This window comes from Lathamus discolor, chromosome 18, assembly GCF_037157495.1.
Source record: "Lathamus discolor isolate bLatDis1 chromosome 18, bLatDis1.hap1, whole genome shotgun sequence".
NCBI lineage: Eukaryota > Metazoa > Chordata > Aves > Psittaciformes > Psittacidae > Lathamus > Lathamus discolor.
In genome coordinates this window covers 1,595,330-1,818,108 of record NC_088901.1, presented here as the reverse complement: position 1 = coordinate 1,818,108, position 222,779 = coordinate 1,595,330, and the positions used below count along the sequence as shown (strand labels likewise).

Below are 222,779 nucleotides of genomic sequence, written 5' to 3'. Positions count from 1 at the left end.
CACCCCTTGTGCCCTTCTTGCTTTGGGCATCGATTTCCCCCTCACCCATGCAACACCAGGGCAGCTCCAGGACTGCCCTGAGGCCACGGTGATGGTTCCATGGTGCCAGCCACCCTCTGTCCGCAGTCCATCTTGCTGGGAGGGAGCAGCACAGCCAAGGACATGGGGCTGGAGGGACACGGGGCCTCTGCCGAGACCACCCCAAGCAGAGCCCGCAGTGTCCTGGGAGAGGAGCTATTGCTGCAGCGCAGCGGCCGCCCGCCTCCCCGCCGGTATCGCCGCCTCGCAGCCCTGCGCTGGGTTTGATCCCTGCGAGACGTGGGATTTATCTCCCTCGCTTTCATGTGCTTTTAAGGAAACACCACTTTTTTTTTTTTTAATCTCATTTCTGCTGCTTTTTATCATCACAAAGAGTTTTTAATGAAAGGAGGAAGCGCCCGTTTCTGCGGTTATTTCAATGTAAAACAAACAAGGCAGCTTTCAAAATGACAGTTCCGTGTGCGGCATTTTCTCCGTTAACAGAATGCACAGAGATGGGCAAAACCAATTAGCAGGAGGCTGAGACTCGGCACTCGGCAAAATTAAACAACAGGGCTCTGCAAAAGGAATGATTTGTTCAAAGGGAGCTGGGGAAAGGGATGGAGAGGAGGGGAGGGAGGCAAAGCTGCTCTCACCATTCACCACCTCCCCCCGAAACGAATGCAAACAAATGTGCATCTTACCTCGTGTTCCCCAGATGGGCTGCAGAGCCCCGCGGATCAGGGGGGAACACTGGGGAATGGCAAAGGGAGTGTCTGGGACCGCCAGCTTCGGGGAAAGCTGGGAAAATCCCGAGTCGAGGCTCGGATGCTGTGGGAGAGGTTGGCTCCTAAAATGCCCCTGCTCCAGACTGGCAGCGCAGGCAGGGAGCAGGCTCTCCTCCGGAGGCCCTTCGGGAGGGTGCTGCTTCCTTGCCCGTATTTCCCTCTGCTTCCAAATCTCCTCCCACCATGGAACAAAATCAGCTCCAGCAGAAGTTAAACCGGAGACAAAAAAGGAAACAAAAGTGGAGCGAAAGAGGAAGCACAAGGAGGGCAAGGATGCTGCTGCCTGCCCGAGCAACGGCGCTGCTCCTGCGTGGGGCTGTGATTGGGGTTGGTGACACCATGGGGGGCTCCAGATGAACTGTCTGCAACGAGAGGAGGGAGTGGAATTGAGGTTAGTCACTAGTTAGCAACCCCCGGGCTGTGCCTGCAGGGTTCGGGGTTTAGAGTCCCCGGGAGCAAGCCTGAGCTGGACTCTGATTGCCGCAATCACTGCAGCATGGGGATGGGGCTTATTTGCCTGTTCTGCACATCATCTGCAGGGTAAAGAGGTGAATTCTCTCAGGTAGCAAAGTGTCTTGGATGCATTTAACCCGTGATTGAGCCCTGCTGGGCCAGAGCAGGGGCTGAGTCCTGTCTTGCAGCGTCACACAAGTGAGCTGCAACAGAGATCACAGTGGGAGAGAGCTCGTCTGCCTGGTGAATAAAATATGGAGCAGCATTATTCACTGTGCTTCCAGCTCTAGAATCCATACAGCGAGGGATGGAGGGGGCAACAGTTACTTGTTCACCAGGGGCAGCAGCAGTCCAGCCCCAGGCAGGAGCTTGCCCCTTTCACATAGAACCTCTCAGCTTCCTGTCTTGAAAGAAGAGGCAGTTCCTAGGAGGAAGAACTCAGGAAGGGATGTGCTGAGCAGCTGCTTGGTGAACCCACAGCAGCCTGGGCAAAAAGAGGTCATGAGAGCATTTTACACCCATTTATGTGGGAAACAGAGCTAATGTCGCACTATTTCAGCCCGAAGCTGCCAGTCTGCAGTGCCAGATGCAAGTGGGGAGCCATCGGCCTGGCACTGGAGGGGACACCAGCTCCTTGCTTGTCAGCCAGGCTGCCAGGGCAATTCCATCACAGAGCTGCAGGGAGTCACCCAAGGGGAATGGCAGCCACTGGTGCTGCTTGGCCATAGGAGCACCCAGAGAGCAGCGTGGGGCTTGTAGGCATGCGAGGGCACAGAGCAGGAGCCCTCCTGCGCTTGGGAAGTGCAGCTTTGCACTGAAACAAGAGAAGCAAGGAAGCCTGTGGAAAGCGAGGAGCAAGCTGCCAAGCCAGGTCATCCATCTCCGCAGCGCCTGCGTCAGGATGATTCATGTCTTCCAATTTACTCCCAGCTCAAATCTAAAGTAAATCAGCCCGGCTTGTTCCACCCCGTGCAATGGGACACGGAGCTGGGTGTGAGGAGCGTCCCTCCCATCCACATCCAGTGCTTGGTCTGCCTATGTCAGAGCCATGCTGCTTGTCTCTTGATAGGCGCAAAGGGAGCAGAGGAGATGTCTTGGGAAGGGAGATGGGATGTGAAAGGGAATGATGAGAATGGATCCTTTTCAATATGCTCTTCAGTAGCTTTTCTGCAGCAGTTCATGGAATCAAGGGGAATGGCTTTAACCTGATAGAGGGGGATTCTTCCCTGTGAGGTCTGTGGAAGGTGTCCCTTCCAGGGTTGGAACTGGGTGAGCTTTAAGGTCCCTTCCAACCCAAACCAGTCTGGGATTCTATGATTCTATAGTTACTGACAAAGGGCAGTGTTTTGCAGGCAGACCCCAATCGCAGCTTCAGTGGAAGCAGCCTGGCGGGGTTCATTTTTGTCTCTCATCAGTTCAAGGGCAATTTCATTTTCAAGTTATTGATTTGAATTTCACGGGGTTTGGAAAACACTGGGCAAAAAAAGGAGATTTGATCTCTTTAAGGACAATTATTGAAGGAACGTGTGCCTCAGTCTCAGGGCCTTAAATACAACTTGGGTTATAAATAACCTGGCAATTCTGGGTTAAATATGAGCTGGCTGTGATTTCGGAGCATGGGGGAGCAGAGACCCCCATGAGGGCCACGCGCAGCCACAATATCCCAGGTCTGTGACAAGGGACAAGGAGCTTTCAGTTGATGCAGGATGCTGGGGAAAAGCAAGGAAGAGAAAAGGGTTTGGGGGTCGAGAGGGTTTCAGTTTATGCCCTGACCTTGTCTCTACTCTTGAGTTGTTTTAATGTAAGAAGCTGTAGGTCTGACCGCTCCTCGCTGGCCTGAAGCGCCCGTGGGGCTGCTCCCGTTCCCATTTCCTGGCTATCAGCAGGAATCCTGGCTGCGCAGTTTCGGGCATGATGGCAATCAGCAGCGATTGTCTGCACGGAGCAGGGGCTGGAAGGGTGAAACCAGCCCTGCAGCTGCCGATGAGCAGTGCCTGTGGCACCAGAGCTGCAAAACCCAGCGTGGGGCTGAGCGTGTCCCATGCTCCTGGGGGACCAGCCTGAGCAGAGGGGCAGGCAGAGCCCCTGGTACATCCCACTCCGGCCCCAAGAACTCAAAGTGATGGCCAAGTGTATGAATTCATTGTTACAGCTCCAAGAGCAGTGGAACCTTCAGAAATCATTTCTTCAATTGAGGACTGGAATTTCAGTGCCGCTAAGGGGTGCGGGAAGAAATGTGGGCAGTGGGGAAGCCAAAGCTGGGCCACAGTGTTCCCAATACCTGCAAGAAACCTGGAGAGGGGCTTGGGACAAGGGCCTGTAGGGACAGGCCAAGGGGAATGGCTTGAACCTGCCAGAGGGGAGACTGAGATGAGCTCTTAGGCAGAAGCTCTTCCCTGTGAGGGTGCTGAGGCACTGGCACAGGGTGCCCAGAGAAGCTGTGGCTGCCCCATCCCTGGCAGTGCTCAAGGCCAGGTTGGACACAGGGGCTTGGAGCAAGCTGCTCCAGTGGAAGGGGTCCCTGCCATGGCAGGGGTTGGAGCTGGAGGAGCTTTGAGGTCCCTCCAACCCAAACCAGGCTGTGAATCTATGGTTCCATGTCCTTGCAGTGCTCTGCTGCCCGCAGAGCAGGCTGCAGGGCTGTGTCCTCCCCAGCCTTTCGTGCTCCCCATGGAAACCCTCCCCTGGAGATGCTGGCAGAAGCCGCTTGCCTGTGGCTGTGCTGCGGCTCTGCCTGGTTCTGCAGCCTGGGGGAGCTCGGCTGATGGGCTTTATTGAGGATACGTGTAAAGAGCAGGTTTGGCTGGCAGTCCTGGAACAGCAGTGACCGAGTGCAATAAAGCCTGCTAATGAGCCAGACGCACTTTAAACACTAACTCACTTTCCGATGAGAGCGCGGCCGCCGCTCAGATTAAGTATTTATCTACTTGTTTAATACAGGTCAATAGACGAATATCAGCTCGATGGAGGTGACGTCTGTGGGAGTCCGCAGTCATTTGTAACTCCGGTCCTAATGGCTGCTCTAATGAGCACCACTGGGGAGATAGAGCCCAGGCCGTGCTCTGAAAGCAATGAACCCAGCAGATCGTCCTCTCTAGCTCTGTGCCAGCCCGGGGAGCGCGTCCACTTTGGCTTTCCAAGTTCCTTCCTTTGGCAGGAGCAAGCCAAGAGGGCTGGGCAGCAGGAGGTGAAGCCAGTGCTGGTGAGGTCTCCGCCGAGCGTTGATGCGGGTTGAGAACCATTCTGACGTGTTCCCTGCTCTTTGCAGAGCTGGGAGAGTTATCCCTTAAAGCCTTCTTTTTCTTTTGCTTCTGTTATTTGGAGCCAGCGGGGTTTGGAAGTCCTTGGAAAATGGGACTTGCCTGCCTGGAGTAAGGCAGGAATCTGCAGAGCCCAGCGGCGTGCCACAGGCCAGGCTGGGTGCGAAAACGCAACAGGGACTCAGGGAATTTCAATCCCAGGGAAGGGAAGGACCCCAGGGCTCCATCTCACCCCTTTCCCTGCTCCAGGCCCTGTCCGCCCCGGCTCTGATGGATGTTTTCAGGGCAGCTCCTAAAAGGATCCATGAAGGAGACTTTTCAGCTGCTTTGGGGCATCCCCTAGAGCTCAGCACCCTGCAGAGACGGCTTTCCAGGCAAAACATCCTAGAAAGGGTCCCCAGAAGAGACCGGTTCCAGAAGGGCCGGCCCTTCTGTGCTCACCAGGTTGAACCTGCCGAATACTTCATGTGGCTGCGGCCGGTAGCTCTGCTAACTCCTCCAAAGCGAGAAGGCAAACTTCTAGATCTATTATCTTGGGCCGTTCCGCATCTGTTACCCCGTGGCTGCAGTCCCAGCGCTGGAGGCACCATATGGCTCGCATTGCTATGAGGAAAGCAGCACACAGGCAAAGAGCAGCAGGGCTGGGAACAAAATGGGCTGCAATTGAAATTCACCTTGTTGCTAACTGCAGACTAAACGGCTAAGCCAGAGGGACTGGGTATCTCATTGCAGCGCTTAGGACAGTGTTTAATACCCTTCTGAAGGGGCCCTGAAGCATTTCTATATTGTGCCTGGTTTAAAAAGGCGCTGCTTCCTCTCCAAGTGCAGCGCAACGCTTCCTCCTCTCGCTGATGAGAGTTGCACAAATACGAGTGGTAAAACATGCCCTGAATAGTGCTTAAATTTTTCATGATACGGGAAATAAGAGTGTCCCCGAAGGGAGCTGCTTCTCTTAAGTACCAGTGTGGTGAAAGTACCGCGCTCATGGAGCAAACCTGCCATTAGCTGGACCTGGGTGAGCTGCGCATCATCCTCCAGCAGAACATGCCCCAGCCCAGTGTAACAAGGCTGCAATTGAGCCTCCCCAGCCCCAACTCTGATGCCATCAGCAACAAAAGTGCTTGGCAGAGTAAAACACATCCAAGCCTCTGGGTGCAGCCCTTTCCCTGTGAGCTGTGGGTCCCCATTCAGCCCCTGCCATCGGAAGCGCAACCCCATCCCAGTGTGGGCATCCCCTGATGCCAGAGCTGCAGCGTGGTGATGTCTGGTCCCCCGACACCACGCAGCAGCAACATGCAAGGGGCTGGGAGAGCTGTTTTCTGGCCCAGTGAACACAACCTGTGCACCCCCATGGGCCAGGATGGCTGCGCCCCACTTTGTTTCCCTTGGGTGCTGTTTGGGAGGGCAGCAGGAAAGAGGTAGAAATGCTTTTGTGACGACAGGCAGGAAGATCCCAGCCCTGCTCTGCGGTGGGTATGGACAGGTAGTTTTCCATCTCCGCAGTGAGGAGACAGGCAGCAAGCTGCTGACACAGCTCAGCCTCTGCTCAGGTAAAACTGCAGCCCGCACCTCTCTCATTGGAGGTAATTGCATCTCCCCTGCCCAGCCCATCCGTGGTGCTCCCCTTTGCGCGCACATACGTTTCTCTACGCTTTGCTTTGAATGCTTGAGCAGACCTGGGCTCGACAACCATAGGACATGAGCTTGAGGATGCTTCCTGCTAATGAGGTCTCTGAGGGTTTCTGCTTCCACCTTTCTCCGCTCTCCTCCGCAGTTACAACGGCCGCAGGGCTGGCATCGCCATCAGCACCGCCTGCTGCCGTGCAGCTCTCGGGGGGTACCTGCCGTGGAACTCGCTCTGCAGGCTGAAGTTTGGCATGAGCGGGTCCTCCTTCCTCTTCAGAGTGGAAGCTAAGGGCAGGGCAGAGCCATGGCGGTGTGGGGAGGGAGCAGAGGAATGAGCAAACTCCCGACGGATGCCACCGCTCTCCGCGCTGGACCGAGCGGATCCCAGGGTCGAGCAGATCTCTTCCTGCACTGCCCTGGCTCTCCTCCGTTCACCCACACCGGTACTTTGCCCACCCATAGGTGAGAGAGGAGCTTTAGCGATACAGCTGCCAACGCCAGCTGTGTACAGAAAGAGGAGCTGTTTTCTGTAGGAGGTGTGCTGATGTTACCTGCTCCTTCTGAAGAAGAAACATCCTGGTGCCTTCTGATGGTGCCCACATCCCTGTATTTCCTTTGGCACTGAGGGACCTCTTCGTGTCCTCCCGTAGCCAGGCTCTGTGCAGACAGGACAGGGCAGAGCTCAGATTTCAGCTCTGATTTCCTCCTCTCCAGTTTATCCCTCTGCATGGAGGGTTTTTTCCAAGCCTCGCAGCCCTCTTTGATCTCCGAGTATTGATGTAAATATTGTATGATCCTGCCTCAGCCTCCAGGAAACCCAGATGTTCAATTGATCAGACCTGAACACGGAGTTCAGGAACTCCGCAAAGCACATGAAATAATAAACGTGTTCCAGTGCAGAGGCTCTGTGTTCAGGATCAAACTCAGGGTTAATTCGTTCTTCTTGACAGCTACTGCAGGAGGCAGAGCCGTTTAGCAAACTAATTGAGGGGTGGATTCTGCATGAGCTGAGGTCAGCAGGTCCCGTGCAATTAATATCCAAATGAGCCTGACACAGAGAGGCACAAACGCACTTCTTGTACCTGTGAACTGTGGGGACTGAAACGTCTCACAGGAGGAGCCGGGAGCACTTGTGGACGGAAGCAGGGAAGCTGAGACGACATCTGAGTGCGGCTGCTGTTCGCACGCATCCTTCACAGCCAGCAAGAGGTTCTGTTGAAACTCGCTTCGGGACAGGTGCGGTAACTTTATAGCATCACAGCATCAAAGAATGATTGGAGTTGGAAGGGACCTTAAAGCTCATCCAGGTCGAGGTTGGAACCAGGTTGCTCCAAGCCCCTGTGTCCAACCTGGCCTTGAGCACTGCCAGGGATGGGGCAGCCACAGCTTCTCTGGGCACCCTGTGCCAGCGCCTCAGCACCCTCACAGGGAAGAGCTTGTGCCCAAGAGCTCACCTCAGCCTCCCCTCGGGCAGGTTCAAGCCATTCCCCTTGGCCTGTCCCTGAAGAGCAGGGGGTGATGGGGCTGTTGTGATGCTTGAGCTGCCTTCCACGCAGGCACCGCATCCAGACAGTGGAAACCAAGGTCTTGGGGCTGCACGTAGCCAGGGCAGGGCAGCAGCAGGGCTGGACTGCAGCACAGGGCTCAGCATCCCTGGCCAGCCGGGATCTCTGGGTAGGAAGCTGAGTAAGGCTGAGCCCAAGTTTTCCTCGAGTTCCTCGTGCTGGTGTTTAGCTAAGTTTAAATGAGCTGTGATTAAGCTAATTTCAAGCTAATTAACTCCGAAAGATATCCTCCACTTTTTAAAATTCTAAGTGGTTGTTCATTAGGGTACCGGCTGCGTCACTGCAGCACGAGGGGCTCAGTGCAGAGCCAGTAGCAGAGTCATTACTGGCATCCGAATATTTGTTATCTAATTAAATGGCATAATTAATGAACTGTTACTGTACCGCTGCTGGGAGGCTGTGTGCCCTTGTGCAGGTAAGGGGGAGACTGCCTGGAAATGCTCCCTGCTTTGAGGCTGGCTTGTGCACAGGGCAGGAGGCCACGTGCACCCTTCCCATGTGAGATGCTCGAAACCCAGGCTGGAATAACCCACCCCAGCCATGCTCCTGCGGTGCAGCTGCATCCCAGCACCGCCAGGGCCATGGAAAATGGATGAACAGAGGATGGGGAGAGGAAGCTGCAGGTCTGTCTGGGAGCACAGCACTGCCTGTGCACTGTGAGCAGCGAGCTGGTTGTGTCATTGCTGAGATCTAATGGCTTTTGCGTTCAGTTTCTGGCTCAGTGGAGCATCACTTGATGGAATGCACCAGAGGAAGGGCTGGGCAACCCCCAAATGCCTCGGCCTTCAGTTCAGCCTCAGTGAGCACACTGGAGCAGAGCAGCAGCCGCATCCCTGCCTGCTTTCCTGGGAAAGGCCTGAAGGAGCCAGGATCCCTCATCCAGCCCTCCTGCACCTCCTGATGCACTCTCTGCCACTGACAAACCCCCTTCAATACGCAGTGAAGGAGCTCTGGCTGTGCCTGGCATTGTGCTGAAGCAACAGCACTTCAGAGAGGGCATTTCATGAGCAGCAGGAGAGGCTCAGGTAGGTGACCTCTGCATTAAAAACCCTCCAAGCATCAACACGGCATCACTGGGTGCAGCAAAGATCTAAACAGTGCATCATCATAACTCAGGAGTTTTCCTTTCCTGCCCAGGTCGTTCTGCACTGAATGGAAACTAGAGAGCTCTTTCCATTATTCTTTACATCCTTCTCTTGTTCCTTCAAGTGAAAAACCTGAAAATCCCTGAGAAGGTCATGAAATACAGTTACAATGGAGTGAGAGGCATTAGATTGAAGGATTGATCCTGGCAGCAAAGCCATTTCCCTCTGTTGTGCACACATAAATACATCCAGATTGTGTGTTGAGTGATGAGCTGCCTCCACAGATGGGCTCTCAGCACAGGGAGGGGGACACAGCACGTTCTGCGCCGTGGCCCTGTGCTGCTGGGCTTGGCTGTGTCCTCTGCATGCTCTTCTTTTGCTCCTCAAGAAGCTCGGATGGACCCTGGTGCTCCTGATAGGACCATAGTGGTCCGGGTGGGCTCCGTGGTGCCGAGGGCCCCACCAGTGGCAACCAGCCGGGGTCTGTCTCCAGTTCATTCTGCATTGGACTGGGCATGAAGGATGATCAGTGCTGGCTGCTGGAGGCGGAGACCCCCATGCAGAGCCTCAGGGAGGTGCCTGTGGGGCTGCTGAAGCTTAAGGAAGGGCTTTGGAAAAGAGACCGGAGAGCTCATGTCTGGTTTGTGCATGAATAAGTGAAGGCAATTTGGGGCTCTGTCACCCGGGTGCTCTGAGCTCTCCTAAGAGCTCCTATTCCAGATGCTCGGAGGTGATGGGTGAAGGTGCTGCACTGGGGAGCATCACAGGAAGCTCTACAGGATTTAATCCTGTGAAGCCAAGTGAACAACATGGAAACAACCTGGCCTGGGATCCTGATGTAAATTCTGCCCCCAGTTTTCCCAATGCAGACAGAGAGGCCCTCTGGGTACCTGTGGGCACCTCCTTCCTCTGACGCCTTCAGGTTGCAACAGATCTTTTTGTCTCGATAGATGCAAATACTACTGACACGACTCAGAGCCTGCCTGGCCCTTATCTGCTCCTGTCATCAAGGAGACAAGAACAGGGACCACTGAAGCTTTAAGAGCAGGTTTCCTTCCTCCCTTGCCATCTGGCTGGAGTGCCACAGCTCCCATGCATGGGCTGTTAAGCTCAGTTGAGATGGAACAGCGCAGCAAAACCTCTTCCTAAAGGGGATGTACATCAGTGCTGAAATGTCTTCTGCCTAATAACGCAATGATAAGTTCTATAAGGAGAGGAGACACTGGCTGGAATGTGATCCAGTACGGACTGCTCCTCTCTAGCCTTGCTCTCCTCCAGACCTGCTCTGACTAATCCAACCCGAGCCGCTCGGTTTGCGCAGCAGACAGCTCAGGTCGGGGCTGTTCTGTGCCTGAGAGCTCTGCTTCCAAGGCAGTGCAGTTTGATGCTAATTTGAGGTAATGAATTGAACTTAAGAGTCATAATCTCCAGTTCCGCAATCTCTCATCTGTGGCTTCAGAGATGTAGAAAAGGCTTGGTGCAAACTGATCCTTTGTGAGAGCGTGCTCTCGTCATTAGCAGTGATGAAGGCAAACACTCCCTGATTATTCCAGAACTCTCAGAAATGCAAAGAGATTTCTTTCCCCCTTCTGTACCCTTTACAGGGAAGTAGAAGCAAAGTTGTGGGGGAAGAGCAGCAAAACCATCCCGGTTCTGGGGCCTGGTGTCGTGCTCCTGCTTCCCCTGCACAAAGCAGACGGTGTTGCACTTTGCTGATGCTCCTACGCTGCTGCATGGGAGGTTTAAATAGTCAAAGACCTCAGATTTAAATAGCTGAAGACTTCAGTTTGGAACAAGAACTACTGCGGTGGGAGAAAGCACAGTTCTCTGTATTTTGATGGTTGTGAAGAGTATAAATAGGGAACGATTCTTAATCATTTCTCCTACTACAAAAGCAGGGGTCCTTGAACAGAATTATCAATGAGAGCTGGGAGTGATCTCCCAGGTGGTGATCTGCTTGTAAAGTCTGCCTTAGGAAGTCGTTGATCCCTGTAAGTTACCACCATCAAGTGGCACTTCGTTGAACTCGCATTGGTGCCTCCTCAGTGCACCAAGGACCCCTGTGCCAGGCAGTGACTCAAGTGAGGGTCTTGCTGTCTATGGCTCTCCCCTCCCTTCTTCCAGAGAGCTTCCTTCCTCCTGATGCTCCCTCCTTTAGTGCAGCCTCTTCCCCTGGGACAGTTTTACTCCGATGGCTCAAAGCTTCTGGAGGAAAAAGGTGGATGAAAGGGACCCCAGCTCCAGTGGGTCCCAGCCCAGCCCCTTTCCATCCTGGCATCACCAGCAGTTGCCATGGGAGGGATGCAGCCTGCACCCTGGTTGCTGGCACCTGATTGCCCGGGACGAATTCTTTCTATTGCCAAGTAGAACACTTAGTTTTTAATTACACAAGCAGTAAAGACATTGAAACTGGTTTCTGCTCTTCCATTTGCACTGCTGAGGCTGTTAATATCTCTTCAGGAGGTGCATTGCGGCCCCAGGGCTGCTGCGACTGCCCATCTCTTGTTCAATGAGGCAGGCTGTCTGTCTGTCTGTCTGTCCACATAGCTCCTGGTGGTTATCCCTGCCTCTGCTCCTTGTCAGCTTTATATTTATTAAGGTGGTTCAGCAAATAAAAAGTGATTTGGTTGGGTTAGGGTTTTTTTCACTGTTATAAACCAGCCAAGAGATGAGTGGGTGAAAAATGACAGATGAGCGGAAACCAGTCCTCCAGCATCATAAAAAGGAACCGGGGTGGGGGGAGAAAAAAAGCCTTTTTACTGTGATTGTGCAGAAAATCAATAAAGCACCACTACAAGGCGGTGCTGCAGATAACAAGCAGATTATATCAGTTTTCATGGAACATATTGTTTGGCAGGCGGAATGCTCTCCGAGGCTGTACTGGTGCCACATAAAGTTTAAGTCAGTGGTGTTGGCTGGCAGATTTGAATAAACCCTAAATGCTGACATTTTTGATGGTTATTATTTATTCAATAGCTGGAGATGTCAAACCTTGTTGTCGTCAGTTTGCCAAGCGAGGGGAGCTCCAGGCAGAGGCAGGCAGTCCTTACACTGGTGATGGATAGACAGTTCATCCTGCACGATCCCAGCTGAATATTGTCCCTGAACCAGGCTCGAGGGCAGCCACAGGGACACTCTCCCTTTTGACACCGCAAATCCCCATGGCGAATGTCTATCTGTGCCCTCAGACGTGCAGCCTGTGGGGCCATGCACCCGCTGGAGGCTGTGCTGGATGGAGCCGCTCAGGAGCATCCCCTGGGATGAGCAGGGAACCAGCAGCGGGTGCTCCATCTCCTGCCACTTGCCCAGGGAACTGGGCAGCTCCATCTTCCAACCACTGCAGGAGGTCAGAAAGGCAGAGCATTAATGGTACGGGCTAATTACTGCCGTGCTCCATGGGGTACCCTGCAAATCAAGCTGATTGATGCTGTGCCAATGCCAGAGGAGAAGGAAGTTCACCCAGAGCATCCAACCTCCCCTTCCCACCCCTACATCATCTGGGACACCGGATCAATAGAAGAAATATTATTGGTGCTTAAAGGCAAACGGTTTCAATCGACCCATCTGAACCCCCCCATCTACCCATCCAAAACCCCTCTCCCTGCCATCCACCCATCCAAAACCCCTCTCCCTGCCATCCACCCATCCGAAACCCCTCTCCCTGCCATCCACCCATCCGAAACCCCTCTCCCTGCCATCCACCCATCTGAAACACGATTATTTTTCCTCCACAAAAACACGATTATTTTTTCTCCTATTAAAAACCTCTGGGTTTTTAATAGGCCCACTGCCAATTGCAGGCAGTTGCAGAGCTCTCACTCTTGTGCTAATTGCAAAGCTAATTGTTCTTATTGCAAAACCCATTATATAGTATAGTTATATTGCAGTTAACGAGATGTTTGGATTAAATGGCTCACTAAAAGTCAATAAAAAGAAATTTGCTTGACTATTCCTTTAATTTTTCAGATGCAGTGTTAATACACTGTTAATTCCCCCTAAAGGCCTGGATTCATTAAACTGCTTAAAGCAGGACTAATATATACATATATTGTGCAAAGGCATTAAAGCAGAACACCAGAGCAGTAACCACAAGATATCAGTGAGATGTTTGGCAATGCAGATGCCAAACGGGGGTGCAGCTGCTGACCCAAATGATGGAACCAGCCAGCCCAGGTTTCCTGGCTGGGAAGTGCAGGATGCCACACACTGCGCTGCAGTCAGAGAACAGCACAGCTGGGCAGAAAACACCCTGAAATAAAGGGGGGAGACTGTAGAAAGAGAGGGTGTGCTGGCTTTGAAGGGGTGTGCTGCTTGGGGACCAGTGGTGGGAGACCTTAGAGCATATTCTAGTGCCTACAGGGGCTACAGGAAACCTGGAGAGGGGCTTTGGACAAGGGCCTGTAGGGCCAGGCCAAGGGGAATGGCTTGAACCTGCCCGAGGGGAGACTGAGCTGAGCTCTGAGGCAGAAGCTCTTCCCTGTGAGGGTGCTGAGGCGCTGGCACAGGGTGCCCAGAGGAGTCTACCCTGGGTCTATGGTAGGTGCTGTCTGCCTCACAGTAACGACCAGTTTGTTTGGGTTTGCCAGCATTTTGCCTGCCACTCCTGAAAGCGGATTGTCAGCCTTCCGGGACCCAACAAAGCGCAGCAGGAGCAATATGAACATATCTCCTTTCCAAAATTAGATGGGAAAGCATGTGGCACTTTTAGAAAGAATCCCGAGCATCCGAGCTCTGAGCAGAAAAGCCTCGTTCCACCTGCAATGATCTATAAAGAATGAATGAATGCCTTTTATACTGACTTGTCTTGCAATAAGAACCCCTTCCTACTTCATTTGTCTCATTGTTGTGTGCACTCCATGGGATGCTGCCCTCAGGTTTTCACCTGCTACTTGAGCACAGAGCTGTTGCTGCTCAGAGACAGTCGGACCTTGTGTCTGGTCTTGGGGACATGTGGACAGGGGTGGGTGAGGGATTGCTGCTCAAGGAGCCTTTTCAAGGGCAAATGCAAACCAACCTGGTGAATGCCGAGGATATTTTACATAGAAGTGAAATGTGTAAAGGAAATCCTTTAGTCTCACTTCCCACTTTGCCTGGCACAGGCTCCTGACACGCAGCCAAGCAAGATATGACAGAGAATTACGCCTTTAAATATGAACAGAGGAGTGAGAAGCTGAAAAGCAGCATAAAGGGGCAGTCACACTCCTCCTGCCTGAACCGTGGCTCTTCCTAGCGACCCGATGGCTTAATTAGCTAACCTGAGCACAAAGAGAAACAGGAGAAATGAAGGATGCTGCTGCCTCTGGTTCTGTGTCCAAACAGGTTTTACTGCTGGGCTTTAAAAGCCCAGATGCCAAGCACCAGCTTTTCTATAACTGAGTCACCAGGGCTGCATCGGGCATCACTGGCTGCAAGTGTCCACCCGTGGGGCTCCTGCTGCTCCCTCCTTGCACTTCTCAGGGTGTTTGGAGGCTCCTTTGTTCTAGGACATGGTTACTGTAGTCCTGCATGTGTGCCCCTCAAAACTAATGATCCCCATGCCCAGCGCTGCAGCCCCCTGTGCAGCACGGCGCAACGTGCGGCACGCACGGCTCAGGGACTTCAAAGTGTGCAGCACAATAAAGAAGATGACAAGGAACCATGAAAGGCACAACAAGAAATGAGATATAACGAGGGTTCGGAGTCATTACCTAGATCAAAGTTAGGCACATTCAGAAACTGGCCCTAAGAGCAGAGACGGAAGAGCAGAGCTCAACCGTGCCCCTGCGCCTGAATGAAAGGAAGGGAAAAGGAAAGAGAAAGAGAAAACAGAAGGGAAAAGGAAAGAGAAAGGGAAAAGGGAAGGGAAAAGAAAGAGAAAGGGAAAAGGGAAGGGAAAAGAAAGAGAAAGGGAAAAGGGAAGGGAAAGGGAAAAGGGAAGGGAAAAGGAAAGGGGAAGGGAAAAGAAAAAGGAAAGGGAAAGGAAGAGTGCCTGAGAAGCCCCTTCTCTCCCTCTGCCCCATGCTCTGGCCCCAAGGACTTTCACAGGACACACAAGTGGCTCGGAGGGATGGGAAAAGCCGTGCTGCATGGCCCAGATGTGAAAAGGCAGGTCTATGATGTGGGGGCAAATGACACTGCAATTAAACATCAAGGAATAACAGCAGGGATGTCCAGCACAAATTTCTGCTAGCACAAAAGAGAAACAAGGGCAGTGAAGGAGGCAGACAGCTGCTTGGAATATGCTGCAGATCAATTTAAACCCCAGAAACCAGGATCTCGGTGCACCTCGCCCTTCAAATCCGTGATGGAAAATGCTGCATTCTGAAAGTCCCTGTTGTTTCTCCAAGTTATGGATATCATTGAAGAAAGCCAAGCTGCTTCTCACCATGTTTTACGTTTTACTCTGGAACTTACTGCAATAACGAGAGACAGGAAAATGAAAACCAAACTTTAAAATCCCCCAAGGTTACCCTCAGACTCCACTGAACATCCTTCCCAAAGCCTTTAGCTCCTGTTCCTACTGGGCAAAGACAGGGAGCAATAAATCACACCCGAAAGGCAAATGGCAGCAATTAAAGTCCTCTCTGGGAGCCCGTGTGTCTGCGGGCAGGGCTGGACCGCAGCCCCATCACCCGCTGCCCATCGGCACGGCCGCTCCGGCGGCTCCCGCTGCCGACAGACGCTGCTGCCGTAGGGAAGGGTGAGACCTCCGGCACTGCCGGGAGCGGTGCCAGGGGCCGGGATGCCCTTGAGGACCAGCCAGCAGCACAGCTCAGAGAGAGGCAGGACCCAGTGATGGATCACTGCCCTCTCCCGCATCACCCTGAAGTGCCCCATTGCGGGGCGGTGTGACCGCGGTGGCAATGGCTGTTTGGAGTAAGCCCAAGTCCTGGGTCACAGCTCCTCTTTTCTACCCTTGTGTCTTTGGTAGCTTGTGGCCTCCTGCCCTCCTCGCCCCTGGCAGAGGAGTTCTGGAGCTCAGAGTGAGTGGTGAATGCAGAGGGAGCGCTGGTGCAGGATGCTCTGCCTGGCCCCCAGCATCCCTTGGCTGACAGAGCTGAAATGACCCCAGCAAGCTCCAGCAAGCAGGGGCAGGAGCAGAAGGCAGATGCTGATGATATATTTCACCTTTCATAAGTAATGAAAGCAACCAAAGGGCAATAGGTTAAATCACTCTGGGAGGAAAGCTTTACTGCATGCCCAAGTTGAACACAAAAGCCTGGTCTCCTGTTTAGGCAGAGCCTGCTTGCTGGTACTCCTGGTGCTCACTCCTTAAGTTTTAATGAGCAGCCTTCGGTTTGAAAGAGAGCAGGCAGGAAGGAGGGAAGACTGCTACTTGCTGCTGGCTTTGGGGTGGGAATGGCCAGATTGATATGAGGCAACTCTGAACTCATAAAGGACACCAGGGGCATGGCAATGGTCCAGATGGTAAACCCAGAGGCATGTCTGGACAGGTCAGGGTACGGGTGTCCCTGCCCATGGCAGGGGTGTTGGAACCAGATGATCTTTAAGGTCCCTTCCAACCCAAACCATCTGACGAGTCTGTGATACCCAAAGCCAGGAGAAAAGCGGTCTCTCTATGAACCCATGTTCTAGCTCAGAATGCCTGCCTTAATTATGGAGCTTGCAGTTACACTTTGCATAACAGCTAATGAATGAGCTAACGATGACGAAGCTCTGACCAGATAAACTCTGTGCCATCACTGCAGAGCAGGCACCAGGGCAGGAACACCGGGTCTGGGCTGCTCCAGCCACCTCCCTGAATCCAAGTGGGAATTGTCTCACTGAGAGACCCCAACACCTTCCGATAGGCGAGCATCCTCCACACCAACACTTCCCCGCTGGCAGGACTTCGCTGTGCCATTGGCATTTGCCCACGTTCACATCACCAGTCGTTATTGCCTTGCCAACAAACAAGTTTCTGTTCCCTAGGACTCATCTTCAGCTTCATTAAAGCGGGGCTTGATTACTGAATTTTTAACCAGCGGAGGCTCCCTGGTCCATTACTGCCTCCCTCCCATGTTTATTAAAGCGATAACTTTGGGTTTAAAGGGACAAGTTTCCCTTGAGCTCCCTCACACTTTGGTGCCCTGATTAAAAAGTATAAATTTAGAGATTGAGCAGGTCTCTTGCTTCGAAGAAGCATAAATCGGGCGCCTCAAAGTCCTGGGGAGCCAGACCATGAAACGCTCCGAGATGGCTCTGCAGACGATTGCGCAGAGATGACAATGAAGGTGTAGGTGGAGCGCACGCCGGGGCCCTTGTTTACAGCTCTGCTCACTTTGTGGAAGCTCTGATTAAAATTTCATTGCCTCTTTCTTTCAGAGCAGAGGCTCTGCCGGATGCTCTGCGGATGGAGCAGCTCCCCGCTCCAGAGCCTTTGAGGAGCAGCTGCTCCCACATCCCCGGGCCCTGCGTCCCCTCCAAGCTCCACTCCACATCCTTGCCCTTGAGTTCTGCAGCCTAAATCTGAGGGATAAGGAGCAGCTCGGGGTGCAGGCAGGGCAGGAGGGTTGGGGCAGATGTCCCGCTGCAGCACATGCTGGAAGCAGGCTGAGGGGATAAAGCTGGAATAAAGGCTTATTCTAATGTGGTTTCAGCATCCTATAGGGGATGTGTGGCTTTAAATAGATTTGAGATGTTCTTGCTTTAATTTCTTCTGGTCAGCAAAATGGAATCCATTTCAACAGGCAACACGGGAGATAAGTTAGCCTGATCACCTCTGGAGACCCTGGCTTCTCTCACAGGTCCTAGCTTCCTTGGTGGGGGAAAAAAAGGCACATTTAAAATGGAACGGCTTAGAACGATGGAATCATTTAGCTTGGAAAAGACCCTTAAGACCATTGGCGTCCATAATGCAGCTGGTCTATAGCCAGGCACACGAACGTGCTTTCTGCACCTTCAGCCTGATCGCTTTTCCCCACCTTCCAAGAGTAACAGCTCATTCAGGGATCACCCCCAGCCTGCTCCTCACAGCTCCGAGGGAGCTGCAAGCATTCAGTGCCCCTGCGGAGCAGACAGGTCTCCGCTTTGCTTTCCTTTTCCGAAGTGTGGGGAGCTCTCTTCGGACCAGGGAGGCGATGCTGGGGGAGCTCCTTTCGTGAAGCAGAACCTAAATGTCAAGTCCCTCCCAACAGCTTTTTGCTTAATGAAACAGGGCACGCAGTGGTGGCCTCACGTGGGAGGTGAATGACGCCAGCATCCCCATCTACTGTCACTTTCCCTTTACTTTGGTGATCCTGGCTTTCCTCTTGGATGATGCTGAATATATTCTGATAGTCGCCTTTTCAACATGGAAAGTTTGTTTTCAGCAGGCCTGCAGTACCCAGCCCACATTGCTCCATGATATAAACCCTGTAAAGCTCTTTTCATTGATGCCCCATTGTAAGGAATGAACTTCAGAACCCGGCACTGCCTCTGGAGTAGGATAAAGGGGACTCACTTGGTTTGCTTCTGCCTGCAGTAACAGGAGGAGTTCTGATAGCTTCAGGTTGCTTGAAATCATTCATTATTTTGTGATTAATTCCGAAAATAATGTCAGACATTAAAGAAAAAGAATCTTTTTGTTAAATGTTAAAGCTACCGATATTTTCCACAGGGAGCGTTGCAATTTTTCACTTCGAAATGAAACGGTTTGGGGCTTCATTGTCCTGTATTTACCAAAGAAAGGAAACCTTCAGTGTAAAGAACACCAAAAAGTTTCATTTCACATTAACCCTACTTTAGTTACTCGTTATTCCTCCAGCTCACCTCAGCAGTGAGGTACAGGGATTCACTCACACATCTCTGTTCTCCCTCTTTCTTCTCTCCCAAGCTCCGCAGCACACACCTGAGAGCACCAGAAAGACCCAAGGTTAAGGCTGCTTCATGGCGATAATCACATAGATTTATATCGTAGACATGTTTGCATTAGTATTTAATGTATTTGTGTATTTGTTAATGAATTCAAACCAAAAGGACCCCATGCACGTGTAATGAGCACCTACAAGGATTTCTCATCTGTGCAATATTTAACCACTGGGTCTAAAGCTATGTGGAAATAATTCTGCACGATAAAATCTTGTGTATTCTGAGGGGGGCAAATCCATCTCTGGCAGATTTCTCTGCTTCTGCTTTCTTTCTTACTTTCAAAAAGCTGTGTCATTATTTATTGCTCCTATTTCCACACTGTGAAAGCTCAGTGCCTATATTAAGGCCGGCACTGCTCAGATGTACGAGCGCAAGCCTACGCACAGCTGCCCTTTTATAGCGCATGCAAATCTAGATTGACATCATGGGAAGCTCATAAATCAGAGTCCTTTCACACCGACAACTGCGGGAGCAGCGCTGCGATTCCATGATTCTGCTGCCCAAGCCTGGAGCAGGGACCCCCTGTACAGCCACGGATTAAATCCCAGATCAGTTGAGGAAGTCCCTGATTGAATGATCACATTCCCACTCAAGGGCAGGGCAAGCACATGGAGGCAGAGCCCATTGCTGCTGCGCTTTGGCGAGTTCCCTGCACTCAATGACAAGAGGGAGGAGGTGAGCTTAGGCGTTCATGCTGGCGGACCTGCGAGGTTTTTCAGCACCCAGAATTCCTGCAAAGGAAGCAGGAATGTCTGACAGAGCTCTCCCCACCCCTGTCAGGGACATGGACTTCCGTGTGGTTAAAGCATCCAACCACCCAACACTGCAAAGCGCTGCTCCAACTGCAAAAGAGTGTGTCAGGCGGTGCTGGAGCATCCTTTTGTGCCTGCAGACCCATGGAACCTTATCCCGGCTCAAGGTCACTGGGCCACGTTCTGCCCAGGATCCAGATCTGGACCACGACAGAAAACACACGCCTTCCATCTCCACCTGAGCAAGAGGCAGTTGCTCTCTCATGGCCATGGTCATAAATTGTGCTCTTTGGGAGAAAAAGGGAAGAGAAAAGGAGAGAAGAGCTGACACAATTGGATTCCCGAATCCCCAGCTCTGGAGCCAGAATGAAAATACCATTTTCTTTGTCCTTCATATCCTGAGCATGCTCAGCGCGCCAGGGGCAGTGGAAAACCAGGGCTCTAGAGCAGGGGTGGATGGATGAGACAGTCAGCAAGCAATGGGTCACACTGGTGTCTTTGCATCAAGACCTTTTGAAGGATGGGGACATCAGGGATTTCTACGAACTCTTTTCTGATCTTAAACTGCTAATTCATGCCCAAGTTCCCCTTTTCTACTTTGCTTCTACAAATTCAGTCAAGTGCTGACGAGATAAAGATTTAATGTCGAGCAAGAAGGAACAAGCGGCTGGAATAAAAGCATCTGTCAGAGCACAAGATTTATGGGGAGCACGCAGGAGAAAATGAGTCACATTTGATATTCAGCTGCCAATTGCTTCCCTCTGCCTGAAGCGGGTGAGTGACCGCTGGCCAGAGCCCCTCCAGGCACAGATCTCAGTGCTGCTGGGGCACCAAACCTCCATCACATTCTGCTCCTGCACCCTTGTGGCAGTGCCAGGACAGCCGGACCCACAGGTTTCCCCCATTCCTTTAGGAAAACATCCCTTTCTCCTCTTCCTCTGTGTTTGGCTGGGTTTTCTGCTGTGTTTATTTGTTTTCTTGATTCAGTCTTTTATTATCTACAAGTCTGGAAAAATGGGTTTGACCACCAATAGTTCAAGCAGTTCTGTACAAAACTGTATTTTCTCTGAGATTTCCATATAGGATCATGGACTGGTTTGGGTTGAAGGGACCTTAAAGCCCATCCAGCTCCAACCCCTGCCACGGGCAGGGACCCCTTCCACTGGAGCAGCTTGCTCCAAGCCCCTGTGTCCAACCTGGCCTTGAGCACTGCCAGGGATGGGGCAGCCACAGCTTCTCTGGGCACCCTGTGCCAGCGCCTCAGCACCCTCACAGGGAAGAACTTGTGCCTAATGTCTAATACATGTTTATATATATATATTTGCATACACCCATGTATGTGTACAAGAACCCCTCCACCTCCTCCTCTCTTGCAGTCTTACCCAGGTCCAGTGGTGATCGCTGCCACCTCATACCTAAGCACAGCAGAGATCTGCCTCTTTCAGCTGAGAGATGCGACCGGACTTTTCCCTGTTATCTTTCTGTTTCCATGGTAATAAAAGTAGCTTCTGATAAAGGCTATTTCCTAAGTACAGTGAGGTTTGGCAATTTTAGAAGCATTATAGCCCAGACTTCAAATGGTCGGCGCTGCTCAGGGTTGTTTCTGGCTCAGGCTAATTGCAGGTGGATGCAAGCAGGTCCGTGGAGTCCAGGGAAAGATGCCGGGCTGAGGTTCCCCTGGTTATCATTTGCTTATTCTTTATTAAGTCTGTTCCCAATGGTCAAAGCCCTTTGCTCAGTCCCAGGCACATCTTGGGACTGGCGCCTTTCACAGCAGTTGGTGTAACTTTGCAGGAAGCCATCAGCCTCCTTGTCACCTGAACAAGCCTTGCAACCAGCAGCTGATTTACTTATTAGCATGAAAAAGAAATCATGCCTCGCATTTCCCACAGCCTGTAATACCACTGTGTAAAAGTGATACCCCATTCATGTACTATAGGATGGAATCCAGCTCCGCCTGCATCATAAAGATGACTACTGATTTCTGTGCTCCACTCCCAGCTTCCACCTAAGCTGCTGTCCGGGTTCCTACACAGACACCGGACCCGGTGTTTTGACTATTGCTGCCACAGGGACCCTTTGGTTAGGAAGCATGGGACCAGGACCCCCTCCTTCCCTCGGGTGATGGGGGATGCAGCTCATCCATGATGCTGCAGAAGGCTTTGCCACACAGACCCCCCATTCCCTGGTGAAAGAACACTGGGATGAGGGAAAACTCCATAATTTTCCCATTTTCAGCTCTCAATTTGAAGATTTAGAGGCAATTCAGCTCCTGGAGCAGAGGGACAGAGAGGCTCTTCCCACGTTGTCTCCAGGGGCTTTACCCAGACAGCACCTCAGTGAATCCTGCGCCAGCGTGCAGTCAAATCAACAGAGCTGTTGAGAACAGTTCTGACCTGCAGAATCAGATCTCCCCTGCCCTCAATAAGCCAACCTTTAATAAGTGTGAACCTTCTAATTCAGTATCATATCAAATAATAACCTTCCCGTTTAAACTGTTGCTAATATTAGTCAAACAATCACAGATAAGAGCCAGAGGCTCCTTGTCTCTCTCGTTACCACACACTTGCAATTAATATCTATAAAGCAGGAGGGATGGCGGTTTTTAGATGGGAATTTTAAGCTGTCCTTTGTATTTTCAGATGCAGGATGCAAACCTTATAGGCTCCCCTTCACCTTCACTATAAGAACTGAGCTTTTCATCTGACATTGAATCATGCAATGGCTTGGATTGGAAGGGACATTAAAGCTCATCCAGTTCCCCATGAGCAGAGACACCTTCCACTGGAGCAGCTTGCTCCAAGCCCTGTCCAGCCTGGCCTTGAACACTGCCAGGGATGGGGCAGCCACAATGACATATTGAATAACGTTAGCCTGGAGGGATAGATGGGAAGCAAACCACTGCTGCTCCGCTGTGCACCAGCACCATCGCGGTTTCACACTGGAAACGCCCCTGGATTTGAGGATGGAAAGGTAACTTTTGGAGCACTTGTTTAAAAACAAAAAAAAAACCCCAAAACTTTCACCCTTTAGTGACAGTTTTAACAATGTCCCATTGCTTTATGTAGAATCTTTACAATTATTTATTCCCAATATCTTATTGTGAAACTGGAATTAAAATATCCCAACAGACTCTGGCAGAAACCTTTGCATAAACCTGAGAGGATTCTCCCCCGGTAATAAGTCCCCAAGGTAAAATAAATTACACACGAAAACGTTTCAGAGTAACCGTTCCCAATTAAAACTTCACCCAGGGTTTACACTCCACAACCATTCCTTTCTTCAACACGAGAAGCATAAAAATAACACATGCCCAGCGTATGAAACTGAGCCTGGGAATCAAGTGATTTATTCACTCTGCCTGCTTAAAACAGGGGCCCCAGGGACACGGGTCCTTCTTCCTTTTGCCTGCTTGATTCTCACTGCTGCACATAGATGCTCTTACCAGCAAACTTGCCTACACCCAAGAAGGCTTGTGCACATGTATGTGCATAGGGCACATGCAGGCAGAGACGTGCACACGGTAACACCCACGTCATCCAGACACACAGGGATGTGTGTGCACAGCAGGAATCTGTCCCTATATCCATTACAGGACAAGGCTTTATCTGCAAAACCCTCTTCCCTGAGGAAAGGGCCAGACTGAACAACAGAAAATCATGGAACCCTGGTTTGGGTTCGAAGGGACCTTAAAGCTCATCCAGTTCCAACCACTGCCATGGGCAAAGACACCTTCCACTAGAGCAGCTTGCTCCAAGTCCCATCCAACCTGGCCATTGGCCACCCAGAATATCCATGCTTCCCTCAGTTCTGTGCTGGAAAGCAAAAGGGAAAGAAGGAAATACGAAGAGTAATGTTTAATCATCTTTTCCCTGCCATATGGATTTAGGGATGGATAATGCGATGCTTCTCCTTCCCCAAGTGCTCACAAAGCACCAACCCCATCCCAGAGGAAGGCGAAGCAGGAACAGCCCAACGTTAATCGCTCCAAGCAATGGTAGAGCAGGAACCTATGAGCTGGAACGGCCAAACTCCCTCCTGTCATTTCTCACTTCATTATTCCCTTGCATTTTGTAATTAATATCAATAAAAGATACATTAGAATTGCAGAAATCATGGAAATGTCAAACATCTCTCACTCGCTTTGGTAAGAACTTTGTTAAGTACCAAATGCAAATGTGCAGCTGGTGCCTCTGACATTTTGGTTCCTTTGCTGGCACGGGCTAATCAATTCAGTTGCTAATTTTAGTTTTATCAGCAGCAAATCTGTTCGATTTTCAAGGCTCTGGTTTAGGCCAATTAATTTCTAATCAAATTACCTACGTTCTGATCGGTTCCGCCTGCTCTCTCAGTGAATCGCAGCCCCAGATCTGCAGGCCACGACCTTGCAGGCAGCAGATGGATGCCTTGTCCTGCTCTGTTTGATGAGGACATGTTAATTAACCCATTAGTGGTGATGAGGGGGTAAAGGGGGCCCCTTCTCTTACTTGCTGCAATGCACAGCCCCAGTGCAGCAGCCACAGCCCTTACGGTAAATTACGCTGGGATCTCAGTGCTACCCATGGGCTCCGACCTGCCCTTGTCCACCTTGGGAAGGTCCCTTCATAAGGGCAGGTTCCATCCCGCCCATTACCCACAGCAGTGAAAACAACATCCAGCTTTGGGCCAAAAAGGGGCCCCAAGCCATCCCCAGGGCAGTGTTGGACTCACCATCCCTGGTGTAGACAAGGCCATCAGTGACATGGCTTAGTGGTGGCCTTGACAGTGCTGGGGAACAGTTGGACCCGATAACCTTAAAGGTCCTTTCCAACCTGGTTGACTCTATGATTCCATGACTGAGGGACCAAAGACGCGAGCACAAGTGTGTGTGTGAGGAGCTTGCTGTTGGGAAAAGTCCTTACTGATAAAACATAATGGAGTTTTAGAACTGCCGGAATAGGGAATACGATGGGAAATCCGGTTCCTCTCCGTCTCAGCTAATTTTCCATTTAGATGCTGGTTTTAAAACATGTTAGGCCATGTATTTATTGCCATTTGAATTTTTTTAGGCATCCCTTTTCCTCTCGCCTGCAAGTCTCTTTGACAAAGGGTGTTATTAGTGTGGCAATTACCAACCCAGCTATTACACTTGTGCAATGCAGCATTAAATACATCTCAGAATCGATTGCTTTCCAATTCTGAACAGATATGTATGTGTCTGTGTGTGCATATATATATATATATATGCAGAAATACCCGTGCCTATGTGTGTTTGCTTGATTGTCAAGTGGAATGAATCACAGCAAAAGCTTAATTTTGCTTAAAGATACCTTTAAAAAGAAACACTTTTAAATATCAACATTATCACTTCGAAGAAGTATTTCCTAGAAAAAATACTGCATGTTTAAAGCAGGGGTGGGACACCGGGGCAGCCAGATGAGGACACACGCTCAGGTCATACAGTGACTACAGAGACCCGGCTTTGCCAGGACGCCGGATAATTTCCCTTTAGGATCTCTACTGCCTCTTTGTGGGGCTTGGAGCAACCTGGGCTAGTGGAAGGTGTCCCTGCCTGGGGCAGAGGCTTGGAATGGGATGAGCTTTGGGTTCCCTTCCAACCCAGACCACTCTGTGATTCTGTGGTTCAGATACCAGCACTACACATGAAACAACGTGGGCACAATTAAGCAATCTGCAACCAAATGGCATCTTCCAGGGATGTCCCAATGTCCCCACGCATCTCAAAGCACTGCCAGGGTCCCACAGCGCTGCAGCAGCTCAATCCCATGGGATGATCCAGCCCTGCAGCTGCCCTCTGGCTTTTCACCAGGGCTTAAGGGCAAGAGAGGAGGGGGAGTTAGAGAAAGCCCTACAAAGCTTGGTCTGAGGAGCAGGAATTGGAGCCAAATACGGCTTGTCCTAATCAGGAGGGACAGCGGCCATTCATAGGCAGCTCAGCCTTTTACCTGCTCTCTAAGAATCAGTCAAACCCAGTCCCATCCTTCCCCTGTCAGTTCTGCACCACCAGCCAGCTCTGCTCACCTGCTTGCTTCCAGCACAGATGGGAAGATTTGTCCTCCCTCTCCTTCCCCGGGCAAAGGAGCACGAGCCACTGTCACGACCCGTTACATTGCGGAGCCATCCAGCCTTTAATATCACTGATGAAAATACCAGCCGACTCCTCCATTTACCAGCCAGAAAAATAATGAGCTCACATCTGAAGACGATGATCAAGGCTGGGTGACATTTACCTCCCGTGACAGCTCTTGGAGGATTACTCAGGCTGGGAGCATTCCCTTTTTGCCTTGTTGGCATGGCTCTTCCTAAGAGTGCTTGTTTTCCTATGGATGCTGTATTGGGTCTGTGTGGCAAGGGTTTGGTACTAGGGGGGCTACAGGGGTGGCTTCTGTGAGAAGCTGCTAGAAGCTTCACCCATGTCCAAGGGAGCAGGAGAATCCAAGTTCGGAGCAACCTGATCTAGTTGAATACATCCCTGCTCATTGCAGGGGGTTGGACTAGATGAGCTTTGAAGGTTCCTTCCAACCCAAACTGTTCAATGAGTCTATGAAATCCCTGATTTTAGCCCTACACAAGGAGTTTCTGCCCCTTTTACGAGCTGTAGGGAGCACTCCTCCCCCTCTGCCTGTATCCATAAGGAAGAGGAAGGAGAGAGAAACTTGTCTCCATCTCCCCAATTTGCAGGATAAGTAAGTGGAAGCACGGGAGCCAAGATGTTTAAATCATGCATCCTAATGCGATGTTGCTGTGCAACCAGAGCCGAGCAGCAGGCGAGCCTGCGAGCGCCGGCCCCGCGGGAGGACAGCTCATGGAGCAGAAGTTTCTCTATTGATGCTGCTGATCCCATACAGGCTTCTTCCTCCTCCCTGCTCCTTTCCCTCCAGGACAGCAGCTGTTCCTCGAGCAAGCCCTGTGCTTTCTTTGCCTCATCAGTCTATCCTGGTGGGCCTTCCATACATTTCTTATTATTCTGCCTGACATCTGTTCACAATTTGTCTCTAATTCCTCACTCGGCTCCTCCTTGTCTGACTCTGGCCGTAGATAAACTTGTGCAGCTTGTGGGGAAAAACCTTCTTCTCCATCCTGCTTGTGCCCAGCATGGGAGAAGTTGTTTCTCTTGGAAGGTGAATCTCTGCAGCCCAGCCCTGCTTGAGACCAGGGTGATGGGATGCGGTGAGAGCAGGTCCCCATGGCAGCCTGGCACTCACCACGTACCTGGGACCCTTGGGCAGCTGCTGTGTGGGATGCCTGCAATCCAGTGGATAGCTAAATAACCCTTAACATCAGCTTTTTAATGGACAAAGTCAGCTCTGAGTTATTCTGGCCATATGCAGGTGCAAGTGAGAGCCAAACATTTGCAGGATGCTTTGGATCTTCTGGAACGAAAGGGAGATATAAACTAATGGGTGGATGCCAGCTGGTAATGGTAAGCAGATGGCAGGAAGACTGCTGAGAGAGGACTGGTTTATTTACTTGCTTACTCATTTCTACACCATATTTTGGGAAAAGAAAATTAACCTGACTCTGCATCACCCACCTGCAACCAGAGAACAGGCACGGGCACGGCCATGGCTACCTATGCCTGTCCCTGTTCATCCTGCTGTGAGTTCCTGCTCTCTTGTATTGATCTGCTGGTTATGGAGGCTGGTGGACAGGGATTGGGTCCCCCCAGTCTTCTGCACAGCTCTGCAAAGCCGGGCCTCATCCTAGAGTGGAGCTGGGATGTGAAAACTCGTAACAAGCACAGAGCCACAGGAAAACACACTGCGAGGGGCCACTTGCCTGCCTCAGGCACGAGCGGCTCTGCTCCACCATTCCTAGAGATGCTTATTTACTCTGTTCTTAGAAACCACGGATCCCAGGTGCTCTCCAGCCACCTCTGCTCTTGTCCTTCAAGTTTTTAACTCCAAGTTTTTTAACCTTTAATCCCTTTTATTGCAAGTGCTCACAGCAAGGACTTACCGGGACCATGCTCTCTCCCAGCTGAGCCCCACTCTGCTTGTGCCCACACTGAGACCCTCAACCTCATCCTTCAATAACTCCTCTGTGCCTCAAACACGTCTCTAATGGGGGAAACCCTGCCCCAGCCCCAACTGCTTTAAACCTCCCCTCCAGCACTGAAGTATTCCTAAAGCAGCAGGAGAGCGCAGTGAGCTCAGACACAATAAATCCCACACAAAGCCCAGTGTGCTCTGAGAGCAACTGGTCCCAACAGCACACATGGAATGCTGATGCTCAAAGGGATCTGCCCATAAGAAAGGCATCTTCTGGGTAAAACCTTCATAGCTGATGTTGGAGTAAAACCACCAGGAGCTGCTGGAGTAAAACCACCAGAGCTGCAGCCTCAGTGGCAGGAGCACTTTGGCCTTTCAACTTCCATTTCGTTCCATAACAACTAACAAGAATTGAGCAGTCACTTGGCACATGTGCCTGTCTCACGCGCCTGCACCGTCTCCCTTTGTCACACAGCTGGCTTTTGCTGGTGGTACGGAGGAGACATAGAGTCACGGAACACTTAGGGTCAGAAAGGAGCTTAAGATCATCCAAGTTCCACACCCCTTTTCCTTCCAATTGGATTATGTTCCTCAGATCCCTGGATAAAACCACTTCAAGTCTGATCCCGGGTTCAACCTCAGTGACCTGCTGCCTTTAGTCACTGGGTTTAATGGAGGGAGATGGAAGAAAGGATAAATCCAGCACTCCAGCCCCTCTGCCCTGTCCTTCCTGGAGCAGCACAGCAATGCCAATAGGATTTGCTTTGAACACCAGGGAGGAAGGCAGAGATGCTCCGCCCAGCCCTAGCCCCCGTACACCCCCAGCTCAGCTTGTGCAGCGAGGCAAGTCTAGGAGCATGCTCACCATTGCTCAGCATCATTTGTATCATTGCTAATTGAGCTCTTCCTCCTCTCTTGTTTTTGCTGTTAGCAATTAGCATTAATAATCCCCCTCCCCTCCACAGGGAATATGATATAAATCCTCCCAGGAGAGCACACCACCTCCTTGCCGCGCATCCCGCTCCAGTCCCACTAAGCCAAGGCAGCCTCCGCATCCTGACATCCCCACACATCTACTCCTCTGGCTGCTGTTTAAGGATACAGGGGGGGGAAAGAACCACTGGAGGGGTGATGGAAACCCACCTCCTCCTGGGTGGGTGGGAAAGCCAGGGTGGGAGAGCCTCCGGGAAGGAGCTCACCCAGGATTTTGGGGACAAGGAGAAGAAGGACTCTGGTGGGGAGGAAATGGGGAGCCTGGCTGGGATTCCAGCCCTTGGGACATTAACCCTGCATGAGCCGACCTCTCAGCCCTGAGAGATACCTGTCCCCCACCCTGCTGCTTCTGTAGTTTCTCCCCTTCTCGATGCAAAGAAGTTCTTTTCTGATTGAACTAATTATGCTGATTGAATTTCCTCCCTCTCTCTGTCTCCGAGTGTGAAAGGTTTCCTTAATTTGATGGAGGTAATTGTTATGCACACACTGTCAGATGTTAATGCAATTCCGTGATTGACAGGTAATCAGCGCATCAGTGGTACAAAAAGAGTGAATAAGTCTGTAATTTTATTTCCCCTGATTCCAGTGGGTGGGATGGCAGGAAAATCTAAATTAGCAACCAGGGAAGGCAACCCTGCTCCTGAGCGAGCCGGGGTGATGGGCTGGGGCTGGCATTGCAAGGCCTCAGGCCAGCTCTGAGGGGTTCACCTGCAACACGGCACTGGCTGCTGAGCCTCATACAGCTGCTTTTCATGGGAGCCCATTCAGGGTTCCGATCTGATCCCACCAGCGCCTGCATCCGTGCTTCTGGAGCAGCATCTACGCATGATGTGCACAGTAAAAGTGGGAACGCGCTTCCCACAGAGAGAGACAGAAACATCCTCGGGAGCAGCAATGTTTTGGTACCCCAAAGTGCCCCAAGAAGCCTGTGAGCAGTGTCCAGCTTCGCCAAGCTGGAGGATGAATCTGGGTGAGGATGCGCAGCTCCCGGAGCATCCCCTGGGTGAGGCACACACTAAACGCTGCCTCCGCAGGGTAACTGCTGGCCCGGTGCTCCCCTGGGCTTCCCACCGCAGGAGCAGGGAAGGAAGGAAGGGAGCAGCTTGGAGGTTTTTGCTTTGCACCTTCCATTTGGGCTGGTGGAGCTGAGTGACAGAGGAAGAACCAGACTGGTGCTCCCACCAGCAGCTGCCAGCGTCTGCCCATGTCATTTACTGCTTGTCAGCTGCTGACAAGCCCCAGACAGGCGGGAGGCAGGAATGCCAAAACACACATTTCTCCAGAACGTTTGCTGAGGCTTCTTAGACTCCCGCTTTTCTTTCTTTAGCAAGGCCCTGATGTAATTATTTGCTCATCTCCTCGCCTGGATCCCAGGGATAGCACTCTGTCTGCACAACAGCGCTGGCTTGAAATGCAGAGCAGAAACACGCACCCGGAGTGATTTGCTCTTGTTGTCAAGGCTGAGGCTGGTGTCGGCACACACGCTCCGCGTACAGCCCTGTGTGTGCCAACAGAGCTGTGGAGGAGCATGCGAGAAATCACAGGGTGCTGGGGACCCTGGAGCAGTGAGCCCAGAAACCCACCTGCAGCTGGAAGAGAGAACCCAGGGTAAGGAAACCAGTGACCACCCGCTGTGCCCCATAGAAATGGGCTCATTTCTCATAGAACCCCAGCCTGGTTTGGGTTGGAAGGGACCTTAAAGCTCCTCCAGCTCCAACCCCTGCCATGGGCAGGGACCCCTTCCACTGGAGCAGCTTGCTCCAAGCCCCATCCAACCCAGCCTTGAACACTACTAGCGATGGGGCAGCCACAGCAGGATGGGGACCTGCAACTCAGGGGCTGGGGATGGCAGACAACAGGGGAAATGGAGAGGGATTCTGAACAGCATCAGCTGAATGCTCCCATTAACATAATAAAGGGTCGAATCCTATCTATGAAGAGCTGGGAGTGAATAGCTAGATTTGCCATTAGTAAGATTTATCTGAAATACTTCAAATCCCTTTTGGAAGGATTTTAGTCTTTAGTAAGGCTGGTTCTCTTCCTCAGAGCATGCATAAAACAGGCTATTCAAGGCCAAAACTGTGTGCTGATTCGGATGCACAGCCCTGCCCTGCACTTCAATAGGATTGAGCAGGGTATAAGCCAGTGAAGAGCTCTGCCCATAATGGACATGATACAGGAGACTCAAGAGCTTAGTGGTTCTTAGGGAAAGAAAGAGGGTGTGAGAGGAGAAGATTAGTGGAGGACTTCACTGAAGTCAATAAATCCCAAGGAAAAGAAGACACCACTACGCTGGCAGAGCTCCCTTCATATCACAGAACACATAAAACACTGTCTCCAGCTAAAAGGCTGTTTGACATTGGAGAAAATTAGACAGATACTTTTTCTTCAGTCACATGCGAAAAAAAAAAAGCCCCTGCAAAGGGCAGCAGCTGGAGCAGCTGGTAAAGACATTAAAACTCAGATTGAGACAAGCATCGCCAGGCAAAAAGATCCTTAGGATTAGGCTGCTGATTTGTCCACACAGATGGGGACAGGGCCCTGTTGTCTAAGCAGTGTAAATAGGCTGGAGGAGGAGCACCAGGCACTGCATACATCTCATGCAGGAGTGAGGGATGCACCAGGAGGAAAACACCCAGCTCCATCCATAGGGACTGGGCAAAGCATCAGGGTCACCCCAGGGCTCAGACCTGAGCAGTCCCCACACCACACGTACTGGGATGGGGCAGAGGACCCCTCACAGCACAGCACTGGGGTGCTCACAACACTAAAACCCAGCACAGGGATCTCAGTTTCTTTTACAGCCTAAAATGAAAGATTAAACACTAAGCCAAACTCTACACCGCATGCTGAGGGCCTGACTGCAGGGCAATGTGGATTGGGAGCAGCAGAAGTCCACATACCTTCTCTCTCGTATGTGAGGGTAATTTCCACTTTGGCACAGCCTTCATTTGGGTTTGCATGGCTTGAATCAGAAATTTCATAGAATCATAGAACATTTTGGGTTGGAAAGGACCTCAAGATCATCCAGTTCCAACCCCCCTGCCACGGGCAGGGACACCTCACACTAAACCATCCCACCCAAGTCTCTGCCCAACCTGGCCTTGAACACTGCCAGGGATGGAGCACTCACAACCTCCCTGGGCAACCCATTCCAGTGCCTCAGCACCCTCACAGGAAAGAATTTCCTCCTTAGATCCAATCTAAACTTCCCCTGTTTAAGTTTTAACCCATTACCCCTTGTCCTGTCACTACAGTCCCTGATGAAGAGTCCCTCCCCAGCATCCCTATAGGCCCCTTCAGGTACTGGAAGGCTGCTCTGAGGTCCCCACGCAGCCTTCTCTTCTCCAGGCTGAACAGCCCCAACTTTCTTAGCCTGACTTCATACGGGAGGTGCTCCAGCCCCTGATCATCCTCGTGGCCTCCTCTGGACTTGTTCCAGCAGTTCTATGCCCTTTTTATGGTGAGGACATTTGCTGCTGCTCTGCGCCTCTGATACCCTGGAATATTTGTGAACTGCTCGCGGTCAGGGCAGATTAAACCAACTGCCTCCAGCTCTCCTGGTCGATGCCTTTCCAGGCACCAAGAGTCCCGGCTGCTGGAAGGTGAGAGCAGAGCAGCCACTCCTACAGGGCAGAGAGGCTCCGTGTTTGTGTATCTGCAGCATCCAGAGAAGCCCTCAGCTGACACAGAAGAAAAGACTGGTTTGGGTTGAAGGGACCTCAAAGCTCACCCAGCTCCAACCCCTGCCACGGGCGGGGACCCCTTCCACTGGAGCAGCTTGCTCCAAGCCCCTGTGTCCAACCTGGCCTTGAGCACTGCCAGGGATGGGGCAGCCACAGCTTCTCTGGGCACCCTGTGCCAGCGCCTCAGCACCCTCACAGGGAAGAGCTTCTGCCTAAGAGCTCAGCTCAGTCTCCCCTGGGGCAGGTTCAAGCCGTTCCCCTTGATTCTATGAACTGGTGCGGGAAGCACGCGGCCAAGAGCACAAGGGAGCGCACCCGGAGCCTCCCGGAGCCGCTGCGAGCAGAACTGCGGGAGCGGGGTCTGTAGGTGGCAATCGCATCTTGCGAGCGGAGGGAGGCGACTGCTGCGGCCGCCGGCTCGGCCCGAGGGCGGCGGGCTGGGGAAGGGGCTCTGGTACTGGGAGCCCCCCCGAGCCCACTGCTCGCTCCTGGCCTGTTAAACGCTTGCTGCCCGCTAACAAAGAGCCAGGGCTATTTCCTCAGCAGGGGGTAGCTCCAGACGGGAATAACCTCCCCTCTTGATGCTCAGCCCTCTCCACACTGTTTTCCAGCTGCAGACCAGCTCCTGGCCACGACCCCCTGCCCCAACCCGAGTGCTGCTGCACAAACTGGATCTGTTCGTGCCATGCAGCCCGTGCTGGTGCTCACAGCACCAACGCAGTCATGCTGCGTGGCACAGATAAACACCTTTTCTTCACCCACTGCGTGCTCGTACAACCTCACTCAGTGCTTCCAAGAAGCAGGAGGTGCGTTAGCCACAGGGCAGTAGCTTGGAGCATCGGCTGCTGCACAAGGCAAAATGCGCGTAAGGAGCTGAGCTTTGCTTCCTGACTCTGTGGCTGAGCAGCAACCACGTAAAACCGACACGAAATGGGACATTCCCTGGAGCTGGCCGGCGGCACCCAGTCAGGACGTGGCAATCCTCACATGGCCTGTGCTTGGAGCACTGGTGTTTCTGCTGAAGGCATTTTGCTAGGGTCTGCTGAGACGATTGCGTGCATTCAGCACACACAGATCATGGACACTGGGGAGCGGAGTGTACAAAATGAAAGAGGTGACAGATCGTTTTGCAGTTATCTGTTACTAACCGCTGCAGGAAGCCATCTCTCCCAGCTGCTGCAGCATCAATGGGGCTGGGGACAGCCACGACACCGCTGGATGGCTCATGCAGGGCAGGACCATGTGAGTCAGTGCCTGCTCTGGGGCAGCACGTGGCACAGGGTCCGGCTCAGCAGTGATGGCACCGGCTCTGCCCTCCAACCCCGTCCCATCTTGACACGATGCCCTCGCTGTGACAGCTCCGGGAGCAATGAGAGCAGCAATAAGAGCAGCCAGGCTGGCGACAGGCTTTTAGTGACACCTTCCTCTGACCCTGGGCTGTGAAGGCACCCACGGCAGCAGCACTCTTGGCTGGCTCTTGGGGGTACCTGAAGGCAATGGAGCACTGGTTGTGATTCCTTCCTGCTCTCACGCCTTTGCGCTTTCTCTCCCATGCACACGTGGCATTCGTGTTGCTTCTCTGCTCTGGCATGGACACGTACGTGCTGCTCCTGTCACAGGCACACACTGCAGGTCAGCCACTGGGGGCTGACACCTTTTCCTCCCCTTCAAGCTCTTTCAAAGCTACAGCTTTGATTTGAAAATGGAAGATCCAGATGTTTCCGAGTGTGGCTTCCACTGGGTTCTCCCACCACTGGAGTGGCACCACAGCCCTCGAAAGCAATGAAAATCAGACCCAGGAGCTATAAATCACTCTGGTTTGCCAAGCCCCCCAGGCCTCAGAGGGCCTCCATAGGCTGCCAGACACTGAGCTGAGCTGCACCTCCTGTCTGCAGCCAGACCTGGCTCTGCTGCGTATCCATCTGGGTGGGATGGGTCACCCCCTCCCATGGGGATCATAGGTTTTGCTGTTACACTGAGTTAGCCCATGGGTAAGCTGCCAAACGCTTTGGTTCTGATCCCGTTCCCATGCATCCAGAGAAATGAAGTGATTTCCCCTGCAATCATTTGGAGGGGTGGCCAAAGCCCCTGGATTCTTCATCCCCCTTCCTTCCCTTGAAGAACAATGAACATCGAACCAAAAGGCAAAAGCAAACACCCAAGTGTCTATCTCTGAGCAGGAGGAAGCTGCTAAGGAAAATATTAGCTTGAAAAAGTGCCAAAGGAAGAGCTTTTGTGAGTGACAGCAGCCCAGGGCTCATGTGCAAGAGGACACAGCGATGCTGTCAGAGCAGAGCAGAGAGCTGACAGCAGCGGCAGGAGCATCCCGGCCAGAGAGGCCTGAAAGCACAGAACCATTTGGGCAATAAAAACCTGTGTCCTGGGGCAGCTTTTCAATGTCCTGGTGAACAGTGAGGAGCTGAAAGCAGGTCCCAGGGATGCCCCACTGCTGTTTGGCCATGGGACACCCCTCCTTTGGGGCTGTGCAATCAATCGTACGCGGTTGGTGTATGATGGCTGTGGAGATCACACAACGCTCTGGTCCCACACCACTACAGCTCAACAAACCCAGCGTGAAGCAGCAAAGGCAGGGGAGAGTGATAAGTCCTTTTCTAGCATTTTAATAACATCACAACACTTCAACGCATGGATAAGAGCCGTGGGTGAGAGTCGAGTGTCATCCAGCTGATTTTCTCTGCCCTGCAGCCCTTTCTCTGCCTCACCCCATTCCTTTCTGAGCTGACCACCTCCAGCTTCACTGCAGTTTCACTGCAGGCGGCTGTTCTTTGCTTTCCACTTCTGCAGCAGAAACCCATTTATCTCCCCCCTGTGCCTCTCCTCCCCGGCCGGGAGTGAGGTGCCGGCCATGGCTGATGCTGGGTAGCAGCTCTGAGCATCCTTCCACAGCAGCCACAGTGCCCCATAGGCTGAGCTGAAACCATGAACTGCCCAGCTTGTTCCCTTCCACACTGACACCACTGGTAAGCTCGTTTGTGTCTCAGTTTATGCTAATGAATGCTAATGTATGCTCTGTACAGCACTAACTTTGGCAGTGCTAAGCTAAGAGTGACTCAGACCAAAACCGGAGACAGGTCTTGGTTCTTCTCTGATGCTTGAAAACCAGCACTGGGAAAGATCAGAGGGGAAAACATCACACCAATAGAAAATCAGGAAGAGAAGCAGGATTGAAGACCCCTGATCACTCAAGCTAACCTGCCCTTTCCCAGGAGGGCCCTGGGTGGTGGGGAGCAGCCAAGCTCCAGTGAAACCATGAAGGATCATCTCCTGTGTGGCTCTCATGGCCCAGGCAGTGGCAGGGAATTCTGGGTCAGAATTCCCGGAAAACAGAGCTGCGGTAAAGACAAATTCCTGGAAGCTGTCCCCTTCGCAATATTTGGAGTTTCTGTCAAAAACCAGAAAGGCTGACAGCACCCAAAAGTGACTCTTCTGGACTGGCTTCTTCCTCTGCAGTTTTCAGCCAACATTCTTCAGTGCGTTTTGACAGTTGTTCTTTTCTCAACGACAAGCTGACGTCTTCCACCACATTCTTCTTTAGGCTGCTGCTGAGTTTTGGTTGTTGGATCTCAACTCAAGAAGAACTGATTTTCACAAACCCTCAGATGACAGAAGTGAATGATCAGTGGGTCCAGGATGATGGGATGCCATGAGTCACAGGGAGTCATAGGGAGAGCTTAGGTAGGCATCAATGGGGAAGGGGAACAGGGGGTAGAGTGTGACCTTCACATCCTTACAGCTCAGCCAGGAGAATCAGATTTACTCATCGTATTCCAAACACTTGTGTCACAGTCACCTCCTGCCTCTGAGGATTCACTGGCTCCTGCCAAGGCCTGGAATGAACCGAGTGGCTGATGGGTTTCATAGCGTCATAGAATCATAGAATGGTTTGAGTTGGAAAGGACCTTAAGACCATCCAGTGCCAACCCCCTGCCATGGGCACGGACACCTCACCCTAGACCATGGCACCCAAGGCTCTGTCCAGCCTGGCCTTGAACACCGCCAGGGATGGAGCATTCACCACTTCCCTGGGCACCCTGTGCCAGCGCCTCAGCACCCTCACAATAAAGAACTTCCTTCTGTCTTCTTATATCTATCATATATCCCGACCTTCCCCTTTTTGAGTTTAAACCCATCTCCTCTTGTCTTATTGCTACAGCAGTTTCTCAGCTGTGGTCCTCCTGTCCTCCACCACCAACTTCCTCCTCACACTGATCTCACTCCATAAATCCAGAAGGCATTGGGCAACTCCGTTTGCTAAAACCATAGCCTTATCCCCCAGAACACGCATGGGAAAAGCCCTAAATGCACCTTCTCTGTTCAGCCAGACACAACCAAAGCGTCCAGGTTTGTTCCTGCAGCCTCCCAGGACTCCTGGAGCTCCAATTCCTGCCTGAGCATCTCCCTTCACCAGCACAAAGAGGCTGTGCCCCAGCTCAGAGGGACTCGAGTGTCACACGTGCGACTCATCAGGATTAATGTCGCCCTGACATGGCTTTCTACAATTTATTATGTGCAGATGGACTCTGGGAATGTCGTTGTTTTAATTACAGTGAAATGCCAGGCAAGATTGGTTATGCAAGTCAATAAATCACTCGACTGCACTGATTAAATAGGAGTAATATTTTGAATAAGTGACTGTCTCAGGAATGATCATTGCTATATTACATTATCATTCTCCTCTACTTGTATACTGCAAACAAAATTAAATGAAGATGTCAAGTTGCAATAGAGACTAGACAGCAATTAGGATGAAAGCAGCCAAGTCCTCTTTTCCCTGTCTTGAAAGTTGAGACCTAGGAGCAAGAACCACAGCGAACGCCATCCACCAAGTCACTTTTCCCATCAATTCTCTTGGGTGGAAGGGGCATTAGGGGAAACGTTCATGTTACATGTACGCTATACCCAAGGAAAGGGTGTGCTCTCCATGGCTGGAAGAGGAGCCCAACCCCAGCACCAACAGCTCCAGAGACACAGCTCTGCAGACACACAGCCGGGTGAAGTTTGATGGCCCGTGTTATAAATGAGGTGAAAGCAGATGATCTAGTGGTCCTCCCCGAAATGATGAATTACAGCGGATATTCCGGGAGAACATTATTTATTTGATTTGATTTTCACAGGTAATTAATTTCTCTGAAAGTAACTAGTGATACCTTTAGGAGGCATTGGCATGTTCATTAAATTTATAGCTTCTTCCTAGATAATTACTAATACATGAAGAATCTGATTATGGTCCCTGCAATGAAAGGCAGCAGTCTCTTGGGAGGGATATGTCAAACGAGAGAAAAGCCCGTATTAAACTAACATCCCAGAATAACTACAATGATGTATCTTAGCCAGTTGCCAGAAAACATACAAGAGAGTGTTATCAAGGTGAAATGCTTCCTGATGAATGCATTTTCCATTGCAAAGCCTCAGCAAGGTGCTAGAAAGCTTTCCAGCTCACCTGAAGCTACATCTTGCATCAAACAAAGGGCTTTTGTTCCAGAGCTTATCAGCACACTCCTGCTCTTCCAAACTACCTGGAAGTAGTAGTAGTAGTAGTACCCATGGGGCTAATACTACTAGTAAGTAGTAGTACTACTACCTGGAAGTAGTAGAAGTAGCCATGGGGTTGGCTTGACTGCACAGACTTAACTGCTCTAACTTGCCTCCTCCATGCCCTTTCCCAGTGCTCCCAGTGTCCTGCTTGCCCTGGACCATGGCTGGTTACTGCTGCCTGTTCCCTGGTTGCTGTTCTCTATAGCAAAGTCTTTCAGTAGGAATCAGAAACAGAGGAGTCACTCTGATCTGCCACTATTTACCTTCACTGTTGTCTTCACTGCCATCAACATCCCCATCCACACATCCCCCTGCATGTCCCCCAGCAACCAGGAATCCCTCCCATCCCCTCCTGCAGGTGCCAGGCCTGTGTCCTGGGGTTCTCTGCCCCAAGACCCTGCCACTGATTTGAAACACATTCAGCATCCTCATGGGGCAGGAACGGGGTTTGTTTTACACTGGGGGAGTCTCAGCCAGGACTCTGGCTGTCATCAACTTGCACTATCAATTAAAAGAGAATTTTGAGTAATAATTTGCCCCCAAAATGCTCTCTGGAATGAAGAATGGAAAGCAGCAGAGGTGAGCTTCTCCTGCAGACCTGGGAAGGTAGTGCAAAACTGCAGGCACAAAGAGCCTCTTCTGCATCACGTTCATTAAAATCAGGTGAATTTTTAAGGTAATTTTGATGTCGTTCATGACTTCAGACCATGTCTTACTTTCCCTGAAACAGGATTCAGGCACATCTCAAATGCGCTACACGCTGAGATTCTTAACATTCATTTCCATCCACTTCTTTCCCCGAGAAAGGGGAGAGAGAAACCAGCACAGCCAGAGCCCTTCTGTGCCACAGCCCCAGAGCCTGCGGCTTCAGCCTGCGAGAGGAGGTGATTGTTTCCAGCACTGAAGGCTAGAGGGGATGTGAGCAGTCTCAGTCCTCGGAGCAAAGCAGGAGCTGAGAGGCTGCCATGCAGCAGCTCCTGTGGGCGCAGAAGGGCAGGGGTGCAGCTGATGCTCAGGGATCAACCCTGCCTGACCATGGATTGTGGGATGAAACCTCCTTTGAGGGGCTGGAATTGAGGATGAGCTGGGTATCATAGGGATTCAAATCACTGGTACAAGACAAGGTGGCACAGCCCCAGTGAGCCCAGAAGGTGACGGCACATTCACCATGCACCACGCACCCAGCTGGGCTCCTCTCCCTCCTTCCTCCCTTCCTCTCCCTCCAGCTTCAGTTCTGCAATGGTTAAACTGTAGATATTGCCTTTCTGCTCAGTGAACCAAGTGATAGGATTGCAGTTAATGGTAATTTGAACATGTTTGGTCAACTAGAAATACATAACTAGATTGAAACATGAAAATGCCCTATGAATTTATACAACTGATGCATCTGAACGCAGTCAGCTGTTAACTTCATTGCAAGAACGATGGTAGAAATAATTTGCAACAACCCACGCGTTTTTTTTTATTGAACCTTTGCAAATAGGAATAATGTATCAAATGTACCTGTACGTCTGCCTCACACCTACATAGAGCATCACGCTCAGGTATTAGTAAGCTGCAACGTTCAGGATCAGATACAAGAGGTTTCCAGCTACAAAAGATCTCTCCCATCTGACCTCGCTGTTTCGATTGCCACTCTTCAGTCATGCTCTGCTTCTCCTCCCTCCCACCTAAGTTGGGGACCTCCCTCCTCGGTGTAACTGAGCTGCGCAGTGACCATGAGGCCAATCCTGCTCGCACGTTCTGCCCATTGAGAGAAAACTCTGCTGGTGTCACAGGTATCCCAAACCTCCTCCCCACCTGCAGCACCAACAAACCTGGCTAGGGTACTATTGGTTGTTCTGAGAAAGGCACCAGAGAAATATAAGCCATGCTCGCCTGTTCCCCCGCTTCCAGGAGAGGAGGAGGGAGCAGATCTGGCTGGGATCCTCCCATAGAAATTCATTCCTTGAGGCATCTCATCCTGGAGGTGCAGACCCGGATGTTTCCACCAGGTTCATGATGTGGTTATCCAAACCTCCCATCCCAGTGGCTCTCTCTTATTCACCTGCTGGGTCTTTTCCCTACCACTTGTTGCATTCCCTGAGAGGGAAGTGAAACTCTCGGATGGTCCATCCAAGGTCCATCCAATCCAGCGCTTGGATTGGTCCATCTATAAGCCCTTTGGAGGGTCCAAAGGGAGAGGATGGAGTCAGGGTGATGCTCATGCTGAGCCACAGGATGAGGCTGAGGCTCTGCATCCCTTGCTCATGAGCTTGAGAGGCTGGAGCCCAGTGAGCTGCCAACAAATGCTCCAGCTTTCCTTATTTAGCTTTCACCATTCTCCTCTCATCTTGTTAAAGGATGTAATTTATGTTGTGTGTGTCCATTTACGAGCCATTATATCCCAAATGAAAGAAGAGACGAAACATATTCTCTATTTAAAGCTTCCAAAATAGGCCTGATTAATATATCCAATTGATTGTTCAGCTGTTCTACTTGTTAATCTGTGAAAACTAATTAGGCAAGTGGGAAACCAAAATACTGGGTCATTTCCATCGCGTGCTAATGAATGTTCTTCAGTTTAGCAAATGTTTTGTTTCTACCAGAGAAATAGAATAACACTGGAGAGAGATCTGGCTGCCATATAGAGAAAGCCGTGCTACCAGTGAAGATCCATAACTGGTAATTCTAAATAGACTGGCCTATATTGACTCGCTAGGAAGCCTGTGCTTTGGGCCAGGCTGCAAGCTAGCTTTTTGGGTTGAATCCATTCAAGGAAGGTGATACTTTAGCCTCGTTCCCAAGCTAATGGTGTTTCTTTCCCTGTCACATCACCACCCCAGCTAATAAAGCCTTTTTGCCCAAAGGATGCCTTTCTCAAAGTGTCTTAGAGGGAAAGATCCTCTTTTTCTCTATCAGAATTATTTCAGGGATTGCTTCCTTCAACTCTCCCTTGGCAATTTACTGCTGAAGAAGTGGATTTGCTCTTGGCACTTCAATTTTGGAACATCTGCACACCACATCCTTAATGGTCCCAAATGCTGAGGAGGCTGGTGGGAGCTGTGTGATCTCAGGCCTTCGCTACCTTAAAATGGGCACCTAAGAGTGCAAACACTAGAAATGGATGACTCCAAGTCAGAATGAGAAGGCAGAGAAAGAGAAAGCTGTGCATCACCTAGGGAGGAATTTGCCTGCAACCCAGCAGCAATGAGGAGCCAAGTGCTCATCTCCAAGTTTCCTCCAGCCAAAGAGAGTTAGTTGAGATGCAAATGTATGCACTTTGTAAATAACCCTTTTTACTGCAGGTTAAAAGCCGGTTTCTGGAATCACATCCAGAGGAGACAATTAAAGCATTTCCCAGCCTGCGACTCGCATCAGATCAGCACATGTAGCATGGCTCTCTGAGAATAAAGAGCCCTTCCTTGATCAGCTTTATCCTCTCTTGTTTGATCTGGAACTTACACAATGAATATCTAATGCTAGCGCGCTCAGTACCCGGGACTCCTTAAAACTGAATCACTGATTCCATTAAAGGGGCATTAGCTCTGTGCGCTCATAATTAATCTCCTCAAGAGAACTAATAGTTCAAAAGACTTGTACGGAGCAAGGACATTTTACATCACGCAGCTCATTTTTCCTAATTGATTAATTTAAAGTGATCTCTAGAGCCAAGTTTTGTGGCACGGAATCTTTTCACCCCCCACACAGGGAAAATAAATAGCTTTGAGCCAGTGACTACAGCACATTCCTCGAGGCCTGGCAGAGCGGAACAGGAGCACAGTGTGCACGGAGTCAGGAAAAGGCTTTTAGGAGCCCTTGCCTGTGCTGGAGCCGGGGGCGCGTGGGGACGGCTCCAAGCAGCAGCCGCCTCCTCTCATTGTGCAGCGCTTGCTCCATCCCCTGGTGTTCTCCTGCAGCGTTTCAAAGCAGAGAGAGCATTTGAAACACGCTCATTGCCGACCTATGCCCTTTCACAAGCATGTTTTGGAGAGCAGTGGCTCCTTGCTTGCAGACGCGAAGCAGCGGATGCTGAACCAGGGCTGTGGCAAGGATGAAGGTGACAACTCCGAAACGTGTTAATGCTCCGTGGCGCTTCTCTGCAATATTTGCTCCTTTGTGTGTCCCTCCATGACTTTTGCAATGAGCATCCTGCTCTTTTCCCCATTGCCAAGTCCCAGAAGGTGCCAGCACAGCCTGCAGCACCCCTGGGAGACCCAATTCCCTGTGGCCTGGGTACCGCAGGGATGCCACAGGGATTGCTGCTGTATGGTCAGTGTTTGCTTTCATTCTGTACTTGGGTTTTATATCAATGGTCTCAGCACTGCCTTGATCTGAGCATTTGCCAAGGGTGTGATGACCGAAGCACATCAGGCAGCTGGTTTTCCAGGGTATCCTATGTCCTGCCACAAAGGGATGCCAGCAGAGAGGGATGAGGGACCCCAAGGCAACACCAGTGTCCCATGGGAGCACTGTCTGTCTGGCACAACACCTCTGCCTGTGGGTCCTGGTGATCCCCTGCCTTCACAGGCTGTACAGGGCTGACACAACAGCCACTGCTGTCCTGGTGCACAGCATCTTCGCGGTCAAGCTGCTGGGGCACTTGGAAAAGGGAAGAGGGGAAAGGGGCTGCATTTGGATGCCCTGGTTCTGCCGTGCCGGAGGCTGGAGCCCAGGCCCTGTGGGAGGATGTCAGAAACCCGAAGGGTTGTTTCCTTCGTGTGAATGGATGACTTCTTTAACAGAATCATAGAGAGGTTTGAGTTGGAAGGGACCTTAAAGCTCATCCAGTTCCAACCCCACTGCCATGGGCAGGACACCTCCCACTAAATCAGGTTGCTCAAAGACTCATCAAAGCTAGGGACATGTGGACACCAGAAACAATTCCTGAATCAAGGTCAGAAGCAGAGATTGAGCTGGAATGATGCTGCTGGAATCAATCCTGTGCGAGACAAGGCTGAAACCCTGCTGACTGAGGAGATCACCACTGACAGGCCGCAGGGCATGGATGGAACCCAGAGATGCTGGAGGAAACATCGCCTGCAGGAGAAGGCAGTGACGAGGGAATTCCTCCTGACACCCCTCTGCTAAGGGGCTAAACCCCCATTAATGGAATGCAGTCTCGCTGCACTCCTGCGGCGTGCCAGAGAAAACTTCCATTGTGCACACAGAGCTCCGTGGAGCTGATTCTATCATTTACTTTTCAGAACATGATTCGATCCCAATGCTGCTTCACTGGATCAGTAAATAGAAAGTGCTCCCAGAGAAGAAATGGCCTTTTTTTATTATTGGCAAAACACTATCACTGCTGATGAGGGAAACCACCCCGAGCGCACGGTGTAGCACATGTGGCACCGAGCTAACCAGAGGCAGCATCTGCTCAATCGAAAACCATAATGTTTGCTGCTCGAACCGCGCCGGAGCTGGTTCTGCCGCAGCCTCAGCCCCCGGGGGGCTCACTTGGCTGCGTGTGGCCGTCATCTTTAAGGCGTTTGATTAACTTCTTACAATCAGAATTAAGAAAGGAGTTGTTTTACCAGAAAGCAAAGCCACGGGGAAGATAAAAGCAACAAACCCAAACCTCAAGCTAAGCCTTTGCTCTTCAGGAGATGCTGGCAAGGTGTTCCAGCTGCATCAGCTGGACCTGGGGGCACTGCCAGGGCTAAAGGAACACGGAAGCTGGTGTAAAACACACCCCCTCACCCCAACAGATCATTTCCCCTCCACTCTTCTAACACCATGAACCAAGTGCATTAAAATCACAAAGGACTGGGCATTTGCTGCATGAGTAAGGACTCAGATACCGAGCATCAGTGCTGAGAGTGATGAGCTCAAAGCACTGCTCACGCTCTGCTGAGGCTGCTGCCTCTGCCACGTCCCTGCCAGCACAGGAATCACTTGTAGGGAAGTTTGAGCGCAGTTGAAAAGAGGTTTCTTTGCCTCGAGCGTGGCCCGAGTGCAGCGCTGGTGCTATTTCTGGCGTGGTGACTGTTGCATTTGCTGCAGAGCTACATGTGCTGGGCTTGGAAACCGTGTTTGAGTTTGGAGCTGGAGCTGTTTTCTCTGCGTACCCCGCTCTGCCCATGCAATCTGCTGCCACAGCAGAGAGCGACGGGCTCCGAGCGTGGCTATTTCTGCTGCAAAGCATGGCTGGGAGATTGGTGGTTATTATTATCATCAGACGGGTCTGTGTGCCAAGTCCTGGGTGTGAAATCCAACACTTCCCAGGTATCCCAGGGCTATGAATGGAATAGCAGCCTACCTCCCAGGGAAGTGCAGATCATCAACCCCGGTATCCAGCCACAGACCCCATCTCAACAGGGTTCGGTTTAAATGAGCCTCTAACAACTGATACACGAACTTCTTGTTTTTACCACTGCACTCGTTCTGGTTGTTATACCTAAAGGGTGGTGGGCTTTAGACAAGGGCCTGTAGGGACAGGCCAAGGGGAACGGCTTGAACCTGCCCGAGGGGAGACTGAGCTGAGCACTTAGGCAGAAGCTCTTCCCTGGGAGGGTGCTGAGGCGCTGGCACAGGGTGCCCAGAGAAGCTGTGGCTGCCCCATCCCTGGCAGTGCTCAAGGCCAGGTTGGACACAGGGGCTTGGAGCAAGCTGCTCCAGTGGAAGGGGTCCCTGCCCGTGGCAGGGGTTGGAGCTGGAGGAGCTTTAAGGTCCCTTCAACCCAAACCGGGCTGGGATTCTGTGATTATGCCCAGAGCCAGGTATCAGATGAACACGGGATATGGTGGGCTACAAAACCACACCATATTTACACTGGTGCCAAAAAGGACCAACAGGCTTTAATAGCTGCTGCAAATGCTACGTAACGATTTTCCGTTCTTTAATTCTCCGAGGGGTTCGGGAGCTTTCCATAAGTCAAGGTTTGTTTGCCTTCCCTTGAATGTCACCCATAATTCTTGTGGAAATGTTTATTTGCCTAATGCAACTTTTAGTGTCCAGGTTATTTATTCCTTCTATTTGTCAGCTAAAAAGAAAGCTACCTTTACCCTCAAGCCTGATTAAAGTAATACGGTGGCTCAGGCTCTTTCATCTTCTCAGTGCCACTGAAACGCATTTACAGCTGAATGGCTTATCACAAAAAGAAATCTAATTTTAAAAAGGATAGTACATTCTAATATACTTTGCATTGCACATAAGTAATCTGCCAGCTAAAACCTGATCAGAAACATCTGGTTTGTTAACTGTGAGGATTAACCGGTAACGGGAACATATACAGGGAAATGCAGAATGAAGGAATGACTGGGTTTTCATTGCCGTTATTTACGAGGCCTCACTCCTTGCACTTCGCTGCGGACACGGAAGGTACAGACATCTGTGTTATCAGTGTGGTCCCAAGTTCATGCCAGATCAGCAGCCCAACAGTTTCCCAGCACCCAATGTCAGGATCTGGCTCCAATAGCCCCTGGGTGCTGCTCCCGCTCTACTCCAACAGGTTTTCCTGGGCTTTTCCCAGGTCTGAACAACTCACCCTGCTCTGCTTCCCCCCTTCCCACAGCTCCCAGGCTGGCAGCTCCAAACCAGTCCATGTTTTGAGCCATGTTTTCCCATTAAAGCCTCTCCAGGTACAGACAAAGCCCAGGTCCCTGGAGGAGGGGGTTCTGCAGTCGCTCATCACTGGGCACACACAGCCCTACGCTCCCAGGATGAGCTTTAAGGTCCCTTCCATTCTCTACTTCTATGAACCCACTCAACCGCTCGGCCTCCAAAACACAGAGCTGGTAAAAAATACCATAAACCACAAATCCTGCTAGCTGAAATTACTGTATGTCAGAAATAGTGCTTTGCCCCCGGACTTTCTGCTCCCACTGGCAATGAATCATCTTTCAGCACTGAGAAGCCACAGCTTTGTTATTAACAGTCAATACCGTTAAAATACACCTAAAACTTGACTAAATGCAATTATGGCACATCAAGGAACATTACAGCTTAAGGGGTTCAAAGACCGCTCAGCGAGGATCTTGGATCCTAGGCCTTGGCTCCCTGCACCCAGATGGAGGGAGAAGCCAGCTCTGTCATCACGGCGAGGCTGGGCAGGAGGGAATAGCTTTGAATTGAAAGAGAGTAGATTGAGATGAGCTCTTAGGCGCAAGTTCTTCCCTGTGAGGGTGCTGAGGCGCTGGCACAGGGTGCCCAGAGAAGCTGTGGCTGCCCCATCCCTGGCAGTGCTCAAGGCCAGGTTGGACACAGGGGCTTGGAGCAAGCTGCTCCAGTGGAAGGGGTCCCCGCCCGTGGCAGGGGTTGGAGCTGGGTGAGCTTTGAGGTCCCTTCAACCCAAACCAGTCTTTTCTTCTGTGTCAGCTGAGGGCTTCTCTGGATGCTGCAGATACACAAACACGGAGCCTCTCTGCCCTGTAGGAGTGGCTGCTCTGCTCTCACCTTCCAGCAGCCGGGACTCTTGGTGCCTGGAAAGGCATCGACCAGGAGAGCTGGAGGCAGTTGGTTTAATCTGCCCTGACCGCGAGCAGTTCACAAATATTCCAGGGTATCAGAGGCGCAGAGCAGCAGCAAATGTCCTCACCATAAAAAGGACATAGAACTGCTGGAACAAGTCCAGAGGAGGCCACGAGGATGATCAGGGGCTGGAGCACCTCCCGTATGAAGTCAGGCTAAGAAAGTTGGGGCTGTTCAGCCTGGAGAAGAGAAGGCTGCGTGGGGACCTCAGAGCAGCCTTCCAGTACCTGAAGGGGCCTATAGGGATGCTGGGGAGGGACTCTTCGTCAGGGACTGTAGTGACAGGACAAGGGGTAATGGGTTAAAACTTAAACAGGGGAAGTTTAGATTGGATCTAAGGAGGAAATTCTTTCCTGTGAGGGTGCTGAGGCACTGGAATGGGTTGCCCAGGGAGGTTGTGAGTGCTCCATCCCTGGCAGTGTTCAAGGCCAGGTTGGGCAGAGACTTGGGTGGGATGGTTTAGTGTGAGGTGTCCCTGCCCGTGGCAGGGGGTTTGGAACTGGATGATCTTGAGGTCCTTTCCAACCCAAAATGTTCTATGATTCTATGAAATTTCTGATTCAAGCCATGCAAACCCAAATGAAGGCTGTGCCAAAGTGGAAATTACCCTCACATACGAGAGAGAAGGTATGTGGACTTCTGCTGCTCCCAATCCACATTGCCCTGCAGTCAGGCCCTCAGCATGCGGTGTAGAGTTTGGCTTAGTGTTTAATCTTTCATTTTAGGCTGTAAAAGAAACTGAGATCCCTGTGCTGGGTTTTAGTGTTGTGGCAGGGGCTGGAGCTGGATGAGCTTTGAGGTCCCTTCAACCCAAATCACCCTGATTCCATGACCACCGAACAGACACTCAGTGATGCTCAGTGACAGCATCCGAGGAGTTGACAGTGTCCCTATGAGGCAAAGAACCACCCCACAGCATCCAGCAGCGCCTCCCAGCACAGACACCCCCCCCTCAGCGTGGGGAGCTTAATTTAGACGTCCAACACTGCAGAATTAAATCGGTGCAAAACAGCAATTAGCATAACAATGCTTCCTGCAATTAAGTACAAAAGGAGCTGTGTCCAAGAGGAAATTACAGAGGGAGACCATCTCCCATTGTCGCCTGCGAATGTCTGAAGAGCTCCCTGCTGCACGACATTCCTTCTATTACTGGACACAGAAGATGGTTGTTTCGGGATGGGGACTGATCCTTCTTTCTCTAGGCTTATTTTGATGTGTTATTAAACCCACAGCTTTGTGCACAGTGTGAGAACGAATTAGACTTTGTGAGCAAGCTGTCACCTGCTCGGAGAGGTGTGAAAAAATTATGAGCTGCATTGTACTGGAAACTACAAACAGTGCTTACTCCCAGGAATAAACACGTACGTTTGAGCTATGAAGTTCAAATTCAGTTGTATACCGAACACAGATTTATGTGGTGGGTTTGTAAGGAAGCGGCATATCGTATAGTTTCATCCATGGAAATTAAAGCTCCTACCTATCATTCGTAAAAATAATCACATCTATTACCCTGCTTCTCCCACAGCTCCAGGTATTTGCGCATCTAACCCCATCCTCTCCTTCCAGAGCCAGCTTTGGAAGACCAGAGTGCAGTTGACGCAGGGCCTTCAGTGCAGTTGCCCAAAGGCTTGGCCCACTGCCCCCTTCATTCAGGAGCCCTCGGGGCCAATGTGTTGAAATGATGCCCCTGAAATGGTTGTAAGGGACCAGCTCGGGCTGGAGGAGCAGCTCTGGGAGCAGACACAGCTCCTGCCCCGTCACCCACAGCCACAGACAGAGCAGTTTATGCCTCAGTTGCTTTCCGTGCTCCTACTGCAAGCAGAGCAGATGGAGAAATGTTACCTATTTTTAGCCTCTTACACCGTATGCAGTGTTTTCCCTTGGATGAGGCTGTCACAACACCTACAGCTCCCCGTGCCAGGCTGGGCAGCCACGGCTGTGGTCCCACTGGGGACATGCAGAAGCACGCAGAGCCCCTGCTGGGACATCGCTGCTGGGGAGGTTCAACTGCGACAATCAATTCATCTGCCAGCAAAGTGGCCAGTTCACACCGGCTGCAGGCAGCTTTTGTGTGCTGCTATTCCCACTTACGGAGCTATTTCTGTAAGGAAAGAAAAGGCAGAAGGCGACGTGTGAAACCTCTGAAGACTGACTAGTCTTTCTGCAGAAACCCACAGTCCTTCCTTCCACTTGTTGGGTTTTTTCCCCCCCGGAAGGAATACTAACATTTTTCACTTGTACAAAATAAAGAGGACGCTGTTTTCATCAAGTCTGAGCTTGGCCTGTTGTGGGTCCCTTGCTAGAACTGCACCGACATCCAACTGCCATCCCACACCATCTCTGCTGCATCCCTCATCCTCGCCACTGGTGGACCAGGGCTCCTCCAGGCTTTGTGAAGGTGCTGAGGCGCTGACACAGGGTGCCCAGAGACGCTGTGGCTGCCCCAAGCCTGGCAGTGTTCAAGGCAGGGGTTGGAACTGGATGAGCTTTAAAGTCCCTTCCAACCCAAACCAGGCTGTGATTCTATGATAAGAGCCTCGAGGTGGATACAGTGAGAGGAGGACCCTGAATGCTGCCAGGGAAGAACAACAACGCCAGTGGAAACATCTCAATTGCTTCTCACTGAAGGCAAAGGAAAGAAAACCCCCTTGGAGAAACCTCATTATTTTGATTTAAAATATTTCTTTGCAGCTGGTTGGCCATGAAGAAACACTTAAAGTTATTTTTATTTGCCTTTTTCGTGCCCCAAACATATCAGCAACATGATGGGAACGTCCCGGCATTGCTATAAGGGTGAAATTGCTGAAGTCAATCAACCAGTGGCAAATGTGTGATCCAGGAGTGATCTGGAGGTTGCCAAACGCAAAGCATTATTATTTCATCACTGTTACAAAATGCGCCATCTTCAGCGTTAAAATTGCTTCTATTAACACACAGCCTGTTGACATGTTTGAACACGGATTATTTGCCTTGTGAGATCCACGTGAGCCCCGAGCTCAAAGTGCCGGGGTTGTGTCATGTGCGGAGCAGAGATGTGGGAGGGAAAATGCAGAGGATCTGAAGATCACAAGACAGAATAAAGCCCTGGGAGCCTGAGCGCAGAGACAAACCTGGCCAGGAACATCCTCCTCTGCCTTTCGCAGGTCCCACAGGATGCGCCATGCCTGTGAGGAAGGATCCAGAGGATGTTTCATGGGGAACAAGAGCCAGCCTCATCCCCTGCCTTAACTATTTCAAAGCCTCACATAGCAAAGGATGGGAAGGAAGCTGAGGATGTGCAGAAGGGCTACTGTGTAATTAATCTTTAAACATTAAACCCTAAAGTTACACCTTCCTCATTGAAAACAGGCATTTAAGAGCCCACAGAGCATCTCAAAGGTAATGGCAGCCACTCATTACAGCAGACAAAGGAAGCATGGGCTCTAATTTGTCTTTAGTCAACCGTCTTGGGCTTGAAGGCCTTGGAGCTGTGAGAAATGTTTGTAAAGTAATGCAGAAATTAAGGGGCTTCTAAAATTAACCCAAATGATGTAGGAGGTTGATCTAAATATAAACAGAAAGGGAACTCAATGCTGCTTATCTAAAGCATTAGGAAAATTCAGGATTGATCCTTGCACTTCATTTTCTGACTTTATTAAAGAATTCTACCATAATGATCAAATAGATGAAAATTTTCTCTCTCTTCCTCAGTTTTTATCAATTTGCTCTCGGCATTTTATTGAAATGAGACCTATATCCTTGTCCAGAACAATTTACCTTTACCCAAACAGGCCAGTGACATGGTTACCAGTTTCTTTCAACAGTTCACTCTTCCCAAGAGCACACATTATGGAGTTCTTGACACGCTCCAAAGGCAGGGAAGCAGCTCCCACTCCTCCCCAGCCTGCCAGCAGCAGCAGTTACCACCTCAGAGCATTCATCTTTTAGGATTTAATGTTGTGCCTCAAGAAAAGCCATTGAAATCAAAGGGTTGCTTCAAAGGATTCTGGATTCCTCAGTCCTTAAGGGCAATAGATCCCATTAGATTCTCCAGGACTGGCTCTGGGGTCCCCTGGTTGCTCCAAAGGAAGAGCAGATCCTCTGAACAATTTCCCTGCTTGCTTCTGCCACTGCAAGCACTGAACAGCTCCATCAATGAGCATCCTCCTCCCTGCTGTGGGTGCACAGGACCCCTCCTTGCACCCCTAAGTACAAGGGGAGCGGCGAGCTGCCTTTCAACAGGGGACTAGCATTTTACTCAGCACCCCTCAGGGGAGAAAGCTGTTGAAATCTATAGGGTTTAAAATGGCCTGTATGGATTTTCTATTTCCTTTGCATGTAAGGATGGAGATTACATGCTCATTTCTCAGAAGCTGAGGAGCTGCACACAAAAGCCTTAACAATGCCTATTGTCAGGGGAGAAAAACATTCCCCATCCATCTTCGATCAGCTTCATCCAAGCCCTTTGAAATTTTGATTATGCTCCAGCACAATGAGGAGTACATGATGACGGGGGACGCCATCAGGGGCAGAATCAAGAAGTGAGTGTTTCATTACGATCAAAGCACAGGATGATTTGCCTGCAAAGAGCTGAGAGCTGCTCCCGCTCCACAGGCAGTTTCCAGGGTGCAAATATCCAGGGTCCAGCCAATTCACAGCAGCAATTTCTCCTCCAAACAGTTCCCTTTCACCCCAGCTCCTGGATGAGCCAGGACAAAGAGGACCCAGATGGGAAAGGAGTTGGAAATCACAAATGTTGACTGTTAGGGTATGGGAAGCACCCAGTATCCTTCACAGTGAGCATCTCTCAGTTGCTTTCGAAGTAGTTGCGTTTTCCAGATGTGCTAACATCCAGCTGTTTCCTCTATGTACAGCCTCTACATTGATCCCCCCTTCTTTATTTAGGGGTTTACAATGTACTTCTCCACCTGCACTAATGCATATTGCTTTCGTGTTAATGTGGACTTAATTCTTCACTATTAGTACCCAGAGATTTACTGATTAGCTACTTACTTTGAAATAATTATTTTTATTGTCAGACGTGTAAATCCAGTGAAATAATGAAGCATCAAGAGATTAGGCACTTGGTGCTAATGAAACCCAGCACACAGGTAACAACCACCTAAGCAAGGTACGGGAAACAATAAAATATGCGATAATTTACCTCTATGCTTAACACAACGACCTTCATGACTCACTGCTGAGTTAGAGAATGACTTATTTCCTTCAACTGAGTAAATGGATGAGCAGATCCATCAGCACGCAGAGCCTTTAGAGCAGACAGAAAGTGCTGTTGGAGCACAAATCCTGTCTGGCTCATTGCATAGTCTTGAGTCTTTCCTGAACCTGAAAACCCACTGTGCTTTGGGTTTGTGCTGCTGAAATGCACGCTGGTGGCTCAGATCAAGGCCAGGCACTGCTTTGATCCTCAAACCCCAGCTCCCAGGTCAGCCTTGCATAGAAATGAGAAGACGAGGTTTGCTCAGCTGCGGCTGCTCCAGCTCCATATCTTCCCCCTGTAGCTCCCAACACAGCCTGGACCCCACATCAGCCTCATCCCCTCCCCTGGGAGCAGAGCCAGCCATTGCAAAGCACACAAGCCCCACAGAGCCACTTCAGGACCTATCCGGAGGAGCAGGAATCCCACCCTGCCTGCTCCAAAGGCCATTCCAGATCACACGTGTCTCCCTAAGGAGCGCAGAACTGGCACCCTCAGGTGACTGCAGCTGTTTGGTATTTAACTGTGCCAGGGAGGAGGAGGAGTGGGTGGGTGTCATTAGGAGACAGTTTGAGATTGATGAAGGGGATAATGAGAGATGCAGTGACAGTACTTTGGTACCGGGAAAGGCTGGGTGTGAAGCGATCGCTTCCCCAGCATCTTCTTTTCTGCTCTTGGAGAACCAAGAGCAGATCCCTGAGCCCGCTTCCTCCTCTCCATGCAAACTTTGTGGTGCCTTTTAAGGACATTCATTACGTTGGTAAATGACCAGAGAACATAAAGTACCGACAAGCCCAACTCGGCAGTTCCCTGTGCTCCCAAACACCCACGTGCAGCCCCCTTGGGCTCCTCGTGCTGTGCCATCAAGGCTTGGTGCTTCCTGCAGTCAGTGCATGACAAGAGTAGAGTAAAGCAATTGAAGCTGGGACTTAATGAAAACCCAGGCACTCCTCTCAGTCTCATTCATTTACTACTCAGCTCAACCTGTACATTAGGAAATTAGCCGCAGAATTCATTTTCTCAGGGAACGTCAGTTCAGATCTCGCACCCTTTTTCTGAGAAATGATTTTACCTCCGACTATGCCAGTTAGAAGAATCGGGAGAACATTACTCCTTGGAAAGGAGCTGACAGATCGCTCTGTGGCTCCTGTTAACAGCACTTGTAACACAGAACAAGCTGTAATCAACTGCTAGGGCGAATCCATCCCAGTCCCCAGCTGGGGAACTGCAGAGGAGCCTGCAGCAAACTGGTCACCACATGCCCTGTATCTCCTCCATCGCATCCCACAGGATAGCCACACACCTCCATGCCCTGGATCCATGGCCTGACACTGCCCAAACTGAGCAAGGGGAGCAGCAAACAGCAGCATGCAGGAACGTGATGCTGGCACCGGGAGAAAGGCAACAGAGGTCAGGAGAGCAATGGAGGCTGCAATGCCACTCAGGGAATGGGACGGATCCCCTGGACCCCCCCACCCCGGCTCTTTGCTGTTGAAGTGCTCTGACCCGTTATGACCCTGGCATCCTTTAAATACCCTGCTCTCATTTAATGGGAGAGCCTTCACAGCAAGGAGCCTGACAGCCCCTTTCGCTGAGCCCAAAGGGGTGAGAAAGTGCTGATCCCTAGAGTAGAACGCTTTAAAATCATTAGTGGCTGCTTTGGTGGCAGACTATTACACACCCATTGCTGCTCAGTGATTAATTTCATCACAGTAAATGATTCCTCTGGTTCACTTGGTGGGAGCTGATGAAATAAGAGAATTCAGCTCTTTTCTGAATTACGTTCTTGAAAAGCGATTTTTTTTGGCACAAAGTGAAAGTTGAATTTAATTACAAAATTAAACTCGTTTGTAGCGGAAGAAGCAGAACTTCCTTAAAAGTGACAGGAGACCCGGGATGGGAGAGAAACAGCCTCACGGTACCCGGGCTCTCAGTCCCAGAACCCAAGCCTACAATGGTGAGCATTAAATACAATGAAATGGATCAAATGAAAACCCGTAGACACTCAGTAAACCTGAAGTCTGTTCCTGCTACTTAGTCGTCAGCTTAATATGACTAAACAAAGGGGTAAATAATCCATTCCATCACTGAAATCTCTATAGAGGACGTCTTTAATTTGCTGCATAAACTACACCTTACAGATTGCTGCCCTGCACCATTTCTTTGAAATACAAGTATGGGTTTCATCCTCAACTCCTGGTTTTTATTAGTCTTAATTCTTAAGAGATGGGAACACCACGTTATTAGAATGAAATAAAAGCATGGACTGGGAAGGGATTGCAGGAGCCCTGGGGAGTGGATCAGGGAGCAGAGGGGATGGATGCACCGAGCCCTTCGCGCTGTCCTTGCTGGGGGGTCTGTAACCCAGGGTACAGGGGGCAAATGGAGCCCCATGGTACCCGGGTGCCAGACTTGTGGCACCTTGAGGGGTGCTGCAGCCCCTCTGGCATTCCCAAGGATGCAGAGCATGCTCTGATGAGAAGCCCTTGCAGGAACGGAGTGAAGGACACCAGAATTAGCAAATCTCTTTGCCATGGGGTCTATCTAACCTGTGACAAGCGGCTCCCATCACTCTGTCCTCTGCATCCCGTTAAAGAGATTTCCTTCAAAGTCATCCAGGCTCCTCCTTTTCGTGTTAACCAAGCTGATGATCTGAAAGCTTTTACCCCTCCACAGGCCAAGCAAGCTGCACTCCTTCCAAAAAAGCCTCAGAGGCATAAAACCATCATCAGAAAAGGTGAAAAAGCCACAAACAATTATTTATCAACTCATAGCTTAAGAAAAATGTTTCCTCTCCCTAACAGAATAAAAGGAGACCCGGGCTTTAATGCTATTTCTCCCACTCTTCAATCAATAACTGCAACAATAATTCACCCCAGCCCACATATGCAGCCTCATTTCTCAGAGACTTGTGACGAGTCTGGGAGAATAAAAGGGTGCTGAATTACACCAAGTGTGTTATATGCAAGTGATGTAAAAACTGCTGCCAACCCCATGCACCCGGCTGCTCCTCAGCCGATGTATTCAGCGGTGGTTTCGCTTGATGCGAGTGCTGCATCACACCTGGCAAAACCCTGCTTCCTTTTGTTAGAGCAGATGTCTAATAGGAGGCAGCTCTTCCTTTGGGATAAGCAGCACAGGGGTGCTGTGGGCAGCATCGCTCTGGGATGCTGCAGCACCCTCAGTAACAGCTGCATTAGGAGTCCCTGGGCTCAGCAACGTTCTGCTTGGCAGAAACCCTGAGCCTGGTGACTGTCACCAGCTTTAAAGCAGCTCTGCAGAAGAGCCCGGCCCCACTCGTGCTGAGAATCATCACTGCTAAAAGCCACTGGTGCTCCCGGTTCACTTCTCCATCTCATTTCCAGCCTTTATGCAGGCTCTTGGCTCGCAGTGGCATTTGCAGCTCTCCACAGCATCCTGTCTCCATTTCACATGTGACTGTTTTGGTGGTCTCAGATAATCAGCTCTAGGATTCACCAGCTTTCTCTTTGGTAACAAAGGGCCCATAGAGGATGGTGGGGAGAAACTCTCCCCTCTTTCCCCACTGCAAAGCTTTATCTTGGAGACCTGTCAGGGAGATTATTACCTAGGGAAGCCAGCAATTGATAGATGGCTCCATTAACTGAATGACTAAACCAGTGAGCCCTGATTCTGGAAGGTCTCAAAAATCTCCCAAGCCACCCAAAGGCACTGGTGATGCTGAGGATGAGGAGGATGGGTACCAGCTCCTGCCCTGCATACCCCAGTCGGCCACCTTCCCTCTCCATCTCATTAACCTCAGCATCACCATCTCCCCTGATCAGCATTCGCGCCACATCTGGTATCACATTATCCCTCCACCAATAACCACATCATCATCGTGGTCAGACATGGCAACACCCTCTAATGCAAAGCCCAGGAACACCCAAGCAGCGCTGCAGTGGTTTGTTTTAGAGCATACCACATTCCCCACCCCCACCCCCCCAGCCTTATTAGTATGATTAATAATTAGGGAAAAAATGTACCTCAGCTTGAGATAAAATAAATATGTGAATAAAAGACAGATCTAATAAACCTGGACACAATTTATGATGCTCTCAGACAGCGCTTTGCGAGATAATGTTGCACAGTAATGCTGATTTGCTGGATGAGAACCATATAATTTATCCTGTCAGTGAACATAAGAAATCTCGTCGATGCAGGGGATGAGTGATCGTCTTATGAAAACTGGCAGGGAAGCAAATAAAATCATTTTGGCCGTTCAAAAGTATCTAATTATCATGTCCCTGTTTATGACAACGCATGAAGGTGAGGGCTGTGTCAATACCTGCAATGCATGTTTGTGCTTTATGCTGAAACTCGCTTTTCAGCTCGAAGTTTTAGAGTTTTTAAAGCTGATAATTACAGTTGTTGGTTCTTTGCTCTGCTTCACAAGAACAGCTCCGATACCTGAACTGACACGGCTTTCCTCAGCCTGATGTGCTGCAAATGTGTGTGTTTACCCATGTAAAAAGCACCATAAACCAGCTCGGAATGGAACCCCCCATCAAACAGCTTGTGCTGAGAGGGTGGGCTGGGCTATGGGGCCTGTTCCCCCATGTGGCTGTCCCAGTGCTTGCATGCGTGGACATGGGGGTTTGGCTGTTCCCATCACACACCTCAACAGCTCCTGAAAGGCTTTTGCACATTCCTGTCCTGCTCCAGCATCACCCAGGCACCCGTAAGCCATGCACCCGCCTTCCCTGCCCTGCAGCAACAGTGATGCTGTCAGTAACTAAAGCTCCCTTTGGCAGATGAGGACACAGAGCAGAGATGACGCAGCTTGGCCCAGGGGGACCAGCATCTTCCAGCTCCCAGAGCATCCCCCCCAAGCTCCCGAGGGCTGCCTTCGGTGCCAAACACCACGTAGGGCAGAGTCGTGCTCTGAGGAGCAGGGAGGCAGAACAACCAAGTGGATCACACCAAGAGCGTTAAATGCAAGTGATGTGAAGACTGCACACAGCTGGAGGATGCTCTGGGAGGAAGCATGCAGCAGCAGCAGGTAAAGACGCAGCACCCGACTCAGGAGGCAGCACATGCTCTGCTTTCTGCCCTTCCCTGCAGCCATCGCGCACCCCAAAGTGCAGTTTCCCTTTGCAGAGCATTATGGCAGCAGGGCCCATGGCTTGTAGGGTGCTGCCTGCACCCGGCTCTTGTGGCTGGAGCTGGAGTGGGCAAAGGACACGGGCAGAGGTGATGCTGCAGAACCCACTGCTCTCGCACTCCCACCAGTGCAGAATGATTCCTTCCCCTCTCCCATGGTGGTTAAAACTGAGCTAATCCACAGTTTCCCATAAGGAAAACTGGTCCCAGCTGAAAGCAACCTCATCCTCAACAATAAATACATTGCTTTGGGTTCAAGTCTGAGACCTCTGACAGAAACCAGCATCTGCTTCTGCTTTTGCATGTTTTGGAAAGAAAATAAACCTGCAATCTGATCACTTTCCCCTCAGTTTTCCCCTCTATTCCTTATTGAAAGAATACACCACAGTGACTAAGGTTAGAGAGAGAAAAAGGAGGGTTCCCATCACATTTTCCTATTTCTCTACAAATTTAGAACTTACTGAGTAGGAGAAACAAAGGCAGGAGAAAGCATTTATTCATTTTACATTAGACTGTGGCAAGAGGGAGAAATCATCCACAAGAAAACCCTGACAAACCTGCAAAGGAAGATGCTGTTTCTTCTGTAACTGTCTAAAATCAGCCTGATCTTGAAATTACAGAAGTGATGTGATGGCTGGAGGTGCTGGGCTGCAGGAAGCAGGTCCTGGTACCACGAACCATGAACCATCCCTGGGCTTCTGGGTCTCCTTCCTCCCCTGTCCTCTCCCATCATCCTCATTTGAATTCAGATTTGATGCACAAGTATCATTGCCCTATTTCAAGACGTGGCGCTGGCTCAGCCAGAGCCAACAGGAGGGTTATGGGATGGGTATCTGGGCTGTGAGATGGTCCCCAAGTCAACCGCAGAACAGCTTCATTCAAGAGGTAGAGAACTAAATAGAAACAGAGAAGCCGAAAAGCGATGGGCTGACGAGAAGAGCTACAGAAAGCAGTGTTTGCTGAAACTGTGGGGAGAAAACCAGGAAATACCCTTGCATCTTATAAATCACTGCAGCTGAGAGCTCGAAAGGGCACAGGTTTTGCATCTTTCCTGCTGCTGGAAGAGCTGCTAATCGCTATTTCAGCAGGGTTCATTGGTGAGGCATGGTTTCAGTGGCAGGGCACCTTCCTGATCGCTGGGAAGAGCGGAGCTCTAGGTTAATAACACCTTATTCTGCGGGACATTCCACTTCGCTGAGGCATATGTGCAAAGGGCCTGGATCTGAATGAGGATTGATATCAATCCTGCAAAACACGGCCACTAAACCAGCCACAAAGCCAAGCATTTATAACCGAGCCACCGAGCTGTGTGCTGGATTGTAAACTTCGCACCCAGGCTGATTAGTTTGCAATAACCCGAGATATACTGTCAGCTTGTAAAGGAGCCCTGGAGCCCGAGCTGCACTGGGGGCTAATTGCCATCATTTCGGCCTATAAATCACACCAACAACAACCACTGCTGAGAGCGGAGCTGCCTCCATGGAGCAGGGAATGTCCTGGTCCTAGGACAAAGAGGCAGCTGAGAGTACAGGGGGATGAGCCCCTGGCCTCTGAGTCAGGACACAGCCATTGCTTAAGTGAAACCAGAAGAGAACATGAAGATGCTGCGAGGCTGGAGCTCTGCTCTGGAGCCAGGATGAGAGAGCTGGGCTGGGGCAGCCTGGAGAAGAGAAGGCTCCTGAAGGGGAGACCTGAGAGCAGCTCCAGTGCCTAAAGGGGCTGCAGGGAACCTGGAGAGGGGCTTTGGACAAGGGCCTGTAGGGACAGGACAAAGGGGAATGGCTTGAACCTGCCCGAGGGGAGGCTGAGATGAGCTCTTAGGCAGAAGCTCTTCCCTGTGAGGGTGCTGAGGCGCTGGCACAGGGTGCCCAGAGAAGCTGTGGCTGCCCCATCCCTGGCAGTGCTCAAGGCCAGGTTGGACACAGGGGCTTGGAGCAAGCTGCTCCAGTGGAAGGGGTCCCTGCCCGTGGCAGGGGTTGGAGCTGGATGAGCTTTAAGGACCCTTTCAACCCAAACCAGTCTGGGATCCTGTGACCATCTCCAGCCCCCTTTGCTGCCAGCACTGCAAGGAGCTATAGCACTATTTTTGGAACACATGTGCAGCTTTTTGGGCATCTATTTTCTCTGCATTCCCCCTCTTCCTTCCCTATCAAAGCAGAGGATGACAGAGGGGCTGTATTGTCCTCACCTAGAGGCGCTGTGCAGGCTCGGAAGTGGCAGGTGCAGCGAGGTAAAATGCCAGCAAGAGAAATTGAATATAATAAACAGGCACAACAGCGCAATAAATAAAGGGGCTCAAATCAGAACAAAATCAGGTGACATTTATAGAGAGCATCTTCTCTGCAGATTACTCATGTAAAAATCCTTCCCATATCATCACACAGCTCAGTTTAGCTCCACGATTAGATAATACTCAGGCAAACGACTCTCATAATTTTGCATTATGTGTTCCAGAGTGAATCCTGTTGGCTTCCAGAAATACTTTCAACATGCAGCTGCGAGGGAAGACAGAATTATTTGTGTTCCTACCCATGGCTGGGGGCTGGAGGGTGCCCGGGGTGGGCTGGAGCAGGCATGCGATGGAGTCTGGGCATGGTGCAGAGTCCCCCTTTAGAGCCCCATGCTCTCAGCCCAGGTTACCCTATTCCAGTGGAAGTTATTAGTGCTCAGCATGTGCTAATCACTGAAGCATCACATTTGGGTTTGATAACGTTGCCTCCCAGCCTGGCATTGCCCTCCAGCTCTGCACCAGGCACATCCCGGCAGCAGCTTCAGCATCATCCCTCCCATCACCATGAGGCTGGGTACCAGCCTCAGCGCCCCTTCCCAGGGTAATCCTGGAGGCTGCAGGCCACTGCTTTTTAGAGTGAGGAATAACTCCTTGCTGTGACTGTGGTTGTGCCCATGAAATACAGACTGTGCCCAGCGCATCTCAGTTCTACTTGGACAGAAACAATCCCCTAAAGCACCAATCTGTTTTACTGCTGTCTTCATCTCCACTCCTGAAGCCTTGTCATCGGCTCTATTTGAGGCTCAGAGCATGAGACTTTCCAGGAGGCCAGGTTTTCATTACATGTTTGTACAGTTTAATGAGGCCAGAGCCTAATCGATGTCTTCAAGCAGCACCATGATGCTGAAAATCATAACATGTGAGCAGTAACATCACCGCATCACTGCAGTCTGATTCACAGCAAGGCATTCAGGGCTATTCTTCTTAGGAATCTCTATGGAAAGTGTACTTTCTGAGTGATCAGGGCCATAACTTTGCTTTATTTTCCCCCCATGCTGTTTTTTGGCTCACACCTGATGTGGTTCTTTGTGTCATTTTATAGTGACTTGTAATAGCCTCAGCAGCGTTAGCAGTGATTTACTTTTGAGAGAGCTAGGCTCTCTTTTGTCTGCTTGGAGCTGAAGTGGAGATTTTCCCATTGTTGAGGCCTGTTTTTATTTAGTTAAGTGTCACACAAGGAAAACACAGATATGTGCTTCATATTAAATAATTATTTCTTCCTCAGAACACTTGCTACTCTGCATTTATACGTGCTTACAGCAGCTATTGTGCAAGGACTTCAAAATGCTGGTGCACATTCAATACCTCTCAGTTGGGGTACGCGTTACCCACGCTGAATGAAAGGTGCACTTCTGGCTGGACATAGAATCATAGAATAGTGTGGGTTAGAAAGGACCTAAAGGTCATCCAGTTCCAACCTCCCTGCCATGGGCAGGGACACCTCACACTAAACCATCTCACCCAAGGCTTCATCCAACCTGGCCTTGAACACTGCCAGGGATGGAGCACTCACAACCTCCCTGGGCAACCCATTCCAGTGCCTCAGCACCCTAACAGGAAAGAATTTCCTCCTTATCTCCAATCTAAACTTCCCCTGTTTCAGTTTGAACCCGTTACCCCTTGTCCTGTCACTACAGTCCCTGACGAAGAGTCCCTCCCCAGCATCCCTATAGGCCCCCTTCAGGTACTGGAAGCTGCTCTGAGGTCTCCACGCAGCTTCTCTTCCCCATGCTGAACAGCCCCAACTTTCTCAGCCTGTCTTCATACATCCCCTTCTGCTTCAACACAAATATTGGGAACCCCAGGAGATGCCCCAGACCTCACTGCTGGGGGCCCCCCCTGCCCAGGGGAGCTCAGTGCTGGGGTGGGGAGCATGGCCAGGCTCCAACCTGCCCTTTGCCTCTGCGGCTTTAGAGCACGAGAGGTGCTGTGCGATGCTCTCATCGCCCTTTTTGCATTTCCAAAGCCTGAGATGCTCCAGTTGGACCAGGCCCTAACCTGGGACCCACCAACCCCTACAGAAACCAAAGCATGGGCAGGGCACACCCACAACAGAGGGAAAGAAATTCAGTTGAGACCCAGTTGCAAAATGCCACTGACTCAGAGCTCCATAACTAAAAGCTTCCCTTCCTCCTGACCTGGCTGCAGGCCCTGGCTTAGCTGCAACCCCCTGATGTGAAGGCAAAGGCACCTCTTCCTTTACCTCTGTCCTGGGCTGTCAATCTCCCCCCTCGTTAAAGCCCGAGCAGTATGTCAAAGGTGACAGCTCCCTGCTACTAAATTCCATCCCTTACAGCACATATTCCCCCAGCCAGCGCTTCATGTTCGTTAGGGCTCATTTTCAAAGTCACTGAAGCCACGCTCTCAAAGTGCAGATGCCAGGAGCCTGCAAGAGACAGGAGGAAGGTGGGGGAGACCCCCCCACACCACCCTCTCTTTAAAAACTGATAAAAATAAGATTAACAGATGCCTCTGGCTGCGAGACTCCATCACTGGAGCATCATGTCTGCACTCAGCACGTCGCCATGGCAACTCGCTGATGTGGCCTCAATAGATGCGATGGGAAATACAGGGTTCTCCTGGACTTTGGGGGTGTCTCAGTCAGGTCCCTGCACCCGCATCTCTGGTAGCATAGAAGCAGGCTGTGGAGCTGGTTGCAGCCTCAGGGAGCAGTGATGGGACTGGCTGCCTTCAGATGCCTTTGTGCTGACATTACCCAAGTAAATCAGAACGGCTGCAGCCCTGCGAGGCTCATGGAGAGTAGGAGCACCAGGACCCTTCACCTTCCACACATCCGATGGGAGCCAGGCTCACCACTACTCTCCACTTGCAAACAGTGCAGCACAGGTCCACAGGGTGGAAATGTTCCTTTTGATGCTCCACATTCCCTTCTTAACCAGCTACTGGAGCAGGAATACTGGACATCAGATGAGCCAATTAATACCCATGACAAAAAAGCCCCAACCAACAACAGAGCAAAGCCTTGGGAAAACATTCAAAAGTGCCCTCCCAATTATTTCCTTTGTCCCAGCCTTGTCCAGCATAATTTTTCTGCTTAACATTCACCTTTTATATAAACTACCCGTCCCCCCCTTGGAGGTTTTAACCTCCTTTTGCTGATAAGTGACATTCAGGAAAGCGTGTGCTAATGAGCAGAGATCCTTCATTTCACCCATGAAAAGATCAGTTATTGACAATAATCAAAGAGCAAATCTGTAGCTGTGCAAGTGGAGTTAATTCTGTTACACTGAGGAACATTGATTTCTTGTCGCAAGCCATTTGTTAACCAAAAGGCATTTCCAGCAGAAAAGGGAAGGGTGGAAAAACGCTGCTGAAGTTTAAAGTTCTTGTAAATCAGACAAACTTTGTTTTACACCCAGGTTTGTGCTCTCCAGCAGAGAGGAGGCCAAAGAGGAAACTGAATCCCTGGCAGTGCTCAAGGCCAGGTTGGAGGGGGCTTGGAGCAAGCTGCTCCAGTGGAAGGGGTCCCTGCCCGTGATAGGGGTTGGAGCTGGATGAGCTTTAAGGTCCCTTCAACCCAAGTCATTTTATGCTTTTTCCCCCCTATAATGATGCATTTTTTGGTATCAAAGCTACCATTCTCACACCGGGTGTTGCTATTCTCCCCTCTCCTTGCAAAACTCATCACTAGTACCCTGCCTGTCCATCCAGATCCCATCCTGCAGCTATCTTAATGGCATGGGCCATCCCAGCAGCACTGACAGCCCATTGGGAAGGATTCCTCTATTGGAAAGGGGAGAGTGCATTCAGAGTCCACAGCTCAGTGACCAAGAGCTTCCTCCCACCCAGCCCCACCGTCCCCCCTGTGTGCTGCAGAGAAGTTAGCTTTGCTTTTCAGTTCCGTTTGTTTGAATGTGAAATCCTCAGCTTAAATTGCAGCAGGTTTTGTGATATTTAATATCCAAAGCTAGGAAAGGTCACGCCTGTCTGAAAATAAAACGAGGTTTAATCTGGAGATTGCGTGTGGCAGGGTTTTTATGAAAATTTGGTTTAGAAATAGACCTTAAATCCATAAGGTCACCAAGAGGAACGCTGGGATTTCTCGGAGACTTATCATTGCCTATCTCAGAGGAACAGAGGATATTTCAGAGGAGGGAAAACCAAATCCTGCGCCTGCCCTTGTGATCATTTTTGCACCTGCACCCAGAGCTGCTTTCCTCCTCTATCCACCATGGGGCTTCTCTCCTTCTGCTGGAGTATTCGTATTTAAGGTGTACCAAACAAGACAGCTTTGCTGAAGTCCTCCTAGATTTTAACACTCTTTTCCAGGACCTTTATATTAAGTTCATGACGACTGCTGTTTCAGTGACCCTGCCCTAGAGCCTTGCTGAAGCTGTTCTAGCTGAGCCGGGGAACTTCATCTTTCTTAATAAAGATGTCATTTTCTATCCCGCTCTGTGGGGAACGCAGCGCTGAGCTGGTCAAGAAAGAGACCTTCACCCCCCAGGACATCTCAGAGACATTTCAAAGTCTCCTCCTTCCTTCCTTTGCTGAACAAGAACAGAAGCCAAAGGGTTGGAAGGTGAGAAAGCCGTGGGTCACCCCGCCTGGGCTGGGGATGGCAGAAATGGCTTGAACCTGCCCGAGGGGAGACTGAGCTGAGCTCTTAGGCAGAAGCTCTTCCCTGTGAGGGTGCTGAGGCGCTGGCACAGGGTGCCCAGAGAAGCTGTGGCTGCCCCATCCCTGGCAGTGCTCAAGGCCAGGTTGGACACAGGGGCTTGGAGCAAGCTGCTCCAGTGGAAGGGGTCCCTGCCCATGGCAGGGGTTGGAGCTGTGTGAGCTTTAAGGTCCCTTCCAACCCAAACCAGTCTGGGATCTGTGTCCAGCAGTCTCATTCTGGACATGGCTATAGCATGAAATACACTTTGATAGCCTGCATCAGGGGACAGGCTCCTCTGTCTGCATATGAGATGAATTCTCCTGCAAACTCTTCCTTCCTTGCAGTCTAATGAATTGTTCCATGTATTTAATCATTCACGTACTTAGCATTAGAGCCAGGGAATCATACTTAACACCAGGCTAAATTATACAGCAGCGTGATAACTTCCTACTTGTACATGCAGCACTGGAGTAATTGTACAGTGTGAGATCAGATGCCAACCCCTGTTCTGCTGCCATTGAGTTGCACTGTGCTTAAACATCATTACTCTGTTATCATTGCATTTACTCTGAGCAGACTTAAGTCTGCTCATTTCCTTCACCTGGTTTATGTCACACAGGCCCACTGAGGTAAAACACAACCTAAGGGAAGGTGCCTCACCCTAGGCAAGGGGTCCCTAGGGTGCCCTGGGCTGGGAGAAGCTGTGTCTTGTCCCAAGGATGGGCTGCCCCAACCTTCTTGTGCTGTTTCCCATTGAAAAGCATGTGGGGGAAAAGGAAACCACGCTCTGACCAAACCCATCAGCACCAGTTTCTGGAGATGCAGCCTATTGTTCCTTCACAGAGCATCACCCTGCACCAGCGACCCTTTTAACTGTGAGAGGTAGATGTATGCATCTGATCAAATGAGTGAGTGTTTTACAAAGCCTTTTACTGGTATTTGTCATTCCGTTTGATCTTGTTAAGAATCAAAGAAAGCAATTACACCCTTAATCTTGTTCTCTAAAACTGTAGCTACAGATAAAACCAACACAGGTAACATATCCTATAGCACGTACACAAAACAGAAAGAGAACAAGTGATGCGTGGTCTTTGATGCTCAGACACCTAGGAAGGAGCTTCAGAACTGCCTAACATTTCCCATCCCTCTCAGACAGCTTGAGGGCAAGCTGCAAATTCCCAGCCTTTTTTCTTGGCACTTGTGTACCAAGAACAGAAAATATCAGCAAGGCCTAAAGATAAGGTTTCCTTCTAATTCTAGATACATTTACTGATACGACTGCAGATCCGTGAGATTTCAAGGGCCCAAAGGGGAAGCAAAACAGAAGAAACAGCTAAGAAAGGCATTTCAGCTTTATAAGGATGGGGAGCGGCGGAACTCAAGGAGCTATGCGCAGAGCATCCCTTTTGCTATTAAAAGTTTCTTTTTCCACTTTGGGGGAGTTCCAGCACAGTGGAAGCGCGAGCTCCAACTTAAACATCCTCATTTTAGCACCACAAGGCCTATTCCAGTCCCACAGCAGAACTTTTATGGCATCTATACCTTGTGTTGGCTTTTCGTGCATGCGTGAAGTCACTCATGATAGAGCCCCATGGGGGGAAACTGGGCGAGCAGCACAGATGTTATTCACTTTACACTGAGAACCTGAATCCTTGCAAAAAAATATCTGCTCTAAACCAGGAATTGCTGAAAAATGGAAATGCGTTGTTCCAGGTGATTCCAGAGACCTGGGAATAGGAACAGTCTGTACCACAGAGGAGACCACCTACAGCTGATGGGAAGCTCAGCCCTGGGGATGCTTGCCTGGGGGGGACGGCACTGGTACAGGTACAGCTCCAGGCAATGACACTGGGTTCGGGTGTGATGGGGAGGCAGTAAGTCAAACCCTAACCCTTTCCTCTAGCCTTGGCTGCCACATTCCAAAGGTGGCAGAGAGCAAGTTTGCCTCTTTACAGTGCAGAGGAGGCAGGAATTGGTGCCTCCATGGAAAACAAACCGAATGCAAACGGTTGTAAGCCCATTCCCGTAATGAAAGTGATCCTGCAGAATTCATTGGAGACAATAAACCCCAACGCACTCAGCCCTTCAATCTCAGAAATAACCAAGTGGCTGCTTCCCACCCAGGAGCTGTCAGCTGGAAAGACTTTGCCATGGGGAGCGCACACGGCGCGCACAGACCTGCTCCAGGGAAAACCTTGGAAACTGAGGAGCTTCAGCATATGTCCCACGTCAGCTCAGTGTCCCCAGGACTGCAGGGACCCAGGTGTGGCAGCATCACATCCAGCTCAGCTACTGTATTTCCACCCTATCTCTGGAGCACCCTCTTTCCCCCTCTGCACCCCATCACCACCGCATAGATCCCCTCTCCTCCTGGTCCTGCAGGCTGCACAGCGAGAGGAGTCCCTGCCACATGGCTAAACACAGCATTAAAAAGCATTAAACCCAGCATTTGGAGAGGAAATGTGACACCTGGATAATACACGGTGTAATGGAATCAGCCAAGTGGTAAATGTAGCTTTTAAATGGGTTTTGTGTTCCCCATTAGCTCCTCTGACACTGATTAGTTCCGACAGGGAAAGGGCTGCTCAGATGCTTTTCCCGGTGAGGCTGCTCCTCAGCCTGGAGCTGGGGATGCCCATGGGACCGGCTGCTCACTGGGATGGCCAAGGAGCCAAGCAGCATCCTGCACCCACCATGGGACCCCCCAAAGTACAAGGAGGGGCCCAAGGTGGGCTCTCAGGACACAGCAGGCACTAAAAGGGAGCTGAATCTCAGGGAATTCGAGGTTAAGCAAACACAGGTGCCAATGCATGCGAACAGCAAACACCCTGTGCACCAGCTCGGGAGGCTCAAGCCACACATCACTAATACTTAGCCTCAAATCAGGAGGCTGTTTAAGTAAAACACCCAAATATTATTTCTTAGTGGTTCCAAAGCACACACAGGTGGGAAGGAAGCTGGGCAGCCCCAGGTATACCTGATAGCTTGACCCTACCTTTTCCCATGCTCCCCATAGGAGGCTCTGCTCCATTCCCATCCCTTGCAGGGACACCCGGCTCATCCTGTCCCCAAGGCAGACAGCACCAAGGTGGCAGCTGCAGCATCAGGTCCCTGCTGGGCCACGCTGTTGAGTGTCTGGTGGGGATGAAGGGTTAGGGTTAGGGTTTGGTTTATAGCCCTGGGGTGTCTTTGCTTGAGCCACGAAGGGCTCAGAGGGCTGAGCTGTGGCTGGTGAGAGTTCACCCCAGAGCTGGCCCTGGCTGGGGCATCACCCATCACAGTGAGTGCCTGGTGAAGGTCACCAAGGGCGTCTGTCCCTCACTGTGGCTCCTGTCCTATAGCCCCGCAGCGCCCATGGACTCACAGACCAGATGTACAGGGGCTGGCAGGCTCAGTCCCCTAGAGCTGCCTCTGCTCTGCTCCCAGTGACTCACTGTCACCAGCCCGTGTGACATGGACCCGAGACAGAAACCTGCCTGCTGCTACCCCGGGCCCATCTGTTCTCCTTAAAGATACATTTGAAACCATACGTTCCGGGAAGATGCTCTGTATAGCTACTTTCTCCTTAACAATCTGGGTTTACGTGGGGTTTTTTGCCTCCTCTTTGCTTTCAGCTTTTCACACTCATCCAGTGCACGCTCTCCTCCTCCTCCGGGAGGGATCAGTCAGTCCCTAAACTCACAGCCCTGCAGTCTGGGAAGAGAAAAAGGACACTGGCGTCTTCTGCTGTTTATTCCGCTATCGGCGACGCGTATGAGCTCTGTCACAGGTTTGTCTTGTGCTGTTACTCCATGCTTTTTTTAGCCAGACAAGGTTTGTGAAAAGGTTTTTATCTTCATTCACAGTTTCTAATAAGAACAGAGCAGAGATTTCGGCGTTGCTTTGCTTTTTACTATGAGCTTTGCAGTACTTAACAGATTCAGAGCGACGCAGCAACCGCCTTTATTCTCTTCGCTCGCAGTTCGCTCTCTTATGTTTTCCCAGGATAAAGCTTATTAAAAATGCACAGAGAATAGAGGCTTGTGTAGGAAAAAAAGAGAAATGCTAAGAAAAAAATGTGGGTAATTGGAATTTGGAAGGAGTTGCTCCATCACAGGTTTCAAATCCAGCCCCACATGCCCAAACCCAAGCTGGTTAGATTTGCTTTGGCCCAGACCCTGTTTTTCAAAAGAAAAGTGTTTAATCAAAGTGTTAAAGGAAACATCAAGTCTGAGTGAGTGAAAATTCTGCAGTGAAGATGTTGGAAGTGGAAAAGCCACTTGGACTCAACACGTCCCAGCTTCCTGCCTAAATGAGCTCAGGGTAAATCCTTATGTTCCATTGCCCGTTTTCAGTGCAGGGACAGGTTTGCCACTCTGTCCTGCAGCCGAGGGGATAAACCCCATCCTGGCACTCGTTAGAAGCGGTTTTGCTTTGAGGAACTGGTTCTTTCCAGAAGACAACCTGGGGCCACTCTTCTCCAGTCATTTCTGGCATAAGGCTGAGGGCTTCCAGCCGGCATCCCAGCCCCTGCATCACCACACGTCCTTCCCTGGAACAGGAGAATACCCAAACAATGGGACTATCGAGGTTCATTGTTATTGCCTTTCCTCAATAAACACTCCATCTTCTCAGTGAGATTAAGTAAAAGCCAATTATTTCAATGGCACTATAAGGTCTTTCATAAGCAATCATAAAAATTCACAGACTGGCTGACTTTTAAAATGAGAACATGTATTCCAAGTAGGTAAAAGCACCCTCTTTGCCTAGAATGATGCTGAGAAGAGAATATTGCTCCTGAGCTAGAGCATCTTCTGCTATTTATGCAAACACTGATGAATTACTGATACACTGGGGTTTTCATTGTCTGTTTATGACCTTATAAGCCTGCAATATTTCCTGTTCAACCTAACTAGTATTGCCATCAAGTGTATACTGGATTCTTCATCGGTTACTAAAACAAAGCTCAATGGGCCTTGTTCAAGGCCAGGTTGAATGGAGCTTGGAGCAACCTGGTCTAGTGGAAGGTGTTCCTGCCCATGGTAGGGGGCTGGAACTGGATTAGCTTTAAGGTCCCTTCCAACCCAAACCACTCTGGGATTCTACGATTCATTATGCAGTAAGTGTTATCCACAGTTCAAACAGCAACAGCTTCCACCAAGACAGAGACCAGCTTTTGTCATCCAGATGTGGGCATCCCATGCTCACACGACCAACACCACCACGTTCACTTTGAAACATCTGGCTGGAGCAAAGCACATTTGCAAGCGTGTATGCCTCACAGGCCTGAATAGTGCAGAAGAATGTCAAGCAGTTCATCAGTTCTAGTTTTATTCTCCCTATAAAATACCTTAGAAGAGCTCAGCAGATGAATAAAACAATAATTTAATGAATAAGCTGCACTTTTTAACGCTTGCTTACACAAAGAACAAAAAATAGCACACAGTGCATTCCAAATTTAACCCCGAACATCAAGTCCCCTGTGCCGATACAGCTTGTTCCTCAGCACAGAGTCCGAGCGGTGTGTTCCCTCTAATTTATCCCATTTATGTACAATGTTCCCTATTCCCATTGAGAGTTAGGAAGCATAAACCGTTGTAAGCTCACCGTGGTAAGTTTTTACACAGGAATATTTGGGTGTTCTGAAGTGCCAGTTAGGGAGAGAGTTGCTAAAACACAACCCAAATGTGCCAACACAGCAAGTCCTAAGCATTGCTTATAGAAGTCATAAACTCAGCACTGATGCAAAGAATCCTGGTTTTAGCTAAATTGCTCTGCTCCTTCTAGCTTCTTCTAGAAAGCCAAACCCAGCTTTTAAAGCGATTATTCCAGCAGCTTTGAGCACTGCACAAGAGAAATCACAAGGACTTTCTTAAGCAGCATTTGCAGCCAGGAAACAACAGCATCCAGGGGAACAAAACCTAAATCCTTCGTTACTGGCTCTAGCAATTGCCTTAAGGGTCCTACACCATCAATAAAATATCACTGCAGATGTATCTAAGCTGGAGCTGTCTTTGCCTTTGCTTTGCATTTCAGGTGATATTTCCTGACAAGGGCTCTAGACAGCGCACTGCTGCTGCGGAATTCTGGCTGGTGCTCAGCATCACACTGTTGTGATCCACCTTCCACTTGCTCTGCTGTGGTGTTTTGCTTTTCACCCGAGCCTATACAGACTCTTGCAAGCTTTCCTTACAAGTAAAGCGCTACCAGAACAGTGATGCTGGAGATGTTGATGCCCTGGTTCTGAGCTGTGTCCCGAGGGGCTCAGAACTGACTGTGCCAATCTGGCATCATGCACCCCTCCAGATCACGCTGCCTGGCTCGGCACCAGGCACCTGCAGCCCAGGGAGCATCCCTGCACTCACTGCAAATGTGAGGCTGGCTGTGTGAGGAGGATGACAAGCCCCAAAGAGCACAAACAATCAATGTACATGTGAAAACACACCAGGTACCAAGGCTCAGTTATTAGCAAGGGAGCCCTTTGATCCCAATTCCCTTCTTCCAGATAAATAATAAGTAGAATTATAGAATAGTGTGGGTTGGAAAGGACCTAAAGGTCATCCAGTTCCAACCCCCTTGCCATGGGCAGGGACACCTCACACTAAACCATCTCACTCAAGGCTTCATCCAACCTGGCCTTGAACACTGCCAGTGACGGAGCACTCACAACCTCCCTGGGCAACCCACTCCAGTGCCTCTCCACCCTAACAGGAAAGAATTTCCTCCTTAGATCCAATCTAAACTTCCCCTGTTTAAGTTTTAACCCGTTACCCCTTGTCCTGTCACTACAGTCCCCGATGAAGAGTCCCTCCCCAGCATCCCTATAGGCCCCCTGGCCCGTGGTCCCATGTGCACTTGAGAAGCCTCGAAGCATCACTTCTGCCTTGGACCCGCAGGTCTGCATGAACACACCAGAGTGGGGCCGTGGGGCCTGGCTGCGTGGTGCCTCTGCTCTTCCAAACTGATCTGCATTGCCACGGGCTCCTCTCCCTCCCAAAGATCCTCCCTGTGCTCCCCCCCCCAAGGAGCCATTGCACCCGTCACTGCTGCTTTGTAAGGCTGGTAGCAGCCACATCCCTCATCTACTCCTCTGCTGCTTTTCCTGTGGTTAGTGGGGAGAAAAGCAAGTGTTTGCCCTAAAAGCAGGAGGAAGGGTCCTGGCCAGGACCACCGCTGCCCCAGGAGGGTGAGGGCCAGCACAGGAGAGGGGACCTCCAGCCAGAGCTGAGCCCCCCCTCTGCTCCCGGGGCATAAAAAGGCCATTTTGGTTCCCAACAGCTTTGCCTTTGAGCAATCCCCAGGGCTCCAGCCCGGCTGCCAAAGCCCTGCCTGCCTTCGAGGCAAAAGCCACCGACCGAGTGTCTGCTTTTACTAAATCCTCCCTTTCTTGCGTGTTTATATTAACCACAAATTGGCTGATTTCCTGTAATGTGACAGCAGTCACAGTAATGTGGCACATTTGGCTGAGACTTTATGCTCTTAAAATCCGGAATTGAAAAGTTCTGGTTCCCACAGCAACCACAGGTAGCAATTATCCTGGTTCTGCAAATTTCCAGAACAGAAGGAATAGCTGCTTTCTGCAGCCCTCTTCTAAACGCACAGCAAAAGAGATGGCTCTGTGCATCAAAATGAATTTATTTCTCCTTTTCTGTGGTTGTATCTCCATTTGTACCTTAGGAATCCCTTCTATATCAACATTTTTGGACAGCTTCTTGTATCTGCGACAGAATACAGAGCCTCCTAAAACACAACACGCTTAATTTATTTCCACTTAGCTCTAGTCTTTGCAACCAATACAATTCATTGGACTTGCTGCATCACGTTTTCTCTCTGTATTGCACATATAATGAATATCGCTACAATAAAATTCATAGTTTGTGACATTCCTTATTAATACCAGCTTCGCACAGAAAAGAAAGATTACTGCAGCCGTTATGGATTTACACAGATCTTGCTTTTCCCATTAGAAGACACACAGTGATGCACAGTGCCTTCAGAGAAGGACAAACCCTTCCATGCCGGCTGATGGAATGAGAGCTGAGGAGAGAAACACACGAGCCCAGAGCCTTGCAGGCGCCTTCCCACGCAGCACAACGAGTGGCCACGGCTATTTGCAGCAGATTAATGTGCTCCAAATGCCACGCTCTCAATAAGGCACGAGAGGAGGGGAAGCATAGTGATGCTGTCAGGCTTTTAAAGAACTTGCCTGGCTCCCTCAGCTCCCCTCCGTGTATTGCTGTGACTAACAGACCAGTGGCTTGCTAGGGGCTTAGTGCTATATTTCCACTTTAATTAGCCCAGCTCCCCTAATTCGTAGTCCTTTATCTCCAGGACCTGATCTCCTGAATGCAGATCAGTTGTAGGAAAGGCTGAGCAGAAACCATGCTGCTACCTGGCCTAGTTTGGAAGATGCTCTTTCATTTGGTGAAGTTCAGTAACGTGGCAATCACCTGGAAAACCCTCTCACTGTCTCTTTCAACTTAAGATGCTGTTACACGCTTGTTCTGCCGCTGCAAATTGCTTTTGGTTCCCTCCCTCCCCATCCTGCATTACTGTCTAAATTACAAAGATTGCGGCTTGTTTTCTAATCTACTTTAGCTTTATGGTTGTTACTGGGTGTGTGAGATTGCTGGGGCTTCGTTATCAGCCCCACTGAAGCCGTTTGCCTCCCTCCAGCTCATGGCATGGCAGCAATAACAGCCCCAGTTGCCTTCCAGACCCTAACCCAAGAGCTTGGTTCAGCTTTTCCTCCGTGAAGTTCAGCATGGTGGGAGAGAAGGAATAATTACTGTCTATGGCTCAGCAGCCTGCCTATGTTTAACATGTATGAGCATTGCAAACTGTCTGGTGGCTTTAGTACATTCATTACATCCTCAGTCCTCTGCAAGCCAAAATGCAGCACTTGATTTAGACTTTTGCTGTCAGATCCGATTAAGAATTAAGTGTGAACACAGTTGTAGGAAAACTGAATTAACATTCTTTTTGTGTAGTACCATATAATTTAATGCAACGATTAATACAACCGAGTCATGCAACTACAAACATATATCTAGTGGAGCCTGGGGTTGGAAGCAGGCAGGGGCATGGTACTGAGTTTGTGCTCCAAAGGAGCTCAGGCAAAGATACAGGCACAAAGAAGGGATCCCAATGTCTTTTCAGCGCCCTGATTAGAGAGAAACAAATAGGCTATTGGAGTTGTAAGGAGCGGTGTTTCCAGGAGGCACTTCCCATTGGGCACTCCCTGCTTGCAAGGTGGGTGGAAATTCCATAGAATCCCAGCTTGGTTTGTGTTGAAAGGGACCTTAAAGCTCCTCCAGCTCCAACCCCTGCCACGGGCAGGGACCCCTTTCACTGGAGCAGCTTGCTCCAAGCCCCTGTGTCCAACCTGGCCTTGAGCACTGCCAGGGATGGGGCAGCCACAGCTTCTCTGAAGGCAGCACATGCTCATTGTTAATGCAGCAGGGCCAGAGCACAGGGCTGCCTACAGCAGAGCTATATGAGGAAATCATCCTGACATTGTGACAGTGCTTCTGGAAGCTGCGGTACAAGCACAGAGCCGCTGTTTGGTGCCTGCACACAAGTGTTGATAGACACTATTGCTGCTAAATCCCAAGCAATTCTCAGTTACTAACACACAGCTTGAAACTACAGAGCTCTCTGCAGCCTTAAAGTACCTGCAAACCTCTCCCACAGCCCCTGGAAGGACAACCAGAGCATCCCATCACCCAAACAAGGGTTTGCTTTACTCACTCTGCGCTGGCAATTTTAATAACGTGGTTTATTTGTAACAGAGAAGGGCCTCAGATCGTGAGATTCACAGGAACATTTGCCATTTATTGTTAGCAAAAACAGCTTGAGGCAAACCCTGTATGAGACACCTGCAAGATGCCACCATTGCCAGCCCACGGTCTGCTCCCAGTGCCAGTGCTGGGATGGCAATGGGGCTGATGGCAGCAGCAGTTTGGAAGCTGTTCACATGCAGAGCTGGACCCTTCTGGGGTCTGGGTTTTTTTTTCTCTGAAGAAATGAATTATTCAAACACTAGTGACAAGTTTCCAGCTGGGACGATGCTCCCAGTTCCCAAATGGCAGCACTGCATCTCACTGCATCTGCTTTCATGTACTCTTTGATGTACTGAGGCTTCTCACTGGATTGTGGCAGGATTTGACCCAGAGCATTGCTCAGAGCAGCGGGCTGTCTCCATGGGGTTTTGGCCCTGCCTTTCTCCATCAGGGTACCAACTGCATCCGCATCCATCCTCAGCTCAGTCCTGTGGCAGCCCCTGCCAGATCTCCAACCCTGCGGCCCTCCCCTGAAGGAGAACACACTACATGCACACCTCAGGAGAGAAATAGCAGCTCATTCCCAAAGCAAAGCTTGAACCTCCTCATGCTCCCACATCTGAGAAAGGGCCAAGAGGATCTGTGGCCCAACAGAAGAGAGGGGAGAAACAACCCATTTTCTACCCATGCATGGATCCATGCTCCACAAGTCCCTGCAGCCACCCATGCTGCACACGCTCTTGCACCATCCAGGACCATGGAAGGGAGGGGATATGATCCGGCACCTTTTACAGGTTGCCCAAGGCCACACAGGATCTGGGATGGAGCCAGATAAGCAGCTCAATACCCTTAATCCCAATCTCCTAACCACAAAATCACAGCTTTCCAGCAAGACACAGTTAAAAAGCATCCATAGATGAAACCATCCCCTTTCCCAGAGGCTGAGCAATTGTGGGCAGTTCTTATTTCTTTGCAGCTTTCACACTGAATAGAGACAGCTCATCCAGTGGGCCATTTAGGAGTGAAAAATAGAGGTAGGTTTATATACAAAATGGGAGCATTTCACAAAAGCGCCGTCTCTCGCTTGCTCTCCAAGAATTATTGTCCCTTATTATACTGCAACAAAGGCAGGACCCGCTTCCTCGCTAAGGTGAGTGTGATCAGCTCTCCTGGCATTGTGCGGCGTGGAAGAGGAAAATAACGTTAACCCGAAATCCAAGCTGTGAGGCCAAGGATGTCATGAAATACCCTTCTGTCTGCTGATCCCCATCCCTCTCCAGGCCGAAAAGCACCGGGGAGAAAGCAGCAAGTGCACAGGGTGATGGAGGGGCCCCCATTAGCTGAACCCATGGGTGCTGGTGGGACAGGAGGATTTATCCTGTGACAGGGACTTTGTGAAACGTGGCAGCAATTCCTTGCCATCAGCAGCATTCTGCAGATGTCATTCAAACTGCCCGTCATTTCTGGAGGTATTTTTGGCTCTCGCAAGCACTGAGGTTCATTGTATAACCCACTCATCCCCTCCACTCTGCATCTATTTATATCCACATCCACACAGGCAGAGAACAGTCTGGTCCTACAGCGAGCCAAGAACTGAAGATGCTGGTCAGCGGGCTGCCCATTGCTGCCTTCTACTTACTTTCACAGGCTTCCTATAAAGCACCTTAATGTTGGAAAACCAGAGGCAAGGTCTGGGCCAGACACCCTTGCTTTGATCCAGGGGGATGAGACAGATTCACAAATGGATTTGGGAGCCCTTGATCTTGCTCTCCTGCTCCCCTCCTGCAGCGCAGCTCCATGGAAGGTTGGCCAGGCCAGAGGTGCTGGTCCTGAGAGCCCCTCTCCTCCCTCCCACCCACTGGAGAGGGGAAGGAAGCACTCCCAAAAGGTGGGAGGTGCTGGGAAGCAGATGCAGCATCACTGGGCTGTGTTAGTGGGTCAGAAACACGCTCCTGGGCACTGAGGCACATTAGTGAGGCCGAGATGAGAATTACACCTGATGCAGCTGGAGGCTTCTGCTACAAGCACCGGTGTGTGTCACTGGTTTCTCTACAGCCATGGAGCCAAATGAGGATTGCTCCGATGGGACAGCCCTTCTCATTCCCAATGCTTCCCCGAGGAGAGGAAACCACTCCACAGGCACTGACTGGAAGCAGCTGGTTGGTGTTCAAGCTCCCATTTTACCCATTAGTGAACACAGTTACTGCACAGGCAGCTTATTATGGGTGCCAGCAACTTCTTCCTGTGCTGGAGGGTGCTGAGACATCCTACAGCACTAACACATACCACAGGGACAAAGCAGAAAGGAACCAGGTGTGAAATCACAACCGAAAGCCTCAGCACAGCTTTCAGCACTGTTGCAGGATCGCTCAGCACGCAGAGATGTCAGAAACTGCAAGTTTCTTTCTATGCAGCAGCCAAACGAGGCCTTTTAGCTCTTATTTTACATGTAACTGGAGACATCTGTATTAACAAATATACCCGGAGCTTGCTGCAGGATGAGTGCTGCGGCCCTTCACAGCCTAATTCCACAAGTGCCATCCCAAGCCTAAGAGCCCAGACTCTGAGCTGTGCCCTGGCTGCTGGGAGGGGGAGTCCTTTAGGCAGCAGAGACTCGATATCCTGCTGTATTAGCCACTCGGGTGCGCAGCAGCGGGTGAAGCTGCACGACTCTAAGTGCCTTATTAGATTTTATTAATTCGTTTCTAGGCAGTGCTGCCAAAAGAGGTGTTGGGCAATTATGTGCAGACAGAGCTGCCATCAGGAATAAGCATCTGCAAAAAGAGCCATCGGAAGAGCTCTCCTCCCTCTGAAAGCGTTCAGTGATGAGAGCGCGCAGCAAATGAAAGGAATCTTGTGAAAGGACTGCAGCAAGAGCGGCACAGCCAGAGCTCTGCACCCAGAGGTATTTGGAGGAGGGAGGGCGTTACATGAGCCCTCTCCATCAAAAGACCCCCTCCCATCACCAGTGATTGCAGGAGAGAATGAGAATCCCATCCCTACGCTGAGTAAAGCAAATTCTCTCTCTCCATACTCTACAGTTGGGGTTTCAATGAGCTGAGGTGGGATATGGACCTGCCAGCCATCTGCTACAGAAAATACTTCACCCTGGATGCCTGCTACCTGTCAACTCGAATTCCAGCTTGGATTTCCCCCTCATCCAGAGGCTGCGAGGTTGTCAGATGGGAGGTGGCAGGTTCTGTGCAAAGAAGCACTGGAAGATAATTGGGCTGGAGTGGTCCCTCGAGACTCATCTATGGTTGTACTCGGGACAGCAGCACTGGAGCAAGACCCCAGCCCTTCCTTGCAGCAGGAGGCTCCCTATTAAGGGGGACCACATGGTAAAGACATGGGGTAATGAGTGCAAATTAATCCTGGGGAGATTCCAACTGGATACAAGAGGAAGTTTTTTTCCCAGTAAGAACAAGCAGACACTGGAATAATCTCCCCAGGGAGGTGGTGCCTTCCCAACACTGGGCACTGTTAAGACTCAGGTAGACAGGGTGCTTGGACATGTAGTCCAAGTCGTGCTTGGCCTAGAAAGGTTGGACCAGATGATCCTTGAGGTCCTTCCAGCCTGGGATTGCACCATCCTGCCTTTCTGATGCTGGAAATCATAGAATCATCATGCTGTAAGGGGCAGGGATGCTTGGGATATGCGAGCTGCAGAGCATCCTTCTAGGGGCTGCAGGTCTACCCCAGCCCCAAGCCCACCTTATCCAAGGGAGAATTCCTGTTGTGCGGACCCAAGCAGCAGACCAGCTCTGTCTCATTGTAACAGGCATTATTCATTCATTGCTTCAAGGTGCTCAAATTCTTTATCCCTAAAATAAATGCCCGGCTCTTTGAATCTTGCTCAGGGTGTCTTACCCCCTTCTCCCTTTGCTCCTTGCAGTGTCTCTGCTCCCGAATATACCAGCTGAACATTTTTGCCTGAGGTCTTTAATAAGAGGAGTTTTGCCATAGCTTATTATTGCTAAAATTAAATGTCACCTTGGGTTTTCCTCGCTCACTTTAGCGCACTCCGCTGCTGTCTTCCACATCTATAAAAGGAAACTTTATGGCTCTTTGCTCTCTGCCTCTTAAAAATTGCATGCAAAGAGAAAAATAACTCCTTTTCTTTCCTGGTTTTTAATATGCAGAAATAGTTTGTGTTGCATGCTCATGGCGCAGTGACCTTCTGGGGGAACTGCACAACTGCTTGATGGATGCAAACTTGGGTTTACAGTGGCAAGAAAGGTACTGGAGGAAATGAAAGCTTCTTCCTCGACTCCTCAGACCTCTAGGGCTTTGCTCCTCTATTTCTCAAATGAAGGCAGTGTTAACCCACAGAGCACTTCATCCTGACCTGCTTTTACTGGCTTAACCCTTTAATTTAAGGCAGATTTGGCTGGGCAGAGATCCCAGAGGTACCTGTGTGGTCTGTAAGGGTACAGGGATGTTGCTAGACAAGGAAATTTAAGCCCAAATTCCTTAACTGCTTTCCAATGACAAGCGTCTCTTCCCATAAGTGTTGAGTTAACCTGCCTGACATCCCTCTTGTCTTTTATTGCTGGGGCAAGAAAAGCCACTAAATAACAGCCCTGCTCTTGCTTAAACCCAAGGGACACTCCAGGAAGGAAAACAGACAAAACCCCCTAAATGCCTAAGGAATGGAGGAATGCAGAGAATCACAGTAACCTAATTCAGAAGTTAGTATTTCTGTTCTACTTATTCACTGCTTTTTCAAACCCAGAGAGACATGGCTTTGAACGATGTGACACGGGCCCTCCATAGAGAGCTCAGGATTTCCATCTCTAATCATCAGTGTTACTTCCACCCCCTCATGTTAAAAAGGTAAGCTAAAATAGAGCTGAAGCAGAGTCCCAGTGCTCCCTTTCGCAATGGTAGCTGAAGAGGACGTGTAAAGAGTGCAATAAATGTCCCATACAGAGCAGCATTCCCCACTCCCAACCCTTCCAGCTTCGGCAGAGATGCAGGAATTCCCTGTGGTTGGGCTGTCAGTGTCCATCATCACCCACAAACCTATTCCCCACTCGTTCCACCTCTTTTCCCACCTATTTACACTCCCAGCTCCAAAGCATCCATTAGCAAAGATCTCCATACTCTGAAAACCAGTATTTCCCTTCATTCTGCACCAGATGCCCAGTAATGCCAGCGGATGCCTCTGTGGGAGAGCCACCACATCCAAACTCTGTGCTAGAAGAGCATTGCCCAGAGAAGCTGTGGCTGCCCCAGCCCTGCCTTTAAACTGTTCTCAGAGGGATCTTTTTATCCCGAGAGAACGCAGCTCCTTCCCCCCGGAATAACTGGGATACTTTTGAAGCTGTTTTGCCAGCATTCACATCAAGGGTTCATTTTTAATGACATCCTCATGCTCCTGTTACACAGCTACAAAGATTGTTTTGATACTTGAAGAGTATTTGACTCGCTAGTCAAAACAGTACTAGAAATTGAATAAGAACCACCCTTGAATACAGAAATCACTTATTAACATGAGCTTCTTCTGTAGGATACAATCTGGACTGACTTCCCAATTAGCTCTGCTACTGGAGCCGGCTCTTGGAGCCAAGTGCACAGGACACAAGGCTATTAATTAACTGCTGCAGTTTGTTCAGCTCTTGTCAGCTCCTAAATTGACTTTGGTTTAAGTTACGGGGGGGGGTGCATAACATGAAAGGCAGTGGGGGCAAAACAAGCAGCACTTCCTCACCCCAGAGTTGAAACCATCCCTTGGGTCTCTTGCATCCCCTGCCCATGGATGCTCCTTCAGCTCTTTTGTGCCCTGCCCTTGTCTCTGCTCCGAGCAGAAAGCCTGATGGAATCATTTGAATACAATGCCCAAGGAGCTGGTTTCAGGTTGGTAACTTTTCCACAAGATTCCATCCCAAGTTAACCCTGAGAATGATGCCCAGAAGTGCAGGGCTCTGATGCTGCAGCTCTGCCACTGGTTCCAGCATCAGCAAACAGGCACCCGAGAGATGGGGGACACCCTGTTCTTGCTGCATCTCCACACTGCCAAGCCTGTCTCCTGCCCTTTATCATCATTATTCTTGCTGAAATGCATATGAATTCATCCTCTGGGGGCTTTGCACTATTTTTTATTTTGCTAAGCTGCATTTTTCTTTCCCAGAAACCTTATTTTGATGTAAATTCCTGTAAACAAGGGACTAGTTCGTTCTCATGCTGAACACAAAAGCTCTTCCAAACAAGTAGATCAACAGCCTGCAGTTGGCTTAATGAGAGACAGACTGACAATTAGGTTGGGAAAGTCTGCATGGATTGGGGGGGGGGAATAGACAGATTTAAGGGTTTGTTAATTGCTTGGGAGCACAAGGAAGGAGAGATGCAGAACAAGAAAAGGTGCGGGGCATGAACCCTTCTGCATTTTTATTCCTATAAATGCCCTCAATTTAAAAAGCCCATTGTTAAACTCCTATGAAATGGCAGCACAAATGCTAAGTGCTGAGGAGAATAGAAAATGTAGACCTTCAGAAGAATGGTTCAATATTTAAAGCATTCTCTTTGCAATCAGGTGTATCCATTTTGATTCCTTTTCAAGTTGTGCTCCGTTCCCGAAATGACTGCTAGGGGCCAATTACAGTACTTTGCACAAATGAAGTATAAACAATACAAGAAGAGCAGTCGAGCTGTCAATAGCATTGCAATAATACACAGACAGCGTCTTGCCGCAACACCGAAAGCATCAACCCTCCCTCCACTACCAGTACCAGCAGAAAGGATGATGAGTGGGAAGGATGAGGCTGCTGGTTTGCTCTGGGAGAGGCTGTGCATGGGCAAGGGGACAAGAGGATGCTCTTAGCTGGGGTGTGATCACCCCTGAAAGCTGGTTTTGCTTAGCTTTGAACTGTGAAGGTTCATTGCCCTCACAGGGAAGAGCTTCTGCCTAAGACCTCATCTCAGTCTCTCTCTGGCAGGTTAAAGCCATTCCCTTTGTCCTGTCCCTCCAGGCCCTTGTCCAAAGCCCCTCTCCAGGTTTCTTGTCAGTCCCTTTAAGTATTGGAAAGTTGCAGTTAAACTTTGGTAATGTCTGTGTGGAAGTCAATTTGCATTAAGCATGAATAAATAGAAAGTTTCAGATAAAGAACAAACAAGGACTGTGAAACTGGACTGCCTTTGGTCAGCAGCTCTGCTCCTGAGCTCGGGAATGCTGCAGAATAGGCAGGAGGACCACGACTGCATGCACTGTTTGCTATATACATGGTTCTGCTGAGACACCTGCTCCCCATGGACCACAGCAAGAGGTCAAGCCCACCGCACTCGCACAGATCCAACCATGAGCAGCACAACACAGGCTAAAGACACTCCAAAAGTCAAAGTGAAGCTTGGAGCCAGGAGGAGCTTTCCACACACTGAGCTCTGCAGCCTCATCTCTGCATAAGGAGAAGCAAAATGGTTAATGCTGGAAAGGAAAAATGATCCTGCTTTTGCTTTTATCTAATCTTAGCTGGACACAGCGGATTATGCAGAGTACCAAGGAAAGCAGCATAAGCAAGATCCTTTGGTACTTGAAATTATCCACATTATCTTAAAAATAAATCATGCCTCTTGCCCCTTTGAAGTTCTGTCACTATTTTTAATCATGGAGCTGAGGCTTGGCTTTTTAGGTGAATTCATCAGTAATTTATGCTAATAGATTTCTGTGCTAATGCTGTATGTGTATCTCTGGATCTGTTTAGATGCCAGTGCTGCGATAACCACAGGAGCAACAGAACAGATACAAGCCCCTAACACAGCAAGTGGTGCCGTGATGGGGCACAGGCAGCAGGTATGAGTCCTTCCATCCAATACGTTCTTCCCAGAGCCAAGAGCATCATTAAAGTGCTTGGAAATCCTAGAGATCTCTCTTTTCTTCCCGACAGGCCTACAGAAGAGCATGTGAAAGGGAACCAGCCCCATGCAGCCGAGGGACTCGGCTGTTCTTCACTGAGCCAACTCTGCTCTACCAAAGCCTCCAGCAGCCGCTGCCACACTGCCCATCACACTTACAGCCTCCTATAACACCAGCACTGCTTTGCTTTTCATTTTACTGCCATATAAACCAGCTCCCTCCGAAGTGTATTAAAGTTATAGCGCTGAAAGAGTGTTTCACTAAAGCAGCAGAGTCTCCCCATTAACTGGAGAAGGCTTTGCAAGGTCTTTGCAAATACCCCCCCCATCTCCACTCTCCCTTGCTAAGCCCTGCTGGAGCCATTTCCCAAGAGACTATGCAAGTGGCTGGTTCGATCAATTCAGGAAAATTACTATGCATTTTGTAGAGTTCCATTTGCTCAAAGAAGTAATTTCAGTAGAGATGAAAAAAGTAAGGAATCGCTTCCATGGTCAGGGACTCGGTGCCCTGGGGACAAGCACATCTTCAGGTACCCAGAGCAACCCCAAGGCAGAGCCTTGCCTTGCTCCACCTGCCTTCTCCTAAGAGCAGGCACTAAAAATTCACAGTGAACCAGTTTAATGTAGAATAATGTGAAATGAATCCCCATGGAATCTTTCACCTGTGAAGGGTGATTACATCTCTTTCATGTAAGAAGGACCTTAAATAACACTAGGTCTTGCAGGCTTCACTTGTGGGCTTGAGGAGGAAGAATAGATGCATAACTTTCATGGATGAGGGGTTATATAGTTTTTATCTAGCAATTGAAGAATGGAAAAAGCAAACAGATCTGTTGGGAAGAAAACATGGGAAATTAATCCCAAAGTGGAAGCAGCAACGTGGCTGTTTGGTACCAGGGAGGGGAAAGCCCAGTGCATATGGAAGCCCCCACCAAAAACACATCTCCTGCACAAGTCTTCATGGAGAACCCCCCCACCCCGGCCATGCCCCACACACAGAGGGTCAGACGTCATGTGAAGCCCCACCACATCCGCGTGTCAAGGCAGTGCTCAAGTGGCGCAGGGCCCTTCAACCAAACCAGGCTGCGATTTATGATTCATCTCTTGCAATGCAGAGACCAGCGCAGACAGGCACCGGTCCAGAGCTGCACACTGCAGGGAAGGTGCCCTGGACTGCAAACTGATGATGACTAACAAACCCCCTTGAAGCCAACACCTACAGAAACATGGTTCTGCTTGAAAGAAGGCCATTTTCTTCCAAAAGCCTAACTATCCTTTAGGAACGATACATCTGAGCTAGGGAGCACTCTGTTTGCAAATATGGGCCTAATATTTCACAACTGAAAGGTTTAATGATGGGATCTTCACTGCAGAGGAAGGGCAGTGAGGAGGAGCTGTTGATAATCCAAATACTTGGCAGAGGAGGTGAAATGGATTGAGAAGCTGGTGGTAGCACTGCCTGCATACCTGCCAAAAATCAGTCATCTCTGGCCTATAGGATCCATATTAGACTCTGGATTTAGTTCTGAAATATCCAATTTTAATGGCACTTGTGCCCTTTAGCATAAAATTCCCCCAAGTTTTAGCTCAGTTCCCCTGCCTCCCAACCTCTCCTATCGTAACAAAGAAGCGGGAGAGAAAGAAAAAACATTAATAAATCCCAAATTAAAATCAAATATCAAATTCTACTCAGATTTGCTGAAAAGGAAAGAAAAATCAATTCCAGCCCATTCGCAGTTCTTTAAGGCAGCTTATATTGTTTCTAACGAAACAAAAATCAATAAGAAATGCTTCTTATGGCTCATTTTTTAAAGCTCAATACCAGCCACGCAATTTGGTTGACGATTATGACTGATCCATTATGTCATCCAGCCCTTTTGCTGCTGCTGCCCAGCTCGCCAGCGCCTGCAATCATGTGTTATTGCTTGCAGGTACATCTTTAAATATTGGTTTGCTTTCCACTTTTCCACAATGATCATTCAGAAAGAAACGGAATTTGCTGATCAATCCCATTGACTTGAAAGCAACAGTTATTAATGCCTTCAGTTTGTTGCTGGCTTCTAAACTTCTCTGATCCATTAGTTATGAGCCCCCATTGATTGAAAACACACATCCTCCCGCATTGTCTTTTCAAGGGAAAAAACAAAGAGCTCTTTGCAGTCACTTTGCCCCAGGAGGCCCAGCGTGGTTTTAAAACCAGCACGAGATGATAATGTAATTTCACTACAATAACTTCCTTTGTGACAAAGCTATTTTTGAAGTTTTTTCATTAAAGAGGGCTTCGTTCGAATTCCAAATCACGCATCCTCCTCTTTCATCTCCTGCTCGCGGGTTCCTGGATCTATTCCCTCCCATCTTTAGATGCCGGGCTCCACAGCTCCACAAACACAGGGAGCTTCTCAGCTCTGTCAGGCTTCCAAAGCTGCAGGAGTTTTGGTTGCCCCGGGTGTCCTGCGAGTTCTCCTGGGTTTATTGGACTCTGCTTTGGGCCAGGTCTTGGTAGCCCCCAGGCCATGCATCCAAACTGCCCTCAACACTGGGAATTAGGGGTTGTCTCATCAGCAAGGTGGCACTGGGGGACTCTGAAGCCAGCCTCATGGCAGCAGGGGCCGTTCCATGCTTTCTATCAAGGGACTTTTTGCTTTCAAATGCAGACACGGCTCCTCAATGCCAGCATCCTCCACTGCCCACATCCACCTCGGACAACCCTTCCAGATCAACAGGAAAGCTAGAACAGGCTAGTTTGGGAACATCACTTAACACATCACCACTGAAAAACCCTCAGCGAGTGCAGTACTGGTTCTGTCCCTGGTCAGACAGATTTGTCTCTATCAGATGTGGAGGGAGAGAGAGAAACTCCCCCCTCATTCAGAGCATGAATTAGGTGCCTGCCACTGGTAAAGATGCTCCTCCTGCGAACTTGCCCCAGTTACACGACACTGGTTTTATTTCCATCCCCCCTTACAGGAAAATTACATTCAAGTGGAAGTGTACATATTCATAAAGGCATGTATTCATAAAGGCACTCTTAATCAGCACAGAGCCACTGGAGAGACGCAGCCGGTCTCTGCTCTGAAGGAGGTCATAGCAACTGCCACAGTATCTCTTCAAACCCATTTAACATCCAATAAACCTCAGGAAAAAAAAGTGGAAATATACCTAATTTGAAAATCACGTTGGCTGGGTTCAAGCCTGCAAATTGTTTAAGCATGTTCTTAACTTGAAGCTAATGAATCAACTTATTGAAGTCAAAAGATACTTGACGATCAAATCTGAAGTGCTCAGCATCTCGCAAGATCAAATCCCACAAGGGGTCACATTGCTCACAGCAGCTCTGACAGATGCTGATGGAAATCACACAAGCAGAGGGGATGTTCCCCCCCAGTCACTGCAACCAACGGGCTCCAAACTCACCCTGGGCTAATTAAAACAGGAAAATTAAGTCTCCAAATTACAAACCTCACCATTTTCAGTGCAATTTACAAATACTGAAAGTGATCATTTAGCGATGAAAAAAAATCAGTTTTTCATGCCCTGGCAGCCAGATGCTCTAAATATATCTAACCCTGCCAGGGAAATCTTGTGCTTGGGGCGAGTCTAACATCAGCTGCTTTTCCTTTCAGCTGAAGTTATTCATAAAGATGTCCTATTGATCCCAAGAGGATCATTCATTCTCCCCCGAAGCGACCTTGCTGATGTTAATGGAGGGCATATGGCATTTGGGCAGCATGTGTGGAAGGGAAACCTGCACCCATATCCCAGTACCTCAGCACCATGCCCGTCCCCATAGTACCAAGAGTGATGGTGATGGCTCCCTTTATTCCTGAGGATGTGCCACACACGAGGCTGGAACTAGATGAGCTTTAAGGTCCCTTCCAACCCAAACCAGTCTGGGATTCTATGAGGTTACTTCAAGTTACAGGAAACATAAAAGATCCCCCACTGCAGCAGGACACAGAAAATCAGGATTGAAGGGAGGGAGAACAAGGATGCTGCATTACAAGGCTTCCTGCCAGCAGGACCCTGAATCCAGCTAGCCCTCTGCTCTTTGGTGGGGAGCCAACCTCATACAGGAGCAGCCTGTCTGTCCATCGTGTTGGTCTGCAACCTGTCCTGCACCAACTCATCTTTAGGAAAGCAAGTTAACCTTTTGGGAAAGGTGGAATGAGAGCATCAGGGCATTTTCCTCATTAACCGCTTGCGATCTAGAGCATGTGATGTGTGCACTCGGTGGGCTGGGGAAGGAGGAATGAGAGAGAGGAACTCCCTGAAGCCATTTTTCCTTTGTCTCCTTTGTGGTTTTGGAGCATCCTTGGGGATTGCCCTTCTCACAGAGGAGGATGGTTTGGAGGAAAAAAGAAGGTGACACATTCGCCAGGAGGTTATTTACAAGTGCTCTTTTCTAGAGATCAATGTGTTGAGCCTGGTGAAGAATGATTTCAATTTTGCCTTTAAAACTGGATCAAACAATGCTGACAATGCAAACTTCCCTGCCATCCAGAGATTAAACGTGTTCTGCTGGTTTTAATAGGGGCCTGAGCGCAGTGCTTGCCAGCGGGCTCTCAGCACCGTGCTCTGTCTTTTAGCAGGTTCCAAGAGCACGCTGCAGAAATAACCCATTCGCATCTGCATATCGCTCAGGATGCTTTTGATGCATCAGTGCTGTGTCAGACCTGGGAGCAGCCCGCAGGATAGAACAGGAAGAGCATTCTTCAAGCTGGAAATACTGGGTGCAAAGATAGGACAAAGTTACAGCAGTCAAACTGGATTTAATTCTGGATCACTACAGGCTCTTCTGATGACCTTCAACAATTCAGTGGTTGAGGGCATGACGACAGTGCAAGGGCCCAAGCGTCCTGTGCAGTGTTTGAGTTTATAAAAGGTCTATATTCAAACATCCAGAGCGATTTATAGCAAGAGGTACTCCTGGCATACAGCATCTCCTGGGAAATGGCTGTCTAGCTGAGGCTGATCACCCTTGACTGCACCTAGAGCTGTTTACTCCTCAAGCCAGCAATTAAGCCCAGTGTCTCCCCACCCCTAAAACTCAGCTGTTAGAAGCCTACACCCAATAAGAGCAATAGGTTACTGCTGAAGTGAGTGACATCTCTTATCTAGTGCTGCACCTGGCTCCCAAGGTCCATTCTCCAAGCAGTGTAATGCCAGCTTTCCTCTTTACCCTTAGATGCCTACAGCATTTCCCTCCTTCACCCACAAGATCTCAGCTCCAGTTTGGCACCTACTTGATGGGGGCCTCCCTTCACTGGCTGGAAGGACCAAGGGCACCTCTCCCACCCCAACCAAGGCTCATGCTCATTCCCACATCCCTTTTCATCCCCTTCACAGGGTTAGTGGTTGTGCTGCTCTCTCTTCATTTAGCCTCTGAATTGTAAAGCGTTATTAAACTCGTCCTTAGCCACTTCAGAGTGGCAGGCAGGGCTGCCACGCTCCGCCAGCAGTCCCTTTATTAGTCAGCTCTGCAAGACTTTAATCTACTTAGAGAGTTTTTACTTTTTTTTTATAATATAATTCATAAATGGGTATCTTTAGATTTAATCTCTCGTCAAACTGCTCCTCACTTGATCTTTAAACTGTTAACGTGAGGGTATTAATTGCATCTCTCTGGGGCCGCATCCTCCTGCAGCGAGCATCTGAGCCCAGCGGGCACCGGGAGGGCAGAACTGGAATGTTTCACTCTAGCCCACTTTCAGGCTGTATCTAACTGAATATATGGAATTATTATAGGAGATTGTGATTGCTTTCTCGGAGAGATATATATTCAATTCCAACCAAAGTCACCTGCCTCCCCTGGTACCTTAGGTATGCCAGACTGATTGATTTGATGCGATTTTGGGCCTTTGTTCATTAAAACTCATAGGGTTCAGCATGCAGTTAGGTCCCACATCTTGGGACAAAGGCATCACTACAGCTGGGAGAGTCCCATAGGCTCTATAGAAAGACACTTTAAACACTAAATATTGACTGAACACAGCTCTGGGTTTTCCTTCACGTTTGAAAAAAGCAAAGGAAATTATAGAAAAAAAAACTATAGAGAAAAGATCCTTATTTTTCCCAGGGATTTTTCCCACCGGGTTTCAACATGCAAGTCATGTTCCCACCACAAAGTAGAAGGCCACAGAGAGCACAGATACAATCTCGTGAAGACTTTGCATGCGTTGTTTAAAATAAAGCTGCCATCAGCTCTGTTTTACTTGTACTAAGACCTGCTTAAAAACATTATTCTTCCGTCTCATCACCAGGCAGAAATGATGCACACAAATAGCAGTGAAGATACTTAACCAATGCGTTTCAGGTTCGAATTCAGAGCTACGAGAGCAAAGTTAGTGCTGTACAAGGCAGCTCCTCAGCTGTGCTGGGCTCAGAGCAGAGGACCAGGCATCCCCAGCAGGAAGATGACCAAAAATTCACAGTGGGATTGTGGCTTCCTTCTTCTCCATCTGTATTTGAAGCCCTCTTGGGTGAACCGGGGGTAAGACCCAAAGTGTCAAGTGGTCACCCACAAGATGCTGCGGGCAAGTCCCTCTGTGCTGTGCCAAGCGGGATGCACCCAACCGTTATCAGTGAACAGAGGAGATGCATTCTATAGAATCGATAATAGAATCCCAGGTTTGAATGCTCACCTGGCACCCCTGGGTGAACTTTGAGCCCTGCATCTGCTGAGTGGGCAATGAAAACCTCTGATAATGGCTTCCAAAGAGACACACTCTGCACAGCCTGAGGCACATCAGCTTCCAACTTCTCCTCTATGGCCAAGGCACCAGCCACTGCTAGAGGGAAAGGTGGTGCCTCCTGCCAGCCAGACACCAGCAGAGCCTCCCCAGTACCACATCCATCACCATTGTCACCAGTGATGGACATGGAAGTACTTAGAACAGCAGCGAGCACCTTACAAAGTCCTATTTCAAAACCCATTTTGTTTTCCGCCTTTCGAAACTCATTTTCTCTGTTTTCCTAACACCTTTAAAACACCAAATACACATCAGATTTTTTAAAAAGATAATAAAACCCAGCATTTCCCTCTTCCTGTGAATAGGGAAGCCTCCCACACTCCCCTTTCAATCCACAAATACAACATGCTGCACAACCCCCTTCCAGCAGGATATAACATGAAGCCATTCATTGCTTGCTAAGCCGAAAAGTGCCAGAATTAACCCTGTGTCCAGGGCACCAACAGCCATGAATAACAAGTATTTGACTGGTGTAACAGCCTGCTTTAGCACTGGCTTGAAAAGGAGCCTCCCATCAGCTTTGAACAGGCACAGTGGAAATCCATGCTGCAGAGATGGGCACAGGCAGGTTCACCCCACATCTCATGATCCAAGGCAGGAGGAAAGTGCTGGCGGCAGCAGCTGATGGAGAGGTTTTCCCTCTCTGCTCTCATGAATTCCTAATTCATTATCCATGCAGACAGGGGGAAAAGTGTGTTCTGCAAACACTGCAAAGCCAGGGGGTTAAGCTGAAATTGCATGGAAACGGTGGAGGGGCTCAAGTAACAATGCAGAGTTCAGACATGCAGGTGCCAGGTCCCCAGGTCTCCTTGGAGCAGGAGGTAGCATCTCCTCCTTCCTTCTCCTACCCCTCCGCTCTGATGCGCCCTCTTCCCAAAGAGAAGATCACACAGGAGCTCCAGACCAGGATATTTCCCCCCTACAGGCATGCATTTTTGCCTCCACATAGTTAACACACCTCAGCATGGTCAGTGCCTACTGCTATGGGAAAGCAGTTTGCTTCCCAAGGAGCATCCTTATCCCAGGTCTTCCACTGGCCAGCAATGCCTGATTGTGCCTTGTTTTATTCTGAGCAGATCCAGCCTCAGTTTTCCCATTCGCCCAACATTAAAACCTTCCCTGAATGTGCTGGAACAGAGAAATTCACAGTGAATTGGAAACAGGTCGAGTTCACCGGGGATCGGGAAGAGAACCGGCTGCAGCTGCCTAAATTAATTCCCAGCATAATTCCACTGAAGTCCGATTTTAACAGGCATTTGAAAGAACGTGCTCTTTCCTTGCCCTTTGCATGTAGAGAGGAAAAAGAGAAAGGTATTAACAACTCGTGCCAAATCATTGCATGGGTAATTAGACATGTGGGTAGCAAAGTGCCCCGTCCACTCATGAGCTGGCGGGGGACCAACCTTCTGCTCAACCAGTTGGTGCTTGGATAGGAGGAAAACACAGAGACCCTTCCTAAGGGTTTCATACAATGGGCCACACTTAGAAGCTGACAGGTTGGAAATGGGTCCCATGAGAACGTAACTGAAAGCCAAGGAGCGTACCAAGTTTTGTCGTAAACTGGTTCCGTGTTAAAGATAATTGCAAGCAGAGTCTAATTCTGCAGGCTCTAATTTTTCTTGTCTGACTAAGCAGGCATAATTTACACCCATCAGTTGCAAATGGCTTCTCCCACCAATCCTAAAGATAATACTGGGGTTTTTTAACGTAAAAAAAGCACCTCTATTTCCTACCTCTGCAGAAAGGGGATGAAAACTACACGCAAGGGCTGTCTGACACAAATCAGCCTAGTTCAAAAGACTGGATTGCAAAAGGAGCACTTGATGGGGCTGACTGGCCAAAACAGCTTCTCCTGCCAGGGGATGAACACGTGGTGGGATAAAGATAGTAATTTTAACTGGTCTTACTTGCCCATTTATTCCCTGTTGCCCTTTTCAGCCTGCATGACACGCTACAATTGTACCAGTTCACCCACTGCTGTGTAAGCTGTGAGTGGACGGGGCATGTGTGGCTCTGTTCCACACATCCAGAGGGATGCTTCAACCTCTGGGCACCGAGTCGGCTCCAACCCTGCTCAACAGCACCGCATCCCACCCAAAAAGGATGGGCAGCTCCTAATGTTCTCCCACATTCTTGCTGCCTTGGGTGAGTCTGCTTCTGCGGATGCTGGGAAGTGCACAGCCTGGTAAGTACCAGCCCATCTCCAGGTTCAAAACCAAGATCACTTCAAAAGAAGTGGCTGATCAAAGGAGTCCCTGCCAGAGAGATGTTCAGTGAGGATCCTGCTGTGCAGGGTTTGATGCTAGAGCTGGCAGAGATGCGGCCACCTCAGCATCAAGTGCTACAGACAGGGTGGCTGAGCCACCTCCCACCACCTGAGGGTACCACATAGGACTGGTTCCCCATGGGTAAAAGCAACCAGACCCCCGAAGGACAGGTATTCCATATGACAGTGGTTGGCTGCTGCTGCTGCATTCCTGCTGAGCCCACTGTGATTTGGGAGGGACCCTCAGACAAGGCAAACTGTGATTAGTTTTAATCAGTTACAGCACAAAAGGGGAAATCTTATTTTCTCATTCAAAGTCTCCATCAGCCTTACTTAAACCAGCTCCAGGCAGCAAAGTCTGGGAAGCTTCTCTAAGCACCACTGTTCCGTAAGGAGCTCTGTTCTGCCTCTCCCAACACTGGCACAGCCTTTGTCTTGGCCACCCAGGTCTGGAAAGGGGATGGTGGAGGAAACCAGTGGAGCAAGTACCACCTGGGGGCAGGAAGAGCCAGCTCCCATCTCCTGCCAGCCTGGGGACAAACCCCCGGCCCACCATGTCCAGCTTTGCCAGCAGAGACCTGCCAGGACCCAGCCTCTCACTGCAAGGAGGGGGTTGTACAAGGGAACGAAGCAGCCTTTTGGTCTGTTCAGACACATGGGCCACGCACCGGCTCTGATCAGAGTTTCCCCATTGTGCTGGCGCCCTGCGTACATCCCTGTACAAGAACATGGGCGCAGCAGTTGGTACCAGCTCCCTTCTCGCTTTCACAGCTTCTGCGGAGCTTTTCTGCTCTTGGGTTTGACAGGAGCTCACATTCCCTCAGTGCGTTTGCTTGACTTTCACAATAACATATTCAGGAGAACTGGATACATTTCAAACCAGCTATTACACCACAGTATGTTCCAACACAAATATATGCAGTGTAGTGCAGCAACAATTCTTCTAGGAGTGATCCTCTGTAACACAGATTGCAGAACAAACACATTCCCCCCGAGCCCCGATGCCATATGAGCTTTCGGAGCGGACAGCACCACAACACACACTGCCTTGCATAAAACCCTTCGGAGAGAAGAAAACTGCTGAAAAATTAACAAATGGGAACTCTCCAGACGTTCAAATCCTGTACCTAGAAACAGGCACAACCATGTGGCAAAGAGGCTTCCATCACCTCCAAGGGCTGAGCATCACCGTGGCAAGAGAAGACCCTGCTCTGGCTGTAGGTGAAGCATGGGGAACACAACGCTTTTCCTGCTACAGAGGAAACGCTGAGTAGGAAGTGCAAGTTTTTCCCCCTCTTTCTCCCCCTCCACAACAAGCAAAATGTAACATAAAATTGCAATGAGTCCATGGGAAGAAATGTGGTTTCCGGCTGTTTGCTTCCACAAGAGCTCCTAGAGCATAGGGAGCACCATCACATCCCTGGTATCACATCAGCAACCCTGGTTGCTTGCAAGGAGTTAATACCAGCCCTGTAACAAGGCATCGAACAGCCCCAAACTCTTTGGGATGAAGCCAGCTTCTCCCAACCCAGCCTAACACCACCCCCAGTGCTCCTGTATGATCATTTCAGAAGGAATCTTTACTGTAGTTGCCATTTACACCAAGGAAAACCTACTGTGACATATGCAGAGCTGCAGCAGGAGTCAGAATTCAAACCAGAGTGTTCAAAGACGAGCAAGGGGAAGAAACAAGCGCACGGAGAGACAGGGGTGGAAAGAAAGGAGGGATCCTTCTGAATGGTGCGGGTGCGAAGCAGAGGCTCAGCTGTGTTTAGCAAGCCATCAATCTGGGTGTCAAAGCGAAGGGCTAGCTGGGCCTGTTTCAGTAGAGGGCACTCAAGGCCCAGAAATCTGCATTCGCCAGCCCCGTGTATTTAATCTCTGGTATTTTAGGAGACAACTCCAGCACATGAATCCCGGTAATGTGAGCCCTGGGCCTCATAACTCACCTCGATTGTAGTTATGTTACACCTGATGCGTATAAATCTAAACAAAGCGCATGTGGATGTAGCTAATTCCAACGAACCAGTTTAGATACCATTAAAAAAAATAAAGAGAAGCCTCTTTTTCTTCATTAGGATGGAAAAATGCCATCGCTACAGAAACGCGCATCTCTTTCTGCAAGGTTCGTACTTCTGCTGCTGCTCTGAAGCATGAATCTCACTTGACACCATCCTTCGTCAATCAGCATTTTTTCCCCAGATATTAATAACTTCAACCTTTTTTTCCCACTTCCGCAAGCAGTTCCCTTACATACTCAAGAAGAAAAGCCTAACATCCATAGCCTTTAGAACACCCATAAATCTACAGCTTTACTTGCAGGCAAGAGAACAGAGATTTTTATGCATATAAACCCCTATAAAAGGTACACAATCATCAGAGCCCTGCCTAATAAACAGCTCTAAATACCACATGTAGCCACTGGAAAAAAACACAGCCTGAACATCCAACACATCCGAGCAGCCTCAGGACAACCCAGGAACAGCCAAATGACTTCTCCTGGACGGCACACCACCTCCACGAGTTCCAAACACAGCAGAGTATCAGCGCTCATTGATATCCTGTGAAATGATGAATTACTACATTAAAGCTATTTCATAGCAGTTGTGAACTGGGCAACCCTCTTGTATTTTTAGCGTCGCTGTACCGAACGGCAGAAGAACACCAAAGCCTTTCTGCTACCTGCAGTTGTCCTTCAGCAAAGCAACAAACGCAGATTCTTTAGCATACCCCGAACTTACACTAACTTTAAAGTACAAATTCACCCCTCCCAAAGAAATTCCAGCGCAACATCCCACTCAGAGCACTTACCCATGAAGATGGATGGGGTTGGAGCTCTGGTCCTGCCTGGTGCTCTGCTAATCCTGCAACTACTCTCTGGTTGTTTCCCTGGCACATTTTGTCCTTGCTATAATGATGCGCTAATAGCCCTGATGGGCCACAGCTGATGCAGAGCTTGTCCTAATGGATAAAGGTCATTGCTCTGGGGGAGGAAAATAACCTAAGGTAACCACAGGGCAACACCTGAGAGTAGCTTGAAAAAAAGAGCCTCTTTTTTTAAGGATCAGGATCCCCTTAGACAGTGGAAGGATGCTGCAGGAGAGGGGAGCACCCCTGAGCCACGTGTGAGGGATGGGACTGGAGGACAGCATGGGAGTTCAGGAGCATGAGGAAGGCAAACAGATATGATGGGCTTCAGGTGCTCCGGTTGCTTTGGGAAGGAAAAGCCATGCAGAGCCTGAGCAAGGAGATGTGCAGCCACAGAGCACAGCTCTGCCCGGAGTCCCGGTGTGTGTGGCTCACTTTGCTGCCTCACTGCTGATAGCTGATTACTCCTTTGCTGCCTTCCTCAGCTGCACAGGCTGCCTTCTCTGACCTACATACGCAACAGGGCCCATTCCTGACCTCCATACACCCATCAGATACTAATCAAATAAGAAATAAGCTACGTGTGCCGGTACTGCGGTGGGATCCAGAGGCTGAAGCCAAGGTTAGAGCCTTATTAGTGCCTGGTGCCAGTAAAAAGTCAAGAGGCAGCATCTTGACACTAATGAACCAACAGAATATATCACCCTAGCTACATCTTAATTTAAACAGCCCACAAACCTGAACCTCTTGTCCCCAGTAACTGAAAATGAAGCCTCTCCTTTATATGTTCAAGTCTGCAAGGGGTAAAAAACAGTCACAAACAAAATACCTCCCTCCCCTCCATGAGCTTTGTGGGCCTTCCTTTTTTATCATCAGGTGCAAAGAGCCATCAGGTTGGGACATTTAATTCTATGAGAAGTTCACAGAACCAGCTGGCCTTCATTTAAGCAGTTACAATGAACACTTCTCCTATGGACTTTTGCTAAATCTCAACCTTTCTGATGTCAGAGGGGTGAAAACACCCCTTCACATGAGACACCTTTTTCTGTAACTGTCTTTGACACTGGTAAGATTTGCTGCTGGAGCCTCAGCCTGTCCGCAATAAACAGAAACAAAGATCTCCTCAGAGACCAGACTTTGAAGATGCTGAGTAATGCCTTTGCCTCTTTGTCTTGACTCTTAGGAGGAAGAAAAAACCTCCTCTGCCATGAGCCCAGGTCATGTTCAGGGGCACCTCCCCATTACCCCAGATGAAGCACTCAGGAACTTTTTATAGAATCATAGGATCCCAGCCTGGTTTCAGTTGGAAGGGACCTTAAAGCTCATCAGTCCCACCCCCTGTCACAGGCAGGGACCCCTGCCACTGGAGCAGCTTGCTCCAAGCCCCTGTGTCCAACCTGGCCTTGAGCACTGCCAGGGATGGGGCAGCCACAGCTTCTCTGGGCACCCTGTGCCAGCGCCTCAGCACCCTCACAGGGAAGAGCTTCTGCCTAAGAGCTCATCTCAATCTTCCTTCTTGTTTGAGTTTTAGATGGAGAATGATTTGCACGTCCCCTCCTCCTGTTCATACACTCAGGCTAACGGGGCTGGGATGGGTCACACAGGAGGCCACTGGCTTCTGTCACCGCCCAGCGCTGCCCACGCTGCCCCTCACTGCTGGGAAAGCCATGGACAGGCAGAACTGGAAAGATGAACAGCTATGGAGTAATAGTATGCGTGTGAGACAATTAAAGATGTGCTCCTCAGATGTTGCAGGCGATGTGCTCAGCAGACAGCTCGCAAATGGGGGAGACTGGAAATGATGGAATAGGTCAAATTATTTAAATGAGGAAAAACGAATTCGCCCCAGCCTAGCCCAGCGAGTTGACAAAGCAGCCAACTTATCTGCCGCTTGCGCGGCCCTTTGTCTCTGTCACCGAGGTCATTAAACTCCCGGCTGCCGAGCCCAGCCTGGCCGCCCGCTCGCTGCTCCAGCGGCCCCGCTACCCGGAATAGCCGGGCCCTGCCCGAGCGATGCCGCCCCGCCTCGCCCGGCGCCAACCACCGGGGCCATAGGGGACACCGGACACCCAGGGATCTGCGGGACAGGGGGCAGAGGGACCCGGGGACCCCGGAGCTGCCGCTCCCCCGGTGTCCCCCCGCCCCGCGGGCCCCGGCTGCCTCCTGCCCTCTCCCCGGGGGAGCGGGCGGGCACCGGCGCGTCGGTGCCGGGGTGCGTGTCGGTGCGTGTCGGTGCGTGTCGGTGTGTGTCAGGGTGTGTGTGTGCACGCTCCACTCCGGGGCTTTGCGAGAGCCGCGCGCATCAGTGGTAGGAGGGGACAGAGCCGCTCCTCGGGCGCACCGGCAGCCCCGGCTCCGCAGGTGCCGCCCGACCGGCACCGGCACCGGCACGGCTCGGCTCGGCTCGGCACGGAGTGGAAGGGAACGGAACGGCACGGAACGGAGAGGCTCGGCTCGGCTCGGAGCGGCTGCCGCGGGACGGGCCGTCGCGGCCGCACTAAGATGTGCCATGAGCGGTCCGGGCTCGGCGCCGACCGGTCGCTCCGCCTGAGCCCCGGGCAGCAGCCGCCCGCTCCCCCGCTGCCCCTGGGGCCGTAGGGCCGCGCCGGCCCGCGCCCTCCCCAACGATGCCCCATCTCTGGCCGGTTCTCCGCGGCGTGCTCTGGGAATACTGGGCAGCGCTCCTGGTCGGCGGCCTCTGTGGCCAGGGCTCGCACGGGATGCCGCATGTCATCCGGATAGGTAAGGCCGCCTCTCCCCGCGTCGGGGCGAAGTTCGGGGCTCAGGGACGGGGCGGGGGATGCGCTGCCCGCGGGCGCTGAGCGGCGAGGGGCCGCGTCCCGGCACGGAGGGGCAGGCGCCCAGTGCAAGCATCCGCCCTGGCACAGAGTGACCGGGGCGCTGGGCACCGTGCGAAGAGGGAGGGGATGATGAACCGGGAGAGGGGGATGCTGTGCGCCTGGAGAAGGGGGATGCTTTCCCCGGAGAGGGTGTGTGCTGAGCCCCCAGAGCGGGGAGATTCTTAGTCCTTGGAGCAGGAGGATGCTGAGCCCTGGAGAAAGGGGATGTTGAGCCCCTGGAGTGGGGGAATGCTTAGCCCTGGAGACGGGAGATGCTGCGCTCCAGATCGGGCGAATGCTGAGCTCTGGAGAAGGGAGGTACTGAGTCCCTGGAGCAGGGGGATGCTGAGCCCCAGAGTGGGGGAATGTTGAGCCCGAGGAGGAAGGCTGCGGTGCCCTGTGCAAGGAGAGGTGCTATGCCAGCGCAAGGAGGGGTGCTGTGCCACTGCAAGGAGAGGTGTTGTGCCTGCTGCAATAGGGATGCAGTGCAGAGGTGTTCTGACCCAGGGCCAGATGTGCCCAGCACAGGGAGCTGATAGCATGGGGGACCCGGAGGATGGAGGCGGGCTGCCTGTGCCGCAGCGGCTGCTGAGGGCCAGGCGTGTTGCATTAGACTGCTGAGGTTCTGGGGAAAATTAATCTTTAATAATGTTACATAAAGTAATTGCACAGAGAACAGCTCGGGAAGGAGCCCTCGATCGGCCTTTTTCCTAATTAAACGAGATTCTTGTTTTCAGCGTGTCATGTAAAGACCGGCACTGATTTTCTGTTACATCCCATGTCCTCTGCCATTGGTACACATTCCCAGGGCTTTGCTGTCTGCCCAGGGAAAATGATAAGGATAGGGTTAGCTGGTTTTTTAGGGACCAAATTCTAACCCAGAGAAACTAGTGCAAACTGAACAGATTTGTGAATACTTTAAAGTGTAAAAAATGGGTCTTATTTATCCCAGTGCAACTGCACAGCAGCAATGTGAAAACCAGTAACAGCCAAATGCTAGTCCTGGGGGACAGCCGCTTTCTGAAGTGAAACACTGTCACCTCCAGAATGGTTTTGAGTGACTGCATGGCCCAGAAAGTCTCATGGATAAGGGCTTGATTCCTGTGGGGTGAACACCTGGACTGGTGCGAATGAGATGCTCCAGGCAGCTGTGGTCCTGTGCATGTCGCAGTGCCAGGAACGCTGGTGGGAAAGGTTGATGGACCTGGCCCTGGGGCCTGGACCCTGGTGCTGCTCAACTTTTATGAGAGATAGGCTGCTTGGTCAGCTCAGCCGCAGCCTGGAACAGCTGGAAATGGTTTCTGTGACAGAAACCCACCCCCAGGAAAGCTCCCGTTGCTGGCACACCAGGCTCTGCCAGTGCCAGCGCAAGAGCAGAGAGAAGGCATCCAATTGTGCTGCGGCAGAGCCCCCCAGTCTATCATCACCAGCCTTGCCCCCATAGAGACCCCCACAGCGTTTCTCTTCCCAATGGGTCCCAGGGCACAGATCCCCGTTGAGACCAGGGTGCTCGGTCACAGCTGGGGTGCTGGGCTTGCAGCTTGTACCGCTTTCAGCTTGGCAGCAGCAGGCCTGATTCTGGTGGCCAGAACCGGCGTGCTGCCAGGCTGATGCTCCGGAGGAGGCGTGCGAAGGGCTGCTGCTGTACAAGCTGAATGCTGGCAGGGGAACGGGCTGAAGCCGCTAGTGCGGGTGGGTGCTGAGATCCCGGTGGGTACCAGTGTGGCAACGGGAGATGCTGAGGCCCAGGAGTATCCCTGTGGCTCTATGGAGATGGTTAGCCTCAAGTCCAGGTGCCTCAGTTGTCCAGAAAACGGGTTTTCTAGACACGGCTTAAAGCAATTGCACAAAGAGAGCAGCTTTGAGTGCCGGAACAGCCGCCAGCCCTTCCGAGCCCCTTGGCTTTGCTGCAGCTCTGCTGCCTTCACCCAGCGCTCCCCGGCTCAGCTCAGAGCCACCGCAGGAGCAGGGCAGGGGCTGGTGCACACAGGCAGGGGCAGAGGCAGGGCTGGCGCCGCTGGAGCTCCGCTGTGCACCGCCTCTGCCAGCGCCGCCGTAATGCAGGAACGGCTTCGGCTTCGTGCTGTTGAAATCCCGGGAACTGCCCCAGCATTCAGCCCCGCTTTTAGCCTTTTCCTTCATCAGTAAACCAAGAAACTTAAAGATCAGCGAAAGGCTTTGAAGGGGCTGCAGGGAGATCCGTGTTTACCTTCGCTCTCACTTAAAACCGGCACGATTCTGACCTCTTTTTCAGCCCACTGGAAAATTGCAGCTTTTCCCCCTCTGCTTTAATTTGTGCAAAGCTGCCCCGGCTTTCAAGTCATTCTTTTAACATTAGGTTATGCCAAGAAGTAGAGAACGCTTGAGTAAGTATTGGTTTAGAACTGAAAAATCAAACCACAGAGAAAACAGGTGGACTTATCAAAGCTCTCTCGTTTTCCTGTATTGAAATAAATACAGGGAGAGGTACCTGAGAAAGGGAAGGAAAAGCTCAAAGCGCTCTTTCTCTCACAGTAAATTATAAATAGTTAATCCACGCATCTAAACACAATCTATACATGTAAACCTATAGGGAAAATCTGCGCCTCATTGATGGATTTTTTAGGAAGCAGGAGTTTGTATCTGAAGCTTATTCTATGGTCAATTCTTACGCAGTCTCTTCAATAGCTGTACCAGAAAACGCCGTTCAGATCTGCAGCACACCCCAATGCTCAGTTCAGCTCTGAGTTACCCTGGCAGAAAGACAGACCGCTGGAGCGGTGTGAGTAGAGTTGCTCCATGCTTACACCGCTGTGAGTGAGGCGGGTTGTGAGCCTGCCAGCCCTCACTGCAGAGATCAGCGAGGTTGTACCTGTTATTAAGTGCTGCACCGAGCAGCTGCAGAGCAGTTGCAATATCATGCCCCTCGTATAGTAAGAGCAGTGAGTGCAGGTGATCAAGCTACCAAGCCTATTCCTCTAACCTTGCTCTTAGATTAAAAAGCAGTAGTAGCATCCCTTCAAAGTGACAGATGAGAGCTTGATGCCATTTTGTTGAGCCTGATGGCACCAACCCTACCAAAGCATTGCGGGATGACTGGAACCAGTGGAGCCCGCAGGACCGGCATTCCAGGGCAGCCCGATTCCAAGCACCGCGCTCTGCTGGAGCATCACCCAAGATTCCTCAGAGTGATTATTTTGATGGATGATGCGTTAGCCTGTGCAGCTCAGACGGATGCCAACAGTTTGAGATTAATAAGTAATTGTAAAGCCCAGCCCAGCCCGCGGGAGCCGTCAATCTCATTGCAGCGCTTGCATTTGGTGATTAGCGGGTGGGTTTGTGCTCCAGTGCTGCTGAGGAGGTGACACCGAAACCTCACGGCCCCGCTGACGATGCTCCCCATGGCCACTCGGCGAGGGGAGCAGCAGGAGCGGTGCCTGCCATTGCCTCGGCCACCCCTCTGGTGACAGGCAGGGTCCCCAGCACTTGGGTCACCCCCAAACCCTGTTTGTCCCCCTCCTGTCCTTCCCCTGCAGGAGGAGCGTGCTGAGCCCGGGAGGGGTTTCATTCTGCTGTCTGCATTTTCAAAGGACTCACCTTCACCTCTGGGTCCTTTGCTTTTGTTCTGCCTTCTTTTAGCTAAGGTTACATTCCCGCTGAGATTCGTGGCAATAATTACACCTCCAGCATGTTGGAGGCCCCATTCTCCTATCACTGAAGTCACTGGGAGCAGGGTGAGGCTCCAGTTAAGCTTTTAAACAAACAGTCCTCCGTGGAGGAATTTATGGGGTTTTATTGCTTGTAGTCTCTTTCTGAGCTGTGTTTGTGTAGAGAAGGGGTTAGGGCATCGATTGTATGATTTGCAAGTAACACAGAACAGACAAACTGGAGTCTGTGTAGTCAAAAATAGCATTGATTATTGTATATAAATATATAGAAAACAAATTCTAATAATTCTCCTCCTCTGTGTGGTTGGTTTTCCTGGATCTTCCTATGTCTGCCTGGAACTGGGGTTTGAAACCACCTTCCCCCACTTTACAAATGAAGTTTTCTTTGTAACAATACAAAGGGAAAAGCAGGTTTGCTGAGGCTGAGCAAGACAGCAGTGCCCACAGGGCTGGGAGCTGCAGGGCTCCGGGTGCATGGATGCAGGAGACAGAGCCTCAGGAAAGCAGCTCCAGGGGCTGATGCTCGATGCCCCGTTTGGCCGCTGTTAGTTGGGAAGGGGTGGCAGGATGGCCGAGCCTGGTTCTGCAGCCAGGGTCCGTCGTTGGATGGAGTCTGAGGGGGCCAGAGCTGCTCGGTGGATGCAGGGTTTCTCACCCAGAAAACTGGCCAAGATTCGCCTTTTTTGCCCTGTTTCCTCATGGTAATGTGTTGGACCACAGGGACACTGCTGGGTGTACGGGTGCAGTGGCAGAGCCTGGGGCCTGGCTGTCACCCAGGGCAAAGCAATGAGGAATTCCTCTCTGTGGCCAATAGGCGATGGGACCTGAAGGGGTAGGAGCAGGCAGAAGCTGAAGGGAGATTGAGACATTTTCCATCCCTGAAGCAAACCACTGCAGAGGAGCAGCCCGAGGGCCCCGAGAGCGTCCCACAGGCTCCAGGAATATTCCCTGAGGGAATCCCAACTGCCGGCTGCGTGCTCCCCGGTTTGGGTGTAAGCACATAGAAAGCAGAGCTGGGTTCCCTTGGGCACCCTGCTGAGCATCAGGAGCAGGCTCACATGGAGCCTGTGTGCTGTGGGTGTGAATCCACCAGCATCTCCCATGGGTGCCTGAGTACGGATCCAGTCCCCAAATCTCCTGGACTCAAGTCCACTGATTGGTAGCTTCAGGATTCTGCTTTCTGCACGCTCACCACTGGAAGTAAAGCCCTGTTTTCTCATTTGGTTTGGGTTTTCCTGCCTTTAAATCATTCTATTGCCTTTGTGGCTTCTCCTGCATTTCTGTTTGTATTCCATGCACCCTTTGCTCCAGCATTTAATGGCTGATAAAGTTATTTCAGGTCAGGAGATGCTCTGTGTGCCAGATAACGTATTCCAGTAATTTCAGCGGGATAGAAGGGCGGCAGTGTAAATTGTTTGGTGGTAAATTAATTCTGAATACATTTGAATAACAATGTTAACTCTTTATCACAGAATAGTCTAATTATTTGATCTTGGCATCCTCTTGGGAACTTCATACAGGAAACTCAGATCAAACCACAAACCAGAGAAAAAAATAGACCCTCATTCATCATAGGGCAGGAGTCCAGCCAAAATAAACAGACCTGCTTAGTGCTGGGCTGCACCAGCACAGGGACAGGGCTGGGATGTGGTAGAAGGATGCTGAATTTGAGTGGGAAAGGAGCCAGCGTGGCCTCTGTGTGTGTATGGACGTAGTCATGCTGCCCTGCACCGGGCACTGCTCGTGCTGCATCGGCCCTCCTGGCTCCATCACCACCAGCTGCAAATCAGCACTGCCCTCACCTCAAACTTAATTCCCCCATCTCTGTATGGTTTTATGGATGAAAGTGAACAGAGGTTGGTATCATGAGCAGGTTTCTGTAAAGCCTTCACAACTCTGTCAGGCACAGAACAACGCTAAAAGCGATTCAATCTCCAGCAAAGCCGAGCCTCTCCTGTCCTGGTAAACGAAATGCTCCTTTGGTACAGGTCAACAGCATCACTAACTTAGCAATCCTGCATGAAACACAGGTTTCCCCCCCTCCCTCCTGCTGCCGGTGTGATGCCCGCAGCTGCAGAGCATCAGCAGAGGGCACTGCGCCTCGCCATGCCCGGCTCTTCCCCGCCACCTTCCTCCCTCCAGTCCTGAACGCTGCTTTCTCCTATTAGCAATCATCCCTAATTTCTAAGCATCCAAGCTGCCAGAACAGCTACGATGCTGGAGCCTCTCATTGAGGCACAATATCAAATCAAACCCGACACTGCACAGTGTGTCTGTAGCAAGCATTAAGCCTCCTAATCCAATGTACTGTGTTTCTCCACCAGTTACGCTGTGCAATCTCCCTTCCCACATTTTGGCTAGAGTTTTGATGTGATGCTGTCTAGACTTCTTCTTTTGCCTTTGCATACTTAGAAGAGAGGCTGGCGAAGTCCCTGGGTAATGCAGATAATGAGTTGAAAGCACCAGACCTCAATGGGCGAGAGGAGGCAAATATTGGAAAGGAGCTGAGGGCTGAACGTGAGGATAAAAACTGTGCTGTGGCGATGCTGCCAAAGGGGATGATGTGAAATGAGGAGTGCTGTATCCCTCAGAGACGCAACTTGTTTTGTCAGGCAGCAATTGTCTCAGTTTGGGCTGATGGGATGCAGATGTGATGGGGCTTCGTGTATTACTGCTGCTCATGGACAGTAAACCCAGGCATAATGTGCTGGTATTTATCACAAATAATAAAGCCCAAAATAGATGCAGGTCCTTACCAAAAGCAAGAGCTCTTCAAGCAGGTGGAAGGCTCAGTTCACTGCCTTCTCTTTGCCCAGCATCAGCTTTTCTTTGTGGCTGTTAACCCCTTGTGCTCTCACCTCCTGCCACGCTACACCTTCCTCTGACATTACAGCTTCGCATCCCAGTTTGCCCTATGAGACCCTCACCATGCTGTTACCTGTGTGCTCAGCAGCACCAGGCCTTGTGCTTTAAATCGCCCAGGAGATTTTTTTCTCCATGCTGTCTGATGTCGAAACCCCACCAATTATTTCACTATATGAGGCTGTTTTCAGTCACTGTGCACTGCTGGTAAATACTCCAACAACACAAGCCCTTCTCACTGGGGATGCAGGAAAGAAGGAAGGCAGAGATGTGGGAAAGCTGGACAAGAGGAGCAGGGTAGAGGAATGTGCTGTGTAGCCTCAGGTATGAGGCACCAGCACTGGGAAAGAGGGTTCCCTTGGTGATCACAGAGTTTAAATAAAGAGATGAAGAGGATGCTGTGGGAGTAGTGGAATAAATCTGCCATGATGCTAATAGAGCAAAAGCAAAAGAGGAGGAAAAGGGAAATACAAGATGTCTGGCTTCTTGATTAAGATCCCCTAAAGGGGAAAACTGTGCGGTCTGGCATCAGGAACAGAGACTCCACAGGAATTGCTCTCTTAAGTCACTCTAGTGAAGCACGGTGCTGCACAAAGGTCATAAACTAAAGATCTGGGCACAGGAGAATTTGGGAAAGGGGCTCTGGTTTTCAATCCCATTTGCTCTTGTCTGGGGGCTTTGGATTTGAAGGCAAAGGCTCTCCCAGGCAGCTCAAAAGATGCCACAACACATTTTAACAGCTGCCTGGCCAAGAGCATGACTTTGGTATGAGATGGTTCACTTGGGTATCGCACAGCAGGAAGCGATGGAGCCAGCCTGCCCAGGCAAGCCCACAGTGCAGGCAGTGGGAAGGGGCTCCTCCAGGTTTCAGCCCTGCTGGGACCTGACACCCTAAAGATTCCCTCCCCTACAGAGAAAGCCCCTGGGTTGCATTTTCTTCTTTGAAGTACAGCCTGGCCTTTTGCTCAAGTCACACTAAGCCTAAAGAGTAAAGCAAGCTAAGGAGTATTTGCCCCTTGGATTAGTCTGTGAGTCAGGAAAGGTATTAAGCAGACAAATAAACCATCCGGTATCAAAGGAATAAAACACTCACAGTTACAGAACTGTTCTGAAGAACTCTTGAATTCAGGCCTTGCAGGTTGTTCATCCCTTGGGGATCCCCACTGAGGGGCATCTGGATTCCCAGGTAGCGGCACTGAGCCCATTACAAAGGCTTTTGAGCCTGATTGATTTTAATTAGCCTTCCATCCTTGACATCTGCAAACAGGGGCTTCAGGTGCTTTCATTAGTGCCACTGCAGCAGCTGGGCTTACAACAGTGGTTCCTATAGCCAGTAAGGAATGGGAAGAAGCCATCGACTGCTCTTACATAGCCCACTGGATGCTCATTAGGCAGTAATGACATTTGATTGCTACAACATGTGCTTTGCTCCAATTAGGGGCTTAGAGGTGAGCAGGGCAGCTCTTTGAACTCACCAGTACCCAGGTGAATAGGAACATAAGCCGTTCTTAAAATAACAGAGCTGGGTCTGCACAATCCAAATCTGATTAAAGCTGTGGAAGTCTATGGTGAGAACCAGTGTGAGCGGTGGGCGGCTTTCCTCTACTTTAATGAATAGATGGCTGTCATCTCTTCCTTATCTCCCAGGATGATACAGTAAATAAAATCTGGTGTCACCTACAAATTTAGCTGAGTTGCGGCTGTCTATTGGGACCGAAGTGTTAGACTTGTTGGTTACTTGTGCAGGGAATTCAAAGCACTCAGAAGGAAGCCACAGCAGGAGTTTGAAATCCCACCCCCGGCGAGACACGGCGCCTGCCTGGGCACATGGGCAGCAGGAATTGTTCCCTGCCTGCAGCAGAGGTTGCATGCTAGAAACAGGGAGGATTTTGTCCTGAATGGAGCAAATGGTTATAGCAAGAGGACCCAAGAAGGGATTTTCCTATAAGGACAGACCCAGGGGAGCTGCACGCACTGCACCGCACCGCATCACACCAGCAGCTCTGGGTAGGATGCTGCTAAAACGGGGCTGCCAAAAGGGACTTGCTCTGCTGGGAAGCTGGCCTTTAAGTCATGGTGAAGAACGATGTGTGTGTCTATTGCTATGGAGTTTGAAAGGAAAGATGCCTGTTTTCACTGCCGCATAATATAAATACAGGTTTTATTTAAAGCAAACAGGTGCTGCTCAGTCTGCCTCTCTGATTCACGCCTCACTGAAGATGAATTATTAATCTCTCATATTCTGCACAAAGGTGGCCAGTATATATTTCCTAGCAAAAATTAGAGCAGATCAAGACCATCTCCTAAGGGTTTCTATAACGATTTGCATTTTTATATACACGCAAATAGTTCTGGCAGCATCACAGGGCTGCTGCTGTTTGGGTCTGGATCCACTGTCATGGAGAAGGAAAGACAAACCATCCTTAAAGAGCACAGTATCACCTACTCTCTCATTGCCATCCTTGCCTTCTACTTGTTGGGCTTTTCCCAAGAAATGGGAATTTCCAGAGAATTCCTTAACTCTCAGTATTAACTCTCTGGGACAGTGTAGGCCAGTGTAGGACACTGAGCAAACAACTTGCAGCGGTTTTCAATCACTGCCAGTACATGACTTGGAGCAGTTGTTTTCTGCATTGAGACTCACAATGGGAACATCATGGCACCAGAATGTGACCTGGCGATTTGTAGAACTGACTCAGCCTGGCAGTATCATTGTCATAACTTGTAGGAATATCTGTATTCTTTCCTCCAGATTCCTGTTACAGGGAGTTTATCACAGGCAGCTTCAAACGCTTTTCCCTAGAGGAAGCATCCATGCGTTAGGTATTTCCTTGCTAAGGCATGTCTCTTAGCTTAGCTTCTGCTGTTCTTACTAATACTGCTATAAGGCCTTTCAATGGCATGCTTTGCCCGAGTTTTTTAAAAGCCTCTGACTTACTTGGTCCTGTTTCTTTCCTTTGGAAGCAGAAGTAAACTCACTACTGAGCAAGAACCATGAGACAAACCAGAAAACCTGCTGGGCAAATCCCATGGGGGACACAGAGGTGGATGTTTTCTCCAAATCCCAGATACTCCATTTTTCATTTGGATTTTCCTTTGTTCTCTTTACTCCTATTCTTGGAAAGTTCCCTCTGCTCTCAGCACAGGGCTTCTCCCCTCTGTAAGCTGACAGTGATGCTCCCCGGTCCTGAGCCCTATGCAGTGCAGGCTGCAGTCACACTGCATCCTCCATGCTGGCAACCCGCCTCCCTGCAGCTCTCCCCTGCTGTGCTGGATCACCATTGGGGTGTTCCATCCCCTCTGGTTATCAGTTGCGGATCCCTGGGTGGCAGCTCCGGGTGCTCGCCACCTCCACAGGAACACCCGGAGCAGCCTCACAAGGAAGGGTCATTCCTAACAAGCTTTGGGAAGGAAACCCATCCATTTAGCACTGCAGAACTCCGAGAGCTCGTTCTTTCACTGGATGTGCAGCAAAAGGCGCATCGTGATTAACCTTAAAGGTAGAAGCTTTTTCTTTGCCTGTATGAGATAGATTGATAATATTTTCTCTTTCTTTTTTAACCCTGGATTCTTAGTGCAGACAGTGATTTACTGAATAATCAATTTCCTTATCTATGTAATACATTAAAGTGATCTATCAATGCCAGATAATCAATCCAGTTTGGGATTTTAGGTGTCTACGAGTGTACGTATGGGTACTTGTGTATATTTTTTCCTCCTGTGTCATTGACAGGCCAAATAACGTCTCCCTTTCTGTGCTCTTTTTTGGTGACTTTTGTTTATGGTGTGTAAAAGAAACCCACGACATTATATTACACCTTGTAAGTTTTACGGTACTTGAGAGGTTTATGTGGTATGAATGTAAAGGGCAATGCAATAATGCAAAGGGCAGCGAGACATTTCTAAGCACAGAAGGATACACACGGAGCTGCAGAGATAAATCTGGGTGGATAATCATCCCACAGTGTCTCCTATTTACGAGAGGAAAAAGACAGTCACTGCAAATCATGCCTCAGGACACTTTTGTCCTGGTCTCTGGCTCTGCTTTGTGTTATAGGCTGCTTAAATTGTTGTTAATCTTAACCTGGGATCTGTGCCCTGGTGCACTGCCCATGCCCAGTGGAGGTGGTTTCATCCCTGGAGAAGGATGATGGAAGTGCCCAAGGCCAGGTTGGATGGGGCTTGGAGCAACCTAGTCTAGTGGAAGGTGTCCCTGCCAGCGGCAGGGGGTCGGAACTGGATGAGCTTTAAGGTTTCTTCCAACCTAAACCAGTCTGGGATACTATGACTTGAGCAAAGGGACTTGGTTGTCCTCCTTGGTTGTGAGTTAGGAAAGAGTTGATCTAGAATATTAACCATGGGAGGAAGAGGAGTCAAAGCTTATCGATAGATGAGGAAGATGGAGAGATGATCTGCATAGATACAGGTGAGGAAGAAGAGCCTGGCTTCAGCCTCCCCAAGGTCTGGGTGTTTGCCTCCTGAGTGGGCTCAGTTTGAGCTGGGCAGAAAACTGCCTCAGGACCAGGTCTGGGAAAACACTGTCCAAATGAAGAGAAAAACTTCCCAGCCTCTGGCTGTTGCTGTTTTCTGAATCAAGCAATGAATCTGCTCAGATTGAATATTCAGAGTTCAGTATTGGTTAAGTAGCAGCAGAACTGGAGACAAAACGGACAAATGGGAGACCTCTTCCTGAGGCCAAGATGAGTTTCATACACAGGTCACTGTTTCCATGTGCTTCATTCCAAATGCAGTTTGGTTTGTGGGCTGAGGGTGGCGAAGCGCTGATTGTTGCGCTATCTCCACACGGCCGGAACGTTCTGATGCAGGGAAAGATTTCCCCTTTATTACTTCCAGTTTTAACTGTCACAGAGACAGGATCTTTCTGGTCTGAACCAGCTCATCAGAGGCTGGAAAGGTAACTGGAGGTGGAGATCTGGACATGCGGCAGAGCCCGGTGGAGTTCCCAAGGTGCGGAAGCAGGCTGATGTCCCATCCTTGTGTCCCAACCCCAGGAATGGCAGCTTTTAAAGCCTTTAAACACACAGGTTTAAAACCTTTTTGGCAGAACAGTGCTGGGATGAGAGGTTGGGAGAGGAAAAGGCACAAGAAAATCCTCCAGACCCTTGTCCCTTCCTTCTGGACACCCGTTCCGAGCATCAGTAGCCTCCCTGGAGCTCACTGCAGTGCTGCACCTCCTGCAGCTCCATTTCTTTTGCAGTAATGCTATTACCCTTTAAAACTGAAGCAGGGACCTGTAAAAAGGAAGATCTTGGTTTAAGTTTCTGGTCTATAAAATCTTAAAGATCTGTTCTCCCTTTATAGGGAAAGAAAACCATTTTCTTCCTCATTTTATGCACTTTTATTCCTACCAATTTTTATTTCTCCAAAATCAGGTTTTGTCGTCTTTACTTAGAAGAAATTCAGAATGAGCCCTTGGACGTTTACCTTCAGGATGATGCCTGCGCTTGGCTCATAACACCTGAATGGAAATAGGCTCTTTAGTTTCTCTTCCTATTCCCCTACACCACAGGGAAAAGGTTACCCAGAGAGTGTGTTGCAAGATCTTAGATGAAGGCAGGAGCACTATTTACCACGTAGAGCTTGTGTCTGCCCAGATTATCAACCTCATTTAAGGTTAAAGCTATAAATAAGTGTCAAATATAAGCAGTCCTTTGCTCCTAGTAGCCAACTTCAATCACAATAGACAAGACTAACTTTGTACATGTGCTTGCCATTTATAAACTGATCGGAGAAGAGAGAGTTCTATCCACATTCACTTGATTTTCTGATACGTGAATCCAGCGGTGGTTGTTTGAGGACAAACGTGAAGTGTCTTCCTGTCTGCCGGGGAACTTTAGATGTTAAGTGTGGCAATTCAGCTGCTGGATCCATTTTCTTCAATTAGAGGGAAAACAACAGCATACTAATCTGTGAACCCGGCCTGATTTGCATATCCTCATCTTTACATGACAAATCCATATTTAGTTGTCGGGGTTTTGGAGGCAATTCTGTCCTAATTAACTTTCACTCGCTTTCCTCCTCCCTCTCTTACTCTGGAATCCTCCCTCATACACTTGGAGCGAAGCAACAACTCAGCCACAAGAAAACCCCATGGTCCTTGTGCAGGGTTTAACTTGACGGATGTGACCTGCCACTTACGCTTGCCTAAATAACACCCTCAGCCCTCCTGCATTGCAGCTCCCTCCCTTCTACCTTCATTTCGGATGCTGAGCTCCACTCTTCATCCTTTGGCCTCAAAAAGGAGGGAAGGAATGAATACTCTTTCAATCCTGAACAAGCTGTACTCGCTCCTATTTTAAGGCAGAGCTGCATTCGCAGGCTCCCTCAGCAGCTGGTTGGGATTTTCACTGCTTGCCAGTGCTTGGAAACAAAATGTTCAAGATGTTCCTTGTTTCCTAAAGATCCTGGGAGGTGACAGCACCGAGCACATGGCAGTGACTGCGCCAAACAACCTGACCCTGCTCAGATGAGGTTGTGTAGGGGCTTCTCCCCCAACCTGGTCCTCGCTTACACTCAGTGCTGGTCCAGGTGGCTGAGCTGTGCTTTCTGTCCGCATTATTAAGGTCATTCTATGTGGTTACACGCCTCTTCGCGAGTGTGTGTGCAGGAAACCTATTTCCATATGAATTATGGAAGTTCATGCCAACAGGACCGTAATTCGTAAATTGTTATGACAGCAGCATTTTGAAAGAGAACACAGAGAAACCAGGGTAATAAAACTTGCCATTAAGGGAGTGGACTTGTGAGTCCTGGAAAGAATTCTTGTCCGAGGATTATTTATGATCATTACACACCAAAATGTGGTTTTGCATTTTTATTGCTAGCAAATTACTTGGGAACCCATCGGGGAGCCAATGATTTTTCCTTCGTGGCCATGCTATTTCATTTTGGGTTTTAATATACACATTTTTGTAACCAGTTAAGCCATTGCTTTTGATTTATAGCAACCATAATTATTCCTAAATAGCCTGGGTGTTGAAGGGTTAACCCTCCTTTGATTTCGGTTGATGAATCTATGTGGCAGTGATGGATGCCAAAGGGAGAAGGGTTGGTGGTGCCTGGGCAGGTTTTTCTCTGCATTGCTTTAATGGTGCTAACTACCCCTAATGGGGAGCACGGATTATTTATGTTCTTGTGTAGCTTCTCATTAATTTTACAGTGCATTTGGTTGCAGATTCCTGGCTTCTTGGCTTCTTCATCCGTGTTACCTGCTCAGCAGCGCAGAGTCATGGAAGTGACTTTAGAAAGGAACAGTCCAATTCAGATTCCTTTACAGGAGGAGGAGTGTGGAGCTCTGGGCAGCTCCAATGAGAGGGTGGAAGCTGGGGCAAGATTTTAGGGACTTCCCTGTCTCCAGAAAGCCCTGAGCAGCGGGGGCTGTGGGTGCTGGTTGCAGAACAGCACCAGTTCACCCAGTTACCCCTCGGGATACACCAGTCATTCACTGTGAGGTTAAGTGAGTCCTGAATTACTCACTGCCATGGCTCCAGGGTGATTGCACTTGTTCCTGATGTACCGAAGACCTTCCTGGAGCAGCATAGGTGAGAGCTGCCTGCCAGGGACTGAACCTTTCCATCCATCTGCTCTTGTTCCTCCTGGAGCCTTTTACCCTTCTCTGCTATTCCCAAATGGATGGAAACGGTCATTAGATTAGATTCGGGGGATCGTGGGACATTTGTATGTTCATTGCCAACGTCAGTGACAGACCCAGCCCATGACTAACTGCGGTTTTGATCCTCGTGCAGTGATTCGTTAGAGCCGCATTTCCCATACAGATTTTCAAAGCCTTATATTTAGAAAAGCAGGTTTTGATCTTTCCTGGGCTCCTGCTCTGATCTGTTACAGGCTCCCTGCGTGGCTTTGAACAAACGACTTTGCTCTTGTGTGCCTTAATTCTCTACTTGGAAAACAGGGCTACGGAGCACTCCCTGCCCCTCTGGGCTGTGGCAGTGGGGAGGGTTTTCGAGGCTGTGACAATTGGATGTAAATAGCCGAGATTGCAGCACGGAGGCAGAGTCTTCGAGGCAGAGCAAATAGATTCGAGGAGGCACAACCCTATTAAACTAGTGAAATACTGAGATTACAACCAGGGACTCTGACTGGAGTAATTCTGGGGAAAGAAGAGTACCCTAAATATGCTTAACTGCTTATTTAATGTAGATTTAAAAAGTTATTTATTGAAATTTAACAACTGTTTACTCAATATGGGACTGTAAAGCCTTTAAAACATACTCTTAATAATCCCTTGGTATTTAACTAACGTACAATAGTGTGTGCTATTACATCCCAATTAAAGCCCTATTTGAGACACTTAATTAAAAGGAGGCTATAATAAGCTCCTGATCATTTGGCTCCCCAGCCAGATCCATACGATCAAGGATTCTGAGCATCAGTCGATGCCAAATGCATCCCAGAGCAGGCGCGCCTGTCGCCGGGGCTGCGATTCCTCATCAGGGCTGTCCTTTGGGGCTGGGAAGAGGCAGGATGGGGGGATGCTGCCCGTCAAGGTGCTCACCTTGGCAGCAGCTCCATCCCCGTGTGGGATGGCTTCAGTGCTGCAGGAGAGAGGTCGAGCCATGGATACTTCGCTCTTTGGGGTGCCAGAGCTCTCCAGGGACAGGGATACCTCCTCAGGAGCAGCAGCCCCTAACAGCAGCTTCGGCTTTATCACCACTATGGGAAACAGGATTGGGCCATTCCCCTGCAGGAGACACCACCAGCTCTGCAGCTTCTTTTGGCCACAAGTCCCGGTGCGAAGGAGCGATCTTGGGATGTGCACCAAGGCCACGATATTGTGTGATGTTTATGGGACCCTTAGGAATCCTGCGCTGGTGCCTCCCTGCCGGGTGTCTGAACAGCTCTGTCCCGGCCTCTTCTGCGGCTGGGAATCATGAAGCTGGCAAACAGTGACATGCCTGTATCATTATCCTGTCCTGTGCCAGGCTGCATTAGGAAGAGCCCTGAGGACATCCATGTGAAGACAGCTGCTTCCCGTCCAGCCAAGTGACTTCTCTCTGCCTCCCTTCAAATAAAAATAATAATCCAAGCCCCTTTAATTCCAGGCTGTTTGAAATAGGAAGTGACAATAGCTTTGTGCTGGCTCCACAGCCTGATGCGATGCTAATTTGTATAAGTGGGGGGTTTGTTTTTAATTATCAGCCTGAGATTCAAAGCTGAGGAGGAAGGGGACCCCGCGAGGCAGGTCTGACTGCTTCAAGGATGGAGTCTGTTTATTCAAGTGCTTAAATATAGCTCTTAATTGCGTGGCTGTGACGAGGGTGCAGTGCAAGCAAAAAGGCAGGGTAAGAGATTGGCATTGCAGGAGCCTCAGGTCAGATCCCAGCTCTGACAAAGACCCTGGGTAGCCTCAGGCAGAATACTTCAGGATGATACTGTTCCTGTATTGTAAACGGTGGGCAGGATGCAAGAGAGAAGCAGTGGTGCTGCATTCCCTAGGAAGCATGATCTGTCCCTCTGAGGGACAATGAAGTTGCCCTGGGGTAAGGGAGGAGACAGTGGGGACAAACAGGTTCCTACAGCAGCTCCATTGGGAGCACCCGGACCCCTCTGTACCCCAGGCCCCCGGTGCCGCCTGGTGCAGCAGCTCAGAGCAATCCAGATGGATTTACAACCGTGGTGTCATTTCTCCTATAGAGAACTGATGCCCTTCTTTCCTTTTGTAGGCAGATAAAGTACAGAGGGATCTGTGATGTGGATTTTGCGGAGGATTTCGAGGCGAGCCATGGTTTACGAGCAGCCCATTAACACCGTGCATGCTGTTCCACATAAAAAATCCTATTTTCCCCATTTCAGCCCGACAGTTGTATTTCATTTGCAGTCTAAATCTAGTAAGAGAATGAGCAGAGGTTTTGGCAGGGAAGTGTGCTAGTATTGGGAGCAGTGACTGATGCAGTCACATCCCAGGCGGGCGGACACAGGAGGTGATGCTCCCACCAAGGGCAGCACAGCTCCATGGGGCTGGAGAAACCTCTTCTCCAGGGACCTCAGCTGGGAGAGCAAAGACACTTCAAAGTGAAAGGGAAACACAAACCTCCCTTTATAGTTTCTTTGTTGCCCCAACTTGTTTAAAATGACGTTTTGAGTTCATGTATTGCTAATTACATACATGGTGTGATGTGGTACTTAATGCCAGGCGGTGATGGATGCTCTATAATCTTACATAAGAGAGGGCACATTTGTTTTCTAAGGCTAACTGCACACAATCTGTTATTGTAGAATGCTGAATACTTTGAGGGTTGGTGCCTTTCAGTGTCGAGCATAAAAGCCAGGCCTCCCCGACAATAACCTTCATTAATCAGACTTCCCTAGTCTGCAAGCATCGGAGACCACGATGTCTTCTTTGTGCGCCAAAGCTCGCCGGGATCACGCTTTGAAAAGCCCCCCACCAATCTCCCATTCTTTCCTTTTTCTTTATCTGGTTTAAATGGGGAAATATCCTCCCAGTGCAGCCACCATCATTTGAGTTGCGTTTCCACACGTTCCTTTTAAACTAAGAGCCAGCTTAAAGAGGGGGAAGGAAAAGCAGCTGCAACTTGCTGGGAGCAGGGAGAACTTCCCTTCGAGAGGATTCAGCTCCTTTTGTTTTTCACAAGAGCTCTTGAGTGTTCAGAGCTTTAAGAAAATAGGGCCTCTTATTCAGGCTCCTGAGCACACAGATTTAGGGGAGAGGTGTTTTGAGGGCTTGCAAGAGGTTTACAAGCAGGGGTGAAGGTCACACAGTCCTGCCATGCTCTGCCGTGCTTCCACAACTCCTGCAGGAACCACGGTTTTGGTGCTTCAGCTCAGGTCTTCATTGCTGTCAGGAGAGCCTCGCTGTGTCCTTAGGTATATCCCAGACCCCCTGACTCCTCTGAGCAGATCAAAGTCACAAGGCACAGGATCACTTGGAAAAGGGCCTGCTTTTGTTTAGGAGCCTGAATATTTTGGGGGGGGGGGGGTTCTGAGTGGAATCATAGAATGGTTTGAATACAGCATGGTTTGGGTGGGAAGGGACCTTACAGCTCATCCAGCTCCATCCCCTGCCAAGCAGTGAGAACCCCCCCAAACCCAACAGTTACAGGAATTTCTCAGCAGCTTGTAAAAAGGAATCCTTGCCTATAGAGGAGTTTCTGCACTGCCGTCATTGATGCTCCCAGATACAGACAGGCAGGAGCAGGAATCTCTTCCCATGCTTTGAGTCAACACAGACAACAGTTACACACCCAGCCTGACTTCTCCTGGTCAGGAGCTAAACCAGACCAGTTTTCCACTGGTGCTGATAATCCTTGGATGGTTTGGGTTGCAGGGACCTTAAAGCTCCTCCAGCTCCAACCCCTGCCACGGGCAGGGACCCCTTCCACTGGAGCAGCTTGCTCCAAGCCCCTGTGTCCAACCTGGCCTTGAGCACTGCCAGGGATGGGGCAGCCACAGCTTCTCTGGGCACCCTGTGCCAGCGCCTCAGCACCCTCACAGGGAAGAGCTTCTGCCTAAGAGCTCATCTCAGTCTCCCCTCGGGCAGGTTAAAGCCGTTAAAGCTGAATCACCCCCATGGCAGGGAGGGCGAGGTATTGACCATGTGATAAAGAAATGGGAACAGCGGTAAGAGGGAGTATAACCAAGTACTGGGGAGGATCCTTGAACCATCTGGCTGAGCAGCTGGGTTTGAGGAGACCCAGGAACACAGCCTCTGCCAGGGCGCTTCATCCTTGTTACCTGGGCAGCCTCAGCCCAGGCTCTGCCAATGCAGTGCACAGTTCCCTAGGATCAGCCGGGGATAGGAGAGGCATGTTCCATGGCGTTCCTTAGGGGGAAGGACATACAATCTAAAGCACTTTGGGAAAATCCAAAACAAATAAGAGGAGCCAACCAAACTTGTCTGCAGCTGAAGACTTCACTCTTGAGCAGCGTTTAACCTTGACCTCCTCCAAGCTGTATTTTCCTCCTGGCAGCCAGTCCCAGAGCTCCCGCCTGCCCTCAAGGGGCAATTCCTCAATGGAGAAAGGGCTCTTCCGAGCTGGGAGCCAAAAGCCAAAATAAGACCGATTGTCAGACAGTCTGAGCAGCTCCCAGAGCCACCGGGAGCAGTTATCTGAGGCCATTCCAATCAGCATCATTTTAGCTTTAATTGCTAAGCATTGCTGTGGCAAGAGCAGTTGTGTCCCTGCTCCGAGCCTGCTGCTCTCCCAGGTTTCGAGATGCAGGCAAAGTTTTGGGGTTGGCTTTTTTTTTTCCACACTCTACGTTTCAAACGCTCCATTGTCCAACTGGTTAAAAGCCCTTATTTATAAAATGTGTGCGTCTCTTTCAGCTTAACTGAAAAGGCATTAAAATAACTGCAGCTGTGGAAAGAATAATTACAGCGAGATTTCGTCAAGGACTCTCTTGTCTGATGTTGCCATCTGTGACATGGTGAATGCAAAGATCATTTGAAACATAGGCAGTTAATGTAGAGAATCATTTCAGAGCTTTAGATATTTATGGTAAATTATTTAACTTTATTGTTTGGTTTTATGGCCTCATTATTCCATGTAGGGAGGCTCTCTGCGTTTGGTGTTGTTCTGCACTTTGATTTTCACTTTGCGATGGAAAAGTGCACTGCAGTAAAAGTAACACTTCACGCACTTCAGAACCATTTCAAGGAGACATCCTATTAATCACACTATTTCCATGCTCTTCAATATCGTCCTGGATGCTTTTTATAACTATCTATAAAGATCTTGCTCTTGACCAGGTGTTAATACCAGCCCTTCAAGGATGCGCAGTGACAGAGGCTTGTACACACCCCGTTCTCACATTCACTTCCTCCTGTCCCTTAGAACGCTGGTTTTGAGACTCCCACTAAGAGCACTGCTGCATTATTTCCTCCAACAAGCCCCTAACTGCTGAATTAAGGGCAGGCTGTTGTGCTGGAAATGAGGAATTGGCAGCCGGAGGCATGGAAAAGGGACTTGGCTTTACCGACATTCGCTGCTCTGTGAATGGGGCTTACGCTGGAGGAGGAGACTGAGCTCGGGCACTAAATCAGTGCATGAGCAGCCTGCGGGATGGCTCCTGTTGGGGTGCTGGGCACTGCCGTGCTCCTGGGGCTCCTCCATCCCCTCCTGCTGCTGCTGCTGCACGTGTGCCCACTGCCTACCTGTCCTGCCCTGGTAGCTCGAGGTGCTCCCATGTGCTGCATGCCAGCAATCGGGCTTAGTGCAGATAACAGGGCAAAGGCGGCACATTCAGAAGGTGTGGAGTTACCACAAGGTGAGCTAAATCGGGAGCAAATATGTGGGCTGCGGACTAGTAGGGAAGAAACCAGGTAACATTAATTTTCCTACCTATAATACAGCCCCGGGCGATTCCCTGTTTGCCCTCAGCCATCCAGAGACACCCTCAGGAGGTTCTGCCTGAGCTCTGTTTCACTCCAGGCTGTACAGGAGGCTTTGCCGCATTTGGCTCAATCTTTTACATATCAGTACCTACAATGAGACAGCTTTTAGAGAGCCAGCTCCATCCCTGCATCACCGGAGTAGCTTGCGCTAGAGAGACCGACTTAGGTTTGAGAGCACCTGAAGAAGCATTTCAAGAGCAGCATTTGCAAACCCCTGCGAGTCAGACACTGCCGGGGTTCCTTTGTTTAAAGCAGAAGCGAGTTTGTGTTCGCACGTGGTTTATTCTCTTCAGTAAATCTGGGTGATTTGTCTGTCACTGGGAACTTGCGTTATAACCAAAGCAGACCCTGGCCAGCCCTTCCTCCCTGTGCCAGCGGGTAGGTAAGGATGGCTTTGAACAAGCGCTCTCCCAGAGGCAGGTCGGTTACCTGCTCGCATCCTGGTATCCTTTTACTGCTTCCCCAGTCTTCTCTGAGCACCCTGTGCCAGCACCTCAGCACCCTCACAGGTGCCTAAGAGCTCATCTCAATCTCCCCTCTGGCAGGTTAAAGCCATTCCCCTTGTTCTGTCCCTACGTCCCTTGTCAAAAGGACTTGGGCACAGTTCTGTCCAGAGCCATTCCCACCTCACCTCCATCCCACCGTGCGTTCTGAACCAGCTCCACACATAGACCCTGGTTTTCCAACACTACACTGAAGGATCAGGATCCACACCAGCAGAAACTCTGGCTCACTGGCTCTGTTCCTAGGAATAAAGGGCAGGAAAAGACCTTGCGCTCGCTCAGGAGCGAGGAGTCCTCCTGCTCGTTGGTTTCTTTTCCTCCAGCTATCACACTTGTTAACTCAAATTAACATTCATAATGCAAAAATCTCTTGGAACATGCCTTCCAGCCTCACAGACATTGCTGCTCTGGTCAGGATTAATCCCAAGGGATAATTAGAGTATTAAATGAAATAATTATAACATTATGACTCTAATAACCAAATTCATGGATATTAGCTTCTGAGAAAAGACAACTCCAGGAAGCACAGAGGGTTTGATGGATGCCTCTAGCTGCAGTTATTTCTCTTCGCATTCCCATTAAGAATTCCCGAACATCTGCCACACTGAGACAACCCACCTTAACTTGGAAATGCCGGGTAGCTCCTGAGCTCATTATACAAAGGTGGTTCTATATTTATGTATCAAATCCCCTCCTAGAGGTGTGGGGATTAGTATTATAATCATTTAAGGTAAGTAGAGGTTATACCTTTATGCCATCAGATATGACTTAATTGCTGTTAAACCTGATATAATGATGTGAGTCCTGCTTAAACAGTAGTTGACCATGAAATAATTACTTGCTGCGTTCCACTTCTATGGGTTTTCTGCTCCCACACTCCCCATCTGCATCCGCAGCAGCATGGCAACGCTGGCACAGGGTGCCCAGAGAAGCTGTGGCTGCCCCATCCCTGGCAGTGCTCAAGGCCAGGTTGGACACAGGGGCTTGGAGCAAGCTGCTCCAGTGGAAGGGGTCCCTGCCCATGGCAGGGGTTGGAACTGGATGAGCTTTAAGGTCGCTTCAACCCAAACCATTCCGGGATTCTATGACCTCAGGTCTGGCAGCATCTTGTAGCCCTGGGCACTACCTCCTTTGAGAAAATGAAGATTTCTATGGCTTCCAAAGAAGGGATTATCTTATCTGACAGAGCCCAGTGTGCAGCCAGGCTTGGCCTGTCCTATGGGACAAGCAGCGTCCTTGAGGGACATGCACCAAAGGGTTCGGGCTTGTCAGCCTGATTGTCAGGGGCCCCCTTGGAGCCGAGCATCTTTCTGCACCACTAATGTATGCACAGTCTCTCTCCAGCATTCTGTGTCGTGCTACAGAGGAAGAAATGAATTCATTAAAGTATTATGCAATTGCAAATGTTTAAAAATACCGAGTATGTACATCCCTGCAAGCCTACGTGCCCGCCAAGTGCTGCGAGATGCTGCTGTGGGGACCTGCACGTGTTCTCCAGCGAGGGAAAGCGGCTCCGGCGCTGTTCTGCACACACCTCCCAGCACGGGCAGTGTGTTACACATGCAGGGAAATTTAAATGCACAGACTAAGCAGCTTCATCCTTTCAGCAAGAGCTATTCCGTCTGGATGAATTAGGATCATTATCATAGCATTCCTCAGTGATTTAGAGCACCAAATTGATATTACTATTGAATGTTTCCTTTGTCAGGCAACAGAAGAGAGAGCTCCTTTTGGTACATGGGAGCAGTTCCTATGATCTGCAGAAGGAGCCAGCTCAGTGTGAACTCTTAATACACTATACTCCATATACAACCTAGTATCTCCATGTGCAGCCTACGTATGCTAGTCTAAGTTTTAGTACCACTCAGTACCACAAAAGAGGTGTGACTTACAGAGCAGTTAAACGTCATAGCATGGACACATGTACTGGCTCCTATGGACATACAGTGCTCTCCCTGTTGCCCTACCGTTCGTGCACAAGTTGGCTCCGTGCAAAGCCACACAACAGCCATCTACTTTGTATTTCTGTGCTGTTCCCGAGTCCAACTGCATGGAGAATACATTACACCACTTTCATTCCTGAATTTCTTCATCATATTAAATGATAAGAATTCTTTCGCAGAGTTCTGACAAAGCAGTCAGAATCCAGTTGCAAATGCTCTGCTGTTTATTGATAGCTCCATAATACAGGCGAGGTAGGTTGCCAGACAGCTGCATTTCCTGGCATTTAAAAAGAATTCACTGTAATGTATTGTAATACATTAGCATAATAATTGGTAAGCATTCGCAGATGAATAGTTTACTGACTGATAGATTTTGTACAGAAACTGTGAAGGTTACATGGAGGGTGAAAACATTTCACTGTGTCAATGAACATACTTAATTTTTCTGGAAGTGCTATATAAATTGTGCAGGCTGGGCCATTAGCATAACAAAGACATAATGCACGAGTCTGTGCTGGGAGAGGGAGCACTGCCCTGCACCGGCTTCACCGGATGACCCATAAAAGATGAGGTGTGGAGTCTGCCCCTACCTGGCTACTGAAACGTGCAGAGACTCGTGTCGAGCAGCAGCGCGGCTCCCTCCTATCCCTCCACTCTTCCTCCTCCCTTGCCAGCCTGGCCAGCTCACCTCCTGCCTTTGCTTTACTGAGTGATGGCTTTGGATCCTTTTGGTCCATACCAGTACGCAGCAGTGAGCTGGGTAGAGCTGGGTGCTCAGCCGGCACCCTGCAGTCCCAGTCCCCATCCTTCCAGGCTCTCCAGTTCTCCTCTCCATCCCTTTCTTCTCTAGACACTTCCATTTAAAATCCTTCCTCCTGTGTATTGTCACCAGGAATGGCCCCATGAGGAACTCCAACCCCTCCTCTAAGTCAATGAGGGCCCTGAGCTGTAGCAGCTCAGTTGGAAGTGACCCAGGTAAGCCAGCTCCCTCCCTCTCACAGAGCTTCCTCCCCATTCTATGGTCCCATGAAGGTAGATTGCACCTGAAAGTGTTGGGGCTTAGGGAAAGATGGGTGATGCAGAGAAGCATCCTTTAAGTATACACGAAGTGTGATGTGTGCCTGTGCTGTTTCAGCCAGAGCCCCTCTACAAAGACCTGCTAATGGACACACCACCAGCCTAGACTGGGATATCTCAGCAGGGCTTGAACTTACTCCCAAGTTTTCTCTGGGTCTTCTGAGTTCTTGTTCAGGAGCGGACGTCACTTGGGCCCCTGGAGGAATGCATGACATCTCTGAATAATTTACACCCTTTGCTTTCTGCCTCAGTCCTTCCTCTGCCTCATCCCACAGAGGCTGTCAGAAAGCAATTAACTGAGAGACACCCGAAAAGCTGATCGAAAGGGACAGGGCTGAATCTGCGGGCTTGGAAAGCGCTTTAAGACAGATTTGTGCTTGCCCTTGTATCTGTTAATTCCATTGTCAATTGGGATAAATTGGGGAAAACAGATGTGAGGAGGAGTGAAATATTCCTCTATATGAACAGACAAAGCTTTCATCTCCACTGTCATCGAGCGGAAGGTGATGAGGCACTCGCACAGACCTTGCCTGCTGAGGCATCCCAACTTGTTGTACCACACAGTTACCGTTCATCTCCACATCAGGAATATGTGGGGTTTTTTAAATCAAAGGAGCTTGTTGCCTAGGTGACAAACCCAAAAGTCCTTCTTTCAGCACACCCATTTGACCTACGGTTTCTACCAGAACCACAGATTTTAAGTGTTTCAAGATTTCCTCCGAAAACCTCACGAACAGCAAACTCTGGAGTAGAGCTCAATGCATTTCTTCCAAGAACGACTGGAGGATGAATCAAACCTCATTTACGGGGATCTTCTAATCTTGACATTTGTGGCTCTCACTTCTCCTTCTCAGGAAGTTCTTATCGCCTAAAGAGGTGCAAACAGGATTTGTGCTTAACTTCAAAATCTGCCATCAACAAGACGCCTTTCTGGAGATTTTCAAACCCACCCGATAACGGGAAGCACATGGGCTATAAATTATGGAGGAAGAAAATCTTCCTAGAGGCAAGACTATTTAATGCTGGAAGAGGTTCCCTGTTTAAGAACGGGGATATTTAGGACTATGGGCAAAGAAATCCACTGTTAAAGGGTGGATACGGAGAGACACCCTGGCCATCTCATCCCTGAGCAGACCTTTCCCACTCGCTGTTCGTGAGCACTGCCCCTTTCCCTCAAGAAAGGCAAAATAAACAATGAAAGAGCTCTTGCTCTTGGTATTTTCCTTGCGAAAGCTTGTTCCTGAGGAGCTGAATACAAATATGACCTGTTTGACTCACTCAGTCTAATTGGCAATAAGGAAATTGAAACACAATTTATAGTAACAGATTTCTTCCTACTCTGCGGTTGTAAAGTGTTTCATTAACAGTTCTGCAGCAATTGCCACTATTAGGGATAGATTTGCTTCCAGTAAGAGAGAAAATGCACCAATCTGGAGCAACAGGGATGGGGGTCACTGTGCCGTGGTGCAGCTCTACTGCAACACCCGGGCTGAGGCAGGGAATGGATTTGCTGGGGGGATGCGAGGCCTTGTGTAGGAGATGTTACTCCTGGCACTCTCCTATTGGTATTACTGTAGCCGTTAGGAGACACCAGAAAGGAATAAAATCCCTGTTGAGCAAGGGAGTGTGTTTAATGCACCCACAACTGGCGTGTAATGGGTGAGGTGATCATAGAATGGGTTGGGTTGAGTTGGAAGGGACCTTAAAGATCACCTCGTTCCAATCCCCTGCCATATGCAGGGAGGTTGCCCAGAGAAGCTGTGGCTGCCCCATCCCTGGCTCCGCTCAAGGCCAGGTTGGATGGGGCTTGGAGCAAGCTGCTCCAGTGGAAGGGGTCCCTGCCTGTCCCATTGTGAGATGCTTTGTGGACTAAATGCAAGGAGATGCCTGGGCAGCCGGTGCTGCAGTTCTGCTGGAGAGGAGGAGGATGGTGCCCAGGGCTCAGGATGCATTAAGGTTACTGCAGCTTCAAAGGGGAAAACACACCCCGACACCAAACACTCATTAAATTCTACTTCTGCTTCCTTAAAGAAAATCTATTATTTATTTCTGCTCAGATATAGCTCATAATGAGCATGAACGAGAAACCGAGCAGCAGATGGGGACATTCCTGGGGAGAATTTCAGTGCTGAATATTTCATTCTGTACAAATGTAACTTCCAGGCCTTAGCTGGAGACAGAATGTGGTTTGCAGACAATGTGGGAGGCCGCAATGTTATCCATCTTTTCAAATATGCTATTTGTTTAACAAATATATTGTGCTTTATTAAAAACACAACTTTTTCTAAGCAGTCCAGAGGACTATATTGAAATCGTGTTAACATCTTAATGTTTTACTCCAGATGAAAACAGATCGCTCTTGCCAATGAAACTGATGCTAAACCCTTAGGAATGTAGGCAAAATCCTGAGTGTAGCTGTGAGTGGGTTTGCCTGTGCCAGCAGTGCCTTCTCCTCTCATGAAATCCCAAGGATTCCAGAGGAGCTGGGAATTCTGCTGATGTTAAACATGAAGTTCACAGGATTCTGCATTCAGATTAAGACACCAAGGGGGGTGTTCTGTGCTCGAGGGCCAATCTCATTCCTTAACAGCAAATACAATTCTAGTCACTGTTATTAGAGGAAGGTAGACCTTGCAAAATGAGATCTTGGTAAGGATGCAAGAACGGTCCCCAGTCTTAGCAGCTATCATGGATTTTCAGTCCATTGCTTCAGTTACTGGGAAAAGGTTTGAAAAGGCAGCCCAGTTTCCTGCATGCTCTCTGGGATGGCTTTTTATGTTCAGCTCAGGCTGGAGCGATGAGGAAATTCCCAGTGATTGGGACCAATGTGATTCCACAAAGAAGAAAAGGAGATGTCTGCAGCGATGCTCATCCTGCTGCCTTTTGAAGGCCTCCAGCCGGGAGCACAAATCACTGCGCTGAATTGGACTCTATCCCAAGGGAAGCAAATTGAAAAGTCTCATTCTTGCTTTTGTTGCTCCGGGTGAATCACTCCCTTGCTCAGACTGTCAACCGTCAGCTCGCAATCAGAAGATGATCAGTGTGTGTCTGGCAGCGGCTCTGCAGAGCCACGCTTGGGATAAATCCCGAGGACCTCTCGCTCCTGTTGGGATGTGGGCTCCCTTTGTTACACCAGACAGCATGCCTGGGCTGGGACAGAAACTTGCTACAGGCTCTCCACATCCGGTAGTGCATCAGCACACCAGCCTAAAACACCTCTGGAAAACCAGTTAGAGGTTGATCAGGTTTCTAATGTAGTTTTACCATGTGAATGTAGAGTTTTCCCCTCCAAAACTTAACACTTTCCTCCCTCCCTTGTGTTATTAAAACAAAACCAAAACCACACTGAATTTATAAAAGCGGAATTCTGCTTTTTTAAAGTGAAATTTAGTGCTATAAATATGCCAAAACTGCCAATGGTCTCCAATCATAAAGGTATGAACGTACCCTGAGGCCCCCTGGGAAATGGTGTGGCTGGGAGAGAACGGGTCCAGGGCATTCCCAGGGGAAGCAGTTGGTGCTGGGAGCAGCAATAGCAGCATTCCCCAGTGCCTGGCTGCAGGAAGACTCTGAACGGCACCTTCCTGTTCCTAACCATAAAATCCCAGACTGGTTTGGGTTGAGAGTGACCTTAAAGCTCATCCAGTTCCAACCCCTGCCACGGGCAGGGACACCTTCCACTAGAGCAGCTTGCTCCAAGCCCCATCCAACCTGCCCCTGAATCATGCAGCAACCCCGATGAGTTGGTGCACACCAGTACTGTGGTCCCACCATCTGGGGATGAGTTAGTGGCCCTCAGCTTTGAGAACATCCTAGAAACGAACAGCGCAGTGATAAGCCATAAAGCTGGCTTCTCATATTAGCTGCTTTCTGCAACACACGCGGCTGCCCCCATATATAATGGGTAATAAATGCCCCTTTGGTAGAAGGAGACGATATTTCATTGCAAAAGTAAAAAATAACAATGGGGGAAAGTGCTATCTCAGCTTGCTGCATAAACAGCTCCAATAAGCAATATACAGGCATATCATTTGGAACACAGATTAATAATTTCTGTTCAGAGTAGTGGTAGCCAGCCTGATTTATTGCGGCGATGGTATTATGGTCCCAGACTTTATTGTCCTTTAAATTATACTGCAGTCTATACAGGAGGCAGACAGGGATCTAAATCAAGTGTTATTGCCTGTAAATTTGGAAACAAATAGTAGTTTTTCCCCCTTTAAATCACGGAGTTTGTGTGTTTTATAAGGTGAACGTTACGACTTTTTATGTGACCCAAGTTTTCGTTTCCCTGCTTCGCTATTGCCAGCCCTTGGAATCCACCTCTGCTGTTCCTCTCTCCAGGGGGTTGCATCCAACTCCATTTTCCTGCATGGAGAGAGGGGCCAAGGCTTTGTTCTCCTTTGGGATTTCTGCATAAAGCAGATGCTTTTTATCTGGCTCAAAGATGCGCCGCTACCTCTGGGTAGCCAGAGTCGGCTCTTCACTGTGGCTCTTTTCCTGCACGCAGGCAGCAGGGAAGCAACCTTTGCACGTGTCTGTATTAATATGAACTCTGCCTGCTCCACTGGGAAAGCTCTTTCCCACTGGCAGGATGGAAATCCTTGGCTCCAGGTGCTCGGGAAGGACCAGCATGGATACAGCACCCAGTCACAGTGCTCTATCCCTCGCGCAGCAAGAGAGCAACCAGCACTGATGCAGGGATTGAATGAGGATTAGAACCCTCCTAAACTGATCTTTTTCCCTCACCTTTTCCAAGGGACGGGACTGCCGTTCCATCAGCCACTTTCTATAAGGGGCAGTGACTTCTCTGCCGCCCATGAGGTCCACCGTTGAGCGGGTAATTGAAAAGATGATGAGGGGAGCTGTCACTGCCCATCAGCTCTGCTCGCCTGGCTGCTGAGCTGCCATTCACTCACAGGCACCAGCGAGCTGTTTATGTTCTAGTCTTACACCCGAACATCTGGATCAGAGTCTTTATCTCTGCCCTTTGCACTGCTCAGTGTATTTGCTGTCTCCTTGTCTGTTTGCTGCTTTGATTACACCACGTGCAGCTCGCTCCCGCTGCTGCCTGTACCGGGAGCATGGAGCAGAGGGAGGGATGGCTCTGAGAGCAGCCAAGATGAAGGATCAGGGACCACCTTTGGCAGAGCTGTGGTTGTGCTCCAGCATCAAAAGGGCCCTATCGCAAGAAGGGCTTTACAAACACAGGCAAAAGGCAGTCGTGGCTGTGAAAAGCTTCTGATGTTGTACATAGCTGAGAAAGATAAAGGATGCGGAAGGAGGAGGAGCATGGGAGCCTCAGGATGCAGACGGAGGAAAGAGTGGCTGGAGCACAGGTACAGAGGGACAGCATATGGCACATGACAAAATTTCCCCTTCCTTCAGACTTCCCAAAGTGCTGTATTCCAGTTGTCAGTTCAGCACAGGGAGAACCGGGCAGATCCGCTCCTCACTGACCCTGGCACTGGGAAGGCATCAGTTTTGTCCTCTGCCCTGTCCCTCATGGTTCATAAGCCTTGGATGGTGGGATACAGAGAACAGGGCAGTGACCATGAGAGCCCTCAGCCTGTGGCAGGACATATGGATTAATCTATATAGAGATATAGAGGAGCTGTGGCTGCCCCATCCCTGGCAGTGCTCAAGGCCAGGTTGGACACCGGGACTTGGAGCAAGCTGCTCCAGTGGAAGGGGTCCCTGCCCACGGCAGGGGTTGGGGCTGGATGAGCTTTAAGGTTCCTTCAACCCAAACCAAGCTGGGGTTCTATGATTTGCAGACTTAGAACAGATCACTTCTATGTTAACAGAGCAGCGGTAACCATCAGGACATCCTGGCAGCCTTGAAAGAAGCTTCCCCCGAGCTGACACAAACCTTGGTGGAGGTGCTGGGTTCAAGGGCAGGGCTGGAGCGGGGATGCTGGTGACTGCACGAGCAACCACAGATGCCCACATCACCAAGGCAACTGCCAGGCACCAGCATGGGGACAAAGGAGAGATGCAACAAGCTGAGCAAGAAACAGGGCGGCTCAACAGTTTGTTTGCTCACCAGTCTGAGCTGGGCCATATTGCAGACCTGATATCTGCTCTCCCAGCCGATCAGCACCATGGCTGCCAAACAGCCCTTGGCAGAGCCATCACCGCAGTCCTGCCAAACCCCTCCTTGGCACAATGGAGCAATCGCACTGTGGTGGCAGAAGAAGATGTCCCTATGCAGGGACCAGGAGGAAGGGAGAAGGGACAGGACTCCTGCGCTAGATGCTTCACTCCCTGTCCCTGGTGCAAAGCCAGCGGCTGGGGGCTGCTGGAGGGACCAGAGGGAGGAAGATCAGTCTCTGTGCAGTGCTCAATATAACAAGTACCTTACTAGTAATGCTGTCTCCTATACCACATACTATAAACCAAAGCCTTACATATGAATAAACACAAGAAAAGACTTATACTATCCAATAGAAATGTTTTAGTCAAGCAAAAGTCTAAGTTACACGCAGCCAAGAAATACCTTTTAACTGCAACAAGCCAGCTAAAACCCCCATCAGTAATGCTTTCCTGATCTCTTCAGTGCACAGTGCCCTCATAGAGGGGAAACTGCTGAAGCTCTTGAGACAACCCCGAGCATTCATTGCTCCTCCCATACTTTAAGGCCTTTCAGCTTTCTTTCCAGCTTGTGCTGTGCTTCAGCAGAGATGCTACAGCAGAGCTGAGCAGCACATGGAGGCAGCACAGGCAGCTGACCTCCTCTTCTGCTGCACACTGAAGTAGAGAGCTGAACTCAAGAGGTGCAAAAAAGGGGTAAGAAACCACCTTTGTGAGGTGTAAGTGCCCCACGCTGCCCTTGCACAGGGTAAAACGCTGCTAAGAGACCGCAGGGCTTGGACAACAGACTGTGCTTCCCGCACCCTCTTCTGCCTCTTTGTTCAGGCACGCAGAGCTCCGACACAGACACTGTCAAAGCTGAACTTGAGATGACTGAGCTGAGCTTTGAGCCCCTGCTCTTTGAGTGGGTTCATACATTAAGCATCGCATGATTTGTATTTTCTCCCCTTTGGTGAGCTATAAAAAGCAGAGCAAGCAGTGCTTCAGCGGGGCATCAACACCAGAACGTCACCACTGGGAGAGCAATTTCCCTCTGGCTCCTATTTTTAACCCACCTCCTGGAGTCCCTCCTGCCCACGTCCTGGTGAAAGCACTCCAAAGCTGAACAGGTTTGACATTTCCACTTCTGTTTTCCTTGAAACCACCAGCATCATCTGATTGAGCATTACAGCTTGTTTGCATCCTATTGCCTCCAAACAGGTATCACTAACACTAGAACACAAGGCTGTGACAGACACGTCCTGATTAAGTGAATGATTGCAGATTAGCTGCTGCAGACCACCCCCCCATCTCCGAGCTGTGCTCTCCTCACAGTCCTTCCTGTAGGTGATTTGCTTTCTGGATAATGGCTCCTGGCACGTAGCACATGAGGCATGGTTTTATTCCAGGAGCACCACAGAGGCTGCTGCCCAGGCTCCTGTGCTGCTCTGCTCTCCCCAGTAGCACGACTTTGAGCTTCTCTTCCATCAGCTGCTGCTGCAAGTGCATTACAGACTCTGTGCTACTCTGAGCGCTACGCCTCAGCATCCCACCGCTGCGGTACAAGCAGTTGGGGAGTGAAAGGCAGCCTCCTTCAAGCCAGCACTGCCCTTGACTGTATGGCAGTGCTGCTGTGTCAGTAGATGGAGCTCACTGTGACCTGCTTCACTGCCGGGAGCTCTCATGCCAAAGAGCTGCTGTTGGGAGCATTGTCCTGATGTTAATACCCCGTGTATCTGCACACAGACACAGCAACATGGTCCTCCCAGCTTGTCTTGGTTCTTGTCCCACACCTCTGAAGCATCATCTTCCATGAGCCTCAGGCTCTTGGTATATCAGCCCTTCTCCCTGTGTTCAGAGTTCCACTTCCCCCCCTTCAGCCTTGGCTTCAGCAGATGCATCACAGGCAAAGCGAGAGCAATCCAGAAGCTTTTCCAAGCAGCCCCACGTTTTCAAAGGCTAATGCACTGGATGCCGTATGAACCTTGTGCTCCCTTCATTGCACTGCAACTAATCCTGCCAAAATCCTGACCATCACCATCATATCAGTGCTGCAGCTTCCTCCCCTGAAGCAACAGCATGGCAGAAGAGCGAACAGACTGTAGCATGTCGCCAGGGACATGTTGCATCCCCTTCACAGGACATATGTTCTGTGTGCTAACACATTCCAGGGATTCATTCCCCTTTGATCTCTAGTGGGGTTTTTTAAGCTTCTCATCTCGTGAGCAGAGATTCCAATCTGGGTGTTAGGCCAACCTAGATAACACACTGTGCTCAGCGATGGAGCTTCAGCCATGAGCAGCTCCAGCAGAGAAGGCACCTCTATGGCTCTACTCACTTCTTATTCCCTGTACTCAGGGGGCCCAAAGCATCTCAGGGTTCAAAGCAGCCCTGGCAGCGCAGCAGCAGGCTCTCATCTCTGGGAGCATGATTATGGCTAGTACTGCAAATTGCACAAAATACCTCCCCAATGATGAAGATTGCAGGGAGGCTGGGAAAATTACCTTTTCATTATGTCTTAAAAACACCGCAATCTCCGCCTGTGCCCAAGATTCGAGGAACTGCTGGGCTGTTCAGAACAGCACTGCTGGAGTGAGCTGGCAGAGAGCAGGGAAAATGGAGCTTTCTCTTAGCCAGGTACAGCAGAACCCCTGTGACCGCTGGTTTTAAAGCCCAATACTTGGAATTCACCATGGTTGTTGAAAAGCTTTCTGCAGCTCCCACTAAATAGCGGGAGATGCTGTAGGCATCCTGGAGGAGTTTCAAGAGAGGAGAAATTGGACCCCAACAGATGCTTTTGTAGATGCTTTGCAACCCTCCACTAACGCAGGAGTGGGTCTGAAGAGGACCTGGGGAGCTGGACCCCAGTGGCACCAGCACAGGGATAGCTCTTGCTGCAGGCTGTGGCTCCTTACTGGGTGCACATCCACTCCCTGGCTGCAGAGCACTGGGAATCACGCAGCACTTCCAGCAGCAGCGCAGATGAAAGCACTGATAATTCCCATTAGCAAAACCCTGCTGATGCTGCTTGGCAGGAGCACATCTGCTGCGGGTGCCACTCTGTGCACCAGCCATGTTCCCTAAGCCAGGCTCTGCCGACAGCTCTGCCTTTTCCCATTCCCTCTCCTCCTCCTCCCCAGCCACAGAGCCCAATGCCACAGGGCTGCTGCTCTACAGGGATGGGGCAAACAGCTCTGAAGGATTCATCCTGACACCTGCAGAACTTGGGGCCAGGCTGGTGAGACACTGAGGGTGGGCACAGGCTGGGCTGGCTCCATTCCTATCTGACCAGAGGGAAAACCTGTCCAGAAGGGACTGGATAAGGTGCTCCGGAGCCACAGTGCCGGCTGCTTCTTTGTGTCAATGAGGAAGCATCTTCCTACTCCTCCAACCTGTGTTTGGGCTCTGGAGCAAAGGATGAGCACACCAGGAAAAGACCTTGCCCAAAAGGAGCTGAAAACCCCCTTCAGTGCAGTGCAGCACTCAGATTCTGTCCATTCCAAACAAAGCTGGGTCACAGCTGATGCTCTGAGGATGCTCTTTGAGATGCAGCACATCAGATGTTTAATCTAAGTAACGTCCTGGTTCTGAACAGATTCTGGCACCAGGGACCCGGCAGCAGCTCCTCACCAGCAGGAGGGGACACTGCGACCATAGAATAGACCAGAAAATGGAGATATATTTTCTTTGGCAAATCAGAGATGATGGCTTTGGCCAAGAGCCCATCCCGGGTTAGTGCTGAGCTGAAGCCAATAAAATTGAAAGCTAGAAATGAAACACGAAAAAAAAAAAAAAGCAGGAAGGAAAAACATGAAATTGGTACCAATAAAGATAATGAGGAGTGATGCTGAGTAGAAAAGTTGTAAGAAAAACTGAAGACATCCTGATAAAATACCCATGGCTAGGCAGGAGAAGAGGTGAAATCCTACAAAATGCAAAGGAATCAATAGGATAGGGCCTGGAGCAAGCTGCTGTAGTGGAAGGTGCCCTGACCCGTGGCAGGGGTTTGGAACTGGATGAGCTTTAGGGTCCCTTCCAACCCAAACCACTCTGTGGTTCTATGATTCCTTACTTGCTTGTCTAGGGCACAGATCTAATTCATGGCTTCCAGAGTCTGGTCTCTGTTAAATTTTCACTGACTTTTTTCCCTGGTTATCAGGAGCCACAAAAGTGGCTCCAAACTCAGGTGATTTGTGGCTATTTGAAGGAGCCAGAGATCCCCCCCTCCAAGCCAGTTGTTCCCTGACACTTAAGAACCCATCAGTGGTGCTCAGAGGTAACTGCGGATCTGCACATCATTTAAAGTGCTTCAGTTCAGTTAAGCCCTTTCAGACCAAGGGCAGAAACAAAGGGGATGATTGCTGCCAGACCTCCCGAAGCACAAGGGTCATGTCTGGATGCAGGAAAGAGCAGACAGAAGGGGCTCTGCGGAGTCCCCAATGGCACTGACTGATACAGGAAGCCTGGGGCACACGGAGACATGAGCCCTTCAGTTTTATCTATGCAAGCCTTTGTTCCTCACCCATCCCACCTCCCTTCCCTCCCCCTGGCTCACTCCATCCTACTTGCATAATGGATTCAAAGCATTTCAGGGCATGACCTTGTCTAACAAGGTGCCCTGCTGAGTGTCTGAAGCACACTTTAAACCCATGAATATAAATGCAATCATAAAGATGCACTAATGCAGAAGAAAGAGCAGCAAGTATACACAACCCAGCTGAGAAGTAAGGGCCGGGCTGACCTGAGGTGTCAGTGATCTGATTCCCTATGGTCACCAACCTCACACCCTAAACCAGGCAGTAACACAGGCTGAGATGTCAAGACGAAAGACAGGAGGAAGATTGACAGGGTATGGATGGAAGCCTGGGCTGGGGCTGCATGTGATGCATGGACAAAGCAAGATATTACTAATTAATAACGATAGCAAAGTCTCAGCTACCCGCGGACATCGTCCTCTCCTGCTGCCTGCTTACCAGGCTCCCGATGCACAACAGCTTCTGCGCTGGTGCTTTACTCCAGTGCACACCACACTCAGGGCTGGGCAGAGCTGGGCTGTGCCTGCTGCTGCTCACTCTACTCCCCAGTTGTTTATTGGGATCAGTCTCGGTCCTTCTGGGCTAAAGAAGTGCTTTATCCTTCCAGCAGAATTAACTAAGTCTCATCCCCTTGGCTAAAGGCGCAAGTGAGAAAGCACGTATCAGACTAACACGCACATAAAGCTTATTTTAGCCGAGTTTCTGAAGGCGTTTGAAGCGTGCATCTCCTCCGAGTCCCGTGGCAGCCGCATACCTGTGATTATGTACTCTCCTTAGATGTTGGTGTTAATTGAAAACGCTGTTGAAAGCCACGTAGCGTTGTTGTGCCGCAGCCTGAGTGACCTCAGCGAGGGCTGAAAAAGGAGCTTTTCCCTTTGAAGAACTCAGGGAAGAGATGTCTGTCACCAGAACGCATAGAAAATGCGAGCTATGGTTATTTTAGGAGGAGAACAAACTCAAATTTGACATCATCAGCAGACAACCTCCAGCCTGGGTCAGTGTTCCTTATGTGGGCTCTTTCCATTCAGATAGACTCTTCTCATCTCCTGGCACCGAGCACCACAGCAAAGCCATTTGTCATCCCTAGGCAGCGGCCAAGCTCTCAGGCAGCAATCAGTGCTGTCTCTCCATCAAACCCCACTGGTGATGCAAGGGCTTAGGAAGTTCGTGGTACAAAAAGAGTACTTGACTAAGGCACAGGGTTTCAGGAAGCAGCCAAGTGAAAGCTATCGTATAATTCTGCTCTGATGGGAGGCAAATACAGAGTAATTTGGGCTGAGTTTTCCATTAAGTTTCTTCAGAAAGGAAACCTGAAATGACAAGGAAATGGGGAATATTGCTCCTGTGAACCCCTGGGAGCTGAAATTGCTGACTATTGCAGAGCTCCTCCAAATCCCTTTATTCAGGACACACTCTTGCAATATTGGTAGATAGGACCAGGCTGAGGTTTGGAAATGTCACAAACAGCAGGAACAACAGGCAGGGGCTCTTCTCTACCTAACATGGGCTTAACGACTATTGTAGGCATATATTTCGAAACACTCCCTATGTAAAACTGGGGGGTTTATGAATTTGCTTCCTAGATCTTCAAAAAGACAAGGGACAGAACGTTTGACATGAACCAGTTTTATCATGTGAGCTCATGTATTCACCCAAGATCTGTATTTCATGGGATTTGAGCTAATTAAGCCCACATAGGGGCCAGAAATACCCGTTTGGTCATCCAGGAGAGCAGAGAACATGCACTGGGTAACTTCTTAAGGGTTCAGCCTTCTCTATCTGGGGAGATGGCATGGTAACTATTCTCTGATTCGATGATCAGTGATTAGTGACCATTACTTCAGCAGTTTCATGTTGTCGACAACAAAACTGTCAGCCCGGGCCAGGGATCAGCTCCAGCATGACAAAGTCTCTCCTTCCTTGAGATGAGGCACTGAGCATCAGTGAGGAAAGGCTTTCTCTAGATCAGGGTTGCGATAGGATCTACTTTGCTGATCGAGTTGGGAAGCAAAGCTCTTCCGGCCTTGGAGGACTGCTAAATACAGTGTCCTGTGGGAGCAGGTCGCGTTAACAGACATACAAAATGCATCTGGTGGGCATTTTAAAGGGGGCACTTTAAAAACGAAGATACAAGAGTGCCTGCGCATCTAAACCGCCACGTCCGTGTCTGTGGATTTTGAGAACAGACTCAGCAAACAATGGAGCATCTGTTTGCAAAAAGCAGACAAAGCCAATAATCAGGCCCGAGCTTATTTTTATATCATAATTCACTGCTGCAGTGAGTGTCTGTGGCCTGACTCCTGATAAGCAGCAGACAGACAGAATGTGGTCACCAGCTGGTGCTGCTGGCACCGCTGTGCCATTGCAGCAGGGCTGGAGCAGGACAGGAGCTGCTGAAGAGCACAGGGAAAGGCAGCAGTTCTGATGGAGAGGAAGGAATGGGGCAGGCAGCTGAGTCGCATCCCTGGTGCAGGAACTCATCAGCAATCACCTTGTCACTGTGGTGCACCCTCATCGTGCGCTGAGAGCCGGTATTGAGAAGGACACGAGAGGCAGAAGAACGAAGTATTGGCAGAGAGAAGAAAACCGACCCAAATACAAGTGACAAGTGGTGTTCAAATAGGAAACGGTGCCTCGCTGAACTCTGCGCATAAAACGAGCGCAGAGAGTGGAAAGTGTCTAAAGCAATTTGAGGAAGTTCCCTGAATCCCCACGGGAGCTCCAGATGGTTTGTGTGGCCAGCGTGGCTTCTGCTGCTCATGCAGAGCCTGTCCTGAGTTTTCAGGAGCATTTGGGATAGTAACGGTGTTTGCTTTTCTCCTTCCCTCCCTCCACAGACACATGGATGCTCTCTTTGCTCTCTGAAGCACTACGAAGTCCTCTTTCTCCTCCCCAGTGCCAGCACCACCACCAACAGAGTGGAAGGTGCCCTCCTGTACAGCACATCAGTGTTCCTCCCCCTTTTCCATCTCCTTTGGGAGTGAGAGACCCATCGCCAGCTCTGCACTTCCATTTTATAGGGTGCTTAAAGATGTCTTTGTGGCCTCTATAATTAGCCAATCTGCTGTCATTGAGCTGAGGGCGGTTTTGTTATGTTTGTAGCCACATGAATGTTATGACTGAGCATTTCTTCTAGGGGATGAAAGCCAAAGGGCTGCTCCTGATCCCTGTTACAGCTTCTTCTGCTGATGCTGGACAGGTACAAGCCTCAACTCTGCCCCCCGTTGCATCTCCTGATGGCTCATGAGTTCGGTTTAAATCTCATCTACAGGATTCCCACAGAGCCCTGTCGCATTTGCAGCCATCCTGCCAACCCCAAGCAAAGGCATGGTATGGGTGAGGCCATCTCTTCCCTGGGCTCTGTTTTCCAGTCTCTCAACCTCAGGGGAGCAGCAGAGCAGCATTCAAGTGGTGCAGAGCAAAGGACTGCGAGGGCAAGCAGCAGCCCTGGAGCAGCCTGTGACTTGGCAGAGCAGCTCGGGGGCACGGAGAACTCCTCAAATCAACTGCATGTGCAAGCTATTCTTTTCCAGTAGTCATCTTTCCCACCCAGATATGCTGTGCTCTCCCTGCACTCTACCTAAAGTAGGAAGGAATATATCTGAGGGGGGGTTGTCGTGCATGTTTAATTGGACCATAAATTCCACTTCGTTATATACTAGGATGTTATTTTTATTTTCCAATAGAACTGTCTCTTTGATGGGGGCAGAGATTTATTACCCAATTTCCAACTTTATGTTTCCCTTTTGGTCTGTTTGAGCTGTTCCCTGGTTATACAGACAACCCCTTTTCCCCATCTTTTTATAGTCGAGTTTCCTCTGCACTACCCATTAATACCCACTTCTCCCAGCATTCATTCCAGATCCGTCCATAGACCTACATTTCCACTTGGTATCTTCTTGAGGATGTCTTTGAGCCTTCCATAATTAGACAATCTGTTGTCATTGAGCTGTGTGGTGCTATGATGGTTTTATGACCATGTTTACGCCCTGCCCCTCTGCGCAATGCCTGCGTAGAAACACTGACAGGACATTGCATGCGTTCATTTTTAGAACCCATGGAGCACGTAACACAGTGACCTTCCATCCAGCTTGTGGTTACGAATCAGCAGTTAAAGCCACAGCCACCTACTAGAGAAGCTGTTAGAAGTCTCCACTGTTAAGTGGTGCTTTAACAGAGTTTGTTTAATGGCAGGGAAACAGAGTCAAAGTTAATTTAAGCACAAGCCCCTTGCAACCAGCTCCCCAGTGCTCTGCCTTCACTCACTGGTGCAGGCAGCACAAGGGCAGTGGTGACAAGTGGGACAAAGCTGTACTGTGTGTGTGAGGGGGTGTCCCAGCTTGGTCAATCCTACCCAGCAGATGAACATAGAGACCCTAAGTATTTGCTTGAGCTGAACTGCACAGGCGCTGACAGTGGAGCTTTGCTTTGGTTGAAAGAGCTGGGGCAAAACAGCCTAAGGCAGCTTCTCCGCAGAGGGCAAAGCCTAGGAGATGCTGTGCCTTGGCCATGGAGCAGCCAAAACACACGACAGGGCTGGCTCCCATTTGGTGGGGTAACTGCGACTGGGCTGGTGCGGATCTCAACTCCCCTTGTACTTGCACCCCTTCTCTGTGCCTGGGGAAGAAGGGCTCCAATCCATGTTGTCCCTCCCAACACCAGACTTCCCATCAGGTGCTTTGCAGGAACAGAAACATGGACAAACTCCGTATGGATGCATCTGGGACACTGCCAAAGGGATTACACCCCTCGCAGTGGTGCTCAGCTTTGGAACAGGTTAGGGGTTAAATACCAGCCTCTGCAGCGGCTGGTGGACTCGGTGTGCTGACCTTTCTGCACACACTTGCCATGTTTGCTTAAGGAAAGCCCTTTTGCTTCTAAACTGAAGAAGCAACCATCATCCTTCTGTATTATTTTAATCTATTTATACAAAGTGTGTCTCAGTGCAGACTTCAAAGGTCACAGGAAAACTCTGGAAGTGAACTGCCCCACTGTTTCTAATGCTGCCTTTAACATCAGGAAGATCCCTTGTTATTAAACCAGGAAAAGGCTTAGCTGTTAGATCCAATATTGCTTTAAAGAAATGAAAATTTGCAGAGCTTCACATAACTCTTCAGCACAGCCCAGATGACTTATTCACCTCTTTCTTGCAGAAAAGGCTGCATTATTTCCACTGGTGATGCATGAGCATCAAGAGGAGAGAGAAGTTCAGACAGACATTTATGTTTATCCCTTTAGCTCCATAGGCAATCCTCATGTTCTGCCTGTGACCTCTAACTTATGTTCCTCCTGTGGAAAAAGACCTTTACATGTCTTTGTTTCAGCACTTACCAAGCAAGGGTTATTTGAAGAGCTATTAAGGAAAAACTAAGTTTCTTATATTCATGCAGTACACCCTGTAAGAACCCGTTCCAGCCTTGCTAGCGAGATACATTTGAGAGGGATCAGAAATCCATGCTTGCATGAGTTCTGAAAGGGGAAGCTAAAAATAGCTTTATTAACAGTGAAATCTGCAGGGAAGGGAAAAGCATCACCCAAGCACATGCACGGCTGCTCCCAAATCACACCCCAGCACCAGGAGCTGCCCACACCGCTGGGCTGACTGCACTAGTGAAGTGATGAGAGAATGGTTTGGGTTGGAAGGGACCTTAAAGCTCATCCAGTTCCAATCCCTGCCACGGGCAGGGACACCTTCCACTGGAGCAGCTTGCTCAGAGCCCTGTCCTCAAAATAAGAGCGCTGCTGATCCATCCCTTCATTAAGGGATAAAGAAAATGAGGCCCGGCTTATCTCTGTCACCCAATCCAATATGTTCACCCTTCCCTTGGATTCTATTGACCACCTTCAATTGCCAAAGAGATTAACCTGGCTGCTCCAGGATTTGTGTTTGGATTACTCTACAGGAGGAAATGAACACTTGCACGCTTGCTTAGGCGAGGGAAAATAGAAAGACCAAACTTACATTTCAGACCCATTGACTTGTTTTAGCAGCACATTAATGAATGAAGTTCAGACAAGCTCCTGTGAGCAGTGAAAGCCCAGCTGGAATAAACAGTTCAGTGTGTTAATCCAGTTTGGGTTTCTATATTCATCTCTGAGCGTACTACAATATCATTACTGCATTACGACTCAGCTACACAAAGCAGAGGGAGCAGAGGTTGAACCAGTGGGATTTTTGGTTTCATCAAACCTGACATCTGAGATAACACATCATTTTCATCTCCGTTTGAAAGCATTAATAAAAACATTTCAGTTCAAAGTGAATGCTTCAGGAAGAGCCTCCCAGATCCAAAAATACCCCCTCTGAACACGGCGCTTGAATGCACTGAAACGAACTGCTATTAATTGGGGATATGAGCACTTTGGTACTACAAGATGGAAAAGGTTTATGGCAATTGGTCTCTGAAGGGAGCGCAGTGCCTGCAGGAGTATGCTCCAGGTTGCAGAGGGGGATTGAAGCCTGGATGAGGAGCAGGGGCAGCAGCTCCTCCAGCCCTGCAGGACAGCGGGCACAGACAGGGTTCAAACCACGCCACCAAGCTCAGGCTGGACCGGGCTGGCCTGGCCCAAGTGGAGATGGACACACACAGAGCATCAGACCTCAAACCTTATCTCTGGTTTTCTGGCTTCTCAAACAGCAGCACAAGAGAACGCATCAGAAATTCCAATTTCGACTGTTCCGTGCGTTCCCCCAGGTTTCACGTTTGAGCACTTCCGTCTGGATCAAGTTCCAAAAGTTCTGATGCATTTCCCAACACTTCCAGTTACAAAACCAGTCTCCCTCCAGCTCATCACGCTGCTGCTCCTGTCCACACACACAAAGCCTCTGCCGTTACCAGACCCTGCCAGGATAAAGCACGCATCTGAAAGGACTGCACCATACCTGAAGGCTTCGTTTGGAAGAGAAAAACCAGCTCAGGATGAGCCCTGCAGTACTGAGCAAGAGCAGTATTTTGCTGCTTGGATCAATAGTTTCCCCTTGTAACATTTTCTCAATGCCTTTAGTCATTTTTCCTCAGGAAATACCCATAAAGTGGAACCATTTAATAACAAGCACAGTTTTTATTCCACATTAGCCTCTCCTCAAGGGTAAGAAACACGCTTGGATCATGAGGCCACTGGCAAAAACTCTTGTCTAAAAATAAAAGCTATAGCAGAGCCTCCCTGGGACACGTCACCTCTGAACACTTCCAAGGGGAAAAGCCTCTTGCGTCTCCTCCTGCATTGCATGAGCACAAAGGGATCCCCCCCCACCGCTGCAAATGTGCTAACATGGCACCAATTGTATTCCCAGTTCCCATCCTGTTTCATAGAATCATAGAATAGTTCAGGTTGGAAAGGACCTCAAGATCATCCAGTTCTGACCCCCCTGCCATGGGCAGGGACACCTCACACTAAACCATCCCACACAAGGCTTCATCCAACCTGGCCTTGAACACTGCCAGGGATGGAGCACTCACAACCTCCCTGGGCAACCCATTCCAGTGCCTCAGCACCCTAACAGGAAAGAATTTCCTCCTTAGATCCAATCTAAACTTCCCCTGTTTCAGTTTGAACCCGTTACCCCTTGTCCTGTCACTACAGTCCCTGATGAAGAGTCCCTCCCCAGCATCCCTATAGGCCCCCTTCAGGTACTGGAAGCTGCTCTGAGGTCTCCACGCACCCTTCTCTTCTCCAGGCTGAACAGCCCCAACTTCCTCAGCCTGTCTTCATACGAGAACAACCGTTCATCTGAGAACAGCCATTATAGCTCAGGAGAGCCTCCCCATCGCCACACTGTGCCTGTCATCCGGGGAAGCTCCCACTGCCTCTGTCCCCTTGCACTGCTCCAACCTCCTAAAGCAGAGCCTTCATCTCCAGCCAAACCAAAGCAAAACCCTCTCGGAGAGCTCGCTTCCAACGAGCAGAGCCTGACTTGGCTGACAGGGACACGACACTACCTTGAGCCTTCAGTCAGTGCTAAACAGGGAACACAAGGAAAGGAGCCATAAATTCACTAATATCGGGAAGTGGAGCCAATTCCCACCCTGGGAACATTTGTCCTTTCCTCAGCTGAGTGGAGCTTTCAGTGTCCTGAAGCTCCTCATGCTCACGGAAAAGCAGCATAAACCCCAAGGTTCCTGCAGAGCAAACTGAGATTTTTCCCCCCAGTGATTTTCCAAGTGCTTTCCTGGATGGCAAAGCACCGCAAGTCATTACAGCACAGCTTCCAGACACTGCCTGCCATGTGCTCTGCAACGAACCAGGAAGGCATTTAACAGCAGCGTTTCTTTCCCTTTCAAGTGCCAAAGTGAGGGTTTCTTTCACTGTGGAGCGACAGATTATGGTTGAATATAGGCACCTCCCTCCCCAAACAGCCGTGCTTGCTTTCCAGCCACTGGGAACACTGGTTTAACAGTTGTGCAGCACGGGGTGCACCTGAAATGGTATCTCCAGGAGCCTGGACGCTGCCTGGTCCACAGGGAAGCAGCAGGACTGCGGGTTTCTGGTTCCATCACCTCCCTGTGCAGCTCTGCCAAAGCCGGTGTCTAAATGACAGCTCAGCTCCCGATCGTGTCACAGGATTGCAGCGCACCCGCTGCGATCCGGAGCTGTCTCTAGGCTAAAAGCAAGTTTTCCTGCCTGTAGCAGTTCCCAGGAGCCTGATTTATCCTGCAAGGTCTCTGGCAGGACGTTCCTAAGGACTCAGGCCAGGAGAAAGCAGAAGTGAGGTGACAACAGGGGGAATTTATCTGTGACACCAGGCAGAGTTCCATCCTAAGAGGCTGTGCCTTCAGTCTGCTGGCTTTGCAACAGGAAAGCTCTTTCTGAAGTCCAGCCTAAAAATTCCCTCTGATCTTTGCTACCTCTGCTCTCCCTCCCAGGACTTCTGCAGACGAGAGCTGATGCCTTCTAAACACTTACAGATGGATGTCACATCTCAGTGTAGTCCTTATCTAGCCGAGCTAGGTCTTATTCTTCATGGGGAGGTAGGAGGGCTCTGGGGTGAAGCTCAAAACAGCTCCACTTGCTGTTAAAGTGCACTGGTTTGCTCCCTGCCATTAGAGCATGTGCCTTGCCCCATACTGTGGGCAATGAATGGCTCTTGTCTGGCAGGAGGGGACATGCAGGTGCTCCATGCGCCCCTAAAGCCTGCTGCAAGGCAGGAGGACAGCATTCACCCCGCAGGTAGGGTACCCAGGACTCACTGCAGAGCAAAGCATCATCTCCCTGAGCCTTCATCCTACCACTTGCAAGCTTTAAAGTCACATCTACTCTCCCCTCACCTTCCAGTGTGTGTCTGGGTTTTCTCTTTACACTATAAAGCTATAGTATTCTCTTTATAGTACAAAGCTGAGTGAAGCACTAAGCAGTAGGGTTATTCCAGCTCATTGTCTGGTAAGATGTGCCTTAGGTCAGGCCTTGAAGGATTCCCATCAGCAGTATTGGAGTAAACTGATTCACACTGCATATCTTGCAAGTAGTTGCCTGAGAGGGACCGGAGCAAAGCCTGGAGACCTGCACTGCTCAGGAGAGGCAAGGTCACCTCCATGGTCGGGGGATCCTGCTCCAAAGACAAAGGCTCTGCTGAAGCACCAGCAAGGGGGGCAAGGGGTGCACCCCCCTTCGCTTGCATAGGGATGAGGGAAAGAAGGGAAGAGCACAGCAGCGTGAAGGAGCCTTATATCTCACTTGATGCTTTAATTTCAGATCTTCCCTGCATTCTGTCTGCGTTTCAGCAGCAAGGCCCACAGCATGACCAGAATAACTATTGATTTCCAATGCCAACTCACGTGTTTCCATTATTACTGCCCCAGGATGTTATTAGTTGATTTTAATTAAGGGAAACCCGTGAAGCACACGGGCTGCACACACTCAGTTGTGACTGAACAGAGCACATCACAGAGCAGGACATGTGGGACACCGAAACCCCACAGCCCCTGTCCAGCCACCTTGCTGAGCATCAGCTCTGCTCCCGATGTGCTGCTGGTGCCCATTGCACACCGAGAACTGCACCAAGTGGCACAGGGCAGAGGGCACATTTGCTGTATGTAACTTCTAGGCTGGCTCAGCACCCTGCAGGCTCCCCCAGCCACCTCTGGGCTGTTACCAGGACCAAGGCACTTAAGCTTAAGGCAGGATTTACACAGTGCACGTGGCATTGACCTCACGCTTCAGTTCATCAGATTCATTTACTGCTACCCAGCAGAGTCCTGGTTACTGATGGGCCGGGAGATGCTAGAAACATCCTTTCCAAATAGCCTTTAAATATATTACATGCATTGGGAAGAAAGCAATGCATAAACCACACACTCAGCTCTGCAGTTGGGTATACGCCTGCAGCAGCCTCTCCAAATCTGCTTTCAGATGCGCTGTTCTACGTATTAATCTTGGGTTTTTCTCACTTAGCTCTTTAAAACTGAAGATATTACTTGAGTTCTGCACTGGCTATCTGTGAATCAGAGGAGATCTCAGGGACACTGTCCCCCATTCAGATCTATGGGCCGGGCAGGGCAATAGTAACCACCATAGGGCTGCTCAATGGCTGCTCATCCCACATGCAGGAGGAAGAGGAGGAGGATTGTTTTGCCCAACTTCATGTTGTTTTCCCACTGACAATCTGCTTACTGTAGCCCCACCATGGAGAGGAGGAATGCCAGCTCGTGTTCGCTGCTTTATAAATAGGGCTGGAAAAAGCTTCACTCCTCAGCTTTCCTGTCAGAACCCTCTTCCTTGAATATGTTTTTTAATTACAAGTCAAACGCAGCTCAGCTGCATTTTAAGCTCTTCTGCATCTCCCACTCACAAGTGTCCCTCCCTCCTCCGCTTCCTTAACTTGTGTCAAATCAGTTTTTCCACTGAGTTTGTGCTAGTCTCAGTTTATAGCTCCCGGTTTGTTTTACGCCATACAACTATCGCCCAGGAGATAGCGCCTTGCCTAAAGTGACAGAAATGGCAAGGGAACGAAACCAACCTCACCGGGGAAAAAAGGAGGTGGGGAGAAGGCAAGAAAGTAAGGGATTCTTTAGCATCCCATGGGAAGAGATCAGTTCAACCTCACGGGCTCGCCTGCAGCTTCTTACCCTGTGCACTACCCCAACAGACCAGAGCAAAGACAGCAACACAGAGCACAGAGACCATGGTCCAAGCAGCCCCTGGCAGCTCAGGAGCCTCCCAGACCTCAGCAGCCTTCCTAGTCCTAACCAAGGCTCTGGCCAATCCCCAGTGCCTGCAAAGGGCTCTGTAGCAGTGCTCCAGAGCTGCCAGAAGATGCTGATGCCACAGCAGAGGCTCCAGATAACAAAGAACCTGTTTTCATCTACATAAAGCTCAACAAACATACCTTAAACCTATAGGTCTGCTTCATGTTCTCATCACTCCTCAGCTCTAAAAGAGGCTTCAGCTCACCAAGGAGGCAGAAATACCCACCCGAGGGCAGGGCAATCAGGGGGAGGCAGTGTCCTGCCTGCCCACAGGTGATGCTGTTCACTACGTCAGAGTTTATAAAAGGAGTTTTAGTCCAAGCAGCAGATATTGCCCCATTAACCTTTCCACAGGCTCATCCCTCCATCCTCCAGCAGCACTTTGTGCTAAGGAGGCATTCACTATTGCTTCTGTCAGTGGCTGGGTGATGTATCTCAATAATTAGCCCTGCAGGAATCAATAGGAGCCACTGAACACAGAATCCCTGGTAATTCATAATGCTGCAGTTGAGGAAGCAGCGTCCTTAGCGTTAAACAAACAGTGATCACCATGATAAATGTTGGAATTGCCACAAAACAACAAAGCTTTGGGGTTGGGGTGAACAATTCAATGGTCAAGTCACTGCTGAGCAGAGTTACACCCACTGTCACTGGGGACAAAGGTGTGAAGCACCACACAATGACTAATATGCCTTTGTAATTGGATTTGAATCTATTAATAAAGTTTTCCTACTCCACCCCCTCTATAACTGGAATGGCCTTCAAATTCCCCCTTCTCTGAGCTACCAAACTGATAATTTACCCACTTTAATCTGTGATTCACTTAGTTTGTTTAGTCATAATAATGAATATTCAGCTGCATTAGCACCCATTTGGTTCAATTCATGCCAAGATGCATTCAGCCCTATCAGTGTGACAGTTGGATCACTCCGCACAGCAGCGGCTCCCAGCTCTGTGCAGTGACCTGGTGTAAATGGCACTTGTTTGTCAGCTCTACAGGAGCCCAAGGGAGGCAGGAATGGCCTCACAGGGTGCCCTGTGCAGGGTGCCGTGTGTCTTCTCACAGCACAACCCAAACCCCTTTTCCCACAGAACAAATAGGATCAGGACCCTGCTCCGGTGTGAGCACGCACCACATGCCAAGTCCTGACTTTGGGTATAGGGACCATAAGCAATATAAGAGCATCCCTGGCTGGGCTGGAAGGGTGGCTGGGTGCAGGTGATGGGGTGGCATCTCCCAAATCCCCAAAGCCAGCAGTGCCTTCATCCAGGGCTCCCATCACAGCTCCACACAAGCTGCTCTTTCATGTGCTTTTAGGAGATGGAAAAGGTTTCTAATAGGTGATTTTGATCACTTAGGAGTACGTGACACCCCTTTGCTATCGTGCTGCCGGGCAGTTCCAGTGCATCCCTCTGCATCCCCTGCTCTGTGTGTGGCTGTTTGTAAACTGAGAGTACAGATGACAGGAAAATAATGAAAGCATTTTTTCAGAGCAGATCCTTTTGTCATCCCCTTTTTTGCTTTCATTCCCCAGAAGAAAGTGCTGCTTTTAAGGCAGGGAATCTCTCAGCTGTATTTACCCTGGGCTTTTAGAATTGGCAATGGGGAAGAAACCTAAATGGAGGAATAACCATTCATAAAAAGCCCTGAACATCGCAGGGTTCCAAAATGCTTCCCCTGGGCAGACCTTTCCCATCGTGAAAGGTGTTAGTTCAGGGAGGCTGGGAAGGAATACCTAAAACTCCTGAGGTTTTGTCCTCACAAAACACTGGATTCTGCACCCGCAATGGATGCTCCAGGGCTGGGGGCTTCCGGACACTTCATTGCCGTAATGCTCCTCATTCCTCCCTCCCCACCCAGCCAGCACGGTGCAATAGATTGGGAATATAGATTAGAAAGAGACTGGGAAATCCCCTCCTCTCTGAAAATGGGCTCCAGAGAGCATTTTCCAGGGCAGCATCCCATGCTCCCTGTCTCAGAGCAGCCCCATGCTTCCCACTACCTCCCGCTCCCATCACAACCACATCCCAGCGAAGCCTGGTTTTCCTCTCTGCTTAACAATGTTAAAATAGGAAGATAAAAGGCCGAAATAGGCAACTAAATCTCCCAATGCCACCTTTGGCTGCTGCTGAGCACCAGCAGTGCGGGGCAGTTCAGTCATGCGGAGCCCTGTGCTCCCTTCTGCATCACACACCTCTTGGAAACCTGTTGGAATCTATTACAGACCTTTGATCTTTGCCTACATAAAGGTTGTTCTGTGACAGTAGGGGGATTAAACAGAATTAGTTTTTCCAGAGAACTCTATGGGGCTTTTTGCCCCCTCTTTCTGCTTGCTTTTAAGCAGAGGGTGAAAACCAAGATGCTACAGCAGAGACCCCGGCGAGGGTTGGGGATTGTCAGCCCCTGAATGGAATCCATTTCATCAATCAAATTCAGCATTTATCAGGAGCAAATTCTCAGCGTGTGGCATAAAAATCTTGTAAAACCAAGCTGCTAAATATTTAGGGCAGATGACAAACAATATGTCATAATATTTGCAGAACTGCACTTGCTATTCAGTGGCATCGTCTTACTTGAAAGCCCTGATTTTTGGAAGCATCAACATCATTACACTATAAATGAAGTGTAGGGCTTAGATTTCTTAATTCTATTCTTCTACGCTACATGCCAGGTGGATGTTGAGATTTATTAGCTGGGCATAGCCATGAATACTTACAAAGAACTGAACTGCATTTAACATGCACCAGTTGCCGGCCATGCAGGGGGTCCCAACCTGGAGAGGGTGTGCAGGGGGACACGATGCCAGCACCCAGCTCCGAGGCACATAATGAAGATAAACCCAAAGTATTTTATCATCCTGCAGGTTCTGTTATGAGCCCCGTCAGTCACAAGCATGAGCCTGGCTATATTTCAGTTGTGGCCTTGCTTCTCTGCTTCATATTTCGCTCGAGCCGTGCGCCAGATGGACATCACATCTAACACTGCATTACGCCGCACACCAATAAAAGAGGACAGAAAAATAGACTTACAGCTGTGTTGCCTAAACCCTGTGTTACGGGTCCTTAATAATTTTAAGCTTTCAAGCATTTTTTTCTCCCATATATTGCAGTTTAAAACATGCTTGTAGCCCAAAGCACGACCATAAACCTGACATCGGAGCAGGCCTGATTTATACGGGCACCGGTGGTTTCCAGGACCCATTTGCTGAGTTTACACAGCCCCAGACAGGTTCTGGGGAGGGAGCTCCTGTCTCTGATCAGGTGAAAGCCCAGGGATCACCTCCTCCAGCGCCTATATCCTAGGACATCCCTGTGCTGGTGGGCACAGTTCCTCCCCAGCCATAGGGTGTTGGAAAGTGGAGGCACACACAGCACTGCAGTTTATTCCATTCTTGTGGCAACTCATGACCAAGAGATCTGAACTGCATCACAGAAACATAGAATCCCCGCCTGGTTTGGGTTGGAAGGGAAGAGCTTCTTCCCAAAAAGCTCATCTCAGTCTCTGGCAGGTTAAAGCCATTCCTGTCATACTGTCCCTACAGGCCCTTGTTCCAAGCCCCTCTCCAGGTTTCCTGCAGCCCCTTTAGGCACTGGAGTTGCTCTAAGGTCTCCTCTTAAGGAGCCTTCTCTTCTCCAGGCTGAACAAACCCAGCTCTTTCAGCCTGTACATTAACCAAAGCAAGCCCAAGTATCTGGTGAGGTACCTGACAGTGACAACGACTCAAAAGCAACTGTCCAAACCTTGCCAGATCAACCTTTTGCAGAGAAATAAGCCCACGTACAGCAAAGTTATAAAGCCCATGGGAGCCTTTCCCATGAGGGAGTCTGGTCAGTCAGAGCATCGCTGGGCTCCTTCTGGCAGCTCTGCCCCTGGGGGACTCCTCGGGCTGCAGCTCACTGGTCACTGCATTACGCTGTGAGCTTTATATTGGGTAAATTAAGTGTGTCTTGCCATTTGCATTGCCCTTATCTTGATGGGAATCAGTTCCTAGGGGATGCTGATGTGGCTCGTCTTTCTTTTTTAATTAATTGAGCCTGCTTAAAAAAAAAAAAAAAAGCCTATTTCATTTTAATCATGTATTATGCAAATGAAAAATTTAAATATCATTAAGGAATCTGTTGCTAACTTAATTTCTTCCTGCTGTAGCACTGCTGAAGGCCTTTGATCTCAGATTAGCGCTTTGATCCGCTCCCTTGGTCGGGGTTACGCGATGCCGCTGTGGTAAATGCTCTTTCTCAGATGTGAAACATGCAACAGCAGAACAGCTTGTTCAAAGAAACGCCAGAGGAACCGGTGCCAATTAGGCCAAGGGGGAAGGACTTGTAAAGGAGGAGAAGTTTGCTTCTAGAAGCTGCCACCCGGTGCTGCGTGTGCCCAGCCTGTGCCCCGACATGCGGGAAGGGGGGAATGGCTCTGCTCATCACCGCAGCCCCATGTGGTCCATGGTCTCCATCAGAGGGGACGCACCTTTCTGCACCATCCCTACCCATTCATTGAAAATCAAGCTGCCATAGTCCATTAACTCCATCCCTGGCAGTGTTCAAGGCCAGGCTGGATTGGGGCTTGGAGCAAGCTGCTCTAGTGGAAGGGGTCCCTGCCTGTGGCAGGGGGTTGGAGCTGAACGAGCTTTAAGGTTCTTCCAAACCATTCCGTGATTCTATAAATTTCTCCTTTAGTGTGACTTAAAGTGCTGACACACACATTTTACCTACAGTGTTTTTAATCAGTTAATTTAACCAGAAGCATTAATAATGTATTTCTTTGCCACTTGACTGCTCATCTCTTAAGCAGCTTACACATAAGAGAAGAATGTCACCCCCTGCGACATAAAGTACCTAATACAGTGCAAGTGAAATAGGATTTTGCCTCTTCAGTATCAAAATGGGAAGAGGGAGATGCTGTCTCCTGGGAATGGATCAACCTGCTGTGACGGGCTTTCTGTCCTGGCGGGCAGGAGAATCCCTCCTCATGGGACACACACATTTGGCGTATCTGATTTTCTGGTTGGATTCATTTTCTTGGCATTACTCAGCGAGTACCTGGCCCTTCATTAGGCTGCAAAATGTGGTGGAATTCCGGTCCATCGGCTGCTCCTGTCAGCTACTGTGGAGTCCCCTGCATGTCTCCGGAGCAGCTGAAAGCAGGATTGTCACCGGCCTCAAGTGTCACGGTGGTGGCTCTGTGACTGTGCTGGCAGAGGCTGCCAATGCCCGGGGGCTGTTGTTAGGGCTCAAAATCTGAGTTTTCATGTTCAATTATTTGATGGGTTTGGGGGGCTGTGAAGCACATCCAGCTCCAGACCCCTTCCACTGGAGCAGCTTGCTCCAAGCCCCTGTGTCCAACCTGGCCTTGAGCACTGCCAGGGATGGGGCAGCCACAGCTTCTCTGGGCACCCTGTGCCAGCGCCTCAGCACCCTCACAGGGAAGAGCTTGTGCCTAAGAGCTCAGCTCAGTCTCCCCTCGGGCAGGTTCAAGCCATTCCCCTCTGTCCCTACAGGCCCTTGTCATCACCATGGGCTTCCTAAATCTGTGGAGGCAGAAGGAACCTGTGGCCCTCAGAAAACACAACTGGAAATACCCTGAGAAAGAGAAACTGCCAGGGGAGTAACATCTGCCTGCATGGGGACAGGCCAGATTCCCCTTTAATCCCCATCAAAGAGATGTGCAAGGTATCCAGGCAGCCTGCGAGCCTGAGCAATGCAGACACACCGGCTCTGAGGTTAATCCTCCTCCTGCTGTGTTCCAAGCTGGATCCTGCTCCTGGGTTTTAGCCATCATCATTCAGAGCGAGCAGCCTCCGCAGGCAGGGGACAGCCTGGGCCTGTGAGCAGCAGCAGAGCCCTTGCACAGGCTCTCTCTTGCGTGATGCATGTTTATGAAGCCTGAAATTGCTTTGGATCTGTGGCTGTGCTGCATCACGTTAAGCAGTGCCACACCGAAGTGACAGGGCTGATGCATGATCAGCAGCAGTTTAAGGGGACAGGAACTCGGATCTTTGTGCTGTCAAAATCAGAAACCCATTGGCAGAGCGAGGGGATGATTTCCACCTCCTTCCCAGAAGGTTTGCTCCAGAAAATACGCAAGTCCTGTTGGCTGCCTTAGCTCTGAGCCTGACCATGGTCTGCTCAGGGAGCACATCCCAGGCTGTAGCCTGACACAGACAGTCCAATGGGATCAGGGCACCTTGGGGCTCCCCAGGCAGTCAAAAGGGCTCTTGAGGGAAGGGTGGGATCCCACAGCATCCCTTGGCACTGCCTCCCCACTCAAATGACCTTGCTCCTGTTTGGAGAACACCAACCACATCCCCAACCAGGCACTGGCTCCAGCTCCAGCTGCACTCACTTGTGCAGCAGTTTATAGCAGCAGCTCCTTGAGGGAAAGTGCACGGAGAGGTTTCTTGTGATCAGACCTGTCATTGCTTCGCCTTTTACTTTTTAAATGGTATGTATTGTCTTCTGGGTTCTGCTGCTTTCACTGCATCTGTATTAGTGCACCTGAGACTGCAACAGTCTCACACTGACGGGCAGTCTGGGGGGGTTTTAGCTCCATTCCAGGGAACTTTCTTTACATCCCATCAGTGTTATCTCATTTCTCTTTATCGGTATAAATGTGGAGGCCCTGGACCATGACAGGGACATTCTCTCCACTGGACTGATCAGATGAGCAGAAGCATCAGTTCTCAAAGCCTTCCCTTTGGGGAAGCACATCTTGTGGGGATGGGCTCTCCTTGGGGACCTGCTGAGGGTTATCCTGTCAGATCTAGACACTAGATCATGTGTACTGGTCCTGATTGACCTGCTTGCTAATATTGCCCCCAAAACAGGATAAATTACATGTCCCAGCCCTTGCTGCTCAACAAGAAGGAATCCATTCTTTTGCATCCTCATGTTGTAACCTCAGAGTGAAAAGCACATAAACCACAGGTCTCTGGGCAGGACAGGTCCGTGAGACAGAGGCAGGAGCTCCCGCATCCCTGGAGGAGCTCAGGCTTGCTCCATCCTCAGTAGGAGCTATTTCAAACCAGGTATTTCTCCCAGGATGTCACACGGAAAGAGACTGTCAGAAAGCTGTCTAAATGTGTTAACAACACTGTCAGCGGGGGAGAGGAAAGTGTTATCAGAAATGGTTGCTCTTCAAAGCTAAGTAACTCGGAGATTTTAGGAGGAGTAAAAGATAAGAGATCACACCAGGCGCTGAGAGCTCTTGGAATTCTCTTTCCGAGAATGAAGCTGTTTGTTTTGTTAAAAAGAGGAATTGGGGAGAAAGGGAAAACCTAAAATACTTGGACTTTCCTGACTTAGCTTTTGACAACGCTAAAAATAACTCAGACTGCAACCGTCCTGCGCAGCCGCCGCTCGGGCTCAGCCGCAGCACTGGGAATGGATTCCTGTCCCATTGACCAGGCTGCCTGCTGGGTTCATTCCAAGGGTTTTCCAAGGTTCTCACCCGAAGACGGGAGGAGCGTAGCACAGCTTTAATGCAGACAAACCTGGCCATGTTCCGATTGCCATCAGGGGGATTTGGGGTGTTTTGTGGGATCCAGGCTCTACCCTGACAGGGAGGCTAATGGTCAGAGAATCACCATTTGGGTCTAGACGTAACGGAGAGCTTCAGGTATTTGCTTTGGATTCTCATTCGGAATACTTAAACCTCCCCCCCCCAGCAGTAACACTAGTGATCATCAAATAAAACAGCATAAAATATGAAGATATGAAGTTGATTCTACTTAATGTGTTTTCCCATAGGCTGACTGATATTCCCTGGAGAGCCATTAGCCTGCTTTAAAGGGAAAGAAAAATGAATCATTATTTAACCTGCCTGATGATTTGTATTTAAAATCCAAGGAGTTAGATATAATAACAGGCAACTCCATCAAAAGTACTTACAATAAGGGATAACAATTGCTAACCTTTGAGCCCACCCTGCCTTGAGAAGATACTGACAGTCTGTGCTGAGGCATCTCCTACAAGCTGACTCCCTGCCCTGGACCACATTGCACTAAAACCATACAAACCTGGCCTAAAAAGAAGGTTTTTCAGGGTAAGACACATGCAGACAAACTCAACCTGACGCTGATAAACCTCAGTGTGTGTTGGAGGTGTGGTGTCGCGGTGGGGAATCTGTGGGCTGTATTGACCGGTCAAGGAAACAGTTCAGTCCTTTCCTGGATAAACCAGGCAGCGAATGCTCTCTGAACCTCAGGAGGATGTTACAAAGCGTGACAGACCTCACACAGCCGTGTTCTGCCTATCTGCAAAGCTATGGGAGGTAAGGAGAGAAGGAAAGGGAAGCTGGGACCTGAACAGACGGGGCGATACTGGGAAAAGGTCCTTAGCACCAGGTCAGGTGAGCAGCAGCCATTCATCCCCAAGAGATCCCAAACAACTGCAAGAATAGAGGCAGAAATGGTTCAGAGGCAGAGCAACACTAAAGGACCTTTAGTTTTATTAGATCAGACTAAACTTGTTTATAGGTAGTATATAAAAGAGGAAAGTGTTTTGTTGTTGACTTTCTATCGCCCATTGGCTTTCTCTGCTTTTCTAAGCGTAAAGTCACAGCGAGGTTCCTGTCACAGGACCCACAGGAAATCAATCACTCTCCTCAGGAGCACAGGGAGAGACAACCAACCCTGTGTGTCCCATTGCATCGCTTCACCTTCCCAACTGAGGGTTGCAGGGGACGCATAGGGTCCCCCCGGCCCGGCCGTGAGCTGGCCCATGTCACATCCCTCAGCATCCCAATGGCACAAGCTGATATTCTCCATCTTGCTCCAATGGAATAGCTGCACCAATTATTTTCATAATTAGGTGGCTTTTCGAATTAATGCCAGTTCTGCTATGTAATCATGATGAAGATTATGCATTAATCAGCTGTTCCAAGCTGGTTATTAGGCTCTTTAAATAATGACGGGAATGAGCATCTCAGAAGGAGAGGCACACAAGCCGGAGGGATGGCAGCGTGGGATATCCAGGAGCAGGGAGCCGCTGCCGAAGGGATGGGGCTGTGCAGATCTGCCCTCAGGAGCAATCCTCAGCGCCACTGGCACCTGCAGTGGACTGTCCCCATGTATCCAGCACCCAGCCATAGAACCAGAAAGACATTACTTCTGCCTGTCTGCTTTCTCATTGCCTGCCACTAAATTCAAGGTATTGGGTGGCTGCACAGAAAATTCTTTTCTGTCCAAAAGCCCATTATATCCAGTTGGATGTCTGGAATCGGAATTTATTTGGAATCCAACACCAATAATCCACATACCCAGTCCTATATTCTATCATAATAAGACATGCCCCAAAGCAACCCTGAAAGCTCTGGCTAGGAGAAAGCCTAATGCCAGCTAGTTGGCAATCAATGTGTTATGAACCCAGTTATCACTTCAGGATGATGCTAGAAAGCAAAATATCCCTTGTTAAAATGTTCTGGATGGTGAAGCTTTGACCAGGAAGATGGGGATGAATCTCATGCTCACTTTAGTTCTGTTTATTGTTTCTGCTATAATACTGTGTATGAACTTTCTCTGCCCTAAGAAACTTAGACTGAGCTACCAGTACATGCAAACTTGGATATGGATGAATGATTCAGTGACAATGAGGCACTTGGACCATTCTGCTTGGCTCCTGCCCGCACTGCCAGGCATTCTAGACTGAAAACCTGGTCAGAAATGATTTGCTGAGGATTGCATGGGAACGAAACACGTCCTCAGGTTGAGCATTCAGCCTCGTTGTCTTTATTCTTCCCCGTTACCAAAGCTAGCACTGAGATCAGTATTGTTTCCTACCAGGGACATGCAGTGAACAGCTCAAACGTTTGGGATGTTTATGAATGTAAATTAATCACCACAATCGCTTCACAATGGGAGCACAGATACACGAAGTGTGCAGAGGAAGAGGGAAGTGACTTGCAGGGAAGTCAGAGGCCTCTGCAGCTTCCTTAGCAGCCTGGCTGGGGAAACCTCCAAGCATTGCTAATGTGGTTTGCTCAGCCCATGGCTGGGTCGGGTCCCTAGGAGGATGCACAGAGCATGGCTTGGCTCTTGCCACACTGGCACTCCTGGCTAACACCAAAGTGTCACCAAAACTACAGATAACGCCTTCTGGCTCCTACAGGAAGATCTATGCAGTTGCTGGGAGAACCGAGCAGACATCTGCTGTCTGTAACAAAACATCTTAGGACTACCTTAAATTGAATAGGAAGATTTTCCTTCTGCTAATGAACCCAGAGACCATCTGTTACCAATTGCACTTGCTTATCTCGCTCATCCATTAATTATTTTAGTTTACTTTTTAATAAGATAGAGCAAGGTTTGTGTGTCATTCCGTGGTTCTGGAAGGGGCACAGGATGGTGCCTGCATCTCGGGGACAAGGACATGCAATTGCATAACTTATGCCTGCGCGGAGTCACTGCAATCAGTGGTTCTCAGTGGGGAGCTGAGGACAAGACTCCCAGACACAGAGCCAAGAAACCCAGTGATGCTGTGACATGAGCTCCTTGCCCTTGGGGAGGTGTAATGGCATTAACAACTCCTGAACACGGGAAAGCATGCGTTCAAGTTGTGCATTATTGAGCAGATAAGCTTTAGGGGAGGCAAATTCCAAGTCTCTACTGGCCTGAATTAAGAAGTGGGATAACTAAACATGAGGAACAATAAAACATGAGAAGGGCACTAAAAATGGCACTAAAAATAGCAAGGAGCCGTGTTGAGCTGCCTGCCTCCTGCGTGAGGACATGGGCAAGGCAGGGCAGCGCCAGCTCTGTACCACTGTAACTCCATAGAGCACAAACCCCGAGCATCCCTGCAGCTGAGCAAGGAGCCTGTCCACACTTCCCAAGGTCTGGTCCTAAAGTTTAATGGGAAGCCCCCGATCTGTGTCATAAGAATTTTCTAAGCCTTTATATTTATCCCTTCTTGCCCTACGAAGCTGGCACTCGGAACACATCCATGGACCAGCATGTAACAAACCCCAAATGTTTGCATGTCTTCATTTCAAGCCAGGAAATGTCCTGCAGCAAAACCTTGCTCAGCCTGCAAATGTCACAGCTCTCTCCTAGAGTTTTCTTGCCCTTGCTATGTATCTTTATGAAGCACACTTTATGTGGCTGAAAGTTGGGTTTGCTTTGTCTTGCAGGAGGAATCTTCGAGTACGCCGATGGCCCCAATACCCAGGTTATGAGTGCTGAGGAACAAGCCTTCAGATTTTCTGCCAATATCATTAACAGGAACAGAACTTTGTTGCCTAACACAACCCTGACCTATGACATTCAGAGGATACACTTCCACGACAGCTTTGAAGCAACCAAGAAAGGTAAGAGCACAGCACACTCCTCAGCAGCCTTGTGGCCATTAATTGAGCAGAAAACCAGGCGCAGCTTCACTTGAGACCCAGCAGCTCATTTTGTCCTGCTCTACTCAGTGCTCTGGACCAGGAGTCCTCCAGGAGCTGACCTTCCAGGGGCAATTTAATATAAGGAGAACAACTGTTCTCTTTTTCCCTCTGCACACCTCACAGAACTCCATTCAGTGTTTGCTTCTAATCCTGAGCGAAGGGCTGTAGGCGATGCCTTTATTTGTTCCTGTATCCCTGGCAGTTTTAACATCCACAGTGTAGATATTCTGTTCTCTTCATAAAGCCATGTTTTATGCTCAGATAAGAGCAGCCCACTTAAATTATAGACGGGGAGGGAAGAAATGGGACTACGCAGCAAAGGCTGTGGAGTGATGACCTGAAGGCTGAGTGTGCTTCTGTTTGGGGAGAAACAGAACCTGCTGCCAGAGCTCCTGCTTGCAAGAGGGGCATCACCGGGGAGAGAGAAAGTCGGAGTTCACTGACCCCATCTTGGCCCTTTTTAAGATTCATGGAACCCCAGACTGGTTTGGGTTGAAGGGACCTTAAAGCTCCTCCAGCTCCAAGCCCTGCCACGGGCAGGGACCCCTTCCACTGGAGCAGCTTGCTCCAAGCCCCTGTGTCCAACCTGGCCTTGAGCACTGCCAGGGATGGGGCAGCCACAGCTTCTCTGGGCACCCTGTGCCAGCGCCTCAGCACCCTCGCAGGGAAGAGCTTCTGCCTAAGAGCTCAGCTCAGTCTATGAAAAACATTATTTAGTAGGAAAAAATAAAAGTAATGGGAAAATACATTTGTCAGAGGGATTCTGCTCATTTCCGGGTATTTCCTTCACCCCTCTGGAGACTCAGCCATTTCTAACACAGCAGAGCTCTTATCCCCTCCTCTGTGCCTCTAACCACCAGTCCAGACCCCACTGCCACAATTCCTCCTCTCCCCTTCTCTGACGCTGGTCACTGCTGTAAGTACCTAATGTCTGCTGCTGTTAGTGCCCGGAAGCTTCTCTGTCTGCCCACTGCTCCATGGGCCAGGCCAGGAGAAGCTTTCTGTGCCTCCATGGATGCCCTGATGCTCACCACTCCTGCAGAGGTGCCTTGTGCTTTCCTGACAGCATCTCCCCTTCCTTTTCCAGCCTGTGACCAGCTCGCTCTGGGGGTCGTAGCAATATTTGGACCTTCCCAAGGCTCCTGTACCAATGCCGTCCAGTCTATCTGCAATGCCCTGGAAGTCCCCCACATACAGCTTCGATGGAAGCATCACCCTTTGGATAACAAGGACACTTTCTATGTCAACCTTTATCCCGACTATGCTTCCCTTAGCCATGCCATTCTGGACCTCGTGCAGTATTTGAAATGGAGGTCAGCCACTGTGGTTTATGATGACAGCACAGGTAGGTGAAGGAAGGAGCAATCCAGGACATTTGTTGTTGTGGGTCTCATTTAGGAATGTTTGGAATGAAGCCTTCTAGAAGCAAAATGACTTGCAGCGATGGGTGCATGGGGACACGCTGGCTCCCAAGCACTCCATCGAGTGCTGCAGAAAGCTCTGGGATCCTTTCTGAAGCATTCCATTCATAAAGAGCTTAGGATGTGGGTAACCCTCAGCACAGCCCAGCTGACAAAGGGGAGGATTAATTGTCCTCTTGGGTGATCTGGCTCAGCTCGGCTCTCTTTGCCACCACAGTGCCCATCGATAGAAGCAAAGAGCCTGGTCTGTGCCTCCCACTGAGGATGCAGTTTCCCACCCAGAAGCAAAAGCAGTTCAGGGAAGTCGCTTTGTTTCCTGGCTAATTCCATAAAGCAGAGCTGACAAAGTTTTGCACATAAAGCAAGCTGCTGATGGTTAAACAAAGCAAAGCACTGCACAGCACTGCAGAGAAAAAAAAACCCAAACAAAAGACACATTGGATAGCCTGTCCAACCTAATTCCACTAAACCAAATGGTTTCTTTAGGGGAGGGCTGATGAGAACACAGTTTGACATTCCTGTTTTGCAAATGTGGGTCACAGTATGTTCCCTTCGTGGCATATTCTTAAGTATCTCTTCTATTATGCAGAGGGACATGCTTCTCTTTTCCTCCTCGCAATAGGCATCTGCTTAATTTCTTCGTGCAACATTAGATACCAATAATTCCTGCTCAGCTGCATCCAGCATCACTTTGTACCCTCTGCATAAAAAAGAAATGATTTCTAATGGTAGTAAGGAAGTTAAAAGTTAGGAACCCTGATATTCATACACAAAGCGCATGTTATTTTTTCTGTTTTGCCCTTGTGCCCAGTAAATACTGCAGATTTTAACTTGTTTTATAGCTGATTATCATCTTCAGTCCATCCTCAAAGGCACATTTGCTTAAGAAAACATGCCACGAACCCAGAGATGCCAAAGGTCAGGACCAATCTGTTGTTCTCTTCCAGCTTCGTGCAAAGCCTTCAGCTCTGCCATAGCTGGATGCAGGGAGAAACACCAATAAAAGCCATTCTGCCTTAGAACAGCTGCTCTGGGAATATCGGGGGGTTTAATGACTGATCCATGGCAATTTGTCTTTGATACACCTTTTACAATGGCCATTTGAGGGAGGGAGGAAAGTCTTGATCGCATTCCATGCAATACTATAGGAAGGAATAACGTGCTGGGATAGCCAGCCTGCAGGGCACGGGCAGCCTCTCCTGTAACACTGTGGGTTTGTCTCTGTGCAATGCTCGAAGGCCTTATCCGGCTGCAGGAGCTCATCATGGCCCCATCGAGGTACAACATCCGGCTCAAGATCCGCCAGCTCCCGCTGGACACAGACGATGCGCGGCCGCTCCTGAAGGAGATGAAGCGGGGCCGGGAATTCCGCATCATCTTTGACTGCAGCCACCTGATGGCAGCTCAGATCCTCAAGCAGGTGAGTGGGGGCAAAGGGGGAGAGGCAGAAGTGGCACTGAGGGGTCCATGCTAAGGGTGGCTGTAACGCAGGGAGAGCCCCACTGATAGAGGTGCAGACCTGCAGCTTCCCCTCTGCCCGCATCCTCAGCCACACTGAAGGCTACAACATGGATGTTCTTCAAGGATGCTATTGGATTGCTACCGGCTGCTTCTGTCATTCTTCATTTATCCCTGTGCGAGCCTTTCATGTTTACAATTCTAAATATCCTCTTTCCCTTCCATGCTGCTCACGCCCCAGGTCGGTGCATTCATGCAGAGGAGCAGGTTATGCATCCGGTTTCCATCACTCCTTCCCAGTCCTGCACCTCGCTGCAAGCAGCCAGGACAGGGCCAGCCAGGCAGGGACAGCATCCTCGGTCCCTGCACGAGCACCATGTGCAGTTCTTGGACTTTAAGCCAGATGTCAGTGATTTTCCATCCATTTGGTCTCTCTCCTTTCTCCCCACGTTCCTCCACTGGCTTTTTCCATAGGCCAGGTGCTTTGCTGCTCCCCTCAGCTCCTCATTTCCAAGTGCCTTTAGGTTTCAGGGTCAATATTGAGGCAGAGGAAAACGCTCTCACAAAGGATGCTAAAAACCAGCCCCTGGAAGTGTTGCTCCTATCAGCCCAGCAAGACACTACCACATAGATTAACTAAATCCCCTGAAGGGCTGAGAAAGCAAGCACATGGAAAGAGACTTCTTCTGCAGCCTTCTTGATACAGAGTGAAGGGAAGTGCTCAAAGAAATCAGAAAGCCTGGGAGGGATTATTAAAGCAAGCAATATAAGGGACTCATTCTCTCCTGCCTATTATTTTAACATGCTGCCTGTGTTTGATGCTGTTCACTTATTATGCAGTTTATTATAGTTTATTGTGCCATCTGCTCTGCTCATCGCTGTGAGTGCAGCCTGAGGAAGACGGAGGAGAGGGGGGACTAAGGGGGAAGAAGCCTTTCGAAGTCCTTCTGGCTGATTTTGTGTGTGTGGTGGGGTTTTGTCAGGCCCAAAGCCATGGATTTCAGCTTAGCAGTATTACATAGCGCATCTTTACTAAGGGAGAAAATGTAAACATTTCCAGGGCTCAGGAAGCTGCACAAGCCCAACGCATACCCTGAGCAGCCTCTGCAGACTTACTCCAGTGTGTGGCAACTGGGTGGCTTTGAGCAGGGCCACCGCATCCCTTGGGTCTCCCCCATTGTTGGCACTCACACGTGTGGAAGGATCAGGAAGCTCAGAAACCTCATCTGTTCCCAGCTTTTCTACCCATAATCAAGAAATGCATGCCTAGAGGTGCCACCTTCACTTGTGAAACAGCTTTAGGTAACAGAATGGCTCAGGCAGCTACAGCCTGTGCTCACTAAGGTAGCTCTGACTAAGCACGCAGCATCGTGCCAGTGCAGATCTTGCTCCCAAGTCATTTGAGGTGACTTAAATCACATCTTCCCCCAGCACTTCACTGGTAACTGGGCAGGATTTTTAAACTGGGGTAGTAAAAAGCCCCCATGGATTAGTAATCCATGAATAACAGCACAAGAGCTGGCACAAAGACGTACAGATGACATCGACACACACTGCTCCGGTCTGGGCTCCTTGGCGTGACTGAGACATCAAACCGTTCAGTGTTCTACCCTCTTGGACAAACAAATCATTCTAGAACCCTATCACAGCTCTAGGCCTGCTCTGAGACCTCCCCGTCCCACCCCAGCTTCTCTGGCCTTGCCCAGTTTGGTCACTTGTCAATGCTTTACATCTGTTCTTCGGCTTCTCGGCTTCTCTGTTCTCTTTGGCAGCTGTCTCTGAACAGTTGCTGCACTCTGCAGTGCACAGATGTGCCCGTCTTCACTTTAATGGAGCTCCCATTCTCATCCCAGAGATTGCCTGCAGCTTATCCACCAGCTTTATCACTTATTCATTTCCTCACAAACCCAGATGTATCCTGCACACAGGCTGTCAGCACTGAGAAGCCAAAGCCTGCTTCTTACAGCAGGTCTGGACTCTTCATCTACCACTGAAGAGATTCAGAGTCTGAACTGGAATCGCATCATTTCCTCTCCATTGGTTTCACATCATCCAACTGATGCCTCATGTGCTGGTCCCTGCCCCAGCTCTCTGCATCCCAGTGTGCAGGTCAGGAGGGGGCTACAGCATGGCCCCACCGATCCCCCCCAGGCATGGGGGAACAGGATGGCTGCAGACACAACTGCTATGCTCTGTAAAAGGTATTTCCAGGCATGCAATGTAGGGTTAAACCCCACTCTGGAGTTACAATATTTAGGCTTGTAATGTAGATCCTTCCCTTTTCCCTTGTTTTTTTGACATCTCACTTCTGTTCAAACTGCCACTTCCCTCCTGGGAGCTAAATTCTGCTCCAGTAATTTTAGCAAAATCCCAGGGAATCAGACGTTTCCTGGAGCGGCTCGGAGCCACTTTCCTATAGAAGAGACCTTAAAGTGCTCTTGCATGTGCTTTGTCCAGAAACCATGCTCAGAGTCACCATCACAGCCCAAACCATGGCAATCTCTGTCCTGTAGCCAGCCACTGCCTCCAAGGTGAACTTCAAGGTTCCCCTCCTGTTGTGTGGGGCTTGGTCAAAGTCACCCACCTGAGGTCCCTGCAGCCCTTGATGGTTCTGTGACACCCCTCATGGACCAGCCTGTCCTCCCCAGTGCTCAGCTATGCACATCCCAGCAATCTGCAGCAACCATCCTTCGTGCTGGGACTGGCACATCTACAGCTTGGGCTGGCCAAGAGGGAGGGATGCACACATGGAGCTCTGTGTACTCATTGCATGAAGGGACACTGAAGGAGAGGGGATGCAAAGCACCAGAAATACACGTGTGAGGAATAAAAAAGCCATTTAAACACATTTACTGTGTTTCTGGGTCTGCTCCTGCCATGTTAACCAGCTCAGCTCTGTATTCTTATGTTGCATGATTGTTGTTGTACTCTTGTACCCACTCTTACTAACCTCCTTTCCCTACTCTCCTCAAGGCCATGGCGATGGGAATGATGACAGAATACTACCACTTCATCTTCACCACTCTGGTAAAGTACCTAATCCATGCAAACACCTTTTACACTGGCTGCTGAGCTGGATGGAGGCAGTTTGAGCAGCAGGAGCAGGCTGGATGTCCTGTCCTGGGCCTCCTGCATAGCTGCAGGACACTAAAGCAGTGGGATGGGAAAAGCAAGGGGAAGGCTCCTTATTCTGAGAGATATCAGTCCTTCCTTTCCCTGTTTTTGGACTGGCTCCCTCCTTCGGAGCTGCTCCAGCTTTGCACAGAGGCAGGCCCTGGGTTTATTTCCCCTCCCAGTCATTTTGATGGCGCAGCCCCACAGACAGGCTGTGATGGGGCTGAGTTTTGGTAAGAACTGGGTAGGTGTTTCTGTGAGCTCATCTGGGTCTCCCTTAAGAGCCAGGAGCAGCCCTGCTGTGTCCAAGAGCTCAGAACTCAGCCTGAGATTAACTCCACTCTTTAACCATGGGCCAGCTCCTCTCTGACTCCAGGAGGCACTGGGGGTTTTTGGCGTGCCACGTTTGCTTCCATTTGGGATGTGATTGTCCAGCAGAGCGTAGAATTCTGTGTGATTTTGGCAATCCAATTTATCTCTTTGCCTTTAGGAACGGAACAGACTAAACCAACCCTCAAAAACTGCGCAATTTATTTCTCAGATGCAAAAGACATTTTAATTACCCCTCTGCCATTATCTATTCCAGGCAGCTTTAAGCATTTCCCAGATAACCTCCTATTAATCAGCCCCAGCTGAGCCTAGAGTACATTTCATGTGTAGGTACAGCCTGGAGGTGGGAAAAGGAGAATTATAATAAATTAATAGATAAGCAATCACAATTAATGCCACTTCCCTGAAATAACAGTTATATCATGGGAAAGATATTTTAATCTGTCATTCCTTAAGGCAATGTTTTCCTAGCTTGCAATGCATGTGCTTCAGCTTCTACAGTACTAGACCCATGGGGTGCTAATGAATTAGTCTATTATGTTATACTGAATGTTTCTAAAAGGTCCCCAGTCAATACTGAGTACGGTGTATCAACACTTGGCATGAAATGCTTCAACATTTTGCTAGGCAGCAAGACTACAGTTCACTGCCTTCAGCATCAAGAGCACCATCAGCCTTTTCTACCAGAGGAGGAGGAGGAACTCGTCTGAGCCTTTGTCTCCTGCAAGCACAGATTTAGAGCCTGCGAAGTCCCAGGCAGTGAGAACCCCCCCAGACCCAACAGTTACAGGAATTTCTCAGCAGCTTGTAAAAAGGAATCCTTGCCTATAGAGGAGTTTCTGCACTGCCGTCATTGATGCTCCCAGATACAGACAGGCAGGAGCAGGAATCTCTTCCCATGCTTTGAGTCAATACAGACAACAGTTACACACCCAGCCTGACTTCTCCTGGTCAGGAGCTAAACCAGACCAGTTTTCCACTGGTGCTGATAATCCTTGGATGGTTTGGGTTGCAGGGACCTTAAAGCTCCTCCAGCTCCAACCCCTGCCATGGGCAGGGACCCCTTCCACTGGAGCAGCTTGCTCCAAGCCCCTGTGTCCAACCTGGCCTTGAGCACTGCCAGGGATGGGGCAGCCACAGCTTCTCTGGGCACCCTGTGCCAGCGCCTCAGCACCCTCACAGGGAAGAGCTTGTGCCTAAGAGCTCAGCTCAGTCTCCCCTCGGGCAGGTTCAAGCCATTCCCCTTGGCCTGTCCCTACAGGCCTTTGTCCCAAGCCCCTCTCCAGGTTTCCTGCAGCCCCTTTAAGCACTGGAGCTGCTCTAAGGTCTCCCCTTAAGGAGCCTTCAGGAGCCTTCTCTTCTCCAGGCTGACCCAGCCCAGCTCTCTCAACCCATCTCCATAGGAGAACTCTTGCTAAACGCAGTGTACCTGAGGCTTACAACACAACACAACACAAGTGTACTCATGCTTGGGTACATCACGGGGTATTATTCCAACGTGCCTCCCATTACAGCCAATTCAGCTCCTCCCAGCAACAGCAGTCTTAGCAAATCCATGGCAAGACAGGGATCCGCAGCAATCCATAGCAGGGACATTCCATTATCCACGAGCTGTTTCACACAACAGGCCCTTCCCGGCCACCTGCTTTTCCGGCTTCCTACCATGGATGCTCCATGTGGTGAGGATCCAACCTCAGCACCGTGCCTATGACTGATGAACCAGAGCTGGGAATTTAAACTGGGGAGGAGCATGTGTAAGAAAGGGGAAGAGCCCCACAGAAATACCACGAGCAAAACTTGTAAAGGCAATAGGATGGAGCGGAGAATTAATGTGCAGTACAGAAAATAATGAGTGAAAGGGAACATAGATGAGGTGGAAAATAGAACCAGATGTTCCAATCTGTGGCTATGCGGGAGCAGAAAACCCAGAAGCAACAGCTATGGCAATGCCCCCCCCACACCTCCCCATGTTCTGACTCTCAGCTTGTGTTCTGACCTGTCCTCTGACTCCAGGATGGGGTTGCAGCTGGGATTTAAACTGGAACCAAGAAGGGATCTGCTGGGAGGTTGGATTTTATAGGAGCTTGGGGAAATGAAGGGTCAGGATGGGGAGGGCACCCAATTGTCCACAACAAACAAAGTGAGGAGTCTCACCAAAAGTTATGAACCCTGAAAAAATCAACCTATTCCAGTGGGTCAGGCACAGGAGCACTGCACAGCCTCACACCCAGTGATACCAGCATCTGTCTGGAGTTAAACAGCTGGATTTGCCCTTAGCTGCTGTAAGGCATTTAAAAGTCAACATCCTGGCCTGGGTTTCACTATGCCCTTCAATGAAGTGTGGAGGTTTGTACTTGCAGTTTTTCAGGGGAAAAAGCCCACAGCCAGAGAGAAATGCCCCTGAACTGTGTTGTGGGTGTGATTAATGGCTGGGGCCCCGGCTGCACCTGCAGATTAAACCATAGCATCCATCAGCAGCACGCTTGGAGGGGGCAGAGTCAGAGGCCAGGGCTCAAGGAACAGATCAAACTCCGAAGCTTATTAAAGCAAAACAGCTCTAAGAATTCCTTGCTCTCCCATTGAGAGTGACGGAGTGCTGCGTTTGTGATGCTTTGCTGAGAGCAGTGCGGTTTAGGATCGGTGCTTTTCCCACTCCCCCATGGGCAGAGCAGAGCTTGCTGCTGATGGACATCGAATCTGGGTGAACCCGCAGCACGGCTGTGTCCCACCAGCACAGCCACCTTATACCCAACAGCCACAGCCACGGAATCCCATGCTGTATTTAAACTCATTTGATAACCCTCTGTTGAGATCAACGAACATCCTTCCCATATTCACACCCTGCCATCACAGGGGACAACGGCACTTCTTTTCCTCCTCCTCCTATTTTTACTACCATCGATCACTTGCAGAAATCATTCAGGATAAGCTCTGATTAAACACATCCCATCCAACAAATGCTCCCCACTAAGCAATCCCCCTCCCAGTGCCATTCTCTCCCACACCCAGGCACGACGCCCCACGGGTTGGCTGCCCTGGTTTTTTACGCCTGCAGCATGCCCTTGCCATGCTCTTTACCCTCAGACTACTCAGACAAGTTGCTGGGCATTGATATTAATCCCTGAACTGAAGTTAATATTTAGACGTGCGGCAGAGCCAAGAGATGCATTAAAGAAGCGCACTCCCAGAGGCCTCCCAGTGCCTGTCTCCTGCTGCCTGCCAAGTGATGCTCGTGGGCAGGCTGCCAGCAGGACTGGGGGGTTTACATCGGATAAAGGGCACTCTCATTCATTTGCAGACTGTGTAGGCTGGTCGGAATGTCAAGAAACGCGTCTCAGTTCCCCTTTGATGGCCGTCTGCAAATTGGCATTCTGCAGTCAGAGCTCCTCCGTCATCTGCAGCACCCCATGGGCTTCAGCACTCACAGCAGACCCTCCATGGAAGAGCCCCAGGGAGCTTCAGATACAAAACTCTGCCTGGTCCCCCCCTCTCCTTGATCACAAGCCACTTTTTTCACGGTTACAGAGAGTGATCCTGGGTTTCTCCCCACAATTCACTTGCCTTTTTTAAGCACAGAATGAGCTCTTTGGCAGGAGCTTCCCTCTGCTGTGGGTGGGTGAACCTGCGCATAACGACACCCAAATTCCACTAACACCTACAAGTCTCTGCAAGCTGATAGCAACAGACAGGATAATCCACCCCATTCCTGAGGGCACTGCCCTGCCTCCTGCCTTCTGTGGGCTCTGCCTTTGCACTTCCAACACAGACATCAACCGTGCAGCAAAGACAAACCAACCAAAGCTACACAAAATGTTTAAACTGGTTTCTCTCTTTTAAGGATCTTTATGCATTAGACCTAGAACCATATCGCTACTCGGGAGTGAACCTGACCGGCTTCCGGATCCTCAACGTGGAGAACCCACACGTGTCCTCCATCATCGAGAAGTGGTCCATGGAGCGGCTGCAGTCAGCGCCCAAGGCGGAGCTGGGGCTGCTCGATGGCGTGATGATGGTATGAGCAGTTTAAATACAGCACGGGTGAAGTCTGGGAAGCAGACTGGAGGGGTAGGGAAGGCAGGAGCAACACTGAGGAGCAAAAATGCTCCCATCCCGTCAGAGGAGCCAAGTAGCCTTCCCTGCAGGGCTCCATCACCGCTCCCTGTGGTCCTCACGAGCGGCCTGGACCAGTCAATTCACTGAGATTGATGCAGGGAGGATGAGCCAAGGCTCTGCCCGGAGCTGAGCTTTGCAGCAGCTTTGATGACTCCTTTTAGGGCCTGATGGCAGCTCTGCTCTGCTGAGTTACTGCTCGGCAGGTACAGCACCTGCTCTCCCATCTGTCTTCCCTGCGAGGCTGCCTCCGACCCCTGCAACTGCTGACTGGCTCCTTCCTTCCCTCTCCCTTTAGATCTGCCAGCACCAACCCACAAGTGGCAAAGCCTCCCAGACTTTCACCTTGAAATGGCTCCTTGTATCCTTCCTGATCTTTCTTTGTCCTAGAGGAGAGCTCCATTATTCTCCTTTAGCCATCTTCTTTTCCACACTGCTGCCCACAACTGCAGCATCCTATTGCCTCCAACAGGGCTGAGTTCCCCTCATCACTGCCGGGTCCTCTCCCATTCCCCCCTTTTCTTCTTCAGAGAGGATCCTGCCTTTGGTTTGTGTTTGGCTCAATCCCATTGAGACCCTGATCTCAGCTGGGCACTGCAGAATGTAACTCACCATGAAATTGCTTGGACATAAGCTTGCACCTCCTCTCCCCCAGCCCCAAACTTACAGACCTCATCCTTGCTGCTGTAAATCCAAGCCCATGGGATGCAGGTCGGTGCCTGCTCTTCATGCTCGGGCGCTGAGGGAAGGCAAGGTCATGGGGATGGCTGCCAACACCGGAGGATTTTCTTTGTGGCCATGTCCTGTTAGACATTTGCATCAGACTTTGCAGCATGATTTTGTTTGATCATGTTTTATTAGGCCGCTGCCACGCTCACATCTGGTTTGTAGCTTTGTGAAGCCAGCAAATAATGGATTTTCACTAGGAGGTCTAAGCATACTGGAGTGAGAAATAAATCCAGTTCTCTTGTTCAGTGTTTGGAGGTGAGATGGCGAATCTCAAATTAAATCTAAACCCATCACATTATATGGAAGGGGAAAAGAGAGTTCTCCCTAGTTCCAATCACTGGAGTGCCGGATGATGTTACAGAACCTCTTGATTCTGGTGACAGTTTGGGTCATTTTGGAAAATTCCATGCCCACAGACAAGCCATTTGACTTCTCTGTTTCCTATTTCCCCCTGTCTAAAGTAGTGTGGATAATAGGTTCTCACCTATTATAGGTTTTCTTTACACTCAGACAAAAAAGACTAAACAACAAAATCCTGTTACTATCTCCTACCTTCAGGAATCACTGCCTTCCTTGCCATTACAGCAGCAAATGTGCTAGAAATAACCAGAACAGATACACGGAGACGCATGGCATTTTCACAACCTCTGATTTTAAGACAGAGCTATGATCTGTTAGTCTGAGGAGGCTCGTAACAGAAAAACACATTTGTGAGGCTTTGCCTTGTGCAGAGCTACGTTTTGAAGGCATGTTTTGTATGAGATGTCAGCTAAGAGGTTTCCACAAGTCTCGTGTTAAAGCATACACATTTACAGCCATCTCATAATCACAGAATGGGTTGGGTTGGAAGGGACCTTAGAGATCATCTAGATCCCAGTGGAGCTCAGCCCTGCTGCTATTAGACACCAGGAGTTGGGATGCTCAGCATCCCACCCTCGGGTCCACTGAGTGTTGGGCTGGGGGTAACTCAAAGGGGGTTCCTGCAGCTTCTCCTGTGACACACCATGGACTCCCCATTGCTTTGCTGCCTGACTGCCTCCTCGCTCTGGAACCCCAATGCTGTTCCCCTTCACTTTAGACAGACGCTGCCCTCTTGTACGACGCAGTGCACGTGGTCTCCGTGTGCTACCAGCGCGCGCCGCAGATGACGGTGAATTCCCTGCAGTGCCACCGGCACAAAGCCTGGAGGTTCGGCGGCCGCTTCATGAACTTCATCAAAGAGGTAAAACCACGATTTAACAACTCTTAATTGCTTCCCACTAACACCAAGCAGCCCCGGCAGGAGCAGTGCAGATGCTCAGCGCGCAGGTTCGGAGGCTTGGCACGTCCCCAGCACAGGGAGGTTTGGCAGCTATAAGGTTATAAACATCCTCCCCGTGCCTGGGCAGGTACAAGTGGGTGGAAGCACAGGCAGACACCAGCCTGCAGAGTGCACCCAGGAAGGAGAAATCCTGTCTTTGCCATCAAAATAACATCCGTGCAGCCCCACCAAAGCATCCGAACCAAGCTGATATCTCCCATGCTGTCGCTAAGACTTGCCCTGTCCTCTTCCTGCATCAAGAGCAGCTGGACCCCTCTCTTTCAGCCCGTTTCTTAGCAGAGCAATAGCCGTTTGCCTTTTACAGGAACATTTGCTTGGGGTCCACAAAGGGCACTCAGTGCTGCTCAATCCCAATGGCAAAGCTGGCAACGCTGCGCGTCTCTGCCTGATCAACGGCTTTGGCAGAGCGGTGGATTTAGCAAGCAGGGAGCCAGGGGAGCAAGGAAGCAGCTTTATTCCCTCTCTGTTTTCAGTCATTATCGTTGCTCTCTGTTCAGCCCTTGTAATTGTTTGTTTGCATCTGGCTTAAGTACACACAAGCTGACTCAGAGCACGGGTGTCCATGAGCAGTGAGCTCACCCAGGGAGCGCAGCGCAGGGGGGCTGCAGTGAGAGGTGAACGGGCCCCCCGCAAGAGCCCCTGAGGATGCACCCCTGCACTCGTAGCCATGGTTTTTGCTTTCTGAGCCCTCACATAAGGAAAAACAAAGGCAGAGCTGGAGGAGGTATTGCAAACCCTATCGGGTATGTCTTTGTGATAAAAGCCCCTTATTTACCCTAAGGCTTTTTAAAGGCCTGTGGCTTTACACAGGACAAGTTATGAATCACGCTGCAGTGCTGGATAGATGTTGGACCATGATTAGGCCACATTTAAAAGGCTGGTATAAAATCCCCTGCACTTTTTTAACAGAAGAGTTGTTAATCACGACTTGTGCCGTGGTATAACCCACAGACCCAGTGCCTGAGCCCCGGCACGTAGGGGCAAGGAGAGCCCACCCCGGGTGCCGCACGGAGCACACAGACATACGGGAGGAGGAAGGATGAACGATTCCCATTGCACAGAGAGAATGAACTTGTTTCCTAATAGGCACTGAAGATGCTATCTCTCCCTTCTCTGCCTCTCTGCCTCCTTTCTCCTGTTTTGTTCCTGGCTGCACAGAGCCGCTCCAGCTGCCTGCCAAAAGAGAGTGTAAATAATTTGTTTGGTTGGCTCCTTTTGCAAATTACCCTGAGCCTCACACTCCAGCGCCTGCCTGTTGTTTCCCTCCCTGGCACCGTGTCAGCGCGTTGCAGGGATAAGCTTCCTCCCCGTTGTAATCAGAACACACAGTAATTGCTCTCTCTAAACTCCTGTAAAGGCAAAGCGCAGCACAGAGCGATGTCGCGCCGCAGCCACCTGCGCCCCCAGCCCTGGGCTCCCCAGCATCATCCCTCTTTGTGCATGCACAGGTCCTGGCCCCACTGTGCCGGATCATAGAATCCCAGACTGGTTTGGGTTGGAAGGGACCTTAAAGTTCATCCTGTTCCAAGGGACACCTTCCACTAGAAGTGTGTCCAGGTTGCTCGCTCCCACTGTGAATCCCTGCTTGCCCCCACAGTGGCCCTGCCGCCCCGAAGAGCCATGGCAATGCCATGCAGCCGATGGATGCTCTTGCTCCATCAGCACAGGGCTCAGCACATGGCTGTGGCTGCTCCGATGGGGAACATTAAACACTCCGTGTTTTCCCTGCTTCCCAGGAGGCTCCACATGCAAAGCACCTGCATGGCAAAATGAGCAAAACAGCCCAGCCTTCCCCAAAACTCAAGGGTGAGGAGGCTGGGAGGAGGCTGTCATTATTCCTCAGGAATTAATGAGGAAGAGCCAGAGGAGCGTATTTACTGGGAAATACGCCAGTCATTCCCCCCTGGGAATACATTACACCACTTTCATCACACTGGGATCTTTCAAGCACCCCCACCCATAAAGGAAACACATTCATCAGCAAGGAGCATGCACTGAAGTGCTATGGGGAAGGAGACCAAATCCCAGCTCTCCACTGCTGTGATTGCAAACCAGTAAACCAAGCCTGGCACTCCTATGGGAGCATCCTCCTTGGGGCAGATGATTGTGGCACATCCCAGCACTGTCTCTGGGCAGAGCAGGCATCATATACCACACTGTCCCTTAGCACCAGCTCTGCCAGCACAGCTGCTGCCTGGTATCTGGGGGCTCTTTCACCTTCTAAATCAGAGAGATTAGTTCTGGTGACGCTGCAAAGTGTACAGTGGAAGAGAAACAATCATAGAATAATTATGGTTGAATCCAATGTAGACATCTTTATCCCCAATTCCAGCTCAGAGCAGCACAGGCTCCCAAGAGAGATCAGGATCTCCAGGAATGGGGTTTCCCCAGCCCCAATAGGCACCTGCCCTGTACTTATAGTGCCAAAACCTGAGCAGGGGATGCAGACACAGCCCACCCCCACCAAAGTCCCCTTCCTGTTGCAAAACAGCAGAGCCTGCATGGACAAGCTCTTGGCCTCTTCTTCACTTCCCACCTGAAAGGAGGCAGGGAAGTGTTCAGGACATTTTAGCTTCCACACACACCTTGGAAGCATCAGCAGATTCATGCGAAGAAAGGATTATTTATGAACTTGTCCCAGACCCAGGCTCCCTGCAGCCCAGCATTTATCAGTACTACAAGGATAAATGCAGCACACAAGGATGCCATGATAAATGCAAGCAGTTTTCTACTGAGTCATCGTGTCCTGCACCAGCTGGGGAGCACAAAAGGTCCAAACAAAACCTCTAGCAAGGACTGCAAGAGAGTGAGGAAAAACTCCAGCTCCTTCTGCAGCTGAACAGCGATGAGGTGATTATTCATGATGCTCCTTAGGGAGGAAGAAGCAGGGTAAGGACTAATTAAAAGAACATCCAGTGGAGGGCAAAAGACTCTTTATGATACCAAGTAACAGCCCTGCTCCTTTCTCGCCCCTCCACAGGCCCAATGGGAAGGATTAACGGGACGAATTGTCTTCAATAAAACGAGCGGTCTGCGGACAGATTTTGACTTGGATATCATCAGCCTCAAAGAAGATGGCCTTGAAAAGGTAGGCAGGGTTTGTCTGATCTACCTGCGTACTGCGTCTGAGCCAAGGGTTGGTGCTTGTATTGTTTCCGGGTTTGCTGTGTGTAGAAGGCTGTTTGCTTTGTGGGATTCCTCAGATCCTTTTCCATGACTCACCACCCCGAAGCCAGGCATGGGATTACAGTGAGGCGCTGCAAGAGCCCTGCGGCACTTTGCTGGGATAGTGGGAGCAGAAGAAACTTCCTGAGCAGGCATTAACCAGTCCTTGCCCAGACCAAAGGGGCAGGAACAGAGCCTGTCCCCCCACCCTTCCCATTGCTGGGCTTGCTTAAAAACCTTGATGTTTCCCTGGGGAGGCAACAGCTCTTGAAAGCATCATCTGAGTGTAATTTCCCACAACAAAAATTGCCTGAGGTTTGGAAATGGCCCCGGTTTATTGCAGCCTGGGTTTTGCAGGAGGATGCTGTGTGTGGCTCTCTTGATTTCTTCCCTGTGTTATCTAAGGGACAATAAGAGAAACATCAAAGTGTGTTGTTGCCTGCCTGGCTGGAGGGGTCTCATTCAGTCTCCATGTTGGCCTGGCCACCCAGAGGTGACAGTGCACAAAGGCTGCAGCCGCTGATCCCTCTCACAAGCACAGATCTCCTCTGGGCACAGAGATACAACGCTGATGTGCACATCTCCTTCTCAGGTGTTCAAGGGGATTTCATTTCCTTTCCTTGAATTACATTAAAAAAGGCACTATGCAGAGCCCTGGAGCTCTTACAACGCAGGCTTCAAGGTGAGATGGGTTTGTTTAAGGCAAAAGAGAGCAGCGAGTGGCTTGCAGTGAGAAAAGCCCTGCACAGAGTGGATCTAACCAGGGTCCTCCAAATGACAGCACATGAGGCCACCGAGGACTCCTGGAGCCTGACCCCTTCTGACCTCCTGACCCATTCTGAGTCATAGAAACACAGAACCACAGCCTGGTTTGGGTTGAAGGGACCTCAAAGCTCATCCAGCTCCACACCATGCCATGGGCAGGGACCCCTTCCACTGGAGCAGCTTGCTCCAAGCCCCTGTGTCCAACCTGGCCTTGAGCACTGCCAGGGATGGGGCAGCCACAGCTTCTCTGGGCACCCTGTGCCAGTGCCTCAGCACCCTCACAGGGAAGAGCTTCTGCCTAAGAGCTCAGCTCAGTCTCCCCTCAGGCAGGTTCAAGCCATTCCCCTTTGTCCTGTCCCTACAGGCCCTTGTCCCAAGCCCCTCTCCAGGTTCCCTGCAGCCCCTTTAGGCACTGGAGCTGCTCTCAGGTCTCCCCTTCAGGAGCCTTCTCTTCTCCAGCCTGCCCCAGCCCAGCTCTGAGGGACTCCCCGCTCTGCTAAGGGTTCTTGCAGATTTACAGGAGCAACCGGGCAGTGAATCCCTTTCTGGAGCAGAATCCGCCTTCCCACATGCCTGAGGTGCCCGCTGGCAGCCCGGGATGAGCTCCGTCCTGCAGCCTTTGGGCATGGAGACGGGTTACGCTCCCGCGGGACGCGCCAGCCGGGAGCAGGGATAGGGAGTTTTCAATTAGCCATGCAGCAAGCGCAGCGTGCGCAGATGACTTGTCCAGGGTATTAATGACTCGGGGCAGGTGGGCAGCCCCGAGGCTGGAGGCAGCAGTTTGATGGGGACACGCAGGGAAGCTCCCTGGGAGCAAACAGCTTGGCTTCCCCATCCCCCTTTTTTACAGCTTGTTTTGCCTTGGCTTTGGAATAAAGCATTGCCGCGCTTTCACACCACAGCAATAGCTCTTTGCTTCCTTAAGGAATCTCAAGGTCGCCCCAGCACTCGCTCTCCTGATGGGTATGTTTTGGTGTCAAATACAGTACAAAGCAAACATTTCAAATCAACGCGGTGACCTGCAATCTCAGCTGCCATCAAGTGAGATGGAGGCAGGAGAGGAGCAGGGGAAGATGCCACCTTCCCACGAGCACTGAGCAGGAGATGGTCCTTGTACCCTGGCTTCTCTTTTTGGACATCGCATTTTGTCTATAGAGTCTAAACCCAAAACTCCACCACATCTTTTTGGAGCGCAGCAGCTCCGATGGGCTGTGCTGGTAGCCTAACAGACACCTGCGCGAGTATTGGACACCGTACGAATCTCAATGTTTAAGTACAACCACAATACCTGTCCAACTAATCCTCCTCAGGTGCGCTGGAGAATACAGCTCTGTATTGCTGTGGTGTCACACAAAGCCCACAGGAAGCCACCAAACCTCAATGCACGCTCTCCACAGCCGCCCAGCTTTTGTCTCCAACAATCCAGAGATTTCACAGCTCCCACTATTATTGTCTGAAAGCTTCTTGTCAGCTCTGGAGGGGTTTGGAAGCATCCGCGTCGGATCTCGGTGGAAGCTGGATGCCGGCAACAGTTAATCCCAAATAACAAACCATCAAACCACAAACAAATCCCGCGCGCATTGTGCATGATGTATAATAGCTCGTGTTTGTTGGGCTTTGGGATTGAACTCCTGATCCTCATACCTCCTGGATGTTCCAGGGATTACAGGAGTATTAACTAAACCTAATTACACGTGGCTGGACAATCTGACTTGCACAGGCCTCTTAATGTATATTTGGCCTTTTTTTCCTTCCTTTTTGACCATTTTAAACTGATTAATTCAGCTTTAAGCGCCACGCGTTCGCTTTTCCTGCAGCAACCTGAGCGTTGTGAGCTGAACCGCGCCTGCAGCGCTCTCACAGGGGCCTCTCAGACCCCATTCTCTTTCCCCGTGCACAATAATCACCTTTTGACACTGCAGCTGGGGTGCGATCGGAGGAGGTGTGGGGATGGCTCAGGTTGCGCCTGAAATATTTAAAGCCTTTCACCAAGTTCATGGAAACTCCTGTAGAATTTATGATGGTTTTTCGCCAGGCAGCGCTGCTCATTACAAAGTCTCTTTTTGGGGCTGCAGGGAAACCTCACGCTGCTGAAGAGGTTGAGGAATCTTCAAAATAGCAATAAATAAACTATCAGTGGTTCCTGGCGGGTTTGAGCCTTTGGGTTCTCTCTGAAACCACCTCACAGTTTGACCCTACAGATGGAGCGTTCTGTTCCCGTTTCCATGCAGGGGCTCTTCTCTCTCACTCATTCCCAGGCTACGCAGCCACCGTGCTCTGGTTCCTGGTAGAAATCCCACATCCTCCAGCTTTCCTGATGCTTTATCTCGCTGTCACAGTCCTTTAGCCAGTCCTGCCTTCAAAGTTTGTTCTAAAGCCTCCATAGCCCTGTGGGGATCAGGGTAACAGGCTTAGAGCTGCCCAGATGACTTGTAAATAGGAACATGTTTTGCTATTTCTGGATAAAAAGGCTTCTTCAAAGTCTACCAATTTATTAAAATTGACAGCTTGAGAACAAGAGAACACCTCCAGTTGATGAGGAACCGTGTGCCTGTGCCCAAGCATGTCGGCTGCTATTCCTTCCTCCAGGACCAAGACCTCCCATTGTGATGGATGTCCCTCAAAGGGATGTGTTAGAGACATCCATCTAGTTTGCCACAGCACAGACGGCAGGAATGGTCCCTACGTGGGGTTTGCAGAACTGGTCAAGGTCATTTTTAATTCTCCCCACCAATATACTTGGGTTGAAGTAAAACAGAAATAAAATGGCCTCAGATTTGATTTTTTCCCCTTTTGTTCTGCTTTATCCTTGCCCAGAGCTGACTCCTCAGCGCAGTCGGATTGTTTGCTCTACACAAAACCTTTTCAAATTGATTATTCATCCCCTAAATTCCAGTCATAGAAACCCAGACTGGTTTGGGTTGAAGGGACCTTAAAGCTTATGCAGCTCCAGCCCTTGCCACGGGCAGGGACGCCTTCCACTAGAGCAGCTTGCTCCAACCCCATCCAACCTGGCCATGAATCGTGGTCAGTCTTCATGGTCTTCTCTCATACATCAGGATGTGGCACAGGGGCTGTTGATTATCCATGTGCAGTGGGGTAATCTGCAGCTGAAGGGTTAATGCAAATCTCCTGTCTAGGTGAAACAAGATGATCATTCCAGGTTTGCTCCCATCTGCTGTAGATGGTAGAAGCAAGCTCCGTTTCCAGGCCAGCAGGATGATGACAGTATCCCCATCCATGCTGAGTAGAGTTTGCCGGGTGCTCATGGTCCATTTGTTGCTTCATTTCAGGTTGGAGCGTGGAGCCCTTCCGATGGTTTGAACATCACAGAAATCTCCAAAGGACGAGGCCCTAATGTCACAGACTCGCTGAGCAACAGATCCCTCATCGTCACCACGGTCCTGGTAGGGCACTGCAAGCCTGTCTTTATTCCTTTCCCCACAACTCTCAGGGATATCCAATCTCCCTGCAAATTCCTGGGGTGTGATAATCACTGCAGCTCAAAGACCATGGCCTAATGCAGAACCATGGAGCCAGGAGAAGCCCTGCAACCGTCTGCCTTTGGTAGGCTCTTTGAGGCAGGATTTTCATCTCGTACTCTGTGATGATGTGCAAACTGCATCATGTACAAGGGTGGTATCAATTCCTATTGACTGTGCCCCTCCTTGGGCTTGCACAGGGGGTGTCTCCTGTAAATGGAAATGTACTGAGATCCAAGCTTCTGCCATAACTGCATTTCCATACACCGGCTTCTAAAATAAACATCAAATACACCCCTCAATGTTATTTGCATTTGCAACACCCCTTTGTACCTTTGCACTGCTGTAAATGACCATAGAAAAGGCAGAGAAGGAACCTTTCAAAAGAAAAGCATGAAAGGTTATTTTTTCCCCTTTTGCTCATATTGCAGTGACTTGTTGGAAGAGAAATATTACCCCAGCAGCCAGCGCCACGCTCCCCAAGCAATATGGGAACTGTGAAGTTATGAAATTGAGGGCACCTTCACTGAGAAATCGATTAGCAAACGGAGAGAGCTTGTGAATTGGATGTCTGGCCATTTTCAGTAATAAATTGTGAAATAGGCCGTGAATAAGTGGTTCATAGAGTTCAGAATTACCCCCTAGGAAATGTTGGAGACCTGGAGATACATTACTGAAGCGAATGGCGTCCTAATGTTCAGTGCTTCGGCTGTTAAATATGTATGTAATCCCTACAGCGCTTCCCCAAATTAATAGTGCTTTATGGCAGCTCTGGAGCTGGTGTGTTTGTATCAAGATCCATAGATTGAGCTGATTCATAAACAAAGCACTAATTCCAGTGAGGAAAACTGAGGAGGAGGCTAGGGAGAGCAGGATTTAAGCACAGGAGCTGTGCGTGCCGACCTGAGCTCTATAGGAGGGATGTTTGCTCTATAATGCTGCAAATCGAGCTCCCTGTGCTCTGTTGTCCCCTCCCTGCCCTGCTTTGAGACACCTTCAATTGGAGCCATGTGTTAGCTGCTGTTGGTATCTCATCCTCCCCTTGCCCTCCAGCTTTTTCCTGCCTCCTACCATCTTCTGCCATTTCCATCTGTCCTCTACATGTTTCCTACCTCAGGCTCCCCAGCATCCCTTGTCCTTGGTGACTGCCCAAGCCTGATCTTCACCAAGGGCTGTGCAAGTCTGCTCTTTGCTAACTTCACCTCTGCTGAAGAGGCAGAGATCCATAGGGCAAAGCTGGCTGGAAAGCACTTTAATAGGTATTTTTCACTTGTGCTGGTGGCTTAGCACTGCTGGGATTAAAGACACCCCAGCCTTCCCATGGCATCTCTAACCGGAGCAGAAACTCTCTCTGGGTAGCAATAGGGGCCCATATCCCATCAGCAAAGAGGAAAATGAGATGAACTGGGGAACATTTTGGAATGGGCACCAGCCATGCACTGCTCCCTCACCCTGTATTTAACCCACCAGCTTCTGGTTTGCTGCAGCTCAGCAAACAACAGGCACTGCAGTGCACATCGGCTGCGTTTCTGCTGCGTGGAACTTGGGGTTGGGTTTGCCCTTCCCCTTCTCTTGGTTCTCACCACTCTTCATTTCCAGAGCACAAAATGGTTATTTTTCTCCCTGAATTCCTACCAAATTGGTAGGATTGGCTGCTCTGAAGAGACAAAATCGCATGTTGTGGGGTAACCAAGGCTGCTAATCAGCACCATGTAGAGTTAGTCTATTCCCAGCACGTCCCATTGCCAGCACCTTGTGGGACCACAGCTCACCCTTAACAGGGACTTTTTGCCTTCCCGTGTGCAGGAAGAGCCCTTTGTCATGTTCCGTAAGTCCGACACGGCTCTCTTTGGGAACGACCGCTTTGAGGGCTACTGCATCGACCTCCTGAAGGAGCTGGCCATCATCCTGGGCTTCACCTACGAGATCCGGCTGGTGGAGGACGGGAAATACGGGGCGCAGGATGAGAAGGGGCAGTGGAATGGAATGATCAAGGAGCTCATTGACCACGTGAGTGAAGCTTGGCTGCAGCGTGGGCAGGGAGGCTGCTGAGGTGGGGCTGAGCCTGGGATGTCCCCGAGCTGTCTGCCTGGGGCAGGAGCAGTGTGTACCTGCAGTCATCCCCCGAGGATGCTGCTGCTCTGCCCTGATAAACACAGGCCAGGGCACAACACCGAGGGGGCTCAGGGACCCCAGGTATGTCCCAGACCAGCTCAGCTGGGTCCGGATGATGTATCCGGACTGCAGGTGTGCGGGGCACAGTTTCATATATCTATTTTGTCCTATGAAGGCAGCTTGTTTCTGCAATCTCCTGGGACAGGGAGCTCCCCCTGCAACAGAGCAGCTGTGCTCTTCCTAAGAGGAAAAGCCCACTCTAAAGCCCCTTCTCAAAGCCCATTAAGCACTAGTGAAACTGTTGTGGCAGCTTTGCTCTCACAGGCGCCAAAAAGTCACCTAGCCTGAAACCTCGATTCACAGCCAGAGGCTGCTCAGTTTTCTAATTACATCCTTTGCCACCAGCACATCCTCTGATCCCAGAAGCCCCGTTAGGGAGGTGAGGAAAGCTGGTGTCTTCAGGAATCTCTCATTCCCAGAAAAGGTCTCTGGAAGAAAAGATCAGGACAACATTAAGTGATGATCTCTGCGGCACAGGCAGCCACGTAAGCAGCCCTAGAGCTGTAACACAGTGCTCTTCTCCTGGCCTCCTGCTCAAGTGATGCAGCCCTCAGATCTCCTCTCAAGTTCCTTCCTCCATGCTGAAAACACTGCCTAGAGCAGAAAAGAGACAAAACCAACCCCACGTATGCAGCAGCTGTGATGCTGCCCTGGTTCATGTGAGAAGAAAGCATTTGCTGGTGAGTCCCAGCAGTGAAGGAGCTTTGCTGGGAGCAGGTAACAGAGCAGTGTCTGGTGGTGAGGCTGCGGAGCTGCAGCGCCGCGATCCAGGTTGTGCTTCCAGATTCAGCTCCTCTGCCCTAAATGACATTGGACAAGTTGCTTCCGTGCGATGCTTCCTCCATCTGTAAAATGCAGATGATGATGATTACATCCCCTGTGGGACACAGCGATGCTTAATCAGTTTGCGAAGAGCGCCGGCGTCCTTGGCTGGCTCACCCTGAGGAGCAGGGAGGGCACGCAGGGACAGCCCTTGGGGAGAAGGACGCTGCGCCTCGCAGGGAATACACCGCAGGCTGTGCAAAGCTGCCTTTGTGGCTCTCCTTCCAGAAAACTCCATGCAGCTCCAAGCACACCCTTTAGAGTCTCTTACGCAACAGCCAGGCTAAGTTACATGAGTGACAGCATCCCAGCAGAAGACATTGGTACTTTGCCATGGCAAGTGCCGTGTGTGACATGGAGCTGAGCAGATGCAGAGCACAGGATGCAATCATAGAATAGAATCATAGAACAGTTCGGGTTGGAAAGGACCTTAGGATCATCCAGTTCCAACCCCCTTGCCATGGGCAGGGACACCTCCCACTAAACCATGGCACCCAATCCTGGGCAGTGTGCTCCAGGACAAGGCTCCTGCACCCGCTGTTGGTGCAGGGCCTGTGGCTCTCACTGCAGAGTATCTGTAGAGCAGGGCTCTGAAGAAGTAATTGCTCCAAAGCAGGAAATAGGACCTAGGGAACAGAAGCCAGGCCATCATTTAGTCCGAACCATGTCACTTCCAATGTCCTGCGAGATGTTATAGGGATCTCAGGAGGCTTCCAGCCATTCCCAAAGCTGTGGTTGGCTAAAAGATACTGAGAAGCAGGTGTGAGGAACAACCTCACTAAGGAACAGGAAACTCACGGTCAGCCTGCAGTGAAGTATTTCTTGGCCAACTATTCAAAAGGCAAATCAACATACAGCCTCAGGAAAGGACCAAGTCCCCTCCTGTTGCAAGTTTTACTGCAGCAGTAGGTTTGAACTCTGCTTTCTAACAGGTGAATGCCTTGGAGTGATTTATAACCACTGCCCAAACCCCATATAAAGCCATTATTTTCTTTATCTGCATGTCATTGCTTTTTATGGCAGTGTTTATGGAAAGCATTAAAAAGTGAAACTGCAACCAGATGGGGCCCTTCCTCAGCAGCGAAGCATCTTCAGATTGTGTGGAGAAAGCAACAACTGATTGGCGCTTCGCAATGGCAAAGTTCAAACTTATTTCACACCTAGCAGGAAAAGTGTTGGAGACGGCATTCCAACAACGTTGTAGTGATGAAAACAGGGCTGCCCCCACTGTGAGTTTGATATCTGGGCTGGCCTGCCTCCAGATCCAGTGTCTCCTCCTCATGAAAGAATCAGGATCATTCAGGTGGGAGCATAAAGCAGGAGGGATTTGGGGAGCTCCAGGCAGCCAGGCCAGGATTAATTCTATGCACTAAATCTGTGCATTGGTAAAGATTCAACTCAAATCTGAGGCTGAGCCCTTGGGACTGATGAGATGCACCAGCTCTGGTGGGCTCAGCTGATGTGCAGGCTTGGTTCAAGGGCCTGTGCACAGGAGAGGGTGCTCCTGAAGGGAAATAAGAGGCTGAAATGGTGATTTGTTATCACTGGAAGGTCTGAGAGCTGTGGGAGATGCTGTGTTCCGCGAACAGCCCCAGCCAAGCTGAAAGGCAGTGAAGAGGAGCTGGGTGAAGGTGCACAGCACATGTGATGGAGGATGGGCTGTTTACTCTGAGCTCTTGTGGCTTGTTTTGGAGTCACTCCTCACTCTGCTTTCCCTCTCCTCTCTGATCCAGACATGCCTGGCCAGAGGCAGGAATGCCTTAGGCGAAGATCCTTTGTAAAACTGCTTTGTTTCTGGTCTGGCCTTAAGCGTAAACAGGAAAAGCAACAGCAGTCAGAGCAGCTCACAGCATGACCCCAGCTGCCAGGTGTATCAGACATGGACAAGGCAGGCTCGTGTGGCTCCATGCAGAAACCCCATCCTGTTGCCTTTCATCTGCTGCTGGGCTTCATCACAAGAACACCCCTGTTTTGAGGTAGCTGCGTTCATTCCCTGGAGAACCAGGGTCCTTCCTCACAGCAGCTCCTTGTTTGTTGTCACTCTCCCTGGTCACTCCCACAGAGAAGCCTCAAGCAGATGAACCACAAAAGCTGAACTCTGGCATGTGGGGGGGCTTGAGGCATTCAGGTGACACAGAGATGCTGCTGCGTCCCACATCCATAACAAACAGGGAAGCTGGCAACCGTCAGCTCTCCTTTCATCCATACTGAACTGCTATTGATGTTTATTCATAGACATTATCATTGATACAAGCAGAACTACCCTGTGAGCAGTGGTCCATCCATTCTGATTTATAAAGCCGAGCTGTCTGGCAAAACAGCACCTGCGAATCTCCCCTGTTGTCTGTGGGCAGAATCCCATAAAGCCAGCAGAACGAGCCATTCCGGACATTCAGCCCAAACTTGTTCGCAAATAAAACTTGTCTTGTGCTGAGACAGTGCATATCAAATTCCCATTCAATCTGAAGCCTCATGTGGGAATAAAAGAGGTATGAAAAATAACAGGGTTTCTAATGGAAAACCCTGTCAATGGTAACTATAGAGAAGATGTAATATCTGTCCTTAGGGAGGGTTTATGACAGTTGATTTAACACCTTCACAATAAGTGGGCATTTATTGACAGTAAATTCTGGCAGAAATACATCTTGCATCGCATTGCCATTAATGTTCCTGCACTACTTTATTTCAAGTGAGGTGAACTGGGGATTCCTTTGGAAGCCACTGGGCCTGGAATAGAGGAAGAAGAACTTCTCTGGGTGAAGTGGTCTTCGTTTCTGGTTTAGACACTGCAGGAACTCCTGTGAGTGATGGAAGTGCACATTGAGTGCCCCAAGTTCTCTGCTTGCCTCTTCAGGTGGCTCTGGACCTGCCTTTCCCTCCCCGTGGCTTGTTCACCCACCAGTAATTCATAGGACAGGGCTTGTCTCTAAAGGTAGGACTGCTCTCCCTGGGATCCTGCAGCCTTTGGCATCCCTTAGGCACAATTGATGGCAGTTCCCTTTCTGAAGAACTTCTTGAAAGAAAAGATTACAAGAGGTCTTCAAGGTCCTCATTTCTCCTCTTCAGCTTACAGCTCCGTTGTCCCTGTGACATCTGTTCTTAATTCACCACGGATATTAACTAAATCCATTGACAGGAATGATGTTTAAATTAGGAATGAAACCGTAGGAGCAGCCATTAAAAGCTGGAGTCAGACCATTAACACTGACCCCCGGATGCTGCCGGGCACAACCCTGCTCTCCTCGAGCATCACTTCTCACACTGAGTGTTTTCCTGTCCCTGGCCAGTGAGAGGGGAGGGATGTGGGCACAGGGCACTCAGCACAGCGCTCTGATGCTTGCAAGTGAGAGCAGCCTCCCCTGCCATCCCCCAGCGCTCCAGGATCTGTACCCATGGGGGCCTGGATGAGGGCTCCACTGCAAGGAGAGGTGCAGAAGGATGCAGGAGTGATGCCAGCATGAAGCAGAGCTTTGGGGGTGCAGGAGCATGAAGCAGCACCTGAGGAAGAGGGGCAGAGATGGGCCCTGGGGCAGGGCAGTGGTGAGGGATGACAATGTCGATGCTGCAACCAGATACCTGAATAACAATTAAATAAGTAAAATATGCACTATTTCTGTCTCTCAGGCAGTACACACGTAATTAGTTTATGTAAATACCTAGCTCAGATTGGCAAAATAAGAGCAGAAGCAGCGTCTCGTCTGGAATCAATATTGATCTTGGTGCCGATGCTATGGGAGCTCTGCTGTCACACACAGTTTTCCTCTGGTGGAGGCTGGATCCTGCAGGATTCCCACAGTGACGGTGGCTGTGCGGGAGCTGCTCTGACCCGTTCGTGTGATAACTGAGAACCTGAAGATAAGACTCAGCACTTCCTGATAAAAGCCAAATCTCTGTGCAGAGAAAATGATCCCCCATCCACTGAATGCCCGGTAACTCGCACCGGTTCCACCCAAGTGAAAATGCTGTAACCCAGGGTGGATAAGGAGATCCAAACCCTTCCAGGTGTGTTAGAGAAGTGTCTGCATTTGCTGCATAGCTGCCTTGGCAAAATTCATCTTTTTGGCCTCAATTCAGCAGAACACTTAAGAACACACATACGGCTTGGAAGGTGTGCAAGCCCCAGTAAAACAGAAGCATGTGCTTAAGTGGTTTTGCTGGACAAGGGCCTTTAAGCCACTGGCATTTGCTGTAATTCCTCATTTTAACTAAACCCCATATTCGTGTGCAAGAGCGTAAAAGCTGGGGCTGAGTGAAGGAACCAGTCAGGGCCTGGTAATTGACTTCCCAGTTTGTAATGTCAGAGCACGACAAATGAAAGCTTCGCCCTTGGTGGGGTTTGATTTAGATCCTCTCAGTCAGCAAACCCTTAATTAGAGGCCACCTTCAGAAGAAATCTGCATTGATAAAAGGGTATCGAAGTGCAGCCCTGCACTGCCTGTAATAGCTCAGGAGACCACTCCAGCCTGGGCTCCCTAATACATGCTCCCTTCTGATGGGGTGTGACATTTACTGCCAAGGACACGGGGCTGTGATCAAATCAGAGGAGCTGCTGAAATGGCACAGTCAAATTTGATTTCTGCACTAAAAGCACTTTTGATGCTCGAGCATCCATGCAGATTCCTCTCTCTTCATTCTCTGTGCTAAAGCATAAACTCCTGGCTGTTAGTTCGCTCTGCGGTATCACTGACAAACGTGGCTTGGGAGCTCTCGGCCAGGCAGCTGCTCGCCAGCACTGGCCGCAGCACTGCTCATTTGTTTCCTCCTCCAGAAAAATCCATAGCCAACTCCTTCATTATCTCCTTCGGTTTTCCCTGTTGAGTCAGGACACCCACACAGGAGTGATGGAGGAGCTGAAATCCTGCCTTTCTTTTGCCATTTCTGCCTTGTGACACACGTGTGCTGTAATGGGGGGAGAGCAGCCGAGGCATCTGCTGGTACCCAGGATATGGGCTCTGCATCCCACCATCTGTGCACTGCAGAAAGCATCATCCTGCAGGGTCCATCCGTGCCCCCACAGCCACAGCCTGCACAAAAGGGCTCGTTGGGAAAATACTGTTCCCATTTTCCCTAAGTTCTGGCAAACGGCAGTGATTGAAGCAGACACTTCTTGCACCAAGCTGATTTAAGATGCATTTCCATTGGGGAAGTGAGAGGGAAGGGAACCAAGCAGGGCTCAACTGAGGATCCATGTTACAAAATACACGTCACTTTTACCCTTGTGACAGAATTCCTGAAACTCTTCCATTCAGGACCTCTAAAGCCACGTTCTTTGGAGAGGAAGCCCTTGTCCTGCACACACACACACATCTGTAATGGATAAAAGCTCCTAGAGGAACTCTTCTTACAGAAAAAGGCTCAGATTCCTGTATTTCTAAATACTGCACTAACTTCCATCCCAGATTTGCCAGGTTAAACGAGACCATTCCCTGACCATCGTCCATAACTCAGACCATGGATCTTCACTGGTTTCTACAGTGAGCCCACAGCTTCTGTTGGGGTAAAGCATGTTCTAGCAAGACAGCTAATATTGATTTAAGGTGCGCAGGTAATGACAGATCCACGGTAGCTCTTGGCAATTATCACTCATGGATAATTGAGTGTTAATTTTCAGAACCAGCTGTTAAATAGACCTTGAGCGGGAACGCCAGGCAATGGGGGCTGCTCAACTCCAGCATCATTTACGCGCCTGCATTTCCCTGGAAGCCAAAGATACTGAAAGAGGTTTGCAAACCCCAAGCAATGCAGCTGCCACTGAGGTAGCCTTGGATGTATTTAGTTAAGGTGGTTTTTAAGGACCCAGTGAGAGGAACGAACGCAGCTCGGTACAGTATAGTTAGCCATGACCTAGCACTGCATTTAGCATAGAAATGATTAAACAGACAGAAACAGAAGCCAGACAAGAAGTCAGGATGCAGAACATGCTCAGCTGAAACTCCTGGTGCAGCTCAGACACTTCCAGCATGACAAGCTGTGAAGTCCATCACTGATCAGCAAAGCATCTCCTCAGTGGGGCTGCAGCCATAGGGACAGAAGGCAGATGGAAGGGGAGCAGTGTGAGTTTCCTCCTTCCCACCCTACCCCACGGCTTCCTTTCAAGTCGTATCATGATGTGGACTGAGAGGAAAGAAATTGAAGCTTTTACCCCATGCTGCTACAGTATTACTCCCTGCAAGTGCATTCTGGAGTGGCCTCCCCCTGTGCCTCTCTCCTCTTGCAGCAGCATTGAAAGGAAAGTCAACAAAAACACATCATCTCTGCAAACAGTGGGATGTGCACACAGCAAACCCTGCTGTAAGGAGCTGTGTGGCAAGAAACGAGCACAGCGAGGACCACAGACATCTGATACCATTGGGAAACACAAGTCTTCCAACTGTTATAGAAAAGCCCATCAAAACGAGCTCGCTGCATCTGGGCAAAAGCTGCGGCGACTGTAATGTGTCTCTGCTGTCTGCAGTGTATTTCACTGGTTACCATCAGACAAACACCCACACAGTGAACGTCATGGAGCAGAATTAGCAAACAATACCTAATGCCTTCCTCCTCTCTCCCTCTTGTTGCACGCAGAAAGCTGATCTGGCCGTTGCTCCTCTCACCATCACCCACGTTCGGGAGAAGGCCATAGACTTCTCCAAGCCCTTCATGACGCTGGGGGTCAGCATCTTGTACCGCAAGCCCAACGGGACCAACCCCAGCGTGTTCTCCTTCCTCAACCCCCTGTCTCCCGACATCTGGATGTACATCCTCCTCGCCTACCTGGGGGTCAGCTGCGTGCTGTTCGTCATAGCCAGGTAAGGGGATGCACCAAAACCCAAGAGCCACCACACCACATCTGCTGCCGTGCCACAAGCTGCCCTCCCCATGCTCAGATCCATTTTGCTGGCTGGTATGTTCAGCCTGTGTTGTTAATGAAATGCTTTCTGGTCCATCACCCAAAGCAGGCTGTGCTCTCAGCCAGGGATGCTCCAAGGTACCAGGCTCCCCTGCCCTGTACTCTTTGGAACCTGCATCTCAGGTGGTTGTAGAGGTGGTGCAAGCTCCATGGTGACAATCAAAGATGAGCTATCCACAGGGGAAATTTGTTTCCTTTTTTGCTAGCAAGAGCCTGCTTTCTGTCCCTTTTACTGCTTTACCAGACTAAATGCTTGCGTTTGTTTGCTTTATTACCATAAGCCTCTCTCGCTGTGTCAGGGCAGGCAGCTCCACACATTTAGCAGACTTCGAGGAGAAAAGAATTTTAAATGCACGTTCTTTAATGGTTTCTATTATGAAATGTTGTTGCCTCTCCATTTCATTAGCACCTCCCTGGTATAATGGAGGGTAATTGTCCTGTTCTCCACCATTCTCGTTCGTGCTCCTGTCAGGTCGCTTCTCACCCAGCCTCAGCTCTGGGTCCTGCACCACGTCCAGCTCCTACCCCTAAACCCTCCACCAGCAAAGCTCTCACAAACCCTTCCCTATATCAAGAGAATGGAGAACCCGTTGCTAGAGATCAGACAATGTGCCTGTTTACAAAATTAATACGCATCTAATTAGCATGTTTAAACCCCCTATATTTAAAAGAAGAATTAGCATAGATTTGCATGTGTTATTAATTTCACAGAGCTTTTGATGAGACGCACAGACCAGGGCTGCTCCCAAGAGCTGATTCCACCTTTTCAAACCAGAACAAAGCCCCCACCTCCCCGGCCATGCACAGCCCTTGCTGGATGTGCAAATATCTTGCTTAAATACTGTGCCCGAGGAAGGTTCCTAAGCACAATCTGCACTTGGACACTGGTTTCCCCTTTCTTCCAGGTCAAGTTACGCCAGCAATGCCTTCAGAGCCCTCCCTGCTCACCCCACACCTTGGACTGGGCACTATGGGCTGAGCCCAAGGGGCTGCTGTGAGGAGCTTTCCTCAGAGCATTCCTCCAAACCAGCTCCTATCTGATCCACTGACATCACATATTCAAAAAGATTAAATGGAAACTGCAGCAACCAGAATCCATTAACCCTCATGTTAAAACAAATCTGCAATTTTCAGCATCCCTCAGGTCCCCAGCAGCATTTAGAGATGATTTCACTGTGTAATATCCTAATTACACATAACAGCAGTTGTCAAAGTAAACTCGGCTCAGCAGGAAGCGTGAGTGCTCCAAACCACCCAGGATGGCAAAGCCGTCCAACCAAAGGCCAGGTTGGATGGGGCTTGGAGCATCCTGCTCTAGTGGAAGGTGTCCCTGCCCATGGCAGTGGTTGGAACTGGATGAGCTTTAAGGTACCTTCCGACCCAAACCAGGCTGGGATGCTGTGATTTTATAAGAGGACGTGTTGCCATTATAAGAGTCGTGTTGCCATTACCACATCTCTCCAGCTTCCCACCTGCTCTGCCCCACAGACAGCCCCATCCGGATGCAGGTAGTGCCTGGGACACATAAATGTGGCCCAGTTTGGCTCTGTCCTGCCCCAGCTGAAGCCCTGGAATGACACTGAGGGCCTGCAGCTGGGCAGGATGAGGTGCTCAGCAGTTGCTTTGTGTCAGAGAAAGAACCAGATGCTCTCAGCAGGAAAAGATCCTCATCTGGGAGGATGAACCCGAGGTAATTACGAAAAGGGAAAATATTGCCATGACTGATAGAACTCCTTCACTTTCTGTCTCTGTTAGCCATGCAGAACACAGCTAGATGGGCTCTGCTGCCATAATGCCGATGGCTTTAATGCCCTAAAGTATTAGACTGCTTGTGAGGCTTGGAGTGACAATTCAAATACAATTTTACCTTTATGAGCTTATTTTTCCCAAGCCGTATGATGGCCAAATCCAGCCCAAATTGTCCCATTTTGAAAGCATGTTAAATGGGCAAATTGGAGCTGCACATAAAATTCATTGCAGTAAATACGGAGGAAAGGTTGAAGGAAATGAAAACACCTTCTAGACATCACCTTGTACATAATGGGATATCTCTATGCTGTGTTCAAAGAGCAGCCTCGGGCCCTCAAACACCCAACCGGGTCCCAGCCTGATGTGGCTGATGTTGAGGGATAAAAACCTGAAGAACACGGGTTTAGGCTCTTGGTTTGTGCTGAAACGACCTGAAACAAGCCTCATAATCCCCCTATATCCTAGCAGTTATGATGTAATACAAGAGGTTTTTCCCTATCAGGCTATTTTTTGGCTGAAATTGAACCTCTAAGACATTGCAATTACAGGGTTTTGTCACGTTTTGCTCCTGACATTACCTCTGTCTTCCTCTTCTTTCAAAGAACACCAAGTGTTCGGTGTAATTAAGGTTCTGCAAGAATGATCTTTTAACACATGGAGATGGAAAGCAAGAGATTTCACGGGGAAAATACTTACTGCATTCAGAAGTAATGGAAACAGGATCTGCTTTTGACCCCGGCAAGGCCTCTAAAATCCAATTCTCAGAAGAAAACCACAATCAAAATAGCAAAGCCTTAATTCAGAGACATGAGGCTCCTGAACTAGGCACCAGAGCCCTCTGCTGATGCTATAACCATAGGTCAATGCCACTTCAAACAACTTAGGGACTATTTAGAGGCCAGCAAAGGATGTATTTGATCCATTTCTCTTTTAATCAGTCTCTCTTAGTTATTGATGGAGCCTCTCCTCATATCCCCCCCCAGTCCCCAAAGAGCCATAAGCGTTTGCAATGTATAAGGCTTCATGTGGGTAATTTGTCTGGTGAGTGGTTGCAAGTGAACTGTGGAGGGGCTGATGAGAATTGTCACCAGCCTTAAACTGACACAGCCTCCAAAGCTCTGCTGATCACCTCCGGGTGCCCAGCAGGGCAGGGGCCTGAAGACTCATCCATAAGGAATTTCTCTGGAGATCCAATTTCGACTCCAAAGTCTTTGGTGTCAGATCTTTAAAACCTCTTTGAAACGCTCCCATTTCCCTGCCAAAAGGCCAAGAAGAGACAAGAGGATAAAACCCTGGGTTTTGGTGAAATATTTCTCAGCCCCTGTTCCGCACCTGAGGAAGAGGTGAATCCTGAGCAGCCCCCATTTATTATGGCTCCAGCTGGATGGGGTCAATGAGCCCCACTCGCTCTTTCCTTCATTACCCCTCTGCTTCCACTAATGGCCCTGCTCACTTTCAAGCACTGAAGGCTCTGTCACTGCTTAGTGGTTTTCTGACTGTTTCTCTATAATCTGAGCAGCACCAGTAGGTTTTCACTCAGAGACCTTGAAGTTCTGCCCCCTGTCATCTTGTCGGGCTCATTTGATCTCAGCAATTCCAGCTCCGTTTCATATTCCATCTTTGGCAGCCCAAGAAAGTTTTCCTCTAATTCTCGAGCTCAGGTTTAATTCAGCAGCAAGGGCTTCGGTGCCATCCTCCATGCACCTCTTGCATGAATTTAGAGCAGGTTTCAAGGAGCAGGCAGCGTGCAAAGTTCAGCCTGATTCTTGGTTTCCTCTCTGATTTTCTCTTATTGAAATACCAGAGGGAGGGCAGCAGTCAGATGAATGAGAAGGATGTTTGGGGTGCAGGCAGAGCAAGGCCTCGGGTCCGCACTCTGGAAGCTCAGAGCAGGCAGTGGTCCCTGCTGCAGAAAGGCACGATAAGAGATGAGAATGAGAGAGGTCCTTAAACTGTATCTTGTGCAAAATAGAGGCAGACAATGGGACATGGGTACTCAGAATAAGCTTTTTTAAATCAAAAGAAGTCGTAGCATGATAAAATCATAAAATCCCGGACTGGTTTGGGTTGAAGGGACCTTAAAGCCCATCCAGCTCCAACCCCTGCCCCGGGCAGGGACCCCTTCCACTGGAGCAGCTTGCTCCAAGCCCCTGTGTCCAACCTGGCCTTGAGCACTGCCAGGGATGGGGCAGCCACAGCTTCTCTGAGCACCCTGTGCCAGTGCCTCAGCACCCTCACAGGGATGAAGTCCTGTGTGTTTGACCTCATCCATCTCCCATGGTGGGGTGTTCCTGCACTCTGCCCTGCTCCGTTCAGGTGCATGGGGATGGCAGCTCCAAATCCAGCCAGCTCTCTGACTGAGGGCACCATGACACTGAACCATAAGACTTCTCCTTGGGCAGCAGCACATTTGGCAGAGACACACACAGAGAAATATCTAATACAAGCTGTGGGCTGGGCTTTGAGCAAGGGCTGTTGTGAAGCTGCAGGGATTTCAGGAGGATGCAGAGATGATAATTAATGCCTGGTTCTAAAGCAATTACACCAATTATGTTTTTAATTTAATCTCTGCAAAATTTGGGACTCTTAGTAAATGAAAATAAAGAGCTTTAAAAACATTAACGTCTCTCCTGTTGCGCACATCCTGGCTAAGAGAGCTGTGCACAAAGCAGGGGTCAGCATGCCCCCACAGCAGCATCACATGTATTAAGGCTCTTTTGTTCCTGTTCCTTTAGAGTCTTGTCATGCTGCATCCTGACTAACAAGCTCTCGCTTTCCACGTGCCGCTGCAGGTTCAGCCCATACGAGTGGTACGACGCCCATCCCTGCAACCCAGGATCGGACATCGTGGAGAACAACTTCACCCTATTGAACAGCTTCTGGTTTGGGATGGGAGCGCTCATGCAGCAGGGTAAGGTCTGCTCACAGACCCACAGGCAGTGGGTGAGATGTGGGAGAGGGGAGGTATCTTTCCTCCCGCACCTCCAGGGATCCACCATGCAGGACACGCTGGGTGCCTGCTGCCCCTGATGCACCCCAGCACCGAAGGGGCCTGCTCCCAGAGGGGTCCTGGGGCCGGGGCCAGCAAAAGGCTGATGAGACAATACCTCCTGTGGTTATTGCCTCATTAGCTGTGATCTGTACTTCACCAGCCCCTGGTGACTGTGTTTGTTATCAGCCCCTTCCTTTGAACTTCACCTCCACACAGACACCTCTGCCCCCTGCCCGCAACAAGGATGAAGGAACGGAGGGGGATGCGCGCCAAGGCTGAGCCCTGTCTGGAGCACCCCAGGACACGGCCCAGGGGCTTTATGCCAAGAGCACCATCTGGATTTTCCTGTGTCAGAACAAGCTTTTCCGCCTTTTGTCTTTATTTCTGGCACCTGCCTCTATTTGCACTTTCACCTCCTGCAGGGCAGAGCCCCATCCTGCCAGCTCAGGCACATCACCAACCCCATGAGCTGCAGGTGGCTGCCGGCACCCCCGTGCCACCACACAGCAATCATCACCATTAATGAAGCGTGCACGCTCTGGCAGGTGCCATCTGGAAGCTCCGTGATGGAGCAGCGGCGTGTTCACACGTGTGCTGCTGCTGGGGTGCGCAGAGGAGCATCCATGGACCATGCCCTGAGGAGGAGCACTGCCTTCATCATCTCCCTCAGCTGCTTAATTCACCAAACTCAGCAGCATCCCACAGATTCTGTAAATTCCTATTCCTGATAATTCAATTTGTTTAATGTCAGGATCTTTGTCCTGGCTTGCTCTGCTTTAAATGAACTCTTTCAGAAGAGAAGGCATCTTACCCTCTGGTCTGCTTCCATTTTTATCCTCATCTGGTCATTCTGCACATTGTGAAATGGCCTAAAAGCCCCTTCGACACAGGGCAGAGAGGATGGCGAGGAGCTCCTCTGGGCAGCTCAGCCCAGCAGACACCACGTGCGAGACAGAATGCTTTCTATGCTACTGGTGCACCCATCGACACTGACAGGGACCTTAGAAATGGGATATGGATAGGATTACATTCATATCTGTGGGAGGAATGGAGCAAATGGAATATATAGAGATGGAATGAACAGAGTAAATCAGTTAGGAAGACAGCAGAGGGGGAACTTGTGAGCAGCTCTGAAAGAAGGAATGAAATTCAGCTGTAATCTAATTGCAGAAAATCCAGGAATAGAAATAAGTGGAAAATGTCAAACAATTGTCACACTTTCATTTACCATGTATCAGTAGTTATTCCCAGAGAGCAAAAGAACCCCAGCACTAGCTTGGTGGCATGTGCAGTGCTGCTGCTCCGTGCTCCTCCTGCTGCCGCAGCGGGTAATAGAGATTCCTCCCAGCTCCCACTGCCCTGATGGCCAGTGACAGTTCCCAGCAAGACGGTTTAGCAGGATGAATCACCTTCTTATCAGCAGCTGATAAATGAAAAGAGCTGAATTCCTTTTAGCTCTGCGTCTAAGAAGAAAAAGATTTCAAAGCCGGACTGATGTCGCACTGCCCGATGCACCAAAGGGCAGGAGATGGAATGGGAAAGAAGCAGGATCTTGAGAAGAACCGAATCAGGATCTTGAGAACCGAAGCAGCCCGCGGTATCCAAGGCTCCTCTGCTTCCTGGTGCCTCCTTGCTGCACTCAGAGAGGAGAAAAGCCACGCTCCATGCTATGCTTTGATGCCTCACTGCTTAAAATTGCTTTGCAAAGCGCAATCTTTGCTGCAGATTCCAGGTTGGACGTATCCTCTCAACACAGTCATTTCAAACCCAAAGCTCTTTCCCAGCTTTAAAAGGTGTCTTGGGCAATTACAAAAATAGCACAACCCATTTAGTCCTTCACATCTGCTCAGTAAAAGTCATTCCAGACCAGTTACACCTTTTATGCTGTAGCATCTCCTGCTTCCCCACTTCTAACTGGTATTCAAAGTACTGGACCCTGATAGTTCCTTCCTCTTGTTTGATTTTGTTTTAAACCTTATGTATTTGAACACACTCCCTGGAGTGAGGCTTTGAAGAGGACTCCATATAAAAGCAAAGCCCTTTTTAAATGGCACAACAAAACGCTCATCAAAGTCCACAAATCGCTTGCTATTTAAATCTCATCCAAGCAGCCCGGTTAATTACTTCACTTGGAATATTGCCTGTACATTGGGCACTGCACGAGGGCAGCAGTGAAGGGAAAGGGGTTCTACACAAACCCCGCTGATTCCATTGAATGCAACATGTCGGGATCATTTGCCTCAAAACCAGTTGGCTTCAATTGCGTAGCTGGTACAGTTCCGACAGTGAAACCTAATCCTTTCTATACACAGATCTATGTATGCAATGTGTATGCGTGTATATAAAATGGGTTCTTTCTCTCTCTGTTACCTCTTTCTTCCTTCTCCTTTTCCCTCTCCCACCCCAGGCTCAGAGCTGATGCCCAAAGCACTGTCTACACGGATCATTGGTGGCATATGGTGGTTCTTCACCCTAATTATCATCTCGTCCTACACGGCCAACCTTGCTGCCTTCCTGACAGTGGAGAGGATGGAGTCCCCCATCGACTCGGCAGATGACTTGGCAAAGCAGACAAAAATAGAGTACGGAGCAGTGAAGGATGGAGCTACCATGACCTTCTTCAAGGTGAGACCAGGCAGATGCAACGCTCCCAGACCAATGGGAGTGATAATAAAGAACCAAAGACAAAAAGCCTCCTAAGCCACTGCTGCTCCTCCTTCGAGCAGGTTGCTTCAGTCTCGCATCCTTAGCAGGACTTTGACAGTTTAGCTCACACAGGCTCCACAGAGCCCTTGAGGCTGCCCCGACCAGCCTCCAGGGACAGAAGAGACAGCAAATGAAACCTAAAGCTGGCCAGATGTTGCAGTGTACCCTCCCCGACCAGTATTTCTTATAGCTGAAATACCTTTCTTATCCTTCAGGTACTCACATCAGCGTAGTCAAGTTTTATTAACCTCTGAAACGCAGTGCAAGGTAACACCATCGATGCATCAGACCCAAATCACATTAATTTCTTCTCTTTAAAGCATAATTAATTTCAGGAGTCAGCCAACACTGCAGAGGAGGCTGCTAAGAGCGTTCATATTTCACTATTGCCTCCAAAATGGAAAGCAACCCAGAGACTTGAAAAGACTTTCAAAACCACAGCTGGCCTGTAAAAACACTTCAGGAAAAAGAGAGAATAAAGGAATCGAAATGAGGGTGATTAATCTAAGGGATGATCACGCTGGCTTGGAGGAGAATTTAAATGCACGATGTACTCAAAAAGCTGTGCGCCGAGGCAAGGTTTGCAGTGGGGCTCCCATGGGAGCACAGGCAGAGCTGGGCTGGCTGCAGCACCCATGGATGCCAACACTCTCCCTGGGGGCTGTGGCAGTAAGACAAGAGGGGCACTGGCAGAGCAGAGCCTGTAGTGTAGGAATGGGGCTGATCCCCCCACCCCGGGTCACCCTAATGCAGAAGGAAATATATGGACCAGAGCACGACAAAGAGTTCATGCTTTAAAAAGCAGGTTGTGCCTGGAATAGTGCAGTGATTTGAATAGGCCCAGTGTAAGGCAGCGAGACGGGGCCGTCAGCAGTTTAATTGCCAAGACTCGTTAAAGGAAACCCATGTGCTGAATGTTAATAACCAGGAACAGCAGCGTTCTTCTGCAGCTTCTCTTGGTTAAGGAGCCACTGTGCTCCCTGAACCTCCACTCTGAGAGGCAGCAATGCAGGTTGATGAGGAAACACGGAGGGTTTGATGTGGTTTGAGCCATGATTCATCCTGGAAAACAACACCGTGGCTCTGAATAGCAGGTTGCTGCAGGTCACTTTGATTTCTGCAGTGGAGCTGGTGCATGCGGGTTTGTCTTTGGCATGGTCAGGCGCATTGTGTTCCTTCCAAAAGCAATAGAAACCTACAGCAGCTCTCAGGAAAGACAGGCTTTTACTGATGTATTTTAACTGCTCTTTCCAATCAGAGTTTTATATGGGAATAAAAGGAAACAGCCTTTTTTTAGAAATCATCAAGGACACAGTATATTTACTGCTTCATATCATTATCCGTCAGAATCATTCCTCAGGCTTCTAATGGGCATCTGGCAGGGCTTATTGATGCAGTGTGTTTTCCTTTTCCTTTTGCTATCCTTGTTGTTTGGAGATGAATTCTTGGGGATGTCTCTTCTGAGAAGCGTTTTGACTGGGGGAGCAGTGAGAGCATCGTGCAGGATGTTCACTGGTCCCCATGTACAGAGGGGTACAGGGGAGGCTAAATTCCTCCCACCCCTCAACAAGGCCTTTGCCAAATGACTGGGCTGCATTACAGCAGCTCTGCAGTGCCACCTTCACAGGGACATCTTCAAACAGCACAAAGCTCTGGAGGACACAGCAATGAGCATCCCAATGTCTGCTGAGGATCTGCATCTCCTCGGATGGGTGGTATCAACGGAACGGCAAACAAGGCTTCACATCACCTCCCTCTGCTCTGCTAAAAAGGGGGGTACCAGCAGAGAGAGAGCCCCACAGCTCTGTCTTGAAAAGCTGCTGGAGCTCTGGAGGTCCAGAACTCCCTCAGTCTGGTGAACAGACTCACTGCTGGGACAAGAGGCTGATGGCAGCATCCTAACTGGGATCTCACCTCTTTTGTGGACTACGCACTAGGACTTCATCCAGATTGCTGCCCTGCTCCTTGTGGGGCTGTCCTGCGAAGTGGTCCTCCTCACATTAAGAGCTCACTCCTCTGCTTCTGCATGTTCTAGAAGCTGCAAACTACATACACGGATCCCCCCCAAGCCATGGCCCCTTCATCTGTGCCTGCAGCTCTGCCCATCACTGCCTTCAGCCAGATCCCGCCTGGGTCTGTAGCCCCCCCAGCACATGGAGGTCTAACAAAGCAGGAGCTTGGGCTGCATGAGGAGAGCACCATCCCGGAAATCACCCTGGGGAGCAGTAGGAAATAGGAGGAAGAAGACAAATGCCTTGCACGCTGTTCCCTGAGCTGATTCCAAATGTACACCAACCATAGTGGCAGATTTTGACGTCTGAAAAGAACCTCAAAGAAGCTATTTATTCTATTTATTCCCTGGCAATGCAGATCGAGTTACAGGAATAAACCCAGATCAATTAATTTAGGAAGAGCATCAAGTGTTCATTATACACCAACCAGAACTCCATCCCATCTTGCAGCGGGTGCTGTCCCTCTGAACAAACGCTGGGTTTAATGTGCAGTGTGGAGTACGAGTGTGGAAGTGTGTGTGTGTACATATATATTCACTTGTACAGAAATGTTAAATCCTCGACAGTAAGTATCTTCAGTCGCTGAAAATCAATTTATTTTTTCATACAGGCTGGAATTGAAAATCTTAAGCCTGAAAGTTACTTTCTTGCCAATTTTGCTGATAAAAAAGCATATATGTCTTGGCAAGATGCCTTGTAGTGGCTCCTCTAAACTATTCCATTAATTTATTTGGGTGACTGGTCTTGAAGCATTCGTTATTAAAGGCAGCTTCTGAGCTGTGACTCTAAAGAATGAATTCAGAGGCGCTCTCAGTGTCATTGCAGTTGCTGCGTTCAGAGGGGCTGGTACTCAGCTTTTCATACATGCATCTCATTTAGCACTAACGCAGGGGTTCAGTCAGATGCAGAGGATAGGGGATCAGGTTCTGATGTTATTTATCCTGACCAACACGAGGAGAAGCTCCACTCCAATGAAGTGGTGGGAGAGGTGTAAATGGGAGACACGACTCCATGGGCTGATCCTCGGCTGCCGTGATCTACCACCTTTATCAGCAATAATCTCCATCATCCCATACAAAGACCTGTAGGGATAGGGCAAGGGGAATGGCTTTAACCTGCCAGAAGGGAGATTGAGATGAGATCTTAAGAAGTTCCTCTTCTTCAGTTGCAAGATCAGAAGTCAGCAACACGTACGCTCAAAGGAGTCCAGCAAAACAGACCTAATTTATGTGCATTCTTTATGGATTATTAAATCACTGCTAAGATGGTTTTGCTTATTCCTATGGCACGTTCTCGGGTGATGTCATGCAAATTCCCATAAACAAGCGACCGCTTCTGCAGTGTGGCTGAAGTGTTCCAAGGAGGAGGAAGGCGAGGAAGGAACGTTTGCCCTGATAGGAAATGCACAGTGGTTGAGGTAGGCTGGAGCGGGAGCACCCAGCGCTTGGCAGTTCTTGACTGGTGACAGCTCTCACAGTGACTGACAGTTGCTGCTGGATTGGGCTTGAACAAATAGCCCAGTCTATCAACCTGCTGGCGCTGTGCTGAGAGTTACAGAGGGGCATTTTCACTAGGAAAAGGAGCGTTCTTATCTCGTGTTAGCGAAGGGAAAGGCACTAATAGGAAATAAATTCCTAGGGAGGAAGCGGCAGGTTTTAGACTACAGAGACAACCTGAGATTGCTTTGACCGGAGCCTTGCTTTGAGCTGCTCTGAGCGCTCCAGGGGCCTGACCTGCCCTCCCTGCAGCAGCCACCCCCACTTTATCTCTGGGAAGATGAGGCTGTTGCCGTCAGCAGCACGGTGCTGCTGGGATGCTCAGCCCCATGTTGGCAGGTCTCTGTTGCACCAGGCGCGAGCAAGCAGCTCGGGCCCAGGCGTGCTCCAGCCAGAGAGGGTCCTTGCCCCACCATGGGTGCCTCCATCCCCTGGCCTTCCTCCTGGCTCCTCCTGCAACTTCAAAACACAATTAAGTCCTTTCAGCTGGTCAAAAGCAGTGATTTAAGAAGAGAAGAGAAAAGTGGTTTTTCTCTTCCAGGGAGCGCTGTCTGATGTAATTTAAGTTGCCTGAAGAGCTACAATGCCTCATGCAAGTCCTATTAGCTTCACTAAATGCAGCCTATTGATTTTTTGCCAGTTTATTTTGCTCTATGCTTTAAACTGGAGAACACTGATGTTGTTTAAGAGCTCTGTGTCAACACCCAAGGAGCATTAAATGCAGGAAGAGCAGGAGAGAAAGGGAGAGCCAGTGAACCCAGAGGCCTTTGATGTGAACTATATAAATGTTAAACAAGTCTTATCAGCAAGCTGAGTGTGCTATTCATTTCAATTACCCATTGTAATGCACAGATATTTAATAATCCTTTTGGAGGCTACATCTCTTGCTGCTCTTTGAGGTTTGATAGATGCCACAAATCTATCTTACAGGCACTGGTCCAGCTTTTCAAGTAAGGGAGATTATCCTGCCTCTTGAATGAAGTTTGCTCCAGCACATCCACTCCCGCACCTTCATCAAGTGGATTATAACATGAGCTTTAACTGAGAGGAAATGAGTCCATGGATATTTCAGTCAGGAGCCCACAGGGTTAAAGACAGAGGAACAGCCTTTGCCACCATGCTACTGAAGTAGCTCTGGGGTGTGAAGCTTTTGTTTAACTTGGAGAAGCTGAATAAAAGGAAGTGGACAGGCAAAGCATTTGAAATAGAAAGCATTACAAGGGACGTTTTCCTTAGCAAATTTATCCTTATTTATAGCGGTTTTGCTGGCACGTTTTGGGTGATACTGCAAAAATGAGGGGGAAACATGATCGCAGCAGTTGGGATGGGCTGGGGCTCCATCTCCTGCTTTCTTAGGGAAGGACAGAGACCTGAAAAGAGATAAAGCTTCTGCTGTAGCAACTCCCCTGCAGCTGCAGGTGAGCAGTTACCCTTAGTCAAGGCAAAGCACAAAGACTTTTCAACCCCTCCAACTCATCAGCCAGCTTCAGGCTCTTGCTCAGCAGTGCTGGGGAGGAGGAGGAGGTTTTGGCTGACTAAGCTGCCTCTTCTAGAATAAGAAGGCAAGAAGAGATGTAGGAAAAACAAGAAGTTAGGCAGAAAAGAACAGCACATAAAGGAGCAGGCAGCAGCACGAACACAAGCCTCAACCTCCCAGTGCTTTTCCAGAGCACAACTGAACGCATGGAGCTGGTGTGATGAGCCCATGCGAACGCAGGGACCAGTGAAGGGAATCCTTCAAGGGAGCTGCTGGGCCTCCCTGGGGACTCTTTCTAGCCTAAAGCCAGTCATGCCTTTAGTGACAACCTACACAGGGACAGCTCAAGAGGTGGTCATGAATAAATGGTACATGTCAAATATTACGGAATGACAGAGAATAACCATGTTTCTTCTCACCCAACATACTTTGTAAAAGTAGAAAACAACATTACCATGAACAGGAAGCTAGAAAACATCTTCCTCCTATTTTACCAGGATGCCTGCTGATAGTGAAAGAATATCCCTGTTTATTTTTAGCCGTAAGACAATCTTCTTGAATCCTTCTACGCCTCTGTTTATGTGGGTATGTTAAATGTGTTTGGCAGTTGCACATATCTCAGAGGAGACATGTTTCCTTGCAATGCTTGAGGAAAGACAAAAATACAACGGAGCGTGTGCAAAAGAGAGAAACATGCCCTCCGAAATGTTCCCTGTCTCCTCTCATTGTGCAGAAACAGGATAAACAGAGTCCTGCTTAGGAAGCTAATACATTTAAAGAGATGTGCTGATAGCCTCTCACACCAGCAAGTTCTGAGGGCATCAAGGCAAGGTCTCCTGCACCTCACTGAAGTGAATGAGGAGTTCAGTTTCAGCCCCAGGAAAAGGGCTCAGGAGCAGGGCTGCTTGATGTTGAGTGTCTGCACAACAGGCAGAGTGCTAGATCTTTGCCTCTTGTTACAACACAAAGCCAAACAATGCTGGGCATGAAAGCAGAGAGATAGTTAAGAAAAGGTCAAACTGGTCCTACTTCCACTGTGCAATCTGTTCTCAAACTGGTATTCGTTTGTATTATTTCCTGAAGAGCTACCAGGGTTCAGCAAACGGAAGATTAATTCTTATTTTGGGGATGGGGCGGGTGTCATTTTTCCAGAAATCCAAAATTTCCACATTTGAAAAAATGTGGGCTTTCATGAGCAGCAAACCCACAGCACTTGTCAAAAACAATGAGGAAGGGATCCAGCGAACCCTCACGGCGGATTACGCTCTGCTCATGGAGTCAACCACCATCGAGTACATCACCCAGAGGAACTGCAACCTCACTCAGATCGGGGGGCTCATCGACACCAAAGGCTACGGCATTGGGACTCCCATGGGTAAGTGATAGCCGTGGGGTTCTGTAGGTACCCGGGGCGGGGGGGGGGGGCTCATGGCCATGAATACAACAGATGTGACTAAGAAAATCCACTCCCAACAGCAAATTCCCAAACACCAAAGCTTATGTCGCCTACTGAAGAGAGGTCTGAACAGCCCTGCTTAACCCAGATACATTCCCTGCTTTGTGTGTGGTTTTGTCCTGCTTTCCCTCCGTGTGTAATGGTGCTCCCCCTCCCCAGGGTCGCCGTACAGGGACAAGATCACCATTGCCATCCTCCAGCTCCAGGAGGAGGACAAGCTCCATGTAATGAAGGAGAAGTGGTGGCGGGGGAACGGCTGCCCTGAGGATGAGAACAAGGAGGCCAGTGCCCTGGGCATCCAGAACATCGGTGGGATTTTCATCGTGCTGGCAGCAGGGTTGGTGCTGTCCGTCTTCGTGGCCATGGTGGAGTTCATCTACAAGCTGCGCAAAACGGCGGAGCGAGAGCAGGTACCGGGTTCCTCCGTTTCCCTGCACCCCCGTTAGCTGCAGTAACTACATTAGTCAACATCTATAGGGTCATTCTGAGCCAGCCGACACAGAAGTCAGGAAAACACAGACACAAATCCCTGGGAAGGACCTTTCTGAGCTGTTAAATCCAACCGCGTTGCGTATTCCGGGTGTAACGTAGACAGTGCATGAAGTCTCCATCTCTTCTCCCCCCATCAAGGAACTGGTCAGGGTCCATCAGGAAGCCTTATGCTATCTTATCAACTTGTCGCAACACTTACACAGCCAGCCCATCCCACCCACAGTGCCTGATTAGTGCTGCTGAAACGGGAGAACTGCTTTTACGGGTTCCCCTCTTGCCTGTCATGGTACAGTAAGTGGAAAAGTGCGTTTGCGTGCATGAGCAGAAATCAAAGCAAGCTGCCCACGTGACGGAGCAGATAGATGAAGGAAAACTGCCCGCTAGCAAGCCCAGCAGGATGCGACAGCCCTCTGAATCCCAGCACATAAATCCCCCAGACCCCCAGCAGGGATCACAGGCATTCCCGGCGCTCCAGCAGCCGCCCACAGCTCTGCCTTTCTGCAGGATTTAGTGCGTCAAAGGCACAGCTCTCGCCCAAGGAGACAGGGGTCAACCCGTCTGACATCCCTGAAGTCCCGCTAAGCACAGCTGATGCCTTAACGCAGCTTAAACCTCGGGCTTGTGCTCTGCAGAGCCCGGTTTCAGATCCTCCCTCTCCCGGCGGGATTAGCAGGACGCTGTGCCAGGAATAACGGTGCTTTTTGTCCCTGCTCTCCCCAGCGCTCCTTCTGCAGCGCCGTGGCCGATGAGATCCGGCTGTCCCTCACGTGCCAGCGGCGGGTCAAGCACAAGCCCCAGCCACCCGTCATGGTGAAGACGGATGCCGTGATCAACATGCACACGTTCAATGACCGACGGCTGCCAGGGAAGGACAATATGACCTGCAACACTGGACTGACACCCGTGTTTCCCTAGGGAATGGGAATGGGGGGGTGGGAGGGAAGCAGTGCGGCAGACAAGGCTGGATGCGCTCTAAGTGGGGAAGAAAGGATTAAAAACAAAACAAGAACAACCCAGAAAATTCAGTTAAAAAGCCTGGTTTGGTTCATTTCAAGAACAAGGCCTTCACCACGCAGCTGCATCCGTCACCGGATAGAAGCAAGAGCTTCAAAGCACGGACTGGAACGTGGGTCTTGGGGCTTTTTGGGTTTGGTTTTGTTCTTTTTCGTTCTTTTTGCTTTCCATGCTTAGATCCTCCAGGCCTCGCGGAGCCCGACCACGCCACCACCCATCACCCATCACCCCGGAGTCTGATGTTTACATACTGCAAACACACGGAGGCAAAACAGAATTGAGCCAAACTGCCCCTCAGCGGGTAAGGAGGAGCCCCCTCGAGGCTTCTTTAGCATGGCAATAAAAAGAACCACTTTGATAGGTGCAGCGTGAGCAGCCGTCTGTGCGAGCATCTATTCCACACTGTCACACAGCACATTTAGGATACGTCGGCCAGGAAAGGGAAAAGTGTCTGGGAAGCACTGTGATGGTCAAGGCATCTTCTCTTGAAGCAGCTCACGGTGGTGGCCCTTTGCCTCAGGGCTGACCACCTGCATGTGGAGTCCACATGGTGAGAGAAGGCAACACACACGTCCCTCACTCGATCCAAGGGAGCTGCCTGCAAAGGGGCAAGTAAGCCTGAATGGAACCGAAGCCCTGGCCAGGGATGGGACAGCCTGGGAGCTGCTGCCATCTCCAAGGGACACCAGCCATATACCCCCCGACCCAGCGTGGCACCATGACTGCCAGGTCCTCAGCTCCTTCACTCTTCCTGCAAAGCTCACTCCCTCCTACAAAGAAGGAAAGCATCCGAGTCCACAGGATCCAGCAGGAGCAGAGCCGAGCAGCACCAATGTCACGCTCAGACCAGGAGAGGACTGTGCATCTGGTTGAGGACTAAATGCTCCTCATGGCACGAGACACCTGGAAGACCAAGCCTCCGGCTGCAGGGCCAGGGCTGGCCTGGGACAAGCAGCACTGTGTGAGCCAAACCTGACCCCCTCTCGCTGTGCCCGGTGAGCAGCAGCCCCGCAGGCAGCATCTCCATGTGATTTAAGCAAACGCACACTAAAATGCTTTCAAGAAACCTTCCAGGAACTGTGTCCTTGACCCAGGTCCTGCAGCTGAATTCGGTCACAACTACCAAAGACCCCTCTGCTGACCTAAAGTAGTGCTCAAGTAGCTTCACTCAGCTCCATCCCTCCGTGGGGAACCAGTGGGACGCACTGCGGATGCATTCGCAAACTGGAACAGCAATGGCTTTGCCTGTTGCCACCCAAAACATCACACAGAGTATCGCAAAGGTGCTTAAAAGCTCTGATTTAAACACTGGTAGTGAAGAAAACAGCAACCTCCCCACCTAAACCTTGGGTTGGAGGGAAGAGAGAACAGAGATGGAGGAGCCCATGCCCGAGCTCTGCATCCCAAACCTTTGTCCTCGGGGCTCTGAGGTGCTGAAGTGACCCACTTTGCCCTCCCCTGCCTGCAAAGCCTGCCTGGAAAGTTCCTCCTCGCCCAAAGGAACAAACCTGTTTGTAGCTGATTTCAGGCTGGTTTTTCCCCACCTCTTTCTATTTTAGGCTGTTAGAAGATTATCTGTGGAGCTGATCGGAGTTAGCTCAAGGGGAGATAGCTGCTCCCCCGCCCCACCACAGAACAGCATTTGTCCTCATTTCGCTCTTTCTGTGATGAAAACAGCAGCAGGGTGACCCGAAACAAAAAAAGGTAATTTGTCAAATTTGGATTTAAGTGAAGATATACGAAGAATTTATGTTAATCCTCACTTTTTCATGGAAACCATGAAAAATTAGGGGTGAAAGCTGCCAACTCCATGGGCATCATCATCACAGTAGTTTGCTGACCGGATACCTATGGCAGAGCATGGACTAGGAGTCTGGGTCTGCTTCCCAAGGCTAATGACACTGCTTCTATTTCTCTGCAAATCCCTAGGCTTGGCAAAGGGGCAGATTTGATGTTTTCTTTGCAGATTCCTCAGCTCTGAGAAAGAGATTTTTACAATTAAGGCAAAGAGAAAAACAAGCCTGAAATAGGCTTTAAATGTCCAGAGAGCAAAATATCACAGAAAACAGCATTAGTTTACATCCTGGGAGATGATTTTAAAATAAACACATATTACTGATACCATAAACCCCATTTATCCATCTTTGACACCAGTTTGATTTGATTTTACTCACAAACATCCCAGAGTAAGAGGTGAGCATCTGGAATCAAGGGTTCTATCTGCCAGCAAGACCAAACCCTGCAGATGAACCTTTTCCCTTCCCTCTGTCCACTGCCCATGAATCAGCTGTGAAATAGCAGCTAACACCACGCATCTGCATTCTGGGTTCATGTTTAAATCTGTGTCATTAAAGAACTTAATATTTAACAGCAAGAAAGTGTTCTGCACCCCAGCGTCGGAGCTGGGGGGGCTGCTTGGACCCCAGCCCAAGGGGGCCGCTGGCTCCTGCTCACTGTGAACTATTGGGAGGAGGGATGGCTCTGGACCTCATCCTTCCTGCTGGACCCCCGGGCAGCTGCACCCCATCCTGGGTTAATTCACCTTCTGTTGCACTGCTTAGCACAGGCCGGAGTCTCTCCTGTTATTCCCATTTTCCCCTGTTGCTCCTTGCCTTCATCCCGGGAGCCCAAAAGCCATGCAGTGCTTAAACACAGAGGAGCGACGAGACTCATGCTTAGCAGTGATACCTTGGGAGACTTCCAAAGGGGCTGATGACAAAGCCTCAAAGCCTTCTGTGAGCTGTTCTGTGACCTGTTTGTGACTATCTGCGACTCATGACTTAGAAATCATCCGACTTCCAACTCTTTAAATCAGCTCCTTTCTTCACTTGGGCAGAGGGACTGAAAAAGTGAGGAGGAAACACAGAAAACCCAGGTTTGGGCTATTAAACTGCATCTAAACTGTTGTCACCTTGGTTTACTATCCCTTTATCACTTGCTTTTCCCTTCCAGGTCTCCTGTGAGACAGAGCAGGGGCACAATGGGTAGCTTTGGGGTTGCTTTTCCATTTGGAGTTAACCAACAGCGCGCGTCGGGTCTGATGTCAAGATGATCCACAAAGAGAAGGAATATGCAAAGGGGACCCAGCTCCAGCTCTGGGCAACCACAGCTCCCCCCTCAGTGGGTGGTTCTGCAGAGCAGGATGTGGCCGGGCACCTTCCAGGTCTCTGGAAGGTCAGCACAAAGGGACCTTGGAGATCCCAGCAGGATCAGCATGTGGACATTGACCATGCACAGCCAAGGGGAGCGGGGACCCTGGCATCCCTGTGGTGCTTGGGGCCGCTCCTGGGCACCGGTGTCACCAGTCCTCTGCTGTCTGTACCTTCCTTTGACATGGTTCTCATTGAAAAAAACAGACAACAAAAAAAAAAAATAGAAAAAGAAAAAAAAAGGCAGAAAAGAGTCGGAAAAAGGAAAAAAAGTCTCCGTGACATTCAGGGGATTTTCCTTTGTGGACATGCAGAATTTCTATGAATATAGTTTTTTGTAAACATTTTGTAACAATTTTGGTTTCATAGTAACTGTGTTACTTGCTGATCATTCGAGGCTGATGTAAATAAGATTTCCAAAAAAAAAAAAAAAAAAAAACAAAACAAAACAAAAGAAAAAATGGCGATTATTTTCCTTTTTAAGACACTGTGAGATATCGAAGTGCACAGTTTGCTGTATGAAGTAATATGGTTTTAAATTTTAAATAAAAAAGTATTTCTAGAAAACAACACAGTTTCTGCCTGTTCGTATTCAACGCCTCCCTCCCTGTTGAAATGCTGCACCCAAACCCAAGCGGTTCACTGACATCCTCCATGTCCCCTTATTCCCCTTTGTCCTGTCCCTACAGGCCCTTGTCCCAAGCCCCTCTCCAGGTTCCCTGCAGCCCCTTCAGGCACTGGAGCTGCTCTCAGGTCTCCCCTTCAGGAGCCTTCTCTTCTCCAGGCTGCCCCAGCCCCGCTCTCTCAGCCTGGCTCCAGAGCAGAGCTGCTCCATCCCCTGGATCATCTTCATCGCCTCCTCCATAAGGGCCCTATGTGCCTCACTCATGTCGGAGGGAGGCTCAGATGCTGTAGCTCTCCCTGACCTCCTATCCCTATGGAAAGTTTTGTATCGGACAGCCACGAAGCCCAGACAGTCCATGAGGAGCCGGCTGCAGAAGCGCTCTCCACAACGGTTTGCCTGGAGGCTGCGTGTGCTCTTCACGACAGAAAGGTGCCTGAGCCCGAGACCCTTCAACAAGACCGCAGGACCCAAGCAGGCTTCAAGGTCCATAAAACCCCTGTTTACTCGCTCTGCCTGTCGATGCGAGTCAAAAATCTTATTAGCCTGATAAAAGCTGAAAGCACCCTAAAGGCCAATGTTTATTAGTCTGAAATCTTTATGACTCTGCTTTATTGTATTGAGGCAGAAAATGTCTGTGGTTTCCGGGATGGGAATGATGAGAGCGGTTGGAGCTGGGCCATTCGAGGCGGCGATCAAACGCCCTTTTAAGCAGAGGCACAACCCTGCAGCCCCGCGCTCCGAAGCCGTTTCCCATCCACTGGAATTTAAACGACAATTCCTTCCCATTTTAATTCTTTGCAAGGGTCACCTCTCCTAAATCTTTCTCATCTCGATTCACTCAGGCCCAATGGGAAACAGCAGCTTTGATTCTCCTGCCGAGCAGGGACTTGGAGAGCAGAGCCCGGTCTCACTTTCATGTTACGAATGCCGATCAATATGCAGGGAACACGTCAAAAAGAAGGGGAATAAAGGTAAAAGCAAGTGATGCTTTCGCAAAGCTTCTTCTATGCTGTTTAGCATGAGGCCTGCTTCTGGGAACAGCATCCCTTCCCACGTGCCGAGGGGCACAGCAAGGGAACTGCTGCTCCTGCCCGCAAGGAGCCGGACAGGGCGGCGCTGGCTGACCCTGCGCAGCAGTGGGGGGAATTGTCAACATAAATCCTTATCAGCAATAACACAAGGCAGCAATTAACCTTGTCAGTCAATGGATCACCCTTCCCTGAGTGTGAGCCGCCCACCCCAAAGCTGCCAATCAAGCTGCAAATGAATTATTAATCAGACAACAGAGATCGGTTCCCTTTGAGCATCAATGAGTCAAGCTGGGTATAAGAGGGAGAAAAGTGGGGACCAGTGAGAACGGCAATATCCAGCCCACCCGTTCTCCCACCCCCCTGTTCCACCCAGGCACCTTTGGACATTTCGGATTCCCAGCTCAGCAGAGGGAATGATTTTTAACTTGTTTTTCTCCCAGCAAAATCCCACTTTCCAGCAGTAATTGTACATTCGTGCGGGTGTTTTCCTGACCCTGGATGGCAGAGCTCTGACGCAGCCCTGTGCTGCTCGCAGGGATGGAACGGCCGACACAGACCCCACATCTCCTCCTCTGCACTCCTGCTCTTTACCCGACAGCTACAGATACAGCTCTTCCTGCTCTCTCAAACCCAACCAAATGATGCCTTTGTCACTCAGGAAGGACTCGGCAAGTTCGGACCTAAAGCAAATGCACCTCATTTCCTTCGTGGAGATTTGGGGATGGCACAGAGAGAATGAGGGCATCAGGAAATGCAGCTTCTCCTCTAACATAGTGGGTTTATCAGATTGAGAGATGGCCATTCCATCTCAGAGGAACTGGGTATGCATCGGCAACGGACAGGCCGGGAACAAGCATGGAAACAGGGAGCTGTAACTGCATCCAGTAAAAGAGCTTTCCACTTGGAAAAGCTGTTGCCTTTCAGAAGCTCAAGGAGACTTTTGGAAATGGCATTTAAACGGCTCCGAGGGTCACATCAGCGCCTGAGAACTTGCGCTCACAGGGAGATGGGGAACACACAGGGATGGTCTTTACAACACCGGAGAGCACCGAGGATGGGTCAGGATGAGGGCAGAATCAGTCCCTGCAGCTGAGCAGAGGCATTAGTGCACACGGATGTTTTCAGAGCTGAAAGTGCTGAGCAATTTGCTGGGACAGACAGGGTGCTGACACCTTTTATTTTAAGTAGTATCAATGGTGCTATTTAGCACACTCTGAAACACGGGCTGAAAGCATGATCTTGTAAACAAGAACTCTTTTGGCAGCGCTGAAGTGACATATGGGCTCTGTATATAATGTGCCTTGAAATGGGTTTCGTAGATTAGCAAAGTGACTGTGATACAGCTAATACCGCACAACCCCAGAGATCCTCAGCGCTGCCTGAAAGCAGGACCAGGGCTGGAGCAGCTCCTTTTTGTGGGCATTAAAGGGAAGCAGGCGGAACCAGAACACGACCTCCAGCAGCAGGGAAAGGGCCATCATCACAGGAAGAAAGGGGGCAAATAACAGAGTACAGGGTTGGATAAATCACTGCAGAAAAGACTGAAAGTGTGCTGCAGAAAGATTTCCCATCCCATTCTTTTTAGGGCTTTTTACCTTTCAGCACAAGTTTGATTATTTTCATCCTCCCCTGCTGCCCAGATTTTCTTCCCATTTTCTACATGCCTGCTGCTTACTTAAATTATGGCTTTCTTTCCATTAATGAACTTATCTTTCTGCCTATGCTTTGTGGGATGCACCGTTCACTGCTGCTTTAGAGCAAAGTGGCTGCTACACTTCAACAGTCGATGTTGCTCGGGGAAGTTCAGGCTGCTGCTAACACTGTCGTTACTGTGGGTATCATTAACTGTGGGGATTTGGGGGCCTGCAGGGACAGGCCAAGGGGAATGGCTTTAACCTGCCAGAGGGCAGACCGAGATGAGCCCTTAGGCAGAAGCTCTTCCCTACATCCCGCAGACCTGATGGGGCTGCTGTCCCTCTTGTAGGTGTCCCCCCTCTGCAGTGACAACGGGGTCAGCGCTGGGATCTCACCATCTGCAGCCTACACTATCCCAGGGTAGGCTATCAGCCCATGAGGTCGCGTGTCCCCTCTCTGAAAAGCATCTGAGCAAAGGAGAAAAGCTTTGATTTGGAGGCGACTTCAAGTGGTGGAAAGGGAACGAGTTTTATTCCGAGTTTTGTTCCAAGTTTTCCCCTTTTTGTGGCCCAGCTCAAACTGCTCCGAGAGACGCAATTAAAGCGTTTAAGAAGCATCTGTCATTATTAAAACAAAGTCGCTTCACAGTTTCCCTCTCTTGCTGCAGTTCCATTATCTCATGTAAATGAGCTGCCTCTTCCCTTTGCAGCGTGGGCTGCAGAGGGAGAGGAGCCCCAGTGAGAAAATTTATTACCAGCCTCTCACTCTTGAGATTATCAATTGCAAATGAAGGAGCATAAATACATCTTCTTTAGCTGCTTATGCCACATTAAGGAATCTGCTCTGAGCTAATGGCTTTGCCTCTCTTGTCTCCTCAGACAGGAGCAGCGTTGAGCAGGAGGGCTCCTTTAGTTCACAGAAGCATTAGAGAGGCTTGAGTAGCTGGGTGTTAAGCAGCAGGTTGTTCCTACAATGCTAATCCCGGTCTATCCCGCAGATGATCATGCAGCTACAATAGGTAATACAATTAGAATAGGTTGTCTTTTAGCATGAATTCTGGGCCTCTTGGTGCACTACAACATAATCGCATCCCACAGCCCTGCTCGCATTTCCAACTCAAAAGCTTGTTCATACACACACATCTGAATCTCCAGCTTCTCTTGCTGCCCTGGTGCTTCCATGGCACGAACCACACTTTGTCTCTAACCCCAAACCTCCTTGAAAGCTCTGAGCCTGCCGGGATCAGGCTCCCAAGCATAGGGAGTGAGTGTTGGGGAAGCCCCTATGGCTGGATGCTGGCACAAGGAGCCACGGCCACCAGGCGGGCCCTGATGCTCCCACCAGCTGGAAATTCAGCATGAAAATGAGCAGTGTCACCTGCAGGTGTGGGGCTGAATGGCTCTGGCCCAAACAAATCAGACCTTTGAGTATGGGGGATAATCACCCAGCTTGATTCTGGGCTGAACAGCCGTGGGGAAATGGGAAACATTCAATGTAGCTGCTGCATTTCTACTTCCGCACAGGGATATACAAGAGCATAAATGACCTACGCTATAGATCCTTAACCGTTACAGCAGTCTTCTAATATTTAAAGGGAGCCTACAAGAAATGAACGGGGCTTGGAGCAAGCTGCTCCAGTGGAAGGGGTCCCTGCCCATGGCATGGAGTTGGAACCGGAGGAGCTTTAAGGTCCCTTCCAACCCAAACCAGTCTGGGATTCTATGATTCTGCAGCATCAACCTCAACCACACTGAGATAAGAACAAATCGAAAGGTTTCCATAGATTGTATTTAACGTTCATGGTCATCGCAATAGTTCTTCTGGTCCAACCTGGAGCGCTTAGACCTTGCCCAGCAGACCTGCCTTTTGCAGACAAGGCTGAAAGAGATGAGAGGGAGAGGAAAAGCTTCCCTCAGTCTGGAAGGGCAAGGTCTGGAATGTAGTCTTTAAGGTAATTGTGGCTTTGTGGTTGTGTGAGCAGATGCCAGAGGGCTGCTCTTTCCAAATTGCTTTTAAACACAATGTGCCCACGGAGTGCTCTGTAAATCCTGTTAGAAATAAAGAAATAAAGCCACCAACCAGCACTTCAGCCTCAGACGAGTTTGTTTCTGTTATTTTCATTTGCCTGGGTAATCGAATTTGTTGGAATTAGGGGTTTGTCTGGATAATAACATTTTCTAACCCTCTGGAACAGAAGAGGGCTGTGGTGAATGCCGATGTTCAGAGTGCTGTATTGATTGGAATAAACTGGCCCTAGATAGCATCAATTACCCGCTGCTGATGGATGGCTGCTTGCTGCTGCCAGGCTTGGATCGCACAGCATCAGCCACCATTTCTGTCTAGAAATGCTCCAAAGCAAACGTGCCTTCTCTGGGATGCGTGGTACATGGCGCAGACCCGCCGCACGAAGGGTGCTAGTGGTGCACCCGGGCATCCCAGTCGGAGGAGGCAGCGAGGCTCTGCATTGGCAGCCTGTCAGACCACGTACTGATCCCAGCCTCCCACCTGGATGGCTGTGGCCAGGCCACTCAGCTAATTGCCTCTTTCCTAACGCCCTGCAGTGACTGGTACACTCAGACACCGGCGGATGGCTGCTGACAGGAGCAAGGGCACCCGTAATGGCTTGCAGAGCACCTCAAAGGCTGTTCCCTCACCTGGTCCTTCGAGGTGAGGCTGGCAGACAGTGGCCGTAGTTTGTGAGTATGAGTTAAGACCCTCAATCATTAACCATTAACGGAGTCAGCTTGTAGATGATGGCCGAGCCAGATCCTGCCCTGTTAATCATAGCATCCCCGACTGGTTTGTGTTGGAAAGGACCTTAAAGCTCATCCAGCCTCCCCACTGCTGCAATCCAAACCATAGCAACTCCCCTCTTTCAAGCGGGATCATTCAGGAACGCTTTGTTTCTGTTACACACTGGGATATGTGCAAAGTCTTTCCTACCTCATGGCAGGCCCGAGGCAGGGTTCTAATGAGGCCATCAATAACCCAGAGCAGCTGCTCAGAAAGAATTCAGCTGTTCAAAGATGGAAAAGTCCATTAAGTTTATTGCATGAAATGTTGGACATGGTTTAGACAGAGGATCACTGCCAAATTATATAAACTACCCAAAATCTGCCAAATGAAGGAAGTGGAGGCAGGACAGGGCATTTTTAAGCTGTCATTACCCCTGGAGGGAAGGGAAGATCCATTTATCTAGTGCTGCTATCAGGAAGCAACAAGTGGGATGATACTTGCAGCGCCAATGCTGCTATTCCATGGCTGGTTTAGAAGAACAGAGCTTTGGGGGGAGAAGGGTTGTGCTAAAAGACTTCTTAAAAGGGTTTTTTCCTTGCAAGCAGACAGCGAAGTCATAAAATGCTGAAGAAAATAACGTGTATTCCCTCTATTTCATAGAATTATATAAGGGATTCTTGAAGGGCCATTAAAGATCATGTAGTTCCAATGTCCCTCTCTTGACCTGCTGGTCACACTCCCTTTGATGCAGCCCAGCACAACAATGGGACCAACTCACAGCTTTGTTTCAGAAGCTCTGGACCTGGAAGAGGCTTTTACCCACCCGATTCCCAGCGCAGCTCAGATGTGCACAAGCAGGCACAAAACCCAGGTTACCTTCATTTTATCCAAGCTTTTCAGAGTGTAGAACAGACTTCACTTGGAATCAGCTACAAGGATGAGCAGAGACACCTCCAGGCAAAGACGTACAAGTAGCAGTAGTGAATGGTCTACAACTGCTGGCCTATGTGGGATGACTGCAATCTGCATTAACCGTGACTGATTTGCCATACAACATAAAAACACATGAAGTAATATAGGAATAGGAAACAAACCATAGAGCAGTTAGCTTATTTCCCTGTGGGACGTGGTAACTAAGTAGTTTAGGGGGGTTAAAATGTGATGATAAAAGCCACACAAAAACTCTACTGCTCGCAAGGGGAGGAAGAAAGTTACACTTCATCTGCTTATAAACATGGCAAACCATACACAGGATTCATTAGCAGCAATTAGCAGTCAGTGAATTCCTCTGTTAATGCTTCAGGAGAGGAATCCAGGCATTCAAAGGCTCTCGGGCCACAGCTGTGCTGCAGTGGCACACAGCCCAAGCTGCCATCCCAAGAATAATTCCTATGATCTGCACCAAAGCCTCAATCCTTCAGGAGAGCAGTGACCGGGAGACGTTTTGACAGATCCTGCAGTCAATAAAGGACAAAGTGGAAAACTCAATGGGGCAAATCAAGGCACCATCCCAAGCTGGAAGGTAGAACCCATTGGAGCACCTGCACAGCCCTGGCATGGAGCAGACACCCAGCACAGGCTCGTCACACAACCAGGCTTCCTGACCTCCCTGAGCCTGCTGACCCTTTGAAATCACAGCATCCCGGACTGGTTTGGGTTGGAAGGGAGCTTAAAGCTCCTCCAGTTCCAACCCCTCACCACAGGCAGGGACAGCTTCCACTAGAGCAGGATGCTCCAAGGAGCAAAACCCCAGGAGTTACAGAAAGCAGCCTGCAGCTCAGTCACTGGAGCACATCAGGGCCAGGAGCACAGCCAGTGACAGGGCTGCAGCCAGGGACACGAGGAGGAGGAGGAGGAGGAAATTCCAGCTTCTAGGGCACATCATCCGGCTGCTCCTCTACAAACAGCCTGCTCTGCAGGGGCTGACTGGCTGGCATGAGCAAGCGGCAAGGTGCAGCAGGGATCTGAAGGCACTGGATTGTCAGTCAAAAGGCAGCCTATAGGGAGGTATTAGGGTACAATACAGGCCCCAGCAACTGCTGGAGGATGGCAGAAAGAGAGGAACAAAGGAAGAGACTTGAAGCACCTCAGAGGGATCCTATTTTTAGGAAGAGCTGAGCTTTAGGAAGCGCCTCACGGTGCTGGTGGCACTCAAACCACCAGGCACCCCTGAAGACATGTGCCTGGACTGGCCAAAAGCTATTCCGTGCCTGGGGAATGGGGTCACACACATGCCACGAGCGTAGCTCCATCGCTGCTGCACAAAGGAGTCAGGCGTTTGCAGTAACTACTGCTTGTAACCAGCAAGATTAATCCACGGGGTAACGATTCCCATCAACACAAATAAAAGTCAAGCCTAAATCTTATTAAAAAAAATCCTTTTCTTTCCACTCTGGGGGCCGTAAATTCCCACAAAGCTAAGAAAATAGAGAGCAATTTTTAAATGCTGGTCTGGCAATAAAATACTGATTTCTCACAAATGGAATTTGGAACATACAACCACGGGCTATACATTATCCTGCCTGAAAACTCCCGGGGGGGAAATAAGGTTATCAGGACTTTGGAGAACTTAATGCCAACGCTGAACCTTCTCCAGCGCAAATGAACAGTGTGGGGAGACATTGACACAGCTTTTTCCTCTGCTGCAGGGAGGTTGGTTGCAATTTGAACCTGCTGAAATAGCCCCATTGCCTCTGATTTTTCATTCATGCTGCAGGTGCTCCCCCGGGTTCAGCCTTTATTTATGGCAAGGTTCTTTTCCTGCTGCCCCTCACGTTATGGCACAAACTACTGCAGAGTTCACAGCGAGGTTCACGGAAGCAGTAAGCTTATGTTTGAAAACTCGTTCATAATTCTATGGGGGACTGGGGGCAAAGTAATCCAAAGAAAAACTGCAAACTGAAATCCCCTCTCCTGCTGCTTCAGTATCTGATGGGAGTCAGTCACAACGTGCCCCATCTCTGCCCATGGCAGATGCCACGTACTCAGATCTTACAGAGATCTGGGGTTACATGAATAGGTTGTTTTCAAGAGCCACGTCCAGCCCCAACAACGCCAACAAGGGAACAACTTCATACGCTTTAGAATTAGACTTCAGAAGGATGCTTCTCCTATGAGTTCTTACCAGGTTTCCCACCTGGAGACTGGCCTTTGTCCGACCAAGGGGGGCTGGAGCCTCTCCAGCAGCACTGACACAAGCGCTGTCGGCATCACTCCTGCTTGTGTCTACCTTCTGCTCGTGCAACCACCTCCCCACCAGGTTTCCATGTGCTGTGTGGCTGCCAGACCCCACCAGGACTCTCTTTATGCAGCTGTAGTTTCACTCGGGCTGTGCTTTGCTTCTGCCTGTTCAGATGCCTGCTCTAAAGACCAAGTCTCTCTCTGGGGTGCCACAAGAGTTTGGTACACAGTGTGCAGTGCTGGAGTATTTGTTTTCTTCAGTAAGAGGAAACCCTGAGGAACATAACAGAATTGGAAGAAACCAACTTGTCTTTGCAAGTTTGAACTCCCTGGATGCAAGCTTCGGTTTCGCTGCTTGGTGAGATGAGGGGAGCGATGTGGGCTGTTGTATTTGAGCATTTAGCTGCTCAGAACCTTTTTGAGACACATTGCCTTGTCTGAAGTGAAAGATCGAGTCATCAGAGGTGCTTATTCAGTGGTCAGTGTCGTGCAAGTCGTCAGTTTTAAGGCACTCGTATGATTTTCCTTTTGCCACTGAAAAACACCGAGCAGGAAAGTTGAGCACACTGGGAAGGCTGGAAAAAGGGAGAAAGAATGAAAACTACTGATCAAAGTAAGTTATTAAATCCCTATGTTCTGCAGCTAAAGCAGACACATGAATTGTCTGTCTTTGGACAGATATGACATTTCTAGACTGAAACGTTATCAAGATGTTTCCCAGCTTCAAAGGCAGATTTTAGCCTTAAGCCTGGCTGGATCCAATCAGAGAAAATGGAGAAATCCCCATAAACAAAGGTTCCCTGGAAGCAAAGGGCTTCAGTAATGAGGAGCTCAGCGGAACCCCTCTGAAGGCAAGACCTCAAAACACTCCTGTAGAGACGCTGATCCACATTCGGCCCTTCTTTCCACTATAGCAAAGCAAGCCTGCAGGGCACGGCCCCTCTTATGGTCCCAAAGCAGCAAATACACTTGGATTTAGAAGGAAATGGGGCATTTTCATGTCAAGCAGTAGAGGGAGAGAAAGAGGCAGAGGATTTAAGGATGAAGTGGTAAAGACTGAGGGGAGGGTTGAGATTAATGTAGGAAGAAAAGCATCCCCAAGAACAAAGCAGCTGTTTCAAGCACGGTAATTTCCTCTTGCCTTATCTTTACAGGCAGTTGGGGCTCTGCCACATAAAGCCACAGTTAAAGAAATGCCCAGTTCTGCAGAAGGTGTTTGAGAGGAAGACCTGTGCTTTCCCGGCAGTAGGACATGGAACAAGGGACCTGTTCTTCCCCTGCGATGCTTTATACTTGTCAGCACTGAATGCACGAAGGTGCCTGCAGGAACCCACCGTCACCTCCTCTACCCCCAGGGACAACTTAACAGTTTGTAACTCAACCAAAAGCCAGAAGAATATTTATACCTCTTTCCTTCCCCGGTCCATTGTAAAAGAGATTTTATAGATGTACTAAATATCTCCTTTAAATTCTTATGAAGTGCAGTGAAGCACCATAAAGCCATCAGTCACCTGTGGGAAATAAACTGAATTAAAGCTGGTTGCAATTTACAGCCCAAGCTCTTGTCCAGCTGTTTAGGGTTTGTTATATCCCGAGATTATGAAGGAAAGATTTCAGATGCAGAAGAGATCCTGATACTTCTGCCTGCTCCCGTTGTGGCAACGCAACCCCTGATCACTTTGTATAGCCCCTTTTCTGCCATAAACCAGCACTGCTCAGCCTCATCCACAATAAAGATCCCCTCAACAAAGCTGTTCCCCAGCTACCCTCTGCTCAAGGAGGTTTTAAGGATGTGGGTTAAAATGCCAGCCAATCCCTTTCTAAACCTTTCTGTAAGCCCATTTTAGCCAAGCAACAGGCAGAGATTTTTGTATAAACCTCATGAAAACACAACTCAAAATCTGTTTCTGAAGAAATTTAGAGCTAAATAACGTTTGTCTGTTTTCTACTTGTTGTTCACAATTAATGAGGCCTCATATTCTCCCTAAACTATGGCATGATTCCTTTTAAGATCCTGTGATACCCATTAGTCTTCTGGAATAGCAATCCAATTCCTGCCTTCCCAAGACTGTAAGTTAATCACAGTGGTTACAGCTTTATTTACTCACTGAACTCTAAGTAGTCCCTCCTTTGTTGCTGTAAAAGCTTGTTACTCTCTTTAATGGAGCTGCTTTGTAAGCTGCATGCATCCCACTCATCATTTGCCTTGATGAGAATGGAGTTCCTCGTTGCTAATGCTGCCCTGAAACCTGCCATCTGACATGGAACATTAGAGTGGGATAGGAGGGACAAGGACCAGAACGATGGTGTTGCAGGGGTGCTTCCTCTGCCTCTCCATCCCGAAGCCGTGCGGAGCAGCAGACAAGGGCTGTGCCAAACTCTGCTCTTCCAGAATACACAATGACTGGGGAGAAATTCCCATTACAAAGTTTATGCTATTTATAGTCTTCAAATGAAAGATTAATTTGGGAAAGTGCCTCGTATATATCAAAATCCTTCAAAGACTGGTGCTGCTTTGTTGAAGCCTTTTCAATTTAGAGTCAAAGCAAACTCTCTAAATTAACATTTTTATTTCAAGAAGATGCTTCTGAGTTAATTTCCCCTCAATCTAATTCTAATGCAGCATTAAAAAAAAAAATAAAATCAGAAACATTTATATCAACTAACAGAATGAATGTGCTGTTTGATCAAGCCTGTGTTGTCATTTCTCGCTTCGGCTAAAAATAAGCTCTTGCAATGGCACATTCCGAGAGGATGTGTGATTTTGAAGCCCAGCCAATAAAGTAGAAATACTTATTTGCAGGAAAATAATGTTTTTAATCAAGCACAGAATAAAATGAAGCATTTTCCTATTGAGGATCCTGCAACCTGAGGAGAAGGCAGCAGCAAAACAGGAGGGTGTCAGGAAGGATTGCTCCTAGAGCTCCTCATCCAGGTACAGCCTCAACCCAGCCTGGCTCCATTCACAACAGGAGATGAGTTCACAGTTTGCAGTGACTGATGCAGCCACTGTCAGGAGCTGTAAATATGCTGTACATGCTTGCTCACATTTGCTTGTGTGTTTATTCCTCTTCCTGGCAGTTACATGGGTTTCAGGTCAGTAAGATCGTTGTAATGCTTGGTTAATGGGATGAAAGAGCTTCTGTCTCTAGTCAAATGCATTAAATATCTCATCTTTAGCTGAATACATTACACAGGTCTATTGCAGAATGGATCTACTAACCAGATTAGATGCCATTTAAAATCTCTGGAGAGCACTCATAAATACATTACGGGATTTGCATCACAACAGGCAGTTTAAGTGGCACAAAGAAGGAACAGATGACAATCCTCAAAACAAATCTGCATGTCTGAAAACTCCCTTCTCGGCTGGCATTCCCCCTGCACAGCACCAGCAAACAGCAAGGCCTCCAATCTGATCTCAGCGATGCAACCAAAACCTTAAAGAACATCCCCTGCTGATGAACCAGCAAGGATGAGCCCCTCAGCCCCGGCCCACGCTGCGATCGGTGCAGTGTGTTGTGATGAACAGGGAAGCTCCTGTTCTTTACAGAGGGCATATGGACAGTAACAAGAGCAGAACAACCCAGCCGGATGGGAGACTGCCAAAGAGCTGCTGCATTTGAAAGATCAGAGGACAGTCTGGTGTGCTCAGGCTGTAACAGCGGTGATGGAGAGCCAGGAGGAACTCACTGTGCCCTGGGCACAAGGTACAGAGATGCATCAGCTCTGTTCTGCTTTGGGCCTTCTCTCAATGTTAAATGTTTTTAAAGCATTGCACAGGAAGGTTCATATTCCTGATTTGAAGAAGGTTGTGGTCCTCTGACACTCACTTTGATAAAGAGGTTTCCAGAAGCAAGCCCTGAGCTGCAGCAAGCATTACCATCAAGATGCAGAAGCATCCCAAGCCAGCAGCAGGCGCAAGCTCGGAGCAGGGTGAGCAGCAGAGCTGGGCATGGTAAAGGTATGGAGAAACCAGACCAGGCCCAAGGCTGTAATGAGGTGCCCCAGAAAAACCGTGTCAGGCTAAAAAAGAGCAGAATTTGAACAGAGCTGGGGAAGAGCCCGAGCTGATACCTGACTTTGTTGCGGAGTTCCACGAACACTGCAATTACCTCCTCTCACCCACAGGTATAAGCTTGCTTTCAAAGAAAATGCTACCGGAAAAGACATTTTTCACTGTGACAAATGACCATTTGCATCCAATTACATATCTCCCTGTTCCAGATGTGGCTGGAAAATTATATACACAGCTCCAGGACACAGCTGGATGCCATCCCCAGCCTCACCTCTTCCAAGACTAATGAGAGGCTCTGAAGAGCAAGGCTTTGATGGCTCAGCACATTACAACAAAGGATCTCAGGTTATGGGCCCATTTAGAAGAGACAACCCCAGCTTTAGCACAGGGCTGCCTAAATGGAGAGTTTGCTATTTTGGGCAGACACAGAGGAGTCCCTGATGTATTCAGAGCTTTAAGAGGACTGTCGTGATGGGCAGTTCTAATGAAACCTCAGCTGCAGAGCTATTTACACAGATGTTTTCCCAGCACTGAGTGCAGCAGACTCAGCATCAAGACCTTCTGATGGACCCAGGCCCAATTATCTGCCAAATGTTCTTCAGCTTTCCTCTGACTGGCACTAATGGACCCACTTACAGCTACAAATACAAACTGCTCAGCTTTCAATAGGCAAAAATGCTTCTGTGTGTATTCATGTGGGGGGCATGGGTGCACTGGAATAGCAGCGGGACAACGGGGAGCAGCAGGACTCAGCTGGATCGGCAGAGCATAAAGGAATGCAATGTGAGAACTCCTGCAAAAGCCCCACTTGAAGTGCCTATCAAACCGTGTTTACAAGGAAAGCTGCGCAGCAGCTCCGGAACGCCCTTCTTCCGACAGCACCCACGCAGCACTGCCAAGGAACAAAGCAGGGAGAGCAAACAGATGGAGGAATGAGCCATGAAAGGAAAGTTCTCCATCCCGGCAGGGTGTTTCCTCCCAGCCTCAATACGCAAGTCCATGGGCGCAGTTCTTTGTGCGAAACAACCAAACCCGAAGCTAACAGCGCTTGCTGTGGTTGTTCTAACGCTGCCTGGGGCTAGGACGGCGGGCGATGTCGCACCGAGGTGGATGCATCCCCAGCGCTCCGGGTGAAGTTTCCTCCCGGCAGCTCGGATCTAATTGCTCACAGGTATTTTCTCCGGTTTTCCAGAGCTGCCTTTGCCCACACAGCACAAGCTCAGCGTGCAGAGCCCTTTCTGAGCCCTGCCCTTTCTCTGAAGGCTGTTTGGCATCTTCTTTGCTTGGATGTTCTGTACAGTTCTGATCTGCCGTAGATCTTTTCACTGTTTCCACAGAATCCCAGACTGGTTTGGGTTGAAGGGACCTTAAAGCTCATCCAGCTCCAACCCCTGCCAGGGCAGGGACCCCTTCCACTGGAGCAGCTTGCTCCAAGCCCCTGTGTCCAACCTGGCCTTGAGCACTGCCAGGGATGGGGCAGCCACAGCTCCTTTGGGCACCCTGTGCAGTATCTCTCAGTGCTAAAACCACCTCAAGGTTCTCTCTTCCACCTCTATTTCTTCCTCTCCACTTAGGCTCTGCCATTCTCTCTCTGGTGCTGCAACTTCTTTTCATGCAACTCTTTGCTCTTCCACAATCCTTTGAAACGCTCTGTTTCCCATTTGCTTCCTTATTCACAGCCACTGGAACACGTCCATAACGGTGTCAAACTCCACAAGATCCCTGACACTTCCCAACCCCTTAAGAGCTGCCTTCAGCTCTACAGCAGGGACTTGGCATGGTACGTACGTGTCACAAAGGCACGCAGCCACTTCTCCCAGTAGGAAGCACACATTTTCCATTGTGGCCCTGAGCTGCAGCTCCCATTTGGGAGCTTGGGAAATCAGATCTTGCCTTGACCATGGATTTCAGCCTCTTGCACACTGAAAGGGCATCTGCTCTCAAGTGGCCTGACTGGAATCACTCAGCTACACCCAAAGGGAACCTCCAAGCTCCCGTTTAGCTCAGGAACATCAGGATTTCATGCATCTGACCCAAAGGGCTCGGTCAGGAACAACCCCTGCAGGAGCTGTAGCAGGGAGGAAAGAGGCTGCTATAAAGAGATTGTTCTGACAGCGCTTTATACAACCGCCTCTTGCCAGATTATCCTATGTTGTTCTGCCTGAAGTGCTTTTCAAACTGCAATAACACCGAGCTCCAGAGCTCACTGATGGTGGTTGAGATATAAGGGATGAAAATTAGCAGCTGATACAAATTGTCTGCAAGTGGCTCTGAGGATGCGATGTGACAGAACTTCCAATTCAGCATGGACATTGCATGGACGTAAGTTCACGGACATTGCAGCTGTCAGATCAGGGCACAGCAGAGCAATGGGAATGCAGCAGGGTCTGAACGGAGCTGACTTTCCTTGCAGGAGTCAGGGCAAGCGCACTAAAGAGCCAGAACTGAGTGAATAACAAATCACTGACTCAGGAGCTGTCACCTGCTGCTTCACTGGGTTCTCCTGGCTCCCTCCACTTTATTCTTCGGCCAAATAACGTGCGTGATGAAATATCAGCTGTAATTCATTGGAGAGCAGTTCCCTGATGTTACAAATGGCAGCAGTTGGGCCCAGAGGCCACAAGATACATCATGTCTCTGGCTGGCTGAACACAACCTTACAGCCCTTGGTTTCCAGCCCAGGGCACGCGCTCTGTTCTGGGTGGAAAGCAGGATCTGGTTTCCTGGATCTCTCATCACACACCTCCAGAGCCCAAATCACAGTGGGGGGACAGAGGGGCCCCACTGAGCTACCCCCCTCACAAAGCAAGTTTACCGCCAGCCTCCAATACAGATACCAATACCAGCCTCCAATACAGATAACCAATACCAGCCTCCAATACAGATAACCAATACCAGCTTCCAATACAGATACCAATACCAGCCTCCAATACAGATAACCAATACCAGCCTCCAATGCAGATAACCACTACCAGCCTCCAATACAGATACCAATACCAGCCTCCAATGCAGATAACCAATACCAGCCTCCAATACAGATACCAATACCAGCCTCCAATACAGATACCAGTACCAGCCTCCAATACAGATACCAGTACCAGCTTCCAATACAGATACCAATACCAGCCTCCAATACAGATACCAATACCAGCCTCCAATGCAGATAGCAATACTAGCCTCCAATGCAGATAACCGATACCAGCCTCCAATACAGATACCAATACTAGCCTCCAATGCAGATAACCGATACCAGGGCTGCTGATAGGATAGAGGCCAAGCACACAGGGAAGCAATCTGCAGTGTAAACCTGCTGTGTGCCTCCAGCCTGAGCCCTCATGCTCCCAGCATAGGGATACCCCACAGAGCTCCAGGATGGGGGTTCCTGCATTGCCGGCGCTCCAGAAGCTCCATCAGAGCTCACCAAAGCCCACAGCCAGGGATGCCAGCTGTGAAAGGAACCCGTCATCCTAATGGAAAACCATTATGAGGGGTGAATCAACCTGTCAGAAGAGCCGAGCAGAGGTGATTCCATGCACCACACACAGGCAGGATCCCTCGACACCTGCCTGGAGAGCCATGAGCATCCTCTCCAGCAGAAACAGCCTCCGGCCAGCACTCCACCATGGCTTAGAGAGTCCATAGGAACTGAACCACTGCAGCTGACCTGCCGTGAGCAGCAAAGGCTTTATCGCACTGCTGCTGATGTACCTTTGGTGTTCACTGATCTGATCACTTTATTATCTGCAGTTGCCCTACGAGTACAATGTTGTATCCAAACCCATGTATTTGTAGCTGGCTAATCACAGCTTAATTACAGGAGCTCAGCAGGCTCTTGTATGAACACTGAGGCAGTTCCACTAGGAGACTTTTTAGGAGATAAGCAGAAGCATCAAATTACTCAAGATGTGTGGGGAAAAACCTATTTAGTGTTAATTGGGACAATTACCTTTTTCCCTAATTTACATTAATATTAAAACCATAATAGAAAGAAAACACTTTCACTGGTTAGCTGCTGCCCAAAGACACTGTGGGCAGGGAAGAAGGAAAGACATGGAGCTCAAGGGGAGGATGGAGTCAGCAGCAGTGATGCATGCCCTTGCTGCAGGTGCCAGCAGCTAGCATCAGGTTAGGTGCAGCTCAGAGAAGGGAAATCCTTATGAGAAATATATATGTATGTATATATACACACACATAAGATATAAATACATACATAGGAGCACCTCTCCTATGAGGACAGGCTGAGAGATGGGCTTTTTCAGCCTGGAAAAGGGAGACCTTGGAGCAGCTCCAGTGTCTAAAGGGGGCAACAAGAAACCTGCAGAGAGGCTTCGGACAAGGGCCTGTAGAGACAGGACAAAGGGGAATGGCTTTAACCTGCGTTTGCATCCCTGTTGTGTGGGGTGAACCGGAGAGGGAGTCATCACAGCCCTTGTTTGTGAGCAGTGAGAAGCAGCCCCATCATTCCAGGGCTCCTTGGCCCCGGACCCCTTTCCCCACAGGAATGAGGCAGTGCAGGGAGCAGCTGCTAGGACTTGGCTGACATTAGGCAGATGTGAAGTTGTGTTAAGCCCAGCATCAAGCTGGATTGACCCAGAGCTCAGTAGTGATGCAGGCACAGTGTGACCGGTGCAGCAGCGCTTCAGGGAAAGCTCTTATCAGCTCTCGTGAGCCCTTCAGCCGCCGGAGTGTGCACGTGTGACTGGACTGAGCAATGCTGCTCCAGCCTGACCTTCAAGGAGCTGTGCACAGCAGGATTTCCTAATTCCTTCTGACTTCCAAGCAATGCATCCTCCAACAGAGGGGGGTTTCTCCTCTGCGGTGATTATTGTAGCTGGTGGGATACCCACAGCAACCCAGATCCAGGCCATGGCATTCCAGGAACGTGGGGGAAATGCCAGTGTTTTCCAACGTACCTAAATATATCCTAGACAGTAGGTAAATATATCCTAGAAAATTTCTGCTGGAGAATTACATTGAACGATCGAAATAACCATTACAAATGACAAGTATTTAAAGCCTTTTAAAGGCCTCATTTATGAGCCTCAATGATGTTTCTGAAAACATCCCCATCCCTGGCAGTGCTCAAGGCCAGGTTGGACACAGGGGCTTGGAGCAAGCTGCTCCAGTGGAAGGGGTCCCTGCCTGTGGCAGGGGCTGGAGCTGGAGGAGCTTTAAGGTCCCTTCCAACCCAAACCAGGCTGGGATTCTGTGCCTTAAAGAGAAAGTGAGAAGAAAGAGGAGATGGAATTCATTCCCAAGGCAAAGCCATGAGCTGGGTATCCCCAGGTTCTGTCACCTAAGGCCTGCCAGGGCAGGGTAAGCTGGATGGGCTTTGCTGGGGCACAGGCTGCAAACAAGTACGTTCCACTGACCTCTCCTGTGCTTCCATAATTTACCTCTACTACAGAATCATAACAGAGCTATTTACAGCGGGCATTAAATCAGGCGATATTTCAGCATTGATTTTGTGTCCTTCCCACGGGTGCGCCCAGCTTTTGATAACTCAAACCTTATGGATTTTTCTATAAACTAAAAATTAATATCTGCAGCAAGAAGGAGCGTACAGCTGGTTACAGCAGTGACAGTCCTGGAGGGGGGAACAGGGAGAGACACAGCTGATGCACTTGCAGCTTGTCTGCCTGGGGATTAACGGGCAGCCAGAAAAGGATGTTGAAGACCAGCGACTGATGCAGCATGATCTGTGCTGACCTCCCAGCTGCCATGAAACACTCTCCATTTACCTTATGTCTGTTAGATCCTAACGCTCCTCAGGAGGCAGTGGCTCAGTCTCCAAGAGCCCAGGCATTCTATGGGGCTCTGCTCAGTGCAGGAGCAGCCTGAGGATGAAGAGGGAAGCAGAGCTCCTCCCTCAGTGGGAACAGGACATGTTCCACCTGAACATGGGTATGGCAACACCTATTTAAACAGTGTTCAGTTGCTCCAGCCTTGTTCTGAATTCCTCCACAAAGCACCCATGAGGGCCCTGCAAACGTGCAACCAGAGGAGGAGAAAGAGCTTTGTGAAACGAAGAGCTCTGGTATGCGCAAAGGGGGATGCTGTGGGTTGTCAGGACAGGCTTTTTTTCTTTGCTTCTAATCAAGGGGGAAAGACGGGAGCTTTGATCTGGATTACCTTTTTGCTAAGGAAGCAAGAGCTCGTTAGAGATTCACAAGAGAAAAAGCAACCGGTTCAGAGCCAGCATGTAGACAAACTTCAGAGATTAAAGTCAGGGGTGTGAATCAGTGAGAGCACAAGAAAACCTCCCAGGGTTAGCACTCAGCTTGGAAAGCAAGAGCTCTTCCCACATCCGATTTTGTTTGGGATTTGGCCAAGTCCTTTGGCCTCTTTTTCCTGCAAGAAGTGAAAGCCAGAGACAGAACTAAAGCATCACTTCAAGAAACCTGCAGGAACCGGAGGACAAAGAGCCTCCAAGGACAGCAGTCAGGCACTTGGAGAAAAGCCACAGCGCTGGAGCTGGAGCGGGGAAGGACAGGGACAAGGAAACCTGGAGGACTAATGGCAGATTCAAGTACCCTCAGGCTTCACAGCTTCCATCCACTGCAGTAAAACAGGGACAACAGCAGTAAACTGGGACCCAAAGTCTTCATTTACGCAGCAGGGCAAAGCAGACCCCCAGGCATGGGGTCGGAGACCACAGTTACAGAGGTGTAGGAGGACAGGCATTGACCAGCCACCCTGCTCTCCAGTCCCTGCTCTCCAGACTCCTCCTTGCCATGTCTCCAACATGGCGATGGCATCTGAAGGCATTCTCCACCCCTCTTCATCAATCCACAATCCCACATTTTTGCTGCATTACACTTGAGAATATAGATGAGGAAATGCGTTTTTCTGTGCCTAGCTGGAGTGTGACCGTTTTAATCACCTGAGCTTGTGAATAGCACCATTGACTTCACAGGTGGCAGAAACCAGCTCCCAGTCCATGGGTACTGGTGCAGGAAATTAAGACAAATTCAGTGACTGCACACAGGGAGGGAGAGGAAAATTATCCAGCCCGGTTTCATCTCCCACTTCCATGGAATATTAAAAGAAAATAAAGCTTTAAAATCCCCAGCCAGAAACGTTATAAAAATACTCAACTCCGAGGCAAGGATTGCCAGGGGAGGCAGTACTTTTGTTAAGCAGACAGCAGGGCTCCTTCCCCGCTCTTCCCCCAAAGGCAGCATTCCCTCACCCTTTCATGAGACCCTTCCTGCGTTGCTCGCTGTAAATCAGAGGCTCTGCTGACACTGAGCTATGAGCTGGGGAGGCGTACCCTGCCTGCAGTGCATTTCTTGTCCTGTGCTATTAAGCTAAAGGCAGGGCCACGCAGCAGGCCCTCCAGGATGAGCCTCCTTCCCTGATGCTCGGAGATCAGTGCCTCCTTCGGGCGGCAGCTCCTGCAGCCGGTGTTAAGTGCCTGTGAGCAGCCGGAATCGCGCTACCAGCGCAGCCCCCGTGGAGCTTTCAGACCTCCCTTAGCGACCGGCAGCATCGCAGCCCCGCGGCCCCGCTCCCTGTCCTGCTACCGCGGTGCCGCTCAGCGCGACGGGACCCCTCGGCCCCAAACCGTGGGGCTGGCAGGCGCAGAGACGTGCGTTACACTGGGCTTATTCGTGCTCCTATCTGGGCGTTTGCAAACTGGTTTGGGCTGCTTTGGATCCTAAATCCCGGGTTTTGATAGAGATGACTGCGGGAAGAAGAGCAAGATTGGGTTAATGAAACAGCAGTCAATTATAAGGCAGACATGCTGAGCGCTTCTTATAAAGACAAGAGGCTCAGGGAAGCTATTGCACTACTCACAGTAAACATGTTTTCTATGTCGTGACATTTGTACACTGGATTCATCGTTAAGCAAACAATCTCTTTTGGTTTTCTAAGCAGGAGAAGCTCATGGGGTCAGGTGCGGAATGAGCAAATCTTGAATTCGGACTCCATGCTCCTTACCAAGGCCGAGCAGGGGCAATACAGCTACCGCAGCCCCCCCACCCCGGCTGCAGTGTCACGTTTTCTGACTCTCTCATTCTGTATTACACCGATTCCATTAGGAGGAGCTCACAGGAGAAGTAACAGGCAGATAAAGGGCCCCAACCCCGATGTAATGGGAAAATGAGGGTCTCCTTCCATTAGCCAAGCAGTGTGACAGACAGTGATGGATTCCACACCTGTGTGATGGGAAGCTTTAGGAGGCTGAGGCTAACTCAGTGACAACAATTTAGCAACATACTGATTGAAGATGATGGGGGCCACCAGACACAGCCCAGGGTACGTGCACACCTCCTCTGCTGAGTCCTGGCTCATCATTCCAGGCCCACACTAATCTGTCTCCCTTATTTTGATCCCCCTTTGCAGTATCTGCCCCAGGCACAAGGCACGATGAGCACAACACCTTTGTCCTGTTCCATAAGTGGGAATTCCTGTAACCCACACCCCAGGACACTGAAGGACATGCTCATCTGCTACATCTTTCTATTCCAGGAAGCAACTTGGAAGTAAAGGTATCATCCCAGCTCTCGCCAGGAAACCTCTCGAGAGTAGCAGTCACCCCAGTTTAAGCTGCGCTCTTGACACAGACAATACAGATTCCCTTTGAAACATGAAAGCTAATCTAGGTAACTGCTCAAAGCGCTGCCAGCCCAGAGCAGTGCTTGGATGCTCAGGTTCAGGCCTTTGTAAAAGGATGACTTTGACTGCACTGAGCTGAGGGTTAACGTGGAAACAAATCTGCATCTCTAGAGATGCACAGAGCAAAGTGCACGGCGCTCCCCAAGGCCCTGCGTCCTCATCCTTACCACTCCCTGGATCAGACGTGCAGCAAGCACTGCAGAACATCAGGGATTGCACTCCATCGGTGCTTTATTCTAACAATCCACCTTGCTCCAAATGACAGATTTCAGTCTTCACAGTGCTGTGTGCTCCAGGAAACAAAGAGCCCCAGCCCAGAAAGCGTCAGCTAGAAAAAGTCTCCTATGATCTTTCAGACCCGCCACAGAATCCTGACATCTAACATGGAAAG

At 49.8% G+C, this 222,779-nt stretch overlaps 1 protein-coding gene and 1 long non-coding RNA gene across 2 annotated transcripts; one reads left to right on the top strand and one right to left on the bottom strand.

Annotated features, from left to right (window-relative positions):
- Positions 1 to 18,274: 18,274 nt before the first annotated feature.
- LOC136023434 (uncharacterized) lies at positions 18,275 to 92,777 on the bottom strand. Its single transcript, XR_010616593.1, has 3 exons — positions 92,720 to 92,777; positions 18,525 to 18,603; positions 18,275 to 18,424 (listed from the first exon to the last, which is right to left on the bottom strand). It is a non-coding gene; the product is annotated as an uncharacterized LOC136023434 (long non-coding RNA).
- Positions 92,778 to 95,264: 2,487 nt separating this feature from the next.
- GRIK3 (glutamate ionotropic receptor kainate type subunit 3) lies at positions 95,265 to 197,293 on the top strand. The gene is made up of 16 exons (XM_065697606.1): positions 95,265 to 95,518; positions 151,960 to 152,136; positions 153,305 to 153,562; positions 154,877 to 155,058; positions 158,070 to 158,123; positions 162,379 to 162,552; positions 164,458 to 164,601; positions 167,681 to 167,788; positions 171,924 to 172,037; positions 173,919 to 174,122; positions 181,674 to 181,897; positions 186,540 to 186,658; positions 189,147 to 189,364; positions 195,583 to 195,805; positions 196,046 to 196,296; positions 197,099 to 197,293. Exons 1-16 carry the CDS (start codon positions 95,404 to 95,406, stop codon positions 197,291 to 197,293), a joined length of 2,760 nt encoding a protein of 919 aa, XP_065553678.1. The 5' UTR covers positions 95,265 to 95,403.
- The last annotated feature ends 25,486 nt before the right edge of the window (positions 197,294 to 222,779 follow it).

What these genes read in the sequence shown, in the direction of transcription:
- GRIK3 (XM_065697606.1), top strand. Translation starts at nt 95,404, where the DNA reads ATGCCCCATCTCTGGCCGGTTCTCCGCGGCGTGCTCTGGGAATACTGG. An exon ending in TGCTCGATGGCGTGATGATG is followed by an intron (nt 162,553 to 164,457) that starts GTATGAGCAGTT and finishes CCTTCACTTTAG; the next exon opens with ACAGACGCTGCCCTCTTGTA. An exon ending in AAGAAGATGGCCTTGAAAAG is followed by an intron (nt 167,789 to 171,923) that starts GTAGGCAGGGTT and finishes GCTTCATTTCAG; the next exon opens with GTTGGAGCGTGGAGCCCTTC.